Here is a 288,358-nt window from a genome sequence, read left to right on the forward strand (position 1 = left end):
ATAAAGCGGAGAGAGGAGAAAAGAAAAAAAAAAAATTAACTTTGCACTATTTGTGGTTGATAGGGCTTCAGATGACTAACATGCACACGAGATAAAGTATTATCATTCTCGTCAAAAAGCTCGACCGACACTGGTCCAGTAAAACGTAAAATTCTTTTTGGACCTGAATATCTAGGTTGAAATTTACTGTCAGTATCAAAGGTCGCACGATACTTAGGAAGCTTCACACAAACTATCTGATCCACCCTGTATTTAACATCTACAGTATTACCTTTACGTTTATTTATAATTTGATTCATTTTAACTAATGCTTGTTTAACCTCTTCATGTGTTGGTGGTTTATCTGCCGTAAAATAATTATAAGTTTCTAGCCCTAAATCCAAGGTGTTATTTAAACGTCGTTTAAAAAAAATTTCGACTGGAGAAGTTCCAATAGAAGTATGATAACTATTGTTATATTGAAAAGTAAAATATGGTAAAACTTTAGTCCAAGCTTTATGCTCCAAGGCATATTGCTTTATAATACACGCCATATTAATTTTTAAATTTCTATTTAATCTCTCTGACATATTAGCACATGCGTGATAGCTTGAAATATAAGCTGCTCTAACACCATGATTGAATAAAAAATTTTTGTATTTTTGAGCCACAAAACATTTGGCATTATCACTAACAACACATGCAGGGTAACCAAATTGCATAAAAGTTTTATGAAGAAATTTAATAACCACTTCCGCAGTAGCCCTGCGTGTAGAGTATGTAATAGCAAATTTACTAAATGAATCAAGAATAACTAAAATATATTTCATTCCACCATCCAAAGATGGAATTAAAGGACCGATAAAGTCTATGTAAAGTTTATCCCAAATACCAGTGGGAACCGTTGACTTTGTGTGCACATTCGTATTTTTATTATAAGGTTTAAATTGTTGACAAACTGTACAATTTTTAATAAATTCTACAACTTTTTTATATAATAAATTATGATAAAATCTTTTGGCAATTTCTCTATACGTTTTAGTTACAGCACCATGCTGACCATATAAAGAATTATGATAATATTTAATGACATATTCAAGCATTGAATCTGGTAGAACTATTCGTTTCAATTTATTCCGTCCAACTTCGCGCAGCAAAAGACTGTCTTTAAGTGAAAAGTTATTAACATTATGGCCATTTTTTAATTGATCCATTATGAATTTACACTGATTACAATTCTCTTGTGCAAGCTTAATTGAAAGAAAACCCTGAGGTTCAGTAACTAAAGTATTTAATAGAAAAACCGGGTCGTTTTGTAAAGATTCATCCTTGACCAAATTATTATTGTCAACTAAAGATGGATCTTCACCCGAATAATTACTACCATTATCATTTTTTAATAAAAAATTATTTGTAGAGAAATTACCATTCGAAAATAATCTAGATAAACAATCTGCTGCAGTATTATCTATGCCTTTAATATGTTTCGGTGTAAAATTGAATTTTGACAGTGTCAAAATCCATCTCGAAAGTTTGTTAAATTTTTGTGGTGAATTAAAAAGATACACTAAAGCATTGTTATCGGTTTCTAAGAAAAAATGTCTATCGACAAGGTAGTCACTAAAAGTATTTAATGAAAAAATTACAGCTAAAAGCTCTAACTCATAAGCGGAATATCTCATTTCAGCGGGATTTAATTTTCTAGAACAATATTCAATTGGGTGTAAATTCCCATTAATATTTTGCAATAAAACGGCTCCTAGGCCAACAGATGACGCATCCGTTCTCACAACAAAGGGATATTTATCGTCAAAAATAGGAAATTTCAAAATTGGTGCAGACGTTAAAGCTTTTTTTAATTTAGAAATAGCCTCGACATGTACATCAGTTATTTTAAATTGAACATTTTTCTTTTTTAATTCATTCAAAGGTGCAACAATAGAACTAAAATGCTCAATATAGCGAGCAAAAAACGCTGCCATTCCGATAAATTTTTGCAACTCCTTTATATTTTTTGGAATTGGCATGTCACAAATAGCACTAATTTTGTCAGGATTAGGACGTCTACCTTCTGATGATATAATATGGCCAAGAATTTTTAGACGTGCCATAAAAAATTTATTTTTATTTGGATTTAAAGTTAAATTAAGTTTTTTAAATCTACTTAATACCTGGTTTAAATGAATTTTATGATCATCAATCGAGCTTGAAAAAACTATAATATCATCGTAATAAATTAAGATACACACATTCAACAAATCGTTAAATTCTTTAATTAGAAAACGATATAAGCATTGGGAACTAATATTAAGTCCAAACGGACAACAAACAAAAGAAAATTGTCCCCATTGCGTATTAATAGCAGTAATATCTCTGCTCTCTTTACTCAAGCTACACTGGTAGTAGCTCTTTGACATATCCAAGGTAGAAAACACTTTTGCGCCTCCTAGACTAGAAAATACGTGATTGATCGATACATTTGAAATCGGATCAAACACAATTTTTTTATTAACGAACCTATAGTCAGCTACCATGCGAAAACCATCCTGTTTTTTAACAAAAAACACAGGAGATGCATAACTAGACTGGCTAGGAACTATAATATTTAATTTCAAAAGCTCATCTAAATGTTGCTTTAAGAGTAAAGATTTATCTTTTGGTAAAAAATATGCAGTTTTATAAACTGGTGTATCATCTTTAAGTTTAATATGATATTCATAATTTTTTGCTCGGCCAGGAATTTCAGAAAATACTGACTTATACTTTTTATATAATGAATCCATAAATTCTTTATCCTTTTCTGACAAATTTAGTGGTAATTCACAAATAATATTAACGAAAAATTGTGTGCAATTTTTTTCAAAAGTAATTTCAATATTTCTAAATGAATTAAAAAATACTTTGTTATTACATAAATCTAAAATCATACCACATTTGTTGAGAGACGGTGCTCCAATAATCATATCAAAAATGGATTTTTCCATTAAGTAAAATTCTAAATTCCAGCTGAAATTACTAATCTTGACGTGTAACGTAACCTTCTTCTTCATAGTTACATAATTTGATCCCGGTAATGTAACAGTAATTTTTTCATCTTCATAAATAACTTTCTTAATTTTTAATTTACTAAACATTTTTCTAGAAATCACATTTATAGTTGATCCCGAATCTAAAAGAGATAATATTTTAATATTGTTCACAGAAACATAAATTAAGGGCATCGATGATGCATTTATTGAAGAATTTAATGTGTGGCATGGTTCAAGTTTTTTGAACTTGATGTGTCTCTATTGGCTAATTTTATACATTGTTGAATTTTGTGTCCTGATCGTTTACAATAAACACAAAATATAGATTTACTTTTATTTAAATTTGATTTTGCTATCTGAACAGAAGCTTTTTTATCATTTTGCCCTGTAGTTTCAGGCTTAAGATCCTTAACATTTTGAACATTTTGAACATTTTGTTCAATATTAACCAAACTAGAATTTTGATCATTAACACTATTTTGTCTTCTATTTTGATACAAGTTAAATTTATTAAATGAATTTTCTCTTGTTATTATTTCTTGTAAATTTCTTACAAAAGAATTTAAGGAAACTAAAGTTTCAGGAATTGGAAGCAATTTAATCAAATTAAAGGTTTTCTGATTAACATGGGCAAATATAATTTGTATAACTATTTTAATGTCCTCTTTAGGCATTAGTATTTGCGAGTATTTCAAAATATCAGTTACGAAATCAGAAAACTTTTCATTTGGAAGTTGTCTTCTTCTAATGTATCTATCAATTGCAATTTGCAATTGTGCAGGAGATATATACTCAGATAATAAAATATTTGAAATATAAGTCCAAGTTTTATTATTTGAAATTTGCTTTGACCAAAAGTGTTTTGCATTTGAATTACATTTTGTAATTAAAAATTTAATAAGAGAATTTTCATCAACTAAACTTAATGAAACAACACTATTGGTTTCAATAATAAAATTAATAATTGAACTTGTATCAAATAAATCTAAAATTTTAATGTTATTTGTAAGAGATTCAAATCTAAATTTAAAATCTTGAGATTTCTCTTTACTTATCTTGGTATTTAGTGATGAAATAATGTGTGTTAAATGATCCACATGAATATATTTTGTTGCTTGCATAGTTTCACACGACGTTGACGGTACCGGATCTATTAAACATTGTATTGTCTTATCCTTCTGTTGAACTGATACTTGAACATCTTTGTCCACTAAACTAAATTCCGTTTGCACTCTTTTATTGTAGTATTTTTCGTCTTTAACAGGTTTTGGAAAACCACGAAAATCTTCGTCGTCAGACGACATTTTTTTTTTTTTATACGATTTCCTCAAAAAAAAAAATTAACGAAACGAAACAAAAAAAGAAATTAGTAAAGTTCAACAAAGTAAAAATTACAAACGTTTGAATTAATTTTGATGAAATATGAACTTGTTTCAAAATAAATATTCATGTAAATAAAAAAAAAGTTTTTCTTTTTTAATTTAAAAATAGCCAATAAAGAAACATACAAAAAAAAAACTATGAAATAAAATTTGGATTTACAACGTAAACACGTTACCAATAAAAGTAATCAAAATAGCAATATATTTTAAGATTACATAAAATGTGTAAAAAAAACAAAAACAAGATCTAATTAATTCAAACTAGTCAATGTTATATAATTGGATTTATAATGCCAATTCCTTGAACAAATACCAAAAAAAATATTAGATATTATTTTAATAAATATCCAATATTATGTAAAAAAAATTTTTTTTTAATTTTCAAAATTTCAAATTTATATACGAAAATATTCAACTTACGTGATTCCACAAACTACATACAAGAAAACTTTACTAGTCAAAAAAAATTTAGAGAAAATTAAACGTAGATTTTTTTAAAGTAATGTAAGCAGATATAATGCAAAAACTAAAAGGTGTTACGCTCACTACCAAGTGTACGAAAATCGTAGATCTCGAAGCTCTGATAACAAAGTGATACGCTCGCTACCAAGTGTAAACGAAATTGGTAGTTAACGCTCTCGCTACCAAGTGTTGCGTAAACGTAGATCTCGAAGCTCTGCTAACAAGTGATACGCTCGCTACCAAGTGTTGCGTAAACGTAGATCTCGAAGTTAACATTTAACGCTCTGCTACCAAGTGTTGCGGGATTTAATGTTTTGGTGAGGTAATTAGAAAAAAAAAGAAACGTATTTTTTCTCTTCCCAAAATTTAAATACTTAATTGATTCTCGACTTGCGTCGAGAACAAGAAGTCAGCCTCAGCCAAAATTCCACGCAACCCCCAGAACACTCAGATTAATATTTACCATATCCAAAAAAATATTAAACCGTGTTACTAAAGGGAAACATCCCGGTTTGAAACATTCAAAAAAAATAAAAATGTGTTTAAGATTTTTACTAATGTTTAAAAAAAACCGAAACAGATCAATTTACGTGCTAGGCCCAAAGATAACGCCGAAGGCGATTACCCCCCAGAAAGTATTAACAATACAAATAAAAAGTCTACGTTTAAAATAAAAAAAAATATAAAGTTTGTTTATTTCATTAATTCAAAAAATATAAAATGTTTTACATAACGTAATTGAACTTGAAACTTACATGAAATTTCACATGTTGAATTTAAAGCCAAAATACAAAGTTTTTGAAAAAAACATCTTTCGATATAACTTTAGAAAAAAATTAACATATCTAAATATATAATAAAATGTTACCTGTATGTAATTTGCGATCACAGTGAATACAATTCCATAAAATTACATTTTATAAGGAATTGTGCTCACAAAAAAAATTCTAAACGCCACAAAAAACATACAAAGGAAAATAATATAAAGTTACACAATTTTTAAATTATTACAGAATGTCCCTTTTACACTCTGTATAATTGTGTGTTTTCAATAAACGACATTTAACAAAAATATATGTATAAACTGTCGTATTCAAAAATATAAATTCTTGATAAGAATTAATTAAATAAATTATAAAAATTAAATAATTTAATTATTGCCACACACTAAAGGTGTGTTAAAAAAAAGAGTATCCATCTTGGAATAAATAATTTAAATTAATTATTCCAAGATGTTTTCCTTATGACGCTTAAAATTTAAAGAGAGTTATTTGAAATCAAATTGCACTGAGCTCTGTTCGGGTGACTGGTGACAATTTTTAGAACTAACAGTTGCAAAAAAATAAATAACAAAGTTGAAAAAAATAAAGTACAGTCACCGACAGAGTAAACTTTTTAATACAATATGTACCGTCACAGACAGATTTAAAGTTTGATATTTTACATTATTGTTGCATACTTTATTACTAATTAATTAATTATAATTAGTTTGCCAACAATTTGTAACATAACGTCATTCTGTACTTTCCAAAAATTACAAAAATGCCACAGAATCCAAAAACCACTCTTGATTACCATAAACTTGTTTGATAATATATATATTTTTTATAATTATGTGTATAAAATTAGCTTTGCTAGCATATTTTTAATAAGAATACAAATAACCGGTTGTGCGAGCGTAGCTCGTACAATTTATTGTTTAACTGCGATCAAATATTATTAGTCCAGTACGAATGGGCGCATGAGTAAATACAATCAACTATTCCACCTCAATTTTTTTATTCTTCAAATTGCCCTATGTTGTCAGGTTGGGTGGTCGGAAAACTTTAAAACAATTTTCCTGAATAAAGTTGTGAAAATAAAAAAGCTAAACTTAAAAAACAATTGGATTTGCAATCATCCAAAATCATCTGTAAAATTACAAAATCGATTCGAAAATAATTTCTCAAAGAATGTGGTTCCTGTATTTTAAAAAGTTTGTGAATATATGATAGACTGAGTTGCTTTGGAGTGAAAATGTTTAACAGGTTATAACCAGTAAAAAAGCATTCATTACTATACTTGATGATCACCCTAGTCTGGGGTCAATATTTAAATATGATCTTATGGTACAGTATCCTAAACAAACGCTTCACAACATATACATTCTATCATCTACTAATGAAATCAAAAAAACTAAAAATAAATTTGCATATAATTTGAAAATAGACTTTTTGTCTACAACAGGTAACATACTTTCAAAATTAAACGCAAAAAGAACCTATTAATTAATTATTTAAAGAAATTAATTTTACTTATATTTAAGTATCCAAAAACTTTATTATACTGGGAGTCCCATCATGAATTTATGATAAAATAAAAATTTTAATTCTCGCTTTTTTTGGAATTTTCTTTACTTTCATGGGAATGGTTTTAGATTTTTAGTAAAAATCATTTAAAAAGTTACTTTCAGGATCTTTTTTCGCAATATTTTTGCGAATTATACCTCAAAAATTAAATTAACATTTCGGTGGCAAAAGTGAAAGTTATACTCTAAATTTTCAAATATGAAATAAGCTACGAAAAAAGTCCATTCCAGGGGATACGGTAACAACTCTAGCAAAAATAAATAATTGTTTGTGGAAATTAGATGAATAAGTTAATTTTTCATGACTATGCATTTTCTAAAGGTACACCCTGTATTCACAGTGATGTGTATATATTTGTTTTCAGAGATTATTCACTAAGAAATCAGTATGTAATTATCATTGTTTTTGGTTGTAAATATGCAAAATATTTTATTAAAATTATTATTAAAATAATTAATAAATTTTTATAAATAAAATTATATTAATTAGATGTTTTTAAAATGTATGTTAAATTTGATATACACAAATTCACAAATAATTCTTTTTTTTTTCAATTAAAAGTTAAACTTTCATAAAAGAAAAGATATTACAAATTTTGTACTCAGTATATGTTTTAATATTCATAAGTTGGAATTATGTTGCTTTTTTATATTTTAGGTATTGTTTTACAGATCAAAGATGCTTATAATAAAAGTAGATAGATAACTTATTATTTCAACTTGCAAACAATCTCACAAAAATCGCAAGTAAAACATAATAAAATTTTAACTTGCTCCACTGAGCTGGAATCAGTCAATCCAGAGCTGGATTTAGGTTTAAATCCGTGAGGCCCGGGAATAAGGGCGACAAAACTTTCGAAACGTAAACATCATTGTTTATCCGCGAGGGCGCAAATTGGGACAAAACTTTGTTGTCCATTTTCTCCAAAACTATAATAGGTAGGTAGTTGAAAATTTTATAGAAAATTCTCGCGAAATAAAAAAAAATTTAAAAACTACTTTCGACAATTTTCAGAAATTTCGAAAACCAAATAAATGGTGGTCGAAAGGGTGGCATATCAAACCGGGCCTAGGACGGCATCAAGGTATATACCAATCGTGTCAAGCCTATAACCTTTTATTATATAGAGTTAAAAATAATTTCAGCAGAAAAACTATCCACAATGAAAAATTGTGTCTTTTCACATTAAGAAACATTTTTTAAAAACAATCATTTCAGCAGTGTTTTCAAAACTCAATCATTTTTATTGATTTCTTTTCAATTGCCAATCAAAATCTAGTATATAAACATCTATGGTATAAAGATTAAAAAGATTTTAAGGTCGATCCTACACTGTAAATGCCTTGAAACGTACTTATAATGCCTGAAAAAGCGTTGTCTCAGCGGGCATCAATACATTTAAAGGGCATTCGAACAATAAAGTAAAATCAATAATGTTAAAAAACGGAAATACACTTCTATTCTACATTTATTAACTATTTTGAATAAATCTAGGTCAAGGTCGAGTTACTAACTTCCATCAAATTTATTCGAAATGGACAAAACATTGTGCCTTAAAACAGAAATCTTACCCAAAGTTCTTGTTGAGAAAAACTATAAAAAAACGAAAATGATAAATTTAGTCAATTAGTCAAATCGATTTTTTTCTTACGTTTTTATAAACCGAACGTCTTTCAAAAGTTGGCTAAACGAATTAATGGGTAGTTTCCAAGATTTATAAGCTTTCAACACAATATTCCTTAGGCTAAAAACTATCCATAAAATAATCAACAGTTATCGGATTTGTGTGACCAGCCTTATTAATTTAATTTTTATCTATTATATCTTTAAAACGAAAATTCAAGCTTTAAACGACTTTTTTTTGCATAATATTAGAAGATCTAACTTAGAACATGTCATCGACGTTAATATCCCTTGGGATATTCTCTGTATAGAATCTCTATAGACAATCTCAACTCTATGCATAAAATTAAAGATTATTATTAAGTTTTCATACATTTTAAATAAATTTTAGTTTTTGTTATTATAAATTATGAATATTAATTTTATTTAATTTCTTTACATTCAATTTTTTTGTACTTAACTTTCACTTAATCTTCAACTTTACATGGGGTCACAATTATTTTTGTTTTCAAAACTAAACAGCATGTTTTTAAATAATGTATTTGTATTAGCTGTGCTAACATGAGAACTAATGATTAATATCATCTTCAAGAAATAAAAACGCAAGATTCACATATACCTACGTTTTGAATGCTGTATAATTGAATACAGTGATATTTCAAACCTATGCGGTAGATGGTATCGAATCTTAATTACGTAGCAAGCCGATATTCCAAAAAGCATATCCACAAAAGTTCTTTTTTTCCTCGGAAACAAGTAAAATTGACAAACTTTAAAATACCCTCAACAAATGTTCAGAACCCAAAACTCGCACTTGAAACCTAACCAAGAACACTCTCCATTAAATTACTTTTCAAACAAAACAAAAAGAATCAAAATCGGTTTATTCGTTTAAGAGGTAGATGCCACAGACAGACAGACATAACGGTCAAACTTATAACTTCCCTCTTTTTGGTTCGGGAGTTAAAAATTTTAAGTAAAAATTCAAACATTTTTATGTAGAAAGATTTTTGTTTCTTTTTTCGATTACTATACACAGAATTCGTAACGGATCAAAGCGAATTAGTTGATCATTTAATTCATCGGTTATTTTGAAAAAAAAAAAAACAACTTTGTTTCTAACGAGAAGTTCCGGTTTTTTAATATCCAACCAATTTTTTTTTAATTTACCAGTTTTATTTACTAATATTTTACTAAGAATATTTAGTTTATTTATTATACCTATTTCGTCTTTAAACCTTTTTTTGCAGGTAAAAATGTAAACCTTTAAAAAGCAAAGAAATATTAAAGGGATATAGACAGGTTACACTAAGCGTGAGATGAATAAGATATGGAGAGTCGGAGCTGGTACCACTTGCTACCACCTATAAAGCCGCATATATATTTGTGTACTTATCTCTTAAGTTATTTTGATTGGCAAATAAAAGAATCTTTTAGATATATTAGTTGTTTATTTTTTTCATTTAAAAAGCCCTCCAAAATCCAAAATATGCCATTGAATGTGGATCTTAAAATTGAATATGCCGAAACGATTGAACATATTTTCAATTTTCACTTCACACTGAAGGGTAACTTTTTTTAGACTCGCTCCCGTAGATGATACCAAATAGAAAAACAATGTAAACTATAAGGATATGTGAAGTGTTATTCTACCTCTTGCCAATTTCGAGAACGAGTTTAAATAAGCTACTTCCGGTTCGAATTAGAATTTGGAATGTGTCCAATCGATTCAGCATTCAGTTGCGGATGGTTTAAACACCCGTTATATCAACATGTGTTTGAAAAAGACTCATCGATTTTTTTCATTCTAAAACCGAAGAGGTGTGTTTTAGAAGTTTAAAAAGAACAAAGAAAGCACTTCTAGAAAGTCCTTCTGTGTTTTCAAGTATTTTCATCACAATCAAATTTTAGTATCCGAGTATATCACTTTGTGTTTTTATATCGTGATCTTAATATTTCATATTTATAATTATTTTATTTCTTAGAAAAAATATCTTTTGAAGTTAGGATAGACAAAAAAATTACAAACGTGACATATTTAAACTAAAGGAATTTACGTATATACGTAAATTAAAAAGTAAATTCACTGTAAATCTGATTGTAGCTTTTTAATACACTTGTTACAGATTGATAAGAAATTTCTTATCTTCTTATTTTGACTAATGAGTTTTACAGGCGCTATACCTTACATCACATGAAACTAATCAACTTACTTATTTGAAATCTACCCAAAAGAAATTTTAAATCGATAATAAAATTCTTGGAGACAAATATTTTAATTAAAAGTTTTTCGTGGTATGTTCGCGGTTTTCCGGATTTACGATTGCGGTTGTCCTTGTAGTATGGTGTTTGTCTAGTAAACTATAATAATTTCTTATTTGGAGTTCTCCGACAATTCATCATGTAAGAAAAATCGATAATGACGAAACTTCGACTCAAATTATTAGGATCTGCAAAAGTCTATAAAGAATCAGGAATAGAATGTTTGGACCAAAACTTTAAACCCGTTCGCTTTGACAGAATAAAGCCCCTTCATGTAAACCTTGGGCGATCTGCATCGCCTATGAACTCGATAGATTCTTGTAGCAGAATTTTCTTTTAAAATATAGCCTGTCATCACTAAAAAAACATATTTTGTGGAAGAGACCTGCAACAAATAGTGAGCACGTAGAATTTAAAGACACTTTTGACCAGACAGTCCCCATATCGACGAAAGTATTCTTCAAAAAATGATAAGATCGAAAAAATTAATGTTCGGTTAAATATTCTGGATTATATTCGATCCAAAAAACATGAAAATCGCGTTCATTTAATGATTTGGCAAACGGTTTACGAAAAATCCAGCCAGAAAAAATAGCCAGCCATTCATAAAAATGTCAAGCAATTTTGTGATATTTTGGCAATCTTACTTTAAAAAAACTAGCATTGCAATTGCTTTTTTGAATTTATAACCCTTCTGTTTAATGTACAATTGGGGTAACGTTTATTCGCAAAGTAGCCTTGGGCGGCTTAATATTTACAATACGAAGAGCAATAAAATTAGGTCATTTTACAACACCTGTTACCTTGTGAATTTTTTTTTATCAAACTTAAATATTTGTATCCGTTACAAATTAAAAATGAACTAATTTAAAATTTATATAACTAAAAATAAATGTTAAACAAGTGAAATAAACAAAATTTAAAAACCCCCCCAACAAATGCGGTTTTTTCCTTGTACGCCTCTCCAAAGTGAACCAATTTTAAAGATTACGCCTCGTTTTTAGTTATTTCGGATACGGAACCCTAAACTAAAAAAAATCAAAATCAGTTCACACGTTTGGAAGGTACGATGCCACAGACAGACAGACAGATATGGGTGGCTTCTGTTCATGCGTCTAATAAACGAAGAGGTAAAGCTTAACTATCTGCAAAGGTTATAAAAATTTGCACAGGGTACAAAAAATATACACAGGGTAAAACAAAAATATAGACATTTTTATCGTAACAAATATTGATTTTTTTTATATTTCGCTCTGCCTATACCAAGTATAAAATTGTTGAAGAACTACACACACCAATTTTATGAATTCTTTTCTAAACACATTATCGAATCACTTTTACCCCCATAAGATACTCTGTATGTATGACCACACCCCTACACACATAATATTTAGTGTCTGAAACGACAAACAACAACCCTCTATATGTGAAGAATTATTGTCTGGATTTTATATTATTTACAATCAAATTTAATTACATTAATTACTGTCTCCAGAACAAATACAAAATAAACACAAAAAGATTCAAATATTTTTAAATTTGCATTTTTATCGAAAAATAATAATTTTAGAACTTAATTTCGTGGAATTTTTGTTAAGCCTACAAAAATTTTCATCTGATCTGGAACCAGCATGTTGTTGAAAATTTTAAAAATTATTTTTATCATAAAATAAACATAAAGCCAAATTTCAATAGTTTTTTCTTTTAACCTAACGTTATTTCGATAAGAGTTATAGCAACAAAGATAATTATTAATTTTAATTCGTAGATACTCTGTAAATACTGAATTCTACAAAGTTAATGAAAACTAAGTGAAATACCCTGTTTAGAAAGTGTTGAATGTCAGGCTGCTTCTAGAACTTTCTTCAAGAATCTTTCACAATATTACTAATTGAAGATACCTACAAATTTTCAACTCTCTATCTTTTGTAGTTTTGGAGAACATGGACACCAAAGTTTTTTCCTAATTTGCGCCCTCGTGGGTAAGCCATGACATTTACGAAAAAATGTTTCAAGGAAAAGTTGTTTATTTTTTCAAAAATAACATTTTTTACTTTTAAAATTTTGTTGTATCTCTAATGGTTTACAAGACCCAATTGACTTATGTTCTATGTTGATAATTTACGAACTCAAAGTCAGTTTTCAGCACGATATAATTTCAGCTTGATATCTCATTTCGACGGACAGGCGGGCGGACAAACGGAAATTAACTAATTAGATGATTTTATGAATATAAATATTATCGAAGATAATGAATGAGAACTCTAGGATATTTCGAAATAAATTTCGATGCAGTCCGCCACCAAATTAGCAAAGAGTAACATTCATAATCAGAGTAATCACGACTAGCTAATTCGTACCGATGATGACTACTTGGTAGTCGAAATACGTATTTATAAAATACAAAAAACTGATCTAGGAAATTGGGGCAAATATCGAAATTTATTTCGATTTTATGAACGCCTATACCAAAATAATTTTATTTGTAGCATCAATATTTCTAAGCGTTACAAACTTGGGACTAAAATTAGAGCATATACCTGATACATATTTCTTATATACCAGATTATAAAAATTATCAAAGAACGTTGTTTGTTTATCAAGGAACATTTTATTGTATTTTGACTTTTAATTATCTCTATAATTGTTAAAATAATAATTTTTCGTGTTCGAAAAAATTGGGCCAAATTGAGAACAAATCCACTTTTTCGACACAATTACAAAATTTCATCTAATGGAATCTTAAGATATTCGACGACTGTGAGCTACTAGCCATAATGCGCCCGTCTTCATAATAAAATACACAGAGTAGCGGGAAAGGAATAGGTAATAATGTACTGTTTCATAAAAGTTTGAGAACTAGAAAAAGTCAATTTATTATCATTGCTTAAATAAAACTTGTTAAGCGCGAGTCGGACTCATGTAAAAAGGTTCCGTGTGAATATCTGAATTCATTTTTTGCACTATTTATATATTCGTGATTGTGCCACTTAACTCTAACTGCATGTATGTACAAAATTTTAAACTTTTTTTCGTCCAATAGATTCCTAAAAAGCATGAAACTTGGTATACAAATGTTTTGAATACTAAAACATCCCGGCACTATTTAAAATCCATTTAGATAAGAAGCTAAGTTGGTCCTGATTTCAGCTGACTCATGGACAAATAATAGGACGGGTAAATTAAAGTAGGATTGATTTGTACAGTAAAAATAAGATGCAAAATCCTTGACCGTTGATTTTTATTTTTACAACTAAAATTTATTGAATTTTCAGAAACTAATTAAGTTTGTGGTGAAGTCATAAAAGTATCGGATCATTGAAAATATAGGTTAATGAAGATTTTTCATTTTTAATAATTAGAATTTTTAATAGTTTTGGCATTGGATATTTGTATTTCCTTTTAAAAATAACAAATTTATTACTTCGACCCCTTTTTGATGAATGAACACAACAGTAACAAAACAGTCTCCAAACAAAAGTTAATACACCTAGGTATTTGTCTAATTGCAAAAGTTGTAGTCCCATCTACAAAATAAAGCCTTAAAATTCAAACTATGGATATTATTATTTTACTATCATTCGTTTGAAAGATTTTAGCAACCAATTTAAAATTTTATCATAAATGTCAATCATATTTACAAAAATAATGGCGAAGATAGAGGCAAGACATGAACTTTTATCAGTAAAATCAAAGAAATAAATAATGTCAAAAAAAACACTTGCTTAGAAAAATTGTTTCGAAACAAAACTTCAAAGATACATTATTTATAAAATGAAACGAAAAAAATGCCTCAAATCCAAAAAACACACATCATAAGCTCAGAATAGCTAGCTAGTATTTACTTAGTTAAGTAATAATTACTCAAAATGGTTAAACATCATAAAAATTTTGTTTATAACATAAACAAATATTTAAAATAATTTAAGCATATCTCATATCATAAAGAATCAATAAAATTTCAAGTTAAAAATATTATATTCAAAGTTAATATTTTCAAGGTTAAACTCAAGAGGGTTTGCTTACAATAGAAGTGATGAATACCTTATGGTTTTTATACAAAAATAAATAAAAAAAAATGCCTGCTGAGCATTTGTTGTTCATAAATCTAGGTTTACAATAAATTTTAGAAAGAGTTATAATTAACCTGATTATATTTAAAAAGAAAAAAAAAACTGCGATTGAAAACTGTGCCATAAGTCAGATAAACAAGATTCCATATAGAGCTGAGTAACATTTTATGACTAAATTAGGGCTGATTATTTTTGTCTGCTGAGGTTTTCCACAAATGTAGATTGCAAAAAACAAAAAATGGCTAGTTAATGAGACTAATAACATTGAAATTTATTTAAAAAAACTGATGATTGAACTGAAAACGAATGATTCGTTTGGTATACACGGAAGATACAAAAATAAGTACATATGTTTCATATTCATATTTGTTATCTGTCCATGATAATGTGTGAGTAATGTCAGTTTACTATGGCATACTGCAAGTGAGGTTAGACCATGGACTATACACACAGAGACACGCTGTGTTCTTCTAATACACCAATCAGCGTTCAGTGTGCGTTTTATGCCCATATATGGTAACAGACCGTTGTTTTATGTTGTGCACATGGCAAATGAATACACTTTTTTCAAATGGTCGATTCTATTATATAAATTTATAGGGGTGTACATGTTGCTATGTAACAAAATAATTGTTATTTTTTATTAAAAAAAGGAATTTTTTATGAAAAATTGTAAATGTGACGATCAAAATCAGTCTGAAAATAAATTTTTACAAATAATTATTCTTGATTTAAAAATAATAAAAAAATTTGAAAATTTTGTACCTACCATACCGGACGAGTTTATTTCATAGCGGCAGTTCTATACCACGGATTCCACTCAAACCGGCCGGCTTATTTCATTCTCTAGTAAGTCTCTTGTGTCTCGTGACGTTCATATCACCTAAACGGTAAGTTTTAAACAATTTTTTTCTTTAATTGCATAATATCTTTAATTTTTAATTTGCTTTAATAAATTTGGTAGTTTTTTTTAATAAAATTAAATTTATTTAAAAAAAAAATATTTTTTTTACTGCATGCTGACTGCATGCTGCGTTGAGAAAAAACGTTGAATCGTTATTTAAAGCAGGTTGTTTTAAATTATTATCAGGTGGTTGTTTTAAAACTGTCTTGGATGGATTCCAAATATAAAATGCATGTATTTCAATGTTAAAACATTTAACGTTAAATTAATTACTCCCACCGTTTAATTTTTTAAAGTTAATGAGCTTATCAATAATTTTTTAATAGTAAAAAATTCTAATTATTCGGGTTAAAAATTGTGAATGATTCCATGTATGGTGGTAAAAAATATTTGATTTTTATTGAATGACACACCTAAAGAAGCGATTATGAATCGAAGTTCGATTCTCATGTTTCTCGTGTGGTGTGTTTTTATGATAAAATTGTAACGAGAATTAAAAGTACACAACAAAAGAGAGATGGGGAATTTTAAGAGAGATGTGCTTCGTCCGATGTGCATTGCAATACCATATATGGTAATGTTTGTTGCTATTGGTTGTGCGCTGTGATAGCGCGGTTCTATCAGAGGGGGTACACGATAACTGATTGTCTTATATTGGACATTCACAACCGTTTGCCAGACATTCAGTTCTCAATCCTTTGTGATATTAGTCGTACTATTTCAAATATAGTTGTGTGTCGTTGGACATTTTTTAAATTTTTATATATTTAATTTTTTATACATAAAGTAAGTTTTTTAAATCAAGTTTTTGAAAAGAAATTTAAAGTGATTTTGTGATAATTTTTTTCGAATTTGTTTCTACCCACTTGGATTATCGTTTTAGTTTTTACTGTGAAAAATCTTTTTGAAAAAATAGTTGAAAATTATTTTGTGCAATTATAAAATTAAGGGTGTGGCTGAATTTAAAAAAAAAATTTCATTCAAGTTTTATTTTTTCTTTTTTTTTTGAATCTTAAAAATGTGTAATGATTTTACGCAAACGATATAGTCGAGTGAAATTGGGTGGGGTCATTCAACCACTCAACGTATATTACATATTTGTTAATGTGCCAATAGTATAGACATTGAAGGTCAATGTTTTTTCTCATACCAGTGGATATTTTCAATTTTACTTTCATTTAAAATTTTTTTTTGACATTGATAACCCAATTTTAAATTAAAATAATTTGTGTGAAATAGTGATTAATTTGTTGCGTTTTCTTTTTTTTGCAGTACTAATTCAACATGTGTGACGAAGAAGTTGCTGCATTAGTTGTAGATAATGGATCCGGTATGTGTAAAGCCGGTTTTGCTGGTGATGATGCACCACGTGCAGTATTCCCTAGCATTGTAGGCCGCCCACGTCATCAAGGTGTTATGGTTGGTATGGGACAAAAAGACTCATATGTAGGAGATGAAGCCCAAAGTAAAAGAGGCATCTTAACACTTAAATACCCAATTGAACATGGTATCGTTACCAACTGGGATGATATGGAAAAAATCTGGCATCACACATTCTACAATGAACTTCGAGTAGCACCAGAAGAACATCCAGTTCTTTTGACAGAAGCTCCATTAAATCCAAAAGCAAATAGAGAAAAGATGACACAAATTATGTTTGAAACATTCAACACACCAGCTATGTATGTAGCTATCCAAGCCGTATTATCATTGTATGCTTCTGGTCGTACCACTGGTATTGTATTGGATTCAGGAGATGGTGTTTCACATACTGTACCAATTTATGAAGGTTATGCATTACCTCATGCTATCCTCCGTCTCGATTTGGCTGGTCGAGATTTAACAGACTACCTTATGAAAATCCTCACCGAACGTGGATACTCTTTCACAACCACTGCCGAACGTGAAATTGTACGTGATATCAAAGAAAAACTTTGCTACGTCGCTTTAGATTTCGAACAAGAAATGGCAACAGCCGCTAGCTCAAGCTCATTAGAAAAATCTTATGAATTACCTGACGGACAAGTAATTACAATTGGAAATGAACGATTCCGTTGCCCAGAAGCATTATTCCAACCATCATTCTTGGGTATGGAAGCATGTGGTATCCATGAAACAACTTACAATTCAATCATGAAATGTGACGTCGATATCCGTAAAGATTTATACGCTAACACAGTATTATCTGGTGGTACCACTATGTATCCAGGTATTGCTGATCGTATGCAAAAAGAAATCACTGCCTTAGCTCCATCAACAATGAAAATTAAAATTATCGCACCACCAGAACGAAAATACTCCGTATGGATTGGTGGTTCAATTTTGGCTTCCTTATCAACATTCCAACAGATGTGGATCTCTAAACAAGAATATGATGAATCTGGTCCATCCATTGTACACAGAAAGTGCTTCTAAAAAGCAGGCGCGACTGAATCAACAAATACGTTTTTTTCATACCATTCCAAATCTACCAAGACGAGAGGCCCCCATGTCTACTTACGTCTGTTGTATAATAGAGGCGGGCGAAAGCACTAGCCAAAGTATTACTATTATTACTATCTTAATTTGTAATAATTTATTCCCATTTTTGTGCTGACACTAAGACTACTATTATTTAGATTTATTATATTAAAACAAAAAAATATTATGGGAAAAATCAATAAAAAAAAATGTAAAATATTTAATTTTTTTTTGTCATATTTTGTGTTTTTGCATCCTAATCATTCATTCCATATTTACATATTTAAATAATTAAAAAAAAACATCAAAATACAAAAAATTATAGCACACTTTTTTCACATTTAATAATTTATTATTCATATAAATATGTATCTACTATTATAGGCTTTTAAATTTTCAAAAATAAAATTTAAAATTCCATAATTTCAAAATGTTTTTATTCTTTTATCTCGTTAATTTTCATTTTTACCGTCAATCTTTTCATATTTTTTTTTAAGTTTTGTTAGTCTGTTACTTTATTTAATAAAACAAAAATCTTATGTATTTTTTTATAGTAATTTATTTTGTATACTTTTAATATACATTTTATAGCATGTAAAATTTAAATTATCAGTTCAATTAAACTTGGAAAAAAATAATTCCCATGCATTTTATTTTCGCTTTGACATTTTTTTCTTACAGTTTATTTTTTTAAGTTTAATTATTATACAACTTTAAAAATGTCAAAATAATTGCGATCACTTTCGAATTGAATTTCGGGTTTACCAAACATTCTTTTTTGAAATTTAATTGCCTAGTAAATATTAGAATTAAGCTACCTACAAAGGTGTGACTAAATGGATCAAAGGTAAGATTCTTTAAACGGTGTTAAATTAATAAGACGAGATTATAGGTAAGTTTAAATTAAGTCAGTGCATAATTATATAATTGCCTGTAGAGAGATAAGTAGCATAAACCTGCACTAATCTAGGAAATGATCAAATCCGATATCAATGGAACTTGAAAAACGTTCAATATTTTCTTGGGTATACCTACACATTATTTTTTTGGATTATTTAATAAGTTTTTTCTCCCAGATACTAAGCTGTGTCTGTTAGAAAAAAAAGTAATCGAATAGATAGGGAACACATACGCCCTTATTAAAAAATACCCCCGTAAATACTATTCCACTAAATCTTTTATCTATGTACTATTCAATCAGGATAAATTAGGTATACCATTACAATTACTACAGTTATTAGATTTCTAAAACAGGTTTTCTAGAAGAACTTGATAATTGCGGGCGTCCTACCTTGAATTTTGCTTGGTCATGGTGTTCAAGCAAAAGGTTATGTATATATTATTCATCATATGAAATAAAAATAAAAAGTTTTGCTAAGAAGGTAGTCAGTCTGTTAATTTAATAGGGACGTTTTATTAAGTACTCACTAAAATATTAAATGATAATAGATAAATTTTGATTAAAATCCAAATAATTTTTGTTTATCAAAAAATTAAATATGTGGCATATTTTTCTAGGCATTTATATTGCAATTAAAAACATAATTTTATAGGCAATTTTAAAACAGTTATGTAGTATAAACTGCATATTTAGAGATAAGATAAGCATGATTCTATAGATAAATTAAGGTAGCCCATTATTAGTTTCGGATAAATGATTTTATGCTAATTATTTTTTTGAAGCTTTATATTAACGATGAAAGAGATTGCTATGGTGTAAATATTTAAATAATTATGTTTATAAGTAGGTACGAACGGCTTCCTACAGAGACAAAATTTAAAAAATTGTGTTTTTAAAACTCAACAATTAACACGTACCTTTCTTTATGAGGACATGAATTTTTTATTGTGGACTGGATAATAATATAATTTACGTTAAATATTAATTAAACTTAAACATTGAGAAATTTATTGAAAAATAATGAAGAATTTGTTAAATCTATGCGTGAGTAATAAAAAGCTTTAAAAATGTTTCTTATGGTTTTACAAGTGACGGGTGGTCTGTCTCAATAAACTGAAGAAGATCCATTGTCATTTCCATATCGGCTAAGAAAATAATACGTTAAAGCAATGCAAACAAAAAAGCAATTTCGTCTCCTTTAGACGAAACTTACAAAAATTTACCTATATTTGTTTCACTAGAAATAGTTTTAAACTTTTCTGTTTTTATTTTTTCATAGAAACGACATTCACCATCTTTACACTTGAGTTCCTAAAATAAGGACGTTAGGAAAGACGGGCGTACAAACGTAATTAGGTGCGGTTTCAAAAATACTAATATATTTTCAATTTTGATGATGAATTATAAGTTGACAATATAAGACGAAAAGTAAGAATAAAACTTTTCAATATCTGGAGTAATTTTCAAAATATCGAAAATTGGAAATTTTGTTTAATTATTTAGCTTTTGATATTTCGAAAACCAAGACAGATATTAAAAAATTTTATTCTTATTTTTCGTCTACATTCAACCCTTAATCTAAAATAGCCTTGGTGCTCGTATATTTTAGTATTTTTAGTCACTGTCGAATCTGGTCATCTTGTTTATAATGCCAGGAACTCTGCTTTAATTGTTTCGAGATCCCCCTATTCGCCAGAGCAATTCATTCTGCCTCATCGAACACTTTCTGTCATAAGGAAAAAAGATCATCCTTTCTGTCATAATCCGGTAAGATCACTCTTCAGTCCCATGAAGAATGGATATCTTTTGAGTCTTCAGTAATCAAAAAGCACCGTTCCTACGAGTATGTCTTTCTGAGTCTGCTCAATGAGCCACGTTAGCCTTGCGCCTTTGTACTTGGCTATAATTTATCTGCTATATTTTTCCATTTTCTATTATTTTTAACCCTTAATCTAAAATAGCCTTGGTGTTCGTAGGTACTACCTGAAGAATTAAGATTTATTTATAAATTTAGATATTCCCGAGCGTCCCATGAAATAAGATCTAAGCGTATGGCCGAACGCTCTAACTAATTTTTTGGTGTTTTTTTTTTAGAATTTTTCGCATGTATTAAATTTCTGTTTGGTTGCAAACTCGTTTGGTTAGTGATTTGCCCAGATGTTTTATAAACTGTGCCTTCTGGAGGCACTAGCATATGTGGCAACAAGTCACGGCGAACATGACTATATATAGAGTCCAGACCAATAGCTTTCTGATTCAGTAAATTATTGTATTGGAAATTTACAATAAAATTAATTATATACTGTAAAAAAAGGGTGTGTTCCAAAATTAACGCAGGGTTTGAATGTTGGCCCATATGCATGGTAAAGTATTGAAAATGAAAAAGTAAAAACAGCGTGATAGCTGACAGTATATTTTAATGAAGAACTCGACGAAAAAAGAACACGTTTTCACTGGTGGACCAGGTTTTAAAAATAATAAAGTTTAAACATCTATAGCTCGTTATTTTCGTATAAACTATGATTGAAGTAGTGATTAAGCTTTCATCAAATGTGAAAAAATAAATTAAAAAAATTTTTTGTTATAGATTTTTCCCAGTGAGGTTTTTGAAGTCTATGATTTCTGGCAAGTCTGCGACCACTCAAGCCTTGAGGGAGCACATTCAAATCTGTATCACTACTATTCAGCTACATATATGCAAAATAGTTAAGAAAAATTTGATGAAAAAAACTTCTACATCCTATCAAAATTTTGAAATTTTACCTGTTATTCTATAAATTTTATCGGATATGCTATTCTATATACGTAACTTTATAAGTACTGCGAACTTAATGAATTAATTAAAAAATTCAGTGCATTAGATTAACAGTTTCTGAGAATTCGACTAAAACTATATAAGAAAAATTGGATCCCGGTGATATCTTTCAATTAATAACTCAGAAGTTTGTCGTTTAATTGCAAAACCAATCAGATTTTCGTATCTTTGGATTATCTAGGGTAATGAAGACCCAAAATAATCAAAAATATTAATAAAAGAAAATACAAAATCGCTTCCTGGCTTGATAATAAAAAAACTGAATTGACCTACAGCTAAAGATATTACATATACAGTTTTCGATTTCGTTTTCGGCGTGAATATAATTACTTTCTATCATAAAGTCAATATTAATAGCATAATTATATAATCAGTGATTATATTATAATAATAATAATAAGTAAGTTATAAATGTATAATCAATAAAAAATAAATTCTTGCAGTTAAATGGTACATAATACCTATACCCATCATAAGTTGAATAAATTACTTTTTAAATTAAAAAATAATATTTTTTTTTTGCACTTTATATTTATAGTCCACTTATTTTAACCATCCGCCATGTTAAAAACTTTTAAGTAAAATTTAAATTTTTAATAATTTTTATTAAAATTAATAATTAATATACGATTGTCTGAATAAATTTGTAACTGCATATAAATTGGATAATTGTTAATATTCGTGATATTAATAAACACGTATTCTTAATTATTAACATTTAAAAAAATGTCGATTTTTAATTAATAGTTTTGTTTTGCCAAACCATTTCACGCAAAATAATTAGCGATTTAAATGTTTTTAGTGAAAATTAGACCGTACAAAAATTTAGATCTAAGATAACCAAAAAAATTACCAAAATTGGCATAGTTTGGTGATAAAAACCAAAGAATCCTTAATATTATGTAGTCAAATTGTAATAATTATAGTCCAAAGTCTTTTCTAAAATTTCGTCCTTAAATCTACATAACTCATTTTTTGGATGTTCGATATTATTCGATTTTAAGAAATTCGGGTTGAAATAATAGTATTCAGATTGAATTTTATTCAGAGGAAAAACCCTCAGGAACTTGTCTAAGATGTATAGACGGAGCTTTAATAATATACGGTACACCCACTTGTCAGTAAAACAATTTCTGAAACAAATAAACCTTTTTTATATTTTAATATATTAACATCTATCAATGGTTTGTACAGAGTGTCTCAAGCTTTATTATTAGCATAACTATTTTAGTATTTTCAGTCACTGTCAAATCTAGTCATCTTGTTTATAATGCCAGGAACTCTACCTTAATTGTTTCGAGATCCCCCTATTCGCCAGAGCAATTGATTCTGCCTCATCGAACACATTCTGTCATAAAAAAAAAAAAGATTTATCATCCTTTCTGTCATGATCCGGTAAGATCACTTTTCAGTCCTATGAACGGGAAAATGTTCAACTAGGTCTAGCTTTTAAAATTTTTTTAATATAATTAATTTTTATAATAAAACTATCAGAGCTCTTGATTGTCGAAGGTCAAGTTCTAGAAAAAAATCTCTTTCTGATTCTTTTTTAAATAACAATATTGCTGCAATTAGAAATTTTTCTTTTAAATCCCTAAAACCTTTCGCCAGCAAATAAATCTAATTAATCGGCCAGAGTTGGCAGGACGGATGACTCGAATGATATTACGCTAGAGTCGAGACTGAATCGTGTGCGCAGTATGATTATATGAGCCGTGGATGTACCCATGCAGTGAATAGGCAGGCAATGCTCAATTGGTCTGGCTAAATTAATACTAAATTTGAAATGTTCGATTTTTTCTCTGCTGGTTTTTAAACCAAATTGGTTTCAAAATTTAGTTTCTGCTTCAATTTGACACTCTCAGAATATCTCCAATCCAAGCATCACAGCCTTGGTCCTATAGCCAATTAGTTAGCTGCATACTCCCAAAATATTTTTTATTTGGAATGCTTGAGTGAACACCAACGCGCAAGTAATTCAAAAACATTCCATATTGGAATTTTAGTTTGTAATCTAAATTATAATATTAATCTGATTATTATCTTGACAGATAATCAGTAAAATCATAAAACGATAATCATTTACTATAAAAAAAATTTCACCGCAATAAAAAATGAAAAAAAATTGCATGTCTCAGGTACATTTTACAGATACAACTATTTTTTAATAACATTGACACAAGTGAAACGTTTTTTATTTTGTGATAAGAATTACTTGTACAGAGAGATATCCTTTCAAATGCAATTTTATGATTACAACTTATATATAGAGGAGAGTTGCCTATTGGGGTACCGGGGCTTAATTCGTACCGAGTGGTTTTCTTATTACCGGTGATTTTAATATCAAATCTGACGACTAGTTTGTTACATTTTTACTTGGCTGTTAGGAATACCAAACTAATATTTTTCTGAATTTTTCCTCATCTTTATAAAAATTCGAGTATTTTAATATTTGATAAGGTCAATTTCAAACAATATTTTTAATTAAAATATCTTATACATTATTTCTCTAGACATTTATTAATTATTTCTTTAATCTTTATTAATTTCCATGATTTACCCCTCATTTTAAAGCTTATAGTGCTAGGTAATGAACAATAGACTCACGGTCTAAAAATGTACTACTTAGGAAAAAACAAGTTAAGGAAAAATAATATTAAGATTTATAATATTGTTCAGTATGCAATTTGTATATCATATCTGTAATAAAATTGCCTAAAAATAAAAAAACAATTAAATTACATACTGTTGATATTTATCACTTATATATTAGTTCTCTATAGCCTATTTTTAGCCACGGGTTGCTGCTGATAGCCTATTTAATACGAGTTGCTGAAATTACACTGACTCTTTTAAGTTAAGGAGTTTAAGGCTACTCTCCCCTAAACACACAAATAAATAAATACATAATAATCAAATTAATTAATTAATTGGTACCAAAGAAGAACCAAACAAGAAGAAGTAATGGGTATGAAACTGTTTTCACGCTTGGCCTTCTTTCCATTTGATATAACAATAAACACGCATATAATATAGTATATTTCTATGTAAAATATAGCAAAAAGCCTTAAAAATATATTCTTAGGAACGTCAAACAACCTCTATGTGTGTGAACGACATTAGCTAGACATAAAATAATACTCTTTCATGCAATAATGTGCCAGACCTGTCCTTCAAGAAAGCGTGTATGGGTAGGACGTAAGCTAACTGTCTGTTGCGAGAGGATGTAGTGCTTGACGAGCGGGATCTGATAATGGAGACTTGCCACCTGCTTTTGGACCTTTTCTGCCTAGAAAGACTTTGCTTGTAAATGTATCCAAAAGTATGCAGAGGAAGGCGTAGTATGTGAATATGAGTATAAAGTTCATAAAATAGTAGCTTTTCTTGTAGACAAAGTAGCACAACAACAGTCTGCAACTGTTGGCACTTTCAAAATCAAAAGAAGTTTTATAAAATTTTCTTTATCTTCTTGGTTTACTTTTATAAAACTGTTATCTGGTTACCTGTGTGTGTGTTTGATTACGCATCATACAAAAACTACTTAACAGATTCGGATGAAATTTAATTTTTTGAAGTAACCAGACTTAACAACTGGTATATACTTAATCTGGCGGTAACGGTTTTCCGAGTGTAAATACCTGCACTATATTGCGAGTGCAGCGAGCTCTGATTCATCTGAGCAAGAAAGCTGTCTTATTATCCAAGAGATGAAAGTAAAGCTGGTATTAAAAAGACAGGCTAAGCGGAGCAAGCAGATTGAAGGATAGTGTGTGGTAGTATCTACCTTACCAATTCGTAATAAGCAATGCCTGCCAACTTTTTTGCAAATAGCTTAAATCCGCTACTGATACGAGATTACGGGGAGCCAAAAAATCCGACAGGGCGACAACAATGAATTCAAAATGCAATACTATTATAATTTGTACATAGAAGTAAAAACTAATAACAATAATGGTTCGTTGATATTAGTATTTAAAATCATAAATTATACAACTTGATACATTCTCTATAATCGCGCGATTATAAATGCGTTATGAACTTCATAAATTTGGTCTATAACGTTGCGCTTCGTAATTATTTGGATTTTTAATTAAATATTAATATTTTATTTATTTTTTATATTTTTATTAAATAAAGTGGGGATTTATTATGTAATAAAATATACAATAATATTTTGTTTAAATTATATAAAAACCACTGAGATTCCATCATTCTATCTGTAGCTTCCAATTTGAAAACAACTTAAGTAACAACCTTAAGTTGTTCTTTGTGTTTTAAGTAAGAGTTTAAGTGAACCCTCAAAAATATCGAAAATGTGTGACGAAGAAGTTGCCGCATTAGTTGTAGACAATGGATCCGGTATGTGTAAAGCCGGTTTTGCAGGAGATGATGCTCCACGTGCTGTGTTCCCAAGTATTGTGGGTCGGCCACGTCACCAAGGTGTCATGGTTGGTATGGGTCAAAAAGACTCATATGTAGGAGACGAAGCCCAAAGCAAAAGAGGTATCTTAACACTTAAATACCCAATTGAACATGGTATCGTTACAAACTGGGATGATATGGAAAAAATCTGGCATCATACTTTCTACAATGAACTTCGAGTAGCACCAGAAGAACATCCAGTACTCTTAACCGAAGCACCAATGAATCCAAAAGCAAATCGTGAAAAAATGACACAAATTATGTTCGAAACTTTCAACGCCCCAGCTATGTATGTTGCAATTCAAGCTGTTCTATCACTTTACGCATCTGGACGTACTACTGGTATTGTTTTGGATACAGGAGATGGTGTTTCACATACAGTACCAATTTACGAAGGATATGCATTACCACATGCAATTTTACGTTTGGACTTAGCCGGTCGAGATTTAACAGACTACCTTATGAAAATCCTTACTGAACGTGGATACTCTTTCACAACCACTGCCGAACGGGAAATTGTACGTGATATCAAAGAAAAACTTTGTTATGTAGCATTAGACTTCGAAAATGAAATGGCAACTGCGGAAAGTTCAACATCCTTAGAAAAAACTTACGAATTACCTGACGGTCAAGTGATCAAAATTGGTAATGAACGTTTCCGTTGTCCAGAAGCACTATTCCACCCTTCAACTATTGGTATGGAATCGAATGGTATCCATGAAACAACATTCTTATCAATCATGAAATGTGACGTGGATATTCGTAAAGATTTATACGCAAATATTGTACTATCCGGAGGTACCACTATGTATCCAGGTATTGCTGACCGTATGCAAAAAGAAATTACCGCATTAGCTCCACCAACAATGAAAATTAAGATAATTGCACCACCCGAACGTAAATACTCCGTATGGATTGGAGGTTCAATTTTAGCATCGTTAACAACCTTCCAACAAATGTGGATATCAAAATTGGAATATGATGAATGTGGTCCATCCATTGTTCATAGAAAATGTTTCTAAATTTATTACATATGATTAATTTATTTAAATAAGATCCGGATTTAGATTTATAAAAGATCTTTGATAATAATCGAATGATTTTTGTCCAAAATCTTTTATACAATGAAAACACCATCTTTTATAAAATATTTTGTCATTAAAAATATTTTATAATAGATCTTTGTTAAAGATCCTTTTTGATCATATCTTGTACCGTCTAAACCGTGCTTTAAAAAACATATTCCTAACCTAAATAATTGAATTCAATTATTTTGTACTAATGGCTATTTTGTTATCAATTTACTATTAATTTTATGTAAATATATTTATTTATGAATATTCAAAAATTATTCTACATATTATTTTTATTAATTACACCTCATTATATCCACTGTCTTATTAGTTATGCTACTGCATAAGTATCACCAAAAGAACCGTACTGCAAATTTAATTTGCAATCATGTGAGTTATAAAGCGGAACGGATGAAAATTTACATAAACTCTTGCCACATTATAAAAATCGATTGGGACATACAGTATTTTTATTTGAACGGGTACACAGTTCAAATAAAGCTCTTTTTCTATGTAATAAAAGAGTTCATGCAAGTTTGATTGATAAATAAAGGCTTGAAAAATTGTGGATTTTTGAGAAAATCGTTAAGTAAGTTGGAGAAATTTAACATGCATCTTCATAAACATCGTGAAATAAATTTACATTTAGGTTTTTATTTTGAACTCTCTCAATATAGTCACGGTTGTACTGAAATTCGTCACATACTTTCCTAAATTCCTCAGAAATAATTTTTCCTAAAACTTTACGAGAGTGAGCATCGTGTTGTTAAGTTTTTTTGATCAAATATGCGTAAATGAACCTTGTATTTTATAAAAATTTGTTTGATTCTAATATTAAACAGCGGTGATAATATTAAACTACGTAGGTAAAACATCGTATGCGAGTGATATCTTGAAGTGATTTCAGGCATTCAAAAACTGTTAATACAGTCGTCATATTAGCCAAAATTTGTATTCACACGATTTCTAAATCTTCCCGTTTTATACACTATCTCATGCTACGGTGCATAGAACGTATATTTCGATATATGCTAATTCAACTGACGCGGTTATAACTCGGTCCCATCTATCGCGTAAGTTCGAGGTAACTGTATTGATAGAATCATCTAAAACTGGAGGGGAGGAGGAATAACAAAAAGTTGCTTTGCAATTTGGATAAAAATTATTTTATAAGACATCCAAAAAATACAAATATGCAATTTAATTAACAATTGGATAAGCCCCTATTAAGTCATAGTATAATGTATTGATGGTGTGGTTTAAAAATATTCAGGGTGGATGTAAGCTTTAAATTAAGTTCTGGTTGCGGTCTCACAGATAGTTATGGCTGAGCATAGATATACGAATAAGTAACTATAAATAAGGTAATCTAACCGTCTCGTACGCAGCGCTTTTTTCTATTTGGTAATGTCTCAAGTTCCAAGACTTACAAAGACTTGTGATTTGAAAGTCACACATTTGATGCAAAAAGTTCAGAAACATTTATCGACACATTTTGCAACAACTCTAGATACAAAGAATCTTTGTAATGCGCTGTTGCATTCACCCAATCAAACAGGTGTAGGCGCGATCTGTATTCTCTGCAAGTGTTTTTTTGTAGGTGGTGCGTATAAATCTACGATTATGAAGGTTATAAAGCTTATTTATGAATTACCTTTTGCAACATTGGAACACCATAATACAACACATTACACCGTGCATTACACTCGATTCACGGAAGATCAAATTCAATTATGACGTAAGAAGAAACTCAGATGAGGGGATAATCATGAAATTTCTTCAATGACATTTATAACAGAGTTGGCACTTTAGCAGTAGAAAACTTTTGTTTATGCGGGAGTGTGTTGGTAAAATTTAAAAAAAACTTGATAACAGCTGTTTTACATAAATTTTGGAATAACTTCAAATATAAAATATGATGTATAAAATTTATTTATGTATTAATTTCTTACAATTAATTTATGTATCAAAAAGTGATATCGCCGATTTACGTGTAAATATTTACGGTAAATTTTCTCTTTTTATTAAATAATTATTTTAAATAAATTTTTAAGGCCCAGCATCAACCTAAACAATTAACAGATAATCAAGTTCGTACCTTAGCTGGTTTAACAAATGCGAGAGATTTACAGAAACATTTTGATAACATTGCTGTAGAAAGAGTTGTTGGGACAGAAAGTCATCAAAAAGTAAAAGAATATATTATCGATGTCCTTAAAGATCTAGATTGGGATGTGGAACGTCATAATTTTACAGAAAATACACCTATTTTTGGGAAATTAAAATTTGAGAATATTATTGGAACATTGAATCCAAATGCATATCGTTTTTTAGTTTTAGCATGCCATTATGATAGTAAATATATGAAAAATGAAGTGTTTATTGGTAAGTTTAGTCCAAAATTGAAACCGTAAACTTTTAAATTAGAGGTAGCAAAGATGACTTAATTTCGGTAAAGAATTTTAGAAAGTTTGACTTGGTTTGTAAATATTCCATATTTTGTAGGAGCGACAGATTCTGCAGTTCCTTGTGCGATGATGTTAAATTTAATTAAAGTAATGAAACCATATTTAGAACAATTACGAAACTCAAATGATCTTAGCCTGAAACTTGTATTTTTTGATGGTGAAGAAGCATTTCGTACATGGGGACCAAAAGATTCAATATATGGTGCAAGAGAATTGGCTAAACAATTATCAAGTAATCATTTTAAAACCAATTTAGGTCGTGTTGTAACGGAATTAGCACGATGGGATGTAATGGTGTTACTCGATTTATTGGGTGCACCAGATCCAAAATTTTATAGTTTAGTTCAAAGTGGACAAAAATGGTATTTGAATTTTGTTCGAGCTGAACAACAATTATCTGATTTAGATTTGTTAGTAAGATATTCGAGTGGTAAATCAGACCAAACGTATTTTAACCCAAGATCAACGCAATCGTTTGTAGAAGATGACCATGTTCCATTTATGAAACGAGGTACGTATATAAATCTTGATATAAGCCTATAACAAAAGCTGTTTATTTTTTGATAAGGAAGATTTTTTACATTTAAACTTTTGTTCTATCTATAACAGTTTACAAGATTGATCCTACGGACCCATAGGTCAAGACCCAATTGACCTACGTTGCTCATTTACTTGACCTCACTTTTTACGTCCTGAGTGCGCTGTAAAAATTTCAGGTTGATATCTTTTTTCGTTTTTGATTTATCGTGTTGGCAGACAGACGGACAGGCAACCGAAAATGGACTAAATAGGTGATTTTATAAACATCTATACTAACATTTTGTTCATAGTATTAATATTTTTAGGCGTCACAAACTTAGGACTAAACTTAGTATGCCTTGCATATTACATATATGCATGGTATAAAAAGACCAACTTCTTAGAAAATTACAAAAAGCAGTATTTTTTGATTATGTAAAAATTTTTCGAACTTTCGTTTATTCTTAAGTTAGTATAAATTAGTTTAATCTCTTGAGAATGAACGAAAGTTCGAAAAATTTTGAGATAATATAATAAAAGCAGCGCATTCTCTCGTTGCAATGAATGGAAAGAGTATTAGATCGTATTTCTCTATCTCAACCCGTTTTTACTGGAATACTTGCAGTATTTGAATCTTATTAATCTAAAGCTATATAACGATTCTAGAAAAACATTTTTTACGATAGAAATTAATTGAAAACTATTATTATAAAACAATAAACCCTCGAATTTTGATTTACAGGAGTTCCAATCGTGCATTTAATTCCTTTACCATTTCCTGATGTTTGGCATACCGTCAATGATAATATGGATATCGTCGATGTAAACACTGTAGAAAACTTAAATAAAATTCTAAGAGTATTTGTAGCTAGTTATTTACATTTGAAAATATAAATAACAAAAATACAAATCCAAAATGGTTACCTGTAAGCTCAAAGTATTATTTTTTTACAGAATTTTTATAGAATTATTATTAGAATTGATTTTTTTATACTAAAACGGAAAATTGTATTAATTTTCATGAAGAATGATTTATTCAAGGATCCTATTATTCAGGGTTGAATGGACATTTTGTACTAATTTTTTTTAAATATTTAAATATATTGTACCAATGTGGATAGTAAAGTTAAAGTAATGACAATAATTCCACCAAATCTTTTTTCCATATCAAATCGTTTTTACTATCAAAATTTTTGAAAATTTTAACTTAATGCTGACCCAAATAAAGTATTTGAATGCCACATATACTTTATGTATAGTTTAATTAAAAACGTTTTTAAATGGCCTGTGTTCTTGATAATCGAAATTGGTTTAAGTTCTAAATTTAATGTCATGAACAGTAGCCACATCACATTTCAGCGTTCAAGTTGTTAATTTCATATTGGTTTTAAATTTTGTATATACTTATCACAAGAAACATTCCTTTACGTAACCCAAAATAAACAAGAGTAATTTTAATGGCCAGCGTTAGTTGACGACTCATTACTTGCTCAAAACTACCTTATGTTCTCATCCAAAACTGGTTTCTGAATAGGAGTATGTTAATAAGTTGAACAAATGTATCAATTATGCGTGTTTATATTTTTTGGTTGCTCGTGTGATATTTACTTAATATTTTATTCGCATTAAACAATAAAAGACTTTATGTAAAAAACTAATAAAATAAAGCTTTGAAATTATGTAAATATATGTTAAAATTATATATAAAAATGAAATTGTTATGAATTTATTAAATTGTTATCTTTTGTACAATGTTTTAATTAATGATAAATAAATGTATGTACAGCAAAATATTTATTTTAATTTAATTTTGAAAATTTCATTACTGAAAATAACCCTTTCATTGGTCTGGACATTAAATATCTGACGTCTTGAAAAAGATATCGATTAAGTTTCAAAATAGCTGAAATATATTCCAAGTAATTATTGATCGTTTTTAGCTCAATTTAACTGCAGTATAATATCTATAAGTGAAAATAATCAAAATTCGATTTGTAAAACAATTGGAACACCCACAGATTCTACCTCGAGATGTTTCCCAGGATTGATGGATCCAAGGTCCGCATGTCCGCATGCAGGTGTTGGAGATATTGATTTAAAATAATAGCTATTCAGATCCAATCCTTTTTAAGTGTGCCACGTATCGCCTCATTAGAGAATATTCATGAAATTTAAATTTGGTTCAAATATTTTTCTTCCGTAACTTTAATGCCTGGACATTTCAACTAAACCATTATTTTAGTAATTAATATCTTTTTAATTACTTAAAATTAATTAATATAAGTACAAATTCAGTGAGGGCATTTAAAAATTTCTGAAACGGAAATTCAAATTTTTATACGGACGTGACATCAAAGTACCGGCTTGTCAAATTTGTTGACATACTGTATGATATTAATTACTTACATTTTATATGGTATTTCATTAAATTATACTATTCTACGGCTTTTTATTAGAAAACTTAATAATAACGAGTGTAAATTCTGTTTTGTAAATTCATTTTTTTAAAGTGTAAATTATACATTGAACTGTCACCAATTGACAGATCACGCACTTATACGTCATCAACAGAGAGCGCCAAAAAACTGCGTTTAAATATCTCAAAATTATAATGTATTTTAAATATTTGTTTACGCTTAAATACAGCATTTTCAAGCAGTATTTATATTTTTTACTTGGTTATAACGGTGTAAACAATGAATTAAAAATATTTAGAAAATACATGAATATTCCCTTTTCTTTGCATGAGGCTTTATAAATATGATGATATTTTCTGTATAAAATGTCACATGTGAATGTACCTTACAAAAATACCAACATAAAATAAGTAGTGAGAATTAAAAATAACCATAGCCAACTGATTTTTTAACTACGTACAACTCTTTATTTTGACAAGTAATATTTTTTTTTTACATAAGTAAAATGTCAAAAATGACAGACAATTATTTTCATAATGAATTTGGTAAAATTAACACAAAATTTTAATTAAATTGTCTTTAATCGGAATTAAAGTGTGAAGGTTATGGATGAAAATGGCTCGTCGCCAAAAAATAAGAAATTTTTACATAAAATGTTTATGGCAGGAAAAGGGATAAATAATCGTGTAGGATGTTTTTCAGGAAATTCAATAGATTCAAGTGCAAGTCCTAGTAATCATGTCAATAATACAGATAATATACAAAGTGCACAATTACGACTGTGTTGTGCCGTAACTGATGTCAATCAAAGTCCGGCCGTAAACTTATCACGTACACCATCAACATTGTCACGTAATAGACCATTAGATATACCATTATTCCAAAAGGCGTCTATTGCTAATAGTGTAAGTTTTATAAAATGAATTTTTGTATGTGATTGTTTTCTTCAGAGACTGGTTTTTATATGTAGATAAATGGCACTACAAGTAGTACAACAAATGGCGACTCAGAATCTTCATCGAAAGAAGATGCAAATAATATTAAGGATCGATCTCGTTTACGTCGAAAAGTATTAACACAACGTCGTTCTGCTGATAATTTAATACCTACCATACCTCCATCAAGTCCTCTACGATATTCATCACCCGAAAGTTCACATAGTGCACCAGTTTCAAAACTTAGGTAAACGATCTTAAACTCTTTTATAATTTATTCTAGGCAGAAATGCTATATTATTACCCTTTTAAGCGGTTAATCTCATTGATCTCATATTTCTTCCTTAAGATCTCTTTAAATTCTATTATTTCCCAACCCATTCTATCATAAAACAGGCAAACTCGAATCAAATTCCTACAGTTAAAATATGCAACTGTTAATAATACCGTGTTAGTATAAAGTTTGAGCCCATATTTTGAAATCTTGCACAACTTTGATGCGCCTTTTTATATTCCTTTTACTTTTGCGATTGGATAATTCGTGAATTTCCCCCAAAACGTTCCTGGTGTAATTTGATTTCAGATACAAATAGTATGTTTCAAATTAGTATGTATTTTGAAACGGGGTATAAAATGCAAAAAGTGTATTTTAGAAGATTTTAGTAACAACAACAAATACACAATATTTATTTATTTCGATATCTTGAATAGTATTAATAGTGAGTAGACCCCATCAACCAATTTTCATACACAGCAAAGATTCAGTTTACTTAGAATTGGCAAACAAATTTATCTTATTTCAATGTTCGATATCTTGGAAATGAATCAGGCGGTTTTTATTTCATTAAATAATGTTTCAAGGATGAAATCTACTTAGATTTTATAAAAAAAATTAAGCTATAATGTTTTATTCGCTACCATGACAGATTATACTATTGTAATTAAATTATGACTCGTTTCGAATTCATATTTTAGATTAAACTCACTACTTACTATAAAATATTAAACCAAAACAAGCGAAAACAAACAATTGGCTGAGTTAATTGTTGAAATACCATGTATAGACAGTGTTGGCATACATACTATACAATTTGCGCTCTCACGGGTAAACAGTGATGTTTACAAAAAAATGTTTCAAACAAAAGTTGTTTATTTTTTATAAGAAACATTTCTTACATTACTTTAAACTTTTGTTCTATCTCTAACGGTTTTCAAGATGGGTCCTACGGACCCAAGACCCAATTGACCTATATTGCTCATTTACGAACTTGATTTCACTTTTTACGTCCTCAGCACGCTATAAAAATTTCAGCTTGATATCTCTTTTCGTTTTTGAGTAATCGTGATGACAGGTGATTTAACACAATTGGGTGATTTTATGAACACCTATACCAAAAGTTTTTTCGTAGCATCAATATTTTTAAGCGTTACAAACTTGGGACTAAATTTAATATACTAAATATATTTCATATACATGGTATAAAAATATTATGGACTCGTACTATTGTAGCAATAATAATGACACGTGACCTTGATTTTATTATTTACATGTTAAAAAGTAAGAAATGGACGTTTGGTAATTACAATGATTAAGTTTGCATGCGTCTTATATCAAAACTATTATTCAATTATTATTTCTCAGATCGACTACATCTCATGATACAATGTTATACAATAATTCATCTACAATAAGTATGGACAGTTTGGCTAGGCAAGCGTTACTTGCTGCTCAAGTTCTACATTTAATTCCGACAACTAAGGCTCGTGAACGGTATGTAGCATGATTTATTTCTAAAAAAAAATTTTATTGGAAGTTTCTTAAATTATTTTTTCTGATTAGGAATTATTTGCAAGGGCGAATTGCAGCAAATTCTTTATTAGGTGCCACTGAATTGGAACGTGTATTACCTAATCGTGAAGCTCGCATCTTCGTTGGAACATGGAATATGAATGGTCAATCACCGCCAAGGTAAATATTTTACTTCCTTTTTAAGATAGACAAACAGATTTGTTTTTTAAAATCGGCACTACACACTTTTTGTGACGTCATCATTTACAAAAATCATTTTTTTAGAATTCTACAGAGGCGTATTAGCGTATGCCATATGACATGAGTACGTTACTGCTGATTTTCATGACAAAATTCGCATTTTTAATTATTTTGGTCTTTACTCAAAATTATTAAAAGTTTATTGAAATATTTGTATACATAAAACTATTAAATTATCAGTTTGTCCATTTTTTACATTCCATAGCACACTAGTTATAAAAGTTTAATTTTTAACTACTATGCTGAATGTAAAAACTTGTCAAATTGATAATTTAATAGTGTTATGTATTCAAATATAAAAATAATGAAAAAATTAAAAATGCAAATTTTGTCATGGAAATCGACATGCAAGTATAAAAAAATATTCTAAGCAACTTTTTCCAATAGTTTTTTTTTCGATATCTTTAACCATCTCTGACGCTAGGCAAAATATTAAGAATCGGCCCTATTTGTCAATTTGTAGTAGGCTGAGTTAAAAGTTTTGATAATATTGGCTCGTATTCTATATTCTTCAAAGATACAAGATCGTTCAGTTTTTAGTTTGACGTCATTTTGATAGTTTTCTTATAGTTAATTTAAAGAATTTTAAATAAATTCATTAAAATACATAAATTTTGATTATAATATAAATTATTAATAAAATTTCTTGATTATTTTTAGAGAAATCAATGATTTCGTACTTCCAAGTTGTATTGATCATGTACCAGATATCCTAGCAATTGGTACACAAGAATCCTGTTCAGAACGATTTGAATGGGAAGTATGTCTTCAAGAAACCATAGGCCCATCTCATGTTATGTTGAGTTCAGCATCGTTAGGTAATCATAAACTTTAACTCTTAATTCATTCTGTGTTATTACTTTTAACAAATTTTCCAGGTACATTACATTTGGCTATATTTGTACGCCGTGATCTCATCTGGTTCTGTTCAATATGTGAAGATGCAAGTATGTCAGTAAGACCGGGAACTGCATTTCGTACAAAAGGAGCCGTTGGTATTGCTTTTATGTTATTTGGTACATCTTATCTCTTTGTAACCGCCCATTTAACTGCTCATCAAGAGAAAGTAAAAGAACGTGTTTCGGACATTAAACGCATTATTCGTTCGTTAGACTTACCTAAAAATTTACCAATACGACATAAATTAAAGGGTAAAAAAGATGTGACACAAAATTTTGATTGCGTCTTTTGGTTTGGTGATTTAAATTTTCGTTTAAATGAACCGCGTGCCCAAGTTTTACAGTGGATTGAGGAAACGAGTTGGCCATTACCAGCACATTTGCCACATGGCATGTTACATACGGATCAATTGAAAGCTGTACTATCTGATGGTGCTGCGTTTAAGGGATTTCGTGAGGCACAAATTACATTTCCACCAACTTACAAGGTATTTAAGATTTATTTTATATTTTACCAAACGATTAAAAGTTAATATTTCACCATAAACGTTCTTTTAAAATTTAAACCTTTATGTCTGTCACAAAAAACCCTTCATCCTAAACATTTCATCCTAAACTAATTTTAATATTAATATTTTTCCAAATAGTATGATCCAGGCTCGCAAAGGTTTGATAGTTCAACTAAACAACGGACACCAGCGTACACAGATCGTATTTTATTTAAATGTCGTTCAGCGACAAATTTGTTATCAGCAGCCCGTCGTGGATCAGCATTATCAAGTTTATCAAGCACTAGTGTTGAACAGAAACCGTCTTTAGAATGTTTAATTTATGATTCCGTCCCGAGCATAATTACATCTGATCACAAACCAGTTTGGGGAGTTTTCAAAAGTCATGTACGGCCTGGAATTGATACGTAAGTGTGTTTAACTAATTCAGTATGCATCGAACTAAAATTGTAAGAATAATCTTTTACTGGGTTGAAAATTTTATTCGGTGAATTATCATGCTGAAAATATCACGATACATTTAATTTAATTAACATTCATTTCCGCAGACATCCCTCTCTTGGACTATGTTTATACACGTAGGAGTTATGCCCTTCTATTTGTAACAGTAATTTATTGAATTAAAGGAAACGAGTCTTCTTAGTCAGTAGCTTCTGAAAACAATTAAGGCGTTGATAAATAAAATTATCAGCGGAAAAGGTGATAAAACACATATATGGTATCACAATGGGCTCTATAGCCTAAGTGTGTATTTTGTGGATAGGCAACATGACCTAACCTATTACGCCCATAGTTCATGAATGCAAAGTAGAATTTTCACTCATTAAATATATATTTCTTCTTTTGTGTAGAATACCATTAGCCGCTGGATTATTCAACCGTGATGTATATTTGGAGGGTATTAAAAGACGTGCAGCCAGTTTGGAAAAAGCTAGGGGTGTGTCTACTATATGTTCCATTCAATAGGTAAAATTTATCGGACTCTTTAATAAGACCAGTACGAGTAACTTATTACAGGGTCCTTGATTTAAATAATTGATTTTATACCAAAGAGAATTTATCTAATCTCAAATTTTATCAATTGTCGACCAAATTAGAAAATCTAGTTCTTGTTTTCTATCATTATTTTAGGAATATTCAAAAATGGTTGTGTAAACAATAGGTTATTATGATTAGTTTATGGATTTTTATTTTAACTTGGATTTAACTAAAGTTAATTCATTTAAAGGGTATTTTGAAAATTAGCAATGTAAAGCTATGTATATACTGGATAAGCGAAAGGGTGACCATTGGCTTGGTAAGTACAAATTTAACACCCACTTCGTTGTCCCGGTTTATATGCAGCTTAAATTAAAATATTTACGCAGGTTGTGCAATATTCGGCTTTCATTTAAGAAAAGTTGATCTCTCGTGAAGACTCTAGTCTCCAATACAAAGAAGATAATCTTCGATGTCCATATTAAGTTTTCAAATACCCCAGTTATATCCAATCAATTTTATTATCCTATATTTAGCATAATTTAATAATTATTAATTTTTTCTCTGAAGTTCAATATGAAAACCTATAAAATTTGAACGTGATAAGAAATGTTCGAAGAACGGGAAAGTTTTTATATACAATTTTTTTTTCATTTGAAAAGTATTACGATATGCCTGGACGGTGTGGTACAATATTTTAATTTGTAATAACAAAAGTATTAAAAGGTTGGATAATCAAAAATTTACTTACTCATTTAAAAATCATAGATTTTGATACACAATTTTCTTTTTTTATAATTTTCTTTTTTAATAAATCATTTACAAGAATACATTTTTCACCTTTTTTCTCAATAAAGAACACAGTATATTTACCGTTATTTTAAAATATCTTAATTCATTTTATTTTTTTAATTTAAAAGCCTGCCAATTTATGAAATATGTAACATGTGATGCGTGGTATACCATTGCACATAATTTTAAATGCACAGAAACTTTGTGCATACCAGGATATTATATCACCACTATAATTATTAATTTTAACAAAAAAGAAACATTATTAGTGGGGAAGTGTCATCATTAACAAATTAGTGCCATCATTAAAATTTGATATTGTAACCACCGTTTCAGAGGCATATTTTTTGTTTGGCACATAATAAAGGCAATCAATCAATCATAGGACCTATGTACAAATTATTTTATAAATGAAATTCTAGTCGAATGCAGTTAGGTTCTTAGGCTCAGCCAGAGACATCAATAATCTCTAAAATTCTATTAAAATCGCAATCAAATGAAATCATTTTACACATCTGGCTTTTGTTATGATTTTAAGAATAAATTCTTATGAATGGTTATCGTTCTTTTAGTTTTAAATCCAGACTGATTTAATAAAAGTGTCAAATTAGAAATTTTAGCTGTAAATTCTACTCGAAATTACTTTTTTTTTATTATTTAAGCATTATTACTGCTTAGATCTATAAATTAATTACGTATTTACTTAATATTTCTGAATAAACGTTATAACGCTAAAAATTTTTGAAGTTGGTTAAGTTAAGTGATTTTCTACTCAAACATAAGTTTAAATTTGTATAATACGATAAAAAACTTTAGATTACTGCAGGAACTTAAGTCTTATATATTAAACATAGAAGTTACTTTTATTTAATAATTTCTACAAAGTCAATTACAATGGATTATTTTAACCTTGAGAGTTGAGAGCAACAATTGTTAATTTGATTTCATTTGAACGATTTTTTTAAACAAATGTTTGGCTGGATTCAAACATGACATTTTGGAAGAAATGATTTACATTTTAGTATTCGAAAACAATATTAAAGTAAAGCTTTTTTATTACTCAAATTTTATTAACAAAAAATATTTGCACCTTATTTTTAATTTTATAGATTTAATTAAATGGATGTAGATTTTATTTTTTTTAAATATTAGTAAGATGGATGGATTTTAGATATAATAAATATATGTTAAATATATTTTAGATAATATTAATTCCATCAAAATTTTTATTTTTTAAATGAATTTTTAGACATGAAAAATTATATAATTAAATGAATTTGTTAGAACTTAGATACTCGGGGTTAAATCTTGGAAATTGCGTTGAATTTCATATATCATAATGTTCAGTCGCATTTTAATACGGTTCATAAGAGAAATTAAACATAGCTTTTAGAATACATAAAGACTGTTGGCTTTAAACTCTTGGAATTTATTTCGTTTCTTACTTGCTAGATAATAAGTACAGATATATTACCCAAATTGAATTTGAATATATAGGGCAATTTTTTTGATAGCAATTTGTCATCGATTTGGAAAATACTCAATATATAAGACAAAATATATCCGAAAAAAAAAAAGTTGATTTAACGATTTGTTATAAAGTTTCCGAAGTATATCTCTTCGAATACGATTTTCGGATTTATTTAACTTGTAGATAACATTTTTTTCTAGATGTTTTGTTCATCTGAAGAAGATTGATTTTTAGAGTAATATTAACTATTTGATAGTATCTCTTTTTTCTAAAATTACGATTACTAGCAACTAATCGAAATTTTTCTACTTAACTATCAAAAAATGATTACCCACTTACTATTGCGACTATTACGAAATTCAACACAAATTTCCAAACTTTTATATTACACGATATGGAAAACATTTTTTGTTCAAGAATTTCCTATGTATCTCGAGTAAATGACTCGAATCACTTTAAATTCTAAGCACTTAAGAAAAGTATAGTTTAGCCATGCTATTAAACACATGATAAATTCTACAAAAAATGTAGTTTAATTCATCAAGTGCTTTTTACGGCTTTTATGCAGTTATCAATAAAAGACTGTTATGTTCGAAATACGAAATATTCGAAACTTATTTACATTAAATTTTGAATCATTTTTAATACTCGAGATTTATTATGTTTTCATACATATCGTTAGTTAATATTATAGACATATGGATTCAATTTTTCTAGTCATTTATATAATATTTTTAAAATTACATATCGTATAATTACACTTTTTTGGAAATGTACTAAGCGACTTGAACAAGATCAAAATCAAGAGTATTTATCCTAAGCATTAATATCAGAACCAGCTGTGCTTGTTCTGTCTTGCCATAAGCCTTATTTTCCAAGACGAGATTTTTATCTTTGCTATACTTTCAGTCACAAATATGATAGGGAAAACGGATTTCGAGAAGCAAAATATGTATATTTGCTGAGATGATCAAACCTTATTTATAGAAGTCAAATTGAACAAAAATTACATCCAGAATTACAATTTAATGGGGAAAAATAGGTACAGTAGGCTACATAAATTGCGATAAGGGAATACATACATTGCGATTTCTGATATGTCTTGATACAGCAGGCTTACTTCCAGAAACAAATTCGTTAGATTGATATCAAAACCAATTAATTTTGAATAATTTTCTAGTGGCATAGTACATTGGACTCCATTAGCGATTTAACTTTTAATTAATCTATATAATTAGAGGTTATGATCAAAGTCTGAAGCAAATTTACCTATCGGGCTTTGGATTCTTTGCACTACTACTATTATTCCGTGCCTTCATAATTTACACTGACTGTTTACAACTTTAGATTTATAATCCTTCATTTTCTAAAATTCTCATTGGAATTTGATCGACAGATCTTTCATTGCTAGATTTATTAGATACATTGCTATAATTATAAGTTAGGGCTTCCGATATACAATGTATATTTACAAGTTAGATTTTTCCCGTATCTTCATAATCTCTTCTGTAGCCCGATTCATTCGAGACAAATGCCTAATTGCCTTATTTTTCTAATTTGAAAAGAAAAGTTTTTAGAAATTATTTAATAATATACTAATTCTATAATGATTAAAATATATTCTCAACCATTATTTTGGCAATAATTACGAGGTACAAACCCATACAAAAAATGTTTCAAATACGATAAGTATTTTTTAAATTTATTATATATAATTTTATTATTGAAAACTATAAAAAAAAGCAAAAAGACATTGTAAAAAAATCATTTAGATAAATGTATTGTATTTAAAATATTATATTGAATGTAAAAAAATTTCTACTTCGCTAGAGACAAACATTTTGACAAATTCTTTACAAATTTGTAAAAACAATATAACAAACATACTTTAAATTTGTTAATTCAATTAAAAATTTATAATTAAAACAAGAAACTATTTGAGAAGCTATAACTGCGCCTTGTATTTTTTACTGTGATAACAAGATACTTAAAAATATCTATTTAAAAAAAGTTAAAAATATTATCTGGGAACAGATATTATTGAGTACATTTTAAGAAATATCTATCTATGGGGCAATGTACTTAATACAATGTATACTTCAGAGTGGATCTATAATACTTTTCTAAAATTAGGGCAAAGCGTATGATAACTCCAAGACCGCAAGTAAATTTTTCTTACATGGATTGAAAATACTATGACTCATAACATAAAAAAAATTAGTAACCCTTTAAATAACGTGGCTTGGTAGAGAAATTGTCGCTTTAACAAATAAAAATGCGCCCATCACGTCGCTGTTGAAAATGTTGAGGCTAAGGAAATGACATATCATTAGTTAGATTGAAAGAGGATTAACCATAAAAGTTAAAGAATTTCTTTTGAGAAATTGTTAAGTCATTATTTAATCAGTTACCTATTTTTGATACAATCTTTAATATTAATTTTGTCTTCAAATTAAACGGAACCATTGAAGAACAAACTGGTGTCTTCATATTTCTAGTCACTTTCCGATATTGCTCTCTTCACTAAGTTTTGCCTTATGAATTCGATCAATTCCAAACGGGTTCCATGGAGTAACAATTTCAGCTTCATATGCAAAATGAAACCGAACTAGATCAAGTGTTACTAATACAGTAGTTATCGCGTTTTTGTTTTATACTTAGTACATTATCGTCGTGTAAAATCCGTAAATTGTTAGTTTTCTATTTTATCAACTTGTGAAAAGTACGACCATGAAGCTTATAAGAAGGAGAACGATCGCTATAGAAAATATTGTCCCCGAAATATGGATAAAATAAGTGAGGCGCTGCGACCGCTAAGAAGTATCAATAAAGGCGGGCTGTTGTGCGCTAATTTGAAATGATATATCAATTTGTACATTATGCAACTAACTTCATTCACTTCGCAGATACTACTTCTTGATGACAGCGCGGCTGGTGGCTTAAAAATTAACTATAAATTCTACAAATTTTCAGGGACAGGTGCGCTAATGCTTTAGTACATAGCGATCTTTCTCCTTCTTTATAACCTTCATGAGTACGACACGGGATTTTTAAGTTACAAATTCTCGATACCTTTATTACCGAGTTTGATAGTATCTATGATTTAAATGACGATTTTCACATCATGTACTTGTGAATGACCTCAACTTTTTTCTCAACTGCTTTCAAACTTTGTGGCGCTAATGTGTGTAAAATAATCTGCACTTTGTGAAGTGTAAGAACTAAAACCAAATTGCTGATCATTTTCAAATCTGAACACTCTTACTCTATAACCCCTTTTTATTAATTAAGGCCTACTCAATAAAAAATTGCGTGGGATAACTAGGCAAATATTTATAATTAGCTATGAAAAGTATAAAATATATCAATGTGTTATTTACTATAGATCATCTCTGTATACAAAAAAGACATTTTAATGTATGTACTTAAATTCTCATCATTAAATTAGGTTGTAGTCCCGTAAAAAACGCGACAACCTATAAAAATTCATCTATAAAAGAAATTTGATTTCGATTGCTAATAATTAATTTAATAAAAATAGTTAATTATAGCTATCTAACTTTAAAAATTAAGTCAAACACTTTCGTAATCAAGTTTTGTATGGATGAGTTTTTTTTAGAGTGTCCCTTTGGTTTTTGAACGAGACATACTTTCAACTTTGATCTTTTTAAAATAAAAAAGTTGCAATATTTAAAAAATAATACAATGCAATATAAAATAATTAAAATTCTATTTGGTAAACCTATTCTTATATAAAAATTTATATTTTTTTGGGAATAAAAAACAATAAATACTTTGTTCTTGTAAAATTTTTCAATTTTTTTTTTTTTTAAATACACATTTGGGTACTGTTTACACAAGGACTCGTTTTGTATGCGAAATAAACTTTAACGTCTACTGTTCACTCAACCTTCGTTACCCATTTAAACGGTTTAGAGTTGAGTATACTCTCTATACTATACTTCGTACTCTGCTCTTATATACCAGTGAAATTTCTCACTCGGAGCTATTTAAGAATTCAAAGCGGGTGTTCATTGTATAGACCTACATTAGTGTTCTTTCAAATGTTCTTGGGTTTGCATTTTCCTAAATATTCCATTTAGAATAAGTGAATTTAGAAATAAACTTTGGAAAACTTAAATACACATAAATATATAATGAATTACGATTTATATCTCATACAATTTGCGTTGAAAAGAGCAAAAGCATTTCACCACCAGATCATTAAACAATACAGGATAGTATAAAAACTACACCCCAACATGATGTCGAAAGCCTTGTGATTACTCCTGCTAATTTAAATGAAAGAGAACAAATTATTGTCTGCCGATATTTGGAGATCATTGGAAGAAATATATTCAGGAAGAGATAAATTGGCACTCCGATAAAGTTTATTTATAAATAATTACATTCAATTTTTTCATAATAATAATTACCAGTTGACAGCTGATTGTTATCTGTCAATTTATTCGATATGACATAAAAGTTTTGGTAAATTTTATAATATATTTTGGGATTTTCAATTATTCGCGTTTAATTATAGCGTATTTTTAGTGTGAATATCAATGACAAATTACGGAGTTGGGTATACCCGGAGTTGAATCAATTATTTCATACAGGAAGTTTAACTCTGCCAAATCAGTCATATATGCTGGAGTGAATGGTATTAACTATTGACAAATAATGGCAAATGAAGTCCAAAACGTCGCTGAAGGTGGTTTAGTTGGTGGTTCAAAATTAAATCCGGACGGTGAAATAGGCTCCAGCGCATTAGTATCAGAAGCGACATTTAATTTCGAAATCACTAATTTCAGTCAATTGAAAGTAACTATCATTAATTTAGGATGCCGTACAAACTTATTGCTAGATAATACGTTTCTTTTATTGTCATTTATTGATTGCAGTACAAAAGCTCTACTGTCTAAACATTCAACCCTAATCCGAATCTAATATGATAGAGATCTAATTGTAAGCTTGAAATTTTTGGCATAGGCATTTCTGAAAGTCTGTGGCATTTCTGGAATTTCTAAATTCAACATTTCCATATAGAATGATCCTCTCCGTACCGAATGGCGAACGATCTCCTGCACATTTTTTCTTATTCTTTTTTGCCTTCAATACAGTAAATTTGTTCTATTAGAATTTTAATCTATATCAAGAAAATTGTAATAATGTGTGTTTTCGCATCAAAGTAATTACTTAGCTTCAAACTGTCTTATTGATAAAATATAGGAACCAGTATTTTCATCGCCATTTTACGTAAGAGATTTACCTTGGAAAATAGTAGCTATGGAATATACATGTCGAAAACATGATAAATCTGATGAAAAATTACTTGGATTTTTTCTACAATGCAATGGTGAAAGTGAATGTAGTTCATGGTCATGTTGGGCAGTAGCCGAATTGCGTTTATTATCATACAAACCCGATATCGAACCATTTTCTAGGAAATTACAACATTTATTTTATAATAGAGAAAATGAGTGTGGTTTTTCCCATTATATGAAATGGAATGAAATTTTGGAATCAGATAAATGTTTTGTCAAAGATGATTGCATTACGTTAGAAGTATATCTTCTTGCCGATGCTCCACATGGTATATTTTGGGATTCAAAAAAGTATACTGGATACAATGGGCTAAAGAATCAAGGAGCCACATGTTATATGAACTCTTTATTGCAGGTACGAACATGTTCTTTTTCAAATTTGCTTTATGTTATCATGTATTTCCAAAGTACTCATTTCGGTCAATTTATTATGAGTTTGGGAAGTAAATTGCAGTTTTCCAAGGACGAAAATATTATTTTAATTTAAACTGATCTGAGAACCAGGTCTTTCTTGATTGAAGAAGAGAAAGACAATGGTTCCAAGCGCAGTATTATTCGCGTTATTCGGCATGAAATATTCCGACCAACTGCTTGATTTTAAGAAAATTTTGTTTCTGGAATAGATGGAGGCTTATTGGTGTACATTTAAAATGTAATTCTTTATCAAATACCATCAACTTTTCTATAACTGCTGCCTGTTTATGTTTTCATGGAAAACGCACATTTTCAGAATTATATTACTATTATTAAATAACTATTTTTCAAATGATATTTTTTAACAATCAATTGTGTTTTTAGACTTTGTATTTTACAAATCAGTTGCGAAAAGCTGTTTATAAAATTCCAACGAAATCAGATGAAAGCACTGAATCAATTGCTTTAGCATTGCAACGTTTATTTCTTGATTTACAATTTAGTGATAAAACAGTTAATGTTAAGTCAAGCTTTTGTTGGGAAACCCAATGTTTTCCAAACAAACATTTATACAACAATAACCATTATAACAATTTATGCAATCATTCATTTATCCAGCATGATGGTCAAGAATTTCTTAGGGTAAGCACCCAATTTAATATTTGATGTTTTGAAAGTTAGTTTAGTTAGCCATAAACGTGAAACTCCCTAGATAAGAATAATCGGAAAATATAGTACTGAAAGAATTTAGCTTTAGATGTATTTTTACGGCTAGATTTTAAATATTTTTTATAGGTGTTGTTGGATAAATTAGAAACCAAAATGATAGGTACATGTGTTGAAGGCACTGTGCCAAAACTGTTTGAAGGAAAAATGGTATCTTATATTAAATGTAAGAATGTTGCATACACTAGTAAACGTTTTGAAACATTCTACGATATACAATTGAACATCAAGGGGAAGAAGAACATTGTGGAATCATTTAAAGATTATATCGCCCATGAAACATTAGACGGTGATAACAAATATGATGCTGGCGAACATGGACTACAAGATGCTGAAAAAGGTGTTATATTCTCATCATTTCCACCAGTACTTCATTTACATTTGATGCGATTTAAATACGATTCCATCGCTGGTTGTACTGTAAAATTTAATGATCGATTTGAGTTTTATGAACATATTTGTTTAGATGGTAAGTTTTAAATTGATATTTTTGTCTACAGTATAATCTGAAAGCATGATCGAAACTAAGCGAGATTAGTTGGTAGATATCATCCTCAAATTTTGGCATTCATATTTCAATTTATCGAAACATACTGCTTTTAGTCGTCAAAAAATTAGAATACCATAAAATCGTTTTCCTTATGAAATATTTCTAACTTCACATATAAATAAATATTTTTCATTTTATAAGGGATGTAAGCATGATCTTAGGTAGTCAATATTACGAGGATGGTCATGAAACGGGAGGGGAATTATTGTTACTGCCAAATAGATTAACCACTAACTAACTTGTAGAATATTTACAAGAAAGTGAATCAACCCCAGCCGATTATACTTTACATTCAGTATTGGTACACTCTGGTGATAATCATCGTGGACATTATGTTGTATTTATAAATCCAAAAGGTGATGGTAAATGGTGTAAATTTGATGATGACGTTGTATCACATTGTACAAAACAGGCAGCAATTGAAAATAATTACGGGGGACCTGTCGAAGAAAATTTTACTGCGAAACATACTGCTAACGCATACATGTTAGCTTATATACGTGATAGTGAATTAAGTACCGTACTTCAAGAGGTGACTGGAGCAGACATACCTAGTGAACTTGTTGAAAGATTAGATGAAGAGAAACGTTTAGAACAAATTCGACGTGAACAATTTTATGAAAGATTTTACGAACAACGAAAAAAAATTAAATTAACATGAAAATTTTATTCAGAATATTACAAAAAGGTGCCATATCTATTTTTCGAATTTTACAAGTTAAAACAAACTATAAATTTGAAACAGATTTTTAACAGCCGTCATTTGGAAAATTTATTCCCAGAGTTGAGATTTATTTGGGCTTTAATAAATGAAAAAATAAATGAAAAGTTCATCTCAAGCCTTAGTCATAAATTGTATGTCTTTAAAGTTTAAATAAATTTCAGCACGGTAAAATATAAGTTTTCAAAATGGTAACTGTTTAAACGAAGTGAAACTAGGGAATTTCGCCATTGCGTAATTTTTTGTGGCTTGTAAAATCCGAAAATAAATAATTTGGGCTACCTTTTTGTAGTAGTCTGTATTCCAATCGAATTGAATATATTTGAATTTTTAAAATTATATTTAATGTTGTCATAAATATTTTACAACTACCACACGGGTAGCTAAATTGAAATAAATAAACTTTTGTGAATTTTTAATTAATTATAAAATTAAGTTTGAATTTATTAATAAATGTCCTTTCTGTTGAATTAATGGCTTGTTCAGTATAAAGCGCGCGGTTTAAAAAGCGGTTGCTTTAGCACCCCGTTATATTAACTCTTTCTTACCACAAAAATGCATAACGGTACTAAAGAACGCGCTTTTTATTTGCTGAACACGTTCAATAGTCAACATAAGTTAATTGTTAAAATACCAGGTATACATATGTGTTAATTAACGCAATGGTTTGTTTTTATACGTCATGTAAGTAAAGAATAATAGCCACTCTTACACTCAAAGCTATGAGATGATCTTTTCTCTCACTTCCTCAGTGGATATAGTAATAAACAAACAAACACACACATAATATATGTGACATATAGATTTAATATATTTACAATACGTGTATGAATACTATATAATATTTTTAACTTAATTTTCGTCCTCACGGGTAAACAGTGATGTTTACGAAAAAGTGTTTCAAACAAACGTTGTTTATTTTTTCATAAGAAACATTTCTTACATTTAAACTTTGGTTCTATCTCTAACGGTTTACAACATGGGTCCTACGGACCCAAGCCTCAATTGACCTATGTTGCTCACTTACGAACTCGACCTCATATTTTAAGTCTTGAACACGCTATAAAAATTTCAGATTCATATCTTTTTTCGTTTTTGAGTTATCGTGTCGACAGACAGATAGACGGATAGACAACCGAAAATGAACTAATTAGGTGAATTTTATGAACACCTATACCAAAAGTTTGTTCGTAGCATTAATATTTTAAACTTAGTATACCTTGATATATTTCATATACAAGGTGTTACATAATTGACTGCAGAATTCGAAACTTCCTAAATAAGCTTATATAGGGGAACGGAAAAGCTCTTTACCAAATTTCGATCTGAGGCCTAATTTTCGAGATAATTAACCAAACCAATTATTAAATTTATTCAATGAGCACTTATAAATAGAAGGATGTCTATTGTCTTTATCGCGACTGAGTGGAGTTTAGTAAAAATTTAAAAAAGTGAGATAGATAATTTGGTAATTAAATGCAACGATAAAGACATTTTTATATTTCTTGTTGCTCTGTCATTGGATAAATTTATTAATTTGTTTGGTTAATTATCTCGGAAATTAGGCCTCAGATCGAAATTTGATAAAGAACATACACAAGTTACATAACCGTAACTTCAATAGTGAGGTTACATATAAACGGTTTAAATGAAGTAAGTCTGTGGAACGCGTTTCTCTTGAAAAATATGAATAAAAGAGGGAGATATGGAAAATAAATTGGTTCTCGTTTTTTCCCTGAAAATTCACAAAAAAAAAAAGTGTGATTTGTGTTTAAGCGTCATGTGTGTATGTCACAGTGGCTACAAATTTTTGAAAATTCAATATAGCGCCATTTTCATGTATGAAAGAAACTGTAAAGTTAGGCAACTTTTTATACTTTACTATTTATAATATTACATATGGCATATCTGTATGAACAAAGCGAAAGGTCACATCATTTACCTGTTCAGTCAACTCCTTTTTTGTTTGGCCAGTTGTGTAAAAATAACACCTTTGGGCTACGAGTTATCCATAAATTACGTCAAACTTTAAGTGGGTGGGAGGTGGGTCAACGAAATGTGACAAAGGGGTTAATAGCTTTGTGACGTCACATGTCAACATCTAAAATATCAAAACGCGAAATTTTACTAACTCGATCTATATTTTAATGTTTAATTAGTTTAAATTTGAAAAAAATGAATGGAATGCGACGTCACACCAGGGGGGAAGGGGTTTAACAAATTTTAATCACCTGTGACAAAGACAAGGGGGGGATATTACAGGTATTTAAATATCTCAAATAATTTTAAACTTTATGGGTTACATAATCAATCGCCTTTTATACACTTCCATAGAAAGAAATAATTAAAGAAAAATAGCTGTATGTTTTTTCAACTAAAAACAGTAATTACTTTATTTATGCGAAATTCATTAATGTAAATGTAAGATTTACATAAGTAATTTTTTCTGTTACAAATTTTTAAAACACTCGGTATACAGTTCTTACTCATTTCAGTAAAATGAATAAAGGAATTAAACCAAGAAAAAAAAGATATAATGATAGAACGTTTGTAATTTGGTGTTGTAATTTACGAAAATTTTATTTAAATGAAGTTATAAAAAGTGCAACTCATCTTTGATTTTGTAACGTTATGAAATCGAATACATACCATTATTGTTTTGAATCTCCCCCTAATGCTAGCATAAATTTTGAACACTAGATGGTGTTTGTATCTGATATGAAATCGGTGAGCCGCGGAGATACTGACCTCCATTTTGTTTATTTTCCTGTGAATATAATTGTTCTGTCGCCGCAAATTAGTTGAATTATTGCGACAAGAACGTAACTATAAATTTTTTATATAAGATAAAGTTGGTTTGAGCGATTTAAAGAATCGTATATATGGTTGAAGCGTGTACCCCTCGCCTAGAGGGTTTTGAAAACCGCAGACATTGGGCGCATCGCGAGTAAGCACTTTGTCAAATTGACGACTGTCTCCAGCAATAAAAATTGTATTCAAAACCAGTTAAATAATTTCAACACCATTGATATTAACGAGAAGCTTCAACATTTAAGCCTGAAAAAGAACAAAGGCAATTCGCCACCAGGCAATAAAGAAACACAAGGCGGTATCGAGACGCCGCCCCAAAGTGGTGTCGAGATGAACCACGTGACGGGGCAGGAAAAACGACTTGTGATTCCTCCTACTCATGCAAATGAAGTAGAAGAAATGGACACACATGAAGGTAAGTTTTTGTTTAATAATAATTACAATTACTTTTTGTCATACTACGAATCATACTTGACAGCTGACTGTCACTTGTCAACATATTCGATATTTATAAGAGTTCTCAAACTCAAATTCTTTCATTTATTTTGGATCATTAAATTATTTACCATTCACGCTTATTCGTAACGTATTTTTAGTGTTTTTTAGTGTGTGTATATGTGACAAATTTCGGGGTTCAAGCAAGTGTTTTACATACTAAGTTTAAACTCTAGATTAAAACAAAAAAAATTATTTTAAAAGTATTTTCATTTGGCTATGATTTGCCTCTCATGTCGGAATCGTTGAAAAGACATGAATTTCAAAGTAAATAACACAAAACTTTATTTTATTGTTCGTTTCAAAATTTATGACCTTAAATCGTGACATTCATATTTTTATTATTTTTATTTAGACAATTAAAATTTTTAGTGATATTCACATTTGCATTTTTTTTTTATTAAAAATATTTTAGTTGAATTTATCGAAAACTTCCGAAATAATAATTTATATATGAATGTGGATATATAGTTTACTGCAAGTCGTTTATCGAAGATTTCGTAACGATGACCAATCTAGTTAAGAAAATTGTTTTAAGTATTTTATCAGTTTTCTCAAATCTTAACAATATTTTTAAAAATTTAAACAAAGTTATTTAGTGGGTTCAAAATTTATTAACATATGCTACCCAATATATCTTTGTTTTTTGTCATGGATAAAATCATACTCAATAACATTTGGGTAAGATTAAGATACCCTACAACCTAGACAACAAGTTTTTAGGATGCATATTTATTATAGTCTTCCATATTACATACATCGAAAGATATTGATTCAGAGTTGATAATTTGATATCTCATCTATATCTTTGCGGGCCTCTATTACCTAATAATCAACATATGTGGATACAACCAATTTATTATTTTTTATTTTCGCCAGTTAATAAAATATGATAGTGTAACTGAAAGTAAGGCTCAAATTTCTACTCTACCCTCTTGGATATCGTAATATTTCCCCGCGAAATTAATTTTTATTCTAAAAAAACCATAGCATGAGTTTATAAAAGTGGTTTTTGAAATTTTTTTGTTTTTAAACTTTATTTTTTAGTCGAATCTGTCGAATCAGTCACAGATGCAGGAGGTGGGGATAGTGCATTAGAGACAGGAATGGTATTGGGTGCTATAGGACCACAACCCATGGCAGATGCCCAAACAGGCGCTGGTGTAGGTGCAGCACAAGCAAATCAGGATGCGGAAATGGATGAAGATGAAGCACGTTCCGAAGCGACATTCAGCTTCACAGTCACTAATTTTAGTAGATTGAAAGTAAATATCAAAATTTTTGCATTTCAAGGCTCTGGCTAGTGAAATAGAGACAAGATACATTTTGTTTAAATAAGGAATTAATTTTCTTAATGCTAATTTTCATTTTATTTAAATGTCGTTTTATTTGTTAAAAATAAAAAGATTCCTGTTCGCATAGAGATAGATAAAGGGCTAGAGTGAAATAGGCTACTTTTTAGCCAAAAAAGTATCACATTTCTTCAGGATAAAATTTTTTATCCTGTGGTAATTTTCAACCCGAAAGATTCTTATTGGAATGATGAAATTATATAAACAAGGTAATAACGTATAATCGAAAATCTGCCGCAACGCTAATAGCAAATAAGCATATTTTTTGCGCGAAATTAATGGGCTGGAATGTGATATTTCCTCCTTTGAATTATTCTCGGGAAAATTCTTATTGTAATAGAAAGAGTTGGTTAGTTATTGAGTTAGAAAGTACTTTTTTTTGTAATCAATTTCCTCATTAACATGCGACAAAAAGCCGCTACGGGTAAAAGTTTGTGTCCGAAACCTAGGAAAAAACTTCGTAAATGATCATTATTAAACATATTTAACGATGGCTGAAGTTTAGTCTGATCCGATTGAAACTTTTCGTCAACGAGAGAGGAAACTTAAAATTTGAAAATTCTCTTATAATATCAGCAGGGATGTTTAATATTTCAATGTTCTACTTATATAAACGTTTCTATATAAAATGCCTTACCATGTTTTTTTTTTCTTCAAATTATTATTTACGCAGAAAACAGAAAAGGAAAATGTGTGCATTTACGTAATAGTATTTAGATTAATATGTTAATAATGGCAAAGAATGTGAAGCAGATTTTTGTGCAGAAAATTGTTTATTTTGTGTCTAACGAATATAAATTTCCAGATTATATACGTTTGTATCAACTTGTCTCTTATTTCAAGAATAGCCTTCGAAATATTTTCTCTACAAATTTGAGAAGAACATTATTTTATTTTGACTTATTTAAAACAGGAATCAGTGTTATCGCCACCATGTTATGTAAGGAATTTACCATGGAAAATAATGGTTATGCAACGGACAAGTCAAACACAAGATAGATCTGCTCAAAAATCATTGGGATTTTTTCTACAATGCAATGGTGAAAGTGAAAGTAGTTCATGGTCATGTTATGCAGTGGCCGAATTGCGATTATTATCATATCGACCAGATGTCGAACCATTCTCTAGGAAAATACAACATTTATTTTATAGTAAAGAAAATGATTGGGGGTTTTCACATTTTATGGGGTGGAATGAAGTTCTGGAATCTGATAAATGCTTTGTCAAAGATGATTGTATTACGTTAGAGGTGCATGTCAATGCCGATGCTCCACATGGTGTATCTTGGGATTCAAAGAAACATACGGGATACGTTGGTTTAAAAAATCAAGGCGCTACATGTTATATGAACTCATTATTACAGGTATGATTTTGAACTTTTTCCCATTACTTTAATTATTTCATACCAAACTTGTCGCATATTATAAAGGGGGCAAATGGAAAATTTTTCGAAATTTCGAAAGGGCGGTCAAAAGATGATCATTTCACTGCTCTGGTATTCGACTGTCTATACAGAGTATTTCAACAATTAACTCAGTCAATTGTTTATTTTCATTTGTTTTCTATTGAATTTCGTAATTATGGAACTATGGCTAGAATGCTTCTTACATCTATACCATAATTTTTTTCGTAGTATCAATATTTTTAAGCGTACAAACTTGGAACTAAATTTAGTATACCTTGATATATATTTCATATATACATAGTAAACAAATGTGATTTGAGGTGTATAGAAATTACGCATCTTTCTTGGTGTATTTCAGAATCATACAAACATTTCTAGAATAATCAATTATTGTGCTTGTTTCTTAAATAATTTTAAATCACATTTTGGTAAATATGTCTAAAAGACATATGGCCAAGCGACAGACACAAACCATACCACAAAGCGTTAGAACACTAAAACTTCTTCAAAGTGTGGAGACATTAGATTTTATTTTTTTTCTAGACTCTGTATTTTACAAATCAACTACGAAAGGCTGTTTATAAAATGCCAACAGAATCGGATGACAGCACTAAATCAGTTGCCCTAGCTTTACAGCGAGTATTTCATGAATTACAATTTTGTGATAAACCAGTTGGCACTAAAAAATTGACTAAATCTTTTGGTTGGGAGACATTAGATTCATTTATGCAACATGATGTTCAGGAATTTCTTAGGGTAAGTACATAATCTTTACGAATTAAATTTTATTCATTTTAATATCTATTCGCTGCCACTAATCTATCTCTTAAAAAGAATATTTTATTGCATTTTTGCATTAGTGCATGTGTCTTTCTCCCCAGTTAAAATCCTCTGTTTAGAGAGTGGTATCGACGATTTGGCAGAGAATGTTGATACATTGTAAGACTGTATATGTGATTTTATACATTTAATGTTGCAATTTTTCTCTTAATTTTATTTCTTATTTCTATCAATTCGTTGTGTGAATAAATAATGTCTATTGATTTTCATGCTGATCGAACGAATAGTTTAAATTTTTTTTTGCATTTCTTCAAATAAATTCTTTAAATTCCTTAAACAAAACTTTTTGTTATTTGCAGGTGTTATTGGACAAATTAGAAAGCAAAATGAAAGGTACGTGTGTTGAGGGCACTGTACCAAAACTGTTTGAAGGAAAAATGGTATCCTATATCAAATGTAAGAATGTTGCATACACAAGTACACGTGTTGAAACATTCTACGATATACAATTGAACATCAAGGGGAAGAAAAACATTGAGGAATCATTTAAAGATTATATTGCTCGTGAAACATTAGACGGTGATAACAAATATGATGCTGGCGAACATGGATTACAAGATGCTGAAAAAGGTGTTATATTCTCGTCATTTCCACCAGTACTTCATTTACATTTGATGAGGTTTCAATACGATCCAATCACCGATTGTTCTGTCAAATTTAACGACAGATTTGAATTTTATGAGCATATATCTTTAGATGGTAAGTTGTTTTGATTCGTTTAAAGTTCGGTTTTGAATAAATGTAATAGAATGATTGAAGTGCGAGTTCAAATTAAATAAACATGGTGTAATACTGTCACAATTTTTTTGTTTTAAAAATATCTAGTTTAAATTTTTACCTGTAGGTCATATAAAATCAAATCCTGTTTTAAACATAAAACATAATTGTATTATAAGATATCATTTGCAAAGGTCAACTCTGTTACTAATAGATTAGATCATTTTTGTTATAATGAAAAAAACTATAAACACGTGAAAGGCAAATTAAACTAGAAAAAAATAGATTTCACTAATATTATATAAAAATTTTGCAGAATATTTACAAGACAACGAATCAACCCCAGCAGATTATACCTTGCATGCAGTATTGGTACACTCTGGTGACAATCATGGTGGACATTATGTTGTATTTATAAATCCAAAAGGTGATGGTAAATGGTGTAAATTTGATGATGACGTTGTATCTAGGTGTACAAAGCAAGAGGCAATCGAACATAATTACGGTGGTCATGACGAAGACATGAATTTAACCGTAAAACATTGTACCAACGCATATATGTTAGTCTACATACGTGATAGTCAATTAAGTACAGTACTTCAAGAGGTGACTGAAGCAGACATCCCTAGTGAACTTATTGAACGATTAGCGGAAGAGAAACGTTTAGAACAAATTCGTCGTAAAGAACGTAACGAAGCTTACTTATATATGACAGTAAATGTACTCCTTGAAGATGCCTTTGATGGCCATCAAGGTAATGACTTGTACGACTCTGAGCGTGCAGCTTATCGGGTATATCGTGTGCGAAAACAAGCGACTGTTGTTGAACTATTAGAAACATTAGCAGATAGTTTACGTTATCCACCTGAGCAGATACGGCCATGGCCATTTAGTCAACGTTCTAACACCACATGTCGACCAACTTTATTAGACATGGAAGCAGATTTACATAAAACTGTTATGGATGCCAGTGAAAATCAAAATCCATGGACAATTTTCCTTGAATTATTACCAACTGATTCGGGTCTAACAGCTCTGCCACCTTTTGATAAAGATAGTGATGTATTATTATTCTTCAAATTATACGATCCAAAACAGAAAAAGATCCACTATTGTGGTCATCATTATTTACCCGTAAATTGTCGGGTTTCGGAATTAATTCCATTATTAAATGAACGCGCGGGTTTCCCTCCAGATACACCGTTAGCATTATATGAAGAAATTCGTCCAAATATGACTGAACGTATAACAAATTTAAATGAACCTTTGGAGAAAGTTCTAGAAGAATTAATGGATGGTGATATCATTGTTTTTGAGCGTGACGAACGTGATGAATCTTGTGAATTACCTACATGCCAAGATTATTTTAAAGATTTGTATTATAGAGTTGAAGTCACATTTGTAGATAAAACGATACCAAATGATATGGGTTTTACAATGGAATTATCACAGCGAATGACGTACGATCAAATCGCTCGAGCCGTGGCGCAACGCGTTGGCACCGATCCATATTTATTGCAATTTTTTAGATGTCAAAATTATAAAGATAGCCCTGGACATGCACTCCGGTGTACATTTGAAGGTACCCTAAAAGATTTATTAGTGCAATGTAAACCAAAAACACCGAAAAAATTATACTATCAACCATTGAGTATCCGAGTCAACGAATTGGAGAATAAGAAACAGTTTAAATGTATATGGGTTGGTCCTAAAATGAAAGAGGAAAAAGAGTTAATTTTATATCCAAATAAATGTGGTACAGTAGCGGATTTACTCGAAGAGGCAAAAAAACAAGTGGAATTTTCTGAAGGTGGTTCCGGTAGATTACGAATATTTGAAGTGAATTCTAATAAAATATCACCGGGTCCTAAAGAGGACACACCATTAGAATCATTACCATCTACAAAACAATATAGGATCGAAGAGGTGCCTCGGGATGAATTATTGTTACAAGATGATGAAATTTTGATGCCATGTGCACATTTTCAAAAAGATACATTCTCAACATTTGGTATACCATTTTATATAAAAATTAAACAAGGTGATACATTTGGACGTGTTAAAGAACGTATGCAAAAGAAATTAGCAATACCAGATAAAGAATGGGAGAAATTCAAATTTGCGTTGGTGATTTTAGGAAGGCCTCAATTTATTACTGATGATGATTATATAATTAATATCCAGGATTTGAAAGTACATCCAAATCAAGGTAATTTTTTTTTCTTAATAGAATTATTTATCTGTCTATTTTGATGTTGATTTGCAGAGTAAAATTCAATTCTGTTCGCCGAGAGAATAAAAAAAGTAAATAAAACCCAATGTGAAAGGAAATCTTTCAAAGTTATAATCAAAAGCTCTACAAAAATCCAATTAATTTGACAAGATAACAGTTCCCGAGATTCCGCCGAAAATCTTATATATAGTGAATTTTTTCATAAAGCTTTTCCGCCGAAAATGCTCAACCAATCTTCAAATAAACCCAATTTTTGTATATTTTAGGCCATATGCAAAATATTTGTCCACCAGCTAATGAATTAAATTTTCGTGACTTTTGAGTAAAAAAACGTTTTTTTTTATTGTAACCACTGAAACGGAAAGAGAAGATTATAAATGTTTTGTTTTTGTTTCAGCAACACCACGACCATGGCTAGGATTGGAGCACATTAACAAAGCTCCCAAACGATCCCGCTTAAATTATCTCGAGAAAGCTATTAAAATATACAATTAGGTAAACATCACACCACGTCACTCTAATTTAACAACATAAACAAAAACAAAAAAAAATACAAAAATAAAAAACAAAAAAAAGTAAAAACACATGCAGATTGTTATTATTGTATTAATTAATTAATTATTCGTTTTGAATTTATTTTGAGAAGAAAAGAAGTCGTCATTGAGAGTTACTGAACTCTCTTCACAAACAGTCTTTTAAATAAACTTAACTGTGTGTGCCGTGTCCTTCACTCCACATCCCTCTAACAATCCTTCATTACACATTAAAACTGATGCCCAAACTTCTTAACCATCCATATTTTTAATTTGTTTTTTTAAATAAATAAAATAGACTGAGCATGTTCCTAATGGGCAAATTTACACAAATCATGGGAACGACGAAAAAAATCGATTAAATATTCTCTTAAATTTTCTTTTTTGTCAAATAGTTACGCTTAGCTAGTAATTTATATAATTTTTTTAACATCCAATTTAAGTTTTTGTTGTTTAAAAAAAAAATATTCGCTTCGATCCATTCAATTTTATATAAAAAAAATGATATTTTCGAATAATAAATTTTATTGTTCGGTAAATGGAATTATGTTGTATAAGAATGTATTAAATTATATAAATATTTTGAGGTCTTTATTTGTGTGTTTTTATTTTTTTTATCTTTTTTTTTTCTCTCTGGATTGGTGTTAGATTTAAAAAGATTGGGTAGGTACGATTACCAGTGGTGGATCCAGGGTGGGGGGCAGTATAGGTATAATTGTACCCATATTAAGACAAAAATATTTGTTATTGTGAAGTTAACTTGCAAACACGAATTTCATCAGTTGTTTATTTCTGATCTATTATGTAGATTAAATCTTTTTCTGGATCCGCCACTGACAACTATACGTATTCGATTCAAATAATAACGTAAGAATAGGAATTTTCATTTTTGCTTGATGGATTACTTATGAATAGCTCTCTTAAGAGCCAACATTTCGTAGCAAGTATTTTATAATAATATACATTGTGCTCGAATTCTGATAATTTTTAATAAGATGTTATATGTTGTAAAATTGGAAAGGAAATAATGTTTTTGTGATTACTCTTCCTTGATTTTTTTGTATGCTAAAACAGCAATATTCCTATGACATATTATTTTCTGAGAACAACTCAATAAGAAATACAAATATACTAGAAAAATTTTAAATGAAAATCATTTTAACTAGCAGAACTTTTTCTTTGCGTTTGTTAAAACGTTAATAACGATAGGCATGACATTTATTGATATAAATAACAAAGGATAAAAAATATGCATAGAACCAATCAACGTGACTGAAATTAAAAATTTTCTAATCAATTTTTATGAAGATGTTTGAATAAACTAAAAAACGTCAAGTCTGGCCTGTTCGATTAAAATCTTGATGTTTGGAACTGAATTGTAAACATTTACTGGCGATCAATATGCATATGTGTTCTATTTTAATATAATCAGTTAGGGTTAATAATGGCTAAATGTATTAAAATTTCTACCTATTCATACGAAATCGTGCTTATTAGGGCGCTTGACAAAAATTTGAAATATCTACTTTTCTACCAGGATTTAGTTCAATTTTTAATATTCTGGACAAAAATATCCAAAGAAAATCGAATACGTGTAGTCCTCGGACCTAAATAATAATGGATGTCTCGAAAATACAGTCATTTTTTGCTTTTCATTTTAATTCAATAATAACAAATGCACTCTCCCCTAGTTTCTAGTTTCGATTTAAGTTTTTTTAATTTTAATAATTCAGTTCTGTTTTTGGAATGTTTAATGCAGATTTTGATGAATTTTACTTTTTTTTTTTATATATGTACGACATGTGAATAATACTTTATACAGGGTGGTGGCTCTTAAACACGATAACCTGTTTAACAGTAACCTATGTTTAAGAATCAATTATTCTGTATAGCAATAATAAAATGTTGATGATTATTATGTTATTCAAGAGATTTTTTTGTATTACAAAAATAGTTCGTTTTTTATGAACTTGAGGGTATTTTTTAAATATTGTTTTTTTTCTCTGAAGTGAAACTTCTTTACACAAAAAAGGGGCAACAGGATCAAGTAAGTGTATAAGAATAGCACTCTCATAGAGAGTCAAAACGAGGCTCTAATAATGTTAATTTAGTAAGTTTGAAAAATGTTTATAGATTTCGGCTCTCGTTAAAAGAAGTTTCCCTTCCAAAAAGGTGTGAGGAGATCCAAAAGCACACATACTTTTCTAATTAAAAAATTTTGCATTTATTTTCGAATTGACAATGTGTTTTTAGAATGAAGAGTTTCAACAAAAAAAATTTTTGCACTTACTTAAAATACGTTGCCACCAAATGAATTTAATGTACATCCTGTTTAGGGATTTTAGTAAACAAATTGTTTTTCGTTTAAATTTGCGATAAATTCCGCTCTTAATAATTTAGAGGAGTGGAATAAAATGCAAAAGCTAATTTTAGATGACTATATATTTTATAAAACCAACCAAACACAATAAAGCAGGCAATTCCCAAAACTTGATCGAGACATGATACAGCAATTTATGACATCCGTAAATAGTTTGGAAAGCAAACGTAAAGTAATGTCTCCGTTTCTTGTCTCGATCGCGCGTTGGTTAAATGCTACTTTAAGAAGACGTCGTCATAGAGTACATAAGTTTTATAGATGATGCTGACTTGTGATTAAAATAATAAAATGATGATTGCTTTGACTTTATTTTAAATTACCGATTTCATTAATTACAGTTCGGGTACCTCAACCCACACATTCAAGTAGCTAATGAAATCGCTGAGTTGAATCCTGTATAAAAGGCAGCTCAGTAGTAGCTGAAATGGATGCATTGGTGTATATAGAATCGAGTAACTTGTTCGGGTAAATAATTTCAAAAAAGCTTTACACAATTTTCCCTTTTTTGTAATCGCAAAATATTTTAATGTAATGATGATTTTGTTTTAAGTTTACTTATCTGAACGAATTACTGATTCCATATGTATATAGTCGAATTAATGAAGCTTAAAAATCATCGAAATTTCTCAGTCCTCAGGAACAGAATCAATTGAATTTTTTAATTTATGGGTGTACATTTTTTGGAAAATTCTTAGAATTTATTGTTATCAATTTTACTTCTTGTATAATGTGCGGCTTTTTCCATTCTAGTGAACAGTATGCAATTCGCACGATTTGTTTGTTCTTCATATTTTTATTTTTAATTTGTAAATTCGTATAATAAATGAGACTTTTTGTTTTAAATACTTTCAAAATCGGTTCTGTTTTTGAGGTTTTGAGGAAATTTAAATCCTTCATTGGCTCGCCTAGTAACCTCGCCTTTACTTATTAATATAAAATGATTGTAATTGTATATATATATTTGTAAAACGACAACTATTGATGAGAATTACACTGAATTTTTATTTTAAAAACATCTAAATGAATTATTATTACAAGTAAAAGATGTAACTTGTAAAAATTAAAAATGGCGACACTATAAAATGTGATATTTTTGCCAGCATATGTTATAATAATTATGATCTATATATTTTTGTGGCGTGATTGATTACAATCGATAATTTTTTTATCTATGTTCGAATTATATTTATATTTTTTAAATAGGACTTCATATTATATAATTGTGAGCAGTTTGTAAAAAAAAAATACAAAAAATAATAATTAAAAATAAATAAATTGTATAATTTCAGGTTGTATTAAGCATAATGTTGATTATATAATTAATAAAAAAACGCATTTTCAGAGATGAAAGATAATATAATACATAAAATTTGACAGTCTTATGATTTTATTTTAGAGTCTGATTTATTCCTTTTGATTTAGAGTGATTTTTAGAATGAAAGTTCAAAAAAGTTTTTGACTTTATGGTTATTTTAACGCGTTTTCAGAATAAACTATTACGATTTGCGTGGAGGGCATTATTAACGGTTGAAGTGACAGAGTGATATTTAGATAATAGGTAAGTTTATAGCACATGTCGTTCGTAGTACATTTGGTCAGTGTATGCGAGAATCAGAGAATATTTTGAATATTAATTTGAGATTGATATTTTACATAATGTTAATAGAAGATCTTATTCATATATGAGATAGCAATACACTGGTTTTATGCGCTCCGTGCATGAGTTTTATTTCAAAGAGCTACCATAGAAACGACAAACTAGTAATAATTGTATGGATGCACATGTAAGTCTATGGATTGTATATATGGTTTACATTGGTAATTTAATATTATTTTCTAACAAAAAGGCTGAATACAGTAGCCTAAAATATGCTTTGATGTGCCTACAAATTAATTGAATGTTTCTGTACTTTTCCAAAATATGGTGTTCTTACCAATCATTGTAAATCGCTAATTTTTATAGCAAATTATCAACAAATTTTTTATAATTTTCAAAATACTGAAGTCAATATCTCAAATTCTAAGATTTACGTGTACACAAAGATAAAACTTACTTTTTGGCGTATAACTCAAATTACAGACACGATGCACAACGTATATCTTCCAGCCTATAATTATATATTTAAAACTTTCCAAGTTGATTATTATGAAAATCACAATCCAAAGATGAAGAAAATCCTGAAATATATTGTAGTGACTCACTCATATAGCTAACATATAAAGCTGGTTTGAAAACAAGTAATAGTAGCGAAGAAAGAAAAATTTTTTTAGCCACAATAGTTCTACATGCTCTTGTGAAAAATATCCGTTAGAAAAATTACGAAGATCAAATCAAAATCAATTTCCATAACGGGGAGTGTTTTATTTTCAACACGATGCTAATTGCCGATTCGTAAAATAAACATTGATACGTAAAATTCGATTATATTTCTAACTTTCATTATTTGTTGTGATATTTATCCTAACTTCACTTTAAAATAATAATATATTAAATAACCACAATTTGCTTAATTGAGAACTTAATGTTTCAAGATATTTTTCGTTAATATGCTTTATATTAAAAAGTTGGAAGGTTTTATAGTTTTATTTTTAAATTAAGCGCTATTTATTAGTAAATAATAATGGCGCTTTTATTTAGAACATGCGTATTAAAAAATATATGTCTAGTTTAATTCTAACCTCCAATAGGTTTCCTTTTTCCTGTATGTGGCATAGTGGTTAATGGAACAAAATTAACTAAAAATAAATCCCAGGTAATCATAATTTCTCCCATCAATCTAATAAAAATAATCAAGTGAAATTGATAATAAAACTAATCTAAATAAGTTTTCGTAAATATTTTCGAGTTTTCATTTATAAATACAAAGTAAAATTTTAATTTTTTGTGGTTATTGACATCTCAGAAACATGTTTACCGAATGGTGTTTTAAATGTTAACATTTTTTGTTTTAGTCATGGTTCGTATGAATGTATTAAGTGATGCTTTAAAATCAATTAATAATGCCGAAAAACGAGGCAAACGACAAGTGCTCATTAGGCCTTGTTCGAAAGTAATTATTAAGTTTTTAACAGTAATGATGAAGCATGGATATATTGGTGAATTCGAAATAGTTGATGATCACAGATCTGGTAAGATTGTTGTAAATCTCACAGGTCGATTAAACAAATGTGGTGTTATTTCACCGAGATTTGACGTACAAATTAACGATATCGAAAAATGGACAAATAATTTGTTACCATCTCGACAATTCGGGTAAGTTTTTTTTTTAAAATGTTTTTTTAATAACTTTATTGGGGTGGTTCTAATTTCTGAGCATCGCGACTTTCGACCCGCAATTTCACTTCAAGATTATCGGATTTTTTTCAGCTGTTTTTAGCTTTGTGTTTAAGGTCGTTGTTTTGGGTAAAGTTTGAGTGGCATCCTTCCGACTGATAATAAAATAGGTTTTTGTAAAACGGTTATTTATTAAGTCGTGATATGGAGAATATGTTATCGTCAAGCAGTCGAATCGTTCGTCGTCGAATTTTAATAACTATTCCCTTTTTCATTCAATTGGAATTAGTAGCAAAAAATTTTAACCTGTATTTGACATTATTAAAAGGATTCACTGTAAGTTTTTCGGTATTCCCGCATACGGATTCGTAATCTACGTAAAAAATGCTTGAAAATGTTCTTTTCTTGATGTTCTACGATGATTTTTAAGAAAAAGTGCTTAAACTGAACTATTACCAAGGATTTAATTTGTAAGTTAGTCAAAGCATTTAACATCGACATAGTGTAACGAATTATCCAAATTTACCGTAGACTATCAGTGAAAACTTTAAATATTGATGCCAAAGTATTTCTTATAAATTAACTAAACATTTTTTGGGTGGCTACACAATTGATGTAATGCTTAAAGTATCTGGTTATTGCTACCCCCCACAGATAATCTTGACTATCTAAAACGTAAATTGTATTCGAAATTTACCTGCAATAGTTATCTTTCATGGGTATATTACTAAACAAAAGGGCATAATGTTTTTAAAAAGTCAGATTTAAAGTTTAAAATTTGAAATAATATCGGCATCTTAAGAGCTTATCTAGTATTATATTCGCTTGATTCGCCTTAAGTTACTTGTATCAAAAAAAAAGAATACCATTTGTTCAGTAATTTGTGTTCGAACTTAAATCTGGCAAATATGCCAGGTACAAATTTTGATATAAAATTTAAAATAATATTCTCTGAAAACGATTATATTCGTGACTATAAAATACTGCCCTGACCTCTACTGAGTTAAATATGAAATGGGGAGAAGGGTGTAAACATGATCTTAGACCCTATAATTAAATGATACAAACAGGGAATTTCTACTAATTCACTTTTGAACTCGATGTGTCAATGATATTAATTAAATTATATGTTCTATGGTTTTTTCTTTGTTTATACCAAGGAGTTAGATGTTTACAACTTCTTTAGCCGCCATTAAAGTGCTATCTATAGTTTCTTGGAGTTGCTAATATCATTGCTTATTTTTGAACTTCAAAATTGTTCGAAGTTAGACCGAAAGTTGTTTCCCATAGGTGTTAAGTCGTAGACCTAAAAAGTTTTCTAACTATTACGTTCTTATTTTCAGTTACGTCGTAATTACAACCAGTGGAGGTATAATGGATCACGAGGAAGCCAGACGGAAACATTTGGGAGGAAAAATTTTAGGATTTTTCTTCTAGTTTGTAATTATTATGTTTCGCTAATAAAATAATTTAAAATCCGTTTTGTTATTTACTTTATTTTTAAAATATATGCAAAATTCTTTTTAGTAGTTTTCCTAAAATCTAAATCCCAAGTATTTCCAAATACACCCGAACCTCATTCATTCAATATCTGAATATTCTTCAATTGAAAATACTGCAAAACCGCTTACGCTTTGGATACAAGGAACGTTTTCATGGATTGGTTATAAATACAGGCGCTGGTGTTAAGTGAAACAAGTGAAAACAAACAAATGACTGAGTTAATTGTTGAAATACCATGCATAGTCAGTGTTGATTTCTTTATCACATTACACATACATACATGTGACACATAAATAACTGATAATCAAGTGTAGTGCATATTATAAAATTTCCGCCTAATTGGCGCCCTCACGGGTAAACAGTGATGTTTACGAAAAAATGTTTCAAACAAAAGTTGTTTAATTTTTGATAAGGAACATTTTTTGCATTAAAACTTGTTCTATCTCTAAGGGTTTACAAGATGGGTCCTACGTACCCAAGACCCAATTGACCTATGATGCTCATTTACGAACTTGACCTCACTTTTTACGTCCTGAGTGTAAAAATTTCAGTTCGATATCTTTTTTTGTTTTTGAGTTATCGTGTCCACAGACGGAAGGACGTGCGGACAACTGGAAATGGACTAATTAGGTGATTTTATGAACACTTTTTTTTCCTAGCATCATTATGGGACTAAACTTAATATACTATGTATATTTCATATATACATGGTATAAAAATAAAATAATGAAGCTTTAGTGAGGGAAATGGCAATGATTAAAACAGGGGTAATTTTGGAAGCACAGTAAAAAGTTTTTGCTTCTTGAGCAACGCTCTTAATTTAAGTTAGCTCAAATAGTTATCAAAGCTCCAAGTTATCATAATTATAAATCTAAAACACCTTCTTGGAAAAATGTTCTTGATCATAGAAAAAGCCTTTTTTACTTTTTCTTAAATTCGAATTTCATATGTTGTTGGGCATCAGAGCTTAATTGAAGGAAATTTTGATGAGTGTTACCTGCTTCTGATTCCACTTTCTTTAGATTTGGTCTTAGTAGTAAATATATAAGAATAGAAAACGTAAACAACAAGACCATTATTTCTATATTTCATCAATTTGAACTTGTTAGCCAGACTTTATAAAACTCTGTAGGTTTCAAAGATTATCTTGGAAGACTGGTTTTTAACTAAATTTTTCAAAAATCAAGAAATTGGATCAATCCATACCCACTAGTTCTGGGCCGCTTGGAGCTAGTGAATTTTATATATTCGTATGTTAACCGGGAAAGATAAAAGAAAAACCATTTCCTGTAAACATTTCTTTTATTAACCCAACTTGCCGGTATATTTGAAAATACCGACTTGAGTATAAGTATCGATTTATACAACTAGATGTCTATGCTTAGTACATTGCTTGTGAATATAGATGGCAGTAGCGACGAAAGTATTTTGCAAGTATAAATTAATTTTAAATTCAAATAAGTCTTTTGATTCCTAATTTCGAAAGTAGATACTTTTAATATAAAATATTAATTCTAAGTTTTTTGACTTTGATTAGTTGTATTATCAGAGACATTCATGTCCAAAACTAATTTAGATTTGAGTTTGTAATGATTGTTTCTAATGGTTACAAGGAAGTAAACAAGAATTTTAGACAAATTCGCTCGCGGCTTATGGATTAATCTCTCTTGGTAGACCATGAACAAATCTTAAAGTGAAGTTGTAGAAATATGATGTGCAATTTCATTCAAAAAGAAAAAATAGTTTTTCTTTTTAAGCATTCTGCTTCACATTTTTTGTCAGATTCCAAATGATAATATTAAACAAATCGAGATTCTCCACATAATTATCCAAATATATGAGCAAGAGATTAATATGTTAAGATGAATAATAATCATAAATCGCTTGAGGCAGATTATTCGCTAGTTGCTAAGCATAATGCAATAATTGAATAAAAAAACAACTGCACCATTTGTTAAGAGAGTCTAACTAAATATTTGCATTTGATAGTTTTTCAAGGTAAAAACTGATTGAGTAATCACCTTAAAGGTAAATACATTAAGATAAATGATCATTACCTAGATGGCATAATACACAAAGTAACTTTTTTTTTAAATTAAAAAGTTTCATAACATACCTATATGAAAAAAGTATTACTGCACATGCGCATATATTTAATTCGCATGTTTTAATATCCATTCCGTGTCTAACTGAGCTGACGAACGCATGATATATACAAATGTAGAATGCGACGGTGAAAGTAAATATTAAAATACAAAAAAAGTTTTTTAAACTTAAAAAAGATGAATAAAAGTTCGTTAATTTTATTATTTTTAATTCATAATCGAACTATTTATACAGTAAATGTAATTGTACATTGTTTTATGTGAGTTTCAAAGTGAAATAAAATGTTTTTATAGAGAAGTATTAAACGTAACGGAATACAACGGACGGTATATTTACCTAGGTAACAACAGACAAGGAGCCGAACGGCCACAGGTGGGTAACATGTTTTAGTGACAATAAATATTAAATAATTTTTAAGTTAAAGACGATGAATAAATTAATTTTACAAGTGATTTTTAAAGTGTAAGTGAATTATGTTTTGTTTTAAGTGAAAACAAGTGTTTTTTGTTTTTTTTGGGTAGTTTTGCAATGTTAATCGTTATTAATCAAGTGACAATCAATAATAATATGGAGGAAAAGGAAAGATTTAGTAGAAAATTGATGACAATGCCATTTTATTCGTTAACTTATTGTGTCATAATACAATGTTTGGTCATATTCGTTTCCTTGGTAAACAATTGCAATGCAGGTAAGTTCACTGACCAATATTTGTTTTCTTGCTTGTTACTAATTAAGTTTATCAAGGTATCCATTTAGCATACACAGGTGACTTTGTACAAGTTTTATTGAAAAAGTTTTATTGTATCGAGTTCATGATTCTTTGACCAAAATAATAGATTTTTTTCATGTAGAATTCATTGTTTAGATTTAGAAGGCCATTTAATACAAATTAAAGGCCATATCTATTTTAAGTTAAAATTTCTTAGTTTTGGAACCTCATTTCGTTTAATTAAACTAGAATTTGAAGGAAACAATCAGAATTTGTAAAAAAAAAAAAATATCCTTCAAGGCATTTCAAATATTAAAAAAAAAGTTTTACTCGCATCTTTTTAACCGACTACAAAATAAAGCCATGTTCTCAATTTTTACTTGGATTGGGGTGATTAATTATTATACGGTGAATGTTTTTTGAATTGATGGCATAAAATATTTTTCGAAAAATAATTATGATGAACTATTACAAGATTACCTATCTGCAAGAAAATATGTACCTACCAGCGAACCTTATATTAAAAATTACCCATTTGAAGTCGTCTGTGATCGTATCACTCTTTGGCGTCGACTTCAAAAACTAATTATTCCTAAAATAATTATTAACTATTGAAAAGTATTTATTTTAAAATTATTTTCGTAAGTATTTTTGGTACAGTTTTTGTTTTTGAAAAAATCGCTATTAGATTGTTATAGGTGTTTCGATTTCAGTTTATACAATGTTTGCTTTTTCGAGATTAGAACGAAAACGCCATAGAAATTACTCTATAATTATTAACATTGATTGACAAGGCCAGCCTCGCGTCGTGGGAAAGCAAATTTTCTCACAAAATAATTTTATAATGTCATGTTTTGGATTCTTCAGCGATATCTAAATGATCCTTTAATGGTATTAATTTTTTAGTGTGAAGGGTGAATAAACATTTCTTTTCACCCTTCTTAGCCAAATATACCCATTTTGAGAAATAAACGAGTTATCTCAAAATACAATAATAATTCCAATTTAGTTTTAGATTATACTGATGAAACGTGTTGAAAAATCAACTTTATATTCATGTTCTTCTCTCGATACAAATGTTCTACGCGTTTCTCCAGAAAATTGCATACATTAAAGTATTTGCCTGCGCTTACAAAGAAATGGTGTATATTTAGTATCAAATAATTAAGATGAGTAAATACCATCGGCGCGGGCGTCGCTAAAATGAAATTATTGAGGGGACATTGATATCAATTTTTGAAATATTTCCACCAGTTTTTGAATGGTTTAAAAGTTAAGATTATTTGACGATCATGACGACTCTTTTAATAAATAAGAACTTGAATAGTCTAAATTTCGTTGTCTACTGACTCCGAAACTTTGATTTAATTGAAACAAAACGCAATTTATTGTTCGATTGAATGGCAAGTTACTGAAATTCCTACGAGATATCGCCTTTTGTTTATTATTTTGGGTGATATTTTGTAGTTTGTGGGTCATTATTTTTCAAAAATTTGTATTCTAGCTGGAAAAATTTCCCCGAATATTTGCAATTTGTCTTTGTGAGTATGCTACAAAAAATTGAAAAAATCACACTTGGAATTTGATGAAAATTTATATATGGGTTAATTTTGACCCAAAAATTACGAAAATCGGGTTCATGTAAGGATTGGATTAGTATGTTTGGAAAGTAGGAGTACTTAAAGTTAAAATTGAGATTTGTCCTGGAAAATTATGACAATAACATATGGATGAGTGTACCATAGATCAGGCATGGGTAAACGTGGCTTACAGAAGTCTCTTGGACTCCTAACTTAACATACGAGTAAGACAGTGACAACCTAAAATACGAGTAAGACAGAGAGAACATTTTTTTCTACCTATCTCATTACTATTAGAGAAACTGAGATAGGTAGAAGAGTCGTATACCCGTCTCATTTCCTCTGCTATGAGCAATGCGGACTTGGATAAAGAGACACACGGTAAAGGTTATGACACACAATAAAGTTAAAACAATGATGACTTCGGTTTAAAATAACTCGCCCATGCCTGCCATAAATGAATATCTTTATTTTTAGAAAAATAATACTTTGATTACTATGGTGCTACCATCGTCAAATAATCATAAATATTCTCTGAAAAATCAATGGATACTGGATAGAAGATACTCAATAAATTTATGTGTCTATCGTATAATTTTTGATGTGACTGTATATAAAATATAAAAATTGTACATTTTGAATTAAATTTTTATTGCTATAGTTAAAAATATAATATCAATTGAAATTCGTTGTTTTATCAAATAAAAACATCATTAAATTTCAAATTAAAAATCAAACATCATCTGAGAAATGTTTAAGTTCGCGACCCAGTATTTAGATCATGTTTTGGGTCATAGTATAGATAAAATTTTGTTATAAAAAATTTTCTTTATTACTTTCATTAAATGCATTTTATTTTTGTTAAGATATTCAGTGACGGGTCTAATGGGTCATTCCCACTTCCTCTCAAACATAATAAATAACTTAATAGAAAAAATAATATCCATGTTTGGCCATTTATATTAGTTACACTAAGATTTTAAAAAATGGCTACTTAGATCAAAATAAATTTAACTTAAAAAAAAAAAACTACTGTTATTAAAAAAATTAGGAAGGGACATTAACAACACATTTAAATAAAAGTTTTATATTTGTATCCTATAATTAAATTATTTAGAAAGAGGGGTATCGAGTATTCGAGTCTCAATAATAACCCCCTTATTTAAAAGTATTTCATTAATGTTAGGTATAATCACATATCTGTCCTATTTATGATAAACTGATGTACCTACTTCCAAAAGTATATAATTTTGAGGGATACAAACCTTTCAAATTTTTTACGGCTAAAATATTTTGTTACAAAACATTGTAATTAAACAGAGAGTTCACACTTCTGGAAAACCTATTAGGGAAGTTCATGTAGTATTTTTGGTTGCCAAACCAAAATTTTTAGAAACCTTTGTTAAAAATATAAAACTTTTTGCATGTTTAATTAATGGTATCAACGTAACTAATTAAAATAATAAATGGTATCACAGTGGTATTTAAAAACGTATCTAAACGTTTAAGAAAAATGCGATGGATTTTAAGCAAGTTTTTACCATGTTTTATTAATTACTAGTAGTTACTCACCTGCTTTGCTGGGTATCTTCAATTTTAAATACATATTTTAAGTACCTAAAAAATGACGGAGTTTCATACAAACTTGCATTCCCTATTTTAACTCCTTAAAGCACGAATTATCATAAAAAAGCGGTATAGTAAAATTTTATCTCAAATCGCGAGTACACATATCATTTTTTACATTTTCAACTTTAAAATTTACCATATAAACTTTCAACCCTCATTTTAACCCCCTAAAGGATGAATTTCAAAAAAAATTCTCTTAGTGCATTCTTACGCCATTTAAAGAACTTGCTAATTTCATGCTCCTAGACCAAACAGTTTCAGCTGTGCGTTGATCGAGTCAGTCGGCCAGGCAGTCAGTCAGTCTATTTTTTTAATATATGTAGATTAAATAGTTTTATAAACTAAAAATTCTGTTCAATTTTTGTTCTGCTCTCAATCAATTTTACAATAACTCTAATAAATAGTAATACATGAATAAGAGTGTATCCTGTCTGAACAGCTGTTTGCGTAGGTCACCCTTTCATAGATAATTTTAATACTAGCAAATTTCTATACAGATCAATGATTTTCAATAGGTGTTAAAAATTTATTTATAGTACAAAAAAATTATTTTTTTATTGAAAGTTTTACAAGTAGTATCTATTCGATATTTAATCGATAAAACCAGAGTTTTCCTAGAAAATAACAGCAATCGAATTTGTTCAGTATGAAAGAAGACTTACTTCGAAATTCAAATGGAAATCTAGCATTGAAACTTTTGTTGAATTGAAAGCATTGTATTTTGAAATTATCATAATTGATTTCCTAGTCTGTTTCGAGATCAGAAACCTTTTGAGGGTGGATGCCACTCTTTTCAAGGATAAATATTTTGACAATCAAAATATTCTTAGAAATTTATAGAGTGAATCAAAGCAAAAAAAAATTTGCATAAAGTCCGTGCTTTTTGAGTTATTTAGTTGCAGCCCTTGTCTCATGGTCTAAAACTTTGGTAAAGTAACTTTTAGGCGTAGAATCAGAAATAACAAAGTTATAAGCGAAAAATCGATGAAAGTTCATAATTCGAAAATAGATAAAATTATATGAAGATCAAAAAGTTTCAACGACATTTGAAAAATAAAATTTATTTATGTTTTAAATCGAGCGTGAGCAAAATGCTCATAACGCTAGTGCTGACGGATTGAACCCGAGTTATATTTGACAATTTAATAGTTAAAATAATATATATATATATATATATATTTTTGAAAATTTATTGTGCTCTAAGACTGGCGGTTTTGTGACAATGCACTTTGAAATATTAGAATTTTTTAAACCTTTAGGCTAACCCTATGACATTCCTATGGGAAAGTAGCCCTAATCGTACTCCTAAACTTTAAAGAGTCAGTGCATTATTTTGATATTCTTAAATTTTTTTAAATAAATGATAAGTTTGATTTAATTTATTATTAATATTTGCGCGATTTATTAAACTGCATTCATAAGTCTCATTTTGGCTACTGGTTTCATAAATAGTACTCACCCGTTTCCTTAATCGTACGCCGGTATCATAAGAAACACATTGATTTCCAAAATCGAACATTTTCTTGTTGGTAATAAAATAATAAAGTTAATAAAATAACCCCTAGCTATGAGAAAATCGCTCGGTACGAAGCAAACACAGGTACGCAATAAGCTAGTTTCCCCTATTACTTTACATATACATAAAGAACATAAAAAATAATTTTTTATACATTTATTTGCTGCTTCAGTTACAAAAGATAGTATTGTTAAAATGCATAACGACCCCTATTTGAATCGACCTTGTGATCGTCCTTCTATTTAGACCAGCAGATTCTTTTAATAAAATTAATCCTGATATTTGAAATAGCTATAAAATAAAATATTGATACCTTCTCAAGATAAAACTTATTTACAACAATTTTTTAAATAAACATTTTTTTATTTTTTTATAAAAACTAAATCCATTGTGTTCGAAATATTTGAGAATTTCTAGTGTATTCTGTTTTATATTACCTGCTCTGATGATAGTATATATAGGTATTATTTTATAGTATAGTTCTTCATCTTTGAAAATACATGAAATATGTAATCAAGTAGTATAGTAGTCATCATCAATTTATCTTACCTGTTCTGTTTTTTATCCAGTTTGTACTGAAAGACGAACCATTGGAGATGTATTTTTTGTTCATTGATATATTCTTTCATATTGGGTGTTCATAAATAATATGTAACTATAATAAAAATGTCTATTTCAGTGTCTACAACTAATTTTTACATGATTTGTCTATGATATTGCTCTGGCTAATTACCTGTTATATTCAAGTGAAACACTCAGGGATTATTTATTTACTTGAGAAATAACTTTCAAAAAACAAGAGTAATTCTACAAAAATTCTGTAATTTTTACACGACGCTGAAACTAAAAAGGATATATATTAGAGAATTGGTTTCAGGCAAAGTTAAAGACTCTGAGAAATTGCAACAAAATGATTAATAAAATAAACTTTTAAACAATTTCTACAGATAAATAAATTAATTTTTAGAGGAAAAATTGTCTCTTTTTCTCTTAATATAATTAAGCTGAGGATAAAGTACAACCGACCTAGGTTAGATGCTTTTATAACTTATATACCGCGATCGCCTTAATCGTTTTTAAGTGGATATCGTTCTTAAACATGTAGTGGACATGAAGTGTAACCAGAAACAAAAACGCAAAGTCTGGTGTAAAAATTGATTGAATTGAATTTCTTACCGTGTACGCTCTCGATTCAACGAACTAACCACAAATAACCACCTTCAAACTGTACAAGCGTGCTGGAGTGACTCGGAGTCGCTCAGTTCTACAGGCCTGCGCAAGTAAATTTAATGGAATTTCAACTCTTCTCCGGTCGTCTGCGCAGGTTGTACGCCTATGTAATTTGATCTGCAGCGACTGGCCCACATGTTCCCGTTTATGTGCAAAAATGACCTGTTCAGGTAAACCTCAGAACGTGTGCACTTGGTCTAAGACTTATGAAAAAATATTTTACTCATATTTTATAAAGTATTTTTTGTTTCATCTTAGAAAATTCGCTCAGCCTCTGAAATCGAGTAGCTGATAAATGAAATTATCAGCGGAAAGGTGGTAAAACACATATATGGTATCACAATGGGCTCCATAGCCTAAGTGTGTCCTTCGTGGACAGCCAATATAACCTAACCTAACCTAGAAAATTCGCTAGCTCCTGTGTCGAATTTTACTCATGGAAACTTCTTAAAACAATTTAAGTAAGCAATGGTATTTTGTAGACAAGGGACGTCAAAAAACCAGATTGTAATTTTTGTATAACTGGCCCGTCTTTTAATCTATGTTAATGCAAGTTCTTCATTATTATAGAACTCATAATAAAGAACTCATTATTATAGAATGTGCATACCCATGCTTTTATTTCCTAAATTTGGAAACTATTTTGCCTGAAATGTCAACGTACCTTGAGTCTCTAAGTTTCAGTACTAAAGGTTATTCACTATAAAAAAATATAATTGTGTTTATGGCTTTTTAACAGCATTTGTAACTTGATACGATCAATAATATTTAAAGTTCCTGTACTGTGTATATTATATATGTATTTAAAATATATATTTTTATCAACATTTTAGTACTATCATGTTAAAGGTATTCAGGTTGTAGTTGATTGTTCATGATGTACTACAACAAACTGAAGACAAGCAGAAGACCATCAACTTCTTACATTATATACCTTAGTAAATATGTTTTCAGTTGTATATAAAATAAAATAGTAGTATACATATACATACAAAAACAAAGAAATTGAAGTAAGAGAAACAATTGTTGTGGATGGTATTTCCGGTGGTTTCCATGTTACTAGCATTCTTTTTTTTTCCAAAGAAACATAAACAATGGCCAACAATAATAATATGAATTTCATCTTGTATGTACAACTGCTATAGTAATAAATGAAAAAGATTTTTACTTGTGTCTTATCCTTTATTATTGTTGCTGTTGTTTATGCATTTGTTTATATCCATCCTTGTCTTGTTTGTGTGGTTTGTATGTAGTTTTGTCTCTTTTTTATTTATTTATTACAGTAAAATATGTAATTTGTGAGAAAAATAATTTGTTAAAAATATTTTGTGAATTGTAGGGAATTTATATATTTTATAAAGTGATTTGACTGTTTTACATTTTTATATCTTTTGTTTAAATTCATAATTAGTGTTTATGTATGTTTGAGTACCGCGTGTAACAGCTAGCTGTCCGTATCAAGAGCTCTTAGTTTAAACTAACGATTCTTTTCTTTACTGAGTCAGAGACAACAGTTAAAACAGAGAAAATCGAGTTTTTTTTGGAAACGATTTGACGACTATTCAAATTCACTATAAAAAGATATTTTCGGTCTCTTTTATTTTTAAGATAGTTTAATCCAGAACTCGTTTGAGTTTGTCAATTAAAAAGTAATCAAACTTTTGTTTAAAATAATTGCAGGGAAAGATGCTCTGGGTTACGATGTGAATTTTGGCTCTCGGTATTTACTATAAATAAAAAGATAGGAAATTTAATTATCTAAAATAAAGGTTCTTACCATTTTTGGCCTCAAGTGCACGTATAGATCAAAATCATTTCCCAAAAATTGTGGCATTATGTACCAGAGTAGCTTCTATATTATATTCTAATATAGATCAGATGAGTAAAAGGTTCCGATTTTTCGTAATATGTGAGTAAAAATTACCTTAGAAAATCACATTTATCAATATTGAGGAAACAAAGTTTTTTTTAAAATAATTTTTACAATTTTTTAAAGGGTACTATAAGAAAACCGAGAAATTGTTCTAAATCCAATTTAAATTTTAACGTCGTTTAATTTAAGCAATTTTGCAAATAATAAAATTGACTAAAAAATAGTATAAATATAAATTATAGAAAAGTCGATGGTATGATCAAATAACCTAAAAAATTCATCTATAATAATATTTCATTTATATCATGCCAAAATTTAAAAAAATTATTAAAAAACATTTCGAAGAAATTCGCCTTGGTAAGCGCGATGAGTTTTTATTTCTATCAATTAATTCTCGTTTTCTTTAAAATATCTTTTTATTTAATTAAACCTTTTGTACATACAGTAAAAATATTTTTTTGTAAAAAAAATTCTATTTAAAAAACAAATTTTATATATTCATACAATTAATATTCTATATATGATGATTAAATCTTTGTTTTTTAAATAAATAATAATAATAATAATTTTAGTTAAAAAACTCACATTGTAAGCAACTTTGGAATGTTTAAATTTTTTATTTATCACTTTGAAACACAAGTGGAAATAAACATTCATTTATTATTATTATTGTGGTATTTACGTATTTCGATGAATATTTTATGTAATTTAAAAAATATAAACATAATATTATCGTCTGTTTCTCATATTTACGTAAAAAATATGTGATTATTGTTTTTAATTTGTTTATTCTAGAGAGAAGCTAATTAATTGCCCGTATGGAAAGCCTTACCGGAATTCTTTATTGATTCTTAAAAATAAAGTAATCTAAGGTAGTACTATCGGTAATAGACTTTGTACTCAGAATTTAATGACATAGTTGTCCATTATTATAACATAATAAACCAGTTAAATTTTTAGGGGCCTTCAGAGAACTGAAAATCTGAACGTCCAGTTTTGTGAAATAAAATAAAATCTGTGATTTCCCATAAGGATCAATGTTAAAATATCTTTTTTTCAGTTCTCTGAAGGTCCCTAAAAATTTAACTGGTTAATTATGATATAATAATGGACAACCATGCCAAGTTTAATTAAAAACTGAATGCAAAGTCTATTACCGATAGTACTACCTTAAAAATCAAAATTGGTAATTTATATTAATACATATATTTTTTTGTTAAATGGCTTACTCATAATTTTAGCTTGCGTAAGACATATTATGCCGGTTTTCCACACGGACAAACAAAAACAAAACTGAAACTCGAGCCGAAAAAAACAAAACTGCAACTTTTTACAAATTTTTTGGAGACTGGCAATGTATTTAAGCAAATGACTGGCAAAAATGAAACTGTTTTAGCCAATGGCTATTACAGTTTCATTTTTGTTTTTGTTTGTACGTTTAGTGGAAAATCGGTATTAAGTGCAAGTCATTTGCGAGGGAGAGAATTTGTATTTTGTTTGGAAAATGGAAAATATTATTCAAATTTGAATATACTTTTGCTATGTTTTTATTTCGAAAAGAGCTTTGAAAACTTTGTAAGTGTTGAAAGGGTAAAAAAAAAAATAACACAAACAGAATAAAAATGTTAATTTCTGAACCCTTTTTTTATCTCCTTCTTTTACAAAATTTATGTACTGTCGCAGACTACTTAATGAGTTTTATATCTTCCGTCTGTTACCAGTAGTCTCTCATTTTTCAGGTTTTTAATTTTTAATGATATTTATGATGGCAATTGACAGATTTTCTACTCGTAATAGTTACATATTTGAAATCCTTAAAAAAATAAGTATGTGTTCTCAATTGAAAAATTTTCTAAATAAATTTGACCTGACATTTGTACCGTCTACCCAATTATAACGATTAACTAATTATAATTTTTAATAAAAAAATATATTTAAAAACGTGTAATGTATTAATGATACTACTCTAATTAAGATAAATTTAAGGTAATTAACAATAACTGAAGTGAAAAGTTAATTAATTATTTCGATTCACACCAGAAAACCTTCATACACCTAATCATTTTTTAACAAGTAAAATGAATTATATAAATGTGAATTTTATTTCCATGTTTTCTCTACGATAATTTTTCCGGTAATTCAACGATAACGTTTCCCTAATTTTATGGAATTATATCAGGGCTCCGTAGGCAAAACGTATATATTGAAAACGCACCTTTAATTAAAAAAAATATAATCCAAAATTACACTTTTGTTGTTTACCAAATTACGTGGTATAAAATGACCTGATTTACAACATATATTTAAAATGAACTTTGTAACTAATGTACAACTCAGTATATACAGGCTATTTCAACATTCAATTTTGTTAGTTGTTAAATATATATATTTCTTCTAAGTGAATTTTCTTTTTTTTTTTTTTGCAGTATGGGTTATTCATCTTTATATTTAAGTCCATTTTTATTTTTATTATACCATGTGTATGAAATATACATAGTATATTAAGTTAAATCTCAAAATTTTGGTATAGGTTTTCATAAAATCACCTAATGAGCCCATTTCCGGTGCTCTGTCTGTCGTCTGTCTGCCGTCTGCCATCACGATTACTCAAAAACGAAAAGAGATATCAAGCTGAAATTTTTATAGCGTGCTGAGGACGTAAAAAGTGAGGTCAAGTTCGTAAATGAGCTACATAGGTTTGTAAACCGTTAGAGACAGAACAAAAGTTTAAAAGTAAAAAACGTTCCTTATAAAGAAATAAACAACTTTTGTTTGAAACATTTTTTCACTGTTTACCCGTGAGATCGCATATTATGCGCAAATTGTATAGTATGTCTGTTATGGCTATATCAGTTATATATGTATGACATGTATGTATGTGTAATGTGATAGAGTAATGAACGCTGTCTATACATGGTATTTCAACAATTAACTCAGTCAATTGTTTTTTTCACTTGTTTTTTTGTATAAAACCTTTGAATGGTAGGGCGTATTCAAACTTAATCGAATTTAATGAATTAATTATTAATTTTTTTAAATTATTAATTAATTAGTTATCATTGCAAAAATTAGAGTTATCATTGCAAAAATGTAAAGTGAGAGTTTATGTGAAATAGATGTCAATATTGTTATATTCACGAAACAATTCAATTCAATTTCAATTAATCAAGGAATTGTTTTTTAATGAAAAAATCATTTTAGAAAGCATGAGAAAACAGCGCTTTTGTATTTAAATGTTATAGGTACGAAATTTATCTGCAAACATTTCCTTCTCAAGACACCTCTTTTATTAATTTTGCTCATAAATAGTTAACAAAGTAATACAATAGATAATAGAACTATAACCAACAGTTAATACATGCTTTTTTGCGTTTTATCGATTTGTTCAAAGGGGGTACTCCATCCACCGAGTTTCATCAACTTTCAAAAAAAATTTTTTTTTGGCGTTTTTCTCGATTTTTTTAAAAGGGGTAAAAAAACTGCAAAAAATCGAAAAAAGTTTTTCGTTTTCAATTATGATAAAACTCACTATGTAAGGTAATTTTGACTCAAAAAGTACAAAAATAGATACGGATCAAAATCGATCCAAATTTGGCGATATCTCAGAAACTTCGCATCCAATCATTAAATTAACCTGATTTTTGGACTTTTTGGATCAAAATTACCCCATCCACCGAGTTTCATCAAAAACTCGGTACCCCTTAAAAAAATTACAAAATTTCGAAAAATTTTTTTCGTTTCCAATTTCGATAAAACTCAGAATATAAGGTAATTTTGATCCAAAAAGTACAAAAATCGGGTGCAATTGTTGACTGGTCGAATAGTTTTTGAGATACGGACCAAAATCGATCCAAATTTGGCGATATCTCAGAAACTTTGCATCCAATCATTAAATTAACCTGATTTTTGGACTTTTATGCCAGAAATGTTTTTAATTTATTTGTTAATAACAATCTTTTATATTTAAAAGCTCAAAGCACTAACTAATTGGCTCATTAATTGAAAAATGTGTTTTAGAAAAATAATTTTTTCGAATCGAAACAAAAGTCTGTTAAGTGAGCTTTTTATATTTATTGATAAAAAATAATTATTGGTTACTCTTTACAAATAAATATTTTATCGATTGAATATAAAATAAATTAAGTAGGTATTTGAATTTATTTTATATTAGCAAATAATTGATTTCAATCAATTTTTATTTTCGTTAAAATTCAGGTGGGTTTATTAATAATATGTACGGATTAAGCCTTTGTAAATTTTTTCAATCCAAATTTAATATGACAATATTACTTCGAAAATAAAGATTATATTATACACGTTTATATTATAAGTATCGTAACATCTTTCCCTGGTCTTGGACTCTTAAAGCTTTTGAAAGAAAAACACAAAAACTGCATGAATCAAAATGCAGAAAATTGATGGTGTTCTTGTCCATTACCCTCGTCTAAAAGTCTATTTAAGTTTTTTTAAGAATATTTTTTATTTATTCACTGGCACTAACTGCAGCAATGTTTCGTACTTTGCTGATGTTTTTTGGTGTAATTGCAGAAAACAGGGTACTACCTGCATAATACAGGTCGTATTATTGAAAATTAGTCTGACTTCTACGTGGAAAACAAAGATATTGCTTCTCGTTGCAATGGTTTAAAACGTAAAAATTATCGTCATTTGATTATTGATAAAAAATAAACGGTAAACTCGCTGGTAGTTCAAGCTATAACAGAAGGGCTTCGGCTATAACAGAAGGGCATCAAATGGCAGATAACGTTAAAATAATTACATTTTCTTCATATATTCACAGCATTCGCCGAGAAAACGCCCTTTTCTAGATACAAAGTGTTAGAATTTTGGAAGAAAAAGGGTATATTTCTGAATATTGACAAAACGTTTACTTAGAAAATTGGAAATTTGACAGTATGAGTTAAGGATCCTTTATGATTTAAAGCTTTAAAGAGAAAAAGAACGAAAACTAGCGATATAAATGTGGGAGTAAAAAATCTCCAGCGGCTCTGACTTTATTGCAAATAACGTTATGCAATGCACCATGCATGGAGCGTTCATTGTGTACCAAATTTTCAGGTTTTCTAAGCCTCCGTTTTGGCAATATTCACAATACCGTTTTTTATTAAATTTCACATTCTGTATCTATAACTTCTATATCTAGGACGCTTTCCCGTATATGAATGTATTGAGGAATAATCATAATTTTAAGGTTATCTAATATTTGATGAAGGCCTGCTGTTATAAAGTTGAAAAAAATCTGTATATATCGTTTGAAATCCAATTGAAATAAAGCGTACCTTAGTTAACTTTCAAAATAATTTAAATATCCATCAAAATCGTTAGTGTTACTTCCAGCCCACAGAGCTCGTGAATTATAATATTTTTATCATGGTAAGTATCTTACGTCTTTGACCGTACTCAACAATCACCTATATGTATATTTAACATATTCAGAACTATACAGGAATGAAGTGGTGGGGGTGATAAAGGGATTTATTTTACTAGGTTAGTTTAATTATTGCATATCATGAATTGTATAAATAACACTTGAAATACTCAATTCACATTCGTTTAAACCATCATGACATATAGTTTTGTATTCGAGGTATTCGCTTCGTTGCGTTGGGTTAACTGTGCATACCATTGAAAGGGTGGGGAATGCAAGGAAGGTTTAATATAAGTTAGATAATCGTTCATGTTATAATAACATGTTGTTAAATAACATTAAAAATTGCATGAATGAACATGGTATGAAAAAAAATATGCTTCATTTTCAGTATGAAAAATACTGATTTTTTTTTTATTAGCTAAGAAAATATATAAATAACAATTTTTTAAATTATATCATTTTCAAGGAGGTTTGGAGTTTGTGATTGATCATTGTGAATTCGTTTTGGAACAGCCGCCTTAAAATTTTATATGACTGTATTAAAGTATTTGCGAGAAAAAATTTGCTAATAATTAAAAAATTTAAAGAAACCTTCAGCACAAAATCTGTTAATATAAAATACCTATTTCATTCGTCTGGGATATCGTAGATCCTAAACGGATGCACCGATTTTTATTTTTTTAATGGTAATTTGATCGAGAGTATTCTTTGCTATGTTTCAAGAAAACTATGCTCAGCCGCTTGAAGATCATGCCCTCTTAAAATGGTCGAGCAGATTTTCTTAAACATAGGTAAGAAGACTTTGGATCAAATTACCTTTCAAATAAAAAAAATAAAAGGGGTTCATAAGTTAAGGAGCTGCAAAGCCACAGACAGACACATAGACACATTAATTTTACAAAAATCCTCTTTATTAGCCGAGGGTTAAAAGTCATGATAATTTTAGGACAAGAATTCGTAGATTTTAGCATGAATCTAGACCGAAATTAAAAACACAAGCTCGATGACTACTATCAACCACCATGTTAGCTAGATTTGGGCCCACCAGTCATAGTTAACTGTCAACTTATTTTCAATAAGGTAGAAATTGAGTAAAACCGACTAAAAATATTAAACTGAAACCCTTATTTTGTGGAATTATGAAAAACGCACTTTGATATTAAAAGACTGCTTAAAAACTCTATCTCACTATTAAACAGAGTTTCAAAATTCCAAGAAATTTTTTCTTTTTAACTTTTTTTATTCAATCTTTGCTGAATTTATTTATATTTCAAAAAAAAATATTAGTTTGCTGTAAAAAATAAACTTTGCAAAAAAATTGATTGAATTAGCATAAAATTGAAAAATGCAATGGTCTTTTTTAAAATTTTTGCTTTTATTGTCAGTTATATGATGGCTCAACATTTAACTTATATTTTATTGGAATTTTTTATGATTTATGACAAAATAACAGGAGAAAAATGATCGTAATAACATTTTTATTATGAGGTATTAATTGCATCTTAAAACAAAAACACAATAGGAATCTGTATTTTAAGAGATACTTTAAAATATAAATAAAAATGTCTTATTTCCGTCTAAAATCTCACAAAATTGTGCATGTAAGCACTATACCGGAACCAAACAACCACACACGTAAACCAGAAATATTCGTCGAATCATTTGTTTATTTTATGTTGTTATATAATAAAAATATATATACAACCGTTAAGTGTGAGATGATTTGATACTGCATGTGATTCTTACTGTTATGCATAATAGAAAATAGATTATTAATAAATGAGATTCAACATTTTTAACAAGATATTTTTTATCTCAAAATAAGCAAAAAATTTCATACAAATTTATGTTCGAAAATAATTTATTACCGAGATACAGAAAGTTAAAGATTGACTTTTTTTAAAGTCAAGTATAAGTATTATCGAATATAATAAATGAGAACTCGCTGACATAACTTTCTATAGGTCCAATCATTAAATTAACCTGATTTTTATACTTTTTGGATCAAAATTACCCCAACCATCAAGTTTCATCAAATTCCAAAACAAAATTTCTTTTTGAGTTTTTCTCGATTTTTTCAAAGTACCCCTTAAAAAAAATTTCAAAAAATAGAAAAATTGTTTTCGTCTCCAATTTCGATAAAACTCAGTATATAAGGTAATTTTGACCCAAAAAGTACAAAAATCGGGTGCATTTGTTGACTGGTTGGATAGTTTTTGAGATACGGACTAAAACCGATCCAAATATTGCGATATCTCAGAAACTCTGCATCCAATCATTAAATTAACCTGATTTTTATACTTTTTGGACCAAATTTACCCCATCCACCGGGTTTCATCAAATTCCAAAACAAATTTTTTTTTGCGCTTTGCTGGATTTTTACAAAACCTCTTAATAAAAATTGCAAAAAATCGAAAAAAATTGTTCGTCTCTCTTTTCGATAAAACTCAGTATATAAGGTAATTTTGACCCAAAAAGTACAAATATCGGGGGCATTTGTTGACTGGTCGAATAGTTTTTGAGATACGGATCAAAATCGATCCAAATATTGCGATATCTCATAAACTCTGAATCGAATTATTAAATTAACCTGATATTTATACTTTTTGGATATACGGGTTTCTACTTTAAGTATATAGCTTCAAAACCATTGCTTCCAATATTTCGTACAACGATTAAATTTAGTTTTAGATTTTCGATTTATAAAGAAGCATTCATATCATACCGCTTGGCAAAAGAATGATTATTTTTTGAATATTTTTAATATTGTATATTAAAAAAAACCTTGGTAACATTATGACATACGTTCATTAAAAAAAAATATATTTTCATTAAACTTGGATTTATTTCAATATGGGGTGAGATATTTATGATCAAAGCATCCCTAATTTGTTTATTTATATACTTCTAGTTTGGTTTACCACGTTACACCCTATAGCAAAAATGCAAGGACAATTTTGTACAATTATTTCAACTTACAGAGACGGTAAATGCTCCTATAAATAATTTGTGCAAAACTACTATTAGTCTCATGTCGTTAGAAATACCTTAATTAATCATTGAGGAAGTTTGGTACGATATGCTAACTATAAAATACGATAATTGTGCAACAAACTACATTCAAATAACCTTAAATTTGTTGCTTGGAGATAGTTTTTTGTTATAATTATATTTAAAAAATATTTCTTTTAAACTTTGTTTATCAACACAAACTCGTGGTTTTTTTAAAAATATTTTTTTAAAATCAAGGATAAACAAATTTAATCTTACATAAAAAGTTTGGAATGTATTCACGTTTTGGATTACTTTACTTCTGACATAATCTATATGAGTTTTAGCTTATCTTAACACTTGAAAAATTAATAATTTGATTGGAATTAGAAGTGGGTCAATTTAAAATAAAGTGTACCTGTATTGGATGATATTAATCAAATATTGCTTATTACAAATCTTTAAGTTTTTCTAAATTTGAAGCCGATTTGATATGGAGATTTTTGTGTGTAAATCATACTTATTTCAAATAGGTTCAGACTAAATAGAAAGTTATATTTTTGCTTCTTAAATTGCGATAATAAATATCGAAAAATAATTCTTAATTTTCGTCTACATTCATGAATATAATAAAATTTATCATCAAAGTTGAAAATAAGATACAAATAATTTTAACCTTAAATCTACCATGCTCGTACATTCCTAATATGGATGGAGAGACTTGATTATTTTGTCTTTTCTATGTCATTGCTGATATTTTACTTTTTATCAAAAAGTTTTTTTTTTTTTAATTTTTTTAATTCGTTCCAAGTGAATTTATCAAAAACTTATAAAATATATTCTTTTTCTCGAGATTTTAGAGATCGGCATACAAAGTTAAAGCACATTAAAATTGTTTGTTTGTTCTAAAAAAATCTAGGACTGTTTGTTAACTAACGCTCTAAATACGCCGACAATGGTGTATCATAAAAAGTTAGATTACATTAACAGTTGATAAAATTATTTTAAAATAAACTTATACTTGGTATAGACAATTTTTTATTAAAATTCACTGAAACCTTATCTAATCTTCGTTAATTATAAAAAAAAATTCAAAACAAAATGGTAATGATATAATATGAAAGTTTTAATAAAGTTTTTAATAGCATTGGATGAAGGATACCAAGGATACATACCAAGGATATGTATATGTTGATCCTCATTATAGCTGTTCTAAATAAATAGTATAAATTTCTTTTCATAAATAATGCACCATCCACCGAGTTTCATCAAATTCCAATTCCAAATTTTTTTTTTGTGATTTTCTTAAAAAAATGCAAAAAATCGAAACATTTTTTTTATCCCCAAAACTTAGTATATAAGGTAATTTTGACCCAAAAAGTACAAAAATAGAGGGTGCATTTGTTGACTGGTCGAATAGTTTTTGAGATACGGACTAAAATCGATCCAAATATTGCGATATCTCTGAAACTCTGCATCCAAATTTTTTAAGAAGTCCATGTCTAAAAAATCGTGTACTGCGTATGGGACAGTTTTTGTTATTGTATTTTTTAAATTTTCGCACTCTGAAATGTAAAACCTCAAAATTTTAGGGGAAGTAATAATTTTTTTTTCGGATTCGATTATATTGATTAACTTCTATTTACCTTTTTTTTGCAAAAATATTATTTACAATATTTGTGATGAGTGTTTTATGAATTTGGATATTATTTATAATTAATTAGCTGTGAACTACCCGCTTTCTGGGAAAATTAAATTTTAAATACAAAGATAATTGTGTTATAACAACCTTCACTTCATATGCTTAGTTCAAACTTACCGTCCTTTTGTTCACAATTTCGTTAAATCTCTAAAATTATCAGTGTTTCTCTACTATATTATGCAAGTATTATGCATAAAAACTTTCCTCTTGAACCACCCTATCTTTTAGAAAAAACTGAATCAAAATCCGTTGCGTAGTTTTAAAGATCTAAGCACAGACAACGGGAAGTGACTTTGTTTTATATTATGTATTGATGATGTTACCATATAATCTCAGTTTTCGGAACACTCATGGTTTGATCCACGATTATCGAGCTCTTCTGTACTGCTTTTTTCACCCAAAAACCATAATTATTAATAAAAATATATAAAATACTTATCGTGCTAGAATACAGACCTAATGGATTCCGTGTGTGGCGTGATTAAAACTATAGTATTTTAAAAATGTACCAAGGCTGTAATTGATCTATATTTTTAATAAAGAAAGTAATATAAATTTTGTTAATTGCGATTTATATCAATTTTGCATTCAAAAAACAAAATCCCACCTTAAGTTTTTCAAATTATTTATCTTGATTCAGTTTTTAAAATGCAACAAAAGTAAACATTATGTTTATAATAATGTTGATGTAGTAACAGTTTATGAAGATAAGTGGGGGAAATGTTTATCTATAATATCTCTTAGCGCAGCATACTAAGCAACAAACCAACAAAGAGGATTTATGTATATTTGTTTGCTTACTTAGCGCTGAGGTAATGAAACAGCGCAGAGTCAGCCGTCGCGTTTGTATATATTATATATGTATCAAGTTTGTTCTTTTTACATCGGTGGACTACACTTAGTGGATGTAGAAAAGGATAGTGCTTTATTGCTTACACTCAGTGCATAGGACAAATATGGGCAAACGGGACTTACAGAAGTCCCTCGTACTCCTTGCTTAAAATACGAGGAAGACAGTGACAAAATAAGATACTAGTAAGACAGAGAAACAATAGTTGTCTAAAATATTTTCAAAATATGAAAGTAATAATAAAGCTTCTTAGAAAATGGTTGGAATAATTAAATTATGTTCGTGATAACCTCTCGATTATCTCGTGAACCAGTTATGGCATTAACATGTGACTGGGTTTATTCGACGCGTAATCGCGTATTTAAGAACTAAATTCTGTTTTCAGCAGGATTAGTTGAACCTTTTTTTATTTGTAATAAAAAAACTGAATAAACAAAATCTGACAAGTGAATAAAACACATCATTTATCTATGGAGATAATGATCGTTTCAGCATAAGCTGCAGTACATGTTCGAAGGATAATCTATGAAGGCTAACAAGATCTTTTTTTTAATGCTTTTCCCCCTCTGGGAAGCTAGTCGTGTGGACTACATGGATCGCACTCACACGACTTCAGTACCACACCGATTATGTACTGCCAATCTATTTAAAATAATTTCATGATTTAAATCGCAAAACTTCACTATTCATAATTACCCGTCGTTCGTTTTTACCCCACTGTCCTCTACACTATGGTATAAAAAGAATATAATCATTAAGAGTTTTATATAAGAATTGTAAAGTAATAATAAGTGGTTAACCTTGCTGCAGCATTGGATTGCAATCAAGTCACTCTATCTTAACTCAACTCAATACTCAAGAGTCAAGTCATTGGTATTTACTTTGCGTTTATTGACATAGAAATATTATTATTTTTATATTACAATTTTTATTTCAAAAATTTAAATACGATGCATGTGATGTGATGTGTAATTATACAGAAGTTGATAAAATTATTTAATGAGTATCAATGACCGATTCTATATTTAGCATTCCGTTACAGCTCAAAGAATCTTTTCTTATAACTTCATTAATTCATTTTTAATTTTATCTAACTCGAAATTTCGATTATTCTTTTGGTGGATCATTTTCATATAGAATAACAATGATGATCTTCTGTCACAGTTGTTTCCTTGGCTGACTTGGCTGATTATCAATTTTATTAGGTTAAAATTACGAGTTTTATAGAATTCTGAAACAAAAAATTGTACCTTGGGTTTCCTAGAGACCCTAAATCCCCTACGAATATTGACTCCAGACAATTTCTTAGAGAATATTTTTATTTAAAGTTTTTTTTTTATATATTCTGAATTTTCGCAACTTTTGGAAAATAATAACTAATTGCCTACTCTAGAAAATTTTAAAATCAGGAGCCGAAAAAACTACAGAACCATGTTTAATGTGCGTATTTTAATACGCATATCTTGGTGAAGTTCTATTCAACAAGATAATTAGATAGTACACTCACGTACATTGAAAATAAAACATTCATTATTAACTAATTAATAAATCTTTTAAATTACATATTTTATATGCAGACAGATGTCGTTTTTTTATTCATAAATATTCGTTTTATTTTCTTATCTATGCAGTTCAAGCATTTAAATTTATTTATTTGAATGGATTGAATTTATTTAATATATGGCAAGAACGTCATTGCACAAACTGCAATCCTGAATAGAATAACTACCTAATCTATTTGATTTTCTTGCTAAAAGATACTCGAACGTTTTTAATAAGAACCCATATCGTCGGTAAATATTTATACACTTGCGTGGTATAAAACTGTTATGAGTCGATGAAAATTTTTTTTCGAAGGAATCAAAAACGTATTATTTTTTTAATTTTCCTAATATTCAACAAAATTTCAAATATAAACAAAATTTCAAATATAAACAAAATGACGCTGAACTGTCAACAATTAGAAAACAATAATTATTTGACATAAATTAATAATAATTTTCAATTTTCGTTATTTTGTTTCTATGGTGCTAAAAACATATTTTGACAAAAACTGCTATTTGATATTAAATGAATTCGTTACGCGTAAAATAAAACTTATCACCGCTTACCTTCGAATTTTAGGAAATTCTCTTACGAAGTCTTTAATTATTTTACATTCTTAACAATATTTTTATGTACCACATTATTTACTTCAAAACATTTTGTTTAATCGGTTTCCTGTTTGTTAAAAATAAGTTTTTTTATACACCTTTTGAGAAAAGTTTATAAAATTATCAAATTAAAAATCGATTTATTGTGTTTAAAAACATAAAGTTGAAAAAAAAAACAAAATTGCTTTACACAAAAGAAAATAGACAAGCCGTGATAAATATAATTTTTTGACATCATGTCAATAACTTTCTGATTAAGTTAATTATTGCATTATTCATTGATAAGTTCTAATAAACGGTAACTGAGGTAAATAAAACTCAGAGGGTAGTAAGCCCTTCATTTGAAAATTCGTGGTAAAGAAAAGTCATGATACTTGATGCACACATGTGCTTAGATGGTGTAAACGCTGCGGTATTGGTTCGCAGTCGCTTCGAAATTTACTTATATCTATTGATTATCATTGGCTACTGGTTATCGAATGATAGTCAGTGAATGAACAAATTTATCAATTTTTGACATACCCGTATCTACTAAATTAGGCTTCAGATCCAAATTTGGAAGAGAGTTATTTTGTTGCTCTCCATGAACTTATTTTGGTAAGCTGGGTTTCTGCAATCAATAACAGAACACGGTGTATACATCCATTGCATACACCTCAAACGTAAAATAATCATAAAATTTTTATTTGGATTTTCGTGGTGAAAATAAAAGCTTTGTATCAGAAAGTTAAAAAAAATTGAATGATTATATAAAAGAAGTTCACTTTTAGTTTTCGTGTTTACTACTTCGAACTAATATAACTTCCAAACAGTCTTCTGAGTAGGTATATGCGGTGGCACTTTCTAACTAAATTACATCACTATTTACAAGTGAGTTAGTTACAAAGTTGCATGTTTAATAATATGTGGTTCAATTACATGAATTATTATAGATGTATTTATTACTTGTTACAAATAATTTTTCATTTGTAATTATATCATTTCGTTCCATACAAAAGTTGTAATTAATGTATGAGTAAAGTGTATATAAACATTCTATCTCAATGAAAATTAACTTTCACCTCGAAGTGTGTAAGTTGTTTTAACCGCAAGGCTCGAATGATTCATTTGCATGGTATAGAATGGTTCTAGGTAAATAATTGACGGCTGGCGCCGGTATAAATGACATAAATCGACAAATATTAAATAGATTACTCTACAATTATTTTCATTGCATAGTTATATAATAGGATTGTATCGTAAGCTTAGGGGTAAAATTATTTGCGCGTTAAATGTTGCTAAAAGAAAGCAAAAAAATAATGCGTGTCTTCGACTGAAAAATAAGAGACAATCTCATGTTTCCTAAATCTCTTTCGCCTCTTCCAAACTCTCGGAAAGTAGCTTGAAGAGTATCATCTTTACATTCTCGTGATTACTTTTGTAGTTCAGTAGCTATTGTGGCTTGTACACAACATTGTTGTTAAAAGTATTGTTATAACATACAAGAACGGTAGCAGTCACTTCGATGTCAGCCATAGCAATAAGTTACCAACTCAAAATCTATCCAGGTGGAAGATACGTTTTAAAAATTAGGTACTTTTCAGAAAATCCTGCTTAAAAGTAATATTAGATAGATCTTATTTCTCTGTTTTTCTTCGTAATCTTTCAATCGCTCTGTACTAAAACTAGATTCTTCATCTCATATTTAGATTAAATAATTTAGAATTGTTTTTCGGTAAGTGTTTAATTATTAAAAAGGAAATAGAATGATTCATCGATAAAAAACAAAGAAACATAATATTATGAGACATAGTTATAAACATTTTAACGAAATTTTATTAAAAATATTTAAGCTAGCGTTTTTTATAGTTTTCGAAGCACTTTTTTATAGACGACGCTTGTCCAACGACTTTTGTTTCCTAGATTAAATTAATTTAAACTCCACGAAGAAACCACAGAGTGATTCATCACGTTCTTGCAGAATTGATAAATTTTATTATGCCTTATACTGCCGGTTTTACTCACCCAATGTTGTTTTTTGAGCGACTTTGATGTAATTTTTCGGTCTTTCTTAACAACTTTACAACTCCGATAATTGAGTTATGCTCAGATGTTGAATTTCCATCATAAATCTGAAAAATATCGAAATATTAAACCAATTTTTTTTTGGCTATAGCTTTAATAATAACTAGACTTTTAGTTTTCTGGGCTATATTAAATGGCTATACCATTCATTTTTTCTTCTGCAATGCGTTTTTCTAAATACCACCCAAAGATCAAGTCCGCTACATTTGATAGCTAACAATAATCGGGGAATAAACATTACTGAAATATTTTCTATATTTTTCAATTTCTCTCAAATATCTTCAAAACAAAAAACGCCAACAATTCAAGATATTTCAACATTAATAAATCGTTATATTTTGACAATTTACATACACTTGACTGCAATATGATGATTGAAATTTACGATTCAAAATAAAATAAATTCTTCTACTTGAATTATTATTACGTATAATAAATATAATATATATAAATAAGAAAATTGATTTTTTTTTGTATTGCTGTGTGCTTACTATGGTAGCTGTGGCCTGTTTATTTAAACAATAATAGTCGAGTAGTTAACTGCTATATAATAGTTCACTCGAGCTAAACACTTTTAACGAAACTATACAATACACAATTTATAAACATTTTATAAATATACCATCACATCGCTAGTTAAAATAGTCCAGGCAGTTCATGCTTGTGTTTGGAAAATATAATTCAGTTACGTCACTCGTTTGACACCAGGGTGGCGAGCTACCTGGCTATTATAAGGAATTCCGACATGCTCGAAATGTCCAGGATTTTTAGCCTCGGTCAGGGAGAAATATTTGTGATTCTAAAACACAACAATGACACTTTCACAAACTATGACACTTCAAAAACACAGCTAAAGAACTAATTCCCATGACGATTGGTCGCTATAACCGATATATAAGTTAATAAAGTCCAAAATAAAGTTAATAAGGTTCAAAATAGTATGACTAAGGTATTTTTTTAATCGAACAAGTATGAAGGCAATACATGTAAAAAAAGTAAGCTTTTTTACATGCGTTGGTCACTATAGCCAATATATTTCCTTATAATTCTAATGAATAATGGTCGCTACAGCCTTTATGTCGTTATAACTGACGTTGTTATAGCCGATACATCCATGTATGTGTGTGTATAGGGATCCAACCGGGACTTGTGGTTTTCGTTATTATAACTGATCTTGACTAGTTTTTAAGATATTTATCTGTATTGCAGTCTCTGTACGTGGCAATTGTCACCTTATACATGCTTACTAGACTTTAAAATAAGAAAAAGTGGGACATTCGGACCTGTTTTACCGAAGGGGGCTCTAAAATTCGAAGTTAATCAACACATATCTGAAGATAGACTCTTTGTATCCTAATATAAGATTCGCTAAAGCATATGAGAATCAAATTATTTATTTTGATTGGGTCCGAAAGCAACGAAAAACTGTATGGGGAAAGACTTACTTTAAATCAAATCTAAATTTCAAGCTGTGAGAAAAAAACACAAAAATGCTCAAAAGCCTCTGGACTACAACGCTAGTTAAAGTTGGTCGTGCAATTTATAAATGTTTTAGGTTATAGCGTGTTAACAATACACTCATTTGGTTTAAGCTTTATGCTAATTAGTATGTATATAACATTATAAAACATAACATAGGTATCATGGAACTCTTATTATTACACATTTTACCTATTACATATAGGTTTGTATATAAATACATACAGGGTGTACAAAAAACCAGGAATAATAAACCATTTATAAACATTTTCAATTCTATCAAAAAATCTGTTTATATGTATAAAACTTTATTTGGCTTGACAGAAACTCATCTTTAAAGAACTATATTTGAATTTTAGCAATAAAGGATGTACTTTGAATACTAAAATTGATCATTTTTATAATATATAGCATATTTTTGTTAATATATACAACCATCAATAGCGCAGTTTGTACAGCAGTGGCCTTAAGATACTAAAATCAATAGTATTCCACATGCCACTTTTAAACATAATAAACCTGCTCATGTGATTGTGACAATCACATCGGAATTTTGTTATAATATTTATAAGTGGTAAAAACAAACAAAAAAGATTGTTTAAAACTATGTTGCATTTCAAAACAACAATATTAGAAATTTGTTAGACAGTATAATTCTTTCATATAAACAATTCATGCGTTTGTGCTAACTTACCACTCAATCCGTACGGTAATTGTATCACATTTGTCGCCCTCAATCGCTGTATTTGGTCTCGCGATGAGGTTGAGACATCACAACACAAAATCAGTTGATATTACAAATTTTTTTTTTCAATGTAATTATTGTTAAACTTGAAATAAAAATGGTTCGGTAGTTATTCAGGTTTCAGTTAAACCTAGATATTTTTTAGACACCCTATAAAAAATACCATGTGGTATTTGTAATAATACAAAATTTAAATAATTTACTTTGATTTTTTTTAACTTTTGTTTACAAGTAAGAAATGTTTTTGAATAGTTATATGAACATACAATTGTTCAACATCTTTAGATGTAATACAATCCTTGGTATTTCAAAAATTCATTCTGTGGATAATATGGCATATTCTAATGGAATTTATTCAACCGCCGATGAATACTTCTGTAGTTTTCTAATTTGAGAGGTTGAAAAAATTTAATAGCATTTTTAAAGCAGGGAAACAAACGTTTTTTTTTAAATTTTTTTTAAAAATAATAATAATTTTCAAGACCGATGTTACAAAAGAAGTTCAAACGTGATTAATAAATAAATTTAATCGACTAGAATTGGAGTCAATGGTTTTCGTTTTTTAAAATTTGTTTTTGAATAAAAATCCGGCTTTGAATAATTCTAGAAACGCAAATTTCCGAAAATTTGAATTCTTTTAAACCACTAAAATTTTAATATAGTTTCATAGTATTTTCGACGAGATTTTCTTCAAAATAAGATTGATTTTGTATATTCTTGTCCAATGAACTCTGCCCAGTAAATTCATATTCTTACTTTTCGTCGTAGATGGTCAATTTATAACATAATTCACCATCAAAAGTGAAAATATATATTTTTTAAATTTGTGTCCCCACTACCTTGTTCATACATCCTTAATTAGACGGACACAAGGGTTCTTAATAATTTATTACGGTTTTACCTTTAATTTAAATAATTTTTTTTTTTAATTTATACCGACAAGTTTTGGAGAAATCTATGAAAAATCATATCATCTATCTACCAATGTTAAGTATGCCTACTTTTGAAGTCATTTATTTATTTCAATAAACGGACAAACTCCCCCCTCCCACTAAAATTTTCAGAATTGTTTTACATTTAGTCCAACTTCATATAAAAATAAAATCAAACTTTTTATTTAAAATTTTCTTGGTGCTCGTACATCCCTTAAAGAAGAGATATTCAGTTGGAGAAATTAAAATGGAGCACCCTATAGAAAACAGTAAATAACAGGCTCTCAAAATTGTGTCGTATCTTGATTTTTCAACCTAATTAACAAAAAATGCAAATTAAAAACGAAATCCCAAAATAATAATATGTAAATTGAGATACACGCGTTTATCAATGCTAAGATACCACATAAGACGATACTCACGTATCCGTTTTGGTAACGTAATATGTGGTTAGTAAATATACCACTGGAAGAAAAAGACGAAGTGTGTTTATATCGTTGTTAGCATTATTGAATACATCCGGTTTTTTTATTTTGTTTCTTCCAAGTCAAAAATAAAAATATCGTGATGTTCAGTTCACATATGGTTCGTGGCGTTTTCAAGTGGTTTATCATTGATAATCATTTAATACATGTGTTCTGCTATTAAAGAAGACTGGAGAAGTAGAAAGAACACTTACTTACACTTTCATCAAAGTATACATTTGTAGAGGGTAACTTACCATTTTAAAATTGATGTTTTGTTCTTCATTTAGAAAGTTTGGTACTATTTTTGATAGACGGATTATAATACAGTTGAACCTGGATATATTTAGAATAATATTTCTGTGCACAAACCTCTTCATTTTATACAACTTTTATGTATGTAATATTACTAGCTTTTATCCGCGCTTTCGTTCCTATGTAGATGTAAATTATAAGTAATCGACGATTTATTTCGAATTTCCGATGTTTGAAATACTGTACAATAAATAATTGTTACCAAATACATGTATTTTGGGTGCTGATGTTAGATTTACAACAACAAATGTATCGAAATGTGTCGAATCCATTGTAGAATTGAGCCGGGTTTAAGAGTATTATAGCGAGAGGTTTGTGGTAAATTTATATTTTGTGAGTCATGTGAATAAAAAAAATTGGCAATATGAGGCGAAGAAAATCTCTAGTTAATTCACCTACGGTCGAAAAGTAATCGATATGTATTTATACGGAAGATATGTGCTTAGTTATAACAATCAAACCAATATATTTATGATTTTTCTAAACCATTTTCATGGTTTTAAGGAAAATCTTAACCTTGGAAAAAAAGATTCCGAAAACAATGTACGAGATTAGCGACGTTAAAAACTAAAGACGTAACAATATTTGAAACAAATTAGTGCTGATCAGTTTGATAAGTATTTAATCATTTGTGTATCTTACTCTTCTAATACGAACTTTAAGTAAAATCATCCTAAAGAGTTCAAACCTTCCTAGGGGACATTTACTTGTTTCAGTTATTCGGATTTTATTTTGAAACTTGCTTGATTACCCCGCTTCGCTGGACTTAAAAGTAAAGACTACTCCGTTAGCCTTCACCTGTCTTGCTCTCATTTATCTCCCTTTCATAACACTGGAAATAAAAATAGGGATTGTTTTACACAGGTAAAATGTATGTACAGTTTCCAATTTCTTTTTTAAATGTAAAATAGTCATAATTCATTAAGTATAACAGATGGCCGTAAATTATATCTCGTTCACCATTTTTACAGAAATCTTTAATTTAGTCTTAAAATGATGTTCATAGATGGCACAATGAAATGTTAAAGACAAACTTAATTGTTTTTCTATTTTAGTATATCTTAAATAAATTATAGCTCATGTGTCATTCTGATGTATGAGCTATATTAATGTATAGTTTCATTCAAATCCATTCAGTAGTTTTTGTGTGAAAGCGTAACCGACAAACAAACAAGCAAACTTACTTTCACATTTTTTATAATGTATAGAGATAATTCTATTTTTTCCATGCATTAATAGTGCAGCCTGCAAGGCACTTGGGTTTTTTTGCTAAAAATTTTTTGGTATGTGTTAAAGCTGAAAAGTTACTTTTTCTATTTATAAAATTAAGAGATAAAAACGTTGCAACGATTTCTTCGATTGGCTGGTTTGTATCGTTTCACCAGCAATGATTTAATGCTTTTTTATAAACTTCTTATAGGTTTAACAAATACAATTTATGAGATATAAAAAAGAGTTTACATATTTTAATTAAAAATCTCCAATATGTCTACAAACTTTGTTTTGAAATTAAGTTATCATTTTCCAATGAATATTATCTCTGTATCATTATACTATAATATAGAATAGTTTAATAATTTAATTTAATTCAGTTTTTAAAAATGTTAAATTAAATACGATTAAGTAAATATTTTTTATATACAACCTAATTATTTCGATATAAAGGTAACGTATAATATTGAGCAAACATATAAGCTTATATGTAAAGTTAATTTAATTGTTTTTTATACTTAGTTAAAATTTTTTATATAATACTTGTATCGTATACTGCATGTAAAAAGTTAACGTACGATAAAGGAATTCGACTCATATTATTACAGAAACAAGAAGATAGTAAATACTTTAGTTTCGTTATAGGTATAAAAATAAACCTTATGATATTTTGGGTCCGTAGGCATTTTGGGTTCGTATAGAGATGTCAATTTAATTTTTATAATTTATTTAACTTGATTTAGTGTTTATTTGTTGATTTTAATTTGTGTTATTATTTGTTTCAGGTAAGAAATCATTTAAACGTAACAGACTCCGTAAGTAGTTTTGAAATAATTCTGGATTAAGGGGAGTTTCCAATTTCAGCATTTTTTTGAAATTGATTTTTTTTTATTTACATAAATAGGTATCGTTTAACCTGTAGACCAGGCATGGATAAACGTGACTTAGAGAAGTCCCTCAGACTTCTAATCTAATATACGAGTAAGACAGTGACAACCTAACCACGGGCAACATAAAATACGAGTAAGACAGAGAGACAACATTTGTTTTTCTATACCTATCTCATTACTGTTAGAGAAACTGAGATAGGTAGAAGAGTTGTATACCCAACTTGCTTCCTCCTCTATCACAATAAAGTTTATGACACACAATAAAGTTATAACAATGGTGACTTCGACTTAAAATAACTCTGCTTTAGAATAGGATGAGGGTAACAGTTAGTTAACAAGCTTGTTATTTTTAGAAGTTAGAGAAAATTATCATTTGATCTTTAATTTCAAAATCATTTCACCATGGTTCAAGAACGAGCTATAGTAAAGACCTCTGACCGTAAATTTCACTAAAGAGAAATTATCATTATTTAATTAATAGCTTTTAGCCTCAATGATTTTTCTGCATTTCTCAAATTTCTAAGAAATATATAATAATGTTAATAAGACCATTCAGTAGAAAATGTGTACAAGTTGTAGTGGAAGTCAAGTTTTTGGGAAAATGTGACGCAACGTGGCAGAGAGGGGGTGAGTTTTAAAGGATGATAGTTCCTTTGAAAGTGTTGTGTCTACTAAAAGCAAAGGTGTTGCTTTATCTATTCGTGAATCAATTTTAAATAAAAATATCGTGTGAATAAACCTGAACCTCATACAATATAGGTATTTTGACTCTCACATTGAACGCTATTTTATGTATTCAAACACGCTGGGAATATCTCTGATGTTATTATCATATTAAAATCTATACAGATAGTACCTGGTTTAGTATTTTATTCTTATATAAAAAAATAAAATAGTTTGTTAGTTAAATGAATATATTATTTAACATTTTAAACAATTTTTCATGTCAATAAACGATGCTTTAAATGAATAATTAAAGTGAATAAATTGTTGTGATAATAATAATTATTTTATTATTTATAAAGTATAATTATTGTATTAAAAAGATCGTAATTATCTATTTAAATTTAATTTTATTTCTAATGAGTTTCAAAAATTAACTTTGATAATATTCAAATTGAACGATATATATGACATTTGTGTTAAGGTCATTGAAATTATAATGTTGATTTTCGAACTGTTTATTTTTTTCATACATGCGACTTGATGTTGATAAGTTTTTGTGGGACGCGAACGAATGACAAATTACCCAAATAAAACATTACGATAACTAAACAGATTTATTGTTTGAAATTCGAAAAATTTTAACGTACGGAATGCATCATTTGAAATGGTAATAAATATATCCCTTTTTCGTTTCCTTTCGGATAAATTTGAAATTTAAAATCGGAACTTCCGAATTAGTTCATTTAAAAGTTTTTACATCGAATAAACTTTCTCAAATGGACAGTTTTCCCCAGCGTAGATTTTATTTCCAAAATATTTATCAATAAAAATAGACATAGCGAAAAAATTGACATCAAGTGTTACACAGCTATTTCTTCAAATACAAAAATTTTTCTTGTTTTCAAGTTTTCCGGAGCTTTGCAAAACGTTTGTCTTATTTTTTGAACTACGCTAAAAAAATTTTCCTTACATGTTTTCTGTCAAAATATTACCTGTATAGTAATGGAAGTAATCATACCATTCGTAGATCGGTTCATTTTCTTTATCTCAAGACTTTTTTAGGGTTTCTGTATTACCTCTATAGACTCTGATGTTATAAAAAGCGTGATAATGGAATGTCTTTTCGAAATTTTGTTTATTTTTCTTGAAAATGAGCTATAAAAAGTGTTCGTGCGAGCTTTTTGTGTCGAGCGATTTTCAAGCAAGATTGACAATCCTGTATCTTCTGAAATAATAATTGTAAATCATCACACTAAAATTTGTTCCATATCATTCTAAAACTTAAACTGCCTTCTTTTAAGCTTGAACATTATACAAATTCAGCAGTTTTCAATGTTATGGGTGTTTTTTTATCTCTCCGCCATTTTTCTAAAACTAAAAAGCACTGTTTGAAATTTTTTGTAAAACTTTTGTTTTTTTACTTGTCCTTTAAATATTTCTAATCAGTGATATAAATTATCAAATATCACGAAGTGGATAAAAATTAGAATAAAAATTTTGAACCGAAATACATGCATTGCAGATTTTTATGCAGAAAAGCATTTTATTTTAATAGTCTCCCTAAATCTCATGTTCGGTTTATCAAATTTTCGAAGTATTATAGATTATATCTCAAAATACATTGATTGACATCACAATTTACACGAAGACCAGAGGGCAAGTATTATAACATAACATGTAAACAAACGCCTACTCACCCACTTTTCCTTCTAGCTATAACATATTAAGTTATTTTAAACATTAAACTTTATATCGTCGTAGTTACTAAACACACATTAATTACTTTAATCAGTTTATGTATTTAGTTAATTAAGAGCATTACTTTATGTGCAAAGAAAATGAATTACATTTTCTCATAAAAATTTTCTTTAATTAGATAATTTCTTTATGGATGAATCAGTGAATTTACCTTGGAAATATACTGCTCATCATATGTAATGTTTTGTTGAAGGTCCAATGTTCGATATCTTTTTATCTCAAAAACCGTAGATTACTTAGACAATCTGCAATTTTTGTTTATTCTTTACAAGTAGCTTAGATAATCTTTAACGGGTTATTAGTTATAGTGACGGATAAAAAGAAGATCTAAGAAGTGTAGTTTAGAAATTCTTGCTGTACAAATGGTAAAACGTGTAAAAATGACTCCGCTAACATACAGGTGGGTCAAGTTAAATCAGTAAGACTTCGTCAAATGGTAGATAACGTTAAAATAATCACAAAGTCTAACTACACTTAAAGCCCGAAACGCACTTTTAGATACAGAATGTTGTAATTTTAGCAAAAAAATGATATTATTGGGAATATTCTCAAAACGGATACTTAGGAAAATTGAACAGTTATTTGCATATTCTTTTTTTTCCCAAAATTTCAGTACCCTGCTTGTAGAAAAGAACTCTTTTCCGACTTTTTTTACATAAGAAGTTGTAATGGTTTTAACTTTATCTACCATTTGATGCAGTCCTGCTGTTAAAACTTGTACCATGTTGCATAGCCTGAGAAATAATTCTGAGATATTCTACGGAAATTCAGCTCTTTCTTGAACCATTTTTGAGTTGAAAAATTTACCATTCAGGTGCAAAAGGATTAACCATTGAGGCGAACTCTGAAATTTTTGAAGGAGGTATATATTTTCCTTCTCGTATAATTCATTATTAGCATATTATTAAAACATATAATTAAATAACATAACTGTAGTTTCTTGGAGTCGCGAGTAGAACGTTGATTTTTCAACGGGTAATGATTCTTGCAAATAAGTAAATGTTTTTGTGATTAATATACTTTATCATCTTGTAACTGAAAACATATGCAATTTTCAAGGTGACATTTTAATAAATATTGAATGAAGTATCATGTTTGCCATTAAAATTATTTTTAGAAGAATGGACATTGATAAGGAATTGATTTTTATATTTTTGCATACTTTCCTTCGATAAAGTATCAAAATCACGTTAGTCAAAATGTGATCGCTTTATTGTAATATTATTTTAGCATCATGTACCAACGAAAATTTTATCGTCATTTTTTAATGAACCAGAAATTGATTTCGGTGTACTTCCAATTATTGAATAAGGAATTACTTACTTACCTTTTGACGAAGGAATTTTCTAAAGAAGTTTTTTCATTTTTATGTTCTCGCCTATTACAAAACTTGAGTTGATTATCGTTTTCCAGCTGTTATTGCGGTCATGCGATCTAAAAGTTTATCTTCAAAATACCCGTCAATTGTACAATGATTTTTATCCTACAAACTCTTTTTTAGAAATCGTAGCCGTATTTTTTCTAATACGGGAATAGTGTGAAAATAATTTGGTTGTAAATTTTGAGTTGTCCTAATTTTTTTCCCCGCAAACGTTTCTCAATCTTTAAAATCCCAGACTCAAAACTGTAAATAAATAAATCAATAAATAAATAATGAGGTTTAAACTCCATTTCTCAGAACACGTCTATAACAGAGACCACCCACATCATTATTTTTAATCGTTATTTATTTTTTTAACAACCCCCGAATATACAATTAACTTTATGATGTGGGTAGAGTCGGTTATTTCGTTGTTATCCAAGCGACGACGATGTGATCAATTTACCGCCATATTAACTTTCTTGTTCACACTGTCGCTGCTTGGATTCGCGCCCGCAATCACCCTCCAATCTCCAAAACTGTAAATCGAATTGCAATTCTTGAAAAAAGTCTTTTATTACTTACATATTTTGATCCCTTTTCATTTGATGTTTTGATTATTTGTTGACTGGCGGTAATTTCGCGTGAGCTTTGTCGCGAGCTAAGGGTTGAAATGTATTGCTTTCTGAACGAAACCTTATCAATATATTTCTGTTTCTTTAAATGTGAACGGTAGATATACTTTCTTAAGTAGCTACAAGGGTAAAAATGATGTTTTTCTTTCGAATATTGTATGATGTGATCTTGCAAGTCAGCTACTACTCCTAGTAATTAGAATTGGACTTTTCGATTCAAATTAAACACTTTATTCCAAATTCTTGTTGAAATAAATTATAAAGTTCAAACGTGGAGTTCACATTTTATTGTATATGTTGATATAAATATTTTCCACACATGAGTAAATTATAAAAGTTGATATCTGTCATTGAACTATATAATCAGTCACACAAGGCTAGCTAGGCTGAGCTGAGTTCTTCTCCAATGTGATACTGATATTTCTAGAATTGCAATAATGCAAATAAATACCCTGCACATATTTATTGTGCATTTAAAAAGTGAAAACAAGTAAAAAAAAATTTTTTATAAACCAGTTCTAAACTTGGACATAAATATTCTAGGTAGTAAATTACTGCATAGGGAAAAAAGCATGCGTTAAGTGTGTTGATAAACTGTAACATTTTATATTCGTTTAAGAAGAGGCTAACTAAAATTATAATAATCCCTCGAGTGGATTTTTAGTTACGAAAAAGTTCCTCTTTTGAAATTAAATAATTGTTGCTTAAATTAAAAACTTAAATTATTTTCTGAAGATCGAAGATCATTTTTTTTATTTAAAAAAAATCTGCTAGGAAAATATCTTGAATATAAAAGAGTCGAGTTTATTTTTCATATACTAGTGTTGTTTGGGAGTCACAATGCTAATTTAATCGTCACGGAGATTTTGTTACAAAATCATTTGTGATAAAATATATATAGAGTCAATTAATTAATGGTTGTGATGGGCTGGTGTAGTGCATGTTATATGATGCTTCAAGGAGGTGTGCTCGGCCTCTCAAAATGATTGAGGAACCGATAAATGAAATTATCAGCGGAAAACTTAACGCCCAAGTGTGCCTTTCGTGTACGGTTTATATAATCTAACCTAACCTAAGGAGAGATGAAGGTAGATATAGAAAGCCCCCATTTGGATCTATCAATTGGTTATTTGAGAGTTAAAAATTTCTGGGTTATTAATGAGTTAACATTACCACCCATTTATGTAAAGGATTGAGAATGTGGAGGTGATACTTGTTTTATCTCGCTTGGCCTAGTCTTGCCTGACTTTGCTAAAAGGCGATATTTTGTACCCGAGTCAAATGTAACAAGAGACATCTACACGACTATCATCTCCACATTATCGTGATTACTTTTGTAGTTCCGTAGCTATTGTGACTCCGTGTACTTTATACAACATCTTTTCCCACTTCCATGTCAGACACAGTCAAGAGATACAAGAAGCAAAGGATTGCAAAATAGACTAGAATCTGGTGGCGAGTGCTTCATTTCGGTTAACCTTGTCGTGAATATTCGACGAGGATACTCAGAAAGTGTGGTTAGATATTATCTAACAAATTGAAGGCCAATCATTGGTTTAATATTACATGTATACGCAAAAAAAGGAAAAGTATTTATCTACAAAACCCTACTTTTTTACAAAGAAACAAAAACTTTGTATTCCTATGTTTGGACTCTCAGTGTGTGAATACTACTACAAGTGAACTCTTCTGGTTTATTTACTCGTTGCGTTGGATTCAAATACTGGATATATATGTGATTGTGATGCTACAAGGTATGTCACAGTTCGTTCACTTTTAAAATGATTGTGATTGTAACTAAATAAAAACAAAGATGCAATGATTATTTATAAAATAAGATAAACAGTAATAAAATATATACAATACATCAATCATAATATTATTATGTGATATGTCTTATGGTATTTTAATGATGATATATAAAACTTTATATCAAGTGATATAGGTATATGACCATCATACACTTTGTAGTACAGTCAAACTGTCTTCAATTTTAATATAAATAAACAAAAAAGAAAGTTCATAATATGAAATGATATTGCTATAATAAGCCATCAAACACATTTTTTTAATTTTCTAATAGCTTCTCCTATAATCGTCGGAACAGGTAAACGATCGTTCAATATTAATATATGTTGTTTATCCTTTTGATCCAAATTTCCTGATTCTGAAAATTTGACGTACAAATATTAGCGCGCAACGCACATGACTATCGGAAAAATTCTATGTATTTGCATCTCACTGTTTTAGTGGCAGTATTATACGTTGATATAGACATCGATGGGAAGTTCAAAAATGGTACCTAGAGAACTTTAGTTTTTAGCCCTTAAACCACTAGCCACGCTAACTTTGAAATTTCAAGTAGCACTCCCTTTGTGATACATCATACATCAAAGGGCATAAAATTCTCCATTCAACAAGATGTAAGGTATGAAATCCATTATTATTAGCATATATTGCGAATTGGATACACTGTTGAATTAAATTGCATTCATGAAAAATTATTTTTATGACATATTCGAAATGACGACCATTATTTTGCTAGACAAAAATACATTCTGCTTTTTATAAAAGAGAATGTCTAGTCTATTCTGCTAATAATACTAGATTTCATACATTCCATCTTCTGTGTAGCCTATTTTAAGAAACAATCGATCGATTTCATTTTAATAATGGTTGAATTTTATCCTCTTGCAAATGAAGTATCAAGCTTGGCGGTGCCATTTACCCTTTTTCAAATGATGGATCACAAGTTTCTGTGTTTATTAGTTAGATTTACATGAATCTAATAATGTAGTTTCACTGTGGTGTATACTGTGAATTTAATAATACTTATCTTGTCTCGGGGAGACGAAGAACAACCTAACCTAGGCTATGGTATTATGGCACAGACTTATAATAGTTGTGTTGGGGCTATGTTTAGACTTGACACTATCAAAGATTACCACTTGAATAAATCAGGTAGATATAGACGGTAGACGATGAGATATATACATATAAGGGTTGGTTGACTTTTTAATTGAGTTTCAAATGCTTTTTCTGTTGTTGCTTTTTACTTTCCTTATTAAGTACGAAAACTTTAGTAATTCAATATTTCTTAGCTTAATTTTATTAATAAAGTTTAAAAATTATCGTATATTATTCTTATTCGATTTTTATATGCTATTTTTATGGGATTCAATCGGAAGTTTTCGATTTCGTCGTCATAACCGTTTCCGCGTTATAACCGTTTTTTGAATATACAGTCAACCTAGTGTGATCATTTATTGTTTTGAGTGAAAACACCTGATTTAGATATCGAGGGGGAAGTTCAAAAATGGTACCTAAAGAATTTTAAACTACACAGAAGATGGGGGGTATGGATTCAAATTTCTGGATAGTCTATTTTAAGAACCAATTTATCATTTTTTTTTTAATTATGGTTGAGTGATTAAGAGAGTAACTTTTTTCGAAAGTGCTGCGTTTTCAAAAAAGCATGATATCGTCATATTTAAGCTATTGGTCTGAAAAACCGAAGCTGGGAATTTGCCGGACACTATGATCACTTAATAAAATTCATAATTATAAAACAATAAAATATTTTATCCGACAAAAATAATGCACCGATGAGCTTGCCTAATACCTCGAACATACCGTACTTAAATATTTTGTTTTTGGATTCGTACATGGTTCTCTTTTGCTGAATTGTTTAATAATTATTAATGTTATCAGGTGGTCATAGTGTCCCACAAATTCCATGCCGCGTTTTATCAGACCAATAGCTTAAATATGCCGTTATCATGCTCATTTGAAAAAAGAAAGCTGCTCACGAAATTTGAAAATACGCATTAATTATTTAACAAAGCACCCTGTCTGTCACACGGTCTAAAATACCATAAAATCTTTTTTTTACTTATTTTTTTAGTGCTGCTCCAGTTTGCACCAAAGCAAATAAATAAATTTATTATTTCCATTAACACACAATTTTATACGCAAAATATTTTTGCAAAAATTATAATTGCAATAGAAAATTTTAGAAGGTCCTGTTCGGGTAAAATTGAGCGCAACTAGACTAAAAATAGTCAATTGTTATTATAACATATACATTTATATGAATTCAAAATTTAAAATAAAAGTATTATTTATAAATAAAATTAATTCAATTTTGCCCTATTTTAAAAATTAATCAATTATATATTATTTAATTCAAAACAAAAATATTTATAAAATAAATTTTACAATAACCGAAATAACAATATTTATGATTGACTAAAATGATATATGATATTATTTAATATTAATATAATATAATATTGTATATTATTTATATATAGTAACAAATTAATGTTTATAATAATATAATTTAATTGTCAGAAACACAACTGAAGGAAATCAAATGTTGTTCATAAAACAAACGGTCTTCGTCATCAAAATATATATATATATATACAAACGTATACCACTTATACATATCTACCAATTATACGGAAAATGTTATGTACCATTATATACAGGATGTTTCATTAAGGTTTGCATCTGTTTAGTTATTTGTTTGTTTGTATATTGCTGGTATACTTATTCTTGTAGTTGTCTGAACATCCTACATATTCTGCTCAATTTGAGAATAATTCTATATATTGCTGAAAATATTTTAGACGACAAATATTAAATTAAAAGGATATATACAGAGTGAGTTGAATAATTGAAACCATAAAACGTTTTTCTTTTGAATTACGAAAATCACGAAATTTTTTTGAATTTGTAGAGAATATTTTTTATGGAATCAAAATACAGAATTGATTAATTAATTGATATCTCGATTAATATAGAATTGAAATTTTTATAAAAAGAAATTGTAGTTTAACTTTATCATTTTTTAACCCTCGAACTAAAAAAAGGGGTGTTTGTTTGTCTGTGACATCGTAGTGCCTGAACGGATGAACCGATTTTAATTTTTTTTGGTTTCTTTTTTTGGTAATTTAACGGAGAGTGTTCTTAGTTATGTATTCGCTTAGGCTCAAGTGTGCGCTTAGGTTTACGTACCTGAAAAAACTAAAAAATTGACGATGACCTTCAAAATCGATTCAGTTTGGAAAAGGGATGACGTATAAATAATTACTATGGAAATGAATGGTCAAATAAACATGGTTCAATTCATTTCGAAAAGTGAAATGGTAAAATGACTAAGTAATTCAAAACAATAATTCAAAAGAACAAGGTCAACTCAAATATTTCAAATTCAATTAAAATATTTCCAAAAATTTGTTCCAAAAAATGATAGCTCTCTAAGTATCTTTTTCATCTCATCTGATGTACTTGACCATCACTTTGATATTGATTTAAGATACAGTACATACTTTCACTTTAATAAAAAATGTTCGCATCGGTTATTACGACTAACTTGTGGGGCCCATTTATATCGTTATAGCGTACCAAGTTAAGCAAATTTTCATGCTTAAAAACAATTCTTGAAGACCCTGTATATTGAATGTACGTATACACACATCTAATACAGCCCTAAATACATAAACGAATTAAACACAAATTCTACTTCAAATATTGACATTAATAATTCGACACAATGTGTTTGTTTCGTATGGTACATCGTACGCCTTATGTAACGTAGCGTAGGTATATCGTATGCATCCATATGTTTAAGCGTACTATAGACGATCAATTTTTTGTGTTACTCTCTAATATTCTTGTAATAAATCGTTAAAGAAACTTCTTTCAATTTCGAAAAAATGTAAATTTATGAGTAAAACACTGCAAGTGAATGAATTTAAGTATCAAATCGAGTTCAGACATTAACAAAAAATTTGTTGTTTTTAATTTTTCTGAAAGTTCCCAAGGTCATTTTAACCTATGTATTACAAAAATTGTGTCCATTTAAATGCTTTCAAAATATCATAACAGTCAATTTTTCTGAATTTGCTATGAGGCTGGTATCTTAACCTCTGCTATGAGCCTGGTATCTTGAAACCCAAAAACCTAAGCGCATTTTATCCAAGGACCTCGTTTTCGCCACATCAAAAATAGTTTAAATCCAAGTTTTGATCAAAATACGAGTCTTTGGATAGATACAAAAGAAACTGCATTTTTGATTGAATTCGATTTTCATAAAAATTATTTTCATATGAAATATTGACCCGATTATTACAAAAGTCGCATTTACTTGGGCGCATGTTAACCACCGGCATTGATTTTGTTGGGCCTGAATGAGCTGTGAAACTCATGTGAATCATATGAGTTTCTCGTAAAAAAAAAGTTGTTTAAGATGCATACTACCTACATAAAATACTTCTTTTGTTTCGTACAAGGAAGTAAACCAGCGGTTGCGTCGTGCTAAGTATTAAAGTAGTAAGAGCGTAAATTGATCAGCAACAAAATTATGATCGTGTATACACTACTTTAGCCAGCAAGCAGCTACTTACATTTACTTACTTTTCAAACCAATTTCTCACATCTTTTGATTGTATATTTGATTACAAGAAATGTAATTTCCGAAAATTGTTTTATACCTTTTTTTTAATTTACATGAAGTAAAAAAAAATTAATGAAATTTATTTGTGCTTATTCTATTATCCATTTTTGTTTTTTGTTTGTATTAAGTTAATTAAACGGAGACCACCCATGTCATTAGTGGTTTTTGTGTGTGTTCAGATTGTTCTAGACATGTAATTATAGATTTTCCGTACCTTTGACCTTATTTAAGTAAATCGTTTGTCATTTTATTGACAAGACTTCAAGATTTCATTTTATAAATTTTTTGTCTGTGAAATTTTGAAAAACCATGATGAATATGAGTGGAAATTATTGGACAGTCCGGAATAATTTTAGAAGATTTTTATTCAAATCACAAAGTTTTTTTTTGTTTCACTGATATCTGGAGTCTGTGATTTTATCGGTCCTAAAATAAATTCAAAATATAAACAAGTTAAATTTTATAAATTAAAATAACCACCGACAAAGGTTTCGGGTGCGGAATAATTTTAAAAAAGAACACAAAAATTTACTTGACGAAACAATTTTCTTGGCACAGAATACCAAATTTCTTGAAAGCGTAGTAATTAATACTTGTAGATACACCTGGAATAGAAGACATAGAATTTAATTCACCCTTCTTCTAGAATCATTGATCCAATTCCAAAATGTATCTTCAAAATGCAATACCATAACATATGACTATAATTTTATTTTATTTCTTTAGTTATCCTCTACATTTAAATACACCTTTGCAAACATAAATAAATAAAACTCGCAAGTAGCAGAACTCCATCACTAAGTCTACATTTCTCCTTAATTAGATTTTCTTATTATTCGATGCTTTTTATGAAAATGGGATTTCTGTCTTTTTATGTTTTAATCACCTGAGAAATATTTAGAAAAAAGGGGACAGGGTGGGGAATTGACAATACCAAAAGGTACTTCCTTTACATAAAACGATATAACGTATCGGATTAAACTTTTTTATCACTTCAGGTGAAGAATTTTTGCTAGACGTGCGGAAAAGTGAAGTTGGTTTTTAAAAATCTTTACTAGTATGCAAGATATGAACGTTTAAAATTCCTAATTAAACAAAGAGGAAGATACTCACTAGTTTTGCTAAAAGGAGATGGGCAACCTCTGAATACAATCTTTGATTGCTTATAACTTCTTTGTTTTTTAACCAATTTTAATTTCACTTTCAAATTTTGCTATGGTGTTAAGACTAGTTTTACGTTTTTATGGGAAATATGGTCAATTCGACATCAGGATTATTCCCTATTCCCTGACAGTTTTTCAATAGTCTAGTTCAATTTAAAGGGCCTGCACAGGTACGAAAACTTGAAAAAACCATGAAAATTCGTGATATTTTGACATAAAAATTGAGAAGGGGGCTGGGCAGTTCAGCCTCACAAAGCACTTTCTTGATACCTACCTTGAAATTCGCGGAAATTTAAGTTGTTTTTTTATATAGATAATTCCAAGGCAGAGCTGGAAAATTCACACCAATAGACACTCTTTTATCACTTACTCAATTTTCTAGATCAATTTCGAGGAGTTTAACAGATGAGCTGGAAAACGTTGAAAAAAACGGTTTTTTCTGATAAACTTCTTAAAATTGCTGAAAAAAGTAAAGAAAAGGGGCCTCCGCTGGAGGTGCCTAATAGGAGTAGGAAAAAATCTCATAAAACGTGTTCTAACGGTTATAAAATGGATTTATAACAAATCTCCATCTCTCTCTCTCTCTCAGTTGACTCGATACAGTGCATAAGTTTATATTTTTGAGAAAAATAAGACTAATAACTATAAAAAAAAGAACTTGTTACCTTAGCGACTTATATATTTTCACCCTTCGTTACGTTTGCTAACACAAACAAAACAAATGGTAGACATAAACAACATACACTTCATTCCATTCCATCCAACCGACCCTCTAAATAATAATAATAGGAAAGGATTATTATTACAATTTATTTAATGGTACATACAAAAAAGGCAAATGCATTTCTCTCTATAGAGTATACATGTAAACTGTATAGGATATAAAAAAGTATAAGTAAAATACATTAAATAAAAGCTAAACAACCAACAAATAACGGTTTCTGACACTTGACTAGACGTACATCATATTTTTCAAATGTATTTTATAGGTTGATAGATTTGATTCAGCTTTTAAATTATACTAAAAAGTTTCTGTCAATTTGAAAATATGAAAAATAATTTCAAAAAAGTGATTGTAATAATATTATTATGTTCTACTCTCTCACTATGTGAGATCTTTGAAAACTTAGTTGTGGTTTAATTTTCATTGCAAAAGTACATAAATTTTTCCACACAAAGTCAATTTACAACCTTGATTTTCCAAATATATTCACAACTAATTCATTTAATAATAATTCAATTCGCTATTGTATCATCCATCCACATTAGCTGTCCGTTGTGAACTTCCAATATCGACTGTTCAGACTGAACTCTCCATCGGCTGACTTGCTATTTTGCAGCATCCATACCTACACTTTTACATGTAAGCCGTTCCCGTGCAAATGCTCTATGGTCTGGAAACGAAAGCTGTCCACGATAACGTTACATTATTATAAAAACGTTTCTCAATTTGTTTTTCTTAATCAAAACAAAAATATGGTGGGAGCGTAAACAAATGCCAAATATTTACATAGTAAGAATCATATTGATCAATTTACTTGCGCTCCCACTATTTAAAATTTTGATCGTAAAACTCAAGTGTTTTTTATGAAGTAGTCTCTCTGAAGTAATTTGTTTTTAGTTAAATATCTGATAAAAGCTTTATGATAAAAATATACTTTGAAATATACGTTTTTAAAATGTCATGGCAGCTAAGTTTTAAACAAGGTTGACTTTCAATAAATTAAGCTTTGAGTGGAAAACAAATTTAGAGCTGAACGAAGTATTAAAAACAGTGTAATATATAATCTTGATTTGGTCTTGATCCAGAAGTGGCTTTTGCTTAACACTGTTGATTATTTGCCTCGACAAAGTTGTGCTTAAATGACCTTTAGTAAGACTATTTTAAAGCTTTAGTGTATCTTTTTCGCGATGGAAATTTTAGGGAAGTTGTTACTCAGCACACAATTTAAAAACATATCCCATAAAATTAGTAATTTAACTACTTTATTTTTCAATTGATTCAACAATATTAGATCAATCGATCCATCATATCAGTTTATACAACAAAATAATAACAATAATCGGTTGCATGTATAAATGTTTAAAATAAAATATATTGAAGAGACCTTATTGACATAGTGCAACAATATAACATTAAATGAAGTTGATATATCTAACATTTTATCATCGGAAAACCATATAAGAGTACCTAACTAATACATATATAAAATATAAATGCATTTTATTTGAAATCAATTGAAACTACTTTTTAAAATTGAAAAAAATTATTATTTATGGATAAGTGCCGTTATTATTTATTATTACTTTTTTTTTTTCAAAATTAACTACCAATAAAAAAGAGTTTGAAGTAATCAATTTGAATGGATGACTTCTGGATAGTGCAATAGAACAGTATCTCTCTATAAAATTCAATATTTATCACCTAAAGAACTTGGAGGGGTTCTTTTTAGGACCTGAATTACAATTTTACTTGAAATCTTCTATAGTTTTTCATTTTTCAATAGTTATTCGTTCCTATGCTCCTATGCCATACGTTAGTAGAAAGCAAGCAACCCAGAGAGTGGCTGTTCATTACCATTTGTTTTGAAGCTAAATAGAAATCAGTTTTTTTTATTGCAAAAGTTAATTATTGTGTTTTGTGTCTTATATCACTCTCTATCTAAATCATTGCTTATTGCTTTAAACATAATGTAAAATGTAAAGGAGGTAAAGTTTGAAAAAACAAACCATCATGTACCCAGAATCAAATCTACGTATTGTACCACTGATCAATCATCATATGCAGGTAGTTTATTCTACAGTTATTTTATTTATTTTTCTGGCTTGGGTAGCAGAAGTGAAAAAACTGCACTTTGAATAAAAAAAAGCAGATGTTACCGGACGATCAGGAGGATGCCTATGAGAAAAACTTGTAAGGTTTTCAATGTTCTAGTCACATGCGTTCTACGATGCTCTTCCCTAGAAAAAACTGTAAAGATGTACATGTTAAAAAGCCTTCATGCCCATTTGTGGGAGGTGATCATGTGTAGTTATTTTAGAGTACAAATGCATGAATATTATGACCTTGTATCACATTAAAATATAAATAAAGGTTTTATCGAATAAAACCCTGATGAAAATATTTTACAGTAAATATACACTTTATTTGACAAAAAAATTATCTTTATTTTATGATTTCTGTTTAAAAACTTTTGTCATACTCAAACATTTGCATTAATTAAAAACTGGAATAAATTTTTTTATTATTATTAATTAGATCATACAAATAAATTATTGTTGTAAATGTTTCATATCTTTATCTTTTCTAATATTTATTACAAAACCATTATTATAAACGGAAAAAAACGTTTTATCAACAATTTGTATATTTGCGATCTGGCATGATGCTCTGATTATTATTTTTTATAATCTTTGTAGAAAATAAAGCCTGTTTTTCACTGTAAATATTTTTTATTTAAATATTAATATCAACTGTTTTAAATTGTGAAAGATTTAGACGTAGCTCAATGGAGTTGTGATCAAAAATTTAAAGTTTATCTGTAAGTTTTATAACAAAATTGTTTTTATGAGTATTTTCCATGATAAACATCTCAATATATTATAAATGTGAAAGGAAGCATGTTTGTTTGTTTGTTTGTTACGCTTTCACGCTAAAACAAGCGAATGGTTTTTAATGAAACTGTACAGCAATATAGCTGATATAACAAATAAACTATAATGATATATTAAAAAAAAAAAAAAATTTTATTAGACATTTACCATTTTTTACAGAAATCTTTAATATAGATCTGATCCATCTATAATCATCATTTGAACCATAAATTAAAGAATTCTGTTAAAATTTAAAATAGTAAATGTCAAACAAATCATGGCAAAATATTCTGATATACTCAATGAATTATGACTATTTTCCTTTTAACAAAATTGAAAACTGTGTAGGTATATCAAGAGAGGGTGGAGGCTTTAAAGCGGTGGTTTTTAGTTTTAAGCTCAGTGAAGTGGGCTGGTATCAATCAATCTAGTAAGACATAAAATTAAGAATAATAATTAATTATGTGACGCCTGACGAAATTTACATTAATTAAAAAAAATAAAAAATTTGTCTGTTATGACTACGACACTAATATGACCCACTGTATGCATAAAATATTTCTAATTTGTATTTTATGAATTTATTGATTTTATTAGGATTGAAGCAAAATATAAATGATGATAGTTATTTTTCAGTTAAAATCCAAATTTTCAGATTTTTAAATTCGCCTACAAGTATTCTTTCTGGATAATATACAATAATTTTCCAAATTTCTTATGCGTACCTGTCGGCTCTTAGTTCCTAACAAATGCACCGATTGACCATTGAAGAAAATCTATGAAGCGAACATAATACTTGAGATAATAAATATTGGTTATCCTAAAATGAATCTTAATTTTTAAAATTATTATAATTTTAAGTACTCGCTTAAAATTTTTTTGCTATTTTATTTCGATCATTATCTAAGATATACAAATTCTGATTACTATTGTTTATAATTTGAGTTTACAATCCAAACAGTATCTCAAAATCGGTGTAACTGTTTTATTAGTTTTTTTTTTTTTTTTTTTATATATATAAAAATCAAACACGTGTTGAATCACCAGATAATATAAACATTTTATGATTTCGATAAAAATTACGTAATATAAAAAATTCTGACATTTTTCATAAATTTAATATACAAATAGAGAGGAAAAAGAGATTTTTATAGAAGATTATTTTATTTTTGTCTATCTATCAATTCAATTCTTTTGGTTTTTATATTTTGATATAAAAATATATGTGAAGAAATATACCATCATATTTTTGTTTTGTATTTTTAGTTCAAATGTCAATTTTTTTATGATTTTCCAATATGATTTTATCATATTTTCTATATTCACAGGGAAATGAAAGTTGAAAATGTTAGTTTATATAAAAAAAAAGCAAAGATAAATTTGATAAGTTTGCTTTCATATTCGACAAAACATTTAAATCGGTCTTTCTATTACTTACCACAAATTATAATTGAAAAGAATAATAAAAGTTTCGAAATATAATTGTTTTTCAATTAAGTTAATCTCGCTTTAAACTTAAGGACCCCCATAAATCTTATGGGGATTACGTTTCGGTACAAGTTGCTCATATTGCGAGATTTTATAGATTTTTGTATGCTTGTTGAAATGTGAATAATCACTGCGTAAAAAAACACTGCGCATTTTCAAAAATATTTAAAAAAAATATTTTATGTGTTGACACTGTGACAGTGTGACACTGCCACACTTTTTACGGTCACGCTCACACTTTCACATAACGCCCATATAGATCAGAAACGTTTGAATTTGGATCGTTGTGCCCATTTAATATTTGACCAGGAGAATGTCAATTCAATTCAATTTATTCATTCTTTTTTAAACAATACAAACATGTCATAAAAAATGCATACGGAAAATGAAAGGAAGGGGAAGGTATGCAGCTATGATTGGCTTAGTTAGCACCTATCTCGGTGTTAACCTTTGTGCAATCCTAATGGAAAACCAAGATCTACAAAAACTTGCAATATGAATTTATATAAATTTATCCGAAACGCAATCCTCATAAAAGTGCGGGTAATAGTAAGTCCTGAAGATTTGCAGAAGTTTACACTATATGGCTTTTTTAAACATTATCTCATGTTGTCTCTTGAAAATGTTAATTGTTGACTTGAACTCGGCTACTAAAAAAAAAAATATTTGAGTTTCTTCAAATTTTAATCATGTAGGTAATTAGAATGTAAGTAGGTAACAACTAAATCATAGCTCGAATATTAAATACCACATATTAATCATTTTTGCGTATAAAGCTAGCGTAGATTTTTTAGACTTAAGTGGAATAAGTCCAAAATATGTGCTTGTGGCTTATAGTCGATTAGAACTGAAAACAAATACCAAAATCGTTTTGTCGGAGACTTTGAAAATTTCAATTATTAACAGTAATGAATTTATTTCTGATTAATCTTCTTATTGAGAGATGAAGAAAAATCGTTCGTCCAATTATTAATTTAGAGCTGCTTATAGAATTACAAAAATGTGGAGTCTAGAATTAAAGAAAGCGGGTCTCTCTCAATAGCGCCCTTGTCTAATATTGTGGGCTAAAAATTTTAGACTTTTTGCAAAAAATTAGTATCTATTTTCAACATTCTCAATAAGAGAGGCTACGGGGTGCGCAAATCATAAAAAACTGCGAAAATTCATGATATTTTCCTATAAGAAATGGGCGGTCAAAGGGAAGTTCCTTGGCACTAATTCAATTAATTTGATTTTAAATCTAGCTCAATTTGGAGGGATTTTATTGGTGCACCAAACGTTGGATTTTCCGCTGGTAATCTCTTCCCAAATTACTACCATCAATTCTCACTTTAATACCATCGGTTTACCTAGTAAAAAACTTTATATACTGATTTTCAACTTAGAACTAAAGGGAGCTATTCAAATAGTTCTGAAAAATATAACTAAATAAATACGCTAGCTTTATACTTAATATTCATTTAAATGCTTGTTTATTTTTTTTAAATAAAAATATAAAATAAAAAGCTGTTATCTTGTTTTAAGTTTTGTATTTAAAAAATAAAGAGCATTTTATATGTTTTACTACTATGCCTATTACATAAAAGCGATATACATAATAATAATCATACAAAAAAATTAGGTTATATAATATATGTAGTATAGAGTAGAAAGATGGTGTTATATGTTTATGTTTTAAATAAATAATTTATAATAAATATGTTTTAGAGGTTTATAACGTGCAAAAACGTTTTTCAGACCTACATCAATTCACACACTTACTATATCATATTGTATACATATTTTATACATAAAATATACTCAAATATAAGGGATGTTTATTTAAACACAAGCCTTATTAAATATGTTTAAAAAAAATGTTTTTTAATTTCCAAATTTTATTGCACTAAAATTTGTGCTACAACTAATGTTGTCTCAGTTTGTAGTATTTACAAGATGAAGAAGATCAGAAAACAAGTTTTTTGTAGCATTAAAGAACTGCGTTCAAGTTTTTTGATAAAGAATCCCTTGAAATTTCTCCAGAAAAAATATATAGTCTATGCGGATAATTCTCGATTACGTCTTCTTCAAAAAATAACGATTTAACGATTCTTTTTTCCCATTATGCAATTGAATAATTATTTTTTCCCATTATCGAAAAATGATCCAAAAATGAAATAAAATTGATAAATGAAGTCAAAGGTTTCACATGTTTTAGGACGAGACAAATTATTGACAAAAATGTCCTTTTACTCGGTATTACTGTTAGCAGTATTTTACTGTTAGCAGTATGCCTAGGGTATCGGGTTCGATTCCCGCTGTCACAACAAAAATTAATTTAATTAATAGTTGTCATGTCCTGGTGTAGTTAGTGGTGGCACAGTATATGTATGAAGGAGGTGCACTCAGCCTCTAAAAATAATTGAGTAGCTGATAAATGAAATTATCAGCGGAAAGGGTAGTAAAACACATATATGGTATCACAATGGGCTCTATAACCCAAGTGTGTCCTTCGCGTTCGTGGACAATCAATATAATCAAACCTATCCTACTCGGTCTTTTTACGAGTTTTAAATTTATGTTAAATAACCGACCCTTAAGAGATTTATCGCGATTAAGCACTTTCAGATTTGTATTAATCGATGCTTGATGATAATATTTTTATTTCGCTGGAGACGTGAATGAAAATTATCTGAGTTAGCTAGAAATATTTGTTTGTCTTGTAATGAAAGTGGCATCCAGATCAGATTTCTGACCTATTTTTCGGGCTAAGTACTTGTAATACTGGATCAGTTTTTGAATGAACTCATTTTTGTATTATTATTTTTTTATTAGTTTTCAATTTTGACAAAAATTACATATAAGAAAATTTTGACCCTTGAATACAAAAATTGGATCGATTTCATACAATTTCTTTATTTTTGTCTGATAGACTTTTAGGTTCTAAGTAGATACTCTAGAAAACAACTGGGTGCTAGAAAGATTTTAATTTTTTTCCAACTAGGGTGAGGGATTAGCATAAATAAAATGACCTATTGATTATTAATCTTTTATAATATTTGAGCCGTTTTCAAAATCGCCTTTATATTAAAATTAAGAATGAATAAAAGCATTTATAGATTACTTTTTCACGTTTCATTTTTCTCAGTAATAATGTCTGACAGAAATTAAATTAATACATTTCATTTAAGTTGTTTCTTAAATCAATCTGGTTTTCTCATTATTAATTTGCGTATGCTATCCTTTGCTTCCGTTTTGAACAGCTTTAAAATTAGGATTAATTGTATTGGAATAAATAAGCACTGAAAATAAATTTATTTTTATTTACAAAATTATTTTTCATTTGCGTTAATTCTGAAAAATTGAAAAAATTTTTTAGGATTAATTATTCTTTCTGCTATAGTCCGTGAGCAGTTACATGCTAGCGGTATAAAATTGTTCATGTGTCTAGCACGTACTTACCATAAGTTTGCTGTAACGGATTGTGTTCATAAAACTTCAGATCATCCGTTTTCAGTTTATGGGCTTGGGTCTAAAATAGATATATTAACCTCAGACTCAATTTGTTTAAAAGTGAAGTCACCCATATTAAATTCATATATAACAACGCCTTCAATTTTGAAGTCAGATTAATTTTGTACCTGAAATTTAAATTTTATAAAAAAAAACTTTCTAATTTAATCATCAGTAGCTCGTACTTAATAATCAACCATTTTTGAACCAAAAAAGAATCAATCAAACTTGGCCATTATGTCTATCTAACTTATATAACGATATCTTCTTTATTCCTTTATCAAATTCCACGATTTTCTCCTTATTTTAAAGCTTATCGTACTGGCTAATGAAGAAAATTCGACCGTGTAAAAATGTACCGCTTAGGAAAAAACAGGCTAGAGAAATAATATTAAGATTTAATTTTGTTTATTATGTAATTTGTATTTCATTGTGTAATATCATTAAGATGTATTGAAATGACTGCCAAATGCAGCGCGTAGAAATTGGAGCGTTGTGGAGAAAAATTTACGATAATTCATTTTATGATTATGAATTAAGTGTCTAGTATTGATGTCAGTACCTCTTGCATATAGAAAGCGCCTATTTATCCTCTAAGCTACACATCTCTTTTTCAATAGAAGAATTAATATTCTATCTATCAATATCTGGGAAAGAGAAGCACTCACATGAACAGCTTGTGAGATCTTGAATTATCAACGGGAAACATTTTTCAAGTATTCTTTGTGAATGAGCTTTTATTGATAGTCGAATTTTTTTCATTAAAAAAACGATTAAAATTTTTGTTTATAATTATTGAAAATTTTTTTTCATAATACTTTTTTTTCATAATAGAAAAATTAATTGAAAAGTTTAAAATTTAATCTATTTCTCAATTAAAAAATTACAATAGCCTTACAAAAAAATTTTGTGACCTTATGAACTATATATATTAAATTAAAATTCACTCATTTCCCCGAAAAATAACCTCCCTATATTAATTAATATCCCGATTTTTTTCCTGGAAACTTTTTTCTTTATTCCCATTATCGATTTTCTTTCTATGTCTGTTTTACTCCATACAAACAATATTATTAAAATGAAAATCATGTTTTATATATAAATATTATAAATATGTATTTAAATAATAATAATATACATGCATAATTTCGTTGATTGTGCGATGTGTGATGGCCCATGTCTTGGTAGTGGAACTCTTGAAACACAAGTAATGAACATTTCATAAAGTAATGTATTTGCAATAAAAACAGTAACGCTAGAGATACTGTTTTCGAAAGGCAACATCCATAAACCACGTGACCCGTTCAGGAGGGGGGAAGGATTAGTTCAAATGCTACGCTGACCTCTACGTCCGAGAGAGGGTGAAAATGGAAGTCGAGCTTTTTCAATACAACGTAATTTTCAATGACAATTAGCAGTGAGTTGAGGTATACTACTGTGCCTAAAAAATAAGGTGATATTGTATTTATTTTGAAAATTCTTTATATATTCTTCCAAATCAATTTCATCCTCTTCAAAGTAATCCCCTCCCGATGCAATGCACTTATGCCAACGGATTTTCCAATCTTAGAAACACTGGTTGTAGTCACTTTCCGGGATTGCCTTCAGTTCCGTCTTCACTGCGGCTTGAATCTCCTCTATCGTATCAAAACGGTATCCCTGGAGCGGGCTTTTGAGCTTGCTGAATAGCCAGAAGTCGCAAGGCGCCAGATCAGGTGAATACGGTGGTTGCGGAACGATATGGGTTGAGTTTTTGACGAAATGATCACGAATTATGAGTGCAGTATGGATTGGTACATTATCGTGGTGTAAAAACCATGAATTGTCTTTCCACAATTCCGGCCTTTTTAGGCGGATAACGTTACGCAAATGACGCGCAGTTTAAATACAAATGTCACCTTATTTATTGGACACAGTATTATGTATATTTAATTTTAAACATTAGTTATTTATATAATTTTTAACGTCATAATCTAACAATGCCTTAATGCCAGTGTTTCAGAAAATATAAAATGTCTTCTTGACTTGATGACAATAAATCTACGTTCCATTCTAAGGGGAATCACAGTTAAGGTTACAGTTCCAAATAGGCTGACATTGAGCCACGTAGTTTATGGACGCTTCCGGATATTTTCACCACTGGTTTTCGTAATTTATCATCGTAAGCCTTAAATCATGAAGAATCCTTACCCAAAGCTCTTACTGTATCATTTCCAAGCAGGTTTTTTGGCAATCTATAAAAATATATTTTTTATTCCAAAATTTCAATAGCCTGTATCTGGAAAAGCACGTTGAGACCATCCTGTATATTTCTTGGGAACATATTTGATTAAACAAATTTAAAAAAAATCAGGTATGATAAATTGAAATAGTGGTTGGGATAATCAGGGAATTATCCATATATCCTTACAATTGAAAAATAAGTAAAAATGTTAAATAATGATTTCACCTCTTATTCAAGGTTAATCTTCAGGACGAAAGGGAAAAATATCTGGATTATTATTTTTCAATAGGGTTTCCGCGTCACAAAAAAAATCAATTTTCCCACACACGTTTATATTCATACTTATATAAATTAATGTCAGTTTTTCACAAAAATGTTTATATATTGGTGTGTTGTTTTTCTGAGAGGTGGTATAATGAAAAATGTGTTTAAAAATAAACTGTTTTTCCGATATAAAAGCGAGACTAGAAAAAAATAAAAATCTGTAATACAATAACCATTTATGCTTATACTATAATATCCACCTATATACATGATGCCTATAATATACTGCTAAAAATGTATTATGAATTTATTATGTTTTGAATATTATTTATACAGGCTGCTAGTTATTCGCTGTGTGCAATATTTACAACTTCATCGTCCCCAGTACATCACGTAATTTTTTCAGCTATTACCACACATTATAAACTTCGTGAGTGACTTTGTTTTGACGAGACGGCTAATTTTTTAACAAAGAAAATTTTTGTAAGCGATATGTTCTCTTTCACACGCTCGGGAACTTTTATATCACACGTACAAGCTGGCTATTGTAATTAATATGCTATTGTAACGCTCTTCCTCCATAGGTTCGATGCAAGAAAAATATTTCTGTAGATTCTGGAAAGAATCATTGAACATTGGAATATTTTCTGTGGCAGGTTATTCTTAGAATCAAAAATCGATATCCAGTATGAAAAACCGACATTATGCTAGATAACCTGCAAAATAACCATGCAGACTAAATATAATAATTAATTAGTTATTTTGCAAGACTAAGATACATTGAAATCGGCAAAAGCCTATTATATTATGATATTAAAACTTGCAATTTTATTTAAAAAATAAAAATCTGCATTTTAATAATTTTAGTAATAAAATCTAATGTCTGAAAACCTATACCGTACCTATTTTGTTTACACCTTGTAAAAAAAACTCTCGCTTTATATTTTTTTCATAGAAACTGTTGGCTATCATCACATAAAGATTTTATCCTATGACGATATGCTTTTTTTTTTATAAACCATCGCATCATAAAAATTTCGATAAATTGATAATGAGCAATGAACATATAGCCAGCCGCAGTCGTGTGTAAAATCTTTTATAATGTACGTATGTTTTTAAAATGGGAATGGATGTAATACAGTCAAATTGTTTATAGAAACACTAAATATACACTTTATGCAATGTTCGACAGAGAGAGGTTTAAGTCTTTATAAGTATCTATCTTCAGTGATTTTGTTAACAATCGGTATACTTTTTATTTTTTTTAAATACAAAGTGTATTTTAATGAAAATGTCAAATGATAATCCAATCTCGTTGACACTCGAGTGGGTGACTAGCTGGCTGGCTTGTATTCTTGTAGGTTTCTGTTGTTGTGTTCAATAAGTGTTTGATTTTTATTTTATGCATGAATATCTCAATCAATTGATTATTTACATCCATTCTCTTGTGTCTTCCTCATTTTAAATACCGGGTTTTTAAGATTTAAAAAAAAAAAATTCTACTAAAGAGAAGTTATTTGTTTAACGTAGGTATTTGTTTGTCTTTGTGTCTGCCTGTGACATCGTAGCTGGTAACCTTTGTTTATTTGAGAGGTGGCTAATTGAATGTGATTTTAGCTATGTCTCAAGAAAATTTGTTCTGTTTGGAGAGATTTCCAGTGAATTTTGACATTTTAAAAGCTTTGTTCATCACTATATCATTATCGATGTGTCCGCCATACTGATCTTACCATTGGAGGAATACTAACATTCCTCCAGTGCTAGCATTCCAATGAATTCCAATTCCAATGAATAAAATTGTGGGTCCTGAATGGGATATATTTTAACAAAATGCATAACAGCCCACAGAAATGCTCATCTTAATTTGAATAAAGATACTATAGTATCTGTCTCTATACCATACCAGCATTGTAGTAAACGCCGTATGTTTCTTACCGTGTAGGATAAAGTGTTGAAAATTTGTATGTAAGTTCAGATTTCCAATGTGCCTTTTAGGGCTTTCAATTATCCAGCATGCATCTCTCTATTTTATATCGAAATATAATATTTGCTGTGACTATGTGTATTAAGAATTGTGATTTAAATAAATACCTAGGAAATATCACATTCTCAGCAACTCCACCTTTGTATCTGTACATGACACCATAGTTGCGAAACGATGGGATCTATTCATACGCAATAGTGAGAAATAAGGTCAATGTTTGCTGCTGTTTAACTTTCAAAATTCGTATATTTTTGCAAATTCGTTTCTAAATTCCGACAAAGCTACAATTTTTGAATGCTGTATAACTTTTGTTTCATTAAAAACGATAATCGTAAATAGTTTTTAGATTATAGTCAATTAATTTTACAAAATTAAAGTGAAATTAAAGAAGTTTAGTTTTTATTAGAAACTTTGTGTATCGAATACTTTCCTATTAAGAAATACCTAATTACCTATTATTTAGAAGCAATTTATAGTGACGTAATTTGATTCTAATGTATGTTTTTATTTGTTTCAGGTAAGAAATCACTCAATGATAACATAGTTCGTAAGTACTTCATAATTTTCGGTCAATTTTATCATTTAAAAATACAGAGTGATTCAATAATACATTAACGAACCTGGCCTTGTATCAAAAGAAGCAAAGTTCATATGGTCTAATACTTTTCATTTTTGACATACAGTCTGATAAAGTTTCAAAATAAAAATATGATAATGGTAAATAAATCAATAGAAATATAGAAAATTTTTTTATGAAAAACAGAAAAAAAAACTGTTTTTTCATGGTTGATGGATAGATAATATTGGATATCTGATCGTAGTTTTCAATTAGGATCAACTTTATCATGAAAAATTTTCCAAAGTGTAAAAAGTGAAGCTACTACCCATAGATAAAATTTGCATTTTTCGTCAAATCTCGTATACGAATGCGAAAAAGTATGATTAATTTATTTAGCATTTTAGGCTATACAGAACTTTTTGTCAGGAATAAAATTTCTTTTATAAAACAGATAATACAAAAATTTGTTATATGATGCCAACTTTCTTGGACACACTGTATAAATAAAAGCTCCAAGGCATATTCAAGCATAAAGTTCTCGAAAGTGAAAAGTTTTGTTACTTTTTTGTAAAGAAACTCAAACAAACATTTACTTACCATATTTTTGTTTTAAATCGTACTGTATCTTGAAAATGAAAAGTTTTTTCTGGGATCGGAATTTTAAAAACGAGGGGCTTATTTTATATCACTACAAAAAAATATTTTTCCAAAATTGTCCAGAATATATCGTACTGATCTATAGATCTTTTTTTTAACTTGTGAAATGTAAATTTTATGGATGACTAATAAAAATACTGTCAAACTCATGTTATTTTGTTATAATCGACTTTTTAAACACACGGTGGTGTTTAAAAAGTTTTTGTGTGGATAAACACATTATATGGCTGCTTTTGATGGTTTATAAGCGTACGTTTATTGGTTTTGTTTTTCCATATGTATTTTTTTTTTTTCAATCCAATTTGTTAAACATGTTAATTACTCACATTTAACTTACTTTTATAATATTTATTTTTTTATTCTTAAATAACTTTTTATTTACGTTTCAATCTGAAAGCAGTGCAATGACCTTTTGTTAAAAGCTCATTGAAAAAAATAAAGCTTGATAATATCTTTTGTGTGAATTAACATAACTACACGTGTTTTGTTTTTTAAGAGGAGAGATGAGTAGGTATTACAATAAAGTGAAATGTTTTTGTAATAAAATAATGTCTACGTGCAAAAAAAATTTTTCCAATTCTTCAATCAAACCACAAATGCATAAAAATTACATGTATTCATATTTATACCCTATATTTATTAAATAAATATCAAGGTATACTAATTGTAGTTCCAAGTTTGTAACGCTTAGAAATATTGATTATACGAAAAAAAAATTTAATATAGGTGAAAAGAGATCAGCTGGAAAAATATTTATAGCGCACTCAGGACGTAAAAAGTGAGTTTGAGTTCGTAAATGAGCAACACAGGCCAATTGGGTAAACTGTCAGAAATAGAGTAAAAGTTTATAAAAATGTTTCTTATTAAAAATAAACAACTTTTGTTAATTTTTTCGTAAATAGCATTGTTTTTCCGTGAGTTAGCAGATTCTGTCAAAACTTTGATGTCCTTTTTATCCAAAACTCTTTAATTCTATTATTTTTATTAAAATTAATATACAAAAAATGAACTTATATAAATCTTGAATTTCTTACCTTTAAAAATGTAACTCATTAATTATGAATGACCTACTGACCTTGGACTCATAAGCTCAAGGTTATTATCATTTAATTTTTAACGAAAATTTGTCATAGTGTGACAAATATCAGTTTAATGATATTTCTTACATAGTGTGATACTTTTAGGAAATATTACTTTAATAACGACAATTTAATATTATTTCTTTCGTTTAACGATTAAAAAGTCTTTTAACCACTATAAATATTTTTGCATGCGATATGTAACGAAATTTTTATAAATAGACCACAATAAATGTTATAAAAATAATAATTATACTAAAAAAAAAAACAATATAATAAAAAACCATTTTAGTTTTGAAATAATGAACAATCAAATTTCGATTTTTATGTATGATTATAATTTTGCTAAACACGAAAATCTTTAACCAAAAACATAGTAGGTGTAGTTTACACTGTCCGTATGTAGTAAGTTATACTCAAGCCGAAAGTTACAAGTGCGTTAATTTGACACGTCGCACGGTAAACTTACGTCAGCGTTTTTTCTATCCTTCGATAATATAACAATATATAATATAATAACAATGTATAAATGATTTTGGGAGAAACTACAAAATTTCGATATGTAATACAACGTGATCTTAGAAAGTAAAAGTATGGCATCCGTTTTTCTTATTAAAACCACAACTTGTTTTTTCAAATTTAATTCACAGGAAACTGGTAATATTGATAATCCATCAATATGGATCATTTTAACAAATATGAATTATAGAACTCTCTCTTTGCATGTCTTAAATTAATAAGCCAATTTTGTGGCGGGTATTTGGAACTTAAGTATAATTTTAATTTCACTGTAAATGGTGCGTTAAAATGTAAAATTGTAGGTTATAAATATCGTTATGATATGCAACAACAAACATTTAGATATTGTTTTGACAATATATTATGGTTATTAAATTTAAAAACTTTATTTTTTACTTGGACAAAATGTATAATTATGTACACCAAGAGCAAGACCTGACACACTTTGATCCGGATTCTTGTATTAGGAAATAATGGTCGTAATCATACTTCCTGAAGCATCAATGTGATTTACTTTGAATAATTTTTTTGAATCAAATGATTTGTCGTTACGTGTCCGAACAAAAAAGTTATTTATTATATCAATTATTTTAATCTTTTCGCTATTTATTAAAATACATCAAAAAGTTCCATTTTGGCCACCGATTTAATAAATCGTTCTCACCCCTGCCCTAAATGATTCTCTGGCGCTATCAAAGAACTCATTGGTAACCAAAATTAAACTTGATCTTACGATAGTAAAATAAAGTTGATAATACAAAGTTAATTTTAAATTTTATTTGATGAATTTGTGAAAAACTCTAAAAGAACAAAAAAAAGGAAATAAAGAATGTATAATTAGAAAAAACCCAACGAAAGGGGTTTGCAGCTGGTATTAAATGAAATAAATTTTAAAAAAACTGTAAAATAGTCGTAGTTTTATAAAAATGTAGATAAGTTTTTAAAAATGGTATTAACATTAAGGTTGTTAAAATTTCGCAGATGAACCTTACGTTATCAAAAAACCGCCCGGAACGAATTAAGCACCGATGTCATGTCTTATCGATATTAAAAACTGCAAGAATCAAAATTAAGCTCTGGCTCGAGGTTTATTACTTTATTTATAATTTATTATAATAATTATTATAAATGATATATTATTTATGTAATATTTATTTTTGGTTTTATTTAATTAAAACATACCGCAGTCGGGTAGTATTTATAATATTTTCTACATTCATCAAATAGTTTATCAAAAATATTTTATGAAAATGCTTTTACATAGATAGCGCCGGTGTGATATTTGGTTTATACATACTGACCAGGGAATAGCTATAGAAATATGATATTTAAACGACAAGTATTTCAATACCTGCTTTATTTTAAATTTAAAACGGTCAGGTCATACATATTACAATATGTAAGGAGTAGCGCACTACACGGAAAACATTGTAACCCTAAAAATGTTAGAGAGTTTTGAGATTTATGCAAATGAACTATAGTTTTCTTTACTTCCAAGTGTTCAATTGAGTCTTATATTCTGAAATAGACCAAATAGATCTTTCCAAGGACCAAATTGACATGTTATAATGCAGGTGTTAAAGAGTTGTCCCTTTTTGCCAACAAGATAAAGTTGTTGCAGTTATATAATCAAATTTATGAATTTATTAAAAAATTTTGGCCGAAATCTGACTTTTTTCCTTATAAAATACAACATTGTATTAAAAAAATCTTCATTAACAAAAAAACACAAGTTAGGAAAAATATAGTTTTAAAATTTTTATTTGATGACTTTTTTGTATATAAAATTTATCAGATAATTTTTATCCAAAACACACCTGTGTGCTCTGGTATTATTACTATGTTTGTTTTAACAAAATTATCTCTGGATAAAACAAATACAATTATCATTTATTTTTCAGTATAATATCGGCTTTCTGAAATAAAGTTCTTGTTTTCACTCCGAAAAAACAATTTTATAAAAATTTCATTTTAGGATTGATATTTCTCGATCAATACTAGTATAAGCTATAAAATTGTAGAAAATAAACTTTCCTATAATATATTAAGGAGGTATGCAAGGATTGAATAATACTAAGGATTTCAATAAAACTTTATAAATACATTTTTTGATTAACAAAGTTTCCAAAAATCACAAAAAATTCCTAGGTCATCGGGCTTTTTATTATTATTTTATCGTTAAAAGTTGGCTAAAAAATTTGAAGAATCATATAGGTTATCCTTTTTAATTGGATATTTCTATATCAAAAAATCTAGAGATTGTGATAAAAAACTATCTAAAATATTTAGAAAATCTTTTAGCTTATAATAGTACTATAAAAATATAAAAGTGTCGATGATATAAAAACAAAATTTTAATTTAATTATGAGTTCATCGAAGATCCATCATTTGATGAACAGAGACGAGTATTGATGATGGAAGAGCGATATCTATATTATTAAATTTATAAGCAGCACTTGCACAAAATATATTATATATTTTTGTAGTTGTGTGGTATTGTAAAGCTAAAATTAACATATTACTTGATTCCAAAGCATGTATTTGGTTTATATGCATGTACTGTGCAATAAACCAGAACTTTTTTACAATACTGTAGGTTTACAATCACCTTAATATAGGGTGGGTCATCTGTTAGTTTTTTTTTTTAGGGGAAATAAAACACATTTTATATGAATAAAATTCTTAGATCTTTATTGAAAATCAAAGTCGTGTCTATGGCAATTAAGTATGAAAAACAATATCGTCCAAGTGACCACCACGACTCCTTTTACAGGTCTGTATCTGAAATAAAAGTTACATTTAAAAATTAAAAAGTTACATTATATGGCAACAATTGACCGGCAAGATCATGTGATTTGACACCGCTTGATTATTTTCTTTGGGGTTATTTGAAAGGAAAAGTGTATGCCAATATCCCACGGACGATTCAAGACCTCAAACGCAACATTCGACATGAAGTTCAAGTTATTGATTCACTTTTATTGCAAAAAGTCATTGAAAATTTTGATGTGCGGATACAGACCTGTAAAAGGAGTCGTGGTGGTCACTTGGACGATATTGTTTTTTATACTTAATTGCCATAGACACGACTTTGATTTTCAATAAAGGTCTACGAATTTTATTCATATGAAATGTGTTTTATTTCCCCTAAAAAAAAATACTAACAGATGGCCCACCCCATACTTTAATTTACGTATTCAAAAAGGTATTGGTTTGGTTTTTAGAAGCCTTATTCATCATTATATGGATCTATTATATGGATGTTATAAAATAATTTTCATCATAATAAAAAAACATATCATCACACTATCACTATGAATATTACATGTAACACTCATTGTAAAATGTCTTACATAAAACTCGTACAAGAAAAAAAACTGAAATATTTGCAAAAAAAACAAGAAGAAAATACACAGAAGAAAAAAAAATCATGCAAGAATAATAAAATATTTTTCAGAAAAATTCTCTATTCAATTTGATTTTTCTTCAACAAACATGCTATATAAGTGATATTTATATTTTCGAGTTAAAAGATATGGTTGATGAATATCAGATCCGTAGATGAAATATCAAATTTTAAATTATATGGAGACGTCCAATGAAAATCTATTTTGGAGAACATATTTATATATTATACACTTTGAGGCAGATAAATGTATTCGTACTAAAATATAGGTTATATATTACTTTATTCAGGGCTTGTAAGTTAATAAATCTTTGAATTTTACAAACAATTAAAATATAAATTTTGTTCCCAATTTGGATAAAATATCTTTATAGTCTTCGCTTCTTTACTAATATCATGAAATTCTACGATAATGTAAAACATTTTCTTAACGTTTTAATTTAAGTGATGGTGGATTTGAATTTGAGAATTTCTAGGCCCTAGGAAGTCATAAGTTGCCTTTAATAAAGACAACGGAGTCGAAAATTTCTTTTGGATCGATTTATCAAATTTAACAGCCATTCCCTTTATCTTGAAGAAGTCCTTCTTGATTTATTTTTGTCACATTGGTTGATACTTCATAGTATTTTGTTATAAATTCCTGCATCAATGGGCTAAGAGTTTCTTCGTAATTAACTGAGAAGGGTAATTGCGGAGATAACTCCAATGCCATCTGTATAATTGCATATTCGATACAATTCACGTCGATAAACTCAGTCAATCTCAATTTAAAAATCATTTCAAATAAAATAACTCCTAAAATGTATCATAAAAATGATAAATGCTATGTTTCTAAAAGTTATCTGTACGACTTTCGCCATCTATTTATATAGAGATAAATTGACTTCACAATCATGGAAATTTTTTGATACCGAAAAAGGAATGTTTTTGCTTAGTTATAGTATAGTATTTGGCATTTGTCGTAGGTGAGATACCTTGACTCCTTTGGATACACCCGCACGGTGTATCCAAGGGCAGTGCCACACGCACCGTCTAATAAAACCCCCTCCGATGGAGAAAACCACTGGGATACACCCAGTAAGCTTGCCAAAACTTTTAGTGTGACTTCCATCTTGGCTACAAAAGATTAAAGTATAGTACAGAAACTGAAAATGTAATGAAACCGTCCTGCTTTTCCACAATAAAATGTAATAATTGTAAACCGTCGATGCATAAAAGGTCTGTCTTTTAACGTCGAGGGGTTGAAAGGAGTCTCTGGTAAGTGAACGTTCTTTTTTTTTTATTTCGAGTTTACATTTCTTGCAAAGCTTATACAGAATCTTTATTATACCTTATACCTTTATTAATATAGACTTTCAGAAGAAATTTTTTCCCCTATTTTTATTGTAACAAAAAATTTTCGTTTTTTCAAGATATTTCATACATTAATAGAGTGTGCATACGATGTGTATACAAGTTTTTATTTATTTTAAGTTTGTGTTGAGGCGAATCAGAAAAGAATAAAAGCGCGCAACCCTAATAACATGTAGCTAGAAAGATTCAGTGAAGTGAAGTGAATAGGATACTCTCGACCGACCAAAAAAAGAGAAACACATACACCACCTATATCAACTTGTTTAAATATTAATTTTAAAGATATTTGAATTTTGAAGTATCTGAGCTTGCATTTTTCTACATAATATCTCTGGGTTCGTGTGTTGTGTATAGTTGGGAGAAGTTACATTGTACCTTGTTAAAAAATTCAGTATAATATGAAAGCGTTACGTTAAAATACACCGTACATAAGCAAGAAATAGGCTTACGTGTACACTTCATCTCAAAAAATATTGAACCTAACGTAACTAGGTTATAAAGGAGTCCTTATTAAAATTAACAAGTGAAAATTGGTTCTGGAATTCCATTGTAATTTATTATATTACGATTTTTGCTATTTTCCAATAGAGAATGAATTAAGTTTTTTTCGCAATTCTTAAGAAAATATGAAAATACCTTAAAAAGATGACAAAAAGTGAATTTAAAATTGAAATCAGCCAAGAAATACGTATGATATAAGCAATTTAAACTAATATTTATACAGATATTAGACGCAGATATCCGACAAAGACTGTGACGTGCTACCATATCTAGTCCATGCTAAATTTTGTTTTGCTAGAAAGAGATAGAAATAAAATAATTTAAAGTGTGAGGTTCTACAAATTTTTGACCTTTTTATGTCTCTTTATTAAAAAATTTGTTTTCTCTATTCCGTAGCCGAACGTGCGTACATCATTTGATCACTAACCTACCGCCATTTAATACAATAGGCACATACAATTTGTTATAATTCGGCTAGGGAATAATAAATTTATTTATCATCGCCACGAGTATGCCTGTATAGTTTCAGCTCAATTGGATCACGGGAACAGGGTTAGAAATCGATTTATTCGGGAGAAAGTTTATTCGGGAGACAAGCACGCAAACACTACTAGTTACAATAAAGTGAGTACAAATTTTATGTAACAAGAGAAAAAAACAAGCTGTTCTCTATTTTAAAAACGTTTAAAAACATTAAAAAACAATGTTGTTCAAATAGTTTCCTTTTTTGACGGGCATCAAAATTAAAACAAGACTAATTTAATTATTTTTGTCTAACACACATGCTTTTTCTCTTACACACTTGTCTTGGCTTCATCCTAAATAGTCGTTAGCTAAGCCGTTAATCAGCAAATTTGGTTCTATTTTGTAGAGCCCAATTGTGCATTCTTTATAGAAAATGAACACACTTGAAACATACCTCTATGTATGTATATCGGACAAGGTCGTCATTACATGTATATCTTTACATGTGAATTGGTTTACTATGGAAGGAGTAGTAGTGGGGGGAGTAAACACAAAAAATGTATATGATGTTAACTTGTGTTTATACGACGTAAGAGAGATACCATATTCATACACTCAAAACTACATTGCTTCTTGCTTGGGTCATTAACAATTCAATATGTATCCGAAAATAAACTTGAAATGTTTGTAGACTGGTTGGTTTTGTTTGGTGTATTTGATTTCTTTTAGTCCTTCTGTTTTGTTATCGTTTTTTGCACGTATTTTCTATTAAATTTTTAAATAATATTTTTCGACTAGCCTACTTTTCTTTGTGCTTTTTCATGAATGGTTTTGAAAAATAGAGAGAAAAACATGTTTCTCTAAAAATTGTGATGCATATTTATACATTTTATTTTGATTTAGAAAGAAAATTTTATTGAAAGGAATTTGTCGTTGCCAAAATAAACAATTTGCCAAAATAAACAATCCCTTTATATTATAAATGTAAAAGTAAGGATGTTTCTTTGTCTGGTATTTGTTACGCTTTCAGGCAAAAACTAATGAATGGATTTGAATGAAAATTAACAATTATTTAGCTCATTCATCAGAATAACACATGAGCTATAATTTATAAAGATATATATTTAAAAAAGAAAATAAATAAAAACCTAAATTTAGTGTATGATGGATCCATTTTGTTGAATATTTACAGAATATGGCAGTGTTGGGTCAGCGAAGAGCGATTTACCAAAAGAGGGTTTGATTATAACCCATGCTAACTTCGGAATCGTGATCAGTGACCCACAAAATTCCCGAATATACTTTTTGCACCATATTGCCGTTTTGTACAAAAGCGGAGGGGGCATTGCCCCAGGAGGGTTATGTCGGAATTCTGATTTCACAATCTTTTGAAATTTCAGAATATACTTTTTTGGTTTTTGGTCTATTTTGTTAAATATTTACAGAAAATTGCAGTGTTAGGCTAGCGAAGGGGGAAAAACTCCAAGAGAGAGAAGGGTATATCCTCATTTTAACTTCAGAATCGTGATCAGTGACCCCAAAAACCCTTGAGTATAATATTTTGACCCATTTTGTTGAATATTTACAGAATATTGCAATTTTGGACCAGCGAGGTGATTAAGTCTCAAGAGGGGCGATTGTATCGAAATTTTAACTTCGGAATAGTGATCAGCGACCCCGAAAACCCCCCAAGTATACGTTTCTGGCCCATATTTTCAAGGTTTTAAAATTGTTTAAAAATCACCTCAGAAATAGATTCTAATGGATAATAGATCCTATTTGGCAATGAACAAACTTTCCAGCGGCAGGTACAAAAAAAATTCTCTTTGAAATGCTAAAATGACATGACTATTATTACTTTTGCAATTTTTTATGTGCTAAAAAACGCTTCTGGCACATTTTTCTAGACATGATTCCGAATCCATCGTATTTTTATGATCATTATTTCTATATTTCACCAATTTGAACTTGTTGACTAGACATCTTTGTGTCAAGTGAATTATTTTTGTAGGTAGGCTTTTCTATTTCTTAAATAATAATTAATGTAATTTGACATTAAAGACATACTTCAGAAAACTATTTGGTGTCAACTAAATTCAACCTCTATATACTGACCAAAATGACTGTAAAATTACAGATTTAGAACCACAAAGTTTAGCGTCCATCTCAAATTCCATAGACGTTAATGGATATAGAGGTAAAATAAATTAGTTAACCATTGCAACCACAAAATAATTTTTTAAACTTTTAATTCAAAATGACAGAAGACTGAATACCAAAGAAATATTTTTCAAACTAAACATGTCGAGATTAATAAAATAAAATGATTCATTCTCGTTTCAGTTAATTTTATTTTGAGTTGTTATATAATCTATCAAAATCATAAAAAAATAATATTTTTCATTCGAATGTTGAATAAAGGAACTATAAATGTAATCTATACGGTAGATGGCCGACCTGACCCATTCTTGTGTAATATAGTAGATCTTAAACCGGTAGCCTGGCTACTTATATAGGATATGGGATATTCAACTCCACGGCGCAGTAGTATTATAGTCTTACAGCCAGCGTGTACATTTTTAGGATTTATTGGCAGCAGGATATTTTATGTAGATGAGAAATGAGAAATGAGGTCTGCAAGATCAAGCACTAAATTTTTCAGAGGTATTATTGCTTATGTTTAAAGTATTTCCAGCATGAAAGCACTTGTTGACCTATTTATTTCACAGGCTCAGAATAATGTTAGCTGTGAGGTCTCGAAGTTGCAGAATTTTTAGTCGTTTGGATCGCGAGATAATCAAATGCAAAGCATGTAACACTCACTGTCCTCCAAGCTATTTTTTACGATTTAGGATTAGGATTAGGATTTAATAGTAAATTCTACTCTTAGTCTGTGAAAAAAATTCATTAAATTCTATCGAAAAGTGGGTTTTAGCATAGAAATTGCAAATACCATGCCGAAATTACCTATGATTCCCCTATCCCTGAATTCTTAGAACTTGGTGCTGCCTTTAACGGCTTTTATTCCATTATTGTGAAGAGTTGTTTTCGAAATGCTACAAATAATGACTGTTTCTTAGCTTTATGACTATTTTTCATTCATTTACTCATTAACTTACTAATGCGGTTTGGTTATTTAATATTTTTGCTAAAAATAGCATAATAATAATAGGGCCACCACAATGAATAAAAAAATGAAATGCTTGTTCGTGGTTTTTGATTTACCACGTAATAACCCAAAGTTACCTTTCATGGTTTATATTTTTACCTTGACTGGTATACCATCGATTTGGAGTTCATATTTCATACTTTGAGGAAGTATCAAAATCTATTTAGGTTTGAGTTAACAACAAAACTTATTTACAAGTGAAGACAAATCTTCGATGGTATAAACTTCTGTCCTACGTATTATCGATAAGACTTAATTCTGCGCTCATGATACTATGAATGTAAAAATTGTTTTAAAATTTATTTCTGCAGTTTTAATGTTGAAAACTATATCATAGAAATTGTTAATCATTTTGATTAAAATACTCGAAAATGGTTTCATTAAATATGATTTTCGTCAATTGGTTTTCGATTAGTCTATTTCATAGAATTGGAGTGAAATTATAAAAGTTTTCTTGTTTTCACTAGAAAATTTGTCTATCGAAAACAATTTTCGTGTTCAGTAATAATTACCTATTTATAAGTTATTTATTGGTGTTATAATTTAATTCTAATTAAAGTTTTTGTTTGTTTCAGGTAAGAAATCACTTAATTGTAACATAGTTATTACTTCGTAAGTAGTTTTAAACTAATTTTGGGTCAATTTTATAATTTAAATCACAATAATTAAAAACAAAAAACTTTCTATTTAAACCCACTTTTTTCTCTGTTTAATTTATAAGAATATTCAGGAAGAAATTGACAACATAACACTTTCGATTCGATCTACAGAAGAGTTGGCTGGGTTCTGAAGTTTTTAGCCCTTGCGTTCCAAAATGGGACACTATTAAAGAAATCTTTTCGGTCTATTTTATTCGGACTATTTTTTTTATTTATTCGATTTTTTCTAAATCCACTTGTAACATATGAGAATGACGTTTCTGCTGAACCAGAAATGAAACACACGAGATGGCGCAACGGCCACTAGAAATACTTTACTAGCGTTTAGACTGATTTCTATATTATATACTTTTTGCTCCTAAAATTACCATTTCAACGACAGTCAAATACGATTATAATCAAAATACATATATTTATAATTTTAAAACATTGATTTTTGCTTTTGGGTATACTTGAATTTAATAGTTAAATAAGATCCACCCTATTGAATCAAGGTAAAATTATATCACAACGGAACCCTATATTTTAAGCACATTTACACACTCATCGGTGGTTTTAAAAACCTATAAACGGATAAACCTATAAACCAAAAAGTATTATTATTTTTAATTCAATAGGTTAAGAGATACGATCTTCGTTCGAAAGGAAAGGGTTACAAAAAAAAAGGTTTTTCTCTTTTTGTATATATAGCATCAGTGGTCATAGTACCTATTTTATGCTATTTTTAAATAAAAACACAATATTTTCTCATATGATTTTACGGTTATGTGTTGTCGTTGTAACATATAAAAAAAGGATGTTCACTGTCCCTTGTCGTTGTGTCCAGTCACAAAGTGATGACACCTACAATATTATTACTAATACTTTGTTTCACATATACCTGTAATAAACCTTGTCGTACTACTCATACTTACCTGTATAGAAGGCATGGGCTAGTTATTTTAAATCGAAGTCACCATTGTTATAACTTTATTGTGTGCCATAAACTTTATTGTGTGTCTCTACCCAAGTCCGCATTGCTCATGGAGGAGGAAGTGAGACGGGTATACGACTCTGCTACCTATCTCAGTTTCTATAATAGTCATGAGATAGGTAGAAAAAAAAATGTTATCTCTCTGTCTTACTCGTATTTTTGGCTGTCACTGGTTAGGGTATCACTGTCTTACTCGTATGTTAGTTACAGAAGTCTGAGTGTCTTCTCTAAGCTACCTTTGCCAATTGCATGCTGTATAATGCATAGTAGGCGTGGGCGAATTATTTTCGAAGTCGAAGTCACCATTGTTATAACTTTATTTTGTGTCTCTTTATGCAAGTCCGCATTGCTCATAGAGGAGGAAGCGAGACGGGCATACGACTCTTCTACCTATTTCCGTTTCTCTTATAGTAATGGGATAGGTAGAAAAAAATGTTGTCTATCTGTCTTACTCGTATTTTTGGTTGTCACTGGTTAGGTTTTCACTGTCTTACTCGTATTTTAGATACAGAAATATGAGTGTCTTCTCTAAGCCACGTTTGCCCATGTACAGCGTATAGTAAAACTTCATCATCAATAAGCCCTTTGTTACCACTGGCTAGTAAAGTACTTCATTTTTTTTTTTATGTATACGTGTAAAGGGTTAGAGTTGTATTTAATGTACTAAATGCTTTTTACATTCAACCTATTTTTACAGTAGTCTTTAATATGTTTTCTTTGTATTTTTTATTGTTATTTTAATTAATTTTAGGTTATTTATTGTTTTTCCTCATTTGCCAGTAGAGTGAGTGGTTCGATGAACTTTTCCTATACTTGAATAGCAACAAGTGAAATTTACAAAATTTAAAAAAAAACCCCGACAAATGCTATTTATTTTTATTTTTGGAAAATTTGCTTTAAAATGTTCTCAAAGTAGGCCGTTCGACCGTTTAGGGGCTACGGTGCCACTGAGAAACACACAGACGCACAGATAAACACTTTAAACTTATAACACTCCTTCTTAAATTATTATTAAAGTGATGGTCAAGGACATCAGATGAGATGAAAAGGATACTTAGAGGGCTATCATTTTCTGGGACAAATTTTTGGAAATATTTTAATTGAAATTGAAATATTTGAGTAGAGTTTGTTTTTTTGAATTATTTTTTTGAATTACCTAATATTATTTTACCATTTCACTTATCAAAATGAATGGAGCCAGGTTTATTTGACCATTCATTTTCATAGTAATTATTTATATGTTAAAATTATACGTCATGCCTTTTCCAAACTGAATCGATTTTGAAGATCATCCCCATTTTTTTAATTTTTTCGAGAACGGAACTTTAGCTCGCACTTGAAACATAGCTAAGAACACTCTCCGTTAATTACCTTGAATGAAACCAAAAAAATTAAAATCGGTTCATCCGCTTATTATCTACGATGCCACAGACAGACGAACACACAGACACACACGCATAGCGGTCAAACTTATTACACCCCTTTTTTTAATTCGTGAAATCAGTGTTATTACCATAGAAAAACAAAAACCTTGTAAAACAATCGCTCCAACAAAGTTTGAAAATCTTAACTACATGGTAGACGAAATTAATTTAAGTATCGTAAATTTAAGAAAAAAGGTGGGAAATTGCTGAATATAATATCACCGCTCACCGACGTTACTCTCTTTATTTCTAATTATTTCTTAGCCTTCCTACCCAGAAATGTTATGTAAAATAAAGCAGATTGTTTAAACAAAACGTTACTTTACTGTGATTGTTTTGACGTAAATCTGTTTACAAATGACGTGACTTTTTAGAATGATTTCTCACTTAGAGTGTCAAATATAAAAAGTTTTAGTATACCTGGTTAAATTAGCTACACTTGTACTATGTAATGTATCTCTGTAGTATAGAAAATACATGTATCTCTATCTCTTACTTACGTGTGCTTACAACCACACTACGTGTGCATTGAAGTGTGAGTTAAAACACAGGAAGTCTACAGCATAACACGTCACTCTGATGATGAGTCCTGTGTGAATCAAAATGACTGAGTGAGAAAAAACTTAAAGTATTAAGTCCATTGCATCATATAAATAAAATCTACAAGTGGTGAACATGCTATCCACTCTAAAGCCTGCTACACACTATATTGTTGTTTAATAGGGTGGTTTTTTCATACGCTAAGAGATAGATAGATCATTTTCCTGTGTCATTGTAAGTAAACGCATGCTTATTAGTTGTGAATATTCGTTGGGTGTAGAGCTGAGAGTTTACCGCTGTTAAAATAAATTCCTACTTTTTTTTATTATTATAAGCAATCAACTGCCCTCGTGAGTTCGTTTCACTTATAATCAATATTTATTTGATTATAACTTTTGATCAGCGATTATTAATTCTAAATTAACACCTGCAGCTCTAATTATTCATTAATAAGCTAATAAATACTATTGTTTAATCTTGACCAGACGCTATTTTAAGCTAGTCGAGGCTAGACGCTACAGAAAGTGGGCCAGAAAGCCAACAGCTTCTCCATTTGGATAGATGGATAAAAGGTTTCGGACCCGAGCATTCAGAATCTAACGCCCTGCAGATTTCTATAGGTGCAAATAACATCTATGGAGGTTTCGTCGTCCTCCATACAGGGTCTACAAGTGGGATCATTAGAAATCCCCATATTATGAAGGTGATAGTTCAATCGACAGTATGCTGTCAAGACCACCACCCTTCTCAACTGTGCTCCAGTAAGTTTCAGGCGAGCACAGTTGAATATCTTAGCTGTGGTTATACACAGTTTGGTCTGTTACCTGCCCTGCACAAAGTTCTAGTTATCAAGATGGGCTTGTTGTAGCCATTCTTTGATTCGGTAAATTACAGAGCATCTTGCTATGGGAATGACAGGCTCGGGTGAAATAACTTGATATTATACAAATTTCAATTAATTTTAACTCTTTATCCAAGAAACTCACTGGTATGTAACTGCCATAAACCGTGATAGGAACCTAAAACAAGATGACAACGTAATTGTACCTTTTGTATGTTGCTCATATGGTTCATACTCAACATTAACATCGTTCTCATCATTCTTTCATATATAGTACACAACTTTTTATACACTGTTTTTAAACTTTTAAAAAGCTTTGGTTCGTGGCTACTTCGGCTTCTCAGAGAGTCAAGTCAGTAGTACTACACATAAATACATACATTCAGTTCAGTTTAAATGGATTTTTATGCATATGAAAAGGAATGTATAGTAGGTACATATATTTAAAAAACATAGAGAATCGACTTTATTTTTTCCATACTTTTCGTTAAAATGTGAAAGTGTTTTCTATTTGTATGATGCACTTGTATGATATTTTTATACCATATATATGAAATCTGTCAGAGTATATTAAGTTTAATCCCAAGTTTGTAACGCTTACAAATAAATATTGATGTTACAAATAAAATTTTGGAATATATGTTCATAAAATCATTTAATAGTTGTTTTTTTTTTTGCGTCTCTGTCCTTGATCACGGTTACTCAAAAGTAAGTTAGAGTTCTTAAATTAATACAGGTTGTCTTCTAAATTAAGACTTGTCTTTTAAATCGTATGAGTAGAACAAAAATTTAAATATAAAAAATGTCAAAAGAAATAAACAACTTTTGTTTGAAATATTTTTTCATAAATATCTGTGTTTTTCCGTGAGAATTCAAATGAGGATGAAAATTAAGTTTACATTTTCTCAAAAACTATAAAAGAATGAGATTTGAAAATTTGTAGGTAGCTTCAAGCTTCAAATCGTGAAGCAAGTCGTCTATTGATTCTATTAAATCCATCAGATAATATGAAAAATTTAAAGTGATCCATTTTCTGGACAAAAAGTTTTATTTTATTTATTTAGCTTCCAAAAAAATGAAAATTTTTTTTTCTAAATATTCGTGATATAATGATCGCTATTTTATCCTTTACGTGAATCTTTTTGTTGTTTAAACTTATTTATGACAAGTGAAAACAAACAGTTGACTGAGTTAATTGTTGAAATACCATGCATAGACAGTGTTGATTACTCTATCACATTACACATACATACATGTCACACATACATAACTGATATTCCCATATAATACATACTATACAATTTACGCCTAATTTGCGCCCTCAAGGCTAAATAGTGATGTTTCAAACAAAAGTTGTTTATTTTTTGATAAAGAACATTTTTGTTCTATATCTAACGGTTTACAAGATGGGTCCTACGGCCCCAAGACAAATTTGACCTATGTTGCTCATGTACGAACTTGACCTCACTTTTTACGCCCTGAGTACGATGTAAAAATTTTAGCTTGATTGATATCATTTAGATGATTTTATGAACACTTATAGAAAAATTTTTAGCATCAATATTTTTAAGCGTTACAAATTTGGGACTAAACTTAGTATACCTTGCATATTACATATATGCATGGTATAAAAATAATACAAGCACTACATATTTAACAGCACTACATATTCTGTATAGTGTATTGCAGCAGTTAACTCAGTCAATTGTTTATTTCACTTTTTTTTTGGTGAGTTTCTAATACTTTCTTATTTATGTGAAACAATAGACAGAAGGTTAGGAAAATTGTCGAGAAAGTCAATGACAAAAGTGTATTGTGAAAGAGAAAGGAAAAATTGTTTTATTTTAACTTATAAACTGTCTAAAATGTTCATACAGAGAGCAACAAAAAGTCCTATTGTTTTTTTGAATCTTTTTTTGAATTTCTATTCAATTTTTTTTTCTACATTTGAATTTTCTTTGCACACCCTGAAATTGGTTTTAAGAAATATTATAAAGTTGAAAATAGCGAAAAAAATTTATATATGTGACATTTTGGTCACTTTATACATTATATTGTATCTCTAAATAAATTTGCCGATTTAGGATCCATACAAAATACAGTTACATTTTCTTATTCTAATCATGCAAGCATTGAATATTGGAAATAATTCAAGATTCATGAATACCTCGACCAATTAGTTATCTACAGATACCCGGTAATGTCATAACAATAATAATGTATTGTATATTATATGTGATAAGACAGAAAATAAATTCATTTGACATTCGACAAATATTCGATGTTGAGAAATACGTAAATTGTTGAACGATTACCATATGTCACATTTTAACAATCATGTATGTTTATAATGTATGTGATAACATGCTATACTCAAATCAATTATTATATAAGCAACCCCCTCATTTACGGATATGGTTCGAATCGACCAAATCCATATATAGTATGAAGGTAATAATAACATTTCAATTCAAATTATATTGTCAATATTCATTAAATTCAAACTAACTAAATTTTACTTTAAAATCGTTTTAACGTCACTAAATGTTCAACGAGACTCGTTTTAGATTTTAAGTGGGTTATTGTCAAATATCTTGTCAGCATACTGTAGAAAAAAATTAGGCACCAATAATCTAAAGAAATTGTCGAAAGGTAATTGCAAGTTCTATAGGATGAGGTATGTTCTGGTTCGTTTTTGATCTAAGATCGTCTTTTAAGTGATATAAATTCAGTGTTTTGTTCGTAGTGAAAAAAGGAGTCCTTTTTGGTCGATTAATTTTCTGAGTGTTAAACTTTTTCTGTTTTCATTTAATAGTTTTAAAATCTCTTAGCATCTGTACTTCGAAATGGGACACATGAGTTCAAAACTCGTAGAAAGTAGGTTAAAATTTAAAAACATAATTAATAGCCTTCTTTTAGTTAATTGAGACTCTAATCAATTTAGTCAATGAATCTATTTTCTTCTTTTTGATGGAAGTGAATTTTTGCCTAGATATTTTTTTCTTAATGGTTTGTTACCCGGCTCCAGAGATCCATTTTCTCTTGTGGAATTCATAAACAGGATAAAATTTTAAGTGGAAAAGTTTTCGGTAGAGACAACGCAATCGTTGAGATGAAGCTGAAGGTTTGATCCAAACTTTCAAATACGCATCTAATTTATAATAAGTAGTGGGTTTTAAATGAAGGTATGGCAGATCTCCTTTCCATTATACAGTACTTCATGAATTTTGAATAATTTTAGAATAATTGTTGTACTGGACGACTTACTGTGCAGTAATGCTACTCACTTGATCGATCCATATATGTATGTGTAGAATATGTATTCCGGAAAATATGATTGTTATAATTGTAATTTAGAAACTATTCTAAATTTATTTCTATTCTAAGTCACATATTATAATTAAGTCGATGTTATAGTTAATAATGAATTTATACGCTAATATTATGGCGTAGGGAAAAGTGTAGTATGTGGTTCAACTTCATAATGTAGCGTGACTCACACCCTAATGCACCTAGAATCACCTTCATCGAAAATAACTCTTAAACATGTTATCTCTATATATTTTTATTATGAAACTAAACTTTTTATATTTATTTCGAATTTTTGTGTTCTTTATAAATCAAAGTCCTTCATACATGATACTTTTAATTAAACTTTTGTTATCTTAACACATGATACCACTTAATAACACATGATACTACATTACGTATTTTCATTTTTGTAATCGCTGTGTGTTCTGTATACACAAACATACGAACAGAATAAAGACACGAAGAGGTTACTTATTCTTTGTTTCACTCTCATCGAGCAGGAGTGACTTACGTCCTAGACCGAATATCTAGAGGACCCGTATTTTTGTCCTGGCTTCTGTGTAATTTTTTCGTTTCCTTCAATTTTTTCAAATGTAAACCATATAGATCACTCAAAGGATTATTATCATAGATTGCATTCCCTCTCAGACATCCACTACTTTCAGAGTCCAGCAACACCTTCGACCTGTACCTTTAATGACTGTGGATGAAAGAGACTTCTTTTTTCCCACTTACCCATACTTGGTAACCCATAAAAACCATCAATATAATTGTAAAATTTGGTACACACATTTTATTATGTATGATTCCAATATATCAAGGTATATGTTGTTAGATTTAAGGTACATCACTTTACTTATTTGAAACTTTACGTCTTAACGTATAATGTTTAAAACTGGAATATGATATAATAACATAATAGCTTATGTTGATGATTTACGTTGTGTGTAGTTTATAAAACAATATGAAATGATAATTAGACAATTATTCGAAAACAAAACCACATTGACAACCAGTCTTCAGACTACTTCCATTCTGATAAAATATCCTTATTTCAATACAAAAGCTGTTAAAGTAATATCAATATCTGCCAAAAAAAAAAAGAAGATAAAACCAACAGATTCAAGGTACCTATATTTGAATCTAGGTACTACATCTTACCTTATAAATAAAATTGAGTAGTGTGAATATGAATTTTGATTAACTTCTAGACCATTGTTCTCATTTTTTTTTTGTTAACTCTGTTTACCTGGAAGCCAAAATTATTCAAAGAGCTCAAATACATTGGAAATTGTATAATTGAATACAATTGGGTATTGAGAAAATAATTAACGTTAATATAATTGATGAAAACATGAGCTAGAAATATAAGTGAATCTCCGGTGAATAGTGAATTAATTATTAAAAAGTTAAAATTATTATGTGTTTCTGTGTTATATGAATTTATGGTTCTCAACAACTGTGATCATATATTTATTTATGTATCCATAACATATTGAATTGGGGGGTGGGTACATGATATGAAAGTTTTAGTTTTATTAGAATATGTATAGTTACAAAATAAGTCCGAAATTATATCAAATATATTTATTTTCGGTCATATGTTTAAAATATTTGTTTATCCTTTGTAAAAAGAAACGTATTTTTGAAAAGTCAAACTGTTTGTAAATGGACAAAGCTTTAACATTTGCTAGGGTTTTTTCGATTATTTTCGAAAGAAAATTTTAGTTTTTATTGTTATTTTTTCATGGAAGAGTGGACTCCGGCGGCACAATTTGAAAGAGATGGTGAACAGTATATTTTGGAGTATAAATGAATTTCATGTTTATGAAACTTAACAATTTGCCGGGGTTTCGTTGCCAAATGACTCATGACAAATGAGAATCCTTCATAATTTAACAATTTTTAATATTTTTACTCACTCTACTAATTCACACTTACTATACAAAGATACGTCCTTTAAAAACTGATAATATTTGAAAATCGATTTTCCAGTGTTTTCAAAAATGTGAAAGGTTGTGGACGTCTATCTTTGTTGAAGTGTCTTTTAGGGGTTATAAAATATTGTGATACTATATATTATTGAAACTTTCTCCGTCTTATTCCAGAGGGACCATTTTTTAGATCTTTACTTTAACAAAACGATTTTCCTCTAATAACAATAAAGTAGGTACTTTATCTTTCTCGAACAAATAAAAAAATATGGTGGAAGCGCAAGTAACTACCTAGTATATAATAAAATTGATATATATTCATAATTTAATTGCGTTTCCACCACTTATTTATTGTAACTTAATTATTTTATTGTTATTATTTAATACTATCCCGACTCGTGCTAAATTCCGCTCCCGTGACTACCGTAACCCATGATGGCTTTCCTATACCCCTATTTCTCAAACTCAATTTTTAGTGTTTTATTATTATGAAGTCCAACAAGATCCCTTTGTTTGTCTTTCTGTTAGGTTGGGTGAATAAATTTTATTGATGGGTGTATTACCTGAATTACAGCTAATTTCGGACTTCTATTATACAAAATACATTTAAACAAAACTATATAGCATTTCATTGATACAAATAAATTATAATTAATGATAAATTATTGTTATACTTAATTGAACTACTATTATTATTTATTATTACATACAAAATCATTCAACAACAAAATTATTAATATTTTAATTCTTTCAAAGCCAATAGATTAAAAAAGATGAAATTTTAAACATCAATTGTAATGATTTAAACATTTAAATATCTTGTTAATGATGAGCAAAATGCTTTCCGATTTTTCAGTAATTATTATTTACATGGAAATATTTATAATAATTTGTAAAAATGAAATTTGACCATAATAATTTATCGAGCTTTCTTTTAAGTTTCATAAGATTAAATATTTTTTGGTTGACTAAAACAAAAATGTTAGTTATAAGCATACTTGTGAAACATAAATTTTATTAAAATTTACCAATGAATACGTTCATTAAGTTAATTCAAAAGTTGATCTGGCTTCTTAGGTCGTAACGACTCAGGCATATTTTTGGGATTGCGAATAATTTCTTGTTATATTTGTTTTGTCGATGTGTAAGAATTTCCTATTACCAACGAACTCATATTTTCATATTTTTAGAAAATGTAAAAATTTTCGTGTTAACATGTACTACAGTGTGTTCCATGCTTTAAGATGAATCACCCTGTACTATTCAGTGGTATTTTCAATATGTATTTTATAAAAAATAAAATATAAATAAAAAGGATAGACATTGTCTTCCGGCTTAAAAAACTTTGCTTTTGTTGTTTTATTATTGATTGGTACTGATCAAACTAGTTTGAAGTGATTATTAATTAATACTAAGTTTTAAGTAGTACAAGAATGGCGATCGTGGCGGTATTATGTCATTCAAGCATGAATGTATGTATGTATCTATCTTAATTGACTTTTTAAATATTATGTAAGGTAAATCACATCCATTGAAAAAAATTAGAAAATGTTTGTTTTGCCTCAGGGGCAAATAAACAAGGTAAGGCTTCCCCATTAGGAAGATATAGATACGCAACATCAAAATTTGTTCAGGCAGATACAGACCATAAACCTGAACTTTTTATATTTTTAATTAAATTCGTAAATTTTTATTTTGATATATTTTTAGTGCGTATCTCAAAAACTATTCGACCAGTCAACAAATGCACCCGATTGTTGTACTTTTTGGGTCAAGATTACCTTATATACTGAGTTTTATCGAAATTGGAGACGAAAAAATTTTTTGCAATTTTTTAAGGGGTACGTACCCCTTTGAAAAAATCGAGAAAACGCAAAAAAAATTTTATTTTGGAATTTGATGAAACTCGGTGGATGGGGTAATTTTGAACCAAAAAGTATAAAAATTAGATTTATTTAATGATTGGATGCAGAGTTCCTTTCGAATACTCGAACCGCATTAATAGAAATTTGTTTTTAACGGTTTAGAGAATATTCGAAGAGATTACATGAAGGTTAAAAAGTTTCATGTTAAATATAAATAACCAAAGAGTCAAAATAACAATTGTAAGGAATTAAAATGATAAAAACTTCTTTTTTTTTTTTTTGATAACGTGATTATCAAAAATAAAAATGCAGTAATATCGAATTATATTAAAATTATTAGTTTGTTTATCGCGTGTCAGTTGTTTCTTTTTTAAATATGAATATGATGATGCCAAATAATAATTCATCTTCAAAATAAATAAAAAAAGAACTAAACAATTTAATTTTGTTCAAATTCATTGACATGCATGTTGTTATCAACAAAATAATTTAATTTTGTTTACATACTATTGCTTATTGACTTCCATTAATTATTATAACTTCTATTTATTAGCGGGACGAGGAAAACCAGTTGAAAAATTCTTAATACTCTTTTATCACATCTAAGTTTTTTGTATTTTAATATGAAAATAACAAAAATTTTAAGAATAATAAAAATAAATAATAATCAAATTTATTTAAACTTTACGTTTGGAAGTTACCTTATTATTAGCTTGTGAACCAAAAATGCAAACGAATTGAAATTTGGATAGATAGGAGTTTATGAAACGTCTATTCCATAACATTTTGTTGGGATATGGTGTGGAAATTTAAAATTAAAACAATTATTTATTTATTTTAATTTAGCTTAACACGAGAGAACAAGGCTTGAACTTACATTTGGTGTTGAATTGTTATTCAAACGAAATATACTATTTTATGACACATTCTTTGTCGTGATCCATTTTTGTACGGTTCGAGAGAGATTCATTCTCCACCATTTTGTCCCATTTTAAGTTAATAGATTACTCGCCTATCCTGAAAACAATCGATGCAAATATCGGAAATGGTTCATCGAACGTTCAACAAAATCAAAATGATTTCTATTTATTTATATAGAAATGCCAAGGAAAACCTACACGATATTATCACCGCGAGCATAAATAAATTTAGACATAACATCATCATTTCCAAGTTAAATAGAAATGTGTTCATAAATTGCTTTGATGGATGTTTAGAAAAAATATTAACAGTTTTTGCACGTGTTTTCTTGTTAATTCAAAATGTTGCTACTTAAAGGGGACGAAACACGTGAAACGAGTAGAACATTGTACAAGTGTTGAAAATCACTGCTCAAAATTTGCAATATGATCCGAAAAAAACTATTAATTATGCTGAGAAGATATTCGTGCGCACCAGATCTTATCCACGGCTTGTCTAGAACTATTGTGATCTTTTATTCAAGAAATATTTACTTGCTACAAGAATACCCACAGCCAAGTAAATTCGTTTACTTTAATCCAGTAATTCCTTTTACTCTTTACACAGATGTTATCTAGCATATTTAATCGCTCAAATATAACTTATAATTTCATTGAAATTGAATTAAAATATTTTTTACAGGGTAACAAATTTCTTATTAAATAATAATAATAATCCAAATGGGTATCTTAGAAAACTAATTAACTTAAAACGGTTTCTTAGAAAACTAATTAACGCATTAAAATTATCATTAAAGTTGAAAGTAGTCGTTTGTTATTTAACGCATTTTAATCATTTTCTTTATTTTCTCTGTTTAAAAATAAATCAATGTTCTTTCATAATTATTGCCCCCCGACAGTATAATCGAATAATTTTGTAGGTGGAAAACGGAATGTCATGTGTATTTACCTGTAAAAAAGAATTCTATTAACGCTTCCGCTTTTACGAGGGTTAATATTGACGTAACTGCCATTACATTAAAAAAACAGCGGAGACTAAAATCACATCCTTTTTTTCTCATAAATGTAACGACCTTTTTCAAACGAATAAATTTAGATTAAAAGGCCTTTTAAATATATGAAGTGTTTATTCACAAGTAAAGAAGTCATTTTTACACGTTAATTGTATCGATTGTATCGACAAAAAAGTATAATACAATTTTTAAATATAATATAAACTTGTGAATGTAAAATGGTGTAATATTAGCTGCAATTATTCTCGATATTCGTTGTTTAAATGATCGTCAATATGTATTTTTGATGATCTATGGAAAGTTTAAGATAGAATATAAGAATACTAGCTTGATACCTGTCCGCTTCACTGAGATTAAAAGTAATAACTACCGCTTTATAGTCTCCACCTCTTTTGATCTCACTTTTTCCCCTTCCATAACACTCAAAAAGATGGTTTAACACAGCTAAAATATATACTCATTTTTCAATTTTTTTAAGTGTAAAATAGTCATAATTCAGTTGAGTATATCAGAAAAGATGGCAAATTGCTGTTTTACATTTACTATTTTAAATTTTTACAGAATCTTTAATTTATGGTTCAAAATGATAAGCATAGATGGAGCAGTAAATGTCAGATTAAATTTAATTTTTTTTTTAAATATTGTTTTTTTAATATATAGCTCATGTGTCATTCTGATGTATAAGCTATATTGTTGTACAATTTCATTCAAATCCATTCGGTAGTTTTTGCGTGAAAGCGTAACAAACAAATAAGCATCCTTTATTTTCATATTTCTAATATATAGGGATAAAACAAGTAAAGTTGAATTTTATATTAGTTACAAATATGACCACTAATAAATATAGTTATGTCATCCGAATTGGACATATTTTCAAAGTTTCAAATCCGATACTCTCGAAGAAGTCAATAAAAGGTAAAATAAAAAGCAGTAGTCATAAACTGTAAAATATTTAAAATTTCTGAATATGTATAATTTGAGTTATTTCTAATTAGCGTTTTTATTTGTTACAGGTAAGAAATCTCTTAATTAACAGCATTCGTAAGTACTTCTACATTAATTATAGGCCAATCATTTTATTAAAAGAAAGGGTAAAATTTAAAATAAGTTTTATAGGGGCAAATGCGGTTTTATATTGTATCATAATAAACATCAATGATAAAAATCAAAATGACTTTGACGTTTAAAATTCGTATACAAAATTTAGTAAACAAGGATAAGTAATAAATAAATTGTCATTGGCATTCGTATTTTGGAATTTTAAGTTCATATTAAAAGGTAAAAAATTTGACTTGACTGACTTTCACGTGTAAATATAAAAGCTGCATGCTAACGTATAAACATTAACACCGTTTAACAATAACCTTTTTTCAAGTATTTAGAACAGTTCATTTAATTAAAGGATACGTTCGTATTGTTCGTACATTAATAATTAATGTTAATCGGTTTTCACTTGGATTGTAAGTAATTTCTTTTATGTTGTTGATGTAATGCGTGCGTATTAACTAACTAACGTAAAAGATTTTCTTTTACGATATAACATTACGTTACGTCACGTATTCATTTATCAATAAATATAAATATAATCGGTACATGCCACACATGGTAGGTATATATAAAATAATATTACATTGTCTATTGTACTGTGCGAAAGAATATTATTGCACTATGTGTAGAAAACATAAAAGCAAAGCACAAGCATACAAAAATTCAATTCCTGGTTTATTAAAAGATTTTATAATTTTTATTTTTGTAGTTCATTTAACCATAGGCGTCTATTTAATGAACGGAAAATCTGCGTAGAAATCATTGATATTATTTTTCCGATTGAATTTTATCTACCAAACACTCAAGAAGGACACAGAGTGGTACACACATGAAGGATACAGAATGACTTTTAAATAGATAGATAAAAAAACGCGAAAACACATGCCATTAGTATGAAAATTTAGCTTTTATACACGTGGTTGTCTTTTTTTTTTAAATGCAATTTTTGTAGCAGATTTCTTGTTCTTTGCCGCAAAAACAAAGGATTATTGAAGTGAAAATTTCTAAAGGCGCGATTTTGGTTTCGCGTCTCATGTTATGAATATAGGCTACAGGTATAATCAAACAAAAAATAACACCGTAACCTAGGAAACTCAAACTTTTTTTCAATCGAAAAAACGACATCTATGTAATAATAATTAAAGCTATTCAATTAACTAAGTGATTCTGATCTTTGGTAACTTCCCATTACTGTTCATAGTTGACGTTTTAATTATTTATAATAGGTTGTTGTTCACACGTAATAATTTCAATTTAAAAATTATGCAATATATTAAAAATATGAAATTCCAAAGTTTTAAAATTTCACTTTCGTCGATATTCCCCATGGCTGACTATCATTTTTTTGCCTTGTCGCCAATTTTGGTCACTTTACCACAAAACTTATACCACAACGACTTATATTTTATTCGCGGATATTACAACTTTCTTAGTCTTTACAACAATATAAACCAAAACATATTTTATTCTCACACGTGTGTCTTTTATCAACGGAAATAGTAAATTGTTATATTTATTGTTGATAACATTGAGTATGGGATAATAATAATGTGTATCATACTTTGTATCTCCTCAACGGATATAGAACATTATTTCCGTTGATAAAAACGTGTGTGAAAAATGCATGTTTTGGTTTACGACAGCAAGGTATTTGCGATTGTGGGAATATGAATGCGCCTTCACAAATTCTTAATTTTTTTCCAAATAATAATGCAGGCTGGCTTTGTACCTATAACACCTATCAAAATGATCAATCTATATTTAATTTAGGATTTGTAATCGCGAAAAATTTAGAGTTTTAACCGAAATATGCTTTTTGAATATCGCTGAATCCATATTGACTAAATTACCAGTGTATTTTTAACGAAAATTGAAAATTTTAATTAAAATTCCTGTAATTCAGTCAATTTTTGACTAATTTAGTTCATCCTGTTATTATCCAACGTTATTATTATTTATTATATTATCTAAAAACTTTCTATGCGTGCTATCCTCAAAAATTAATGGTTTTTGATCCTGTAGAAAAAACCACTTGCGGAGCGAAAAAACAGGATTTCGTTAGCTCGTAGTAACACGATGCACTCAGTAAAAATTTTGGGTTTTTATTTTCGTTTCTTAGATTAAAATTTTCTCTTGGCAATTTTTACTTTGAACGCCTATGCATGCGTATTGGATTTTCATATAATATCAAAAAATATCGATATAACAATGTATATATTTCCTTTACTATAAGACCATATTAAATAATTTCTAGATTTCTTTCAATTGATAGTTTCAGTTACTCGTGTAGTTTTATTACTTGCTATCTATCTATAATGTTCGCTTTGCCTTTAATGGCTTATCTTTTATATGTTTTTATTGTAAAATGTTTTATCGATATTCCATTTACAATTAATTACAATTTTCCTCTTTGTTATCAAAAGTAATTAACCATATTTTAATGTTAAAAAAAAAATCTTTATAAACATTACAAAGAGATTGTCATCGCTTAATTATTTATTCTATTATAGTGGATTGAAAATATATTAGATATTAATCGTCTATGAAAATACATAATTCGCATTTGATTTTTAGTAAGTATTTTATGAATTTTAACGTATTTCTTCTTTTGCTCCAAAAATCCACCACAACCTTTTGTGTTTTCAAACACCTACCGAAGAACACTTGGGTTTTTGAAATATAATGATACCTTGAAGTCCATTGAGTCGTTTGGAAGAGACGAGGCTATAAAGAAATTTACATATAAATATACATACAAGATACGCGCGAAAAACATAACTATTCAGCCCTTTCGTTTTAGCTTAATAAATCGCCAAACAAAAGAATAACTTGGATAACATTCTCATACCCGGAAAAAGGTTAAAAAAGCTTCTTCTCAAATAAAGACAATTTTGATCTTATTTGCTCCTTAACCCAAATCAAAAAAGCCCTTTAAGATTGACTATTGTAGGTATCAAACACAAAGATGGATTTCAAAGCAAATAAAATTGGCTTTGAAATCGATCTTTGCGTTTAATACCTACAATCTTAAAACCGCGACTCGCGTTAAATCAAGATCATGAGATTAAAACTCACCAATCTTTGATTTGATAACATTTGTGTATAAAATTTTTTACAATCTATATGTTAGAGAATCCTTTTATTATAATAAACTTTACGATACTCTGGCATTATTCCAAACTTTTGATCAAAATTTTATATTTTTCTTTCAATAATCTTCAAATTGAAAATTCAAACTTTATCACACCATAAAGATGATTTTTAGGTCAAACTGATATGACTGACCACCACTCTATCGTAAGTATAAAAGTAGGTCAGACATTGAAAAAAAGTTCTTTAATCAATTTCGTGATTAATAACATAAAGGTATGTTTTTTTAACAATTATTACCGACAAAAAGCCATTCATAAAAAACGAACGAAATATATATTTTTAAATATTATTTACATAAATTTAACACGCACTTGATTGTGTCAAAATCTGAAAGGCATAACACAGCTCTACGGCCATTGTTTTGGGTATATGACCTTGTGAAACTTGATTTTTTTTTTCCTTTTTGAGAATATTGACGTTGTACAGTTAAGTTAAGGTAATATTCTTAAAACATGAAGAGCAATAATTTAAAAATAATTATGAATTTTCATGGTTTTAGATCTGCAATTTTTATAAATGTACTGTGCTAACTAGGCCTGGATTTACATATCGGGCCAGAAGGCTCATCTTACTAGGCGGAAATTGATCGATTTTGCGTACATGTGAATTTGATCTCAGACATAATTATCCTTTATCCTTTATTTATTTACCCACATATTGATTGGTGTATTAAGAGTGCTCGCTCAATTCAATCAGAATACATACTATAAATTCGATTATCCATCCTTACATAAAACGGAAAAAACTTCTAACATATTAAAGTATTACCGATATATAGTTACTTATACATATAATGTAATCTTGAACTTAATAGAAAAATATAAAAAGGAAAAATTATTATTGACAATATTTTATTATGTAGTATAAATTGTATGATATGATTAATTTCTCATATAATGTTCTAGACTGTAAGTGAACATAAACATATTTACAGTCAAACCTCTTACAAAGTGAAAAAATATAAAGCAAAATTTTTGTTACCTGAGAGACTATCGATATATGATATAGAATAAATTCATGCAATTTTATGATACCAATTGGAACTCCAATGGATTCTATCAAAATAAATTTCACAGTCGTATTGATTTTATTATTACTTGACGTATAAAACTTTTAAAACTTTTTCTTCAATATAAACGCCCAAATTAAATGAGTCCTTATACTAACGGCTTTGCTTTCTCGTCTTTCACATCATTATTTAAATCCTAAATTTTTTCAATTTAGAAACCTGATATGAGTATAGAAAACGATATTATATAAGGGCTAAAAACTGATTAGTTGTCGATTGGAGCAAAATTTGCTTTCGTAACTAAGTTCTGCTTAAATGAATTAGTTATCCCCGGTTCCCAATTCGTTTTTATTCGAGGCTGGGAAACGTTTAAGATTGTTCTAACATTGCTGTAAAGTTTTTCAGATATATTTTTTTTGAAGCGAAAAGTTCTTTTGGCACGTTGAGCAATTTTTGGTTGAACAAAAATCATGGAACTCACATCATCGGTGTTTGTAATTGAATTCCTTCTAAACGGATGGACCCTTTTTGATGAAATTCTGTGCTTGTGTTCAAGTGGATACGATGATGGTTATGATTCGGTCCACTACAAATTGAGGTGTTATTTATTATTTTTCAGGGATTTTGAATAGGTACTTATTAGAGCTATATGCGAGCGAAGCGAATTCCACTGCCGAAGGCCCAAGGTTAGTCCAAAGGCAAGTAATTCCAAAGTTATAAGTTTCCACTTCCGGCAACAGTCTCCATGACTGACTATTTTTTTCCAGATATTCGGTTATTGAAAGGATTTCATTAAGCACCGGTTCGATTTGGTGTAATATTTTTTTTGCTAATTAAAAATTTATTTTATAAACTTCCATGAAACTTGAGGATTCTCAACTATAATCTGTTAAAGTTAAACATGTCGTTCTGTATAAAATGTAATGCTATAAAGAAATATAAATAAGTTTGACGAAAAGAAGTTCGTCAAACTTATTATTCTTACAATACATATAACAATAGAGAATATAATATGATTATATTCTGTTCGTGTATTGTACATAGAGCTGCTTATAAGCAACAATAATTTACTAAGTTACAGCTGAATTATACAATAAAATTCATCACACAAAGAAAGAATTTGTCAAGTTTTCATGACTGTTTATGCTTCTTCTTAAATCTGAAATATGTTATGTTTAGTTTTCTTAAATCTGTAATACCGTTCTAAGTGGTATATGCTATAAACTAATTATATGTTAAATTTAAAACTATTATGATATTTCAAATCAAGTGATTTTTAATGCATTTTTATTAAATACTTGAGATTGGCGTTGTCCGACTGAGAATGTATCACAGTCTGGAACATTCCTGAAAATTATAGAACTAACTGGAAGGTTCTTATATATCATTGTTACTATTTGGTAAAATAAACGCTGCTCCAAATTTTTTCGACTTTATTTATATGAAATACAATTTGTTAGACACAGCTACCCACCGCGACCAAACTCTCTTATAATGGGGGGGGGGGGGTAAACAATCCAAATTATCAGCTTGATTTCCAGCAACTTATCAGATTGTCAACATTGTATTAAATATCGTGGGACTCCTGGTTGAAACGAAATCTCTTTCGCCATATAGTCTATAATCTATCAAATAACAGGTATAATGAAATAAATTAAGAGAATACAGAATAATTAAACGAAAAGATATAAACCTACATTTAATGATAGGAATAATGTTGGCAGCTCAGTATCCCGGTTCGTATCCAGATAGGGTCACCTTTAAACAGTTTTGTGACGATCAAAATCTTGAACTTTTTTCGGACTACGTCTCATCCGCCAAATGTGAGACGTGCATACGGAACTTTTGTGTTTCTCAAAGCACAAACACAATCATTTTTAATATTTTCACAGAAGAGTGGAATTCATACAAAAATTTTAATGAGATCAGAAATCATGAAACATCTGGTACAATATGGTATATAAAATACATATAAATATGATAAAAGTTTAATATAATAAATGCGCATATTGTGTTTGTGTATACCTTGTATATTTAATTAAAATTTTAGTTGCACATAAAAGGTGTTTTTGATATTTTGATTTAATTCAGCATTCTAAGAAAATTCGAATATCACATGTGTGACTAGACACTCTTCTCGCAATGTTACATAAAATTATCTACTATTGTTCATTTTAAATGTAGTTAATTTAATACTTATTAAATTTTATAGAATATGATAATGCGGTAAAGTTAAAATCTATAGCTAAAAGTTATTTAACTTGAAAATATGTCCCTAAAATCAAGCGTCAAATGTTGAGATATAGAGAAGATTTTTCTCGAACAAAAATTGCGTTTTTCACATTAAAACAACAAGAATATGACACAGAAAATTTGAAGTTTCATTAAAAAAATGTTTTCATTTTTTTTAATTTTTCATACCGTTTGTGAAGTATAAGAGTGGCTAATTTTTGAAAAATCACTCTGTATTATAAAAATCATTGAACTAAATAGTTGGTTAAAATTTCTCACCTAATGACAATTGTGTATTAATTATTAAGAATTAATTTAAAACATTAATTTTTTTTACAAAATGTAATTTCACAAAAACGACTTTGAACTGAAAACAATAGTTATTTAATAATAATTTATAATTGTAAATTTATTTTTCAATTACTTAAGATATATAATTTTATTAATAAATAATTAATTCATTTATAGCATGATCTTTTTTTTTTTAAGAATGCATTTCACATAATAGTTCAACATTATCTAAAAATATTAAAGTTATTTTACGTAATTAAACTGTAAAAAAAAGTATTTTTTCCATGTAATTGCAATGAACAATTAAACAGTTATTTAGGTTTAATTAAGCAGAAAAATATAGCATTTAAAATTTTTTCATTTGAAATTTATTTTTATCCATCAAATAATAAACATTGCATTATTATGTAAATTCTTGTCGAAAAATTTATTTTTTATTAAAACTGGTATTTCATGACTTTATGGTAGATTTTTCGTGATTTTTTTGAAAACTTTTTAAATAATTTGAAAAACGTCTGTAAAATGGTGTTCAGACAGTTAAATGTTCAGAATCTGGGGAAACATTTCTGTCAATATCACGTAGACCATATCTAGTCACGAATTTTTAAATTTTATCTTACAATGTTACATTTTTACTAGATAGTACGAAGCAATAAAAAGGTTGAAAATTTCATAAATAGACTATAGAAATTCTCAAAAATATGATAACAGGCAACATAAAGATTACCACACTAGATACCATTCTTGACTTTTCCCAAAAATTAAATATAAACAGTATGTAAATTAAAAACGATGAGCTTTTCAAGTTAAACAGTGATTCTAAGCAATCATTTCACTCAAAAACATTCAACTTTTTCATTGGAACCCCCCGGAAAATTGAAAAAACCTCTTTTTTCTGTTCTATAGATGCTAGAAAGATGGGGTTTTCAGTCAACCCCTAATAAAGTTAAAAAAACAGAATACTTTGAAAAATTTCATAAATCGTATCGCAGCCCCCCCCTCGGGAAAAACACTCTCAAAATTACGTTTTTCTGTTATATACATGCTAGATGGCTAGGATTATCATCAATCGACTCGGAAAAATGTCCAATTATCAGAATAGTTGGACATTTAGGTTTAGAAAATTGGAAAACCCCTCCATAATTAGGTTTTTCAGTTCTATAATGAAAATTCAGTTCTTTTATGAAATCTATTTTGAAAACCTTCGACTATCTTATTTAGGAATCCTTCAAAGGCATTTACTAAATTTTCCGTGATGCCTGAAGAATGTACTCCAAATTGTTCACTAGCTAGTGTACTGTTTACTACAAATCTTAGACCCACGTATGTAGTAATTATAGTATATATCCATGGTAATACCATACCATGTCAACAAGTCTAGTTGTCATCAAGTCTGACAAGCACTTGTAAAGTATCAACAAGTCTCACAAGCCACATACTATGACAACACGTCCGTTTTAAAAATTAGAATTTCTCTCACAGAATTTATTAATTAATTTTATTAAAAATATATGAATTACTAAAATAATGGTTTAGTTTAATTGTCCAGACAATAAAGTTACGGAAAAAAAATATTTGGACCAAATTTAAATTTCATGAATATTCCCTAATTTTTTTTAAGTAGAAAGGGACCTTAATATTTTTTCGTACATTGACTAAAACTGAATTAGTGTACCGTTGTATTTCGTGTCACGACTATAACATTTACATTATTAGACAAAAAATAAATTAATCTTAATTTAGTTTATACATTCAAATATGTTCATTTTTTTAATAATATTTCCATGTCACACATTTTAATAGCGTTAAATAAAAGTGTATAATAAACTACACTGTTATTTGACCTTTACGATTTTAATAAAAATGTAACAAAATTCAGTAGTATACTAAAACACAATAAGTTTATTCAGTTTTTTTTTTTATAATTACATTTTTATTACTTTAATTGTTTGTACTTTATTGTACGTTTGTTTTGACTCCTTTTTTTATGACAAATTGTTGAACATAAATTTTCATATAGATTGGATTTTTAATAATAAAATTAGATTTATTTTATGTACTATTATAATTCAATGTCGTCTATGAAGTTATTTGTTTATAATTTGCTTCTGTGGTTCATAGATGTCTTAGTTATTTCTTAATGTATAAAATATAATTACTTGGCAATGTTATTTTCTTATAAGAAAGAGCTTCGTCTTCTCTCTTTCTGAAAACATTTTTGATAATTTGGTATGGTAGACTGAATTAGAAAATTATATCAATTTTTTTTATAATGAATTTTTAGCAAAGAATTGTATCTACTGTGGCGGTAAATTGGTTATAAGCTTTAAAATAATGGAGTCTTATATTACGATAAATAATTTTTTTTAGTAAATAAATAACTCATTGAACCAGACTACTGTAAATCTAGAAATCAATTACAGTTCTAAGTAATATGAAATATCTTACTATTCAGAATGGCTGTATAAAAATGAACTTCTAAGTCTATTCTATAATTAAAGACTTATGTTATCTGGTCGGCTTTTGAATATCAGTCACAGACCAATAAAACTTTTTGGAATAATTTTTAATATGTCTAATACAGAATTGTTCAATATGATGTAATCACCCAAATGGGAGATATTTTGTAAAAAATCAAAAAGCCCGACTGCGTTAAATTAATTTTTATTTTACACTTTTTGGTTTATTCTTATTAACAAGGTTATACACAAGCAAGATTAATACAAATCGATTATCAAAAGGAACACACATTTGAGAAATTTGTCGGTTTCTAAAAACTAATTACCTTTCAGCGAATATTATCGAATCTAGGGAATTTTGTATGAGATGCTTTGTTATGTCTAATTAGATAAGCTAAGCTCGTAGACATTCACAGAAAATGACCGACTTTGTTCTTGACATTCTCTTTGTAAAAATATCGTATTCGAAAAGAAATTGGGTACTAAAACTTAAAATTCTACATACATAGTAAAAGCCAACAAATGCAGTCAAAACTATAAACAAGAATCAATATTTCACTATAATAATTAATATGTATTATACGCTATTTGTATTTTATATATTTGACAATAAAAACATGTGTAGAATATTTTTATTATTGACAGGAAATTATTACTAACGCAAGTTCGTGGTTATTTTATTCAGGCAGTACTATCACGGTACCTGCTGAAAGAATGGTAATTTTAACTAACATTTTCGTTTTATTAACAAATTGATTTTTCGCTGTATTCAGACGATTTTATGAAATACTTTTAATATTAAAAATTGTATTATATTTTTTTTAATCCAAATACTTTTTTGATATCTATGTATTTATTCTTAAAAATATTCTCTTCAGTGCGTACTATCAACCTTTCAGGAAAATTTTTATTTTCAAATATCCTATTCGATATCGTTACACTTACAAATAAAACAAACCGTGGGGTGGGTCTGGTACGATCCTAGAGGTTCACATGAACTTATAACCCAGTATAATAGTCGGATAAAGGAATACATAAAATAGCCGTTTTTAGGGAGTCCTCAATGACAGCTCCGATTTTGATGATTTTTTTTTTTCAAAATGATTCTTTTTGTATATTATTTAAAATCAGAAACATTTCAGATGGGGGAAATAATCTGTAGGGGGAATAGGCAATGTCACGACTGATATATCAACGCTCTGCCTGAATCGCTAATAATAGAAGTTTGAAATTTAGAGAAGATATTGATTTTATGCTGCGGGTGTCACATAAGAAAGAATTTTTCGAAATGCATCCCCTAAGAGGGTGAAATAAGGGAAAAAGTTTGTATGAAAATATATATAAAATTTGAGTTCACTACTTAACCGATTTTTAAAGTTCTTTCACCTATAGAATGGTACATTATCAGCAAATCAAATGGGCTATATTTTATTTTCAAAACAATTAAGGTTCCGCAGGATGTGACCATAATAAAAAGTTATAAAAAAATAAAATAAAGCAAATACGACCGGCTCGAAACGTCTCGACCAAATGTTACGAAATGCTTTTTGGATCATATTGCCATTAATCGATCAGGAAAAAAAAATGACCACGAACGTACATACGTACACACATATACTTCTTCACCAAAGTGTTATTGCCTTGTTTTGACCATGAAACGTAAAGATATGTTGAAAATTTAGATTTCAAAAATCCGACCCACTACAATAACTTACTATACTGGGAAGTAAATGAAAGATGCCCATATACTTTACTCTTTGCTAGTAACATGGGTTGTTTTAAAATAAGGGTTCCGCATCAAAATAATAAAATCGTAGAAATTGTGAACAAAAGGAGGATAAGTGACGGTTTTAATTTATGTCAAATCTGAATTCACAGAATATCTATCAAAACCATGATTGCTATACCTTAAATACTTGAAATGTTTTAAGTAATAAATAATATTAAAGTTAACGATAAAATACAAATATTTTTATTATTTTTATAGTTATTATTATTCAAATTGTGTAGGTCTGGTTTATAGGTAATGAAGGTTATACAAATACAATTGATATATATGATGCATGTTTATACAATGTATATAGAAATATAAATATTAATTAATCTTACAAAATAGTAATTACACTCTTTTTTTAATTATTTGTCTAATGGATACGTTAGAAATTATTATAATGTGGCGCCCATTTATGTTTTCATTAAGTATACTTAGTCACTTACCTATATTTGCTTAATGTGATAATAATTTTTCTTTCTATTTACAAAAGTATCCGGTTTTTAAAATGGCATAATATCATAAATTCTTTATTGTAATCGATTTTTCAAATAAAATTTATGGGGCTGTTAAAAATATTTATGTAATAATTAAAATACATTAATGTTAGGGAAATTTTCATTTCCGTATTATTTTAATTTCTCAAAAAAAATTATCTTGTTTGAAGTAGTTCGAATCCTTATAATCCATTCTAATAAATCCTAACCAATTCCTACTCCTATTTTTATTTTATTATATATGTTTCCCTATATATGCTTGTTTGCGTGTTACACTTTCACGCACAAACTACGGAATGAATTTGGATGAAACTGTACAATAATATAGCTCATACATCAGAATAACACATGAGGTACAATTTAAAAAAAATTATATTTAGTCTGATAATTCACTGCACCATCTATGAGCGTCATTTTAAACATAAATTAATGATTTCTGTAAAAGTGGTAAACAAGATACATTTCATGGCCATCTGTCTGATATACTCAATGAATTATGATTTTTTTACGTTTAAAAAAAATTTTACATACATTTTACCTGTGTAAAACAACCCCAACCCCTATTTTGAGTGTTATGGAAGAGTGATAAGTGAGATCAAAAGAGGTGAAGGTTATAACGCTGTGGTATTTACCAGTTTTTACGTTGAAATTCATCGAAGCGGGAGAGTATCAAGCTGGTTTTTCTGAGTCTTAATAATTGAGTCTTTGTTACATACAGTCAAAATAGGTTTTAACGTCATTGGTTATAACAACGAAACAATTATAATCTCTATTTAAACACATATATGAATGTATCGGCTATAACTACATCGGATATAGGGACATATCGGCTAGAGCGATCCATATTCATGGAAATATAAGCCAGTCTATCGGCTACAACGACCAAAGCCTGCACATATACTCTGCATCACAAAATTTGCACAGGTTTTACCATTCTAAGTGATATAGCTATATGTACTGTTATAGTAATATCAATTAGAATGTAGAAAAACCGTGCAAATTTTGTGACGATGAGATACATACTTTTGTTACATGAGCATACTTTTTCAATTAAACAAAAACAATTTGGTATATTTTGAACTTTATAAACTTTATTTTGTAACCTTATTAATTCATATGTATCGGTTAGAGCGACCAATTGTCATTGAAATTAATCAGACACAAACGACCAACATGTGTACATATACACACACATATTTCCACTTTAGTACAAAAACGTACGCATCCCTTATAATGACTATCAGTTTTAACGTCCATAATAGCAATCCCTTCAAAGCGTTATAACCGACTTTGAATATACAGCAAGCCGGAAATTAATGGGGAAATTTTGCGGTCAACTATCATGATACCAATACCAAGAGTATAGATACTTAATGTGAAATAACTTAATGAGAAAAATCCTTTTGGAAAACTTCAACTTGTGCTGGACACATCCTATCAATAAATGCAGCCATAAATTCACTTTCAATTTCAATAGAAAAAAAACACTTCAAAACACACACAAAACATATCTTCAATTCCACATTGGAATAAAATATCACAAAAAACCACCGAAGGCAAATCGAATATACATATCTATACCTTTTTTATCTATTATTCGACAGAAATATCATGTGATACACAACTCAACAAGAATCAGGGAGAAAGTGTATGTATGTTTGTATATTATAGTTTTGTTTTGATATTTATAGAATCACTTGATGAGGAACCCGTTGTTGAATAAATGATACACTATTTTTGCACGTTATGACGATTGAAGAAGGAATAAACATCTATTTTCGTGGTATAAACAAACAAATAACCATCGAATATTTTATCAATTTTATATCATTCCAACTCGTAAGTTAATTAGTAGAAATTCCCTTTTTATTCCATTTAATTATGATCTAAGATAATGTTTAAACCTTCTTCACTATTTCATATTTTAATTAGCTTAGTATTTTTTTATATTTTCAAAAGAAATGTCACAAAATTAAAAAATAACGATAATATAATGTAGTTAAAATTATTATAACTCTGACAGAACAGTTTACTACATTAGCTTGGCTGACACCGACTCCAAAAATAACAATAATTTTAACTACATTATATTATCGTTATTTTTTTACTTTTTAGTGCTTATTAATTTGTTTTGAAAAAGTTTATTTTTTGAAGTCGGTTTTACACACTTGTTAATTTGTCACTAAAAAAGAATCATTGAAATCAGTTGGCGTGATATTGAGTTATTCGTCCTCTTATCGTGCGTAGTTACTTAATACAAATTTAAGACTTTTATGGTTTTCTCATGTATGCCGTAGTCAAAACTGGACCAAAATGAAATAAAACCACACGGGAAGCACTAGCTTTCAAATAGATAAAGATTCATCAAAATCAATTGACCCAATCGAAAGTTCTGAGGTAACACACATTAAAAAATACAGTCGAATTGATAACCTCCTTTTTTGTTTGAAATCGATTCAAAATAGCCAACTGTTAATTTATATTAATTTATTTAGAACAACTTCTATATTGTGAAATTTTTTTATATCTCAGTTATGAATCTGAGCTAACGGTTGAAGGTCAAATTCATTTCAATTCCAGCCACTAAAACGCATCTCCCAAAACTATTAGATTCTCAGAATTATCCAAAATAAAAATCCAATAATTTTTTTACATGTTAAATAACGAAAATGCAGGTCTCCGGAAGTAAAATATTCCTGCCCCTCCGTATTGTCGTCGATCGAAAAAGAACAAGTTCGCGTTAATATGACTTTGTTTAGTACATTAAATATTTTCCTCAGGCTACCATAAAAATGAACTGGTGAGAATGAAATTCTAGGTAGGATGCCTTACTTCCTCAACTAATGAGGTATAAAACTTCGAAAAACCTACAATAAAAGACACTACACATTGGACCTACAACGAAATCGTGTACATTATTTCTATCTAGAAGAACCGGGATAGCTGTTCCGTCTTTTGAATGAATATTATAGTTTTTTTTTGTTCACATTAAAAGAACACATAACATTTTATAATATATCCCAATAGAGCTAGTAGATGAAGGAAGACACATCATTATAAATGTATTCAAAGTGTAAATGAGATACCCAGGTGTAACCTGCAGACATTGTATATGTGTGTTCTGTGCTATTCTAATTGCATATTAAATGACGTAAAGATTACATTCTCTGGGTGTGTATCTAGATTCTAGATATCTATGTTATACAGATACACCTATGTGTATAGGTACGGACGTAAATTCTTAACATCAATGAGAATTTTAACTGTCTTACTACGATTCTAAAAGAGAAATACGGTTTGAAGGTGAAGTTTCTCTTTTTCATTTAAAATAAATCTATGGTACTGTAAATGTATCTTCAATCGATTTATTTTTAATATCGCCAACAAAATAGGTAAAATTTACAAAATTTATGAAGAATTTCTAAAGAATTTTAAAGAAATGTTAATTAAACAGCCAATCTGTAACTGTTTTATTTTTTATTTAGATTTTTTTTCATCGTTCTAACCAAAGACGCCGCTTTGATGTCGTAAGCTGATTTAGACAGGGTCTAGGGTCAAGCGTATTATTTGACAATCATTTCGAAACTGATGGAAATTTAACAGATTATTGTTGGAAACTGATAACAACTCTGAAAAAATAATGGGTTGATAAAATTTGTAATGCATAAATTTTTTTTTTAGCTAAATATTTCGATTAAATCGATTTGAAACATCATATATAGACAGTGGTATTCGTAATAAAAGTACTTTACACACAAAGTAATAAGAGTATCTTTCCTCTCTCTCTCTCTCTCTCTTCCTCAGTGGAATATAGTCCATATATGCAATAAACAAAAAAACAAATTAGATCCCGATAAAATCCGTCATTGAGCATGAATAATTTTTGCAGGATCCCGTTTAAAAAATGTTCCTGAACGTAAAAGTGCAGGTTGCCGGTGGGTTACCTGCTGGGATATTGTTTCGAATTTTATCATATAATTGGTGTCAAAATTTACATAAATTCTCTTAAACATTTTTCTCTAATCCCTCCAGTTTTTGAATAAAAATTTCATAAAATTTGAAAAAATGCGATTTTTACGATTTAAATTCCTCAAAAAATGTATAAAAATATCAGATTTTTAATATGTATAAAATTTTTATTTGTAGTGTAAAGCTTACTCAACAACATAAGAGAGATGTTCTCTTAATTGATGAGAGAGCGCGCGGAAAAGCACCCAAAAATAATCATTTTCTGTTCTATGCTAGAAAGATGAGATTTTCGCCAATCGACTCAAAATAAAGTCAAATTAAGCGAAAAGTTCTAAAAATTTCATTTTCCACAACGCACCCCTCATCGGAAGATTGGAAAAACAGTTTTTTCACAACCGGATATTTATTTTATGAACACCTATATCAAAATTTAGTTCGTAGTATCATTATTTTTAACAGTTACAAACTTGGAACTAAACTTAGTATACCTTGATATATTTCATATATACATGGTATAAAAATCGCAATGAAATCGAGGTCAGTCCATACAGAAAATTTGAAAGCGCCATATTGAAAACTCATCTTTTTGACGTGGGTAAATAAAGGAGTGTTGCAAATTTTATATTATTTTTTTTTTTAATTCAAATTAAATTTAATTAAAGTAGGTTTATTTTGTAGATCTTCCGAGAAAGATTGAAAAACTGATTTTTCGTTATCGGCGGAATTTGAAAATCAGAAAATCTGATATTTTCCACATTTAAAACCTCTTCAACATAGAGGAAAATGGGTTAGAATATGAATCGTTTACTGATCCATGAATTCTCTGAATGCATGATAATATTTCAAATTCAATGCAAAAATGATAAAATTGTTTTTTCTTTAAATATATTTAGGATAAATTATCCTACTAATAATTACTAAGCTTTAATATGATGTCTTCAATATGTCCGGTCCATTGAAACTTACGTAAATAGTTTTTGAACTTTGAATAAGATTGACTTTAAGAAGATTTATAAAGACTTTGTTTTGTACTATACATACCGTATGGACTTAGGGTAATAAGCAGGTACACTATTATACATACCTATAACATTAATTATATTACATAATTATGAATTTAAACAACGTTGTATCCATGTTTGATGATAGTAACTATAACTAACCTAAACCTAAAATGTTAAACGTGATGCTCTAACAACATTTACTAGAGTTATACTTGTGTTTCTAGGTAATAACACGGATACTTAGAAGATGTTACAAGATTATTATAAATATTTTAGTTTCATGTCTTCTTATTATATAAATCTGAAGGTAAATTGTCAATTACTTTTGTGTGTAAACCGTAATTGAGATTTCTAACCTAAATACAAAAATTTTCTTAACCTAGAATATTTTATGAAATACATAAACGTGAGGTATCAGATTAAAATATGGGATTTTAATCTGGTTATGAAAATTTGTTGTCTCTTACCATTCTGACTATTTTATCGGATAAGAATTAAGAGATACTTCGAAAATTTTTTTAAAGAATTTGATGAAATTTAAATAACTATAACTATATCATATATTTTTCATAATTGTTAAGCGATATGCTCTGAATTTCGGAGTACGAAAATAATTTTCAAAATTCTATAATAATTTTCGTCTTCAATAATATATTAAATTATTTATTCGTGTCAATTTGATTCTAATTTGAGTTTTTTTTTGTTTCAGGTAAGAAATCACCTAGTTAATCATCATGTCTTCAAACTTATTTGTTCGTCGATCTTTTAAAATGTATACATATACAATAGGTAAACGAACTAATTTTTTTTATCACTTCAGATGAAGAATTCTCACTTCACGAATAGAAAAGTGAAGTTGGTTTTTAAAAAACCTTTCCTAGTGTGAAGCAAGATATGAACATTTAAAATTCCTAATAAACAAGGAGGAAAATGTCCACTAGTGACGTAATACGTGGGTATCGCCATAGAGATGACATATAAAACTTAATTTTGCTAAAAGGAGATGAGCAACCCTTGAATACAATCTTTGATTGCTTTTAACTTCTTTGTTTTTTAATCAATTTTGATTTCCATTTTGAAATTTTGACATGGTACCAAGTCTAGTTTTACATTATTATGGGTAATATGACCAATTAGACATTAGGATTATCCCCTATTCTATACTAAATCGAATATTAAAACTAATTTAATTTAATGTAAAAGTGCGTTTTTCTTAAATTAATTTCGGACATATAAAAGTAATTTCCTCTCCATGGTAGCAATAAATAATTATTGACGGCAGTCAATTGCCACCCGCATATTTCTTTTGTTTATTTTCAAAGATAGAACCACTATTATGGAAAATGACATAACATAAAACATAAATACAATATAACATAAAAAATAAAATATTTTTGTATTTTTCCTAATAAAATACTAAAAATGCAATATTATCGTCGGTTCCCTCATATTCACAGCACAAGTAACATTCTAGACAGACAATAATTATAGTTGTCATGAAGCCATATATATATATATTTATTTATATGTATATAGCGTATAATACATAAGTTTATAATATACTTGACTGACCTCTTCCTTTACCGAGTACAATAACACTTCACATCAGTACTCTACGTCGAACGACCAGACATACAATTGAATGATTGTTATGTCGGCATAGCGAACATATCAGAATGGTGGAATATCAGATCTTAAAAGTTTTCAATCATGTGTTTTTATGCTTATATGTTAGAATTCCGTTTCAAGATAATGGATGACATAATCTTTTTTTGTCAACTTTAAATATGTTTTATATGATTACTTCATTCACTTCTGATTACATATTATATGGTACTAGAGTGATTCGCTGAGTTTAAAAGTAAGGATTGATAAAGATTGCTATCGCTTATCCCCTTTCTATAACACTCGAAATAATGATAAGGATTGTTTTATACAGGCAAAATATATGTATATTGTTCCAGCTAAACATTTTATAAATTAATTTCGAACTGTAACTTTTAACGATTAAAAAAAATTATAACATCATAAAATGTTTTGCTACAGAACCATTTTAGGTTTTGATGTGTGACAAAATGAACACTTGATAACTGTTTTTTTATATTTTTTGCAATATCAAATTTATTTGACATTATTATAAATAGTATGCTTTCAATTGTATCTCGATATTGATATATCGTACATAATATTCTAAAATTTATTGCATACGATAACTATCCTCAAAGTCAGATGTTAAAGAACGAACTTTTTTGATCAATAGTGAAAAGCTTTCTCTCAAATATCATATTCCATTTTATACATACATTTTTGTAAAACTATGTCGAAAGTGCCGAAAAGCATTTCAAGAAAGAATTTTCCAAAACCCACTTTCTCCTTCGCTGTACGATTTTTATTTCATCGATGATAAAAAAGTTACATTTCCTTGAATAGTCGTTATCTCAAAGATTAAATCGTACAGAAAATTAAAAAAATTAAATTGAGCGAAAGATTTTGCTAAATAATTTCAGTATTCATAACACTAGAAAATCTTTTTTTAAACCCATAGACAAAATAGGATAATTTTCTTTGTACTATTTCTAGATACGACTATTATTCACGAAGTTCCAGTCTTTCAAAAACTGGCAAAAAATAAATGAGAATTTGTGCGCTCATTTAAATATTTGAGTTTATATAAAACTTATTTTATCATGTAGCATCCATTAAATTTATCAAATATTAATGGTTCATAACGGACTGCAGTTTGTTTTGCATTTTCGCCACAAGTTAATACTCACTCAGCATGTTTCTGTACAACACTACGTCTAAAACGGATAAATTAAAAATATATTACAATATCATAACATCTAATGATTAAATTAAAATTATACTTATATCTTGGTCATTTTAATTTCTCCCCATACAACGAATTATGAAAATCCCATCAGTGTTGTGAAACCTATTTAGTTTTTAAAGTTGTATATTTTCTGAAATAACGTTATATACTTCTAAAGTTGTGCAGTGACATTTTCTGTTATTAAAATTATATATAAATTTTAAAAAGAACATACTTAATTGAATTATGTTTATTAAACTAAACTTACCACTACTGGCTCTAGTTATAACGTTATAATATTATAACGTTAAAAAGTGTAACGTTTATGTGATATATTGTTATGTTTAAATATTTATTATATGTTTCATTAAATTTTATACATTAGAGAATTGGATGAAGTTTACAGTTTGTTTATGTTGGAAGCATAATTTTAGATCGCGAGAATTTCAGAATTCTGCTTTGAGAAAGCTGTAACACCAACTCTTTTTTAAATTTGGATTTAAAAAAATAGCCCGAAAAGGAACGTTAAGATTTATGAATAGGGTTTTTGAGGAAACATTTCCAGCGTAAGGATATGAGCATAGTACCAATTCCATCCGCGGTATGCCTAAGGTAGCGGTCTCGATTCCCGCCGTCTCAACAAAAATTAATTTAATTAATGGTTGTGATGGGCTGGTGTAGTGCACGGTATATGCATGAAGGAGGTGCACGCAGCCTCTGAAAATAATTGAGGAGCTGATAAATGAAATAGTAAGAGGGCAAGGTGGTAAAACACATATATGGTATCACAATGGGCTCTATAGCCTAAGTGTATCCTTCGTGGATAGCCAATATAACCTAACCCAACCTTTTTGTTTTGATAAACTTTTGGATGAATTAAAATATGAAGATAAACAATTTATTATTAAATCAAAACATTGAAACTATTGGGAAACTCACTAATACGTCCAGTATTTAATCTGTCAAGCAGTTTTAATCTTAATAAAAGCAGCAGTGGCGATGGAATGACTTGACCATTAAAAGATTGGTCTACTTTTTAGGCAGTTCATTCATTTATTTGTACAGTGTTATTGTAAATAACTATGTTTTCCTCATATCCTTCTATTTGTTTAACGTTTTCTGAAACTTGTTGTTATAAAGTTAAGAACAGTATTTCTTTAGTCCATTCTGTACAAAATAAATATATAATATATGGAAATAAATAATATACAGTAAAATGAATATAATTTGTATAATATATAAATAAACTCTATATTCTAACACAAATAAGTAATGAAATGTCCTCCTATATATTCAGTATATAAAATATTTTATTAAGGTAGTTGTTGTGTTATGAGCGTAGTGTCAGAAAAGTCGATTGACAGATAAGAGCATCGAAGAGATTGTGTTTCTAAATTTTTTTTAGTTTTTAGTTTAAAACAAGAGAAAAAAAACAACCATGTATAGACAGTGTTGATTACTGTCACATTACACATTCATACATGTCACACATATATAACTGATATAGCCAGCCATACATACTATACAATTTGCGCATAATTTGCGTTCTCACGGGTAAACAGTGATGTTTACAAAAAAATGTTTCAAACAAAAGTTGTTTATTTTTTTATAAGGAATATTCTTTACATTTAAACTTTTGTTTTATCTCTAACGGTTTACAAGATGGATCCTACGGACCCAAGACCCAATTGACCTATGTTGCTCATTTCCGAACTCGACCTCACTTTTTTCGTCTTAAGCACACTATAAAAATTTCAGCTTGATATTTCGTTTCGTTTTTGAGTAATCGTGATGACAGACGGACAGACGACAGACAGACAGACAGACAGACAAACGGAAATGGACTAATTAGGTGATTCTATGAACACCTAAACCAAAATTTTTTTCGTAGCATCAATATTTTTAAGCGTTACAAATTTGGGACTAAACTTAATATACTATGTACATGGTATAACTAGCTCTTTATTGATGTATTTGTTCTAAGTACAAGAAAGAAAACAAAAATTACTGACCTTTTCATTTTTGAGATAATAAGTTAAAAATTTATTAAAAATGTACCAGTCTACCAAGGTGAACAGAAACAACTGTAGTTGAGTATTATGTGTTGTAACAGAAACAACTATAGTAAAGTACAGTAAAAAATTACAGTATTGTGTGTATAAAGCGAGGACACTTCACGAGTACAGGCTTAGGCAAAAATTATCTTTAAGCTCATCTACTCTTTTCGCGCATATAATTCACAACTTGTTGACAATATTGTAGCATGACAAACTACCTTAACAAATAAATACACGATGCAATGGCATCCATACATTGCACGGGCTTGATAAATTAACTAACAAGGGAATCACTGAATAATATAAACACAAATATTAATTTATAATATTACTACTAACTAAACTATAGATGGTATAATATTGGTTAGTTTTAGAATCATTTACCGTGTATATTACTATTAAATAATCATATTAGCTAATAATATTTATTATACAGTGTTGGAATTCAAAGTTTTACTTATTATACTTTATCAAATTTACAAAATTTAAAAATAAAAATCTCATTTAAGTAGGTCATTTTGTCTTAAATCATTTTATCTTGTTAAAAATTATTGAATTTTTTGGCGAAAAAGCTGGTACGTAATATATTTAAAAATCACAAAGACAGAAATTCTACTTTTGGATTTTTTGGAGTTTAGATCAACATTAATACGTAATAAACAAAATCACTTACAATATCTTAAAAACTACTGAACCAATTTTGATGAAACAGCCATGGGACAACCTGGAGTTTTTTCTTTCAAAAAAAATTTCAAAGTTGGTCCAAGTTTGGTGGAGATATCGGTGAACAACCCTTAAAAAAATGCATACATACATTCGAACATAGAACCTCCTAGAAGAAGATTTAGAGAGTCAAGCGTAAAAAAAATATGTAGTAATTTTTTTGATGGTGGAAACGCAGGGGCATCAATATAAATCCATATCTTTGAATACGGTCGTTGTCTGATGTCGAATTTGCCCAATTTCGCATACAAATGTAAAACTAGACTTTATTACATGACAAGATTTGAAAGGGAAATTAAAATTGATAAAAAACGACGAAGTTAGAAGCATTCAAAGATTTTTGCCCATCTCCTTTTAGCAAAACATAGTTTTATATGTTTTTTATATGTATCTCTGTGGTGATATCGGACAATGGCATGACTAACCTGTATTTTCCTCTTTGTTTAATTAGGAATTTTAAACGTTCATATTTTTCGTGTTTCTATTATTGTTACTATTTTTTATAATTGTTAAACAGTATTTTATTTTCCTACCCTGTATAAAAAAGGTACATTTACAATCACATTTATTTTAATTATGGTTTTATCTGACTCACTTTTATATACAAGAATTGGTAATTTAATTTAGATTTAATTTTATTAATTTAGATTGGAGAATATGATTAAGTTAATAATAATAAAAACATTTTTTTTATATTTATTTTATAAACAACATATTAAATATAGACATAGTTGTCATATTATTACAGTCTGTGTAAATAAACATATAAATAAAACACTTGTTTATTTTATTAATTATTATTAAAATGTAGACTAATTTATTATATTATTTTTAATTAGTCAATGACATGTGGCGCTTTTATAAATTTTAATTTATTTTTACATATACTTTGTATGTGATATGTGTATTAATTTAGAAGAATCAGGTTTATGTTAATCAAAATATTTGAATCAATTGAATCGAGTATGCTAATAAGAATTTAAATTAAACGTACATATAATCTAACTTTCCGATTTTCGTGTTTATTTGTCTGTCGTACATGTTAAAGACATTCAGTGACAACACTATGGACGTAGAAAACAGTTCGGACGATTTTTCCGAAAGTGAGAACTCGTTGTGTACTTTTTTTTGTATTAAAAGGTGATTACCATTTTATCAATCTATGGGAGTGAAAGAGTACGGTAAACTAATATATTAATTCTCTTTCTAAATGTTTAAACACTAAGAGACGATATAAGATCGATCTCCACCCATCTAATAACCAGGTGAGGCATCAAAACAGTACCCCGAAGCGATCTTTTGAGCTTGCTGAACAGCCAGAAGTCGCACGGCGCCAGATCAGATGAATACGGTGGTTGCGGAACGATGTGTTGAGTTTTTGAAATTATCACGAATTATGAGTGCAGTATGGGATGGTACATTATCGTGGTGTAAAAACCATGAATTGTCTTTCCACAATTCCGGCCTTTTTAAGCGAATAGTGTTACGCAAATGACGCATAACGTTCAAATAATATTCCTTGTTGACTGTTTGGCCGAGCGGAAGGAATTCACAATGAACAACAAACTCGCGCAGTTTAAATTCAAATGTCACCTTATTTTTTTAACACATTATTATTTTTTATGAAATTTTATTGATTTTTAAACACTCCTATTATAGTTTTTCTATCGCAAAGTGTACAATGCCAATTTTTAATTAAATTAATTTTTATCAATTTTTTTTTAGGCAAGCCTCAATTATTATTTTCGTACTTACATTACCTTTCTTCTGATATCAATTTGAATTTGTTATCTTTTCGATAGAAAAACTATAATAAGAGCTTTCAAAAATCAATAAAATTTCATAAAAAATATGTCTCACCTGGTTATCAAATGATTCACTTTATCAAATTTCCATGATTTTTTTACCATGGTAACATTAAAAATTAAAAGTTTCTAAGTTGATACACGTTGATATCAATGGTAATTAAAGTTTATGTCAGTTCTAAGCGCTATTCATATATTTTCAGTTACTAGCATACTTCTTATTCTGTTTTTCAGGTTTCTTACAATTATAAAACTATTGAAATAGGTTTAGAAACTATTTAAATCAATAATTTTCGTAATAGGTTACAAATAATAAACTTTTTTAAACAAAAACACAATCTAATTGAAAAGCTTCTTACTTAAAATGGTTAAATCAATTTTACTTAATAATAGAAAATTATATTTGCAAGGTATAAAAATACGATCGTTATATTATTATATATTAATCAATTTCGTTGAGTGACTATTTTCTAACGATTACGATAATTTTCTTAATATGTTTACAAGTAGGACACGGCATAACGTAATTTATCAAAGCTGTTTTTATGAATTATACCTTCCTGCAAAATATTTCAATTCTATCCTATATTTATTGTATTTCACCTGTAACTTATTTTCTTTTTCTTCGTTCATAAACTATTTATTATTAGATACAATTCTCCCTCACACTCTTTTCAATATTCCACAAGGTGAACTCAATATTGTACAAAGTGAGCCAAAATGTACTTGCTAATCGATGTTAAGATAGTCATATCTCATATACACTGCGAACTCACTTTTATTGCATCAATAAACAAAAGTGACCTGCAAATAACACAGCACATTTTCCCTACTATTTGCAGAAGTGAACATCTTTCAACTTGGCTTGTTCGTCGATCTAGAATCATAACTTAATTAGAAAATAGTTACTTGAAGAATTTGTTTTCCTTTTAAAATGCAAATATATTTTCGATTCAAGAAAATAATTATCTCAATCACTTCAGTAATTATCATTTATTATCTGTACCAAAATTTGATTTCTCTAGAATACATAATTCCAAGCGTTACAAAATTTTCGATATAATTTAACAATATTCTTGAACTTGTGTAAATTCTATAATCTGTACATTATGTTGAGTGTAATACATATTAAAGTCAAAGACCTTTTCTGTCTCAAATTACCAGTTTCAATCAAGTTTAATTATTAAACTTTAATTTTAAATTGCATTAAATAAAAGAACTGCATATTTATTGTTTTCATTATCGTTTAATTATTAAATAATTGAAATCAATCATATTATTTACGATCTTACGATATAACGATATTCGTTTATATGTTATGGATATGGTCCCCAAACTGTACTTATAAAAGAAATTATATAATTAAAATCACTATGCAGCCACTTAAAAACAATCATAAAACGTTTTCAAGTGCATTCAATTATTTATATTTATTTTGATTTAAAGTTGACTTACGAATGATTTATTTAAAAAGTTAAACACGTACCAAAAGTTAACACTTAACATATTGTCACGATTTGAGACCGTTAAAGTGTTCTCAGTTAGAAATATTAACTGTTAAGTTATACAGTCGATAAAACAGTATTGAGATAACATAGTTATTGCAAGAATTTGAAAGGTAATTTAACGGAGAGTATTCTTAGCTATGTTTAAAGTGCGAGATCAAAAGATTCCATTCTCGAAAAGACTAAAAAATTGTCGATGATCTTAAAAATCGATTCAGTTTGGAAAAGACATGACGTATAATTTTGACATGTAAATAATTACTATGGAAATGAATGGTCAAATAAACCTGGCTCAATTCATTTTGAAAAGTGAAATGGTAAAATAATTAGCATAGGTAATTCAAAACAATAATTCAAAATAACAAACTCAACTCAAATATTTTAATTTCAATTAAAATATTTCCAAAAATTTGTCCCAAATAATGATAGCTCAAGTATCCTTTTCATTTCATATGATGTCCTTGGTCATCACTTTGATAATGATTTAAGAAGGAGTATTTTTAAGTTTAAAGTGTATATCTATGCGTCTGTTTGTTTCTCAGTGACATCAAAACTCTTAAACAGTCGAACCCACTTGATTGAGAACATTTTATAGCATAAGTTTTCAAAAATCGGTTTACAAGGAGTAAATAGCATTTGTCGGGGTTTTTTTTAAATTTTGTAAATTTCACTTGTTTTTTATACTCTTTACGTGAGCTAGTTTTTGTATTTCGTAGACATATTGTTGTCTAGTAAGCTAATCAGACATTTTTTATAAACATTTATTCAAAATGTTTAACGTGATTACCACGTTATGCTTTTTCATTCATCATAATTTTTTTTACAACGACTTTCAGTTTACACAAATAAAATATAAAAGAAATAATTATATAATGGTTAGATTATGTTTTATTTATTAACATTTGGTGGTAATTTAGCATCATCATCAGCATATCGTAGCAGAATAAATTCGAATTACAGACAGACATACATACATACATACATACGTATATATCTCAACAGTCTATAGTGTCTACACAATGTTTTTGCAATTTAAAGTATAAAAAGAAACGAACCATATTAATTTTTAGTATCATCATTTACATATAAACGTAAAACATATACACCGTGTTCTGTTATTGACTGCAGAAACCCGGCTTACCAAAATAAGCTCATCTAGAGCAACAAAAAAGTTTCTTTCCAAATTTGGATCTGAGGCCTAATTTGGGAGATACGGGTATGGCAAAAATTGATTTTGTTCATTCACTGACTATCATTCGATAACCAGTAGCCAATAATAATTAGTAGATATTAGTAAATTTCACTTAATAATGGAAGGGATTTTTTAAAAAAGTATACAATTATTTAATTGGATTTGGTCAAATCTCACTTTTTATATTTTTATTATATTATTGCGAAAAAACATTAGATTATTAGTAAATAAACAAATTACGCCACAATGGGCGTGATTTGTTTGTTTACGTCCAATGATATAATGTAAAATCAGAATTGTTATTATTGTCTCACACAGTGGTGGATTTACACTAGGGGCAGTCGGGGCTAGTGCCCAGGGCGGCAAATTTTCTAGGGCGGCAAAATTTGGAAAGTGAAAAAATATTTTCAATACAATATATAATTAACTAATTCTTTTAAATAAACATTTTATTTTTCAAGAAATATAATTTATGCATTATGTATCAAATCAAAATTTTGTATATTATTATAATATAGGAAATTTAAGTGAAAACTATTAAAATAGTTTAATCAATTTATTTCCATAAAGGTTTGCACAAATAAAATTTGATATTTTTATTTTCTGGAATTGATAAATTCCAGAAATATAGTTTTTTTGAAGAATTAAAAATATTTTCAAATTATACAAATTATACTATGTCTTTTTGATAACAGAAACTTAAATTGATCAATGAATTTTCCTAAAATTGGAGAATTATCCAATAACACTAATTAATTTAAATTTAAAAGAACAGTAATAAATAATATGTAATACATAATAAATTTTCTGCAATTAATTAGTTATTCTATTTTTTTTAAAATAAGATATCAAAACTATTAAAATAAAATTTCAGTCATAGGGCGGCATTTTCTTCAGTGCCCCAGGGCGGCAGAAATTTAAATCCGGCCCTGGTCTCACAAAAATATAATAAAAAAAACTTTTAACAAAAAGAAAAACTTTTTCAAAACAAATTAATATGCACTAAAAAGTATAAAAATAACGATAATATAATGTAGTTAAAATTATTGTTGTATTTGGAGTCGGTGTCTGCCAAGGAAACAACTCTGACAGAACAGTTTGCTATATTAGCTTGGCTGACACTGACTCCAAATATAACAATAATTTTAACTACATTATATTATCGTTATTTTTTTACTTTTTAGTGCATATTAATTTGTTTTGGAAAAGTTTGTCTTTTGAAGTCGGTTTTCTTTTTGTTAAAAGTTTTTTTATTTTGTGATTTTTAATGAATTTGAAGTACACTTACTAATTTATCACTATAAAAAGAATCATCAAAATCTTTTGGCGTGATATTGAGTTATTCGTCCTCTTATCGTGCATACTTAATGCAAATTTAAGACTTTTATAGTTTTCTCATGGATGCCGTGGTCAGAAATGGACTAAATTGCAATGGGACCACTCGGGAAGCATCAGCTTTCAAATAGATAAAGAATCATTTAATAATATTATTTTCTACTTAGAATCAGATTAGACAATTTATAAATTGTCATAATTGAACAATCCACTTAAAATTTATTATATCCATGTGAAAATTTATAATCATTATTTTAATTTCCTTTCAGTTGTATATTATATACGTATTATATAAATACATTCTCACTTAGTTTTATATATGTATATATATTTCTTTTTTTTATTTGTATATATGAAAAACTTTTATAAAACGTTAAAAATATATATATGATGAAAAGCTTTATACTTTAAATACACTTTTTTGTACTATCGTTTTTTTTTTTTGTATTTTGTATTTTATATTATTATTTTATGAATAATTTTTATGTAAGGAGAGAAAATTCATATACACATTTAGTGTGTAGAAGTTTAAACCAAGATACATACAAATATAGATGTAGGAAAAATAATACTTTGTGCGATATCATAGAATGAATAAGACTTATCATCAAATGAACTCGAATTTTTGTATTTTGAACATGCTTTTATTAACTTAATCTATAAGTATGTATATATGAATGTGATGGAATCTTTCAACGGAATTTTCCCCAACTTGTAATTTCCACTCTTATCAAGGTTCGATGAAAATACATTAATTTACTGGCCAGGAAAGTCAGGATAATATTAAGGACGTACCCAAAAAATCACGTTTTCTTAGGATCATCTTTAAATCGTGTATATGCATTCTCTTTAATGCCCTTTATAAGCAAATAAATTTTTTAATACCCCTTCCGGTGTTAAATTTATAAATTTGAGATGTTAAAGTTTGCGTTTTTAACATATAAATCCTATATTGAAGTGTTTTTAAAGGTATGCTTTATTATATAACAAGGCTTATTTTCATAAGCTAAAGGAAAACTTATATTCATTAGTTAAAAAAATGACACATATTTTCCTATAAAGAAAATATAACAAGCGGCATTCGTTTTCCCATAAAATACATTTAAAGAAATGGAATGAATGGCATTTGTGCAGAAAGTAAGTTTTTCTTCCAAAGTGCTTTTGCTCTAAATCTTTAGGGAAAATTTTCAAAAAATTTGGTATATATCGTCAACCCTGGTAGCTGAGTTGGTTAAGACGTAACCAATTCCGTCCGCGGGTAGCGGGTTAAATTCCCCCCTTCACAACAAAAATTAATTTAATTAATAGTTGTGATGGGCTGGTGTAGTGCATGGTATATGCATGAAGGAGGTGCACTCAGCCTCTGAAAATAATTGAGGAGCTGATTAATGAAATTATCAGCGGAGAAGGTGGTATGATAACACATATGGAATCACAATGGGCTCCATAGCTTAAGTGTGTTCTTCGTGGAAAGCCAATATAACCTAACCTAACCTATGATATATATCGAAAAACTCATCAAGTTCTTACAGAATTCACCGTTAAAATTTGAAACGTAAGTCTGAAGTCTGAAATATTTGCATACACTCATTTTTTTGGGAACGTCCTTAATAATACTTAATAATATTATCTTGAAATATTAATATATTATCAGTGGTCACATAGTGATAGATTCAGTTCCATCCGCCCGATTCATTGGATTCAGTAGCGAAAAATGTTATCGGCTCTTAATGAACTGTTTAATACCTATATGTCTTTATCGTGATTGTAGCTTGTTTTTAGGGCAGCGTAGTAGAATAATAACTAAAATAAGGTATATGAGATGATTTTTTAAACACCAAATGTGGTGGTTTGAGTTTGGTAACATCATCACTTGATTTCCATTTTTAACGAGTAAATTTAATAAAATTTTTTTCGTAAATTTTTTTTTTGTTGAGTGTAAAAATGAAAAATGAAATCTGTGAATAAATCTAAAATAAAAATGTATTAAAAATATTTCATTTCACTAAAGAAAATATGATTAAGAATGGGAAAATTTTAACGATTATTTTACTTAAATAATTATTACAATGCGATTTTTCCAATAGAGATTATTTGTTTTTTTAAATGTTTTGGAAGCAAAATTTTAAATGCCTGAAATGTCCGTAGAAGTAATTTGATTGAAGAATCGCCATCTTTTCGTAAACATCACTTTTTATCTGCGAGTGAACAAATTAGGCCTTTTGGTGTCCATTTTCTTCAAAACTATATTGGAAGTTAAAAATTTGCAAGTAGCTTTAACTAGTGGTCTCGCGAAAGATTTTCGAAAGAGGAAAAAAATTCTACAAAATACTTTGGAAAATTTTCGAAAACTATATAAATGGAAAACTACCTAAAAATCGTCATTGTTGTGTTGGCGTTTTAAACTCTTCTAATTTATCAAAAATAATGCAAGCACTGACATTCAACACTTTCTTTACAGGGTATTTCAACAATTAACTCAGTTTTCACTTGTTTTATTTTATTTTTAACCGATTTCAAACAAAAAAGGAGGAGGTTATCAATTCAACTGCATTTTTTGATGATTGTTTATCTATTTGAAAGCTGGTGCTTCCCGTGTGGTCCCATTACATTTTAGCCCAGTTCTGACAACGGCATCCATGAGAAAACCATAAAGTCTTAAATTTGCATTAAGACACGACAAGAAGACGAATAACTCAATATTACGCCAACCGTTTTCGATGATTTTTTTTTTAGTAAAAAATTAGTTAGTGCACTTCAGATTCACTAAAAATCACAAAATAAAAAAAACATTAAACAAAAAGAAAACCGACTTCAAAATACAAACTTATCCAAAACAAATTAATATGCACTAAAAAGTAAAAAAATAACGATAATATAATAGTTAAAATGTTTGTTATTTTTGGAGTCGGTGTCAGCCAAGCTAATGTAGCAAACTGTTCTGTCAGTGTTGTTTCCTTGGCTGACACCGACTCCAAAAATAACAACAATTTTAAGTACATTATATTATCGTTATTTTTTTACTTTTTAGTGCATATTAATTTGTTTTGGAAAAGTTTTTCTTTTGAAGTCGGTTTTATATGGTCACATTACCTAAATTTGAAAAAATTTCAGATGATTCAAATTCTACAAAACAAATCAGGGTCAAAAAATGTCAGGGACTTTCGTGAGGAAAAGGAAATTTTATCATTTTCATATCATAGATCGAAAAGAAATTTTTTAAAGGGGAACTCTCTCTATTTACTATATGTTCACAGATAATTTTTTGTAGATACACAATACATGTTAAATTTGATAAATTGAAGTGAGAAAATTTCACATATTATATATACACGACAAATATTATTTGTGTTTTTGTAAAGGACGATATGAAAAATGATAATGGTTTTTCATTTGTATTTATATATATAATTTAAAGTTTTTCACTTAGTTTACTCGTTGTGTGTCTCTGACAAAGTATTACAAAAGTTTTTATTTTTATCTTATTTTTGTTTAACATTGTTCAAAGTTAAGAAACGAATTCTTTTTCGAGTTAATTATGTAAAAAGTACAAAATCTTTTCAATTTGTTTTTTATTTTTTTTCGTTGTTACACATTTTTAATTCGATTTGAATAATTCTTTTATTTGAATTTTTTTTATTTTGATTAAATTAAAGTTTATACAGAAGAAAAATTCCTTCATTAAAAGTATTATTAAGAATTTTCTATTCATTTTGGGGTATATTAAATTAACTTAACGTTAAAAAATTTTGTTTAAAATGTATAGGACTTGTATTTAAAGTTGAGGAAAAATTCTTGTATTTGTAACTATGTTTTAATGTATTTTATATACTTTTGTATTATTAAAAGGGTAAGATGTAATCCAACGTTCCTTGATTAATTCTGTAGTTTCTTTCCAGATATTGCTAAAGGCTGATTGCTAAAGTGGTTTTTTTTTCGAATATTTTTAAAAAAACATTTTCTTGCTAAGAAAGTAAGATTTTTGATTGTATTCTTTCCAAGTATAGATTAGCGAAATATAAGTGGGGAACTGAAGTATCATATACTCCGAGTCATTAGAAATAACAATTTCTGGATACTTAGGGTAGTAGATGCATTCGGTTAAATTCCAATTGATCTTGGTCGAAACGGTGCCAAAACATCACCATCAAAAGAACTAATTACAAAAACGACTCGGTGCTAAAAAATTGCGGCAAGTGTTTCCTCGATTAGGATACGAACATTGGAAAATCGTTTGAGTGACTACAATTAGAGGGCTACCACAAAGACCAAAAAATCCGCAGACCCCTGCTAACGCGATCCCATTAAAGACATGGCCAACCCGCCAATCTATAAGTGAACGCAACCTCAGGGTTACCGCAAGGAACAAAAAATCCAACGACCCGTTCATTATATATAATATAATGATTTAGTTGAAAATATCTAATTCAATAGGGGGAAGGTGATAGACTAGGAGTGATTTCGAACAGTTTTTTATATGTTTTTGGTTAACATCATAATTGACTTTTAAACGACTCAAAAATACCATCAATTTTCCCCTTTCATACAAAGAACTTATGCTACATTGGTCTTGTTCCTCGAAGTCCTTAGTTTCCCAAATCAAATGGTCTGATGCTATGTGAAGATTCTGTACATGAAAATATTCTTAAATACCTTTTCTGTTGTTTATTTGGTGTAAAAAACGTTTTTGAATACACGGTACTGTGTGTGAAACTGTATCACTAATGTATTAAAAATAAATTGTGTTAACACTATATATACAGAGTGTTAAGGTAAAAATAATACAGAAAGTTATATAGAAATTATTCTTTCAACAATTCGCCAGATTTTATTAACACTATTGATCCAAGGTGTTAATCCTTGTATTTTATTTATCAAATTCTAAGAAAAATTAATAAGAAATAAAATTAAATATTCAAAATAAACGTTCAATTCAAACATTTGTTAATAATTCATATTCCCGAAGCGATGCGTAAAGAATAAATCGCAGGGGAAGCAGGTTAAGGAAATTATAAAGAAATCATCCAACTAGCAAACGAGTGACGAAGCGAGAACTTATAAAAAATTCCATCCCAATCAATATGTTTATCTTAAAATTATCTTTTATTTAAAAATTTTTAATAACTTCGTTTTTTTTATTTTTGTTTCCCGTACATCTTGTACTAGTATATCTACATGATACCAACATATAAAATAATAATAATTTTATGCACTTTTATATTTAGAGTTGGAAGTCGTGGCACACTTCGTCAAGGGAGTTTGAGTTTAGGGAGATTGTAGGCAAATAGTAGTCATACCTTTGTATGGCCAACGCAAAAGTAGTTTATTATAAGTTTATGGTTATCCTTTATGGTTTTTATATAGTCATAATATTTTTAACATTTTTTTTATATATATATTTATTTATACACGAGTAAGTTTCTTCCGCAATAATTCATAATTTTATGACTGAACATGATTAATATTCAAAGATCATGTTCTCGAGTTGATCTTAGGTGGCATTTAAACATCTAAATCATTTTCTAATTACGCAATAAAAAAGTCATTTTATAACTGCTTTAAAAATTGTTTGAAGCTAATCGATGCCCAAGCGCTACGCTTGATAGTTACAAATCTATAACCCAGGACATAAACCTGTCTATGCCGAGCTATAAGCGCCTGTGACTGAATTTTAAGTGCCTGCCTGGACAGCGTCTAGTCATCTTAGTGATTGAAAACAAGGGAAATTATTCAATTGATTGAAAACAAAAGACAGTCTGATGCGCAGTACAAGATACGCAACAACCGACTCGTCCAGGTAAGCGCCTTTTTTCCTGCTATAATTTCCACTCAAGTTTTACGTCCTTAATAGATATGTTTTTGTCTAAGAGCCTTTATTATCCAAATATTATAAAGTCCTCTAGATGTCATAGACACAAAGGAGAAGCTTCTTCCAAAAATATTGCCTATGTACTCCGTGTCAAAAAAAAAAAAAAAAAACAAAAAAAAACACACGGTTTTGCAAAGAGTATACAGGGTGTCCCATTTTAATCTATTCACTTTAAATTAGAAAGTTGATCTTCATTAAAAGTTAACATTTTTTATTTAAAACATTTTTTTCGAAAATCGTATGCTTTTGGAAGAAATGCCACTAAAAATATGTTATTATTGCATTGAATCGAAAGAAAATACGCTTTTTAATTTGAGTTTTCCTGCATTTTCTTCTTAATTCCCTCATGCGAATATTTTGCAAGATAATCTCCAGAAAGCATACATTATCACCAGTTTTTGAATTTAATAATTTCTCAAATTAGTATAATCAATCACCTGGAAGCATTCATTAAAGCCTATTTTTTGACTTTTTAATAATTTCTCAAATTTGCAGGGGTATAAAGTAAAGATTCCACTTTTCTATATATATATCATGAAGTTTGAAATCACATAGACATTTGCTAGATCAGAAGCAAGGAAGTTTTCTCGGTTTTCCTGAATTCCTCGGTACTTTAATTACCGAGCCACAGAAAAGTAACTGTAATAGTTTTTAGAAATAATTTAAGAAAAATAAACATTTGATAAAATCACAGACATTTTAATGTAAATTTGAAATTAAATCCGTTTTATTTAAATAGAAAACAACACCTTCCTAATTTATTTAACAAACAAGAATCGCTTAATTACAAACACAACAAGATTATAAAAAACTGTCTGGTAGTCTGGGTAGCTAAGCTGTTTAAGAAGCGTTTAGTAGTTTGTTGTAGTTATATAATTTTTGTGTATTTGTATGAATAAATAATTACAAAATATGATAATTTTCACAACTATTCTCTATGTTGGTGTTTTTATTTCTTTCTGTAAATTCATTATAGATGAGTTACGTTATGTTTTTATAATGTTATTTTGCATTTTAAATATACTACAAATATGTAGTCATAAGTTAATGCAACGAACGTTTCAACAAATACACTTCCAAATATAGTACTAGCTTGATACCCGCCCGTTTCACTGGGGTTAAAAGTAAAAAACACCGCTTTATAGCCACCACCTTTCTTGATGTGCACAGTTTTCAATTTTGTTAAATATAAAAAAATTTTAATAAAAAATACTTTTTAAAGAACAAGCTTTTATTGTACTAAAAAGTAGAAAATAATTTTATCTATAAGTCACTCATACCCAACTATTTGTAAAAGCTTGAGGCGGTTAATTTAAAATATCAAAAGTGAATCGGAACGCCTCATCTACTCCACATGCCTAATTACTTTTCGATTCATCCTTGATATTAAGCGCCTCAAGCTTTTACAAATAGTCGGGTATGAGTGACTTATAGATCAAATTATTTTCTACATTTTAGTACAATAAAAGCTTGTCCCTTAAGGATGTTCCAGCATGGTATTTGCAGTTTCTATGTTAAAGCAATGGTACAATTTTTTTTTCGACAGAATTTAACGAAAAATTAAATTTAAGAATTTAATAATGCTTACTATTAATTCCCAAAGTTTCAGAAATTTTGACCGTTTAAAATGGGAAATAATTATGCCAACGTCCCAATTTCGATCAATTTACGTCAAAATTAATATCTCGAAAGTGAAAATTAATTTCTAAATTTTTTTTTTAGAATTGTATTGTATAAACATTTTTTTCTACTTTTTCTTCAATATATAATAATATCATAAAAAATAGTTGGAGAGACCGGACATTTTACATGCTTTAAATGGGACATGAACCTCAAAATCGCGAACTTTGTCTTTAAATATCTCGCGATCTAAACGGTCAAAAATTATGAAATTTTAGAAATTCATAAATAAAGCTATTATAAACCCGAGAAAAAAAATTCGGCCAAATCTGTCGAAAAGTGATTTCATGCTGGTACTACCTTAAAAAGTATTTTTTATTAAAATTTTTGATTTATATGAAATATTTGTCCTCCAAACTTAATGTGCATGCAAACTAAAAATGCTCAATCGGTTGAAGATATCTACTTCAAAATTGAGTTCAAAGAATCCACCGTTACATACAATACATTGCAAGTTATATAGAAGCTTTTAAAATAGTCATAATTCATTGAGTATAATAGTTGGCAATGAATTGTTTGACTTTTACTACTATCAATTTTTACCGAATACTTTAATTTATGGTTCAAAATGATGATTATAGATCTGCTCCATCTATAATCATCCTTTTGAACCATAAATTAAAGATTTTTGTAAAAAATTAAAATAGTAAATGTCAGATTAAATTTAATTTTTTTTTTTAATAAATCTTTATAAATTATAGTTCATGTGTTATTCTGATATATCAGCTATATTGCTGTACAGTTTCATTAAAAACCATTCGCTAGTTTTAGCGTAAAAGCGTAACAAACAAACATTCAAGCATACTTACTTTCACATTTATAATATATAGGGATAGGGATTTAGAGAAAATATTATAAACCTCAAATTTAAGTTGTTGTGTTTCGAATTATTACACTACTAAATCATAAAATATTTTCTGAGAATAGTTTTTTTAATGTTTATAATCTTGGATTAAATATTATTACCCAAAACTTAAAAATTATTATTTTTAAATTTTAGACAACTTTTTCCAATTTTTGCTGGGTGTATTCTAATGCTTAAATGAAATAATTTATAGTATTGGCGCTGGGAAGTATACTAACAGTTGTTTAATATTTTATAATAAACTAGCTGTAACCCGCTACACTTCGCTGTGGGATATTTAATGTGGTTGCATTGAAATAGATGTGAAGAATCTAGTTAATTTTATGAAATTTGATAAATCCCCGTTAAAAAGAGTTCACAACTTTAAAAGGGAAAACTGATTTTCATGTATAGAAAGGTGCAAGTCGTGTAATATTGAATATTTTGGTTATTATATTATAATTTCCGTTGCTATTATATTTTTATTTTTAAGTATACTGCATAAGGTATGTTGCAATCTTCTTCATAGAAATACTGATTCCAAAAATATTATTTTTAGATAATTTATTTTACTAATTATTATTATTAGTTTATTTATTATTATTAGGTAAAAGTAAGTTTCAATATGTTGATCAAATATGATGAAAAACGTTCTTTTACGCTTTTGGTAAAACACTATGTTTTTTTTTTCATACATATTATTTTATGATATTCTGTTCTAAATATTTATGTTATATGCAGTTAAAATACATAATTATAAATAGACGATACAGAAAACCCGTTAAATAATATTAAATTTAAAATTTAAGAAAGCCTTTAAAGCCAAGCCATTTATAACGCCGTGAAGTGGAAAGCCTGGAAATCTCCTGACAGTTGAACAAATTTTCTTGAATAACAGTTAAGAATACAGCTTTAGTATTATTCTGAAAAATTAATTTATTAATTTTAGAAATCAAATACTTATTTTATTCTTTCAAGAATTTAATTTAAGCTACTTTTGCTTCTTACTGTATCAATTATAATTGTAATATTAGTTTAAAAAAGACATACTTCTGATTTAGTATTCAACCTAATATGTGCGTTTCTACATTTGGTTTGATCAGGATATTTATTATGACATAACATAAAATTTCCTTGTACTTAAAATTATTTTTATCAGTTTAACTTCTGATACCTCACTTCCATTAATAACTTACTGATAACTCACTTCCACATTTTTTTAAATGGAAAAACATAAAATACTCAACTATGTTTATCAGACTCGGTGATCATTTTACTGTAGCAGATAGTATATATATATATATATATATATATATATATATATATATATATATATATATATATATATATATATATATATATATATATATATATTAATATAGCATGCGTCAATATCTTCAATCGATTTCTCAATATAAACATTGTAGTTAATAATAGATCGAAGGGTAAATTTTTGATGAAACAATCTAAAATATCAGTTTTTTATATTTTCTTACATCAGATATCGTTCATCGGATATTCATCAAATTTGTATATATATATATATATGATTTAACGTTTTTATATATTTTCTTAAAACATTATTGATAGATAAATCATTTTTTTAATATATTTTCAAATAATTCTTTCATTATAAACAGTTTAAAAAACATTTATTTTTCTTTTTGTATAAAAATATGTTTTGATAATATGAAAACACATTGCATGTGCACACAAGGTAAAAATAGAAAAAAGAATAAATTGTATTTTATATTGACTGCACACTCTCATTGTGGATTTTTATTGATGAATTAAATATAGGATTTATTGATATATAAAAATTTTTAGTGGTCTCTGTTGAAAAGTAAAAATGGCTGTATTATGTTTCTTTTCTCGTTTGAATAGTTACGGTATTAGCTGTTGGTGGCCTCTTTTTGCATTCCAAATTTTATAATGAGTATTGTCTGCAAATATTGGGTTAAAATCGAGATTAATTTTTGAATAGTTTTTTAATCTGCTTGTATAGTCGTCAAATTCTCAATTTGAGTCTGTGTTATTGGCATTATTATATTTTCAATTATAAGCAACAAAGCTTTCAACGTCTAATAGTCAACCAGAAGTCATTGTAAGCAAAGCCGTATGACTTATTTCTAATATTATTTACATTACCTTCTTTAATATGTTTTAATTTTGCTATTAATTTTTATATAATTAAGGACTGTTGTATGTTTAAGAACTAGTAGGGACCCAAATTTGTAATAAAGCAAAAATTTGAAAATAATATCGTGTTTTATGATTAATTTCAAAATTTTTCGAGATATTAAGGAAAAACGAGAAACCTTGGCCGAGAATTCTAGTGCTTCGAGAAATAAAAGGTCGAGATACGAGAAATCCTAGTAATCATGGCAGTCTATATGGTTTGATTAGGTTAGAGTGGTTTCCTGGGTGGCTTCCTGTTAGTACCGAGGGTTCATTGTGATACCAAAAAATGAGTCGGCCCATCTCTGGCCACTACGCCTTGAACCATTTAGAGCTCTTCAGGAATTTCAAGGTGCTTTGACGTCAATGAATTTTAGGTCGGAGAGGTCGTCAAAGAAAAGCTGGCTCAAATAAGTCAAATTTGTGATGTATGTATGACTTCAAAACTGAATTAGATAATCACTAGTATTGTTCGTTTCATAATTTTGAGGTCTGTAATAAAGCATATTTTCAAAGCAAAATGGAAACTTAATAATTTGAATAAATGGTAAAAAAAAAATTCCTGAAACATACTGTAAAAATAATGTATTTATATTTTTAGCACTTATGAAACTAATACTAATAAATATTTTATTATAAACACTATATGCATGTACTCTTTCATACATGTATCAGTAATAAAGACGAACATTGAACCGTTTATTTACATAGAAAGAATATATATTTACACTGTGGTGACTGGTGCTGGAGAACGGAGTTGGTGTTGGTGCCTTTACAGAAGACTTTGTAGTGTAATATTTTCTAAAAGGTACCTTATATTTCATAAATGAGAAAATGATATATTTACTTATATCATAAACAAATAAGGTTACCATAAATTCATGGAAATGTTTTAAACTATTTTAAAACAGGCTAGTTTAGACGTTGAATAAACTTCCTCACTTCGCCAATCCTTACTTCGGAAACTTGAACAGACCACCAAATTCTATTCCATTCCTACTCCATGCCCAAAAAAATTGAGAATCTTTATAAATACTTGTCTAAATATAATTTATAAGCAACAAAAAAATACAGGAACAGTTGCACATTTTGTTAACTCATTTTATCAAGGATAGGTATTTTAAATGACCACTGTCCCGATTGTAACCTTAACCGATTTTTGTGACATTTCTATATTTATTCGTTTGTTTTTGGCTATTCGTTATGTGCGTAGTGATGGTAGGGACAATAAAATCGATTCCAGCACTTCCAGTGAACAATTTTGGCGATAAAGGAGGCTGTTATGACTAATTTGCAGTTCTTTACATGTTAGTGTTATAGAAAATGTAAAATTAAATTTATTTAAAAACACTAATTAATTAAACTTAATGCATTAAAAATTGTGAAAATAAGAAATCAAATTGCACAAATATTATTTTTCAAATGTAAATTATCATAATTATTTATTTAAATTTGTGAGACAATAATATTAAATTTTCAATTTAAGTCATAAATGCAATCCATACACTTATATATGCACCCATAAAATTCTAGAATTGAAGAAGTATATCGTTACCATGGAAACGCCTCCAATAAAATTCACGCACGGTGTGAATAAACTCACAAATAAACTATCGAAAATTTGAAATAAATAAATTATTATGCTTTTAATTCTAATGAAAAATAAAACTTGCGTTACGTGTATGGTATTCCTTATTTCACACATTATTAATTTGCTTTTTACTGTTGATTTATGTGAAACTTAAATCTAAAATAGTTTTACTATTTAAGTGTTTTCAATTTAATTCAATCAAAAATTCATTTTTCATATCTTTTTAGAAACATTTATTAATTATTGATTTGTGTTGAAAGCATTATATTAACTATTTGACAAAATAATGGATTGTATTGATAGGTAATCCTACATATTTTAATAGCTTCGGTCAAATTAGAATTTTACTGTTCGAAATTTCTTACACAATTTTAATTTAATTCAATATAATATTAGTAATATAAAATAAATTGACGCATAGATTTAACAAATGAAGTTTTATGGGATACATATTTAAAAAAAGTTAAAGTAGGTACTAAAAATAATTCGTATGGATTTTTTTTAAAGGATAATTGCTTAAATCTACGATAACAATGGTCTATTACCTAACATAATTTAATGTTCTTTTTGTTTACACTTTTTACACATGGTGTGAGTTGAAAAGGATAGTGCTACCTAAGGATGATAAGACTATCTTTTTCTACTTTTAGTGAGTGTAAAAAGAGCAACGAGTGTGAATAAAGCGAACTTTCTTATAATACTCCTATCAAGTTAGACGAAATTTCAAATGATTTACTGAAATTTTAGCAACACCTATGAGAGAGAAAAAGAGTGATTTGGGAAAAATCAACGATTTTCCACAATTTTTTGCAATTTACTATGCTTTTTAAAGAAAAAAAAGTCAGTATTTTAATATCGATTCTTAAAGTTCGGAATGCATTGACTTTTCGAAATATGCTTAAATGACACTTTTTGCTTCGAATTCATCCCTCCCACCGATTTCCGACCCTCTAGAAGAAACCCTAAACAAAAGCAACACTCAGCACCATATAACTTTTGATCTAGAGGGTGAACATTGATTGATCTCAAATTTTCATCGAAATCGGTGCTATAGGTCAAAATTTAGAGATTTATTGGTCAATATTTAGAGAATGGTCTTTTTTTCTCCTCGTTTACTGAAGTATCTACAGTTTCTTTCTATTAATAATTTAATTTTGAAATTTTGGGAAAATTTTTTTCATATCCGCATTTGCATATTACCTTCACAAAATGATTCATTGATATTTCTCCGAAGTCTGATTCATTTTTTTGTTTTATTACTGCAACGGTAGATGGAAAATTTTTGGGACATCAAAAAATGTTAAGGTAAATATTATCAATAATAAAATAAAAAAATGGGTATTTCTAATTGATTGGCGTTTCTGAGAACTTTGCCAAAATTATGTTAAAAACTGGGTCATTAAAATCAACCAAATTTAACCAATTAAATATATTCAAATCATAAAATCACTATTAATTGCATGATACGGACGAATTTAAAATTTTGGAGAATACAATAGATTTATATGTCAGTTTTAAAACATATTAGACATGGACATCATTATTCTATTATAGAGAAGCAGACTGTTATAGAGAAGGTTTTTATTACATTGCATATTATTTATGCAATCATCATCGTATTATTATAAAACTGATGAATAAATAAATAATTACTATCTAACTATTCAATTAATATAAACACAAATTAAAATGTATTTTTCATTTCCGTTAAATAAATTTATTTGTATTAAAAAAAAAAAAGAATACACTGTTATTTGGTTTACATTCATTCAATTGTAACCTTTTTTTTTATAAATACGTTTTATTTATTTTAATTATAAATAATCTGAATAATTAATTGAGAATGCGCTAAATAGGCATCAAGTGCATTTCAATATTACGGAAGGAATAACTGAAGGAAATTATTAGGATTTCTAATTTTTTTACCTTTACCAAACGGCGCTACAGCCGGTTCTTGACCTCCTTAAGAATGGATATCCACACGGTTCTGTCTTTTTACTTGGAACACCAACCCGTTTCTTTCATGGTTTGGAGATCAGTGCACACAGTGGGCATAAATTCCATTTTATAAACTTTCGCATTGATCAATTTCTTCGGCATGCGAGAGTCTTTCATTCTGATTATCCCACTTCGATCGCTTCTCCTTCGCTCTGATTATCCCACTTGTAGGGTCTCTATGGAGGATGATAAAACTTCCTTACATGTTATTTGCACCTGCAGAAATCTGCAGGACGTCAGATTAATATTGTTCGGGTCCGAAAACTTGGATCCACCAGTCCTTGAAGAGATGGATAAGCTATGAGCTTTCTGCGCGGCGTCTGGCCAATCCTATAGCGTCATCTGATTAAATAAACATCTCTTACCCGAAGACGTCTCGCCATCGGATGGCAGGTTCTTCTCAAGGAGGGCTCACAGAACCCCTTGGTCTAGGTGCTAGGAACCCGTTTCAACACAAATATGCACCCTTGAAATTTTTGTTTGAAACATTTTTCAAAACATTGCTTCTCTGGAGCCGTCCACTTACTTTTGAATCGTTATCCCAACTCTTAACGAAACCGTAATGTTATGTGCCCAGGACGATAAAATTTGATGGGGGTCAAAATTTAATATGCTCGTAATATTTAATAGGCGCCTGAAACTAAGATATTTCCCCGATTACTTAAAAGTTGAAATTAATGAAAGATAGTAAATTAAAACAGTAAATGGTAATCCATGGAAAAGACCTGCGGCAATTTTCCAACTATAGCTAAGAGCGTCGAATTCTTAAATCTACCACTAAATATGTCACTACCCATAATACCCTCATTTATTTATAATAAATTATAAATAAACTTATAATTGACCTTTGTATGTAAACTTATTATGATCTTTGATTCTAAGAAATCAGTTTTATATAATTATATAAACTAATTATATTAGTTTCTTGAATTTTAATATAATCGAATTTTCAAAATTTAATTTATAGTTACCTTTGTATGTTTATTTATCAAAATAACATTAAGCACATCATTTTCAGGAATTCAGATTTAATAATTACATCGAATTTAAATTGTGTAAGATGATATTATAAATATTATACAAATAAAGAAATTAATATTATAATATAATAATTATATTATATATAGAATATTATTTATACTAAAATGTTATTTTACCATATAAATAAATTCTGTGTTCATTCGCTTTTAATGAGTTTGTTTGAATCATAATAATATTAAACTTATTTTAATTGCATGAATAATAATAATTATATATTAAATTTATTTGTAACTGTTTAAATTACCTGTATTATTTAAATAAACTACTAAAATAATGATATTTGATATTTATAAATCTTCAATTCAATACATATCTGCTAAATTCCCTTTAATAGTAAAGTACAAGGTGGTCTAAAAGTAATCATTACAGTATTCGTAAAAGTGATAATAGAGCATGGCGTAGAGCCGGCAATATTTTTTTTTTACAAACATTATAAAACAAGTGAAAACAAACAGTTGACTGAGTTACTTGTTGAAATACCATGTATAGACTGTGTTGATTACTCTGTCACATTACACATACATATATACATGCCATACACATATAACTGATATACCCATATAATACTACAATTTGCGCATAATATGCGCTCTCACGGGTAAACAGTGATGTTTACGAAGAAATGTTTTGAACAGAAGTTGTTTATTGTTTTATAAGGAACATTTTTTACATTCAAACTTTTGTTCTATCTCTAACGGTTTACGAAATGGGTCCTACGGACCCATGACCCAATTGACCTATGTTGCTCATTTACAAACTCGACCTAACTTTTTACGTCCTCAGCACGCTATAAAAATTTCAGCTTGATATCTCTTTTCGCTTTTGAGTAATCGTGATGACAGTATACAGACGACAGACGACAGACAGATAGACAACCAGAAATGGACTAATTAGGTGATTTTATGAAAACCTATATACCAAAATTTTATTCATAACATCAGTATTTTTAAGCGTTACAAACTTGGGGCTAAACTTAGTATACCTTTGTATATTTCATATACATGGTATAATTATAACGAATAGTTCATTCAAGTAACTTAAATTTTTAGGGATTTAATAAAATTTTCTATAAATCAATTTTCGAAGCCAGTCGAAACACATGGAGACTTTGAGGCCCACTGAAATCAAGAACTACTCAAATCGTATTCCTATAAATAACAAAAAAATGTTGGTGTCTTTATTTTAAATGCGTCACACTGTATATTCGCGTCACACTGAATATTCAGTATCCTATTTTTATCAACTTTAGTAAAATCACTTTCAATATGTCTTTGAAGATGTTCCTCTCTAACAAAGGTTATTATCATAATAATTATTTTTTAACATTTAAAAATAATTAGACGAAACAAATTATCATGTTTACAACGGAGGTGGGTATTCTATCAACAGTATCTAACTAATTCACACGTCATACAAATAATGTACTGTGTACTATGCTTGTTCCATGAGCGGTGTCTTAAAATTAATGACTTAAAAAACTTTTTATATGATAATAATTATGTACATACACACACAATTTGATGAGACTTGGAGAGTAATTAAAAATGATGTAATGATAAATATCTTTAAGTGACATAAGCACTTTTTTATACTAAAATATTTTTGGTAGAAAGCTAAAGTTAATGAAAATTTGGAAAAGAATGTTTGAAGTATGTTTTTAAGAGCAGTTTATTTACTTTAGAATTTGGTTAGAGGATTTTGATAAGTACATTGACAAGGTTATTTCTACTATAGATTGACTATGTATCGTTAAAAATTTTTTTCATCATAACCTTATGCCGTCCGGTGGGCGCCATATTCAATTTTATATAACGAGTAGCCTAAAAACAGTTGATAATCAAGGCACTTCCAATCATACCTTATTTGTGTTAAGTAGTTTAGAAGTTGAGGTAACATTTGAGCATGTATGTATGTCATAAGTAACTATATGGATCATCAACACGATACTCGTAATAAAAATAAATTTAAAATAAATTCTTGTACTTTAACAAAATCGCTAAAAGGGTCGCCCAATTATATAATTCGAATTTTTAACAAATACCACATAATATCAAACATCTACCACTCCCAACTCTTTAAAAGGCAATTGAAACAGTTTCTTTATACCTTGAATCTTTATTCTTCAAATGAATGGATCTTAAACTCAACATAGATTGATTATAACATGTAATTTTTCTTTTATGACGTTTTGTATACCTGTTATTGGTCAAACACAAATAAATATTATTATTATTATTATATACATTCATGTCGGTCAAAATCGTAACTCTCGCCGTAGTCGGGTAAAAGCTTAGTATCAAATATCTTAATATTAAGTGCTTTAGAAGGAAATGACTGGTGTAAAGGCTGTTCAAATTAGCTTTCAAGTTTTGAGCACGAAAACATTTTTGATCAGAACAATCTAAACTATATGTTCTCAAGATTTTAAGAAAATGGATTGAAAGGCAAATACCATGTGAAGTATTGTCCCTTACTTATCAATGTTATCCTATTTTTCTGTCTGTTTGGTCTCAATAAATTCAAGTTCATTAATTTTACGAATCACTTGTACAAGCTTTTCTTGTACATAGTTTTACATCAAATCCCTATACAAATCAATGTTCTAGTGTGTGTCATTAGCGTCAGCCATTAAGTAAATATGTTACGATCATATAAAAAAAAATTAAATAAAAACCAAACAAAAAAAATAAAAATTGGTTAAACAAAATATTTTCAATTCCCTATTTTCTCATTGTAAGTACGTTAATTATTCCCAAAAGAAAATAAAAAAAATCATTTACTTAAGGAAAGATAATCTACATAGGTACTTCTGTTACATTTTTTAACGATAATAATACTTTCTCGCGTTTACATTCTTTGAAATTGCGTTTATATTCCATGAATTGTTTTGTATAAGAACTAGATGAATCCTGACACGCTTCACTATGAGACATTATAGTTGCATGGAAATAGATGAGAAGTATCTAGTAAATTTTATAAAAATTTGTTAAACCCCCGATAAAAGAGTCACAACTTTTAAACGGATGAACTGCCCTTTTATTTGATACCAGACTTAAGTATGTTTGAAAATATTCGATCGTTTATCGTCTGAATGTAAAATTCACGTTTAGAGAACCATGCGAATCAAAAGCGCACTCACATAAAAGTTTTAAAATATAAAATGAACTTCTGGTGGAAGCGCAGTGAAGAATATACAATAAATAGTGAAAGTATTAGTCTAAAATCCCAATTAGGATCGACCTTCACCCATCTGTTTATCGAATGAAAGTTATTTTTTATGAAATATAAAATGTTAACAAATATCCCTGCAATGGGTTGCCTAAAAAAATGTGGTCCTGGCTACATTTAGTAAAATTTTTTGAAATTTATCACTGACTTGCATATCTAACGAATTTTAATCTACTCGAAAGTAAAAGCCATAAAGAATATGCATCAGCTATGTTGTCTGCCTCTTTTCGGTCACTATTATCGCATTTATACAGGTTGTGAATAGTAATTACGTTCATCTGTTAATTCATTGACTCGCATATCTAAATAAAGATAAGATAATTTTATTGCAAACACGGTATTGCAAACAAATATTAGTCAAAAAGTAAAGTTTCATATTTTTTAGGCAACCCACTACATAGAGATATTTGTAAATATTTTACATTTCATAAAAAATAATTTTCATTCGGTAAACATAGATGGGTGAAGGTCGACCTTAGTTCGGATCTTGTACTATAGTTAACAATTTTGCATATTTACAATTCTACATTTAAAATTAACAAAACGATTGGTGGCTTTGAAAAAATCAAACTAACGAAACGATTTCTGACTTTGTTGGCTGAAAATCTTAACAGGCGTATAAATATCATATTTATATAATGATAAGGATGGGGATAATATTTTTCAATATGCAATACCAAAAGTTTTGAATGATGATCGTTCTATGTAAATTTTAATAATTTTCAAAAATATTTTTCCCTTATCAAAGGAAATGAAATCGTTGTATAATAAACATAGAAAAGTAATAAAAAGTATATTAAAATTTTTATTAAATATGAATCATCACACTGATATTTTAAATGCAATGATTGTGTAGTATTTGGTCAAATAAATTTTTATTTAAAATAGATTTTATCATCCGGTCAGAATCAACTTCACCGTACCATACATACCAAACTGTTGAAATCACTTTTTCTCCTCAGCTATGTTAATAAAACGTAAGAGTTTTGTTGTTGTGGTTGGAGTCTGTTGTATTTTAAAACCACAATATGGTGAAGTGAATGCTTTGGTTTAATACTAAACAAATAATAATAATAAAAAAAAAAATTTTTTCACATGTATGTCCAATCACCTTTATATACCTTTTATCTTACTATTGCATTCATGTGTGTAACTAAATTATGGTGGTGGAGCAAGTTTAAGTAGAATCATATGTCCAGTTTACTGACTAGACTTATTGTAGTGAGACATTTGAAGAAAATAGCTAATTTATAATTAATTAGAGTAATTCTTAATGAAGAAAACTAAAAAAGTAACATTTTCAGAATAGAGAATATTTATGTATTTTTTATATTTTTAATTCATTGTTTACACCGTTATAACATAGTAAAAAATATAAAAACTGTTTAAAAATGCGTTAATAAATGTAAAAAAATATTTAAAATACAGAATAATATTGAGATGTTTAAACACAGTCTTTTGGCGCTCTCTGTAGATGACGTATTAATATGTGATCTGTCAATTGGTGACAGTTCAATGTATATTATAATTTAAACTTTAAAAAAATGAATTTACAACACAGAATTTACACTCGTTATTATTTCTCGTTTTCTAATAAAAAGTCGTATAATAATATAAATATGAGATTATAAGTATCCCTAGGTAGGGATGAAGTACATTTTATTTTTTTTTTTTTTTTCTGTCGGGCAAATTAAAACTACATTTTTTAATTATTAAATTAAATCATAACTTGCAGTCACACTAAAATGATTTAAAAACGCTTCTTTTTCACCCAGGGGCTGATTAGCCATGTAGCCATATATACTTTTTTTATTTGGATATGAAAAAAAATCGATCAAAGGGTGTCCGTGTGAAACCCAAAGTAGATTTAAAAGAAAAGTAGAAACAAACCTTATTTCAACTCTGACCTAATACAAACCAATCTTGATACAATTTGCTACAGTCCTGCGTTGGCTTAATCCTACACAGTATCTAATCCAAGACTAAAAACAGAGGTTTATAAGTTAAACGTCTGCCTGTGTGTCTGTCTTAAAATGATTGATTTTCAGTGAAATTTAACAATAACTTATGAATAAAAAACTTTGTGTAAAATAATAACGAAAATGATGCTGGATTGTTATTTAAACAAAACATCTCTTATCTTATCTCTAACTGTATTATATCTTATACCTGTATATAAAATTTTGCTTTATAATTTTTTTAATTTTTAATTGAAAAATAATTATTATATCTAATTGAAACGTAAAGCATTTTAATATGATAAAATGAATACAAAATTCCAAAATAAGGTTCAAAAGCGTATCGCAGAAACGTATAATAATACACCAATATTTAGTCCAAAAAATTAGTAACTTCTACGATCTTGATGCCCGCCATTCACTTGTTTTGGTCAGCAATTTTACGTTTAAGGTTTTAACTTTTTTTATGCAAATTGGATCTAATCGCCATTTATATAAAAGATAAAGAATATATTATATATTAAAGACAAAGTATTTTTGTGTTAATATTAATGGCGAGCAGATTTCAAAATTTCAAGTCACCCTGATCCAAGTTCGGTCCATTTTTCGGGCTAAATATCAATCTATATGTGAATATTTTTAAATATTCCCAAATGAAATTTTACTTGCAACAATCGTACACTTTATAAAGACACTCACAGCATTGTATTAAGATTATCATGGAATGATATTGGTAAATGGAATTGACACACAATTACAATTTTACAGAATCAATTCGTTTATCTTTTTTTAACACATACATATTCTATTCCTGTCTTTTTTTATATGTTTATATAAAAATAAAATGGTAATATGATTATTCTTTGTTAAAGCTTTGTTTAAATTTAAAAAAAAAAAAACATTATAATTATTTTAATCTTATCTAAATTATTTCTTTAAAACAATTACACAACTTATAGTATACATAATATAAGAAACAGATTATTAAGTTCATTTACTATGCTGAGCAGTGAGCTATTCTTGCCGAGTAGTTATTTAAGTGTCATATATTGTTTGAATTTGAAAGTAAACATATATCCGGTTTTTCATAGGTAATTGAGGTAATAAAATTGAAATGTTTTATTGACTTAAATTAATTCTTTTGTTATCTATACGATCATTTAGACTTCCTTGTGTAGTTCAAGAAAATTTTCGCGAAATATCCGTTTCTTGAAAATACGGAAATATATATTATTTATTATAATTATTAAATTGTCAATATAATTGTTAAATCAAAATTGCATACTATAAAATTAAATAGTCGAATTTTAATATATTTTTTTTGTTTCAGGTAAATTTGATATAAAAGAGTTTTCGTAAGTATTATCAAGAAATATTCATTAATTTGCGAGAAAACTTCATCGAGGTAAAATTATGTACTACTACCAAATACCTCCCTTCCACCATTTAGCAAGCCTCATAGCAAATTTAAACTAGTATTGCAATTTATGCATCCTGAAAGTATAAGTAGTTTCCACTACAATTTCTTAAATGGTTGGCTAATATTTAATTTATTAACTTTAAGATTTTTATTTTCGTTGCTACAACTTTGCAGTTTATTATCGCTCGATAAAATTTAACATAAATACGTATTGTGCCCAGCTTTAACTATGTATGGCATTCCATAGAACTATAAAGAACTAAGCTACTTGTTCTCTAAGATTATTATTAATTACTTATATGACATATTTTATAGATATAATACATGTACGCAGCCACCTGTGTCTTTTTGTTTATATTTATTATTTAGTAAATGTAAATGCTTACCATTCAGTTTTAAATTTTAATTAAAACTGTTAATATAATCCAAAAATACCAACCAAACCTTGCTAAAAAACAAATTATTGTGCAAGATATCTATTGTTTATTCAGGACAAAAATGCGTTATGATTCAATTCGGTGTACCCCAAGGCAGCATTCTATGCCCAACTACACTATGACTAATTGTTACTACAAACAAATCAGTTGATAATCTCTGAAGCTATATTCGTAGTAAATTCAACCATTTCATACTTAGATGTGCCCAAATTTAGCTCTGCGAGATTCCAAATAGCTTAAAAAGTTTACTTGTTACAACCAACTATTTTTCGCTTAAAGTGGAGAATGGAAATCATTTGAAATGATGATTATATAGAAATCTTACAGCCACATTTATCTTGCCTTAGAAAGAGAATTGCATTGACGCGATCTTTTAGACAATTTTGAGCTTGTAACTATCCAAACAGTCTTGAAACACATTTTTTATTCTCAAATCACAAAATTTCTAGTTTCTCGTTCAGCTTTCGAAAATCAAAATAATAATTCTTCTCAATATTACTATAGTAGTAAAAAATAATGTTTCCATTATGATACAAAAAATTACTTTCAAGAAATTATTAAGCTAGTCTATATAGATATAGATTTTTTACTCTAAGTATGCACTAAAATAGTAATAGTAAATAATCGATTTTGTGCCCATTTTGTTTAGCGTATAATTTATAAGGAAATCAACTTGCGCGATAAATTTATTGAAACAATTAATTTAGTAAATAAATTTAAAAATATATAAATCATCGAAATTTATTAAAAATATATTTATATGCATTTAAAAACGACCTCAATTTTGACACTAAGTACAATGAAGCAATGGCACTAAGTACAATGAAGAACTATTTGAATTATGCAATGAATTAGACATAAAAATAATAAAACTACAAACGACTCTCATCGTAAAAAGAGTTAATATTTTTAATTAATTTTTTTTTCTTCGAATTTTTAAAAAAATTTATATTATAAAAACTTACTGAAACATATTACAGTGGCGTACTAATTATTATTTTTCTAACAATCTTCTTTGTTTATTTGTTTATTGTTTAGCCAAACGCGTAAAAACATCTACCGATTTTTAATAATAATAATAATAATAATAATGGGGGTTTAACCTCCGTTTTTGTGACGCATACCTTATCACAGAGGCCACCCACATCATTTTTTGTTAATCTTTATTTATTCCATTACAAACATATTTACAATTACATTTTTGATGTGGGTGGAATCGGTTACTTCGTTCTTATCCTGCACGACACTGTGATCAATTCTGCACTCCCATTATTTATAAATTGGTCACACTGCCGCTGCCTGGATTCGAATCTGCAACCTAAGTCTAAATAGTCTAACGTTCTAAAACTAGCCCCTTAGACCGCTTAGGCTTACCGATTTTTAGTTAAACTGGTATAATAAAACTCAAATCATGTCACATTATCAAATTGTTTGCACAAAACAAAAAAAAAATTTTATTCGTCATAAATGAATGAAGATGTATATGCGGGTAGAAAAAAAGTTATGAACTTAACTAATTGTGTTTGAAATAAAAATATGTTTGCATTTAACCCGCTCACTTACCGGTAAAGACAGTTAATTACATATACAAACAATTTGCAATTTAAACAAAGGTGTATTTTAAAAATAAAAATGCTAATTATTTGGTTTCTTAAAGTTATTATTTTATATTTATGTTTAATAATATTACTGTCAAGGTTTTATTTTTAACATTAAACAACAATTTTTATAAGCTTTTATTTAAGTTGTCTTTTTCCTGTGAATATATATATTTATATACGTATAGTTTAATTATCTGAATACAGAATGAAACTCAAAAAGACTTCATTCGAGAAATGGCTAGTTACATTATAGTAGAATGTATTTTTGATAAGTTTTCCAATTTTCCTTATATTAGTTAACGAAGACAGATTTCATTCCTTATGGACTAGCCAATATGGAGGTATCTTAATACTGATTAATATTATTCTGTCAGTTTGTCTGTTAAGATTTCACGTTAAACCGCAAAACCTTTTTTTATGCCCTAAAATGGTATAAAAATGGGACTTTGAGAGAAGACATAGGCTACTTTTTGTCGCGCAAATAAAACTTGAGAGGCTGAAAGAGTGTATAAAAATTTGTATAAAAAAATTTTCATTTACTATTTATAGATGTTCACTACACGTTTTGGATCATAAATTTGGTAATAGTTTCAATTAGTATTCATAGATTGCATTAGATTGTCAATTATACAAATTAGAATGAATGTTTGACTAAATGTCAATGATGATATCTAAAAGATAACTTTTTCTAACGGATAATAGGAGAATACTTTGAATTCAAAGATTTTTCTTTATAAAAAAACCAACATTTTTGTTTGATATATCTTTTTTGAAATACCAATACATGTGGCAGCATTTTTATCCAAAATCTTTATAATTAAATTTCTGCTAAATTTATTTGATTTTAGAAAAAATGACTCAACGGATACCTACGCCACTGTTTAAAAATAAAAATGAACAAAAAAATTCTATAAAAAAAAAAATTATTTGTAATTTAATCATCTGTTATCATTTTTAATTTAATTACAATTATATATGATTACAACATTTAACCAGAATAATATATAATTCATTCAACTTTTTAAAAACATTTCATCTTTCATCGTCATCAACAAGTCAACAGATGCTTTAAAACTTTTTTTTTAATAATAAATAAAAGATTATTTATTTTCTAAATGTTCATAACATTAATTGGGACATTCACATGGATATTTAATTCGATTTCGTTATAGGTTTTACGAAATATGATTTAAAAAAACCCAAAGAGTGTTTTTTATCTATTAGGAAACCAACATTTCAAAAACCTTAAGTCCTCAAACAACTATTTGAATTTCAAAATTCAATTTTATTGAGTAATTTGTGAAATATCGTTTTAAATCAATTTATGAGGTGAATTCTCGAATTCTAATTCCCTTTCTACGATAAATTTAGAATATGTATATAATTTCTAAGGAGAAACTTGAAGGACGTTTTTACAACCCCATGCTAAAAATTTTATATGTAAAAGTAAATTTAAGCACCTTGGCGTCAGTTTTGCCCGGTACAGATGATTACAGGTGAGAATATGAATATCACATCCTTTGGTGTCTCACCACTGCACCAGCAAATGTGTACGGCGTTGCTAGATACTAACTTGCATAAGTATTCGAAGCGATACTTACTTTTACCTATGTGAGCATCTCTTTCAACCTGATTCCTGGTTGGTCATTTTGTCCAAAAAATTTTAGCATGGGCTTGTAGTCTATGCTTATTTTTAAGATATGGTATCCTAACATGTTTGAAGTACAGTATCGTAAATGACAGAATCTCAACCCATATCGTAAACTAATTTCGTTTTTCCACAATATTAAACCACTCGTGAAACATTTTCATTTTCTACTTATGATAAAAAAGCATGTTTTAAAAATATTTTTCAATATCTTAATAATACTTTGACTGTCACTTTTTATAATCTTTTTGTAAAGAGTGAAAATTATTTTCTTTTTTAGTGCATGATGAGATGACACGAGTGGTGTTTATAATAGCTTTTCATTTGAATGATAATTTTCTTTTCAATTTCTCACTTACGAAAGAGAAAGCCTTTTCGATTATGAATGAATTCATGGTCGATCATCATATTTTAAGTACTCTGTTCTAGTTTTTAGTATTCTAAAAGAAAGTCAGTATAGTCACCCTGAAAAAAAAAATGTACACGTTAACGTAACTTCGTTTCAAAATGTCTAAAGTGAGGGGGAATGCGGTTGTAATATGTTCTAAGTATTCATTTCGATAATTAATGACGAATAATGATATGCACAGTTTTCAATTTTTTAAATTGTAAATGTTTGTCATAATTGATTGAGTATATTAGAAAAGGTGGCCATGATTTGTTTGACATTTACTATTTAAAATTTTTACAGAAATCATTAATATATTAATCAAAATAATGATCACAGATGGAGCAGAATGATAATCATTTTGAACCATAAATTAAAGATTTCTGTTAAAATTTAAAACAGTAAATGTCAAACAAATCATGACCACCTTTTCTGATATACTCAATCAATTATGACAACGATTTACAATTATTTTCATTTTAAAAAATTGAAAACTGTGCACATCTTTTAGCCGCGTAAAACAATCGCTTCAAGTGTTATGAAAGGAGGCTGCGTGAGATCAAGAGAGGTGGAGGCTCTAAAGCGGTGGTTTTTACTTTTAAGCCCAGTGAAGCGTTCGGGTATCAAGCTAGTAGAAAATAAAGTTAAAAAAGTTTATGAAAATAAATTTTACTATGATTTACCAATAAACCCAAAAACTAATCTCCCAATTTTACCTTTGGAAAATGAATTTTAAATAGGGCTGTACGTATTTTATGAGCATACGATTACCCGTTATTAAATTTACAATTAAGATTTCTTTATTTAGAAAATAAAGAAAGACGAAGCAACATACGTCTTATAGAATATTATTCTTTATCAATTTTCTATGTAATCTGTATAGTATTATCTATAAACTACAAACAAATCCATCAATGTCTTGATAACTTCTAAACAGCTGTAACTCATCAATCGAAACTTCGCCATTCTAACTTCACTATGGACTATAGTAGTCCATCTATTTATGGAATGTTATGTAGGTCAGTTTGTGTATATTTTTCCGGTGGTGCAAAAATACATTAACCTTTTTTCATTTCGTTTAAAGTTATTTTTCGGTAATACTATCAATGTAAGATATTTCTTATTTTAATCAAATCGTTTTCAATTCGTATAAGATTCGAGAATATTGATAGTCAAACATTTTGAATTCTACTCATTTCTGTAAATATTAAATGAAGTTTTGGTATTGTTGACATTCGCTTTTTTGTTAACTGGCTAGAGCTTTAGACAAAGTACGAAAAATTTATACAAACCTATTTTTAATAGATTTCTGTAAATGAAGAATTGTTTTAGAAAACGAAATTTTATCGAATCTATTTGAATTTTGAAAAATATTTCCGACTTAAAAATGTTACTTCTTAATAAGGAACAACAAGTGACGTTGCGTAATTTAATAATGCAAACAAATTCATTCAGCTAATCAAAGCATATGTGCCTATAGCTCATAGGCTCACTATAGCTCACTATAAGCTGGAGCATTGGCATTGGCACCCTCCAAAAGGTAAAAATATTGAGACTAAAATATGTTTTATTAATAAAGCAATTTAACTTTTTTTTTTTTAAATTAATCCCTTCCTCAAATTCAATCTCCGTCTAATTCAACGAGAAACTTTGAAGAAAAGGAAAAAACATGACAATAATTCTCACCTATCTGCTTGTCGGTAAAGCTCAGATCAAAATCGCGCTCTGATTATCTTCAATCTGAAAAGACTTTTTTAGATTGTTCGGTTGGTGATTTTGCGAAATACTCATACACTCTGTACATGTATCATATTGTAAATAAGTACATTCACAATGATAAAAGTTTATAACTATTAAAAATTATTACATTTCCTATATAGGTGTTGAACTAACACATTCTTGAACTAAAAAATGGCCTTAAATGGGCAAAATGGAGCCATGGACTTTCTTACAGAGTCTATTAAACTGTAAAGTATACCTTTCACTTAACGAACAACCCCGATCACAACCCTAGCTTGTCAGGGTTGCCCCCACATGAACTGATCGATTTGCCCAGCAAGTCTACTAACCCATCTGACCAACTCGGCAGTTTGGCTTATTGTATAAAAAGAGGTAACAACTATCATCAGCTTTTACCATAGTTATTATATTGTCTATAAGCTGAGTATGTGTATCAACTCTGTAGCTAATACAAACAAAAATAAATAGCCATTCATAATAAACAACTATGCTATAAGCAAACATAGTTGACAGATAGACATATATCCGTAATAATCTTTTTCTTATTTTACACATCTAACATTCCAGTCAGCAGTAGACAGAAATGACAAATCTTTGTTTACTACAGAATGGCGCACAAGTTCGCCAACATGTTGGGGAGGAATGTTTTCCAATGTGAAAGCCCTAACTAGAGATCGAAGGGAAGGGTTTCTTTTATTAAAACTAGCAATATTTATATGAAATTTTAATTCGACTAAGCTACTCAAAATATTTCAGTATATGAAGCATTTTTAAATAACTAATTATTACTATTTTAGCTATTTCTTTTATATTTCTTATTATTTTATGTATTTTATTTATTTACTTCTAATATTCTAAGAATACCTTTATAACGATTATTTCGTAATAATATTATACTTAACGATGACATATAACGATGTAGACACATTAATGATCGAAAACACTAAAGGAAGAAGACATCGACCTTGCTTTGCTTGTTGCAGTCTATTCAATTATATTTTATTACAGTAGTCTTCATATGGTTGTGTTGATATTTTATTATTTTACATGATTAATGCCTTTACATACATTAAAACAGAGTTACGGGTTCCTTTAAACCTTTGTTGAACTGAAGAAGACTATAACACTATATACTAGTACCAGGTTCCCTACATTCGTCATGGTACAGTTCATATTATGTTCACTGAACAACATTCTTCTTTTCTCATAATTTATAGAAATAAATGCATTTAGAATTTTGTACTGAGTGAGTAACGTCAAAAATCAAAATTACCTAAGTATTGTGGTAAAAAAGTTCAAAATACTTTTAAAAATAATTAGTTGTCATTAATTATGGTATTTCTAGCATGTATTTGCAGTTTATATGCTAAAACTATGGTAAAAGACATTCTAGGCAGAATTTAACAAATTTCACAAACTACAAATAGAGCTTACTATTAAATTTCAAAGTTTCAGAAATTTTGACAGCTTAAAATCCGAGATAATTAATGCCTACGTTCCCAATTTGACAATTTACGTAAAAATTAATATCTCGAAAGCAAAACGATGTGGTGCTTTTTTATTCTAAAAACATTCCATTCAACTCTCTTTTAGTATTAGTAAAAAGCTGAGAGGGCAGTGACTTTTACACGCTTAAAGTAATAAAAATCCATTTTATTTACACCTATTGGATAAATATTTCCTTAGAAATTGAATGAAATCGAAGAAATTACTTTTCGTATCTGATTTTGTAAATTTTACTTGTTAAAACTTTATTTAACAGTAGTCTGAGAGACAGTATAATAATATCATCGCCTATTTTTTGTTGTTCCGAGTACGGAACACTAAACTCGCACTTGAAACATAGCTAAGAACACTCCCCATTAAATTACCTTACGTTTATACGCTACGATTCCACAGACAGGCACACAGAGAGGCAGACACAAATAGCGGTCAAACTTATAATTCCCCCTTTTTTGGTTTCGGAGTTAAAAAAGGGATCTCGTGATCCTTTTGTGCCCAAGTTAAAGCCCTGCGAGTAGTGACGGCAGATGTACTTAAAATCAAATCGTGAAAACAAAACTAATTATTATTCACTAATTAAATTCAATATGTGATTAGTCTCCAAATATAAAAATGTATGAGTAATTCCAAAAAATATGATTGGTAAAAAAAGCTAATTTTAATGATGCTTGTTCGTATAATATAATATCTACAAAAATTTAACAATTGTTATAGTTAATATATATTTTTTAATTTAAATTTATATACACAATCAAATTAACACCTGTTAAAATTTATAATAAATAATTTTATCATCACATATGACGACGCTTACAGTTTTTTAAATTAAATGTAATTTTTCAAATGATTAAAATAAATGTGTTCAATATTCATAAAGTACTCTTTTTATATGTACTTAATCATTTTTAATTTTGTTGAACGTCCGATGTGTTTATCATATCTGAAAAAAAAAACCAATGACAAAAAGTAGGTAGTTTTTACATCTTAAGTATTGGAGATATTTTTTAAAAGAATGGACCTTTTCATATTTTTTTTTTGTATCCTAGCTTGCATATAGTTTTCATATTTGTCATAGTTAACTTCCCAGTATAGCAAGTTATTGACATGGGTACGATTTTGGAAATTGAAATTTTCAACATATCTTTACGTTTCATGGTTAGGACAAGGCATTAAAACCAATTTGGAGAAGCATGTGTGTGTGTGAATACGTACATACGCACTTACGTACGTTCGTGGTCATTTTTTTCCTAATAAATATCGCGCAGGCAGAAAAAGGTATCGACTTCGTTGAGGTGTCGATCGAAGCGTATTAAACGGCAATATAATCCGATATGATATTTTATTTTTTTATAACTTTTTATTATACTAGGAAGTGATTTACGTGTACCCCAAGAGTCGCACCAGATCCACCCCACGGCTTGTTTCCCTACAAAATCATCTTATTTCAACTATTTTGCTCCTTGGATCCATTATGCCTATCGTTTTACGATATATAGGTATTATTCATTCAGTGAACAGGGTAGATAACTTTTAATCAAAACTGTTTTGTAAAATGGAACACAAATTTTTCAATACCTCGATGTCATCGATTCTAATGACGTCAGCAGAAAATATGACAGTCATAAGCAAGCTTAAATTTAAAAACAAAAGTTGTGATTTATAAAATGGCTAAGCCGTCTGGTACATTTAACAAAATTGAAAACTGTGTATATCAAGGAAGGATGGAGGCTATAAAGCGGTGGTTTTTACTTTTAAGCCCAGTCAAGCTGGCGGGTATCAATTTAGTAAATAATACTTCACATGGCAAAAAACAATACTTATGTTCAACAAGTTTCTTCTTTAAAATGTGATATATTTTTAATTAATAATTCGTATTTATTGTTTATTATTGCATATTCAATTTTTTTAATAAATATATTTTCATAATATTTATATTATGCTTTTTTTGTATTAAGTCACAGTATGTAATTATTTTTATTATTTATTATTTGTAATAAGTAATGAAATTATATTAGATTATTTAATTCAAATCGAACGGTATTTTTTATTAGTATAGTCACAAATAATGATATACATTTTATAATTTATTTTATCATAAAAATAAAATTGCTTATTAAAAAGAAAAAAATGTTTGCGTTTGAAAATCATTTCAGGAATGAGGAAGTGTTTTAATAGTATACAAATTTTTGAATACCTGATGATTATTTAGGCAGGTAATAAATGATTGCACAAAAAGTTTAAAAGTATATCGTCATCGAAATAATGTAAAGTAAAACCTTCAAATTATGAGGCCCTACGTCCCCCTCGGGATCATAGGATATAAATATATATAAAATATAAAACCTTCGAAATTCGAATCGCATATAATTTCTCAGTTAGAAAGAAGTGGAATGTGTTAATGTAATTTTTACTCAACGTTCTTGTTTTTTTAATATTTGTCTCATTTATTCTCTTTCTTCCAAATTTGTCTCGGGTTTCATCATTTTAAATTATAAAATATATGAAATTTTATGTGGTTAATATAAAATTCCACAGATAATCCATCACCTAAAACCTAAAAACACTGTCTGAGCTTTATTATGTTTTTATATGAGTACCTACTTCAAATTACGGTGGATCGATTCGGATATGTTTTTCGCTATAAAAATTATTCAAATTTATTCGGTTATATCTCGTTGACTATTTTATATATTTTAAAATTAATTATTTAAATTCTAAATTTAAACAATTTTTTTTTTTAAATACAGGGTGGGTCTGTTTAATCTATACACCTAAATATCCCGTTTTGTAGTTAAGCAATAAAAAAAGTAATAGCCAATTTAGATCCAAAACGGTAAGGGATAGAATTACACTTTAAGTTGATCCTGACAAAAAAACTAACAATTTTTATTGTAGGCATTTTTTCGAAAAACCTTAGCTTTCGGAGGAAACATGACTTAAAAATATGTCATTATTGCATTAAATTGAAAGAAAATATACTTAAAATTTATCGATATGTCGTTTCGATAAGTTATAGGTCAAAGTTATGGACACAGGCGAATGTCCTCTATTGCCCTTGACATCTTTTGGCTAAAACATTTTTTCGTAGTTAGCGTGTTTTCTTTCGAAAAAATGTTTTGAACAAAAATTGTCAGTTTCTTTATGAGGATCAACTCTCTAATTTAAAGTGTTATTTATCTCTTCGTTTAGGATCTAATTTAGCTATTAAAGAAATCCGAAAATTGGGTCCAATGCAACTTTTGTTTAAGTTATTTTTTGATTGGTTATATCTACAAAACGATATATTTATTTGTATAAATTTAAAATTTCCCACCCTGTATACACTTTTTAATATAAACATTGATAACGGATTACCAACAACTGTTTTCCTGTAAAAATCTTTAACTGACGCTATCTACCATAACGTTCTTCAATCAACTACATTTAACTATGGAAGCTTCAATTAACTTCATTTAACCACTGTTGTAGCTCATAGTTCTTGATGTAGCATACATTCTCGAGATAAAATATGTTTCGTTAAACTTGGATAGTAAAAATAAAAAAATTTACTCGTCTTGACCTCTTTATAATACAAGTTCATTCAAATTTTTATGCTTTCGGGCTTCAAAACAAGATGGAAAGGTGTATTCTTTTAAGCTCAGAAATTATAATGAGATGCAAAAATAATAATGGATAACCAAATACAATTCATTCGATCAAGTAGGAATGTATTACTTTGAATGAGGTTCCATATACATTTCAGATTTTGGATCATTAAAAAGCGTTAAACATTGTTTGAATCGATTGTCAGCAAAATGGAAGAAAAATATTAACTTTTCACTAATTTTTCTTTTATCTACAAAATTTTGAAACTTTGGAAATATAAGAGTCAAGTTTATTTTACTCGTATTGTTCATTTACTTGGAATAACGTAAAGTATTGGAACGATGTTCATTAACGCGGCTTGCCATGGTGAGCTAAATGGTAGAAATCGTCACGTAACAATCTGATGTATGCTGTGTGTGTTTTTGTGTCATATCCATGGCAGCCACTATATGTTCACCTACTTGACACTAACCAAATTCATTACTTATGTAAGCTGTCAAACGAACAACTATTTATAAACGTAAATTATTAGAATTAATTCGTTTACATCTTTATTTAGGTGAGCAATAAAAAACAGACTATGTATTATACAAATTTAGAAAAGTAAGTTAATAAAATTGTATATAATTATTTATTTAACGTTTATATTTGTTTTTGTACAGGATTCGTAAGGACCTTTGTTCCTAACGGAGTTCCCACGTGTGTATAAATATACAGGTTATATTTAAAAATCAATATAGATAACTAAAGAAGGAATGCTATCAATGCATTTTATTTAAACTCTCGTTTCTAACGTAACAATTGACTGCTAATCTAACAGAATCAATTTTACAAAGAATCATCAGGGAAAATTTCAAATTGGTCGACAAAAACTGCACAGGCATAAAAATACACAAACAAAAAGACATTTAAAATGTTATTTTCGATTTTAAAAGATAAAATTGTATGAACTAGACGAGTTACAATAGCCTCATGTTTTTCATGAAATATAATTTGGTTTTTTTTCTACCTACACAGAAAATAAATTTCCCTCAAAGAACACTCATAACAAAAAGTTATTCAAATCAATACAATTTGTTTTTAAATAATTTCCAATTTCTAAACATTTATTAGCAATGGTACGGTATTTTCCCATGTCCGTATATAGAGACAATGACATTTTTTTTTTATATTATAGATATATCTCGAAAACTAAATGACGAGTTTTTATTTCAGAAAAAATGTATGGTAAAAAAAATTAAAACAATATTAATAATACTTTATGAAATGCTTGAATGAATTCTTTTTCACTGGTTAATATCACCACAATAATATACATAGAGAACTATCAACAGAATGTACTTTTATGACAGTGGCGGTTACATTAAAAAAAAAAACTTATCGTATAATAGAATCCATTGAATTATTCAAAATTACTCTTGTTTCAACTTGCAGTCGTAATAATAATAGGGGATCGGACTAAATTTTTTTTATCTTGTCAGGTGAATAATTCGCACTGGACGTGCAGAAAAGTGAAGTTGGTTTTAAGTTAGTAGTTTTGAAACTAGACAAATTTTAATCGGATATCAATTTTAAACATTTTGCGACCTTTATGGCCTCACCATCAACTTGATTGGGATCGATACTAGGCACCTGCAAGTATTTTTTTAATATTGTACAAATTCATAAATCAATTATCGTAAATATATCTGTTAATATTAGTTTTACAGAAAAAATGATCAGATCATAAATTAATGCTTAAATTTATTTAAAAAAATGCTTTTGTCCGTCTTTTCGGCACTTCTTAATATTATAACACAACGATTGGCCTTAATTCCAGGTCGTTAGTGCTTGTCATTCACGAGAAATCGTGAACGAGAAAAATATCTGAGCGAACAAACACAGATGCGTACAAAACATGTACGTGATACGGATGTATTTTAGTACAGTTCACGCATTTCACCAGCCGACGCCATGTTGGGAAAATGTAACCAATAACAAAAAAAAGAAATGTCCACCGACAGGTCTACATAAACAACTAAACCAATATGGCGGAGGCTGATGAGAAGAGCGTGTGGGGAGATCAACCAAGAGTGAGAGAGTGAATCTACGCAAGAACATTCCTTTTCTAATTGTACAATGATCCTGACTACGAAGTCTTATTTGGACATTTAATGTATTTAATGACGTCACTGGTCCATTCCTTGTCTAATTGTACCCTAGTCCTGACTATGAAACGTAAAGTCTTATTAATAATTTCAGCGTGGTTTTTTGGGCCCATCACAATAACTTCCCAATATTGGGTACTTAATGTATTTAATGACGTCACTGGTCGATGTATTCATACTATATATCTATTATAATATACATACTTTTACTATATAGAATAAAATATATTACATTTAAAGAATTGTTAATAGAAAATGAGTTATGAGCAGCAGAATATGAACGTAGAACCGAGCAGAGCAGCCATCTAACGCAGCCAAGGTATGGTATGCTATTGCAATGGTATGCGATACAATGACTACCTATATGTTGTTACTTGCTTGTTCGTTCGTTACAGTCCATAGAAGACAAACTACATATTATTCGATAACATTATTATTATTATTTTAACCATCCATACATACCGACTGCTTTATAAAAGGTGTTGTATTTTAGGCAAAGAGTCATTAGCAAAATATTTTTGTAGCCAAACGAACTTTTTTTACTAAGATTTCAATCTGTTTGTTGTCGTTTTCAAAAAATTAACACTAGAATGCGAAAGTGCGGGGAAATTTTAATGCCAGGTAGGGCATGTCCCTAGAAAGATCACTACCGTACACTTAACTCTTTTTTATTGAGACTGTTATAAGACCGTGGGACAGAAAGCGTGCTTTAAATGATTAATAGGTACATACTTGAAACTTCGTGAGTGGCTTCCGTTTGGCGAGTCTATCAATATTATCTCTACGACTTTTTTTCGAAAGTGCTGTGTTTTCAAATGAGCATGGCAACGTCATATTTAAGCTATCGATCTGAAAACACGCAGCTGGAAATTTGTCGGACACTATGACAACTTGATAACATTAATTATTTTTAAACAATATTTTGTCCGACAAAAATTCTGCATCGATGAGCTTGCCTACCACCTCAAACATGCCGCACTTAAGTATTTTTGTTTTTAAATGCATACATGGCTCACTAATTATTAATGTTATCAAGTTTTCATAGAGTCCGACAAATTTTAGACCGCGTTTTGTCAGCTTTAATATGCCTTTATCACGCTCATTTGAAGACGCAGCACTTTCGAAAGAAGTCGTAAGGAGATCTTTGATAGATTCGCCAAAAGGAAGGTACTCGCAAAATTTAAAGTATGTACTAATCATTTAACAAAGCATCCTTTCTGTCCCTCGGTCAATATGGCTATATAACACATAAAAGAACGTAAGGTGTTGACGGAAGATATAAGGGAATTAAGCAATCAGAGTCAAGTGTTTTATTATTCTAACTGTCAAATCGTAAGGTGTACGTAAACATACAATTGGTCAATTTTCTTACGTCTTACATTTTTTTATGTTCGATATTAATGAAAAACCCACGAGAAAGCATTACCAACTAGTTTTCCAACGTTCTTTTTTCTAAACCGTAAAATTTAGGCAGTGAACTGCTTATTGATCCTTTTTTCAAAGCAAATCAATCGTGCTCAGTAACCTGATCATCTTGGTCCAAAAAAAGTGGCCAATCTCGGAATTTAACGGAATAAGCTGAATTTTTGCCCAGCCCATTATGTGTTTACACCGGTAATACTAGAAAATTCGTTTTCTGAAAAAACTTGTTTGAAAAATTTATTTTTCTAAACTCATTAAACATACCATTTCAAAGTCGTAACGAATGATGTTTTATTAATAAACTTTAGTGAAACATTTTTCGTATTCCCCAATGGCTCTTCAGCTAACATAATGATGATAATGGGATAGGTGCATAGTACCGCAGCTATTATGATTACACAGTAGTACCAACGTTTTACTTTTTAGTTTTCTCTATATATGTACTAGTTTTATTTACCCAGAGATAGTAACACTTTACAATATACATTGCATAGTCTATTTCATTAACTGTGTGATAGAACAATTGAATAACATCGAACGCATCGCAACGCGACAATGTAATAGACTCAAAGTCTATTATTTTCTGTTAATAATCAACTCCATATCACTTTTACTACTTTTTTTTTATACCAAACTGAAGAATATTTAGAATGTGTAAATGAACTATCAGATTCATTTTGCGAGCTGCATACCGGTCTGTTGAATTGCCATTTCTTCAGATTTGATCGGGAGACTCCAGCAATCAAGTTTCTCCCGGCTTCCGATTAACATAAGTCGTAAATAGTCGTCCAGATTTCAGTAAATAATGACATTTATTTTTATTATTTGTTTTATATTTAGATAATTTTCGACAATTCTGAGCAGCTATTATTTGAAAGAAAAATTGGGTATACAAAACATCCAAAATATCGTAAAGTATTAAGACTCGGTGATATAGTTAGATAAATTTTATAATCTTCTGACTTTCTGGTTTATCTTTCGAATTTTCACGCAAAATCTACTGAATGGATACTTATTGAAATAAATACCACGATAATCGAAATAAAATTGTATATTAAGAAATTTTATTTAAGAAATATAATTAAAAATAAGTGAAAACAAACAATTGACTGAGTTAATTATTGAAATACCATGTATAGACAGTATTGATTACTCTGTCACATTACACATACATGTCACACATATATATGTAACTGATGTTCTCATATAATACATACTATACAATTTGTGCATAATTATCGCTCTCACGGGTAAACAGTGATGTTTACGAAAAAATGTTTCCAACAAAAGTTGTTTATTTTTTTATAAGAAAAATTTTTTACATATAAACTTTTGTTCTATCTCTAACGGTTTACAAGATGGGTCCTACGGACCCAAGATTCAATTGACCTATATTCATTTACGAAGTAGATGAGCAATACCTCATTTTTTACGTCCTAACGCTATAAAAATTTCAGCTTAATATCTCTTTTAGTTTTAAGACAGACAGATGATAGGCAGACAACAGACAGGCAGCCGACAGACAGGCAGACACCCGGAAATGGACTAATTAGGTGGTTTTATGAACACAAATACCAACATTTTGTTCACAGTATCAAATTTTTAAGCGTTACACACTTGGGACTAAACTTAGTATACTTTGGTACATTTCATATACATAGTATAAACATACAACAGACTAACATTTCGTTAAATATCGATATTTCGATTGCAACGCAACCATCGTCAGCAACTAAATTTCTTCATATAACACATTCTTTACAAAGTTAAAAATAAATATGTAAAACATTACCAAAAATTACAGGTACACAAAAATAAATAGAAAAATACAAAAATTATCTCATAATCGAAAAAATAAATTTTTTAAGACCATCAAACTTTTTATAATAGTTGTTGATAGTCTTGAAAAATTTATTTTTTTGACTTTGTGATATCGGACATTATTCGTTTTTCTTGAAACTTTTTTGATATACGTCTGGTAGAATTGTTTTTGTAGTTTGACCAATTTTTCTTATCAATAAGAGGTATTAACTTCACTTTTTAAGTCCTCCCAAAAATTTGTCATGTAAACAACAAAATATTTGATACGTTTTTTGTGTTACGTATGTTATTTAATACGTATTCGTTTACACTTCAATGATATAACTCTAATACTGCTTGAGTATAGAGTAATCCTGGTCCCTATTTTTTATTTTATTTGGCTTCTGCATGCTGTTCAGTTCAAGTTGCACCCAAAGGTATATATTTTATACATGATAGTATGTAATATATTAATCACGAACTCAAATGAATTGAAGATATTGAATAATCATTGTATATTGGTACTATGTGTCTGAAAAGTTTCAATCGTCCAACGCTTCTTAATTATATTTTCAATCATATAGACCGATATTTAACCAGAAAAATGGTACGTCAGATACATCAATTGTTGGATTCCTTTAAAACACATTTCTTGCCTAATACTCTTTGTAAATAAAAAGCTAGATAATTGGAGGATTTATTTAATTTTCATTCCTTCAAATTTTACAAAATTTAACTATTAGGGTAAACTGACCTAAAATCATTAGCCTGCAACTTTATTGAATATTTTTAAATAGGGCTAATCAAAATTTTAAAATAACCGGTGAACTTAAATCGGATATTATTACCTTTTTTTGGTCTTCATACATACACGAAGAATAAATTAGATTATTTTTAATTATTATTTTTTTATTATTGACAAATTATCAATCGATCAATCCGTTTGAAGTCAATGTCTATGAATAAAATGTAGACAATGCGTTAGGTACTTTTAAAACGCATTGTAGTATAAAACTAATATCTATTGATACTTATTTTAAAATGTTACTTACCTACTCACCTATTGATGTATTATTATAATAAAACGAATCAGCTTAAAAATGTATGTAGCTATATAACTACTTACAACATTATAAAATTCACCTGTATTTGTATTAAAACCACATAACACAAATTTACTATAAGGCCCTACTATATACAGATACTCTTGATAGAAAGTTAAGTAATCAAAATATATATTATATATACTAACTTTTATATATATCTTTAACACAGAGTTTGGAATCCATTGAAGGTGGAATTACAATGTCATCATGTTTTTGAAATTTCTTGATAATAATAATTCACTGATCATTGGCTATACTTGATAACTAATACAGTAACCTTGTCATTTGAAAGTCCGGGGTAGTCTGCATCAAATCCCGTAGTTCCCATTTTTTGCAGACTTGTTTTTGATGTTTGTCTTATGAATAATCCAGGTTTGTAACCTCGAGCGTTGAACGCAAGTTTGTCAAAAATTGAAAAATCCGTGAAAATTTTCGATTTTGGCGATTATAACCCTAAAGAACTAGTTTTTTGATGAAACCTTTTCAGTACGTTTTTAAAGTCGACTAAATTTGCTACAATATGAGACGAGAATGGATTCTGTAGACCCAATACTTTCCTAGATAAAGCCTTTCAAAATTTATCGACGTAACTTTATACATCAATTTTAACGTCAAATCCGGTAGTTCTGATTTTTAGCAGACTTGTTAATGATGTTGTCTCAATGTATAATGCAAGTTCGTGACCTTGAGCGACGGCGCAACTTTGTCAAAAATCAAAAAACCCGTGAAAATTTCAGCTTTTTCAGATTTTGGCAAATATAACCCCAAGTTTTTGAAGTATATCACCATAGAAATACATATAAAATTTGCTTATAACTTCGTCGTTTTTTTATCAATTTTAATTTCACTTTCAAATTTTGTCATGGTATCAAGTCTAATTTTACATTTTTATACATAATATGGCAAATTCGACATCAGACAACTACCGTCTTCTAAGGCTGTATACATTTCTAAAAAAGTCAAGGAAAATTAGATTACGTTATATTGGAAATTTAGGAATCGTAAAAACAGTTTGAAAGCTGATTTTTTTTGAAAAACCCATTTTTTTAATTTCTTGACATTAAAGATTTTGTTTAAAATTCTTAGATAATTCAACCTTCAATTTGGACCAAACTTTTTGTATGGTTATATAGATCTAAGTATCAATGAATGCCTTACTACTGTATATAATAAATACACTGACAACTTTTCAATTCAGCGTAATATATAGTCTGTAGTCGGTACTGTGATATATCTATCTATTCAATGTACTTACACTTATTATGGAGCCTTACCTTAATCAGCTTTGTGGAATCGTCGTTATTCGTTGTCACATATATGATGTACTCCTACACCAATACCAACGATATCTTTTATGTATTATATGTAATTCAAAGTTAATACCATTTTCAATTACATGAGAAAAAGTACAAGCAAAATAAATCGGTAAATACAAATAATGTATGTATGAATTCATTTTTATAGTACAACTGCTGGGGGATAGATATACAGTGACTAGATTAAACTAAATCACACACTGGTCTAAATTATCATCACTAGCGAGGCAATAAGGAATAAGACAAACGTATTTACTTTGTAAACATTCAATTTAATGTTCATATCCAATGTGTAACACCAAAAAAAGGTTTCAGTTTCTGTTAATTGTCTAGCGATACACGAATTTATCTGTTTATCTACTGGGAAATGTACTCGATTTTTTCTGAATGATTTTCCCATATAATAAGTGTAAATCTGAAATCGACGAGGTTCTCTTTGCGAACTGATCTTAAGAAAATCAATATTAAATGGACAAAAACACATAGTTGCTAATAATAACATATGGCCACGGAACAATCGTGTATTTTCTCTTAATCTTCAAAAAGCCCGCATAATCTTCGAAAGGCCCATGATCAATACAATAATATCATCCTTCGAAAAGCCCATTTTCCCTGGATCTTCGAAAAGCCCATGGTTAATACAATAGCATTCTATTTTAACTGCTATAAATATTGGTTGGGATGCAAACAAAGTAAACATTTGGTCGACCCGATTCACAATAGACATAAGTTACTAAGTTGGGCTCAATAAAAAGGGCTCTGTAAAGGGTTAGCTGCCCGTTTATAATAAATAAATAAAAAAATAAATAAATATATAAAAATTTTAAAAAAAAATGAGATAGATAATATGATAATTAAATGAAACGATAAAGACAACTTTGTTATTGGATAAATGTATTTATTGATTTGGTTAATTATCTCCTAAATTAGGCCTCAGATCGAAATTTGGTAAATAACTTTTTCGTTCGTCTTTATAAGCTTATTTAGGAAGTAAAGAGTTCTGCAGTCAATTAAAGAACACCTTATAAATATTATCAGAAATTTCATGGATTTTCTTGCAAAAAATACCAAACCGATAACGCAACTCGCTACGACTAATATATGCAACTAAAATTTTATGAAGTTTAAAAATATAAAATATATAAATATGAATAAACATGTCCTAAATCCCAAATATAATGTCATATAAAACTAAAAACATTTCGGATAATTTTCACTTACCATGGATATTATCATAATACAGTAAATAAGAGAAAATATGTACTTGCACTGTAGGTATATGTTAGTACAAACGGTTGTCAACATTTCAGCAGGCCATATATGGTTATAATAATCATATTCTGATGATGATAACCTTTTAAGTTTAACCACAAAATGTTCACTGAGAAAATATACATAATACTCATTAAATTCTACGATTGTACACTTAAGGCCATAAAAAAGTGAATCATTCTTCAAACATATATTACATAGCATAAGCCGAAGACTAGAGATTTTTTAAACTATATTTTTCTTTATTTCAAAGGAAACGGCACGCGCTACTTACTTAGAACCTCAATAACTCAAAACTCATAGACTTCGATATTTCGAACCTAAATAAACTCTACTAGATCTCTTTGAGATTTGAGCTATCGAGGTTCGCTTGTACTCGATAATTTTGAAAGCAAAATAGTTATCACTTCATATTATAAACAAAAAATCACCTTCTAAAGGTATTTTCTGAATCTGAATTTTTGCTAGTTTCAAGAATTTTTCCAAATCAACTTTGTTATGCAAAGGTTTTTATGTGCAAATATAGCAAAAACCTAATTTATTCTTTACCTGATTTATTTAATTTTTCCAACAAAGAATGGTCAATTTTGCTTTCTATTTTCTATTTAAAATTTTGGCGAAGAATTGTTCCAACAATAGATAATAATGGTTAGGCTAGGTTAGATTATATTGGCTGTCTACGAAGGACACGCTTAGGCTATAGAGCCCATTGTGATACCATATATGTGTTTTACCACCTTTCCGCTGATAATTTTCATTTATCAGCTCCTCAATTTCAGAGGCTGAGACCACCTCCTACATCCATATACCATGCACTACACCAGCTCAACACAACTATTAATTAAATTAATTTTGTTGCGACGGCGGGAATTGAACGCGCTACTTTAAGCATGCCGCGGACGGAATTGGTTACGCCTTAACCAACTGATAGCTAAAAATAGTAAACAATAAAATACTCCGTACGTTGCTGGAAGGCTTGGATTCTCGGATTTTTTGAAACTTCGATAAAACTTTATCCTCAATGGGCTACTCAAAAAAAGCCTCTTAATATTGTGTGTACAATCTCACTTACTACATTCCAATACTGTTTTTAGAATACCTTATTTTATTTATAATAAATTTTCCCATACAATCCAAGTAATCAGAACAAATCCAATAATCGGTAAACCCCTAAATTTTGTTGAGTCTCGGCTATCGAGACTCTAACGTATATCTACCTGCCTTAATTTGTCGCCATTTTAAAACCGATGATAATAAATCATCGAATATTGATTCATTTTTTGAGTGTCAAGTGTAGCTATCTGATATGTACTCATGTGTATTTAATATTATTTAAAATTTTCTTTAAACATTATTTCATGTATATTATCATCAACAACCAAGCAAAACGAAGCGCAGAGAGTAGAATTTATTTTATTAAAAAACCACAGCTAATCTTTGGTTTTATAAAATGTTTAGTATTATAAAGTATAGTTACTTAAACCATAGCTAGCTTGGTTAACCTGTTCTCTCAACTCTATACTGTAATATAATGATAGGTTTTACTTTTATTATAAAATATAATTATTATGAAAATGGTTTTTATAAATCAGTTGAATGTTCGCTTTAGTCTCTCTATATGATGACATTTTTTATCCAATATAAATATAGTGAAACCTCAATAAGTTAGTGTCAAAGGAAAACGTTTTAGAGTTTTTACTTAAGCATATACTTAGGGTCTGCCAATGCTGACGATGGAATCAAATCTGGACCAGCATTGATTTATAAAGCCTTAGTTTGCCACCATTAGCCCGAATCCTGAATCGAAACTAATAAATCGAGCCCTAGTTTGTTAAGCCTTGTCCTAGGCATCAGGACAAACTGTTTGTTGTGTTGTCTTTGTCCAAGATTGGACCAGCAATGGTTTGTCAAGTCTTGGTATGCCATATCGTGACCTATTCTTGATTAAGGATAATGAACTGTGTTGTTAATTATACTCTGTATATATGTAAGATATAATCAGGTATACTAAGTTTAGTCTCAAGTTTATAACCATTGTCGAAGACTAAAATCTGAATTAGTATACGTAAAATCATAATACAATGCGGAATACTATATAGCATCCATGCGATTACCAAAGAAGTCGACCCGTAAATATAACTAACATTCTATTCATATTTTCTTGAAATTATTTTGTATGTTTAAAACAAATGTTTTCATTTTTTTTATTGTTTCAAATTTCAATTTATGCCAAGGAAACTTAAATTATTATTTAGAAGTCATAATATGAAACATGATAAAAAAATTTTATCCCATTATTAAAAAATCTTAATTACATCTCTTAAAAACTAACTAATGTTTAATGATACAACTAGAGATTCTTGATAATAACTTACGTCTTCATAAGAACAGAAAAAAAATACGAAAATTAAGAAAAAAAATTTAACCAACCAAACTTTAATTAATTTTTATAAAAATATTAATTTCAGATTCATTGCAAGCTCCACGATTTACAACACAACCGTCATCAAGTAGCAGTATAGTAAGTGAGGGTCGAACTAAAATACTTCAGTGTCAAGCACTTGGTAAGTTTATGTTGTATACATTTTTACAAAATGGTCCACCAAAATTGGTCATGTCCCAAGAGAAATCTGAATTTTGTATGTAAAAAATTGATTTAAAATCCATTCCCTTTATCCAATATGATACAATCAAAAACTTTAAAGTATCTGCTTCTTATGCTTGCCGCGATCCGACCCCCTTACTTGGGATGAAAGACGTTTTTCTTTATTTTCTTGCTGTAAGTATATCGATTTTATCGAAAGTATACAAAACTAATTTCTTTTGTAAATGGTAAAATTTAGACTAACATTGATATTTATCGAAATAATCAAGGTTGAAAAATTATTAAAAAATAAAAATGTAGAAAAAGTTAATATTGTATATTTTTGTTTAAATTAATAATTATTGAGAAAATCTTTTGATAACAAACTATTTTTCATCCTGATATTACCTAATTTGGAAAATAAGCTGTTGGGTATGGATTCCTATTCGAGAAAATTGAGCTCACTATCCTTCCACGACTCCAAAAAGGTGTAAATAAAAATTTGATTAAAGATTATCCCCAAAAATCCTACATCGTGAAAATATCAAATTTTCTGATTTAAAAACAACTGCAAAAAAACTTCCTCTTACCAAAGATCGTGGCTGTAAGGACTTGTATTCCTCCTAAATGTATTCATGATTTAATCCTTGCATGTATCATTTTTTATGGACCATTCTGTGTATAGTTTCTATGTTATATGTTCTTAATTGTTTTGTCAGCACATTGTTTTACATTTTATAAAATATTATCTTCTGTACCCATCCCCTTCTAAATTTCCCACCTTCACACACACTGTGTGATACCACGTCCCTGACTTCCTCTTCAACCATGATCATATACTTCCTATCTTCATTCATTTACTTTTAATTTTGTGTATACTCTACCTACGAAGACACATCAGAGTGAGTATATTTCTCAGTGTCATTAAAAAAAAAACCAGGGATACAATATATTGTATTTTACCGGCTTCATTATTATTAAACAGGAAAAAAACATTAGTGGAGTATGAGGAACAAAGCGTAGACAAAGGTTCTGGAGTTCGATTCTGTAACTTCACTTTTGGCTTTTCGATCTAAACCATTTACTTCACTTTTAAAATTTTCATTACATTTGATAGTTCAAAGGGGGTTGAATAAAACTACAACTCTAAGTAGAATGCATGAGAAAATGCACCTACCTGATTAAAGTGATAGTAGTAATACATAATTTCAGGGGATGAAACTATCAGGGGACGATAATTTCAGGGAATGGTGTTCGGAAGTAGGGTACTTCTTTCCCACCCTTTGGGGTAAATCGAAAAAGCACAAGTTCGCATGAATATGACTTTATTAATTACACTCAGGCAAACATTTTGTACCGGTTTTATTTCCTCGATTAGTAAGCTTATGAGAAATATTGAAAGATTTTCTTATATTTGTAGAGCGATTTAACCCCTAATACATGATATCATCAAGGTTGTCTGAGTGTTTTGTATGAGCTTTTATATAATCTACAAAGAAAACTGATTGTTTCCGACCTCCATACCACGCATACTCAAGAAAAATTGTTTGCGATTCATGATTAACTTTTTTCTGATAAATCAAAATACAAAATTTCATCGAAACATCAGACACACTTTCACTAGCCAGTTTCTACACTATCAGTTGTAGAAACGAGGCGAAGCATGTCGATACAATACAAGAGATATGATACTTTCCTCTTTTATTGCAGCGTCACTAATAAAAAGGCAAATATCTCGTTATCACATCATTAAGTAAATGAAATAATTAAACAAATTATTGATCTATAGTTCTAAATAAAACGAAAAGTTTAAATATTATTAAAATAACACAATTTTCGACAGGTTCGAAAAATATTTTTGGCCCTGCATCCTTTTAGAAATATAACAGATTGTATATGGAAACATATTATATCCCATTCACATAATTTCAACATCCTTTTTTCTCACCCTTAACTTCCTTACAAATAATATCAAAAAAATTATTTAATTATTCAAAAATTTAATGCAGAAAAAGAATTTTGTACAAATTTTCCTGTTTCTGAAATTTTTAGGTTATCCACATCCAAAATATCAATGGTTACGAAATGGAGAACCATTACAGCCTGAATTTACGAGTGAGCCATATTACAAAATTTTAAATACAAAACGATCAGATGCTGGACGATATCAATGTGTAGCTAAAAATGATGTAGGCTCGATATTTAGCGAAGAAATTCAAGTGACTGTCGCATGTATGTATCGAAATTTCTTTTGCATAAAGAGCCAGAAAATAATCATTTTTATAATATACAGATATGGGAACATTTGAGGATTTAACTGAAAAATCTATTAGTGTGGAATCTGGACATCCTGTTATAATTGATTTACCCCCAATTGAATCAAATCCACCACCAGAAGTCACGTGGGATGCAGAAGATCGACCACTTCCATATGATATCAAGTATGCGGTTACGCGAGATAACCAGTTAATTATTTTATCGTCAGAGGAAAGTGATGAAAAAGCTTATAGGTTAGTCGTTTGAATACATTTTTGTGGATGAGAGTTTTCTAATTCGATTTTTTCGTCTTTAGGGCAAGAACGATAAATACGCAGTTGGGGAAAGAGGAATATAGTGCATACGTTCGAGTTCATATCACTGGTGATCCCTCTAAGGAAATTGCCCCAGAAATTATTGTAAAGCCACAAGACACAACCATTATTAAGGATCAGCAATTGGCTGAATTACATTGCATTTCTAATGCAAGGTAAGGCTGTTTAGTTTCTTAGTTTTCAGAACTTAAAATTAACGATAAATGTATTTTACTAGGCGTCTGCATGAATTGGAAACATTATGGCTAAAAGATGGTATCTTAATCGATAATTCTGGTGTTAATTATAATTTTAATGATATTTGGAACCGTACGTTGGGGATAGTGTCTGCAAATTTAACGCATACTGGCATTTATACGTGTCAAGTACGATTAAAAACTGGCGGATTTCCAACAGTGACAGCATCAGCCAAAATTACGGTACATGAAAAACCATCATTTTTAAATCGTATCAAATCAGAAACACTAGGAGATTATGGAACAGCAATCACTTTGCCGTGTGACGTTATTGGAGAACCTCCACCAAATGTTATGTGGTATAGAAATACAATAAATGTTGAAACCCTGCCAGGAAATAGGTATGTGTCGTAAAAAAAATCACCTGAGAAAATACTTACAGTAAATTCGAATATAACCCCGGTAAATTCATTTTGTCCTTCCATTTGTTACCAAAAGACATCTATCTGTTATATTTACCGAAGCTAAATTCGAATTTACCGAAAGAATTCAAACTATATCATTTTGATTTCTTGTCAAATATGACAATTTTGTTATTTTAACAGATACTTAATCCAAGAAGATAAGTCACTGCTCATCAAAAAACTATTAATGGAAGATTCTGGCATGTTTCAATGTATTGCATCGAACGATGCTGGTCAAGATTCCGAGTACACATGGCTCAAAGTAAAAAGTAAGTTTTCTTTTAAAAATAATTTCGTATTATTTTAAAATTAGGTGGTCTAACAATTCTAAACAAAATATATTTCGATGTTTTTAACATTATTTCATACAGAGAGAAGTAAACATACCCGAATAAAACGGGATCAGCCATCACGTAGTCGGGTAGTACGCGTACGTACTGCCTCTTCGTCAGATCGACATAAAAAATTTCATTTTGATACAACGCGTAAGGATTATCAACATTTTTATTGTATTGTGCTCAAGACTTACTACTCAAACTAAAATGCACTGTGCTGCGATTGTTTTTTTTTTTTTTTTTGTTATGATGATTGATTTCAGTTTCTCAGATTCGAAAAAAATCAGTTCACCTTCTAGATTGAAAATTTGCACTTTATCAATTTTTTTAGTTGTAGAAATTATTTTTTGATTCAATCTCTTTTTGCATGTGAATTATCTTTAAATAAAGCACCTAGAATGATGTTATAGTATGGCAAAAGGGCTGTAAACATAAGAAATAAATTTTATAGTCCACTTTTTTTATGACCTTTTTGCCATTATATGAGTTCACTCTTATAATTTTTGAATTACTATTGAATGTGCATGGTTTTGTTTCGCAGTGAGCTGTCTCCATTTGCCCAAGAAAGAAAGGTCTTATCTTACATTTACCTTGCAGAAATTTTTCTTGGGTTCTGCTTACTATCGTATGCTGTGAAAAGATTTCACTAGCCAATCAATTTTACTAGCGAAGCTCAAACTTAATTACAAGATTTCAGATAAAGCCAAATTCATTTGGATTATATCTTTTGAAACATTTTTATTTAAAATTACATTTTTGCTTGTTACCTATAAACTGACAATACGCCTAATTCTGTAAAAATTGCACGTTAAATATGCGTGAAACAATTTTGCTTTTTGAACTGTTTAAGAAAGAAAACTTAAAATTTTGCTGCTTCTACCACAGAAGCAATTTTTTCTTCTATTAAATAAATCATCTAAAATTTTAAAAATTTCTAACTATAAATATAGACAAATTTTGCCTGCAACGCCCTACTTATAGCCCTGGAAAATTATTCTAAACAAAAATTATGCCATTGGCTGAGGAGGAACTATCACATTCACACAAATTACATATTAGACTATAATTTGTCAATTATTAGCTTAGACAATATAAATTCATTTTAGTGATTTTAGTCAGTTAAATTTTTCTACGAAAAATTAAAGAATATTTTTGTTCTTAGTTTCTAGAATAAATTTTGCATTATATACAACTTTTGTAGAACCATTTTCTTGTCTTAAATTATATTTTTTATTACAAACTTCATTATAATTTTAGCTTCCATACCAATAATGGAAACTCCTCCACATAATGTGACCGTTTTGGATGGAAAAGATGCTACAATATATTGTCGAGCTGCTGGAGCACCCACCCCTAACATCACATGGATATATAATGGTACGCATCCTTGAAAATTGTTTTTTTTTTTTTTTTTTTGGTTTTTTTTAATAACAAAATGCACAGTTTTTTTTAGTTAAATTTTTTTTTAAATTTACTATATTTATATAATTTATATAACTACTCTGTACCAGGTATAAAATCAGCGTATTTTTTTGGAATTATTTGCAGAAGGTCACTTTAACAAAATTCTTAAGTAATCCAACAACGCTATTCCGAGTAACTGCGATCGATATTAATGAGCACTTCTATCAAATTTCCTTCCTCAAATCTTGAATTTTAGAAGTAATGTCAATTATCTGTATAGAGATATTAATGATTCATAAAAATAGTTATGGTAAAACTTGTTGAGATCAGGGGCGGATTTAGACTTAGTGCCGGCCTAGGCTCGGTTTGATATACCGCCCTTTCGGCCGCACATTTATTCGGTTTTCTAAAATTTTCGAAAGTAGGATTTACTGTCATTTTTCGAGAATTTTTTACAAAACAACTAGTTGAAGCTACTCGCAAATTTTTAACTGCATCTTTTATGGTTTTGGAGAAAATGGACTCCAAAGTTTTGTCCTAGTTTGCTCTTTAACGGGTAAACAATGATATATACGAAAAAATGTTCCAAACAAAAGTTGTTTATTTTTTTTTTTTTTTAAATTTATACTTTTGTTTAAAAATTGATAAACATTGAGGAACGTAAATGTGTTCTCAAAATTGTTCAATTCATCTCTTTTTTTTTTTAATAATCCATATTATTTTTCGATAAAGACTAATATTGATAAGAGCCAATTGATCTATTAAAAAATTAACATTGCGGCAAATTTAAAAGTAAATTTCATCATTAAATTATTCAATACATTTTATTGAAAAAATTCGGAGTGCTCCTAAATTGGTTCACCTTTGAAATTTACGACAATTTTGCCGCCCCTAAAATTGTGGCGTCCTAGGTCCGGGCCTCACGGACCTAAGCCTAAATCCAGCACTGGTTAAGATCCATATTTCTTTCTAACATCTACATAAATGATCGATTTGCCGAAAATAATTCCGAAAAATGTACGCTGGTTTAGGACTATACTAAATTATAGAGTATTTTGTTTTAGTTCAATTTTTTTATATTTTTTACATAAGTATGCACAAATACCCACGTCATTATTACTGCAATTGTGCCCGTAACTACATTTGTTGTAATTACTTGTAATATTGAATGCCATCGTTTACACGAGACATTATTTATAATGACAAATTATATTAGTCAAGTGTAATTCAAAAAGGCATTACATATATTGTGGAATAAATTTATAACACTGTATAATTTTACTAACTCAAATAATAATTCTTAGAAATTAATAAAATTTATCCAAAATAGAGCATTTATTATTTGTTAAAATATATAAACTTTTAATAAGGTATTCTACTATGTTTGAAAAAGTATTTCAAAATATTGATTTTCCTAATAAAAGGCCACAAAAAAATATATTTCGGAAAAATAAACACGCTTTCTTGCTACTCGAGATTGTCTTTTTATTGGAAATCGAATCACATCGTTTGAACTCGAAGTGAATGCGAAAGATACGCTGAGCCATTTCGGCGAATCGCCATTTCGAATAAACTCTTTAGCGATTTACACTAAAAAACAAAATATGGCATGAACACACAGGTCGTATTGTATATCCCCCACTGCGCTACCATCACTATAGCCGTAGCTAGACAGTTTCCAAATCAGAAAGTTCTTTCTGCCCCACCTTATAAGATAATTTAATATTGTAAGTCATTAAACAAATACTCTATTTTTGATTAAATTTTTAGTTATAACATTTAAGTGTGTTGTTTTGTGGCATTAGATTTGCTAGAATTAGTTAGTGGTTTACAGATGAATTTCGCATTGAGGTGACAGGCCGCGTACAAATACATGAAAATGGTGATTTACTGCTAGCTGCTGTACGTGAAAATGATGCTGGCAAGTATGCGTGCACTCGTGCTAATGAAGCAGGAGTTGTACATGGTGAAGCATACTTAACAGTGTTAGGTAAATTTTGCATAATTTTTTAATAACAAAACTAACTGAGTTGTAACTTAAGTCTCATTTCCTAGATCAATTTTTTCAAAACAGCAGTGACTTCGTTAAAAATAACAATGTACTCATGAAATAACAGTACCGTTGAAATTTTAAGTGAATATAGCATTCTTTAAAATTGTTATATTTCACAATAAGTGCTGCCATCTATATATGAAGTTGTAAGCCAATGTTAAATCTTAAATATCGGTATTTTTAACGAAATTATTGTAGTTATAACCGCTACATTGATTTGGGAATTGATGAGAAGAGAAATTGAATTCATAAATATTGCTAAAAATACCAGATTTATAATAATATTTTTCTTTTGCGAACAGTTCGAACACAAATAATTCAACCTCCAGTGGACACATCAGTTTTACTTGGACACACAGCAACCTTACAATGTAAAGTGTCCAATGATAAATCTGTCCCATATACAATCGAGTGGTATCATAATAAACAGTAAGTATCCAAAATATCTTCCAAAATGATCCTGTCCAATAAGTTTAATTTTAATAAAGGTAATCCACATAGAAATTCTTTATTGCAAGTTCAACTACGATATATGCGAAAACAAGTTTTTTCCAAGTAAATCAATGATCAATCGAGGTTTAAGGGAGGCAGCTACTCTGACTTGCCTTCCCCTCGGTACACCTTTGTTTTCTCCAGTTAAACATTATTTAGGGCGAAAGAAACTAACTATATGGGCTTTCAATAAAATATTAAATGCATAAGCTAAATTTGTCAAATTGAATGTTTCAAATTTTATTATAAAAATTGGTTTATCCGTGTCTTCATATTTAGAGATTATAAAGAAATTTTATTTATTTATTTTGTTTTTTAAAATTTGATGAACAGGCTCATTTTAAATAAAATTAGTAAAAATGCTTTAAAATAACATGATGATTTCTTCCGAAGATTAATGGTTTTGGGGAATAATCAACGGATCCGTCTTCATGAAGATGGTACTCTAGAAATCGAAGATGTTCGCGCTGCCGATGTTGGCGTCTATACGTGTACTGTGACATCTCCAGGAGGGAATGATACACGAGTCGCTAAACTGAATGTCATTGAATTACCATTTGCACCCACAAATGTTCGAGCCACACGAATTGATGGTTTTACACAACGAGCGATTAATGTTTCTTGGACACCTGGATTTGATGGAAATAGTCCAACCAAACAATTTATTATACAGAAACGAGAAGTTCCAGAATTTGGTATGTTGGTTTTTCATTATTTTCTGGGACTATTATAGGAATGGTGTAGAACTAATATAGGAATTAATTGTTTTTTCTGAGTTTTAACTAAAACAAAGTAAAAACTAATTTAGGATTTTTCTGGTGCTAATTAAGGATATTACGTTAAGTGATCATCTATCTATCATGTGCGCATTTTTTTACAATTTGTTTAGTCTGGCTACATCGCAGTTTCTTCACCTATAAAATGGCTACGGATTTTTGTTTTTAAACACAACCTTAACTAATTTTAAGTCTATATTATGAGACTTTAAGCGTTTATCCAAGCTAGCTTTTTATCTGCATAGCTAGAATCCTTCTAATGATAGCTACACCCATACAATAAGTTATTTTTTGCCATATTGATCAACCAAAGTTTTATTAACCATCTTATATTGTATTCAATTCTAGACCATTTGGTTGAAGGTGCTGAAAACGGTGGTAATTTTCCCAGTTTTTATTGATAGTTACCCCCAAGCTTCTGCGATGAGATTTCTGTAATGAGAGTTAGAGCGTGTTTATTTCTATTATTTTGATAATTAACTTAAAGATATCATTTTCCAAAAAATCCTTTTGTCGCAACTCTCATTAATGGAAGTCTTTCCGAAAGCTATTGCATTAAAGTTTTCCAAGACAGACCTATACATAAAATGTTTATGTTTTAATTTAGGTTAAAAAATCCTATTTGAATTTCGATTAAATTAAATTGAATCCGTTTCTCAGTTGAAAAAGTGATTTATTTCCTTCCACATTCTTATTGAAACTGATTCCAAACTTTGTGTAGAATTTGGTAAATGAAACTACTTATTCATTTCACAATTCAATTTTATTTATGAACAAAATACAAGTTCATTTCAATTAATTTTTATTTATTATGTTGCGATGGCTACTCCTACCAACACACTTTCCATCCAACACTTGATTCTCCTCGAAACGTATGAGTTTGTTCCACTATGTTTCTATGTATAGTTCAATATCCCACACTTTGATTTACAATTAATACGTTTCAATTGGAAATCTCGATTTCTTTCCCATTTAATTTCCGATATACCCCGGCAAAACCATTATTTCATCATTGGCGATGCCTGAAGGAAAGTCATATAAATTAATAATTAATTTTTTTTTAATTCAATAAAATCTACCATTGTAAACGAGTTCATTTTTCTGATGAATTCATAATTTTTTCACTCGAAATTCAATTCGATTTTCTTAACCACGGGGAATGTGATTTTTTATTTATTTTTTTACTGTTTTTAAGGAATCGAAAATTTTGGTTTTTAACTATATTCCAAGTAAAGTAGGGATTTTAAAGTTCTAATTTTATATACTAAATAATAATTACCTTTCTAAATTAATGATGAACAAAAATTCTTACCCGCTTATTACCCTCAATCACCTGATTGTATTTTTTTTTTTTAATAATTAATCTAATAACTAATTTTGCATGATATATTTTCGGGAATTTTCGGATTTAATTTTGGATGGTTTATTGTCTTAGTAGTTGTTTTTTTTTTTTACAAAATTCTAATTTAATTTATTTGTTGTTGTCGTTTTTTTCGTTTAAAGCATGCGTTTTGATATCCATATGTGTTAATAGAACTTCTTGCAGGTCCAATACCCGATCCATTATTGAATTGGGTCACGGAATTGAGTAACGTATCGGCGTCACAGCGTTGGGTACTTTTAACAAATTTAAAAGCATCAGCAGCCTATCAATTTCGTGTTAGTGCTGTAAATAGTGTTGGTGAAGGTAGTCCATCAGAACCCAGCGAGGTTATTTTACTGCCACAAGAGGGTAAGTGAATTTTGTCTCGAGTTTCTTTGTTATTTTTTTGTTTTTCTGTCTAAATATAAATTTCAGGATCAATATACAAAAGATATAATTATTTCGAGTAAAGAAAAAAAAAACTTTTGAAATTATTACGCAGGTATTTCTTCTACATATTGTTAAGCCTCCACCACACTCTCGCGAAATAGCACGGGTGAGAAACGAGAATATGGAGGAGATACTTGTAGTGCGTGATTACTTGTGTAGCTCAGTTCAAAAGTTTTGTTAAAGCTACTGCAGCCGCTGTTGCCACTTCGATGTCAGCCAAAGCAATGAGATACTTGCGAAGTAAAATGAATGTAGGTACTCCGCGAGAGTGTGGATGGGGTATAAAGATTTCAATACATAAATATTTGCATGTCTTTGCAGAAGAGACATATGTGTATATTGATCCTAATAAACTAATAAACACTTTGAATTTTTATTAAAAAGAAAAACCTGAGATTATTTTCTGTATAAATATTATGCAGCTGGAAAGAAATGCTGTGAATCAAAACAAGGTGGGAAAAATATTCTCAGTGTTTGTTTACAAAAAATTTCCTGCACGATTTTTATTTGCTAAATAAATTCCTCCACTTATGTAAATAGATTTCCCATAGCATTTTTATAATCACCACAAAATTAAATACCTCTGTCAAGAAAATCAAATTGATATTTTTGATTTTCCTTTATTAGCTCCATCCGGACCTCCACTTGGATTTGTGGGATCAGCAAGATCTTCGTCTGAAATAATCGTACAATGGCAGCCTCCATTAGAAGAACATCGGAATGGACAAATTTTAGGCTATATTATTCGATATCGATTGTATGGATATAATCAAAGTCCATGGAAGTATCGGAATATCACCAATGAAGCTCAAAGAAATTTCCTAATTCAAGAACTTATTACATGGAAAGATTACAATATCCAAATTGCTGCATATAATAATAAAGGAGTGGGGGTGTACACAGAGGGTGCAAAAATTAAAACAAAAGAAGGGGTACCAGAAGCCCCACCAACAATAACAAGAATTGAGCCAGTAAATTCAACTGCTATTGCGTTGTCATGGAAACCTCCAAATCCACAAAAAATTAATGGAATTAATCAAGGTTATAAAATTCAAGCATGGCGTTGGGATAATCAAAATGGGGAAATGGTTGAAGAAAAAATGATGACTGTGCATCCGAATTTATTAGATCCACTTGCTGAGCAATCAGCAATTATGGCTGGTCTTCAAAAATTTAGTGAATACAATATTACAGTTGTTTGTTTCACTGATCCTGGCGATGGTGAACGAAGTGAACCTGTTGAAGTTAAAACTTTGGAAGATGGTAAGTAAATTTTATTTTTTTTAAAATATGTATATACCTGAAAACTTTTTACCTTCTTGGAACCAAAGTTATTGAACTTTATACATATTTTAATTCTCGAATTTTATTATTTTAGTTCCTGATGAAGTCAGCAGTTTGCAATTTGATGAAATCAGTGATCGGGCAGTCAAAGTAATTTGGTCGAAACCACGCCAGACAAATGGAATTCTTATCGGTTATCAATTATCCTATCAAATTAAGGATAACCCAGATTCCATCCGGACACAAAATTGTTCAGCGAACATCACAAGCTTACGCATCAATAATTTACAAGCATCAACTCACTATAAATTTGAAGTTACTGCGTGGACAGCTCAAGGTGCAGGTCCGCCAAAAGTTGCTGTAATTCAATCAGGAGTTGAACCTGTTTTACCAGAGCCACCATCAAAGCTAGCGTTATCAAATATTGAAGCATTCTCAGTGGTGTTACAATTCACGCCAGGTTTTGATGGAAATTCGTCCATAACGAAATGGACAGTGGAAGCTCAAACTTCACGAAATACTTCATGGTTTGTGATCTTTGAAATATCGGATCCGGATGCGAAATCGATAACGGTAACTGGATTAGTACCTTTTATGGTGTATAAATTACGTTTGATTGCTACAAATGTAGTGGGCTCATCAAAGCCCTCGGTTTCAACCAAGGAATTCCAAACTATTCAAGCCCCACCATCGCATCCACCTAAAAATGTAACAGTTCGGGCGATGAGTGCAACTGAAGTTCGTGTACGATGGATTGTAAGTGTATTTCTTCTATTATTTATGTAGTGTATAAAGTGGACGGATTTAGTACAACGCTTGCCTTTCTCTTACCTGTCTTCTTTCCCAAAAAAGTACCCTCGGATAGTAACTCATAAATTACTTTTAGAATATTGAACAAAAATTTCAAAACGAAGTATAAGTAAGAATTGTCTTAGTTTTATGCAAGGAATTAATCACTACTATTTGGAGCTGTGATTTTATAACGTCCTGTACCTATAACTATTTTTTCATTCTAAAAGTAAATGCACATTCTAAAATTCGTAAATTCTTGTTTTATTTAGCCTCTCCAACAAATTGAATGGTACGGAAATCCACGTGGCTACAATATCACATACATCGAAGTTGGGACTGGAAAAATTAATTATGTAGCCATTGAAGATCCCACAGCAAATTCACATGTTTTAGACAATCTCGAGGAATATGCACTTTACGAAATTCGTATGCAATCATGCAATGACGTCGGTAGTTCAAAAATGAGTCGGAAAGCTTTAGAGCGTACGCGGGAATCAGTACCATCATTTGGACCGTTAAATGTTGAAGCAAATGCAACATCATCGACAACCATCGTTGTAAAATGGAGTGACGTACCGAAAGAACATCAAAATGGACAAATTGAAGGGTTTAAGGTGTTTTATGGAGCTAATTTACGGACATCGTTTCAATATAAATTAATTTCAAGCAACACAACTTTTACGACCACATTAACAGAGTTGAAAAAGTTTGTTGTCTATCATATTCAAGTTCTGGCATTTACACGGCTTGGAGATGGCGTGTTAAGTACACCACCAGTTCGAGTGCAAACTTTTGAAGATGGTAAGTTGAAAAGTCTTGAAATCATAAAAGTTTTAAAGAATTTTTTACTTAGAATCGACTAACTAAATTATCTGCGAACGAAATTCTAATTAGGTGATTTTTGAAATTTTAGCTCCGGGTGTCCCATCAAACGTTTCATTTCCTGATGTATCATTCACAACAGCTCGTATAATTTGGGACGAACCCGAAGATCCAAATGGAAATATTCTAGCATATCGTGTAAATTATCATTTAAATAGTAAAACCAGTTATAATTTTTCACGTGAATTTCCACCTACAGAGCGAACTTACAGGTAAATACAAAATTTTAAACTTCGAGTATCACAAACTGAAATTTGTTTTTTTTTTTTTTTTTTAATAGAGCAACAGAACTGGAACCAGAAAATTATTATATGTTTTCTGTAACGGCTCAAACAAAATTAGGTTGGGGTAAAACGGCACATGCGCTAGTTTATACCACAAATAATCGTGAAATACCTCAAGCTCCATCAATTCCACAAATTAGTCGAAGTCAAATACAAAGTCAACAAATTACATTTAGTTGGACACCAGGTCGAGACGGATTTGCTCCGTTAAGGTAAAATTTTTCTAAAATAACGAAGTTCTACGAACTCAGAGCTCGAAGGTAAATTAAATATGATATGACTTCTTTTAGATATTATACGGTTCAACAATCCGAAAATCTCGGTCCATGGCAAACAATACCCGAACGTGTTGACCCACAAGTCACAGAATATACAGCAGTGAATTTAAAACCATTTACAATTTATCAATTTCGTATACAAGCAACAAATGATATGGGTCCAAGTAGTTTTAGCAAAGAATCTAAAGAAGTGCGGACTTTACCAGCAGCTCCTAGTCGTGGTGTAAGCGATTTACGGGTTGTACCTATCACAACAACAAGTGTTCAAGTACATTGGAGTGCAATTGATGAATTATTCTGGAGTGGTGATATTGAAACGGGTGGCTATCGAATTGTCTTCCAACCTGTATCCGATTTCCCTACTGCGTTGCAAGCAACACCCAAGGAGGAAGTGAAAGGAATCAAAAAGGATAAAATTATACTGAAAGATTTAATACAGGATCGAAATTATGAAATTGTCGTGATTCCTTTTAATTCGCAAGGTGATGGACCTCCAAGTCCACCAGTTACAGTCTATGTGGGTGAAGCTGTGCCTACAGGAGAACCACGCGCGTTTGAAGGTGAAGCTGTATCTTCTACGGAAGTACGTTTACGATGGAAACCACCACAACAACATATGCAAAATGGTGAATTACTGGGCTACAAGGTAAGTTTTTTCACCCAAATTATTATGGGTATCTCATAACATTTATAATTAATGTTTTGAAATTTTTCTTCCAGATATTTTATTTAATGACGAGTTCACCACAAGAAATCGAAAAAGACAAGAAAATCGAAGAAGAAATTGAAGTGATACCAGCCACTTATACATCGCATAGTTTGATATTCCTAGACAAATATACTGAGTATCGTGTTCAGATTCTAGCATTTAATCCTGCTGGAGATGGCCCACGATCACAGCCGATTATTGTTAAAACATTACAAGGATTGCCTAGTGCACCGATTAATCTTACATTCAGCGAAATTACAATGAACAGTTTAATGGTATCATGGAATCCGCCCAAAAAACGAAACGGTGATATTATTGGATATTTGGTAACATACGAAACAACAGAACAAAATGAACGTAAGTTTAAAAAAAATTTAAATTTAAAGAAAGAGAAGTTCATTTTCATTCTTTTACAGAATTTAGTAAACAAGTAAAACAAAAAGTAGCGGATACAAATTTGTTAATCCAAAGTTTAGAAGAAGAAATTACATATACGTTTACAGTACGCGCCCAAACTATAGATTATGGACCCGCAATTACAGGAAACGTAACAACTGGACCTCAAGATGGTTCACCAACAACTCCAAAAGAATTAACTATTGATAAAACTGTTTCAAGTGTTGAATTGCATTGGATTAATGGAGCTACCGGGAAAGGGCCAATTTTGGGTTACTATATTGAAACGAAGAAGAAAGGTATAATTTTTTTAATTTATCTTAAATTTATTTGTACTAATTTCATAAATTTTTACAGATGATGGACGTTGGCAAACTGTAACGAAGACAAATAATGGACCTGTCCAAGAATTTACGATTTCGTATCAAAGTCTCTTGCCATCTACATCATATACGTTCCGAGTATTTGCATACAATCGTTATGGTATTAGTTTCCCAGCGTATTCTAAAGTATCCATTTTGACTCCATCTAAATTGTATATGGAATATGGATATTTACAATACAAACCATTTTATCGGCAAACATGGTTTATGGTCGCACTTGCAGCGGCTTCAATAATAATTATTATAATGGTTATAGCGGTGTTATGCGTTAAAAGTAAAAGTTACAAATATAAACGTAAGTTTTTATTTATTAATTTCTTTGTATATTTGTGGCCACAAATTAGTAATCGTCGGAGTATATAACAGAATATAATAGACCGGGAATTATTTTGTAAAACACGAAAATCTAAGAAATATCAAAATATCTTAGAAACTACCTCATAATAAATTGGATTTTTAATTTAGTAGGTTTTTTTACCTTAAATATTCATTTTTATCCAAATTATAAACAAATTTTTTATGATTTTTTCGATTTTACCGATTTCTACTGATTTTTGGGAGCTTAGACTTTTATTTCTAGCTGAAAATAAAAAAATCAAGCTTATTTAAATAAAAATGTTAACTTTAAAATTCAATATGGTTTAACCTCGATGATTTCTGCATAATCAGGCGAAAGTATAATTATTTCTTCTAGAAAATCGGAAACTATAGGATGTATTCAGAGAGTTTATTATCTTTAAAAATTGAAAAGAATTATAAGTAAGATAGAAAGTAGAATTATAAGTGTAAGAATTATAAGAGAATTGTCTCCAAAATACTTTGGGATACTGTTTCTCTGGCCTAAGATCTATAATACGTTCATTTATTTGTTACTTTGAGTAAAAACCTTACCTGGCTTCTTTTAGATGTGGACATTCTAAGTATGTACAAACAAATTTTAAAGAATGACAAAAACTAAACCCACAGTCTGAAAATGTACATCTTAAGAAAAGCAGGCTAGAGAAATAATATTAAGATTAATTTTGTTCATTATGTAATTTGTATGTCATATCTGTAATAAAATTGCACAAAAAAAAAAAAAATTACCTGTTTTTAGTCACGGGTACCGTACGCGTCGAACTAGCAATATTTTATTAAAATAATAATATTTTAACTTTATATTTTATTACCCTTACAGAAGAAGCACAAAAAACACTAGAAGAATCCATGGCAATGGATATCGAAGATCGTCAAGAACTAGCTATGGAATTATATCGTTCACGACAATGCTCGGGAGGCTTAACATTACCCGGAGGTGGTAATTCATTAGGAAAGCGTAGTACACTAAGTAGAAAATCCCCCCATCATACGTTACCTCCAAATGCAAAATTGACAAAATCACCTCCACGTCCAAGCCCTGCATCAGTTGCATATCATAGTGATGAAGAAAGTCTAAAAGGATATGATGAAAATCCAGACGATAGTAGTGTTACGGAGAAACCTTCGGAAATTAGTTCGACAGATTCACAGGTAAAATTAATGCAAATTTGAGTGAATTTACCTGGTGGTGAGATTATTAATATTAAAATATTTGTGATTTTACAGGGATCAGAAAGTGAAAATGAAAGTGTTCGCTCGGATCCACATTCGTTTGTTAATCATTATGCGAATGTAAACGATTCATTGCGACAGTCATGGAAACGACAAAAACCAGTACGGAATTATTCAAGTTATACAGATTCGGAGCCAGAAGGTAGTGCGGTTGTCAGTTTAAATGGTGGACAAATTGTTATGAACAATATGGCACGATCGCGTGCTCCTTTACCGGGTTTCTCGTCGTTTGTATAATACGAGTTTAAAACTTCGTTTTAAGTCGGTTATGTTTTCATAAAGTTTTATTTTAGTGAAAATTTGCTCACTTGTCGAAGTAAAATTGTATATAGAGAAAATTTGAACGGCGTTTGGAAGATCGTTTTTGGTGTTAAAAGGTAGGTAATTATGAACACATCAAAATTGTTAATTATTTTGGACTAGTCCAAAATTACACAGAAATTGTAAATGAATTTAATTTTAGACAAGTTCCAAAATTATAATATATAAATTATTTATTTGAATTTAAATGGCACCAATTTTTGAAAATTCACGAGAGTCAGAAATTCGTAAAATGTTAAAAGGATTAATTTTGAATATTTTGAAATTAATTTTAATTCCAATTGAGATACGCATATTTTATTGCGATTAAATAAAAAACGCTTTAAATATGGATCGATTTCGTGTAAAATCGAATCGAAAACAATTATTTATAAAATTAAAAAACGGTATATTATTTAAATTTTTCATTTGTAAAAAACCGTACACATGGCAAAAACATGTGAAAAAAACGTGAAATTTAGGAAAATACGGATGAATGCCGTAAGGAGATATGATGCTTATACTGCATAACGCCATGTGTTTTCCGAAGCCGCAGGGAAGAAACGTAGGCGCTTATTTATTATTGGCAAGGACAAAATTTAAATAATTATAAATCAAATCCATTTAAAAATGAACTGAAATGTTGTTAAAACAGAATTTATTAAATTTTATCGATATATAATCTAATAAATATGTAAAATAAAATCAATCAATTAATTTTAATTATGTGATTAGAAATTAATTAAGCAATTTTTAGATAATGATTAGTAGCGTTAAAAAATATAAATATATCGATATTTTTTGTGTACATATTATTAATTTTTTTGAATTATTTAGCGAGATGATTCTAAATATGAACGAAAATTTTTAAGGTTTTCTTTTCTGATTATCGAAAATTTTAGTTTTCAAATTCTCCAAAATAGGGGCGCTTTTAAATCTTATCCAGAGCGCATGTACCCACGAAAAACTTACTTTCATGGGATTCACCCTAAATTTCTTATCTTTCGGATAACAATGCGTTTATTTGTTCTAATTCTCGATAAATGTTATTCTGTGTATATGTTAACCATCAACTTTTTTTTTCAAACCAACTGCTCGAAGAAATAAAAAATATTTCGCATTTTCTTTTGATATGTAGAAAATCAGGCATCTACTCATATAATAACTATAATTTGTTGGCATTTCTTTGAGAATAAATCGTAAGTTATTCCCTAAACTATTTTGTAAAATGAACAATAGCGTCTCTACAGCTGAGGAGGTAATTTGAATAGGAGAATAAAAAGCGCCTTTTCCATGAATGTGTCTGGTCTATACTACATTTATTCAAAGCAAATTGTCTCAGCTCAAACTATATATGATTCAAAGAGTCCTTAAAATTTTTCCTAATTATTTTAGAATCACTTTATAAAAAATTCATTATGTATAAAAATTTATTTATGAAATTAATTATCTCATCTACTTAGACTTGACTGAAAAATACTAAAAAAAACAATTTAATTAAAATAAAAAGATCTTTTGACGTCGTAAAAAGATCAGCAAAATTAATAATATATTATTGTTAGTTGGCAATTATATATATTTATAGTTCTATTTATAGCAAAATTTTAACAATTGTATGTTTTATATTTATAAAAAAAAAAACAAAAATTAGTCTAATTATGTTGAATTCTGTTATCATAAAAAAATTTTGACGAAAGGAAAATAAATCAATTGGGAAAATTGAAAAAGTAGATAAATCTCTATGCAATTTAAGATAATTCTTCTGGTAAATGTCTTATGAATAAATAATAATAGATTGTGTAATATTTGAAACATTTTAGCACGTAACCTATGAAGGCATATATTAAGAATATTATGTAATAAATCTGAAAATTAAATTTAATACTTTTACAAGTAATCGAAATCAAAAAGTTACTCATGTTCAATAAAACTCTACTAAATTAAAGTCCACATTATCACGAATTAACATTATAAAAGTTTTCTCTTAAACCAAAAAAGTTTTTTTGGTTCATTCAAAATGAACACTCTCTTTTCACACTGTTTTCTCGACAATTTGTAACTCCGATAGGGCTTTGAATTCGGGAGTACGAGCTCTACAAAATAAATAGTAGAGGTACCGAAAAGTAACCTAAACTAAGTTTGCCTAGAGATTTATCTAAATTTATTTATACACAAATGTTTTGTCCATTCTATAAAAAAATAAGTTTTTTAATTAATTGGGACCACCATTTAGCCTTAGAAAATTTTTCAAATTGGATTATTATAATATAAATAATTGTTATTAATTTTTAATAAAAAAATAAAAATTCATGGATTTTAATATCCTTAGATGTAAAACATAGACTCCGGTCCGTGCTCCTCGTTTAATTTTATAACTATGACTATAATCTACTCTAACTTTTGTTTTTAATGAATATTTTTTTTTCTCTATGGACAAAAAACATTTGTTTTTTATGTGCATATAAATTTATACAATAGATCCGAATTTAAAAAATGTTTTTAGTTAAATTGACGCTAAATTTGGATCTATTATATATAAAAAATAATTTTAATATTTTAAATATCCGAGCGCACTTCGTTTGTTGTACATACGATGTTCCTAAACTTGTATACTTATGTTTTAATTTATTTGCGATTTTTTATTTAGTAAATCGTTTTAAATTCGAACGTCATTGCCTGCAAATAAATCGTTACGAATAGATCAAATTCTTTAACAGCGTATAAAATAATCTCATATCTGATTTTTCTTATGTATTATTTTAAACAAAACAAAAAATGTTCTATTCTTAAGGGTGTCTCGACTCGACTTTTTTTTATTTTAAATGATTCAATATTTTTAAACGATTTATTATTTAAAAAAAAAATTTATTTTATAAAAAAAGAAGCTACACAATCATATGATAACACTTATTAATAATATCTAGAGAAAATTAGGAAAATTCATTAATGTCATCTGCTGTAAATTAAAATAGTGCCATTGTAAGTAAACATTTCATGATATTTTTTACGTAAACAAAAAAGATGTTATAAAGAACAATAATAAAAAATTTAACATTAATAATATTTAATTAAGAAAGATTTTTCTAAGGAACAGTGAATTTCAGATATTTGATGTATAACATAATTTCCTGTGGACTTTTTACATTACGTAATATAACAAAACCTGAATTATTTAATTAAATTACTCTCATTTTGAACTCTTGTAAATGTAATCATATTCAATAAACTTTGTATATCTCACCGCAAAGGCTGTTAAAATGAGTAATGTTCACAATTAAAGACCAACAAGTTGTAATAATCGTTCTTATTTAGAATTGTTTATTAATAAACGAAACTAAGATTAATGAAATCAAGTTACATTAAATTTTCAGTCTTAAATTCATTAAAAATCCTTGGTTCCGTCTAATAATTTCACTTTTTTTACTTTCTTAATTTTAATTTGCGCTAATAATGTTTATAACTACATATACCACATCCTCGCTAAATTATTTTACCATGAATAAGCTTTATACGATAAAATCGGTTTAATCAAACATTAATAAGACATTTTAATAGAAAAGTTGCCTAAATTTTTTTTAGTTACATGAAAAATCAATTTAATTTTTCTTAGTAATTTTTGGCAATAATTAAATAGTCCATCAATTTTGAAACTTTCGTGGTTGAATAAAGATTTCCCATATCTAATATAATGCAAGTTTTAAAAAATTGTACTAATCTAAATTTACAGATTGGTTTTCTTTAAAAGTTTTACGATAAAAATTTGGTAAAATAAAAATAATGATAAGTTCTACAATAATAATTTATTTTTATATTATTACACAAATAATTATTATCTATTGATAATAATTTGAAAATCCGCAAATTTTGATTTGATTTTAAAACTCTTCCTCATTTGTTCTCACAAGCATATTTCTTTTAAATAGTTTGTTACTCCTACAAAAATTTTTTTTCCCTTTAGAGCTGCTTTCTTCATTCTGCCACATTCATGCAAATATTTTCTCTTTTTTCGATATATATTTAGAGCATGTAATTTCCTAATACACGGTTAAAATTTTAGATATAATATGTGATTTTTAAATACTCAGAAATAATCTTTCTTCAATTAAAAACAATCGATTTTCCAACAACCCATTTTAATAGATTGGATAATATTTCAAAATGCTGTTGTATTGTTGAAAAATCAAATAATTTTTTAATGTTAAATTTTTGAAAAGCAAAAGAAAAATGTTTAAAAGAAAAACTTGTAATTTTATGAAATAAAATAATTATGTGTTTTTTTGTATAATGTAAATCAAATATTAATTATTAGTTGATATTTTTTTTTTGTAATCATTTAAGTTATAATTTTTGATTTTGTATAAAGAACTGATTAGGTACTTACACTGCCGATTTTTTTTAAGTATTCTATATTTTAATTGTAATATCATAGTTGTATTTATTATACATTCTTTAATAAATCTGTGATTATATTTTATAAAAAAATATTTTGGTGATTTAATTTTATTGAAACCTTTATTACAAATATTATTTTATATATTTATACCCTGTATATATGTAATATATATCAAGGTATACTAAGTTTAGTTCCAAGTTTGTAACGCTTAAAAATATTGATGCTGCGATCCAAATTTTTATATAGGTGGTTCATAAAATCACCTAATTAGCCCATTTCCAGTTGTCCGCCTGTCTGTCTTTAAACACGATAATTGAAAAACAAAAGGAGATATCAAGCTGAAATTTTTATAGTGTGCTAAGGACGTAAAAAGTGAGGTCGAGATCGTAAATGAGCAAACATAGGTCAATTGGGTCTTAGGTCCGTAGGACCCATCTTGTAAACCGTTAGAGATAGAACGAATTGAAATCGTTATAAATAGAAAATAGAATTGGTGTGAGGTCTTTTAGCCACAGTTTTGCGATAGTTTGACGCCTTAATTACTAATAATATTGACATTTTATAAACCAAATACTTTTACTTTTTTATTTTATTTTATCAAAAGTTCAGGACTTTTTTTTTGACGGCAGTGGAGATTCCATATCTTGCTATCACATGGTGGTAAACAAGTTAACCACCTTCAGAAAATGATAACAATTATAGACAAAAACATGGGGCTTCTTATCAAGTGTCGGAATTTATGTTTGTTTGTATTTAAACAACAATCACATACCATATCTTGTTTTGTCAGCATATCTTGAAATAATCACAATTATGTGGGTTTGGTTCCAAGCATGGAGGTATTTATAGAAGAGGCAGTGCAGTAACGTTGCTTAAAAGGGTATCAGGTACGCCATATTGGTACTACAAACGTCAGGTATTCCAAAACATTGCCCATAACAATACAATTAGTAGGTACTAAAAATAGTCGTAATTCACTGAAAAAAGGATGATAAGTTCATTTTGCTTTATGAATTTTATTTAGTCCCATGCCGAAACCATTATATTGGAACTACACATGTGTAGTTCCAATATTGTGTCAAGCAATAGATACCGTTTTATGTGGAACATGTTAAATGTAACAGCGTCTCGAAGACAATGAAGGTTATATAATAATAAAAAATTTCATTGACCAATAAATTCTGATGATTTGATTCATAAAAAAATAATTTTTAATAAGTTTCTTTGAAAGAGGTTTGTCAATTGTCTAAAAATAATAAAAACACAATACTTGAAAAATTAAATGTGAGTTTAATAAATTATTTAAATATACCCTACAATTTTAACTTTTATTCCCGTTTTTAAAAAAAACGATAAATAAATTATTATTATCGAGTCATTGAAAAAAATTTTAAATTTTGTTGGGAAAATCCGCAAAAAATGCTTTAGAACGAATTTTGGCATATACCTATTTTGATCGAAAACCGAAATAGAAGGGTTTTTACTAACAGAATTTTTTTTGTTAATTTGTCGATATACAAAAGATGCGGGGATAGAAGTTTGTGTGGAATCATTTCGTTTTTTATGTTGTTTGAAAAACTATGTAAAGGTATTCTAAAGTATTCTAAGGTGTTCTAGGTATTCTAAGAAAAAACTAAGTAAAGGTATTCTTTGCATTGTGGACTTTAACACATGATAAAAATTTCTTGGAAATATTATTACTCAAAAAATATATAAATAAACAAATTACTCTAAGTACTCTATTCCTCGTGAAATATTCAGTATATGTCTACAAATTTGAGCGACTCATAATATATAAAAACCACAATCCTCTTTATGATGATTAAATTGCTTGGTTTAATTATAATAGGTCTGTCTCGAGACACTTGATAATTTTATTATTTAATTATTTATGAAAAATATGGTTGCATCGTTAAGTTCAAGTTTCTGTTTAGTGATTCAACTATTGGTTCACCATGTGGTTAATTTATATGTCAAACGTGGAGTAGTGGCTAGCCCAGTCGCTCCCGGTTACAGAGTGCCTCGGTTTGTATCTAGCATTGTCCCGGTTAATTTTTATTTAAATAAGTTATTATGCCGAGAGAATGTCATTTTTTTAGATAATTGATATGAGAATCAAAAGCGACAAGTAAGTAAGAGAGCGAGATATATTTTGTGTTATTTTAATTCCCACCCGCAGACAGAAGATTGATTTATGACATAAGTAGGAAAGTGGGACTAACATTATTAATTTTTTTTTGTGAAATAACATATTCTCCTATTATGAAATTTCATTTAACAAGAAATAAATTTTAGCATGTAACAAACCAAAAAGTAAGCAAAATAAAGTATTTTTTTAGCAATTTGTAATAGGCGAATATGTTATAAAAAAGTGGGATAAAATACATAGCAAGCTCTCCTGTTACAAAATTTAAAATTTTGTTCTTAACGAGCGATTTTTTTAAAATTTGATAGCTCCGCGATCTTAGCACCTCATGTGCGGAATTTCGATTGACCAATTATACCATCTGAAAGGTCAGAAATTGGTCATAAAAGGTCAGTTGGTCTCATTAATTGGTCAGCATCAGAAAATTTTTTATTAAAGATTAAAGTTTTTCAAGGTCAATTAATAAGTTTAGCACCTCATTCGCAGAAAAAATAAAAAACTCCACCTATGCGCGATCGGGAAGCATTCGCTGATAATTGGTCAGCTAATATAAATAATTGGTCAGTTTAATTTAATATTTAAAAAAATTAAAAAAGTTGTCTCTGTCGTAACGCGCATGCTTTGAGCCGGATGGTTTTATCAGGGCAGTGAGTACTTACGCACAACTCTTCACTATAAACCAGACAGAGTAGGGGAAATATTTTTTTTATAATTTTTTACTCTTAAAAAAATGAATTTTTCCTTTTATTTAAATTTTTCACTCTTTTTATACCATGTATATATGAAATATACATAGTATATTAAGTTTAGTCCCAAGTTTGTAACGCTTAAAAATAATGATGTTAGTATAAAAATTTTGTCATAGGTGTTCGTAAAATCACCTAATTAGTCCATTTCCGGTTGTCCGTCTGTGGACACGATAACTCAAAAACGAAAAAAGATATCGAGCTGAAATTTTTACAGCGTACTCAGGACGTAAAAAGTGAGGTCAAGTTCGTAAATGAGCATCATAGGTGAATTGGGTCTTGGGTCCGTAGGACCCATCTTGTAAACCGTTAGAGATAGAACAAAAGTTTAAATGTAAAATTTTTTTTCATAAACATCACTGTTTGCTCGTGAGGGCGCCAATTAGGCGGAAATTTTATAATAGGTACTATACTTGATTATCAGTTATGTATGTGTCACATGTTTGTATGTGTAATGTGATAAATAAATCAACACTGACTATGCATGGTATTTCAACAATTAACTCAGTCAATTGTTTGTTTTCACTTGTATTATATGTCACCTATAAAAAATTTGAATGAATAATAATAATGGTTATTTTATATAGTAAAAAATCAATTTTCGGGATAACGTTTTCAAATTAATATAAATAAATAAATATCGTTATATATTTTAAATTTTGTTTTATTTTATTCTATCCCATTTTTCCTTTCAGAACAAAATTATTAATTAACTAATTAATTTTTTTTTAGTAAAGGTACAAACAAATTCTTATAAAATATAGGTGAGATAAAGAAGTTGGATTGTGAATACGTAATATTCTTTTTGGATTTTCATTTTATTTTTGTGTGGTATTTGGTTTGTAAAAAAAAAGTTGATGCAAAAAAATTTTTTTAAGATGAAATTAATTATATGGAATTATGTGCAAGTAATTCGTAAATAGTTTTTATGTATTTTGATTTCATTTAAATAAAGTTGAAAACTCAAACCCTGTTTTTATTTTATTTTTCCCCATCTCTCTGTAGCTATACAATATTATTTCAGTTAAAAATAGGTAAGTATTTCGAACTTCACGATAGGTATAAGTATTTCAAACTTCGTTTGCCATTTTTTTTTTGTAATAATACTACTCAAAATTTTCCGAAAATGAGTTTTACTTTTTGTTATAATTTAAGAAAGTCGAAAATATGAATATAATTATTTATTAATACGAATAACAGAGCCCTAATGGTATAATGGTTAGCGTATCTGACTTCGAATAAATAGCCCCTTGGTTCGAAACTAGGTGAGGACATATATTAAAAAAAAGTTCATTAAATTTTTATTTTCATTTTTTTTCAAATTTCCACCACAGCATGTTTGCCTAGTAAATGATGAAAAAATTAGTTTTTTTTCGTTCAAAAACTTCAATTTTTTCACATTTCTACTAGGAGAACATCAAGGACGGACGGAATAAGTAGTACCTGATAGCAAGGTAATTGTTGTCACCTCGTAAGTCAGAAAGTTAGTGGTCTGCACACCCGTGTTTGGTGAGTGTGACCTCTAGTGGGCAGACCAATAACTTTCTGCCAAAATAAAATTTTAAACTTTCGGGGTGAAAACACTTACTCACCTTTCTCCTTATCAGGAACTACTAATTCCCACTTATGTTCTCCTAGTACAAATGTTGAAAAAATTGAAAATTTTTTCGAAATTATATTATTTTTTGAATATAAAATTAAACTGACCAATTATTTATATTAGCTGACCAATTATCAGCGAATGCTTCCCGATCGCGCATAGGTGGAGTTTTTTCAATCTTTAATAAAAAATTTTCTGATGCTGACCAATTAATGAGACCAACTGACCTTTTATGACCAATTTCTGACCTTTCAGATGGTATAATTGGTCAATCGAAATTCCGCACATGAGGTGCTAAGATCGCGGAGCTTAATTTGATAAATACAAATTTTAATATTTTATAATAGGAGAATATGAGTGAGATATAAACTATATGACATGTTCTCCTATTAAAAAGTTTCAAATTTATAACTAAGCCATTTTTGTAAATTTTTTAATGTTTTGTAACAGGAAAACATGATTTTAAATGATTTATTTATGATTATTTAAATTCCCACCCCCTGACAGAATAGTGATTTATGACATATCTATAACTGACCTTATTTATAATAAGTGGGCGGGATATATAGATAATTTAAACTATAAAAAGAGTGGAAAATTTTTAACATCAGGAAAAATTCATTTTATTAAAAAATTAAAAATGTTAACCCTACCAGGATACGAACAAGCGTAATTTTGTTTCATAAGCAAGTGCTATACCCACACAACCATTCGTCTTATTTATTACCATATAATTAACTTAATACTTACCTATACTAAATAATTAATTAATTGATAATTTTGTTCTGAAAGAAAAAATAGGATAGAAAATTAAAAAATAAAACAACGAATTTTTATTTATTTATAACAACAACAAAAATTCTTTTAAATTTTCATGAAAAATCATATTGTATATTTTCATAAAAAAATTATAGTAGATAAGTAACTTAATTTACGTGTGTTTAATAATAAACGAGCAATCAATAATACCTTAAAATACATTGATTAAGGAAGTAAAAAGTGGAAATTGTTTGAGCATTAAAATTATTTGTACGATCGGTGTTTATTATTTATTAAACAATTATATTTGTCATTAAGTTAGCCCCCCATACTATTGATTTCCACTTCTTACTTCCTTAATCAATGTATTTTAAGGAATTATTGATTGTTCGTTTATTATTCATTCATATTTATTTTAGGTGAAATATGTACAAATATATATTATAATAAAATATCGTTTTTATCAATTTTTCTGGTTTAATTATTATTATTCTATATTATTCCTATTTTTATCTTTTATCCTTTACATCGATTTCAGGAATATTAAACAGAACCTACATTTTTAACAAAATATAGGTCAATTTATTGGAAAAAGGTGAGTAAAAAGAAATACATAATGGGCAAATTTAATGAAAAAGGTCAGTAAAAGAAAAATAAATACTAAGTTTAAGAAAACAAGATTATTGAAAAAGGTGGAGTAGTGGCTAGCCCAATCGCCTAGATTGGGATGAGAACGATAATTGTTATGACAACCAAAAGTAAGAGAGCGTGGTATATTTTATGTTATTTTAATTCCCACCCCCTGACAGAAGAGTGATTTATGAAATAAGGAGAAAAGTGGGACTAACATAATTAATTTTTGTTTTTTGCAAACATGTTCTTCTATTACAAAATCTTATAAAATTTCATTTAACAAGAATAAATTTTAGTACAACAAAAAAAACCAGCAAAATAAATAGTATTTTGTTAATATTTTGTAATAGGCGAATATGTTATGAACAAGTGGGATAAAATATATAACATGTTCTCCTGTTATAAAATTTCAAATTTTAGTTTTAATGATCGATTTTTTAATTTTATAAATACAAATTTAAATATTTTGTAGTAGGAGAATATGAGTGAGATAAACTATAGACATGTTCTCCTATTAAAAGTTTCATATTTTAGCATAACCAAGCCATTTTTGTAAGTATTTTTAATATTTTGTAACAGGAGAATATGATTTAAAAGAGTGAAATATATTTATAATTAATTAAAGTACCACCCATTGACAGAATATTGATTTATGACATATGTATAACTGACGTTATTTATAGCAAGTGGGCGGGTTATATAGATAATTTAAACTATAAAAAGAATGGTAAATTTTTAACATCAGGAAAAATTCATTTAATTTAAAAATAAAAACTTCACACCACCCTAGGATGCGAACCAGCATACCTTGGTTTCATAGCCAAATGCTATACCCACACAGCCACCGGGCTTTTTTAAAACCATATAATTAACTTAATACATTTACTAAAAAATTAATTAATTCATAATATGTTCTGAAAGAAAAAATTGGGTGGAAAATTTAAAAAATAAAACAAAATTTAAAATATATATAACGTATTTTATTTATACAAAGAAAAATGTTTTAAGTTTTCATGAAAAATCATATTGTATATTTTCATAAAACAAATTAACAGATTCTTCTTTTCATGTTAAAATTTTTATACAAAATAAGTTAGTAAAATTCTATCACTTTTATATAATAATAATAGAGTTATGAAGATAGCGAACGCTAACCTGCAAGTATTTCTACATAAATTTTAATTTTTAACAAATTTCATAATTTATTTTTCACTACCGAAAGTACCCTATTCAGTCTCCGTTACAGGTGTATCCGACTCTGCTGCCTTTTCTTTCTTGTTTTTTGTGTATATCTTCGTCCTTAAATAAATTATTGATTTTCAATCTCCTTCCACGACATTCAATCACTTCTGTTTAGGACTGTTCTTCTATTTTTCCACTCTTTTCACTGATTAGCCACGTTGAGTTTTTTGTTCTTATGCTGCGAAAAACGTTTTCTCTGCCCTCCGTTAAGTTGAAAAATAGTATAAACACTACGCGAGTAAGCAAAGATTATCTCAGATCACATGTTTGTTACCTTCTGCTTCGCTCAGGCGACAATGAACATGAGATCTGAGACATTTTTTACTTTTGCTCTCTAGATGTGTAATATTCTATTGTTTACTTCTGTAAAAATTTAGGAATTATCTTCTTCAATTTCTAAGAAAAGTCACTACTGTAGTTTTAAATATTCAGCCTACGCTTATGTATATCACTATACCTACATAACATAAAACAAAGTCGCTTCCCGCTGTCTGTCCCTGTGTATGGTTAGATCTTTAAAACTACGCAAGGGATTTTGATGTGGTTTTTTTTTAATAGATAGAGTGATTCAAGAGGAAGATTATGTATAATACACGGATAATATAGTAAAGAAACACTGATAATTTTAGAGATTTCTAATGTGATGTCGTAAATAAACACATTTTTGTGTATAAAGACATTCTGTAGTATACTTAGTATCAGCATTGCACCCGTGCGAAGCCGGGACGGGTCGCTAGTTATATTAATAAACTTAATTATTTTGGTATTTAGTTTATATGTTAAGATGCAATTAAAGGCCTAACTTTCCACTTTGGGTTCAAGCGACGCAACTTGGTACGCGCGTTCATTATACCTTGTTTTTCGAATGAAGAAATATTTGGGGTCATGTTTTAATTTGTCGTAGAACTAATAGATCATTCTGTCTATATAGTAGATAAGAAGAATCAATCACACTTCAGGAGACTCCCTTAAAACGTTTAAAAAATTTAATAAAACAATATTCATTGTGTTGCGCAGGGAATGATTTTGGGTTTTTTGTGATTTCAGTATTTCCGTCCTTGGAATTAAATCTGTATTATATAAACAACAAAAATTTTAATAATATCTTCAAGTGCAATAACTTGTAACCCAGACGCTATTTATTTAGTGAAACTAGTCACGTAATCATTTTATTAAATTCCCGGCTGCGCCTTAATTCCAATTAGACTTCGTTATTAAAAAAATAATTACGAATCTGTTTTGTAATTTAATTTAAGGGGTGTTTTCAGTTTTTTAGACAAAAAGTCGACTTGTTTTTGGAAAATTTTATTATTTATATGGCAATGCCTGAAACTTAAATATAAAGAATCGTAATAATGTATTCCCCGCGCATTATACCTAAAAATTTTTTTACATATACGCTATTCATAATTTAATTAAACTAGTTTGTAAAAAGTAGCTATGTCATTACCAGTTTTGCAAATTACCAAAAAAAATTAATATTAATTTAATTTCCGTTGCCTAAAAATATAGATTTTTTCTTAAAAAACTGCAATTGGTTCTTAGAACCAAATATTATTTTTACAGCTTCCTACAAATATTTACATTTTTAGAAATTTTTTTTGGTCATATTTCCTCGAAAATATAAACATAAGCACTTTGTCGAAAGTCAACGGGTAGAGTTGTGTTATACATCTGTTTCATAGCCCCCAGAACACAATTTATTAGTAGTTGTTTTGGGGATGTATTTAGGGTTTAATACAAGGCGGACTGATGACATAAAGCGTGGCCTCGTTTCAGCATTTTAGATAGAATTCCTAGGAGAAAAACCGCTTTTTCAATATTTTTATAGCTATACGCATATATACAGCCTCTTCAAATTGAGCGAAAGTGTAGGAAATCGGTATATAGGGTGCGTTAGTGTGATGAACTCGCTAGGGGTCTCAACTTCCCAACTTCCCTTTCTTAATTTTTAAACAACAGAACCATGTTTTTCCCGATTTTAAAATGTTTATAAACCTCTGCAACCCCTCCAAACTAAGGTAGAGGGTTGAAAATTGGTGTTCGGGGAAAGGGAATATGGTGTCCGGGAGTAAGGAGCTTCTACCTTATCCCATGGGCGTAAAAGGAAATTCACAAGTTCTCAAGAATATGATTTTGTTCAGGACACTCAGACAATCACTTTCCACGGGCTCCCATAAAAATCAGGTGGTGCGGAGTTTTTCATGAGTCAAATGCTTCGTTTCTTACATTAAAGGGTAAATATAACTTTAGTGGTGGAGCTCTGCTGATCACGAGTTATTTTTTTTTTTAAATTCTTCTGAAAAAGGCTATGCGAGTAAATTTAAAACCGGATTTTGAAGAAAGACCAAGAGAAAAATAAAATTTGTAGTTACCATAAGAAAACATTTCTCTGTGTAGTTTGACGTCAAAATATAATTTGATCATTATGAAAAAATAAAATTTGTTTTTGACCTATGAGTTTGCAAAATTTTAAGTAGAATTTCAGCGTAATAGGGGTGTTTAAATTTTTCCCAATTTACTGGATTTACAAATATGACATCATATATTTGTAAAACATCACATATTTACATCATCAAATATTTGTAAATTTTTTAAAATTTTGATCTTATTAAATGAATTGTATTTCTTAGTTGATACAGAATTGTAAAATATCCAGAAAAGGCTTGATAAAAATCAGCCAATGTCATATATTTCCGTACTTCAACCATTCTGTAAATCGACTGTTGGTACAATCAGTATACAAGTTTTTCTGACAAGGTCTGAAGGTACATGAGATGATGATGATGACCTTTGAAGATAAGTCAGTAAGGAGATATTTTGAAGGCGTATAAGCAAATGCGAATGTATTGACTTCATAACTTAACGGGTAATGTCGATCGAACATCATCCGAAGAAATTCTCATTAGCTAGCGAGCATAGCAGTTCAAAAGCTTTCAAGCGTTCTGTAGCCAAATTCAGCCTTCTAGAATTTTGTATGAGCTATTTTAAATAGCACTCGCTGTGCTCGCAAGGCTCCCCCTTTTGATCCCCGATGCGGCCGTTGGCCTTGGCTCTATGTCAAAGCAAATAACTATGAATTGCAAAGTCAGAAAAAAAATTTTCTGTCACAGAAAATAACCACATTTTTAATGTTAGCAAAAAATTAACTCCCAAAAAATTCTCTTCCAAATTCTCCACCATAAAATTTCTTCCCATTTTAAGGAGAGGGATGGCCAAAAAAAATTAAAGTTGATCGAAAACCTTATTAGTTTGAAGAAACATCGATTGGTGTATAGAGCTAAAAAACACAATTTGGGGAGGTTCCGAATATCCGGGGCGGGGAGGGGGTTGCAATGAAAGTCATGTCTAGAAGTGTCTTAGAATTTGTAAAGATGGGTGTTTCAGTGAGTCAGCTTCACTTGTGGCTGTATATTAATTCATTAACTTTTCAATTGGATTCATAAAGACAAGCCACAAAATATTGCTTAAGATCTATTTATGCCAATCAAACAGAATTTTTTCGAATTCTACATATCTTGAACAGGTGATTTCAAATGTTGAGGACGGAATAATTTTCCTATTTTTATTGCGAGTATCTAATAGAATTAATGAACAAAATATTAAAATATATATTATTTATTTTCCTTTTATTTATTATACTAGTCGCGGATATCCCGCTAAATTAAAATTAATTGCATTCCCAGGTATAATTATTTTTGACCATCAAAAACAATAATTAGCAAACTAGTTACTCTTCGTTAATTCATTATCATTAGAGTAGATACCTTATTGTATTAAGATTCCTTTCAAAACTTCTTTGTGGTAAAAATTTTTAAAACATTATATTGTATTTGGATAAATATCGAAGACATACAATCAAGAATTAGACAAGAAGATCAGACAATTAATTAATGCGACGGCATTGTCATTATGGCTCCATATACCTAAATTAGTAATTACAAGTAACAAAAATAACAAGTGAAAACAAACAATTGAAACCAAAACCTTTGTTTTGTTTTGTGACAAATTTTCGCAAAATTTTGATTTTACAAGACTAGCAAATTTTTAACTGTCTAACTTTTGTTTTTTTATAAGGAGTTTTTTGTAGGTTTAATCCTTTGTTTACAAGATGGATGCTACATACCCAAGACTCAATTGACCTATGTTGCGCATTTGCGAATTCAAACCCACTTTTTACGTCTCAAGCACGCAACTTCACTTGATATCTCTTTTCGTTTTTGAGTTATCGTGGTGACAGACTACAACCGAAAATGGACTATTTAGGTGGCTCGGGATTTACACCCAGAAGGCTCGGGTTTGATTCCCGGTATCAGAACCATAATGTAAGAGGTTGCTTTTGAATGCTAAAATGTGCAGAAGAAATATAACAACTTGATTGAAATCCACTTTTTGAGGGTAATTGGTTGTTGGCGTAGCCAAAGTAATATATGTGAAATGGTAACCATGGACCTCATTGATCTTGGGCCACATACGAAAAATCAACAGGTCGTTACAAACACCTATATCAAAATTTTGTTCGTATTATCAATATTTCTAAGCGTTATAAATTATTTCATATATAGGTATAAGAAATAAAAAGATTGACAGTTTGTAATTTTAATTTTATAAGCAAATTATAAAACTTTTTTTTAAATCTTCCTGAGTACGCATTAATTTTTACGTATTTTCAATTTATTTCTATAGATTTGTTGATATTTTAAATTGAGTTTTTCCTTGTATCATTTTAATAAATGAAAACTTGTGGAAAATCCACAAGAAAGTTTTTTATACGTGCTTCTTTCTAATATTCCATTTTTAAAAATAATAATAATCAATAAATAATTCATTCAAAATATAATCGAATTTTTTTAATATACCTATTTTTTTTTTCATTTATTAAAACGATTCTATGAAAAAGTAAAAAAAAATCATTGTATGAATATGAATGAATTATTATTGTGTCAATGAAAACCCCTTTCACCAAAAATTGAAAACTCTAGGAAGAGTTACGTATAAAAAACTATCTTGTGGAATTTCCACTTACGGAATCCTAATAAAGGGGATAAGTTGAATAAATAATAAGTATGCTCACATATACAAATTAAATATTTATATATCTTCATATACAATAATTATTTTTTACCCGCATTAATAGTATACAATGAATTGACGTAATTGGGTAAAGTCTTGCCATGACTGAGTACGAATTTCTATAAATTTAATGGATTTAATCAGAATAGATCGATTTTTATAAAGTAGAGACCATAGATAAAATGGTAGAGACTTAGTATATATATATTTACTACCATAATAGTATTATCATTAATCATTTGAACACATTTCAAATCAATCATCATATTTTTAAAATAAATAAAAATAGAAATAATTATTTGTTATAACATAATAATCATTTGTTAACTCTGGTTACAAGGTGAGTTAATTTTATTATTTTTGTTTTATTTTACTGTGTTTAGTGAAGTGAAATCTATTTCGTGTTATTTTTATTCAAACATTGTTGCCATCAAGTGAATGTGATAAAAAAAATGTGATTGTTTTACTAAATCATTTATTATTTGTTTATGAATAACGAGTGACGAAATTTTTGAAATATAGCGCCCGTTTTCGAGTTAATATTTAAGATAAAAAATAATTAAAATTTGAAAAAAAGTAAATATAAAAAGAAAATTAAATGCATTTTCTACTTATCTTCGAACTAAGGCTACTGTGAGATATTCGAGATTTTTCAATTTTTAGATAGTAGATAATTGGATTCCCTTTTCTATCTTTTTTAAGTTAAAGTTAAAACGCAATTTTTGGAATTTTATTTTGATGAAAATATAGAAAGAAAATAATCAAAATCGATTGAAAAAATATCTCAAAATTGAAAGTGTAGCTCTACCAGTCGTGATCGAACTTAAAATATTTGGATCTGATAATTATTTTAATATGGGATAATTTTGAAATTTTAAACCTACTTTACCAACTACCAATTTTAAAATACAAATTAAGAAGATTCGCCTAATCGTCGGGTTCTCTATTTCTATAGCTGTCCGTATTATCATTTTTAACCCAAATTTTATATTAACCATGGTCATTTAAAAAAAAATTGATCTCTCGGCCTAAAGTAGGACCACTTTTATCTTTAGGCTAATTTAACTACTTAGGCGAATTTTTTTTAATTTCTAACTGTTTGTATTTTGCAAAATGATTATGATATTCAATTTTGGAAAAATAATTAGAGAATTAGTCCAGTAAAGTTGATATTTGTACACAATTCAATTGGATAGACATAAAAATGTAAATATAGACTTGATATCATAACAAAAATCGATAGTTAAATTAAAATTGATTAAAAGACGAAGAATTATTAAAAATATGCAAAGATTGTTGCCCGTTTGTTTCTTGCAAAAATATATATGGCGATACGTCTCAACAATATCGACACATTTTAAGTATCATCCTAGGAGTTTTAAATGTTCATACCTCTAAAGATTTTAAAAAACCAACTTCACTTTTCTGCCCGTGCAGTGAGAATTCTTAGCCAGAAGTGATTAAAAAATTTAGTCATTATACCAATTTGATTCTTATGGATAATGTGCAAAATTCGATACCAGTCAACTTATTTGAGAAACTAATTTTATTAAGTTAATCCAATTTCGAAGTCAAGCCCAGAAGTTTTTATTAAAATATATTTATTTATATAATTTTTTAATGCAAGAAGCTACCTGTTCTTGGAAATTTAAAAGAAAGTGCTTTTGGTTTACCTTGTAGTTTATCTTGAAAATTTTAGATCCAAAAAGTTACTTTTGATAAATAATCGATCAATTTTAAAACAAATGTTTTTTTTACAGGTAAAATTATCAAAATGAATAAACAAATGTTTACATCATGCTTCTTCATTCTTGTCTTTGTTACAAATATCTTTGGAGCAATGTTTATTTTTCCCGATGATCCAATTTATAAAAAATTATTAGAAGATATGAAATTTTCAAAACGGGAAGTAATGCAACCGCTAGCAATGCGACAAACAAACGCTACCATTATAAAAGTTGAAAATCAAAATACGGTTGAAAATATGACCGCTTTATTGAATTTAATCTCAGATAGTGTTAACAATTTTGGACTAAAGATTTCCAATGCCACAGATGGTTTTAGCAACGTCAAAATAATTTCACCAATAAATATTGCAGGTAAGGTTCGAATTAACATAATCAAATCTCAAAAATTAATATAAATTTTTTTGTAATTTTATAGAAGCCTTAATGCTTTTATGGCTTGGTTCAAATGGTCAAACGTTTAATGAAATCGCTAACGTAATGGAATTCCAAAATAAAAGTTTCAATATCTACAATCAATCACAGACTCTTCACGAACAGTTTGGACGTATGCTCCAATCTTTAGAGCCAAAAAACAAGGAAGAGCCACAATTGAGTACAGCCAGTGCACTATTTGTTCAAGATGGTTTTCCAATCGGGCAAAAATATTCTCAAATTGCAAAGGAAGTTTATAGAAGTAATGTGACCCATTTAGATTTTGCAAATAAAAATGTCGAGGCCCAAAAATTCATTAATGCTTGGGTATCCAACAATACGAATGGATTGATTAAGGAAATTTTATCAACACCACCAGTACCAACAACAAAAATTCTACTTACAACGGCCTTGTACTTTAAAGGTTTGTGGGAACATCCGTTTGCAAGTGAATTAACACATAGAGCAGAATTTTATCTAAATGGAAAAGCAGACGCAAAAAATTTTGTAATGGTTGATTATATGGTGAATTTTGAAGTTTTTAAATATACTTACAACAAAGATTTGGAGTCTGAAGTTTTATGTTTACCTTATAAGGGTGGTACTGCTTCAATGTATATAATAGCCCCTAAAAAATCATCTATAAAGAAGATCCAACAAGTCGAAAAAAAATTAACCACAAGTGTCATTGAAAATTTGATTAATAGTTTAAAACCAATGCAAATTGGGATTTTAATGCCAAAAATGGAGTTCGAATCAACAATATCGTTAAGTTCAACATTAAAACAATTAGGTTTAACGTCTTTATTTAACGTAAATACATCAAGTTTAAATGTGTTATCACCAGGTTTTACTTACCCAAACAATACGGATCAAACCATTGATGAAGTTCGTAATAAAGTTAGTGGAAAATCCCCTTTGTATGTAGAAGAAGTTGTCCATAAAGTTTTCATAAGTATCAACGAACTGGGTACTGAAGCTGCAGCCATAACTGATTTACTAATCCCACGCGGGGGAATGAAAAAAATAAGTCTCAATCAACCTTTCATCTTTTTTATACGTCATCATGGAACAAATTTGAATTTATTTTTAAGTTCTGTTCATGTACCAGTTCCTAATTTTAAGTAGAACCATTTTAGCAATTTAGTAGAGCACGAAAGGGCTTACCCGTTGGAAAAACAATTCAGACGGGTTTTTTTCTTGCAAATTTCTTTTCATAAGACGTCTCGTAATAAGGATCATGAGTTTGGCAGATGAAAATCTGGTCCAATTTTAAAAAAATTTTTATTATTCATAGCTGTCAATTTTTGAACCAAATAAAAGGTGTTATGGTTTTTGGGTAATTTTATATAAAAAAGTGCTTTGCTATTTTTTTTTGTTTAAAGTTCACCGTTTCCAAGATATTTATAATGCTTGGAAAACCTTGTGGAAAGAAAATGTGGAAATCAATGCTAAAAAATTAAATTTTTTAGCTGAATACCGGTTTTCCACTCAACGGATAGTTGAGTGTATATGTTGTGTTTTCTAGAACCTGAAAAACAAAAACAAAACTGAAACTGTAATGGCCATTACATTGCCAGTCTTCAAAAAGTTTGTAAAAAGTTGCAGTGTTTTTTAATTCGACACGAGTCTGTGTTTTGTTTTTGTTTGTCTGTTTAGTGGAAAACCGGCTCTTTTGCCGGTTTTCCACTAAACTCTATAGAGATGATATCATAGAAGAATTTGATGAAACTGTACACTTTATGTTCTTACCTAAAAAACAGTTTTTTATGAAAAACATACATATAAGGTGGCTAAGATGCTTTAAATCAGAGGTTCTCAAACTTCTTTCGTTTACCACCCATTTCGATAATCAATTATTAGAGCAACCCCAAAGCGTATTATACCAGTTATATCCTATACAAATAAGCCTTACCGCCTCCTATAGGCTTTTATCGCCCACAAAGGGGCGTTATAGCCCTCTTTGAGAATGACTGCTTTAAATGATAGATATATATTTTGTGAAGTGTTAAATATGTGAAACCATATATATTTTTTTGCTTACAACTCGAAAATTGGACATTTTATTAAAAAAATGAACGCACAAAAAAAAAAAGCTTAAAATAACAAATAGATTGTTGTGCTTTTAGATCCTGTAAGTTACTAACGGGTTCCAACTGTGATATATTTTTGTATTTTAATTTGAATTTATTTATTTAAATTAAATATAGGTAATTTATAATATTATTTATTTAATTTGAATATATTTGATTTTTTCTATTTATCAAACAATTATTTTATTTATTTATCCTTGGTTTCAAAAAATGCATTTTCAAGTTTTTTAACTAATTTATTTCAAATTTAATATTTATTTTTCATGAAAAAAGTTTATATTTTTAAACCCGTTATATATCAAAAGAAGGACAATTAGTTTCGTCTAAAGTGGGTTACACTTGGAATTTTGATGGTAGAATTAAAATTTTGGTTTCGTGAGCACCATAATTCGAAACAAATAGTAATTGCTGGCAAAAATTTAAAGCGCGTTTAAAAGACAAAAAGTGACTTTTCGGATTCATGAACAGGTAAAATTGATTCATGAACGATAGTATAAGATAGGTGAGTGGCAGTTCTAGCAAAATCCATTAAAATGAATGCTTACATGCTTCTTAAAATTGAAAAACAATTCAAACATGATATAAATTACCAATTTTAACAATAATAATTATGAAATTCAATTAAAAGTCTCGTCCATAATCGGCATTCGATCGGTTTTATTCGTTAGACAGTAGTTTGATGAAAATAAATATGACAATAATACTAGGTAATCAATAAAGTCATTCAACTTGGATCAAGAACAACTAAAAATATCCAAATGATAAATATTAAAACAGAAAGACAATATCATTATTCATTTTAAAATAAACAAGTGAAAACAAACAATTGACTGAGTTAACTGATGAAATACTATGCATAGACAGTGTTGATTACTCTCTCACATTACACATATACACATGCTACACATACATAACTGATATTCCCATATAATACATACTATATAATTTGTACCTAATTTGCGCCCTCACGGGTCAACAGTGATGTTTACGAAAAAAATTTTCAAACAAAAGTTGTTTAATTTTTATACTTAAACTTTTGTCCTATCTATAACAGTTTACAAGATGAGTTCTACGGACCCAAGACCCAATGGACCTATGTTGCTCATTTACGAACTCGACCTCACTTTTAACGTCCTGAGTACGTTGCAAAAATTTCATCTTGATATCTTTTTTCGTTTTTGAGTTATCGTGTTTACAGATAGACGGGCAGGACTTTTATCGTAGCATCAATATTTTTAAGCGTTAAAAACTTGGGTCTAAACTTAATATACTATGTATATTTCATATATACATGGTATAAAAGTTTAATCCATCATAGTATACCTACCAAGTATTGAAGAATAGATCTACCAGTAGTAGGTCTACCCGATTAACCAGACTTACTCTTCCAGACACATACAATCGCCAGAATAGATTACCTGTTTCAATATCTTATTTATAAAACTATTAAAAAGCAATTTGATATGATCAAATTAACTTTTTGAATAATTTAATTCTGAGTTCGGAGAAAAAAATTGAATTTAGTAGATCATTATGATACAAATTGAGGAAACTAAAATCCAACATTTTTTGATGGTCGGAAGGGGTCCAAAAAAAATGGTAAAGTGGCCTAATCCGGTCTTTCGCGTCAGACACCGTCGGATTGAGTTAAAAATAAAAAAGTGTTCAATGAGCTTACGCGCCGTAAAAAGGCGAAAAGAATGAGCTGCGAATGAACCCGATTGGTCCATCGATGTCCCCACAAATTGCAAAAAACCATCGATTTTGCTCGAAATTTCAAAACTTCATAGCTCTTGTTGTTTTAAAGATTCAAAGCTGAGATTTAAATGGATTGTAGCTTTTGTACCCATGAAGTATCACACACAATTTCAGCAAGATCGAATGTATACTTTTTGCAAACCGCAGCTGAATGCAAAAAACAGGACTTTTGTAAAATGGCCCTAAAAAAGTTGTGGTGCGGTAACGCGCTATTTTTTTTACGCGATCATATGCTTCAATAGTTAAAGTAATACCTACTAAAGTGTCAACCTCTCATCTTAAGTAAAAGTTAATAAAATATTAATTTTAAATTACTATTATTTTAAATTATAACATTAAAAATAGGATGGGAGTAATGAGAGCAATTATTAAGAGACAGAAGTTATGTGACATTATTGTCTTAATAATTGCTCCCATTACTCCCATCCTATTTTTAATGTTATAATTTAAAATAATAGTAATTTAAAATTAATATTTTATTAACTTTTACTTAAGATGAGAGGTTGACACTTTAGTAGGTATTACTTTAACTATTGAAGCATATGATCGCGTAAAAAAAATAGCGCGTTACCGCACCACAACTTTTTTAGGGCCATTTTACAAAAGTCCTGTTTTTTGCATTCAGCTGCGGTTTGCAAAAAGTATACATTCGATCTTGCTGAAATTGTGTGTGATACTTCATGGGTACAAAAGCTACAATCCATTTAAATCTCAGCTTTGAATCTTTAAAACAACAAGAGCTATGAAGTTTTGAAATTTCGAGCAAAATCGATGGTTTTTTGCAATTTGTGGGGACATCGATGGACCAATCGGGTTCATTCGCAGCTCATTCTTTTCGCCTTTTTACGGCGCGTAAGCTCATTGAACACTTTTTTATTTTTAACTCAATCCGACGGTGTCTGACGCGAAAGACCGGATTAGGCCACTTTACCATTTTTTTTGGACCCCTTCCGACCATCAAAAAATGTTGGATTTTAGTTTCCTCAATTTGTATCATAATGATCTACTAAATTCAATTTTTTTCTCCGAACTCAGAATTATCTAAAAATTGACGCCATTTTTTTTTTATTTGATCACACTAATTATAAAATGGACATTATGGATGCAAATTGCATATTTTTAAATTCTTATAAATCAATTTAGGTCACAAAGTTTCCTGAAGCCCTTTTTATTTTAATGCAATGGGATGACCCACATACCAAATTCACATCAATAAGAACTAATGGCTGAATATATTATTTTTCGAACTAAAGATCGCGAAACGTAAATAAATATTTAGTTTCATTTCGGATTTTATTTTTTATGAATATAACACATTATATTACCATTATTGTTTAAGATTGTTATTTTTTTATGAATACTATGCCAAAACGAATTAAAATTTTGTGGGAATAAAATTCATTTTTCTCAATCTTCACGCAATTCAATTACGTGTATGAACTAATCGACAAAAATAGCAGAAAATTCACGGTTGGGTGAGATTGTTATTAAGTTTATTAATTATAAGTAATTAAAAATTTAATAGGTATATTTGGAAAATTTAAAGATACTTTTACTTGTGATTGAAACACAAAATAAGTTTTTCAATAAAGAATGGTAGAAATAAAATACTTACGATTATCTGGACAACAGTTGGCATAGAATTTTGCATAGCGTTCTATTAACATACGTCGGGTCAACCGAAAAAAAAATTGGCAAACACGAAAAAAGAAAATCTTGATAGAGATCCCATACTCATGCTTCAATTGAAACCTTAATTGTTGTTATTAATAAACCTATCTTTATCAATTCTTTGAAATGCAGAACAAAAGATTTATCGTTTTTTTTTCATCCATCGGTTGCAGTTTGCAATAGGGTTCATTTACAGGACCATGATGCACTGATCTGGTTAATTGATGTTCACTAGATTCATAAGTGAAACGATGAAAATTTAGTTAAAAATCTGGCACATAACTTCGGCCTTATTCGTAATTATAACTGCTGTAGGTACAATAATCGAAGCAAGTCAATTATTAGCGAATTTTCGAAGGGTAATAGAAAGAAGGGGATCGAAGGGTAATCGATATTGAAGTCATTAAACTTGATCAAGAAACACAAAAGTAAACAAATGAAATTTTTGACAAAACAAATATTAAAACAAAAAGACGATATTTTAAGATAAAAACATGTGAAAACAAACAATTGACTAAGTTAATTGTTGAAATGCCATGCATAGTCAGTGTTGATTTCTTTATCACATAACACATACATACATGTGACACATATATAACTGATATTCAAGTATAGTGCATGCTATAAAATTTCCGCCTCATTGGCTCCCACACGGGTAAACAGTGATGTTAACGAAAAAATGATTCAGACAAAAGTTGTTTATTTTTTATAAGGAACATTTTTTACATTTAAACTTTTGTTCTATCTCTAACGGTTTACAAGATGGGTCCTACGGACTCAAGACCCAATTGACCTATGATGCTCATTTTCGAACTCGACCTCACTTTTTACGTCCTGAGCGTCCTTTAACGTTGTAAAAATTTCAGCTCGATATCTTTTTTCGTTTTTGAGTTATCGTGTCCACAGACGGACGGACGGTTGGACGGACGGACGGACAACCGGAAATGGACTAATTAGGTGATTCTATGAATACCTATACCAAAATTTTGTTTGTAGCATCAATATTTTTAAGCGTTACAAACTTGGGACTAAACTTAGTATACCTTGCATATTACATATATGCATGTTATAATAAACTTAGTATACCTTGCATATTACATATATGCATGTTATAAAAATAAAAGAGTAGGTATCATCATTTAAGTACCTACTTAAGGTAGGTGTTATTCAATATTATTCATCTGATGATGGTTGTGTCATGTCACTTTGAAAACACAAGTCTGGCATTGAATAAATAGAAAAACCATTATTTTACAAAGAAAAACACACGTAATTTAGCCTTGATTCTCAGAACATAAAATCCATTGTATTTAAGCTATTATTAGAACGTTTTGTGTATAAAAGTACACGCGAGTTATAAGAAATTAAAACAACAATTGTAAGTAGTTCCAATCAATACGCTCTATCTTTTTTTTATCAGTTTTTGGATTTCCAAAGTTTATTAAGGTAGTTCTAGGGCCAAAGTAAGTTTTAGACATTAAATTATTTGTACAGTAGCGGGCTTAGAGTAATCAAATTTGTGTAATGAAAAAATTAACTGTGTATTACTCAAACACTTATACCTACGAATTTTTATTGTTAAGTTTTTTTTTTTTTACTACCATACAAATACAATATAGTTCACAATACTTTTAATGTTATTCTGAAAGATGATAAAACTTGACTGTAGTTAACTTGAAGAGTCTGTATTGTAATCTGACGGTATCGCACACTGTGCGCAGTTTATATAGTTACAATCAATTGTTACCGTACAGTCTAACAAATTCTAAAACTGTCACGTATGTTCTATTGCATATATTTTACTTGTATATGTTTTCTATCTCTGTTTAAGTAATATAAAACGATATTGTTTATTTCTTTTTAGAATTATCTAGAATTCTAGTTGTACTGTATGTGTGTGAACCGTTGAATAAATATACAGGATAAATTTATGTAATATTTCGAAGTCGATTAAAAAAAATTTTTTTTTTTTAAATTGATTGAATTTTATTGAATACCTAGACAAAGCCGATTTATTGTATTTTTAAATAGCACGAAACATCAAACTATATAGTAAGGTACCATAATGAATTTTAATGAGTGAATATTTATATTATTCATTAGTAGAATATTTTATGAATGACCTTAACTGATTTGTTTAAAAAAAACATTGTATCCACACATAAAACATCAAAACCAACAAACATTGATAAAAATGTACATGCATGAAAAACTAATAACTAATATAAAAATTTCAATTTTATAATATGTACAACTAAAATAAAATTTAAAAAAAAAAACATTATTTATTATTGTTAAGGAAGATTCATTTCATGTTACACTTAAATTGATTTTTAATTTATTAATTGCATGTAAATGTTACCAGTAAAAGATTTTCCTAATGAGTAGGTATTTAATATAGAATCCCCAAGTAGCCCCGGTGACAGTAAAGATGCACTTACAGGGATTTCGAAATTTGCCCAATGAATCAATACTATTTAACCGTAGGTACAACATAGGCTAAGTATGTCGGGGTTTATCTTCTTCGTTTTCGAGATATTAAAAATTTAATGTTTGGAAAAACTCCAAAAAAGTCATTTTAAAAGCTGAAAAACAAGGCTCACAATTACATTTTTGAACTTATCAAAATTCTAAAATAATGTTTGAACATCCTTTATGAAGTTCTGAAGAGTATAACAGGTTACTTCATTCTAGAGGCTCAATTTTCAATTCTTAAAAAGATGTTTAATTCCCATTATTAACAATAAGTACTTCCCATTATTAACAATAAGACAGAGGTACTAAATATTTCAGTCTTACACACCGTTATTAATAAGAATTAATCTTTAAAGAATTAAAGGTTGAGGCTTTAGAATTACAGAATCTGTAATTACTCTTCAGAACTTCATAAAGGATGTTCAAACATTATTTTAGAATTTTGATAAGCTCAAAAATGTAATTGTGAGCCCCGTTTTTCAGCTTTTAAAATGGCTTTTTTGGAGTTTTTCCAAACATTAAACTATTAATATTTCGAAAGCGAATAAGTTTACGAAAAAATCACAAAGAGCCTTTTTTACGTTAAATGACCCATAGAACCTAGAGTAATTTTTACTTGTTTCAAATAATGTCATTTAACTGTTTCTGTGGAGGGGGCGGGGGTATGCAAACATTGGACCAATGGGGCTTCTGGCAAGATCCAGAATATTAATCTATAAGCTTTTCTGATCAAGGATCAATTGACAAAATGCGGTACTCATATTTTGCACTCCCAACCCCATCCAGATCTTGCACTGAACTAGGGATTACGTAGAATGCGTGTATTATGTACTTTACCAGTAACATATACATATAAACTCTATTATATATACAGCAGCTCTTCTAACCTGTTATTTTCAAGGTGAAATGTCTATGGTTTGTTGTGTTTTTTTTTCTGTAATAATGTTTCGGTATAAAATGTTATTTTTCAATTTAGTATAGGTATTGGTTGTGTACTTACATGGTTGGTTTATAGACTTTAGAGTGGTGAAGTGATTTTATAATAATATTTAATAAGGCAAAAATAAAATAGGTAATTTTTATTAAAATACCCATTAACTTATTTACTTGTTTTTATAATTATGTCGTAAGCATAGAGAAATTCAAGAAGACGTTTATTTGTCTACTCTCTACACTTGACTAAGTATGTGCGCACTTACATTGCATATAGTCTTTTGTTTACATGGAGTCAAATAACACTGAATGCATGTAATAGCTTGTTTATAAAAAAAAGAATTCTCAATTATTATAGTTTAGGATATGGCGCCTCAAAAACCCATGAATATTAAATAAGTTCCTGAGTCGATGTGGAGTATTTTCTCGCATAGGACATATAAAATTAGTAAAAATTGAGAAAAGTTTCTGCTCGTTACCAAATAAGTTTCCTGATGATCCCACAAACGTTAAATAATGCTGATCCCCTCTGCAAACACCCGGAAAGAAGTAGCATGATTTGATTGACAGTAGTCGGAAAAGATAGGGGAATATGTCTTCTAGCATTACGTAACATTTGTGCGATCGTTGGGAAACTTATTTGGCAAGATGAAGAGACTTTTTTCAATATTTACTCATTTTATTTTCACCCCCTTCCCTCTATCTTGAAAATGGCCATTATGCCATATATATGTTCTATGAGGGAAATACACATCGACTCAGGAGAAACATCGACTCAGGAGCTTATATATAAATTCGTATCGATAACAAACTCAAAAAAAAAGTTGATCCCTAAATGGCCTTGAAACAAACATTGAATAATTTTTTACATTTTGTTTCATAATTTGATGAATCCGAGATATTTGGTCATCCAAGTTAAAGTAGATGTTTGGGTCCTTCGGTTTGGGATAATTATTTTTGTTTCCACTTTTCATTTTCTTAAATTTTGCGCTCTTAAATCAAATTTCACTGCGAACTGTAAATACGGTCTTCGTTGATAAGTGATACCTTTGAAAATTTAAACTTGGCGGCCCTTTGCTTATAGATTGCACCATCTAATTTTCCGGCTTATGTCCAGACAATTGAATATTAGCCTAAATTTGTTTATGCCTACACGAAGCATGCATTGTTATTTTGTTAATAATGGAATATAAAGTGAACTCTTTAAAACGGATGAAGATATTATTTAGTAAGAGGAAGGATGTTATTCCGGTGTCTACTGGACCTATCAAGTCTGCTTAGTAGACTAGACATTGAACTCTTTAGTTGGTGCATAAATATAGTAACTCTGGAGCCTATGATCAAAAAATTTCGCCACATTATTGTGAAATTATAATAAAATTAATAAATTTTGAAATAATAAAGAATATAAATATTTTGATTATTTATTATGATCATTGTCTGTGAGGCCGTAAAGAAGCACAAAGCTGTAATTGTCTTTCTGCGGCTTTTTGATGATTGATAGCGCTAGTTTTATAATACAGAAACTTGAGAGAATTTATTGGTCCGAAAATAAAAGGCTTTATTCAACTCCTTCCAATTAGACAGTATCAAGAACTTATGATATTTTCTGCATTCATTTCTCCTTTTGATAGACATAAGGAAGCAACGACGTTGTTATGGGAGAAAGAGCAACCCTCTTCTAGAAATTTGAAAATAAACCCGCCGAGCAACGCTGTGGTCTTTTTTCTTAAGCCCTCCACTGGTAAGGACATAAGATTATCTACTATAAAAAATTATTGATTAAATGCAAGACCATCACTTTAAAATTTAAATAACAAAAAAATTGATGACGCAAGAATATCAATCAAATTGTTCTATTAATATACATTATAGACTTATTACTAATGTAAAACTTTTTGGGAAATTTTGTTATGTGGGTGTAAACATATTAAGGTGTAGTACGCCTTATACAGTGTGTGCTCAGAAAATTAGTAGAAACGATGAACTCAAAAAAAAAATAGTTTCAGATCAACACAATTATAAACCTCACAATTTCAAAATTTTTGTGAAATTTATCACAAGTGCACTATACAGACCGAGGACAGAAAGGGTCCTTTGTTAAATTATTAATACATACTTGAAACTTCTTGAGTGGCTTTCTTTTGGCGAGTCTAATAAACTAAACTGGAATAAATACTAAATTATTATATTATTGAAAGCAGTATTTGTACGATCCAAAATTTTGCCATTTCTCATATGAAAATATGTATATACACGTCAATCATAGCTAGCAAATAGTTATAAAATAGAAATGCAGCGTTTACAACAACTGAGCTACTTATTTCCAAGTCGATTAGCTACACTTTTTGACTTTTTTCAAATATAAATTTTATATAATTTATTCAAGGTTCTTTTAAATTTGCATGCTCTTTATGAATTTTTCTTAACAAGATTAGCATCGCATTTTTATTGACAAGGAAAATTTATTATAAATACATATTTAAAACCGTGTTTAGGTGTGGTAACTTTTTTCATACAAGTGAGTTTAAGGTGAAAATTCCTATTTACTGGGAACTTGGATGCTCTTGTGCGTCATCAAGTGGTAAAAGTTTTTCCTCGCTATATCATTGTCTGTTTATACAAGGTTAGGCTAAGGGACCTTTCACTTGGAGATAAGTGGTATTTGGCAAGCCTAATTTTTACAAAACCCATAATCAATCTTTTATACGGCCATAGCATCATCCACTTATACCATAATAGAATTAAAAAATACAGATTAAAAAAATAAAAATGGGCTGTTGAGGTGGATTATTAACGTTAAGATGAAGTCTTCATAATAAAATTAGCATAAATCGTTCTCTGTGAGATTGATTTTGTGTAAATGTTTATTTTATTGAGGTTAAAGTAGCCAGTTAGATGGTCAGAAAGTATCCTTGTTTAGTTTTTTCTTAGTTGAAAACGCTAGAGCTTTTAAAAGCTTTTATATAATAAGAATATCTTACCTACTTTTGTGTCACCTATTCTTTTATATTTGATTTGCTTTTTGAAACTCCTAGAAACGATTCTGGGCTAGCATTTTCAGTACCGTTTGTTCCTGAATTTTCAGACACTCATCCAAAAGCAACAAGTTTACTCAATTTTTCTTTCAGTGAGTCAATATATTTTTTAACAATTTTTAAGTTTGTTTCAAGGGAACGTTGCGTGTGTTAAACATGAATAATTTGATCCATTCGTATGGCAGATTATCTTGGCTTTAAAAACTGATTAAGCTGTTTGTCCAGACGGTCTACCACAAATTTTGATTCCATGGTCTGTTGAAAAATGATCACATTTCATCTGCACGATCGAATATTTTCTACTCATGTCAAAGAATGTTTTAAGGTTACTGGAATCGTGGCTTTAAAAATACGCCTTTGTTTATTTTATCTAGAAGAGTTCTCTCAACTATTGATCAGCGTCACGAAAATTTTGATTTCAAGACCGCTGGCTTTTATATATTTATTTTCTTATTGAAATTAAACATAGATGACGTAGTCATGTACCTGAGAGCGGTTACTAGTGCACATTTCTGGCTGCAAAGGCAAAGTTGCGCATCAACTTTGCCCTTGCAAACACGGCGCCAAATTTTATTCTCCTAATTTTAGAAACAAAATTTCAAATAATTTTTGTGTGATTGTTATTTTAATATGATTAAGTTTTATAAGTAAAGAATCGAATTGTAATTTGCCAGAAAGAAATTCGTTTGCTTTAGGTACTAGCATGCATTCCGCGTTGGTTACCACAATTGCTCTTAGGTGCAAAAAATTCTTCATCCCTAGATAAGTTTAATAAGCAAAGAAATATCTGAAAGTCAACTGTTTTGAAGATCTCGAAAACATTGTCAGCTCTTATACCCACAATGCTTGTATTTCGCAACCACCCTGTACATAAAAATAGTGAACAGTTTTTAAAATATATAATAATAAAATTTAATGACAAATTATTTATTATTCGTCATGTGATTTTAAGTGTAGAGTTTTTATTTTGTGAGCAGAACAGATTTTTTCTGAAAAAAAAAGCAATGACAACATCACATTATTTTTCATAAATAGTTACTCATTGTATTATTTGTTTATTCTTAATTTAATTATTATATGTGATATTTGTTTATCCCGATGTATGTTAGTATTGTTAGTTTTGTTTGTTAATTTAGTATTATTTTTTTATATTTTTGAGAGTTTTAAACATCGATAAGTTACTTGTTTTGAAATATTGATAATAATCAGTTAATGTGTAGTTAAAAAATCAGATAATTATCTCAAAGAACTGTTGAGAGAAGTTTTAATAAAATCGTAAGTGTATTTTAAATAATTTATGTTAAAAGAAATAATTTTAAAACATGCTAGTAGCATGCATAATATTATAAGAGCTTTTTGTTTATATTTTTACTGATTACATTTAAAGAGTATAATGATGATTCATTCTAACAAAAAGCGCCACATGGTTCAACAATAATGAAGTATTAATTATCTTTTCTTTGTTTTTATTTTATAATTAACTTTTTATAACTAATACCGGCTACTCACGTTTAAATGAGTCTATACAATTGCATCCATACAGATAAAGCAAGCCAAACAAGAAAATTGGAGATCAGGACAATACAATACATCCTACAGTAAAATTCTCACCATTGCATTCGTTGGTCAGAACAGGTGTCAACTTTTTTCTCGTCTTTGCTAAGATTAGCCACTTCTATCAATAGCTTCACCGCCAGTTTTTATAAAATACCTTTATCTTTCTATAATCTTGGTATACCTTGCAATCAATTCGATAAAGAGTTGAAATTAATTTCCTTCAGTGCATCTCTTACGGCACAAGTATAACTAATCGATTTTCAACTTGCACTAATTGGTTGTACAGGTCCCAATAAGTGACCGTCCATTACTTACGTCACACATTAAGAGGGGGGGGGTCTACGAAATAATTTAATTTTACCTAATTCTCAGTTTGGTCTCAAAATATTTAACAAAAAATAAACAGCAATGCAGAAAGTCGATTATTGAATAATTATTTTAAGGAGTCGATTTTCATCGTAAATAGACTCCATTTCCCAATAGGAGGTAGAAAGAAAATACACCCGAATCAACCAATAAGTAGCATATGGAGTTATCGTATGCGACTCGAAGTTGTCAATGTAGTATTCGGGGACTTGCTGGCAACGCTGTGTCTCTTAGAAGTTCAATCGTACCATCGCTAATCTTTAATATTTATTTTGATTTTTTGTGAGATTGAGAGTGTTTGGGTTATCAGCCAACTTTTCAACCTTAAATAAATACTCTAAAATAAGTACTCTAGGTTTTGATTTTAATTTTAAGTGCCCTGTCGTTGCAGTTGCCTATGCACGCCTCAAATATAAAAAATCATATAGCAAATAAAATTATCTTCCATCATGCCGTGTGTATTAGTGGTTGATATATCTTCTGTCGAGAAGTGTCTATTTCATCACACAGACAAAACTAGCTTTGTTTCTAACTCATGGCTTTAAAATAAAATGACAAAATTTTTTTTTAAATCACCCGTTGGTAATTAAAACTAGCGCATTTCAAATGAAATTTGTTATTATTTTAAAAAATGACGCACCCCACACCAAATAATAAGAATTATATATTAATGGCCAAAACCATGACATTTTCCTGACAAATCAGCCAGCCCGATATTATGTAATTTCGCAGTTTGGCGTATGCGAACCAATAAATCATTAAGGCATTTAATTTAATTTATTTAACTACTTACATGTAGCCAAGTAAGCACTGTTTATAGCCAGTAACATTTTTTCAACTTTTAAATAGCATATAATTTACTTTTGTATTAAAAACAAACAAAAATTTGTAAAATTTTTTGAAATATTTTACCCGTGAAGTATATTTAAAATTCTTACCTTGAAATTTTAATACAACTCACTTTTAATCACCATTTTAATTTTTGATTACCATTACTTTGTATGATAATTAGTACCATTTTTCAAATTTTTCAGACTCAAAATGCGGTGGTATATTCCAGTAATTACCATTTTTGTTACAATAACGATAGTTATATTTATTCTAATATCACAAGGCATATTTTCATCGAATGGAAGTAACAGCAGTAACTCAACAAATTTAACAGATTTTGCGTCGGGTAGACGATCAAATGACAACATGCCAAAAGATAATAAAGAATCAGTTTCAATAGAAAATTTAACAAATGGTATCAACTATTTGGGTTTACAAATTACCAAAGATATTCATCATGAACCCACATTGGGTGGATCCAGTGAAATGTCTAATCAAACGCAGACAATTGCATTTTCACCATTTAATATAGCAGGTTCGTTGGTTTTCTTATTATTCAAAGTTTTATTTTTAATAATTTACTGATTTTGAGAATATAAATTTCCTAAGTTCCATAAACCTTTTCTGAAAAATAACTCCTACCCGAGCTTCCTTTTTATCTTTTTGGCTTATTTGCCCTGTTCAATAGTTATAAAGCTGACTCGCAACTTTATCCTTGCATATATATTCAAGGGGAAGAAAATGAATCTATTTTTTCAGCAGTTTTCTTCCTGTATGGCTAATTTTTGTCAAAGCTCCTAACTGCTCACGGTAGAGAAATTGCTCCGTAACTACAATAAGCCAATCGAAGGCTTCCTCAAACCAATTGTTATATGAAACAAAATTCTATCCCATTTAGAAATTAATTTGCTCAAAAAGAAAATGTTAAAGATACTTTCATAAAACTGGCAGTAAAGTACAACTTTTTTGTTACAGAGGCGTTGTATCTCTTACTTATTGGCTCAGCCGACAAAACATTTGATGAAATTGCAACAGTAATGAAACTTAACGATCCAAAATTTAACATTCAATATAATTCACAAAAAGTACACGAACAGTTCGGTGTTTTACTACAATCCTTGGAAAATTTTACTGAAACAACATTAAAATTAACCACAGCAAATGGATTATTTGTACAAAAGGAGTATCCAATTGGTCGTAAATATAAAGAAATGATTACAAATATTTATAAGAGCGAAGTACAATCTTTGAATTTTGTTAATAATGCTGCAGAAGCACAAAATACTATCAATCAATGGGTATCGGATAAAACAAATGGAAAAATTACAGGTATTTTAGTAGAACCACCACCACCAAATACAAAGGTCATCTTGAGTACAGCATTGTATTTCAAAGGAGCTTGGGAACATCCATTTTCTGACTCAGCTACACATTTGTAAGTATCTTTCATAACCAGTGCCAAGATTATGATGGTGATTATGGGAAGACGTTGAAATCGTCTCCAAAATGACCAACGAAACAAAAATTTATTTTTTCAACACTTAAAATTATCGTATATTTGCGTACGCTATTGTTGCGGGATATCGTACTTTGGTATAGAATTATCGTACTTTCAAAAAAGGCTTGGGTTTCCTTAAAACATAAGTGTGAAGTACAATAACGGAACACTGACTAAATGAATTAGCAATATCTTCCTACCTTATCAGAGAAGTAGTCCTAAAAAAGTTACTAGAAGCTAGAAGCTTACTAGAAGAAGTATAGAATGAATATCATAGGTACATATATTATGACCATTTATCATTGTAAATTTCAATTCATCGCATCACCGCCTAATTCAAACAATTAAGCCTTAGCTGTATATCTTCTTGCAATTCGTTGACAATTCTCTTTACTTATTTTACGAAGAACTAATTTTCATGCATTGTTCCATGAGGCAGAGCTCGATCTAATTGCCAGAGCGGCAAAATTAACATTACTGGGTGATTCCACGGAGTCCTCAGTGGAGTCCTATCTCTTGAAGAGAAAAATCTTATTAAAATTACCATGCTTAAAAACCCGACAAAAAAGTTTTTCTTAAAAAAAAGCTATTTTGCAGCTTAAAAACCTTAAACAGATCAATATATTTTAAAGTGGTGCTACGTCTTGCAATTTTTTTAAAATCTCCTAAGAAAATTATAAAACAGCCAAGTCGAAAGAAGGAAGAAGAAGTACCTAAATAGGAAAGAAGGAACTCAACTATTTCAATACGTAAACATTTTAGATTGAGAACACAAAAAAATTATCCCTAATTTTTTACAGACTTTACATGCAACCCTTCTGAGCTAGCAACCTTTTGCCTCCTGTTTATGTTTGATGGGGACTCCCCACAAACGTTGAAATAAATAATTATTTCCAGTAGTTTGTTATAAGTACTATAATATTTTTGGGGAACACCTTTTTAGCCTGCATTCGTACAATGCTACATTTTATTGGAATCCTTAAATCGTAGACGGCTGTTATTTTTTTACTCGAAACTTACAAAAATGCTTAGATAAATACATATTCTCAACTTTTGTATACTTGTTCAGAAGCCCCAGCCAGACTGAAATTTGCGACTAATATATAATTCCCACAATATTATACAATCCATCTTTGGAATAACAAGCTCGTGACTTATCTAGTGTTAATGCAAAGGGCGGCGAAACTTATGTTTATCCAAAGCGACAGAATAGCTAGTTCGGGCCTTGCCATGAAGGATTTTAATGGTATTCGATTTTCATCAACCATTGTTTTTAAATCCATAATTTTTAAGTTTAGTTAGATCTATACCGTCGGATACTTTGTATAGTTAATGGCTTTCTTCTTCTCGAAAGTTAAGAAAACTATTATTAAAAGTTATTTTTATCAACAGGCGGGCATTTTATCCAAATGGTCGAGAAAATAAAAACGATTCAATTATGGTGGATATGATGTTAAACTATGGTGACTTCCTTTACCATCATAACAAAGAACAAGACTGCGAAATATTCTCCTTACCATACAAAGGTGATGTAGTATCCATGTATATAATTGTACCAAAAAAATCCACCAAAGCTAAATTATCAAAATTAGAAAAAAATTTAACTGACGAAGTTGTTCAACAATTGATCAATGAATTAAAAATAACGAAAGCAGCTATAATGATGCCAAAAATGAAAATCGAATCCACAACATCGTTAACATCAATATTTAAACATATTGGTGTACAAAAATTATTTGATCCAATCGGAGCTAACCTTAATATTTTATCACCTGGTGAATCTGACGTGCCTTCATCGTTATCAATTGATGAAATACGGCATACTATGAAGGCTGTACCAGCTACATCAAAATTATATGTCGAAGAAATTATACACAAAGTTTATATAGACATTAACGAGAGTGGAACAGAAGCAGCTGCCACAACTGATGTTTTAATACCTCGAAGTGGAGGGCTACGAATGTTAATCTTAGATCATCCATTTATGTTCTTTATTCGACATAATCCAACGAATGTTAATTTATTCTATGGATATGTTGATTCACCACCACCGTCTAAAGATGTCACAAATTCAACGTGAAAGTATTATTATTGATGTGAATGAAATGTATTGTTCCTAGAAGTACAAAAGAGTGAGGTAATGATAGGAAAATTAAAGTGGGGGTAATTTTTAATAAATGTGTTAATACCAAAATATTTAATTTTAAGTGCCTTAAAATGTATAAATGCCTTTTTTGACAGATTTTTACCAAAATATATATTAAACTTTTATTTTAGGATTTTATTCTTTTTTTTTTTTTTATTTGTGAGACCATAAACTTTTGTAAATAGTTTTAAGATTCCTTCTAATAACGATTTTTGTATGTAAAATTAGTTTCTTATGTTACACATTTTTCCTTCCAGGCTATACCATAGGAACCCACTATAAACAATGCACGTAAGTTTACAAAATAATTAAAAATAAAAAGCAAAACATTCGATTTCTGGTCAAATGTACTTCAACAGATGTCAAAAAATGACATATTTAATTTAGGGTAGTCATAAATTAAAACCCAGAAATTCAGAAACATTGCAAAATTTATTGAACTAGAGATCATCGTCTTGTTACAATTTTTCAATATCAAATCTTAACTACACAAAATTATATTAGTTTGTAGGATATAGTTCGTGGTAGATCTTAGTTACCTCTTAAATCTTGTTCCGTTGGCGCTTGACTCAGCAAATTTGGATTAAATTGAATCGTACTAAGTGTCGAAACGTAAAGATAGTTTAGGGCTCAGGGTCGCAACTTAATAGATGGATATTAAAGTAAATTATTCGCCCTATTAGTAAGAAGTTGATTTGCCATCGGCATAAAATGCGACAGGTGCTTAAAAAGATTGTTAATAATAAATAAAGCAAAAGCAAAATATTTCCAAAAATAAAACCACTAAGTGGAAATTGCGAAGGACACCGCAAAGAATTTCATTGGTATATTCAATTAAAAAATACTTCAAAGTACCTAGATATGTACTTATTTGGTCAAATTACAACCAATTATGTACAATTAATAATATTTCTTAATTCAGTAACAGGAAAAAAAAGGTTTTAATATAAAAATAGGAAAAACGTTGTGGCTATTATTATCGTGGCTTGAAGCATTCGCAATTTTTTTTATACCGCGATTTTATATAAACATGTCAAAACCGTATCCTCTTATATTCATTTAAGGTAGAACTTTTTCTATCTTATTTTTCTATTTAGAGTGTATGAGATAAAATGTTTTTTAAGACTATTTCATGGTATTTTGTGTGATATATAGTGATGAGGGAGACCAAGAACAAAATCATAGTTAGGTATCTTGGTCTTGGTCTTGATTTTGACCATTGTATCTTGATATTGGTCTTGCATTATTAGTTTTAGTCTTGGTCTGAGTCTTGCAAAATAAAGTCTTGCTCTTGCAGAGATGAGTCTTGGTCCTGATTATGTTCTTGCAAAATAATTTTAGTCATGGTCCTGGTCAATCAAGCCAATGCTTTCGATCTTTCATCAGCCATGTTTTGAACTTGACTTGAAGTTTCGATTAAGTCCTATTGTATTATTTCAGAATTTTTGTAGTCTTACTTTTAATAATCATTACAAAGTTAATCAATTATTTACTTATATATTACTTATATAAAATAAGAACAGATTATGAAAGACTGGCACTCAAAATGTGTTATATCGAATGTTATAAAAGTGTCAACTTTATACGCTGTGCGATCTAGTTATATCTATTAATGCGGTCATCAAGTAATCAAATAATTGTATTTTTCACATCAGGCGTGGATCTATAGAATTAAATTCAAAACAGGATTTATAGTGCTAGAAACCTTTGGGGCCTTAAACGAAAGCTTTTTAACGAAATCCCACTTTTCTTCTTTGTGCCTTGTTCGTAAAAATTTGTACCTTGCATTTCATCACTTCCTTTCCCTCATCAACATCTCTTTAAAAATTATATGAGATAGCCTTCCAGTATATTTTATTTTATTTTTTAATTTGATAAAATTAGTTATTTTATTTGATTTAATTTGGCATAATGTGCTACTGCGTCTTAAAAAATAAACTTTATTTAAGTTTATTACTTATAAAAAGTAATGATAATAATTTTCACAATTGGGAAAATCCCAATATCGAGATATTGATAGGTTTGTTAATTACAAAATTTTTTGTTTATTAAATAATTAAAAAATAAAATTAATTGTTTTAAGACTTTGGTTCAGCTTACCACCGTTTGAATTTGTCGTGTCAATGCAATGGAATGTTAATTTAAAATATTTTTAGAGTAGGTTTAACTTTTTATCACCCAAGTTTTTATTAATTTATTACTTTATCATATACAAAGTACTTTTGCGTTTATTTTGACTTATATGTAAAGTATGATAATCATGAAACTGATTTTCCTCAATATTTCATACGTAAGGATCCCTAATCATCATACTTAATGACTGAGTCGTAGGGGAAGGTGGTCTAAAATGATCCCCCTAAGAAAAAATGTAATTTATAGCCAAACTATTCGATCTATGTACAACGTCGAAATATTTTCGAGTTCTTTATTCAAATATTACAATATTGGTATATAAATTTATTTTGGTCTGTTCAAATTTTTGGCACTATTCAATATTTCTCAAAAGGGATCGTTTTGACCGACCTTGTAAGGATAGTGGGTAAAATGATCCTATTGCATTTTTTATCAAACAGTTCACATAAAATATTAACTGTTCTTTTACATTGTATCAACGGTTAGTATGAAAATCACTGGTAAATTCATCTTAATCAACACATTCAAGACTCGTTACATGATGGGGGATTATTTTATCTATTATATAATTTTACACACAAAATAGGGATCATTTTAGCCTATATAAAAGGGATCATTTTACCCTTAACGACATATTTGAATTTTGTCATAAAAACTGACCTTAAAATTTATTGTACGCCTATGAAAATGTGTTATAATATTATTACGTGAATTTGAAGTTCCAGAGTGAATTTGAATTATATTTTTTAATTAAATTAGTTTATCGATTTAAACTGCTAAAATCAGACAAAAATTATGAGTATGTTAAGTGTAAAAACAATAATATTCTAAAAAAATTTTAGAATGAATTAATTGATAGCTAAAATGCTATCTGTAGTGTATTTTGTTTGAATTAGTAAAAAATGAGTAAACAAAAATATTTACTCATTTAGAGAGTTAATTAAAAAAAAAGTGTTATATGTTTTAGCGATTAAATTTGTTCGTAGAAAAAATTTTATTAAAAAAAGTTTAAACATGAATAATAATTTAATAATTTTTTTATAATTGTTTGTAAAACATTAAAATGTCACATATTATGGAAATTAGATACTAAATAAATTTGGAAAAATTAATTATTTTTCAAGGTTTTTTCGTAGATAACATTTTTTTTTTGCATAAATTCAATAATAATTTTGATTTTCTCTATTTGATATATTTTGCCATGACATATAGTCCTATTTAATCAGCCTTGTTTTCATATTAGGAAAAGTGTAGGATGTTTCAATGTGTAATCCAATATTTCTTGGATATTATTAACCTTATAATTGATTATTGTTCCAGATTCTGTTTATGATTCAACAGGCAAAATTAGAAAATATTAATTTTCCTAGCAAAAATAATATTCAAGAATAATTTTTCTAATAATAATTCCTCCTTAAACTAAATTCTAAGTATTTTTTACTGAAATTTTTTATTAAAAACACCAAAAAAACATTTATGAAATCAACTTAGTTCAATTGCGCTTCCACCATATTTTAATTATTTTTGTCCAAATATTTAAATCGTTGAGGGAAAAAAAAATTGTTGAATTTTGGTGTCTATGGAATGGAATGTCCTTCAGAATTATTATTATTGAAGCCTGTATATTAATTATAAGGGTATATTAAATATTGGAAAATAAAGTATAGGCAGGGGCGTAGGAGCCGTATGGGCAGGGTGGGCAGCTGCCCACCCAGGAATTTCCCTGGGTGGGCCATGCCCCTTTGTTGAAAAGATTAAAAATTTTATTGCTCTATTAAAATTTCGTGTAGGATAATTTGAAGGGCAAAACAATAGTTTTTCACTAACAATTGACCTTTCTGCCCACCCAGCAAAAAAAAAATTTCGAACCTGCCCACCCAGCAAAAATTTCGTTCCTACGCCCCTGAGTATAGGTTAGGTTAAAGAGTATGGTTGGCAATGCCAACACTCACTCTGAGGCGATTCGATTTCCACCGTTTCTTCCAGAATTATTTAGAAGAAATTTTCGCAAAATTTGAAAACGCTGGTTTTCCGGAAATCGGCATAATATGGTTTTTTTCCCCACCGCATTCCCTGTAGTCACTTCTCTCATTTTGTCACGTGGTTAATCCCGACTCTTTTTATGATACAGAACCTCTTCTAATAATAGTCAGTAGTCTCTTTGTCCTGCTGCTATAATTTCGACCGCCATAAGTCATCCCGATCCTATCAAATCTCTTGCTTTTTATCCACAAAAAAATAAAAAAATGAAGCTTACAATCGAATTTTTCGACATACGAAACGGCTGACGTATGTAAAGTGAATCCGAACTTATTATAAATTCAGGAAATTGGAATTGTGTTTTGTTTTTGATAACATCGAGCGTCTTAAACTTTTATTGTTTTTCAAAGACGTCTAAAAGATTTTCATTTTCCTAAAGCCTCGTTTCAAATTCGACATTCTAGTCCATTCTGCAACATAATCAAATTTTCGTTTGAATTTTTTATTTTTTTGTTTTTTAAGAATTCTTTGTTTTAATTTATAACGGTTTCTTTGCGGTAGGTACAAAATGAAAAATAAATTTAAAAAAATGATTATTTTGCATTTAATTGCAAACATAAGTATTTAAAATGACATCATAATAATTTATGTGTACATAATTATTTTTAAGGCCATTTGTTGTAGGTATTTTATTAAATAAACAAGGTTCTAGACGGGGCCCCCCTTACTTATTCGATTAAATGAAATATATATTTATCACAAAATTATATTTAAATTTTATATTTACCTATTAAATTTTTTCCTTATTTTTATTCGACGAATTATAAATAGATAGGTACTAGGTACTACTAATGAATAGATAGATATCTTTAAAAAATGATTTTTTTTATTTCTTCAAAGGACTTTTATCTCGCTTTTATTAGCTTAGTTAGTATAAATTTGCCGCCCTGTTAGCTCAGTTGGTTAAGGCATAACCAATTCTGCCCGCGCTATGCTTAGGGTAGCGGGTTCGATTCCCGTCGTCGCAACAAAATTAATTTAATTAATAGTTGTGATGGGCTGGTGTAGTGCATAGTATATGCATGAAGGAGGTGCACTCAGCCTGTGAAATTGAGAAGCTTATAAATGAAATTATCAGCGGAAAGGTGGTAACGCACATATATGGTATCAGAATGGGCTCTATAGCCTAAGTGTGTCCTTCGTGGACAGCCAATATAACGTGATTTTCATCCACTTCAAAAAGTCGAATTGAATTGAAACTTAGCACACTTATCAAGGAATAATTTAATAAGTTTTTCTGTTTAGTCTGTGCTAGATTTGAAATTTAGATTTATTTAAAAGTCAGTGTGAAAATATTGGATTAAGTGAATTTATTTACATTTAATCTCATTAAAGTGACCACCAGTGGGTAGATTACTGTTCTAGCCGCAACCTTATACTTAGTCAGTCGATCTAGTCGCAATTTTATACCATTTTAACACTGTCTATACATGGTATTTCAACAATTAACTCAGTCAATTGTTTTCATTCACTTGTATTCTTTTAATTTTTAGATTTAATTTAGATACTAAGTTTATTTTTGTATTAGTACCTACTTTTGTATTTGGTGACCCGTAATAGGTGGTGAGCCCGCCGCTGAAAATGGCACCTGATCGGTTAAAGGGCATATAATATTGGAAGAGGTAGTACTCAAATAGATTAAAACAATGATATAAGAGTTTTAGTCCCCAGTCAGTCGCGTGACTAGGCAACCATTTTTTGATTTTTTAAATTTTGATCTAGTTGCTTGGCTTATTAGTTAAATGACTGACTGGAGACTAAAAATCCTATATCATTGTTTTCATCTATTTGAGTACTACCTTTTCCAATATTATATGCCCTTTAACCGTTCAGGTGCCATTTTCACCAGGAGGCTCTCGGGCTATAAGCATATAATAGTAGGTAGTAATAATATTATTAAAAAATTGATTGGACGTTTATTTTTTTCTTTAGTAAATACCCACCCAACTTAATTTTCGAAGCGATCAATTATTGTATAGAACACAGGAATGTCTGATTATGGCACTGAATGTGGTCAACAGAAGTCATGCTGGCTTAAACGGCTTCTTTGTATATTTTTTTTATTTAAAGAAACTCGATAAATATTGCCGATATTATTTTTGTAAAAAAAAAAAAAACAACTCAAAACCGTGTATTAGACATAGGTAGATATTGCAAATACGTATAAGATATAAAGTGATGTAATGTCACGATTCTGGCCTTTCCACCATATGCTATCAAAGTATCAAATATCATTTTATTTTTTCTTGTTGTTAATTAAGGATTTCACGATTAACTGATACGTAGGTAAATAAATATAATCTGATATCTATAACTATTACAAATTTCTAATTAGCCAAACATCAAAACATCTATGTTATTAATAAGATTAATGATGTTTTGAAAATATAATGATGGATGTAGGTATTGGTTACCCATTGAGTAGAAACTACAAAACTTTAAGACAATTTCCGACAATTTTGTTTGAAACGAGATATTGGCCAAAAATCCGATTTCTTCTGACATTGCTCAATTTTCTAAGATTGCGCGTTAAAAGGGTATTCAACTAGATGCCAAAAGCTTCCTTTTTTAGTATTTTTTGCCTTTGAATAAATTCATAAAATCACTTATTTTCAGTTACTTTGAACCCAAAATTTTTGAGATATTTCCTTGAATTTTCATAAATGCGATAACAGGTTTACCCTTTTAATTAAAACGACGTAATGTGTGCATTACACGCTCAATCAAGTTGATTTGTATATATTATGTTACAGGAAAAGTTGGCCCTCCAGAAAGAATTGAATCTTCCTAGGTAAAGTCGACCGCTACTGGTTTTTCCAATAAAAGTTGATTAAAATCGAAATGAGTTGAAATTTGATCCACATGTACTAGTCAGAGTTAACTATAGGTAGGTAAAGTATACTCTCCCTGTCTTGAGATAGTTAAAGTTGACTTTTTGCAAGGACTACCAGCTAATAAAAACCAATAAGAATAGCAAAACCTTTATTAATAAGTGAACATGTAGAGTAGATGATTAGCATGAACAGAATATTATATATCTAAGTTTCTTGAGCTTTTTGCAGCTTTTCAGAGTTTCAGTGGATGAACGTAAACACACGGTTAACCATAAAGCCAAAAAAACCCGCAAACCCATGATAATTCGACCTATTAAATGTATGGCCGACCCGTGTATCAGTTAATGAACCCAATCACAGGGAAAAAACTACTTTTTCCTCAAAAAACTTAGATAATACTGGGTCCCTTTTTGCCCCGTAAAATTTTTTGTGCCAGGCAAAGTATTTTATAACATTTTTATGAAAAAAAAATCTTGCTTGATCTTGCGCCTTTTCTTTTAAGACTAAGATAAGGATAGAGATTAAGATAGCTTAAGTCAAAAATCAGAAAAAGGAACAAGCAGTTTTTCGGTGAAAATTTGTAACTTATAATTCCAAAATCACCTTACGTGGAAACCAAAGCAAGCATAGATAAGAAAAAAAGTGGCTAAGAAACAAAAAAATTTAAAAAATTGAAGAAGGAAAGGAAATAATTGGGTTAAAAGACGAATACGATGAAGACGAATATGACTAAAAAAAAAATACTCTTTTGAATCAATTTTGAGCATAAAAATCCCTTTATTAAATTTTGCTCGGAACTTTGGTACTCCACTGTTTATTACCCTAGTTGTATGCAAAACTAGGGTAATAAAAACAATTCTAAGGAAAAAAAATTACATCAATTGAACGATTTTTGTTATTATTTTTAAAATAATAGAAATATAATAAATGTTTAATACAAAATTTAAAAAAAAAGAGTTATATTTCCGTACTTTTGATTGTATGAAAATTGAATGAAACATCCGTTAACAATAATATTTTAGAATGTTGAATTATTTTGTTCAAGCATGCATTTATGACCACATAGATCGCACAGAAAAAAAACATAATTATAATGTCAAAAATTGTAAAAAAAACGTTCAATGATTTATTGGAATTACATTTAATAACAATTTTATTTATGCAAAATTATTATTTATCGTTAATGAAATTTAATTAGTACACAAATTTTTATATTCAAAACCATGTTTTGATTTATTTTTTATCGTAATAAAATTAGTTTTGAAGTAAAACCAATCTACCAAGGCCAAACCTGCCTAATTTTCATTGTAAGACTTTGGTCCTTAGGCTGTTGGAAAAGATTATTTGATACTCAATAACACCCGGTTACGAGTTCAAACAAAAATTTGTCTTCGCCAAGTGTAGACGAAACAAAAACATTGTCTCATCTCCAAATATCAGCCAAAGAGCCATGTGATGCCGCTTCCTAGAGATTAAGTCCACTCACTTGCTTAGAAAAAGTAAAATTCTATTGAATTCAAAATATCATTTCATCAAAACTTTTTCTTTAATCAAACTACATTTTTAGATAAATTAATGGTAAAATAGGTCTAATTTTAAAACACTACCATTTTCACTCTTCTTTTCTCCTATATTTTGACTCGAATGACTTTTCAAAATATTAAATGATGTGCCAGTCTGTTTTTGGCAAACATTTCCTAACCATTTTTATTGACTTATATGAAAGAAAACGCTTCACTCTTCAAATATATCCAAAATGCAACTGTAAAAAATAAATTTGCGACATAAACAGTCGGTTCACTCGTCATCGTAATTGGAATATACGGTTATTGAAGGACGTTTTGCATAAGATACTGAAAACATATTTATTAATAAATGTAATCTTCCTCAAACAAATTATTAGGATTGCTTTATCCAAATTCTAAAAAATCATCAAAAATCAATTAAGTAAAATGTATCATCCTCTAAATCTGTCAAATAAAATCACATGCGTAAGAAATCCACAAAAATTCTTTTTGCCTTTTTTAGTCATTAGGGTCCTTTAAAATTTTTTAATTATAATTCCTATTTTGTATCTTTCAAGTTGCCCTCCTCTGGCCCATTGGCTGGAGACGCCCCTGAGCCAATTACGCTTCCATCATCAGACTATTCACATTGTTTAATTGAATTAAACGTTGGGTGGACATTTTTTAAATATCACTTTAAAATTTTATGTAACCGCAAATAAAATTCCCGAAGGTAAAACTGTATGTAAGTATTAAAATAATTGGTCACTCAAAACTAAAGTTAAATTACAAAATCAGTTAGTTACCTACCCACAGCAATAATGGTGCCCTTTTAAGTAGGACAGGAAATAATGGATCATAAACTGCATTATTTAAAAATATTTTTTGGTTGAAATAATTTGGTGAACAGCCAATTCATTCATAATTTTATGTACAGACTGGTCCAAGTTATAACAATAGGACTTTATTAAATGGTAGGTAATGTTAACATAATGACAAATTCACAATACTCTCATAACAGGCAAAACGTACTGCTCTAGGTTGTTGATCTTTTTGAAGAAAAAGGATATTTTTTTGAATATTATCAAAGCGGCTGTTAACTTATGATTGTAAATTACGAAAACCAGTGATAGATATGGGTATGGCATCACTCTGTTTCGAGAAAAAATATCTAGCGTCACTGATTTTATTGTAAATGAAGTAACGATATACAATGCTCCGTACTTGGGCCATTGTGTGCCAAATTTCCAATTTTTCGCTTTCCCGGATATAAGTGCATTAAGAAATTGCCATTATTTTAATGTTATCCACCATTTGGTGAAGTCCTGTGGTTATAACTAGAACCAGCCTGTATATTCTTCCTATGATATAATTTGGGCCACTCTGTGTATTCTTCAAAATAGGTATATGATTTAAGTGCTAAATGTTCTTTTTACGTCTTAAGGAGATCCTCTAGCTGCTGAATGAAGATAAATTACATACTGTTACTGTTTACGAAAAAAGAAGTAAGTGGTGTAAAACTAAGCATTTGAAAATCTCACTTAATCTACGTGGCATTACAGAACCATACGCATGACAAGGCTATCTGGGATATACATGGTTATTTTTTGTGATTTACAAAAGCAAACATTACTTAATCTATTTGCATTTAATGTTACGTCATCTTTTCTTTTTTATGCGGGCAAAAAGATATTTTCAAAACTCCACTTCAGTGACATCATATTAAAATGATATATCGATTTTTTATTAGAAATCGTAAGTGTTCTATTGAAAAATGTGTTGAATAACGTCAATATTTATTCAATTGGAACTTACGTTTAGGAAAATATTATGCACAAAAATGATTATTTTTACATGAAAAATAAATACTTGAGTTATATTTTCCTTTTTTGGCATTGAAAAATTGGATCTAATATTCAATTGCATACAAATGATTCATTATTAAATAATGAAATTAAAATAAATTATTTATATATATACATATATTTAATTTTATTAAGTATCTATCTTTTTCTCCTCAAAAATGGTTTTCTAAAAGGTTAATTTAATGAAAATAAATGCAATTTCCTCTTCATTGAAAGAAGAGAAAACGTTGGAGAAGAGTTCAGGAAAATTTTCAAAATCATTAGTGACATCTGCGATGAATACGACATAGAAGTGTGGAAGCCAAGGTTGGCGTCTTAACAGACTCAACGCTCGAATATGCAGGCTGATTCAGTTGAAGATTATAGATCAAATTTTGAATCATCGCAATAATTTATCGAATTAAGCTTGCCTCTTTCTAAATAAAATGAAATATTTTGATGAAAGCTCTTGTTCGACATTTTGAACTAGAGTGTTCAATTTTGCACGATGATTCCCGTGGCATCTGAACCGACTTAGTTAAACTTTGGCAAAAACGCATTGCCGCACGGTGTCAAAAATTCACTCGAAGCACTCAATATTTGCAATAAAAATGTGTTTCCGAATTTCTATTAAATGCTTCGCGTTCTGGTAGTTTTGCCTGTGACAACACCGACGAATGTACGCTCCTTTTTAACCTTGCGTCGTCTCAATACATACCTTAAATCGACAATACCTGAAGATCGGCAAAAAGGTTTAGTCCTCGCTCAATAAACATCGCGAATGTAGAGGTGATTGCACACAGAGTTATGAAAAATTTGTTTTCTGTACCTCGCAGAATTACTTATTGAAAAACAGTGACTGAATATCATATTTTGACCTAATTAAATGTTCTCTTACTCGAAAAAAGAATTTATTTTTATTATTGACTTTATGAATTTACATGGCGAGCAAAAGTTTGGACCCCTTCTTTGGATGATTCCTGCGCACGGGCCTGCTAGAAACAATTAAGCTTTAAGTGTGGAAACTACAAGGATAGTGTAATTCTTATAACCATCATTTGACTCTTAGTATAATAATACACAATTAATAAAACTAATAATGACCTTTTATAAAAACATTTTTTTATAAAAGTCATTTTTCTAACAAGAAATATTACATCCATAAAACGAATATGATGTATGTTTGTTTTGTTTAAACAAAAATGTAATTTTGTAATAAAAACTAGTAATGCTTCTATGGCTAACTTAAAGTAGGCACTAACTAGGTACTGTTTTCAAATAGTGACATAAAAGCTGATTATACCACTTTTTGTTTTTAATAATAAAGAAAAAAACATGATCTTTTATCGCATGATGATGGCGTTACAAAAAAACAGAAGTTCTTCAATAATGGAATGCTTCTCTTGTCTACACCAAGAGTAGTTATTGAAGAGTGATTAATTTTAAAGTCAATTAAAGAGTTTGTCTAAACGAAACCTTACACGATCGATAATATTGTCAGTGCCATATATTATCTGTGTTATCATATCATTATTAAGGCATGAGTCAGTGATGCAAATGTTTAAGGCAACTTAAATTACGTATACGTTATACATGTATAACAGTTTTCGATTATTTGACAAACACTTAGCATTTACATCATACAAGTTGGCTATTTACTAATTTTTTTAATGAAATTTAACATTTTCGTTTCATTGAATTAAATATTTTTTGTTTATTAATAAATAGAAATATTTGCACCATTAACTCATGCCTTACTAATGATATTTGACACCTAAGAAACACATTCCATTGGTTTTAGCAAAGTGCGAGCGGTTTCTTTCATTTTACTTTATTAGCCGATTTTTGAACATATTTTACTGTACTATAAGTAACACTGATAGTTTTGGTCAATCATAAGGATAGAAGTAAATATCTCTACATTAAATTAGTCTTACAAAATTTATTCACCTCTATTTAAATTGCTCACAGGCAACTTCGCAGACCATTCAAAAAAAAGACATTTAGGAAGTGTTAATTATTCTATAAAAGGATTTCGACAATTATCAATAGATTAGAAAGTGTATTTAAAAATTTTTCGATATCTGGAGTAAATTTTGTTGAATTATTTAGCTTTCAATACTTCGAAAATCAAGGCAGATTTCGAAAAATTGTATTTTTATTTTTCGTCTACATTCATGAAGTTATAATTCATCATCAAAGTTAAAAATAAGGTACAAATAATTTCAATCCTAAGTCTAACATTGTAATTCCTTAATCGAATATTGAAATCAAAAAAGGAACAATATCTATTATATTAAATACAAATTAACAATTTCGAAGTTTGCTCAACTATCATCATATTTCAAAATTTTGTAAGCTCAATTCCATACAGCGCTTATTCTATTCTTGAAGAATATTTGTATTCTAGCTTGAACAATCAACCAATATATCACATATAAGTTTTAATTGAAAAAATAGTTTTAACGATAATGCATTATTTATAAAAAAAAAAACTTTTA

The 288,358-nt window shown here is 28.9% G+C and overlaps 10 protein-coding genes and 1 long non-coding RNA gene across 14 annotated transcripts; 10 read left to right on the top strand and 1 right to left on the bottom strand.

Annotated features, from left to right (window-relative positions):
- Positions 1–15,408: 15,408 nt before the first annotated feature.
- On the bottom strand, positions 15,409–16,100 carry LOC123294874. The gene is made up of 2 exons (XR_006535122.1): positions 15,928–16,100; positions 15,409–15,854 (listed from the first exon to the last, which is right to left on the bottom strand). It is a non-coding gene; the product is annotated as an uncharacterized LOC123294874 (long non-coding RNA).
- LOC123294873 (actin-5C) lies at positions 15,897–18,718 on the top strand. Of its 2 annotated transcripts, none has more exons than XM_044876055.1 (2): positions 15,897–16,048; positions 17,335–18,718. In XM_044876055.1, the coding sequence occupies exon 2, from the start codon at positions 17,347–17,349 to the stop codon at positions 18,475–18,477; it is 1,131 nt and encodes a 376-aa protein (XP_044731990.1). In that variant the 5' UTR covers positions 15,897–16,048; positions 17,335–17,346; the 3' UTR covers positions 18,478–18,718. The 2 variants fall into 2 exon arrangements, with proteins under 2 accessions (XP_044731990.1, XP_044731991.1); XM_044876056.1 differs by lacking the exon at positions 15,897–16,048 and adding an exon at positions 16,702–16,848.
- A 7,755-nt stretch (positions 18,719–26,473) lies between these two features.
- On the top strand, positions 26,474–27,715 carry LOC123295327 (actin, cytoplasmic A3a-like). Its single transcript, XM_044876635.1, has one exon. It carries the CDS (start codon positions 26,552–26,554, stop codon positions 27,680–27,682), a length of 1,131 nt encoding a protein of 376 aa, XP_044732570.1. The 5' UTR covers positions 26,474–26,551; the 3' UTR covers positions 27,683–27,715.
- Positions 27,716–29,310: 1,595 nt separating this feature from the next.
- On the top strand, positions 29,311–32,339 carry LOC123294745 (glutaminyl-peptide cyclotransferase-like). Its single transcript, XM_044875880.1, has 4 exons — positions 29,311–29,726; positions 29,788–30,118; positions 30,239–30,712; positions 31,463–32,339. The coding sequence occupies exons 1-4, from the start codon at positions 29,649–29,651 to the stop codon at positions 31,612–31,614; spliced, it is 1,035 nt and encodes a 344-aa protein (XP_044731815.1). The 5' UTR covers positions 29,311–29,648; the 3' UTR covers positions 31,615–32,339.
- A 1,395-nt stretch (positions 32,340–33,734) lies between these two features.
- LOC123295129 (inositol polyphosphate 5-phosphatase E) lies at positions 33,735–38,691 on the top strand. The gene is made up of 9 exons (XM_044876356.1): positions 33,735–34,042; positions 34,108–34,319; positions 35,715–35,843; positions 35,913–36,041; positions 36,783–36,940; positions 37,001–37,509; positions 37,669–37,937; positions 38,382–38,496; positions 38,662–38,691. The coding sequence occupies exons 1-8, from the start codon at positions 33,743–33,745 to the stop codon at positions 38,494–38,496; spliced, it is 1,821 nt and encodes a 606-aa protein (XP_044732291.1). The 5' UTR covers positions 33,735–33,742; the 3' UTR covers positions 38,662–38,691.
- A 6,689-nt stretch (positions 38,692–45,380) lies between these two features.
- On the top strand, positions 45,381–48,470 carry LOC123296435 (ubiquitin carboxyl-terminal hydrolase 7-like). Its single transcript, XM_044877910.1, has 5 exons — positions 45,381–45,595; positions 46,004–46,453; positions 46,897–47,154; positions 47,308–47,707; positions 48,034–48,470. The coding sequence occupies exons 1-5, from the start codon at positions 45,455–45,457 to the stop codon at positions 48,447–48,449; spliced, it is 1,665 nt and encodes a 554-aa protein (XP_044733845.1). The 5' UTR covers positions 45,381–45,454; the 3' UTR covers positions 48,450–48,470.
- Positions 48,471–51,248: 2,778 nt separating this feature from the next.
- LOC123296855 (ubiquitin carboxyl-terminal hydrolase 7-like) lies at positions 51,249–59,489 on the top strand. The gene is made up of 7 exons (XM_044878532.1): positions 51,249–51,735; positions 52,863–53,080; positions 54,081–54,530; positions 55,116–55,328; positions 55,712–56,111; positions 56,446–58,338; positions 58,760–59,489. The coding sequence occupies exons 1-7, from the start codon at positions 51,651–51,653 to the stop codon at positions 58,855–58,857; spliced, it is 3,357 nt and encodes a 1,118-aa protein (XP_044734467.1). The 5' UTR covers positions 51,249–51,650; the 3' UTR covers positions 58,858–59,489.
- Positions 59,490–63,953: 4,464 nt separating this feature from the next.
- LOC123294606 (40S ribosomal protein S15Aa) lies at positions 63,954–66,029 on the top strand. The gene is made up of 3 exons (XM_044875689.1): positions 63,954–64,028; positions 64,228–64,528; positions 65,893–66,029. The coding sequence occupies exons 2-3, from the start codon at positions 64,230–64,232 to the stop codon at positions 65,984–65,986; spliced, it is 393 nt and encodes a 130-aa protein (XP_044731624.1). The 5' UTR covers positions 63,954–64,028; positions 64,228–64,229; the 3' UTR covers positions 65,987–66,029.
- A 2,320-nt stretch (positions 66,030–68,349) lies between these two features.
- LOC123295444 (protein sidekick) lies at positions 68,350–239,011 on the top strand. Of its 2 annotated transcripts, none has more exons than XM_044876797.1 (23): positions 68,350–68,846; positions 221,267–221,362; positions 223,435–223,614; positions 223,676–223,892; positions 223,955–224,128; positions 224,191–224,550; positions 224,755–224,882; positions 226,206–226,325; positions 228,187–228,342; positions 228,708–228,834; positions 229,291–229,592; positions 231,208–231,405; positions 232,114–232,749; positions 232,865–233,526; positions 233,832–234,363; positions 234,476–234,656; positions 234,725–234,940; positions 235,019–235,652; positions 235,727–236,072; positions 236,132–236,410; positions 236,469–236,789; positions 237,672–238,003; positions 238,079–239,011. In XM_044876797.1, exons 1-23 carry the CDS (start codon positions 68,687–68,689, stop codon positions 238,319–238,321), a joined length of 6,600 nt encoding a protein of 2,199 aa, XP_044732732.1. In that variant the 5' UTR covers positions 68,350–68,686; the 3' UTR covers positions 238,322–239,011. The 2 variants fall into 2 exon arrangements, with proteins under 2 accessions (XP_044732732.1, XP_044732733.1); XM_044876798.1 differs by having other exon boundaries at positions 231,220–231,405.
- A 16,281-nt stretch (positions 239,012–255,292) lies between these two features.
- Positions 255,293–259,290, top strand: LOC123295468 (intracellular coagulation inhibitor 1-like). Its single transcript, XM_044876840.1, has 3 exons — positions 255,293–255,316; positions 256,737–257,075; positions 257,140–259,290. The coding sequence occupies exons 2-3, from the start codon at positions 256,751–256,753 to the stop codon at positions 258,261–258,263; spliced, it is 1,449 nt and encodes a 482-aa protein (XP_044732775.1). The 5' UTR covers positions 255,293–255,316; positions 256,737–256,750; the 3' UTR covers positions 258,264–259,290.
- A 6,833-nt stretch (positions 259,291–266,123) lies between these two features.
- Positions 266,124–275,568, top strand: LOC123295467 (serine protease inhibitor 28Dc-like). 2 transcript variants are annotated; one of them, XM_044876839.1, is made up of 4 exons: positions 266,124–266,204; positions 272,061–272,392; positions 272,833–273,292; positions 274,748–275,568. In XM_044876839.1, the coding sequence occupies exons 2-4, from the start codon at positions 272,068–272,070 to the stop codon at positions 275,433–275,435; spliced, it is 1,473 nt and encodes a 490-aa protein (XP_044732774.1). In that variant the 5' UTR covers positions 266,124–266,204; positions 272,061–272,067; the 3' UTR covers positions 275,436–275,568. The 2 variants fall into 2 exon arrangements, with proteins under 2 accessions (XP_044732774.1, XP_044732773.1); XM_044876838.1 differs by lacking the exon at positions 266,124–266,204 and adding an exon at positions 270,239–270,378.
- The last annotated feature ends 12,790 nt before the right edge of the window (positions 275,569–288,358 follow it).

This window comes from Chrysoperla carnea, chromosome 3 (genome assembly GCF_905475395.1).
Source record: "Chrysoperla carnea chromosome 3, inChrCarn1.1, whole genome shotgun sequence".
Classification (NCBI taxonomy): Eukaryota; Metazoa; Arthropoda; class Insecta; order Neuroptera; family Chrysopidae; genus Chrysoperla; species Chrysoperla carnea.

What these genes read in the sequence shown, in the direction of transcription:
- LOC123296435 (XM_044877910.1), top strand. Translation starts at nt 45,455, where the DNA reads ATGGCAAATGAAGTCCAAAACGTCGCTGAAGGTGGTTTAGTTGGTGGT. An exon ending in CTAATTTCAGTCAATTGAAA is followed by an intron (nt 45,596 to 46,003) that starts GTAACTATCATT and finishes GATAAAATATAG; the next exon opens with GAACCAGTATTTTCATCGCC. An exon ending in TGAACATATTTGTTTAGATG is followed by an intron (nt 47,708 to 48,033) that starts GTAAGTTTTAAA and finishes ACTAACTTGTAG; the next exon opens with AATATTTACAAGAAAGTGAA.
- LOC123295327 (XM_044876635.1), top strand. Translation starts at nt 26,552, where the DNA reads ATGTGTGACGAAGAAGTTGCCGCATTAGTTGTAGACAATGGATCCGGT.
- LOC123294606 (XM_044875689.1), top strand. Translation starts at nt 64,230, where the DNA reads ATGGTTCGTATGAATGTATTAAGTGATGCTTTAAAATCAATTAATAAT. An exon ending in TTACCATCTCGACAATTCGG is followed by an intron (nt 64,529 to 65,892) that starts GTAAGTTTTTTT and finishes TCTTATTTTCAG; the next exon opens with TTACGTCGTAATTACAACCA.
- LOC123295467 (XM_044876839.1), top strand. Translation starts at nt 272,068, where the DNA reads ATGCGGTGGTATATTCCAGTAATTACCATTTTTGTTACAATAACGATA. An exon ending in TTCACCATTTAATATAGCAG is followed by an intron (nt 272,393 to 272,832) that starts GTTCGTTGGTTT and finishes TTTTTGTTACAG; the next exon opens with AGGCGTTGTATCTCTTACTT. An exon ending in TCTGACTCAGCTACACATTT is followed by an intron (nt 273,293 to 274,747) that starts GTAAGTATCTTT and finishes TTTTATCAACAG; the next exon opens with GCGGGCATTTTATCCAAATG.
- LOC123296855 (XM_044878532.1), top strand. Translation starts at nt 51,651, where the DNA reads ATGAACCACGTGACGGGGCAGGAAAAACGACTTGTGATTCCTCCTACT. An exon ending in AGAAATGGACACACATGAAG is followed by an intron (nt 51,736 to 52,862) that starts GTAAGTTTTTGT and finishes TTTATTTTTTAG; the next exon opens with TCGAATCTGTCGAATCAGTC. An exon ending in TGAGCATATATCTTTAGATG is followed by an intron (nt 56,112 to 56,445) that starts GTAAGTTGTTTT and finishes AAAATTTTGCAG; the next exon opens with AATATTTACAAGACAACGAA.
- LOC123295444 (XM_044876797.1), top strand. Translation starts at nt 68,687, where the DNA reads ATGTTAATCGTTATTAATCAAGTGACAATCAATAATAATATGGAGGAA. An exon ending in CATCACATGGATATATAATG is followed by an intron (nt 226,326 to 228,186) that starts GTACGCATCCTT and finishes AGTGGTTTACAG; the next exon opens with ATGAATTTCGCATTGAGGTG. An exon ending in TAAAAGTTACAAATATAAAC is followed by an intron (nt 236,790 to 237,671) that starts GTAAGTTTTTAT and finishes TTACCCTTACAG; the next exon opens with AAGAAGCACAAAAAACACTA.
- LOC123295129 (XM_044876356.1), top strand. Translation starts at nt 33,743, where the DNA reads ATGGATGAAAATGGCTCGTCGCCAAAAAATAAGAAATTTTTACATAAA. An exon ending in AATGGTCAATCACCGCCAAG is followed by an intron (nt 36,042 to 36,782) that starts GTAAATATTTTA and finishes GATTATTTTTAG; the next exon opens with AGAAATCAATGATTTCGTAC. An exon ending in CATTTCCACCAACTTACAAG is followed by an intron (nt 37,510 to 37,668) that starts GTATTTAAGATT and finishes TTTTCCAAATAG; the next exon opens with TATGATCCAGGCTCGCAAAG.
- LOC123294873 (XM_044876055.1), top strand. Translation starts at nt 17,347, where the DNA reads ATGTGTGACGAAGAAGTTGCTGCATTAGTTGTAGATAATGGATCCGGT.
- LOC123294745 (XM_044875880.1), top strand. Translation starts at nt 29,649, where the DNA reads ATGATGTATAAAATTTATTTATGTATTAATTTCTTACAATTAATTTAT. An exon ending in GAAAAATGAAGTGTTTATTG is followed by an intron (nt 30,119 to 30,238) that starts GTAAGTTTAGTC and finishes CATATTTTGTAG; the next exon opens with GAGCGACAGATTCTGCAGTT. An exon ending in TGTTCCATTTATGAAACGAG is followed by an intron (nt 30,713 to 31,462) that starts GTACGTATATAA and finishes TTTGATTTACAG; the next exon opens with GAGTTCCAATCGTGCATTTA.
- LOC123295468 (XM_044876840.1), top strand. Translation starts at nt 256,751, where the DNA reads ATGAATAAACAAATGTTTACATCATGCTTCTTCATTCTTGTCTTTGTT. An exon ending in TTCACCAATAAATATTGCAG is followed by an intron (nt 257,076 to 257,139) that starts GTAAGGTTCGAA and finishes GTAATTTTATAG; the next exon opens with AAGCCTTAATGCTTTTATGG.